Genomic DNA, 288358 nt, shown 5'->3' with positions numbered 1-288358 from the left:
GGTTTTCTCCATCTCATATTTGTAGCTCATACTTTAACATCACCATGCAACTCTTGTCCTTGTGAAACCAACAAAAATGGTCTCTGAGATGCCAGAAGGAACCTGCCCACCAGTGTTGGCAGATCATCTCTACTGGAGATCCTGATCTAAGGCTCAGTGTACAAAGGATATGACATAATAAACTTAAAATATCATATAAACTTAGTTAGTAAGAGAGAATAGTTTCCAACTAGTCTTCTTCCAAAGGCCTTTATTAGGGAAAGTCATGGAGAAAACATTGGTAACACATACTGGTTTCTTGACAGTTATGATGGTATGGGGTGCTTCCTTCTCTGAAAACAGTGTTTTTATCTCTGGGAGGAGTCTTTACCAGCTTTCATCAACCCCAGATGGCAGATATCTACATCCCTATGCTAGCACAAATATTTCAGCAGAATGTAATCTTTCCCAAACACATTAAGTTGCTTTTTATAAATAACCGATCAGCTTAGTGTGTGCTTATACTGTTGGATGTAGAAAGCTGTGGGCCAGCCCCACCCACACTCCAAACCGGCTGGATGCAGGCCACCTCATGTCCGAAAGCCATTTAGCTACATTAATGCAGGACTACGCCTGAGCTAATAACTGCTGAGAGTCCCGGTATTAGTACAATTATGTTTCCACAGCAGCTTGTTTTTTTCTTAGTCTAAAATATAAGATCACACAGGCTGACGATTTCATTATTTAGTTCAAAAACCAAGTAGAGTTTAATATGTACAGTTTGTTACAAACAGAAGCTTAAATAGCTAATATAAATCTTCTCCAAAGTAGTAATAATGGATTTAGCAGCTATGTGGTAAACAGAGAATTAAGGATTTCATTATACTAGTCTTTTGTCTTTAAGCTGACATACAACATAATTTTGCTGTTCACCATAACAAACCTTAATTGATAGACTTCTCAGTATTTTATTCCAAAGAATTAATGTTTGCGTTTAATATCATACTGTCATTATCTTGTTTCCTCCACAGTGAGAAGAGTTGTCTGCTTTCCACAGGTGCAGAGGACCAGCTAAATACACAACAATCCCCCTCCTTATCCTTCTTATCAGCATACACAATGATCACTAGTTATTACACATAATTACATAGTTGCATGTATTAAATGTTGTTATATTGCACGACAGCTTGTTTTAACAGTTGGGAACCTACAGCTCAAAATTCTTACAGGTATTTTAGTCACATTTTGAAAAAACAGCTTCTTTTTCCTGGAATTAAATATGTTTTTAGCACAAGTTACGTTACCTAATGAACAACATGAAAACATAATTAAATAAGTGCAGAAAAAACATGTTTTTCTCTTCTTCTTTCTTTTTTTTTCTTTTCTGTGTGTTACCATCTGTTTCACTGGTAACCTAGAAACTGGATTTATCAGCTGCTAGCTACCTGAAGGCTTGGGAGGAGCCCTGAGGGGAGGAAGGTTAGGACTCAGCGTTTGTTTTAACCCAGTATGTTATAGATGCACAAGGGCTAGTATTTTAAAGTTATACAGCTGTATACAAAACCAAAAAGAATTCTGAGTTAAGACTACACTTAATATCAAATATTTGAAAATGTGTAAGCACCTAAACATGACATTGTGAAAACTAAATCTAAAAAAACAGCCAAAAAACTAAGAGGTGTTCTATCTATTAATTATCCTAGAATTTCAACCAGCACTTGCAACCAGTAAATGCAGTTAAAGATACACGCTATGTCCATACGCTCGGCCTTTTCTCAGGCTTTAGTGGCAATGAGGAAGTGTTTTTTCAGTAAGAAAACTGTTTCTGGTCCAGTTGAAAGCTTTCCCTTGGTTTAATCACTGTATCCCAGGCCATGTATCTCTGTTGAGAGAGAAAGCAGTAAGACTAATATCAAACTGCAGTACAGCACAACCTCCATAACCATCTTCTAATCACATTGGGTTTTATTATACTACGGAGTATTTAGGGGCATCAAGGTAAAATAGCCCAACTAGAAATCCCTGAATGCATTCTCAAAAATCCAGCTTACTACAGTAAGTACTACCAAGAGAATTACAATAAGTACTTCCAAGAGACTTCAGAACAAGATGAGTGAAACTATAGAAAAGGCAACCACTGAAAACATGAACATGATTTATATTTAATGTAATGAGATATCTTTACATGCTCTTACACTAAGATTTCATTTTAAACTATTTCCAAATATAACAATGTGCATTTAAAACTAAAAATAATCTCTCTTGAATGTATATATTAGCTACAGATTGAAAGCACATTTTTCCTTTTCTTTTTTCCATTCTTAATCTCCTTAGCCTTGGAACAGATTGTACAGAGTTTGTATAAGATTATGTTACAATGCAACTATAAACTGACACCTTAAAAAATGTGAGCATTGCCAAATTGTTCACAATTAATATTACCAAGAGTTCACCTAATGTTTTCTTTAAATTGAGACAAGCATCAAATTACATGCCAGTTTTATTATCTATAAATATTTATGCAAGGTTAACTGTTCAGTTTTACATTTTTGTAAGCAAAAATTGCAAAGGGCCAGCTGCTAAAAATGTACAAAGTCACTTAGAATATGGAGTAAAGTGGGTTATAGAAGAGTTTGTAGGCCTTAAAACAGTACTGAGTTTGCTAAACATAGAGGAATCACCTATTTTAAAGTGAATATTAAGGCAAATTAGAAGTAGAAACAAACCCTGAAAACTAATCTATATTTCATTCTTTAGTATATATTCATCTGTTTATATAGATAACCAGAAACACAGGAAGAACTCCTGAATATACACATTTAAGTTATTTAATTTTAATTATAGTTGGTAGTTGGCATTAGCTATCTATTTAAACTTTATTTAAACTTGGGATAAAGATGTTAAAACACCAAAATTCTGCTCCCTAGTATGTTACTGATTAGCTGCTAAAGGTTAAGAAATCTTTTGGTTGGCACTGTAGAAAACTTATGTCAAATGCATTTTTAATTTCTTCCAGTTTTGCTTTCAATAATTTTCATGAATTCTCAGTATGAGTGCTCAAGTAAAGTGAATTTTCACTAGATGCATTCAAAAAGGTGTAAGATAAGGTAATGTTCTTTTCCTAAAAATATAGTCAGCATTAACAGGATTATAAGATTTACATCTATCTAACCAGAAAACTAAGGAAATAACTTGTGACTGTCATGTCCAGCCTTATAACAAAGAAACAGAGCTCAAATTTCAAGTAGTAAGCTAAACTTACTCAAACTGTGAGAGTGAATTATTAAAAAAACAGTAATAGAAATAGAAAAAGAATGCATTTACAAATGCTGACTGTTCACCCATGTTTCAAAATGGGAAAGCAAAATCCTATGTGCACGTACCTATTTGTTCATCTCAGAAATTTATATGCAGGAATGTTTGAAAACTACAAAAATTTCTATTCAAATAAGTTCTCCTCCTAAACATAAAGACATCCATAAATAACACAAATATCCTAGATGTGGGCTCAATTGTGTCTTCAAGTATTTTGCAAATTCCAAACTTTAGTAATTTGTAATTCATCTCATGTCTTAATTCTTTTTAATTCCAAAAATACTTAAATCCATTTCAAAGAGAGCTGTGAAGCATCTTTCATTTGCATTTGAGCCTTTCCTGCCAGCAATGACAGCACTGTCCAAGGGAAACATATCTCAATCATTATCAAGAGCTTATGTTACAGCCAACTCATTGGAAAAGCTGGTATATAATACATTTTGGTCTCCTAATCTAATCACTGAAATCCTGAAAAGGAGCCTTAATTTATACAGAAAACAGCAACAAATCTGGGAAAACTTTCCTAAATATATTGATTCATATCAGTTTAACTTCTTTGAATTCTGAGTAATTTTAACTATTTGGACTTCAAATCACAAAACGAACACTCTGCACATACTTTGAAAACTGATCAGCTAAGAACTGCAAAATTCATGTGCAACAAGATTTTTGCTAGCTAAAGTAAAAGACATTCAATTAGTTTTTCAGATAGCATACCACACTAAAGCTTTTAATCAAAAATTTACATGCCAATATTTATAAATCTTTAGATGAAAATCTAGGCCTTCTGCATTTTCTCTAATTTCTGTGGTTTTCAACTCTATTTTTTCATATCTTTCACTCTTTTTTTCTTTCACTCTTAGACTGAGCGAATGATTCGATGCAAAAAATTGACATGAACTACTCATATTTTTGTGCATGCTTGTATCCACCAGCAGATTGTATTTGTCATTATAAACTAGCCATATTTTTGCAAGTTGCTGGTTTTTGTTTTTCAGAGGGTTTTTTCTGCACAAGTAGATCGTGACAGTGTGAGTATTGGACACTCAGCATTTAAAAATTCAAACTGTGTTGCTTAGTTGCTATGCCACAAAAAAAAAAAGAGAAAGAAAAGGGCTGTTGTTTCTATTCTTGGATCTTAAAAGTATAATCATAAAGTGGCTTGAGGAAGTCAAACCTTTTGGAAAAGGAACCTTTTAGAGAGAGACTGCGAAAAATTGGGATACAGGGAACATTACGAAAAAATTTAATCATTATCTTTCCAAGCTACATTGACATATCCCAGGTAGTTCTAATAATCACACTAAATATGAGTGGAATGGATTGCAGAATGTCATCTATGTACTTCAGGCTTTTTAGTCTTTGGGTTGCAAATGTTTGATGACCTATGGATTACTTTTAAAATGGATTGTGAAAAGCAAAATAACAAAAGCAAGTCAGCTGTTACTATGCTTAGAATTGCTATGCAAGGATGTGAAAAAGTCAAGAAGCACATACAAACCCTCTACAAGCAATTCCACAATTCTTTCTAGACAAACTTCTCCAGAAAAATAGATGTAAATATAAATAGAAATAGCTATAAAAAACACATGAAAAATACATATAAAAAAGAAAAATAATTTTTAACAGAAAATCTAAAGCATCTCATAGTTCAATATAAAGCCATTATTTGCTGCCTGCCCAAGATGGCTGACCCAAAACCAGAAACCCCTAGGTCGAGCCACAGACCTCGCCTTCCCACAGAGCTGTTCCATGAACGCCAGTTTCATCTAGCAGCTGTAGGGTCAGGGGAAAATGTGTGGTTTTGGAAACACAGTATGTCAGTGTTTCCAAAACATTTTCCTGGAATTTGTTTTTTTTTTCTGAAGAAATTTTTCTTAAAAAAAATGGATTTGTTCCAATTTGAAAGTAAGCCAAATTAAAAAGGAAAAGAAATATATATAAATCTGTGAACTGTAAAGCCTGCTATTCAGCCAGCCCTATTGCTGTGGCAAACGGTATTTTCCGTAACGCTCTGGTACCACCATGGTCTGATTCCTGTTCTTCCTTTCCTTGAGTCTCCTTGTTTCATTCAGCAGGACTTTTTTTCCCTTCTTACTACTCCTGAAGTTTCATGAAGTTTCATGTTAGGCAGCTTTCTACTCTCTTAACCACTTGTTGTTCCTCGGTGTCCTGTATTTTGTAAACTGTCTTTGGTGTCCTTTATTTTGTAAACTAACCTCAACCTCACTGGGATGAAAACCATAAGCCTGTAAGCATTGCTTTATTTTTATCTCTGTCTTCCTTTACCTGTCTGGAGAAAAGCAGCTTCCATCCCTCTTTGTTAAAGTGTCACATAGGTCTTTATCTGCTCATCATACATTTTATTATTATTATACCAGGAGTTCAGCTTTTAACCAGGGTCTTTTTATTTTTTGGAATCCATGTGCTCCAAGAGGAAAGATTAAGTCCCAGTGACAACAGTAAGAAGTGATGGATATTTTGAGTGTGACAATATATCTGACTTCAGAATCATTAATAAACCTTGCCGGACTTTGCAAATCCTGCAATAAAATCATAACAATTACTAATACTGTTATTTTCCCATCTGCTGAAAGTCACTCTTCCTGAAACAATTATACTGATAATTAAGTACAAGCTTTCATCCTGAAATCACCAGTGCAATGCTATAGGCTGAGGTAGGTGCACATATTGCAACAATGACAAACTTAAATAAGGTAGGACAAATAGATGCTTCTGTCTAAATGCAGAACCAAGAAAACAGACTGTAGAATTACTGTGTCTCACTGTCATCTGAATTACCATAAAGTAGGATTTTTTTTTCTATTTCAAATATATTACAGGGGTGGGTTATAGTCACAGGTACGTAAGCTCCTTCTGTTGCTTTGAAAACTCCAGCCCACTTTTGCTACCTATCTCAAGCAAAAAGCTATAGAACACAGAGGGGAGAGAATCTGAAAATAATCTCAGGAGCAGAAAACAATAAGCACTGTTTTACAAGGTACATGTCCTTAGAATGATGAATTTTAGCTTGTGGACAGAAAAGGACAGTCTCTTGTGAAATTACCAGTTCAAAATGACAGCACACATTATTCAAGGCAGTATTTTATGTGTTTTGTTAAACTTCATAATGTAGTCAACTAAAAACCATCAGTCAACTTTTTGCTAAAAATGACTTTGCCCAAAACGCTAAAAATCTGCAACAAATGTTATGTTTCTGCCCATGTAAGTGCCTTGTTCTGCTGGATGCAATTCCTGTAGTCAGATGGCTCTCTTTCAACTCCATTCGTATGCTCCAGCAGGTCGTACTTTATGAAGCCTCTAACAACTAATTAAAGTTTTATTTCAGACCTCTAATAGCTCAATCAATAATTTAGGGAGAAAACATTTTCTGGGAAAACATTAGCATAAGATTCACTGAAGCTGTATCACTCCTTCTGGCCGTATTTAATTTCAGCAAGATGAACGAAGAGAAAACACAGTATAGCTATATGCCATGCAATTTGTGTTGCAGTGTCAGTTTTGTATCTTGGAACTCTTCTAAATAGCTTTTCTGCTAAAGCAATAATCAATTAGTGCTAAAGCACATCTGTAGCACAACAAGATGTTCTCCTTGGAATTGGATCAAAATTACATTTTGCAAATGTTATCTCATTCATGTACCACTTTCATTTGAATACTACAAATAAGGAAGTTCAATTCCAAATTCCGTTGGATCAGTGATATGGAAGTAGAAAAATTTTGAAACAGCAGTCTCTGGAGGGAATCTTGGACTTCCAAACTCGCTTACTTAAACTCATACATCATTAATATCTCTGGGGTAAAGAAACCTTTGTATTGATGTCTGATTGCCAGGAAATTATTTGGGCTTTTTTTTTTATGAAGGCAAAATCTATTTAAGCATACAGAAATGCGTCTGATTGCGGACAATAGGAAAAAATTCAGTTGAATTAACTGTAAAACAAACACAGAAAACAAAATGGATAAGCCAAGGGCCCAGATACAGTTATTAGCTGCGAAAAAGGTCACACAAAAGCTGTCTGAAATGGCTGGCCTCTAATTATATTACTATAATATAGAAGTCTAAAATTGATAAGCATAACAGAAGTCTATGAGCCGCTGGTGAAAATACTAAATGAAGATGATTTAGTATGAAAGAAACTGATGAGATTATAGACTGGTGAATATTTGCTTGGAAAAAAGGGCAAAGTGTAATTATATATTCAGTTAAGGTCTCTGCCTAACTCCAGTTTCAGATACTGCATCCATGCATGGACACACATGCTGGACTCCAGAATGTTTCACTCTGGTTTGCATTGCACTATGTCAGTCAAGGGGAAAGGCACCATCTTTCTCCAAAAAGGCGGGAGAGAGCCCTTAAACTCAATGCACTCATCTACAGTTGAGGGAGAAAATTTCTGGTCTTCTCTGCCATTGTATCAGTAATAATAAAGAGGAAATTAACTTGGTAAGGAAATGAATGGCCGTACATAAGGAAGACTAGAGAGCCAGCCAGGAGTCCCTCACTGACTCTGTGTGGGGGTCTCTGAGGAGCACAGTTATTTCAGACCTGATTGTGCCATGTGATTTGGACAGAGCATTAGAAGTTAAGACAGTGAGCTCACCTGCTTGTGGTGCATTGAACAGGCTGACCTCGCAGAATATGTAACTAGCAAAGGAGGGAATCTCAAGGAAAAGCCTCTGATATAAAACTAAATTTGCTGATCTTAGAGGCCTCATATCCAAGGATTCTAGCTGGTCATGGAAATTATCTACTATATGTTTTGGTACATAGAAGGAATAAGTTCATAATGTACTTTGAGTTGCATAAACAGCTGAAGGCTTTTTTGTGTTTGGGTTTTTTTAAACACAAAATCCAAAATATCTTCCCCAGTTTTGCTTCCAAGTTTCTTGTTTCCTGGATCTATTTTTTCTCTGGGCAAAGGAACAGGACTATTTGCCCTAGTAATTCCTCAGATCACCATGTAATCCAGAATGCACAACATCCTACTGAGGATTATACCGGAGATATTAAATTCAAAGTTCTTAAACTAATTTCTCTGATACTTTTTCCTTTTTTTAAACAAATTGAAGAGCTTGCTATCATTTATGATTATTTGGCATCGCTGCTGGAAAGAAATGGGATGTTGGCAAATCCTATATATAGGCTTTTCCAGCACAATGACATGAAATTCTGGTTTACTCAATAGAACAGTCAATTCTTAAAGCAGCTTCCATGTGAATAGAAGATCCTCAGAGTTCAACATCATTCATATGCCACCATCATTTCAAATTTTAATGCAACACTATAAAGAAATTAAAGCAAATTAAGACAAGTACAATATACACAGGAGAGTTTGCATGTATATATTAAGAAATTCGCAATCAATAAAGTGTATAAACTTTCTGTAGGTCATGTGTACTGAGCTCAAGTGTACTGAGGTTAGTTTCAATAATAACACTGGAAGGAACAACATTCAAATTCCATTTTAAAAGATGAAATTTGTTAATTCAAACTCAGCCAGATTTTCATTCAAGAATTTTATCAAAATGTGCTTCTTTCAAAACTCTAGTTTATAAAAGGCACGGAAAGCTTCTGAATACCTCTACCCATTGAAAAAGTAATTTCTGTTTCCTTCCAGCTCCTGAAGCATAGTCTGACTTTGCACTTCTCCAAGTGTCTTTGGTATGAAGATGGTCAGAAAGACACCAGAAGCAAAGTGTTCAACGTGTTTTACCATAGAAGACTGGCTGAGAGAGCACAAAAATAAAGTACACAGCTCTCAAGTTACATCCTGTAACTTGACAGATCCGCTTTTAGCTTCTTTCTTTACATAAGAAACAAAAAAAAAAAACAAAAAAAAAAGATGTTTCAGGTTTTAAACAGTCGCATCAAATTTCCCAGCATTCACTGACAAGAACTAAGTCATGAATACTTAGTATTTTCTGCTTCAGCAGCAATTACAGCTGCATCTCTATTGATGCATTCCAAGTGGGGAGCAATAGTCTACGTATATTTTCGGCCCTTTGACCAAAATGCCAAAAATTGACCTCAGCAATTTGGTGAATGTTTAAACCTTGCTGAAAAATGTCTTAGGGATCTTAACTTGATTGTTGATATAACTAACCCAGGTATTTGTTTGTCACAAGCAGTGTAAACTAATCCATTTACCCTTAAACTGTACAAAAAGTATTGTTTCATGTATGCAAAATAAAAAATACTAAGAGTAAGACGGCAGGAACTAATATAAAAGGCAACTTTCTCATTCACAGTCTTCACACTTTTCTTTTTCCATAACCTGTGTACCTGAAAGCACCTTTTCTCTTCTATCTAAGAACAAATAATAATGTTTCATGCTGGTTGGCTCTTGACTTCCAGGTAGATCTCATTTTGGCAGAAGATAAAGGTCATTCACCTCTACCTGCACACAACTGTCAGCTATGGAAATCTTTCCAACTTTACCATGACGGCCCAGGCTTTGGATGATGGTTTCTTCTGGTTCAGCTTTCAGTTAAAAATAAAGCCATTCTAGCTATCTGCCTGATGCAGGTGAACACATACAATGGCTTCTCAAAGCTCTCTGACAGAAGCCACTATGAAATCCTTTTGCTCAGGAGTATGAACTGACACAGCAAACAAGACTTGAACTTTTAGGTCTTATCAATGCCAGAAAACTTAAAAGATTAATGTTGGGTGTGTGCTTAAAACTCAGTATGCACTCCTGATAATTGCAGGTGTGAACACTTCTATTCTGGAACCAGTCCCTTCATTCTAGATAGTTTAATTCACTGTAAGGTATTTGATTATGTTCATTTTTACATTCCCACGAAATACAGTTATAAAATTTCACTTGTGGCAGTCCCATGCGGTAACTAACTGCAGAAAGAGGTATAAATTGGAGGGTTTTTTTTTCAATTACTGCAGTCAAGTTCCAAGGACATAATGCACAATAGGTGCTATACAGTGGTCCTCTCTCAAGAAAACACTTTAATTATAGGTTGCTGGCAGAGTTCCAAAGGAAAGCCAGCTACCATTACTGGCTGAAGGCTTTCATCTAGTTACATTCAGAAAAAGCAGTGCAAAGCAGACAAAGCAAAGTAATTACCATTATCAGGAGGAAATACAACAATACTAGAGCTGGTCTTTGCTCTCCACAAGAGATGTGCTCTTTTGTTAAGACAACAGTCTTGACCCCTGTGTATTCACACAGCTAGACTAAAGCACGTGTGAATATTTAGTAACCTTTTCTTTCTTGACAAACAGTGCTTAGCTGGGCAAACATCCTATGTTTGATGTCTCTCATTAACTATAAATTTGAAGAAAGAGCACCTGCTCTTTAGGACATATACAATTCCTGTGAGTATTACCTATATACACCTAAGTATCCCATCTGAATGATATTGATAAAGGACCTTCATCTGCTGTTTCATAACAAAGCAGTTATTTAAGCTGCTATCATTATAAAATAAATTGGGTGAATGCTATAACCAAGTCTTCACTATTACTGTGAAATAATAGAAACAGGCATGAACAACCTCACACAAACAAGCTTATTAGAGCAAATATTAGGGAAAAAAAATCCCTGGAAAATTTTAATTTCATGCAGGGGAAGTATTTCTCTCCCTCAGCTAAAGAACACACTGCATTTAATCTCCTGTCTCCTACAGTGCTAACTGGTGAGAAAAGAGCTAATTACCTGAAAGCTTTGTTGCCATTTAATAAGTGTGCCTCCAAAGCTAGAAGATGTTTTTGTTGCCCATGGAAGGACAGCATCCCACACACAAACATTTTATCACCTTCGTATACTTCTCCTGGTTGCCTTTAACAGCACGTCTCAGAACATCATCCTACAGCTGGTGACTACTGCACTCCCAGCATGGTCTGACTTGAAGTGCCCAGCCTGAGAATGTACTGGTGGTGCACAGCCAGCCTCTCTCCTTAAAATAACGCAAGCTTGACTAGGTGCAAAATGCCACAACACTGCCACAACACTGGTAGAAAACATGGTCTACAGAGACGAAGACCCTTCTCCCAGCACTGGGTGGTCCAGGCTCATTTGCAGTTCTCTTCTGTTTGGCCCTTGCAAAGACCATGGAATCATGCTGGTATGTTTTGTTTTCTGAAACGGTGCATTACACTGAAAGTCAGGACAGAAGAAAAGTTTTAGCTAGTAAGAAAAACGTTGCATTTTATCCTTAATACCTTCAAGTTATGTATTTCATTCATCAGATAATCTGGGAGAGGCTTTTCTCTTATTTTGTCACAGAAGAAAATGAAAATATTTTGGGGTAAGTGCATTGCAAAATGCTTCTCGCACCTCTCAAATTTAGCTTTTCACACTACTGACCTCAGCCACCAATAATTACAATTGCAAATTTTCCAGTATTGTTTCATAAGCTGATAAGGAAGCACATTTCCCATGCTTCTGGGAAGAGGCAAAGCAAATCAGTACAAAGAACACAGCACTGGCTAACCGTTCCTGACAAGAGACTGAACATCTTCAGCTCCTTTTGAAAAACAAAACCTGTCAGCTTTATTTCATGAAAATATGATGAATTTTTCTTGTCTGATTTGTGGATTGCTTTATGGTTATATAATTTCCTTTGTTGCTTATGTAAATTTAGACTTTTTGGGGAGCTGATTTCCTGATGATTACATAGGAGATTGATAATTATTTGAAACATCGTATTTCTTTCCTCTTTTTATAAGAATTTGGGGATGCTTTAGTAGAATACAAATACAGACATTTCTTCATTCTCTTTCAGAATGACAGTCTTTGGTGAATTTTTAGCATCACCAGGCATCTTTCTTAATTATTGTTCAAGGAGAGGTGAATCATTCTTTTCTGTGAGCTCATGAATTATGTATTGTATTGGATACTATGCTCAGTCATGTGATTATTAATATCACTCACAGAGTTCTTAATCATTCAAGGTTGTCTTTTTTCCTAAGCAGATGAATAATTTCTTCTGTTCCATCTGAAGGTTTTGATTTTCCTTACCGTAGTTTCAATTGTTCAATACTCCCTTGGGCCTGAAGACAGAGGTAGCCATTGAGCCAATGGCTCAGCCCCTCCTGGGACTATTGAGGTCCCTTGGGTTACTGAGGTGTCCCTTTCCCAACTGTCATTGATACCAGTTGTCAGAGAAGTGCTGAGGGCTCCCCAGTAAGTGCCCTGCAGTTTGCAGGATTGCACCCAAATATCCAGAGTGCTGGGTCCTTGTATTACCTCTCATTGATTAAGATAACAGAGATGCTCCTCCTGGGTGACATAATCATTTGCAGCAGTAAGTGCTGTATAAAGAGCAAGCAAAGCTAATCACTAGTCTTGAAACCCATCCTCTTTTCCAGCCACCATCTGGGGTGGCACTGGGAAGCAGAAATTCCCTTTGCTGTTTGCATGCATTCAGCAGTAAGGCAAAACCTTCTTTTCTCCAAGGCCATTGGGACACCTGAGGCAATGCTGTAGCTAGCTGCAGCAGAGTCAGAGCCTCCGTGTTCTCCCCCAGTAGCAGCCACCGGAGCAGCAATACATTACTTCTGATCCTCCTCGCTCTCACCTTACCAGCTGGTTCTCATCATCCAAACATTTTTTCCATCCAGCTTTATGCCAAGTTACAACCATGAACTTCAGTTATTTCCATGTGTTACTAAAATCTTTGTACTGCTACTGATTCAGCAGGCTTTGGGTCATATTCCAAAGATAAACATAATACATATATTCACATATACATTATAGAATATAATAAGATTCCAAGTAAGAATATAATCTCTTTTAAAGAAATTGTGTCTAATGCAGTAATATTTAAACGCGTATGATGAATGTATGCCTTTATCCCTGCAGATATAAATTATATTTATATTAAGGAATATAAAGGAAAATTTCTGGGAATTTCAGAGAAACCTCATGCAACTAGGAAAATAAAACTCAATATGGCAATGAAATTCATTGCTGATTACTAGAGCTGAGTAGAATGTGACAGCTCTGAGGTTTTTCCCCAACTTTAAAGATTCTGAAAGTTTGTTATCTTTAAAGACAGATCATAGTCCAAAAAACATTTTCTGGATAAATTATATTTTTCACATTTACTGAAAAAACACCCATGAAGGCAATCTGCTTATTTCATATTGGAATTTTACATATCCACATCACTCACAACCTCGTGATTTGAATGTAGGTGTCTCGCATTACTAATTAACTAATCCTCATGCATGGCAGTGAGTCTTACACTCCCATTCTCATTTGACTTTAGCAAAATGAAGTATTGTGACAAACTGAAAATGTATCACCTAGCTCTATGAATCAGTGAAATGTAGGACAAACTGAGAAGAAACTTTTGATTTATTTATAAATTTTGCTGAGTTTTAAGTGAACTACAGACAACCACAGAAAATAAAAGTTAGAAAGGGGCCTTACAGAACACTGCATAGTGGAAGAGGAGTGAGCTGAAACACCTGATCCCACAGAGGGCAGATGACGTCCTTCTTCAGACTTCCAAAGGCATTGCTATACACACTTAAATCACAGCCCTCTTGTACCAAAAAAAGCCTTAATAAACTAACCGACCAAACAGGAGCATATAGCTGGATCATTACTGCATTATGAATTTGGTCATTGTAACAGTAGCAAGATCTGTGGGTACTGGAATACATATAAATTTCATACTGATACTGACATACTTTCCCAAACTCTTGAACCCAAAATCTGTGCCAGGAACCACAGGACATTTCTAAAAATATCACAACAGTGAGTAACATTTGAAGGATAAATCTGCCTTCCTAAAACCAAAAATACTAGGTAGTGCAGATGCAATTATACTCCAGCAGGAATGACCAGTACAAAATACCAGTGAAACAGCGGCACAGCTGCTCTGCAGAAAACTAAATCTCTGCAAAAATTAAAGAATTCCGAACCTATTCAGGCTCTATTTGACACAGCGCTGTTAGCCTGTATTTTAGCATTCCAGTCCAGCTGGACTGCAGGAATGAAATATTGACTTAGCCAGCAAATAGGGCATTACAGAAGCACCCCAGACTCTTGCCTGTCCAGAATAGGGTTTGATAGCTACAGCTCTGCCTCTTATTTTGTTTCTGCCCACTGCTTGATCATGGACCTTTATAGCTAAGTCTCTGTCCATGTTATCAGTTTATGAAATGGACCAGTTAGGAAATTCATTGCAGGTATTTCTATTAAGTGGTTTACTTCTGCTGATTTTTTGCATTTGTGTCTTCCCATTTATTCTATGAAGTCATTCTACAGAACTGCGTGCAATGGTCATATGACAAAAATACAGCATGCCATTTATAGAAAGAAAATGTCATCAAACAGTGACAAATATAAATCTATTCTGGGGGAAGAAAGTGGTCCCTTCATGGTATAGGACAAGTGTGGTAGTCAAAGCACCTCTGCACTCAAAAGAATCACTCTGAATAAGGCTAATGGGAAAAATGGTCAGGTCACCCCTAAACTGAGCAAAGAGTTCACTTGGAAAATGGTTGGTTTGCCAGACTTTCACCTTGCCAGCCTCCATTCAAACATTTAATAGCACTGACTGAGATGTCTGGCTAAGTTTTGATGCAATAAACATGTTTTGCTCCTATAAGAACACAGAATTCTCATTAACTGATATCATGCAGGTCACTGATTATTCAAATAACTTCAAGGAGTTTTATATAACTCTGCTTTAAAGAGAAGTGCTGTAATTTTAGAGATATTTTCCTCTTAATGGAGGCAAACTACTTGTTAATATCATGTACTGCATCATCTGCAAATAGCATATTTCTGAACTGAAAGGCTTTAATGTGTTAGACCAGTGGCCAAAGAACCAGTCTCCATGGCAACTCTGTATTAAGTTTCCCTGCCACAACAATTGTGAAGGCTATTCAATCACAACTCATTTGAGCTGAATTCTTCTATATTTCTAAATGGCTCTCATAAATATTCCCAATTCCGACATTTTGTCAGTTTTAGGAGAAAAGCATAGGAAAATGAAAGGCCAAATGAAAGACTGGCTTTGGAAAGGTCAGTATGAGTTCACTGTACATCCCTGTTAAATATAAAGAGTGTAAGGTTTAAGTATGTTAAATGTTAGATACAGCACGTATGCACAGAGCCCCATCAGAGTCCATTGAATACTGCTATGAAGATTTTATCAGATCAGTTATTCATCTCTGAACTTTCAACACTTATCTGGGGACCAGGTTCTTCTTAAAGAGCAAAAATACTTTGTTCTCTTATAACTGACAGTCTATACCCAGCTGTGGATAGCCACAGCAGAGCCATATCTCAGGTTACTCAGTGCCTAACAGGAGTCAGCAGCTGGACCACTAAAGGGAATATCTGCAAAGTGGAAAACAAATAGTTCCAACTACTTTTTGTACAATGTCCTTTTCTATTACTGGCTTCTCCTAAAAGCTTTTTAAGTCCATTTGCAACTGGATATCCAAACATACCACACTTTCCCACTTGTGGGTTGACTAGATCATTTTGCTAGGCAGTTATAGAAGCAGCTTGACTGGTGTGAATACCCACATACTTGATTCCTGTGCTGGATTACTGCAACATGTAAGCAGGAGAAGAAACTGCATGCTCCTGAGAAACTCCATCTGACGCAAGTGCAGCTGCCCACCAGCTGAGGCCACCATAAGCATATCACAGCATGGCTCCAATCTCTGCACTGACTCCCTATTACGAATGGGCAAATGCCTGATGCCATCCCAGCTAATTGGACTCTTGTCATGGGGCTGACCTTTACAACCTCTGAGATCACCTCTCCACCCGTGACTACGGATTCCTGTAGCTGCTCCTTCCCACCAGAACCAAAAGCCAATGGTTGACAAACACATACCTGACACAGTGAAGACAAGACCTTACAGAATACTAGATAAGATTCTGGAAATAATTTCTGAAGAAAATTAGAACAGTCACAGGACCTCAATGTTTTGAGAAATGATATTGCCTCCCTGATTTCCCAAAGTCACTTACTTGAAATGAAAAAAGAGCTGACCACTCATTGTATAAAAAGCAATATATAGAAGGAGAAAAAATGACTCCTGAATATTACCTGAGTGGCTCAGGTCCAGATGCAAGCCCTACAAGAGAGCCTACGATGTCAGTAATGCAGGTGTATATTACAGCCTCTTGCAAAACTTCTGTTGTGATTTCAGTCATCCATTTTCCCAATGTCAGGATGATGGAAGACCAAAGATTCAGAGCAACAGCTAAAGTGGGACTTCTGAGTTATTTTCTGTATTACTAAAAATACTAAGACAACATACTTGTACTTCCTGTACAAGAGCTCCCACCCCTTCTTACACAGGTGAACACTGCCTGTAACAGTGATATATTAATTACTTAAAAGGGTCTATACCTGCTACCACAGCACTAATACTGATGAAATACTGATGAAATTGAGGGTTAGTGTACTAGATTTAGTCCTGAGGTTAAAACCATTTATTCACCTAAACTCATTTAAAATGGGAATTAGGTTAGAACAAAAGATTTGAGAGTTTTAAATCTATTCCAAGTTTTAGTGCTTTGCTTATAAAACATACAGGCAGGAAAATGGTTTGTGGTTTCAGGTTTCCATTAAAATACTCAGCATATATCCATTTGTGCTTATTAAAAAAACCCACATACTTTAATCTGACCATCTCTAAAATACATAGGTGGGATGTTTCTGGTTTCCAGGCCACATCTAATTATTTTAATGAATTGATACTATGAAGCAACCAAAACAATAACATCCTGAAGCCACATCAAGCATCACATGAAATTAAAATCTGAGCTTGAGTCATTCTGCTTAACATTACTGATCTTGCCAGTCATTATAAGTATTTCTCCTTAATCCTTCTTTCCTGTAATATCTTAAGGTTTGACTACAATATGGGGGCAAAGTCATTTAAAAACATGAGACACCAAATGAATGTCTACAGGTAAAATGTCTTATGGCAATGAAGTGTCCATTTATTTTAAAAGCAGCAAGGTTTAATGGAACATTACTGAAGCTTTGAATCTTTCCTCAAGATATTTCAGGCCTTTTCTCCTGGGAGCCCCGTCTGCAGGGATCCCAGAGCTAAACTGCTATTCCAGAAAGGGTTGAGATAGTTCATGCTTAAATTAAATTGCAGAACCCTCACAGCAGGAAACTACAGCTACCAAAGGAAAAAAAAAAAAAAAGAAAAGAAATAAAAATCTTTACATAAAAGCCTTTGTCTTTAATCTCTTTCATTAGAAGATTAGAGGTTAAATTACAATAAATTGCAGCAGGGCCAAACTTCCACTGGAGTTCAAATGGCTTCAGAGGGACCAAAATTTTGCCATGAGCATCAGCCCAATACATTTCAGTAAGGCTCTTTACCTCAAAATCTCCATGATCTAAAGACATTCCCTCAACCAAGCAGAATTTATTAACTCGCATCCACTGGCTCAGTAGGTATGGCTGTATTGCTTTTGAATCAGAAGTGAATCACATTCTCAGAAAACAGCCCCACAAAAAGACAGTGTTTGCAAAAGCTTAGTTAAACATATTCATGATCTACTTTGTATTAGAGATGCAGGTACATAAACTGTGCAAAAGCAACTCCTTTCTTTGCTTACCACCTCCTAGGAAGCAGCACCTTTGCTACAAAAGTAGCCTGTGGCTATGCTAGTCAGCTCAGCTGAAGACCAGAACCTTTCCCAGGCACAGGAACACAACTATATGCATTAGTAAATTGCTACAATGGTCCTTGGCATACTTCTTTTTGTCAGCTAACAATTTCCCAAATAGTTCCTGTGCGAAGTTCAAGAGGCAGCACTTTCCCAGAGCCATTCCCAAAAGGCGCCTTGGCAGCGTTTAGCTGTAGGGATGCAGGCTGTCCCACTGCTATTGGCCACCATATCCAGGGATGTTCTCAACTACGCGTCATTTACTAATACACATGTGGCCTTTGAGACTACTTAAAGCAGAAGGTTACCATGGCAGGTTGTTGCACTGAGCCACACAGTCGCTCTGACTGCTGCATACTGCCAGGTCTCCTGGAAGATTCTTCCTCCTTGCTTCGAGCACAAGACTTCAGAAGACAAGCCCAAGTGTGTCCCCTTCAGTTCTTGGCTGAGGTCCATAGGGTTATGTCAGTAAACCAGGACTCCATATTCCCATGGACTCTAACCAGAGAAAAGTCCAATCTTTTGTCAAACAGACTGAAAACCAGAACTTTGTGTTTACAGCTGGGGCCCACAGCCAGCTAAGTATCATAATTTTCCTTACAAAGGGTCACTGTTACCCTGTTCCTCTTACCTCTACTGCAGAAATATTCCTAACTCCAGAGTTTCCGCTTAATTCAGTCCAACTATCAGGCAGTAAACTCACTAACAACTGGTTTCCTATGAATATGAGCATATAGTGAAAGAGCATTGTAGCACCAAGTATAATGTTCAGAGTATTGCATTTTTTTAAAAAACAAGTGAAGTTTGAACCACTTATGGCTCAATGATATAAGATTTTTCATCATTGTTCATGCTTTTTAAAAACATTACTATGGGTGTCTCTTTGGAGTAAACTATTAGTATGCCACAAACTGAGTATTCTATAAGCAGTTTCAAATAAAATTTCTTTTATGATGCAAGTGACTAGCTAATCAGTTGAAGTCAATACATCTAGACTATTTACTAAGCTTAATGAACAGTACTGTTTAGAAACTGCATTTTAATCACTAGTTCACTCTGAAAGCAATTTGCTACAAAGCCAGTAAATATAATTACACCTATAACTATGATGTAAATTAATTCATGATAACATTCACAAATGCAATCTGGATTCGAACACTACAGTATGATTCAAGCACACTAAGAAATTACCTAAACTAAGGAAAGCAGTGTATTTTTGTAGCTTCACTTTAACTTCAATCTCTCTCATCATTACTAAAGCCTTCTGTAATTTGAAAATGCACTTTATGATTAGAATAATGTAAATCATGGGCCTTATATGATAAAAAAAAAAAAAAATCTCATCTAAATGCCCTTGTAATTCTTTAGATCATATGTTTAACATTATCATTTTCTTTCCTGGTTGAGGAAAGTTCAAAATAAAAACCTATTTAAAGATTATTGTTCAAAATCCCAAAGTAATTAAGAAAGCAATACAGAACCTTTTAAGCTCATGAGTGCATGTGTACCTGTGTGTATACACATAAATACAGACTCAGACAAGACTTTTTAAAGTTATCAAAATACTTGAACTTCCATGCAATAATGAGTAACAGTTACTATGACTATAGTCTCAGGGCACTGAAGATGCAGAGTATTTTCAGCTCCAGGGGATGTCAGTAAAGGAGGGAACTTATACCCTTCAGAGGAAAATGTCACCATTTTGAAGCCTATTGCAGTCAGGAAAAAGGAAAATCCACAGCTTTTTTTTCATACAGCAGTTCAAAAATGAAAAAAAAGCAAAAAGAAACCTGAATGGTTTGGGTTGGAAAGGACATTAAGATCATCCAGTTGTAACCTGCCTGCCATGGGCAGGGACGCCTCACATGAAACCATGTCACCCAAGGGTCTGTCCAACCTGGCCAGGTTCTGTTCAACACTGCCAGGGATGCAGCATTTACCAATTCTTTGGGCAACCCATTCCAGTGCCTGACCACCCTCACAGTAAAGAACTTCTTCCATATATCTAACCTAAACTTCCCTTTATATTTTAGCCTTTCTCAGCATGAGAACAATCCTCCAAAATTTACTGAAATGAGGGTATTCATTCTGCTGAATAACTTCCTTATTTTAACAGTGCAGTGAAAGACCTGTTTATAGAAGAGATTGACAGTAATCTAGACTGTGGAATCCACTCTAGTTTCTGTGTGGGTATATGCACATAGTCACAGCTCAGATGACACCTAGGTAACAGATCTAGATGACCTCCTTTTTACAGCTCGAATTGCTCCAGAGACCAATCTAATTTAATCTTTATATATTCCTACCACAAGAACTCTTACTTCGGATTCACTATTCCTTCTTCAGTTTTGTTTAACTGGTAAATAAAAATCACCAAGAAAAATTAAAGGACTAGAATATTATTCGCCCAAAAGAATCTTTTCATACAAAGAGAATTTAATTAAATCAGATTCTAATCCAGTTAATTAGTGTTAAAACTGTGTTCAGACAGCCCTGAAAAGTATTTGTTCCATAGTTTGAATATCCATTTAAAAGCATGTTATAAATCATTTCATTTTGCTTGTCTTCTAATAGTAATAATTACAAGACCAGAGCACATTATTCTAGCAGCTATTTATACTCTTCAGGAAAAGTAAGAATGATTATCCCTGTTTTACAGGTGGGGAAACCTATTTCCTATTTCATTAATGATCCCCTCTTTCTTTGCACTTCATTAAGTCAGTCACAGCAGTATAAAGGGAATCTAAAATAGTGTACAGGTAGTATTTGTAGCATGCACAGTTTTTCATCATTTTGCCCTTGAATGACTAGCTTCAGCATAGTGTTGGATCACCTCTGAGAACTGAGGCTTATTAATGATATTCACATCTACATGTGACTAAATACTACTCATGTAGAAAGCCTCCACTGAGTAAAGCCACTGGGATAAGTTCTTGCTAACTGAAGTTTCATGAATGGCAAGGGTTGGAATGTCAGTTATTTAATTCATAAAACTTCAGAAAGTGAATGAATGAGAAAAACAACTTATTTTATTCCTCAGAATACTTCACATTTTAAAATCTAACTCTTGAAAAATTCCAAACTCTTAGTGTCCAAGATAACAAATCAGACAGAGCAAGTGTAGTGCTCAGCTGATTGACCTCTTACAAAAAGAAAAAGCTCTCTCCTGGACTCAGCACATACACAGATACGCATCAATTCCAGAAAACATTATCTTCAAATGATGTCTGAATCACCAGATAAATAGGCTGCTCACCAATTGAACTTTCTGGTTATTTTAGCTCTTTTAAATAACTGAAATTGCTACCATAGCCACTGAAACTGCAGCTAGTTTCTGTGTTATTTCTTTGAGTGGCAGTTGTAAAAATGTCATAGTGACCTTGAAAACAGAACTAGTGTGGGAGCACTGTGGAAAAGACACTGAAACACACAGTCATTTTTCCATGGTCCTATTTACAGCTGGGAGGGTGACGGAGGAGGGGAGTGATACTAGATTTTCCTTCAAGCCTCACTCTGCTGGCCAACAAGATGTAGCAGAAGAGTAAAGTGTTGTGCAGAAAATTGGTGACTTCAGTTTCAGGGGAGCATGTTAAGGAATACACCCCGGCCAGCAGGTAAGGATAGCAGCACAGACACCTCTGGAGTACCTGGACATTACAGCTCCTGCCAAATTGTCTCAGTGGCTCTGCCCACCGTCCAGTCTGCTTCCCCATCTGGTGTTCTCAAAATCTGCTTCTTGTACCTCTCCAGCAATTCCCTCAATTATACTAAAGGGTTTTTAGGAAGTAAGATGAAAAAAAAAAAAAAGAATTTTCTGGTTTAGAATTACATTCTGCATCACCTTTCCCACTTTTAGGCATAATGTGTCGTATTTAGAAGGTGAACCAAAGGGCAGAGACTGTATTTATGGCCTTTTGCATACACACTTAGGACACAAGAAAGGTTTGCTGTTAACATAGACCACTGATATGATACACTGGTAGGACAGCTGCTTATGAAATAAACATCTACTTGGGGGGGGGGGTGTTATTTAATAAAGCTCTAATTTTGAGATGTCATACTTCATCCTTTCAACATGAGGGTGGTGTGCTTATTCTCAACAGGGAGAAATTTGGCAATAAAACTATATATTTTATTTTTATGTGTTTTAATGCCACAATATGGAAGCCCATATTTAAGTAGATTATATCTGTTTTGGCATTTCCTTCCCATTCTAAATGTTCTGAAAATGAATACACATAGACTTTTCTCATGTTGACAACATTGAATTCTGAGAAGCTTCTCAGCTCCTACCAGAAATTAATACCCCATAGACAGTATTATAAAAGCTCTACAATGAGAAAAGTAAAACTAACTTGAATTTAGGTCATAATTAGAAGTCATACTTAGGGTTATTCTTAGGTCATGAACTTGCAAGTTTGTGACAACAAAGTCCTTTTGGAAAAGGGAATGTCTTGCATAAAGTCACAATGTAGTGCAAAGAATGTATTGGCAACAGGAGTGAAAACCTGTGTTTAGTTTCTTGCTGCTGTTCCTACAGTTATGTGGTGCAGGTCCAGTTGCAAATGTATAGATGGTGAATACCATTAGTAAAGATCAGCATACTTAGTAAAAAATCTCAGACAAGCACTGACAGCTTAAATTCAGCTGTTATAATGCAAATTATCTACCTAGAGCACTTCTCTCAATACATTAATAATCCATTATAATTGTAATTATAATATTAGTATTTGTTTTGTACTTTTATGTCTTTGAACTGTAATTTCATCATCTCTTAGGAATCAGTATGACAAGCGTTTTACAGAAGAGAAATAATACATGCACTGGACAGCATTTTATTACTCTGCCACGTGACTTACTGGTGAAGATTTTAATGCTTTTCTAAGCAGCACAAGAAAAATTTTTACACATTTCCGCACAAGGCCTCCTAAATGGAAGTGAGAGACCTCGCTCGTACCTGCCATCTGTTCAGCAAGTAAAAACCCTCTTAGTGGACTGAGATACCACCTTCTCTCTTAACCCATAAGTATCTCACTGTGTCAAATTACTGTCTGGAATTACTAAGAAGGAACTTCAGTTGCTAATGACAGTCCTGCTTCCAGTACCTCACTATTACCTCTCCAAGCAAGAAAATTTTGCTGATTAAATACCTTTTTTCTGCATGAAGAAAGTGAGGAGAGTTCGAAAGGAAAAGAAGAGAGAAAGGAAAAGAAATGCAGACTGGGAGTAAGATGAGCAAGGGTTATGTTAGGACCAGCAAGCATAAAAATGGACTGTGACAGATAAAATAAGAGGAGGAAACACATTGGAAAGGAGAAGAAAGAAGAAAGGAGGAGAAAAATTAGATTTAATAAAGAAAAAGACAATGCAGATAGCTGGAAAAGTACATTTTAAAGGAAGCTAACAGGAAAGAGGGGAAGACATGTATTTTCTGCCATTATTTGTTTCATACACTCTCTATAAGTCAAGCATTTAGCCAAATTTCTAGTTGCTGAAAAAAACTGCATTTAAGTCTCAGTTAATTCAGATCTTTATTACTTTTTTAAATTTGGTTTAATTATCCTTTTTCAGTTGGAAATTGATAAAAAGTGCACCACCAAACATGCAAAAAAATGTTGTTCTGCTTTGAAAAATTTTCCTTCAGATCATAATCATTTTCCTGCAAAATGCTTTGAAAATAATAAGGAAAAGATATTAAATTTTCAAGCTATTAGGGAAATACAAAGAGTTACATATTTAAATTATTTCTTAATTTTAATGCATAGTACTTATCATGAGTATTCAATATGTAAGCCCTGCATTCAGTGCTCCAGTAAAGCATTTTTGAGGGAATTTAAGTCTCTGAAAATTTGCACCCTCTTCCCATTTCATCCTTCCTCACCTTTCACCCACTCTGTCTGCAACTCAGCTATAAACAGAATGAAACATTTCCTTGCCTTCCACAGTTTTCCATCAGACATTACAGAAATGTCTTTTTATCCTTTTCCTATTATTAAGAATTAAAAGATCCAAAACAACATTTTGGATTTCTTTCTTTTTTCTTAATTTGTAAGTTCAGGTCCCTTTCTGAGGCGCTTCTTGCTCACGTGAGTTGCAAATACTCAGTAGAACAAGATGTAAGAAGCCCGTAGGGACTATTTATAGATTTACTTATTAAGTACATAGTGCTTTAAAGCCACATTTTAACCAAGGTAACTTAGTTCCAGTTTGTTATTTATTCATATAAATCCTAATCATGTTTGAATTATACTGAGCAAAATGTCTTAATTAAACTTGTGACAATGTTTTCCATGGTCTAATTTTATACCCTACAAATAACCATTTTCTATCAGACTTATTTTTATAGCTTCTTTTATCATCACTGAATATACTCTTTTTCTTGTTTGATAATAATTCTATGCTCTGCATAGTAATACTAATCTATACTGTCACACAAAATCCAGTAATTTATGACCATTAATTGGGATATTTATATAACTATGAACAGCAACAGCTTCATATGTAAGTGCTTCATCATCTTTAATATATTTTCTGCTAAGCTCCTGGAAATGTTATGTGTAGAAGTATTTTCATCTTTGTTTACAAAAGGAGACCCAAGACACAAAGTTTATGCCTACCCTATGTCAGTTCATGTTAGGACATTGAGCACAATCTGTAGCCATTCTTCAGCAGTACTGCCATGTAGACCAAGACAACTTGTGCTCATATCTTTAAAAAGGGGTCCACAAAAGTTGATTTTTAGGTGAATGAGAAGCCAGAGTGAAATCTGGACCTAGGGCCCTAGCCATCAAATGAGAACATGGAATCCAGACCAAGATCATCTACACAGAGACAGATTAACCACAGCTCCAACGAAAAGTAAAATATATATCTCTCTTTTGTAGAGAAGCAAGGAGCAATAGGCTAGCTATGGACTTCATCTAAAAGCTATGTTATTAGAAGGTTTGGTACAGACATCAGCCATATTCATTCCCATTTTGCTATTGAGTTTTATTCTCAAAATTGTAATTAAAAGAAATAAATGGAGCATGTGGATAACTTTGGGAAATCAATGAATGATACAAAAAAGGCATTTCTACTTTGGGGTTATAATGGGCACTATACAGTCACACAATGACACAAAGAATGAAAATACATTCCAGTTACTTCTTCTTAAGGCAAATACTTTTGAGACACTTTTCATTTAAGCTTTCAAAACTAATAAGGCTGTATATCCTGTGCTGCACAAGTGGGACTTGGCAATATAGCATATTGCCATCTGGTTTTGTTTATTGTGGATTTTAACTATTAAACATTTATTAAAGACCTCATTGGTTAAGCCATTCTTCAGTAATTGCAGTTATTATTTATTAATCGTAATACATCTACATAATTAGTTAGGACCTCCTTCTGGTATTCTGACTTACACTGAATAATAGTTTACTCTGTGATATAGTTTAGTCCCAGTAAACCAAACCAAAAATCTGGCCAACGCTGATCACGAATTTGGAAAGCAAAATTGGTTTTCCTGTGGCATTTGCACAGTGGGTATTAAATTAAATGGTCACAGACATGCACATGTGCATGTGTGTGTTTCAGTTATCTGTAGAACTGTGCAAAGTTCTGCTTAATAATTTCTGTTTAGAGGTCTGTATATTGCTGATTTTGCTGAGTAAAATGTCAGGAAGATACAAGTCAAGATGTAAGGATTTGATCTGTGTTATTAACCCAAATTCTAACAGAAAGGTGATGCTCTGTTTCTTAAGATACTTTGGTATCTTAGTCAATACCTACTGCTATCTTTGGTTACTTTGTAAAGCAGACCAAGTTTCATGGCATTTTTTCAGACAGAAGGGTACAATTTTGTGTAATTTGGAGATCTGAACATTGTAAGCCCACTTGATTTAATCATTCCAAGCTGAAGAACAACCTGACATTAAGATACACGTTAACTAGTTTCAAGGAAATTGGTTTTGGGCCTGTCAATAAGGAAATCAGTTATGCCACTCAAAATCTGTGCCAAACACTTTGGCTTAACATAATCAGAAGCTGAATAGCCTTCAAAGGTACTTTTCACAGTACACACAAGCCAGTGAAAGTAAAGAAAACAATGTATGTATTTAGGAGGAAGGGAGCCTGACATTGCACAGATAATCAAGGAAGAGATTATTTTGAGAAAACAGCATGTAACACAATTAAGAGCCCTTGAGAAACAAGACATCAGGTCTCTGCTTGCCATTTGTGAATGAAGAAGACATGCCGCAGTCCTAATGAGTCTGATCCAGACAAGAGATTAAATAACCCATTTTCTTACCTCAGGCTGGGAAAATTGTAAAGGCCAGAACATTTCAACATGTTTACTACATATTGGATTTGTGTTGTCATATCTAGATGAGAACCTGGGGCATTACAAAAAAGGTAAAAGTAAGTCTATTTTCCTACCTTCTTTCAGTTCCCAATGATGAAAATAGTGCTAAGAGTCTTCTTTTCTTATTATCTGATTTTGTTAGTTTTAGCATTGACTCAGCAATTCCCATCTCAGCAGAGTTTATAAAATCCACACAAAAACATTTTAAAAGAATATATAATTGAGCTAGACTCATTTGAATTGTACATATTATTACTATGTATGTGGCCAGAGACTTAGATGTGAACATAAAACTGAGCCTGTAGAGGGTTCAGTACTCTCTAGGAAGTGCAGTAGGTGATACTTTCTCTCTCACTTTGTGTGTGTATATAAGAACATAAGTTCTTATATATACATATATAACTTTATAAATTCTTATATATATATAAGAACTGTGACCTTTGCCCAGAGGGATTCTTAGGTGGTAATTAATTTAGCAGAAGTATTCCAGGAATTAGAACAAGTAGATGCTGAGAACAGCCTGCCCTTTAGAATGTCCTTTTGGTTTGAGAGGCAAAAATAATTTTCCTTTTTCTTTTCATATTTCACCTGCTCACTATTCAAAAACATTGCATGTGCTGTATTAAGATTAGAAGCTAGGCTTTCCTGCTGCAATTAACACAGATGGCAAAAACAAAAATAAACAGAACACTCAAGGGCTGTGAGCACACTCTTAGTATATTTCAATTCATTTTCACCAAAGAAGTCTTAATCACAAGCACAAGAAATTTTGCACCAAAAGAGCAGAATGCACCAATACAAATGAAATCAATTAAAAAATGTAGTATAAAAACATTACAGCACAACAGAAAGAAAACAATCTCTCTTCGACTCTCAGTCAATTCTGATGTGCTTCTGTCATATGCACTTCTCTAACAAGTTTGTTCTTACTCCTTAAGCCATCTAACCATGTAAATACAATCTGCCCTTTATGAACAAGAGGATTTTTGGAAGGAAAAATTCTGCAGCAACATAGTGCACAACTTCATGCGTTTGTTACAAGCTTTACTTAAGCATTCTTTTCTTTAAGTCTTTTAGTTTCTGCTAGCCATAACAAAGAACCATTCAGTTACAGTAGAGCTAGTAAGAAATTCAACTTTGAAATTCCATTGTAGCCTCTAACATGGTATCTCTTACTTTAATGACTACACACAAGCTTATTAGCTGTTTAGCATGTCTACGGGCAAGATTTATGCAGTCCCATCTTCTTCATAATCTCTCAGGCTTGGCCAATGCACTGTAACTTTCAGTCAAGCATAGAGGCTAGCGGTAGTGGGTAATTCACTTGGGTTTCACTAAATCATTTTTCATTCAGTTGAAAAGGGCATAAGAATTTAACTGATTCCAGTTCATGGGATTTTTAGCAAGCCACAGGGGATGAGGCTGTTTCTTTAACTTCTAATGCTCAGTGTTTCAATTTTACAGCAGATGCAAGAAGAAAGTCCCATTGCTAAGGGTGACAGTCTGAATCAGATAGATACTCCTGCTCTTGCATCCTGATGAGCTGTAAGCTCACAACATAACTGTGGACTAGACTCTTTGAACCAAGCTGATCTCATTAAACTTACAATGATGCAAAGTATCCAAGCTACACCAGATATCAAGGTTTCCTTCCAACAGTGCAAAGAAAAAGATACGCATCTCCAGAGAAAGAGTTATTTAACCCTAAGAAAGATTTCTAAGAGAGGGTAGTGGTACTCAGTGTCCTTATACTCCTGATGCCTGTAGTGGTACTGATTGTAAATTGAGGTTAGAGTTTAGGATTTTGCTGAGCTTTGGATTGCCATCCTAAGGTAAAATGGATTTATCTATGCTAAGTAGTCTTGCCACTAAAGAAGGGGGACAGTACTGCATAGAAAGCACCCTGTACTGTGCAAATTATAAGAGAAGTAAGCATGGACCACTTAGCATGGGCCCAGTGGTGTCCACATTGTCTAGTTTTTAAAGGCAATCTGCATGCATCCTCTTGAGCTCCAGCAATGTCAGTGACAGCAGGTCAGAAGGCAGTGTGAGAACTAAAACCATTTAGGGACCTATCTCTGAGCTTTAATTCTCCACCTCACAAAAGGAGAGTTGTGTGTTCCAAACACTAAAATGCTAGAGATAAGGAGATGCAGTAATTACAGCAATAACATAGTAGTAATAATACTCAAAAAATCCAGCTTTTTTATAGCATTTTTATATAGAGAGACTTCAGGAAAACAAGATTTTGTCCCATTCTGTTGTGGTTTAAGCTCAGTTGTAAATCACACAGTCGCTCTCTCACTCCCCCCCTTTCCTCCCCCCGCTCCCGGAGGACACAACTCACATGACACATGACACCACGACACATTCCTAAACATGTTTGTTGAAAATTAAAACTCTAAAATAAGAAGTACAAAAGGACATTTATGCTGACAGCATGGATTTTTCATGTATATGTTATCTGCTATGAATATTTATTTTAATCTTACTTCTTTTCTGCTGAAGTTTTCTTAACACAGTATTTACAACATACCCCGAAATGACATGAACATTTAATTTATACAGAAAAGAGCAGTATTATGGTAAGCTTTTTGTTTGTAGCTAAAATTCAAAACTACAGAATGTTTGTGCAGTCTATGATGCGAGAAACGGTTGAAATCATGTAATTAAAGACTTTATTGTAATGCACATACACCAGGGGGCAGAGTAAAGGCCGCTTTAACCAACATTTCCTGGCTTTGAATGCACAATGCAACAACAGTACAGTTCAGCAGTGAACATAATGTTTTTTGCATTTAATAGAGTATTTATAATTCAAGTCAGCAGTAGCATCTTCCTAATTACCTTATTGCCAGTTGTCATCAGATGTTAAGCTAAAGGCAGAATGATATGTAACAGAAACATGCTGCTGCAGTAAGAAGGAACTTAAATTGCCCTTTGCCATAACTGGATAATGCACCAGCCAACCATAAAGTACTTAACGGCGCAATACTCTATTCAGGCCTGTACAACCAGAGTAAGGAGGGCAGGAGTCTTCCCCAAAACAACAATACTTCTTTTCTCTGTAAGAGGAAAACACCTGGACAAAAGTTCAGGCTGTTCTTGAGGTGTCATTTCCCCACTTGTTTTCCATTCAGAACAGCTCTTAATACTTGGAATGCCCACTAAAGCATCCCAGCTGATAAAGGATCAACAAGCTAAAATGACTGCAGATATCAAGTCTAATAACTTAAAATCCATATTTTTAAACAAGCATGGGATAGCCTTGTGTTCAGATCAGTTTCTCTTGGCATTTTTTTTTTAAATTATGACCCTGTTTAGAGAAAAATTTAAGACAGTTTTCTGGGAACATAATGTGAGTTACTTGGGAAAGGAAATGGGAATAGACTCAAAACGACCTTCAGAAAACAAATGAACAATTTCTTAAAGTATTATTTAAAAAAATTACATGAAGTGTTTGCCTACAACTTTTAAAATAACATTTAGAAATTAGTAATTCTCCTAATACAAATCTCTCTTTCACAAATGGCTGCCTTAAGCACTGAGGGAATAAAAGAGGAACTGCTTCTTAGAAGAGAAGCTGATCTGTGATCTGAAATTCCCAATTGTACCCTCGGTATTGTTGATTAAAGCAAAATCTTACATCCAAATGCACTTTATTTTAGGACTAGTGGTTTAGTGCTCATAGCTCTTCACAAATATTAGTACATGTTTTTCCATTTTTCTCCTAGATAACATAAAATTCAACCTGAACAATTAACAGTGTTTTCTAGAGATCTAATCAGTTCATTTTAATATCACATTTTTGTTACCTCAGTTGTTTATAATTTTCTGCTAATGCAAATTGAATGCTGTTGACATGGCATTTCCCCTGATATATACCTGTTTGTTGGAGGCACCTGGTCAATTATTTAATTGCCGTAAGTGGTATTTTACTGAATATGGAAGAACATCTCTGCTGTCTGCTGTCATGTTACATCAGGTATCGTGTGAGAATGAGTTCCTCAGTTCTGCAAATATTTTCTCTTGTTTCATTCTGCTTTTGAAAAACATTATAAATTCTGCCGGAAACACTAAAAAGATATGAAACACTTTGTACATATATGCATGTACAGAAACAGTCCAAATTTTAAACACTAAGTCTGGGGCAAAGCCCAGTAAAATCAATAGTTTATGCTTTTTTTTTCAGTTTCTTTGTAACCAGTCCTATGTAGCCTATTCCATTACGAAAGTGTCAGGTTCACAGAAAGAGTGATCTTTTGTTTCTGTCTTGACATGTTGTTTAAGACTGGCAATTTCCATCACAAGATGTAAAAGGGTTACATTCGAATTTCCCAAACAGTGTAAATGATTCTCCTGTTGTTCAAACCTCATAATAAACACTGCTGGCTCTCCACTGAGTGTGTAAGCTAAACTGAATAAGGTCTCCGTGGGGCACAATTTGGAACAGTAAGGATGTCTGACTCGATAAATGGCTGGTTGATTTAACAAAAGGGGGCATGAGATCAGAATGACAAATTAATTTGCCAAAGTGAAAAGCCATGCTTTTCTTTTTTTCAGTCCCTTTACTTTAAATGTACAGCACCCTTAGACAGATTTTGCCTTTGGAAACTTTGCAGACTTTCACAGGTTTCAGAGAAAAGGTCAGGATTATATTACAGCTGAAAGTCTGCACTACCAGTGAGTACACTATGATGAAAATTAAAACTGTTGTGCATGTAATGGTTTTTTCCTTCCATGTAATATCATGGAAAACAAATCCATGAAATCAGGAGGCAGAAGAAAAACTTCTCAGTCCCAGTATCTGTTGTTTTGTTCTGACAACTTTTGCCTGACAGTTTTGTATAGAAATATGAAAGATGTTGAGATTCCATATGCTTAAATCCAAAAATGGATCTTCAAGAAAAAAATACTCTTGTATTAAAACCAAGCAACATTACTTCTTCCCCCACCACCTCCCCACTGTGAAAAGTGCTGTGGTATGAAATTCAATAGGTAGCACTGGTACTTCTAAACCTAAATGAGAGAGGTAGAAAAAAGAAAGGGTGGAAAACAAAAACCAACCAACCAAAACCAAACCAAACCAAACAAAAAACCAACAAAGTGAATGGCACTCACAGAAATAAGAACAAAGTTAAAATAAATAGTCTAGGCTGCATTTTATTAATATATCTCGGCGCACGCAAAGTGATACAGCTATTTATAGGAAGCAATCCTGTCCTGTTTTCCACAAGGTTTTAAGTCCTGTAATTATAGTACATAATCAAAAGTGTTGAACTCTCAACAAGCATGAGCCTAGACCTCAGAAACAAAGTACCCTGCTAGCATACACCTCTTACAGCATGGCTTGGTCAGAGTATGTTTTTAGGACTTTTTCAGAATTGCAGGGTGAGAATCAAGCCCTGCTCCCTAGAACTTCAGGCTATTGCACCACCCTTCTGCTATGACACTCGGTTTGTCTGGACCATTGGCTCCCAGGTAGAACATAGAAAAACTAAGAGCAGCACCATCTCCCTTGCGTGTGCCTTAATATTGTTTGCTGCACTGTACGTGGGAGAGCCCTCTCCATCTGTAACCAATTCTCCAGTCATTTAAAGAACACAATTATAACAGAGGGGAGGAACAGAAGAATCTATTTCAAGCACTCATGTATACTTCCGAAGGCACTTTAAGCCTACTGGGCACCCTCTTTTCTCCTTCTGCAGCACTGCTGTAGAGCACTACTTTGTAGGAAGGAATATCAAAAGCAGAAAAATTTCAAATAGCAATTTTTATAGCAATTTCTCCATAATATCCAACCACGAAAAAGAGGAAGCCTGTGGAAGGCTATGTGGTTCTGTTCCAATCCACAATACGCTCTGAATGGGTGATATGGTTTAATGTGAGGTGTCCCTGCCCACGGCAGGGGGGTTGGAACTTGATGATCTTAAGGTCCTTTCCAACCCTGACTATTCTATGATTCTATGAAATGACAATTCAAAGGCAGCCAGTATGGTAGGAGGTCTTCCTACCAGAGGCAAGAGAAAAGGGACACCCAAGGAAATCATTAATTCTTCCTCCAGTTTTTCTGATATCCAAATGGACCATAAAGAGTCTGGAATCTCAGATGGCTGTAACTTAGAGACAGGTGAAATAATTTTCCCACTGGAAAAAAATAACCAAATACAATTGAAAACACTCATGGAGCAAAGAACTACTGTTGTTTACTCAGAAAATATTATGGAATAACACCAATATCTTTCTCAGCCTTAAGGACCCCTTAGGCTTTCCTCCCTCAGAAACATTGTTGAGATAAGAAAAAATGATTATTTTTAGTCAAGAGACACAATATCCTTGGCAATTACAGTAAAAGTGGGAAAATTTCAAGTGCACAATGTAACTGTATGACGTCACTGAGGATAAATCAGACTTACATTATTATTTTGTCTTTAATTTATGATCAGTTTATATTTAGACTATCGGTAGGGAGGAAACACAACATTTTTGTACTGTCATTCACGGAATACATTCATTGAAAAAGCAAATTCTGGCTGTCCTCTTAAAATCAGTACAATTATTTTTAAAACAATCACAAGATTTATTAATAGCACCACCAAACTGAGAATCTCACTGGCTCTCTCAGCACTCAGTGTCTCAGACCATACCTCAACAGACAAAAGAAAGAGTTTTGCACATGCATGAAAGGCTAGTGAGTGGGGAAACCAAGCCTGAAACCTTATGCCACAGTCCAAGAGACTTCAGGATTAACGCCACCTCTCTCTGCTAAATCAGGGTGGCAGTCCATTTAAATGCAGTAATAGCCTGCAGGCTACTGCTATGAACAGCATGTTTCAAATAGAGATTTCAAAGCTTTTTACAAAGGATTGCCATTATCTGCATTTTACACACAAGAAACAAAAACATTTGGGAATGAGATATTCTTAAAGGATGAGAACAGAAGAAACATCACGTCCTTAGGTGATGTTTCTATTGCATTTTCTGCTAAGCTAGCAACTTGAAAGCCTCTGGAAGCCTCCCTCTTTACTTCCCCAACCCCACCCCCACCCCCCACCCCACCCTACCCCCCCCCCAAAAAAAACCAAACACACAAACAACAAAAAAACACCCAGTGATTGAATGTTTTTAGCAAACAGGCAGTTTCCAGAATATTCCAGTGCAGATGGACAAAAGAGTATACGCATTCCTGTATTCAGGACAAAGACCAAGGACCAGATTTCTAGTGGGTGTTAATAGATCCACTGGGTTGAGTGAATTCACACTAATTTACACCACTGAACTCAAATGGTATCTACAAAAGCTAAAGTGATGATGAGTTATAAAAGTTTCTTTATATATAGTTTCTCCAGAAAAGATAAAATTTCTCCTAAAAAAATCCACCTGTTATAAGGATGAAGTTTTATTCAAGTAGAGCTACTGAAAGTAGAAAATTGTCTTTATAATAAGTATCTAGAGTAAACTTTAGCTTTGCAGAGATGGTGTCCCCTGTAGCAACTTCAAGGAAATAAACAGCTTTTCAGAGATTAACTACAGGTCTAAGCTTATCAGGAAAGCTAACAGTAAACATGACTTTCTCTTGAAAAATTTCTTGACAACACAAAACTTTTTTGTGCTGGTGAGGTAATGCTTTAGGTGACCTCATAAGTCTTTTCCACCTCTGCCATCTGTGCTTTTGAGAATTTCCAAGGTAATCAGTACTTCAAATAGGCCAGAGGAGCCAAGTGGAAGCTGAGTATTTTCTTAGTTTCTTTTTTGGGGCAGAGCGAGCAAGATGTCTCATTCCTCACTAACGTTTCCATTTTTCCATCAACTGAATTTTTTTCTGCATAAAGAATGATTTTAGAGTCTACTGAAAAGGTTAAGCCAAATTTAAGACACCATGCATATTTTCCGCACATCCCTTTAGCAGTGAAGCATATGAACAGTAGTGCTTTTTGTTTCACTCCATTTCCTCTTTCTGTTTTGCCTACAAAGCGCAAGTATGTTTGTGACATTATAGCTACCATCATGGAATATGACAGCACAGAGGCAGGCACATCATTGTATTGCCATGGCAATAGGCAAACAGTGTTTATTACTGGCAGTTCTAGGCAGTCACTCAAGCATTGGAAGCACTTTTTAGTTCTTTCCTCTAAATGCAAACACATTTTAGCATTTTTTGGCAGGTTTCATCTTTGCTGGCTCAATGAGGTGCAAATTAAACGGCAGTTCTGAGGGCCAGGAAGGTCTCATGCTCCACTGAATAATAAACCACCTTGTGACGACAGATTGCATTTTCACCACCACCCCTTCCCTCAGTCATGGCAGAGGATGGGACCTTTATATTCAGTCCAATGAGTGCACAGTCATATATTCATTGTCTCCCCACTCCTGAGTCAGTCACGTTTATGAAAGCCTGAAGCAGAGGTGAGCTTAGTCCCTTTACTTTGCACATCTAATAGCAGCATTTAAACCAGTGCTGTAAGTTTTACTAAGTAGCACTGGGGCTAAGCCTTAATTGACATATTGTCCAAATCAAGACGGGTGCTTATTTAACATACTGGCATCTTAAGTAATTACTTGAATTTCTGAATTGCCCATACTGATCCCACTTAAATGATTTTCTTAAGCAAAATGTAAGTTATTCAATAATTATGATTGTGAGGATTTAGCATAAGAATCCACATAGATGGAAGAGCTTTGAAAAAAAAGAATGCCTACTGTAAGGCATTCAAATTCATTGGCAGGCCAAGCAGTGTTTGTGATCCAACTCAGATTCTGTAGCTACTATTCTGTTAATATTAATTTATCTTTTAAAAATGTTCCTAGTTTATTTTCACCAAAGCCAGTAAGGTTAATTGTAAGGCATTTAACATCTATAAAGTCCTAGTTTTAAATGTTATCTGGAATAAAATGATACTGTCAGAATATGCTGTGCCCTGAAAAAAATATATAAACAAGAGAAGACACTGAAGCCATAAATATTCTTTTGTTGTCTTTGTTATTTTGGACAAATAAATTCTGCCTGCATGTGTGAAGTCCCAAAGAAAGGAATGCTACAACATCACTTATGATAGAAACATCTAGTAATATGGTTGAAAGAAATCTCAGACATTTAGAAAGTGACCATGACCCCAGCCAAAATCAGTTAAATATCATACCTGACCAGTTTGTCTAGCCTGCTCTAAAATGATGAAGATTCATATACGCCCGCTGGACAATCCATTCAAGAGCTCTGGCACATTCTTTCTAACATCCTAATCAGGGATATATTTAAGAAGAGGAAGAAACTGCTGCACAACAGCAGCTAGGAAAAAAAAAGAGTGAGAATAAATGAAACAACTCTGCAGACACCAAAATCAGTGAAGGAAGAGGAGGTGCTCCAATGCTGGAGCAGAGATACCGCTGCAGCCCATAGAGATCCACAATGGAGCAGAGATTGCACTGCAGCCCATAGAGATTCATGGTGGAGCAGAGTTCCACCTGCAGCCCATGAGGGACCTCACACCGGATCAGGTGGATGCACCTGAAGGAGACTCTGAGATCCTGCCCTACAGCAGGCTCCTGGCAGGAGCTGTGGGTCCATGGAGAAAGGAGCTCATGCTGGAGCAGGTTTGGTGGCAGGACTTGAGACCTCAAGGGGCACCCATGCTGGAGCAGTCTGTTCCTGAAGTACTTTACCCCTTGCAAGGGACTATGCTGGAGCAGTTCGTGAAGAAATGCAGCCCATGGGAAGGACTCACATAGGAGCAAGGGAGGAGAGTGAGGAGGAAGGAGCAGCAGAGACAGTGTGTGATGAACTGACCACAATCCCCCATTTCCTATCCCCCCTGTGCCACTTATTGGAAGCAGGTAGAGAAATCAGGAGTGAAGTTGAGCCGAGGAAGGGGGGGGGGGTGTGTGAAGGGGGGAAGGGGGGAAGGGAGGGAGGAAGGGAGGAAGGGAGGAAGGGAGGAAGGGAGGGAGGAAGGGAGGAAGGGAGGGAGGAAGGGAGGGAGGGAGGGAGGAAGGGAGGGAGGAAGGGAGGGAGGAAGGAAGGGAGGGAGGGAGGGAGGGAGGGAGGTGGAGCATGTGTTTTAAGGTTTGTGTTTATTTCTTATCCTCCTCTGATTTGACTGGTGATAATCATTAATTTCTCCAAGTCAAGTCTGTTCTACCCATAGTTGGTGAGTGATCTCTCCATGGCTTTATCTTGTCCCACAAGGCTGTTGTGGTATTTTTCTCCCTGTCTTAAATCTTTACTAAGATTTTAGTGTTAGTTAATATGAGCAGCCTCTCTTAGAAGATTTTGTATCTTCACCACAAGATCCTCTCTCTCCTATGGATTAATGACTAAATAGCTGCCAATATTGCAGTGTGATATCTGGGTAACATCTGAAAACACACCATTGATATGGCATGTGCTACAGTGCAAGCTGTGAACTAATGGAACTAGGTGTTAAAACTGAAATGTGCAGAATAGGCCTAGAGAAGCTTGACCCATCTGAATAATATATGGGCAACTATGGGATAACAACATGAATTATATTAAGCCTGAAGAGTAATAAAACCTGTTTATTAAGATCAAGTACCAAAGATTAAATCAAGTTCTGTGTAACAGACCCGGTGGATGGATGTACTCACAGATGATGGGTAATACCCTGGTAACCTCTTTTCACACTAATAAGGACAGAAAACTTGAAACAACCCCATTGGAAGTTAATGTCCCAAAATTAAGTGGAGTAGTAATTAAAACAAGGAATTAGAAATGTGCCCAATATGAATGTCTCTTTAGCAAAAGAGTCATAACTGAACAAAAAACTACCTTTGTGGCACTGAAGATTGAAACTCCCCAAAAGTGGCTGCAATTTAACCAAGACTGATTAATTCTTTCCACATCAAAGTCCTTAAATAACACACAGCAGTTCATAATTTGCTATTTCTTCCCTTTTTGCTGAAATAAATATCTGCTTATTTGGCTTAATTTTGAAGCAAAAATTATATAATGAAAATATATTGCAAGAAGGTTATTTCTCTGGTATGAGTCAGAATTCCCCATCTCAAAACCTCAACCACAGCAACCAGTCTGAAAGCTAAACTACACAATTATTCAAACGCAATAAGACACTTAATAAATCTAAATTGCAACTAAAGCATTGGTTGACTTTTCAGATAACACATTTTGAGGTGTTCAGAACAGTCAGTGTTAAAGAACAACTGTTTTAAGCTCTCTGCAAACTCTCAAGAATGCAACATGTTGCATACACTGAGAAGTAACAGCGGTTGTACCATTGTTGAGAGTTTAGCGATCCTTCACAGGCTGTTTGGTTTTGACCGCTCTTGTCTGTCACTGATGCACACTGGGAAATCATGTGGTCACACAGTCTCTGTGCACTAATGCGAGAGAGGTTTCCCCACTTTTACCTTAAAGTCCTACCAAGTATGTGTTGCAGCTCTGAAAATGTTCCCCTCAGGGAATATTTTAAGGCAATTGCTGTAATATTCTCTGTCTTTCATCAGCTGCTAAAAGGTTTCCACTGTGCCCTCTGCAGCATATTTATCTCTATGGAAAGGGCCCACAAGAGTTAGTGTTAAGCGCAGATTTGTCTCTAGACTCCCAAATTGAGAGAAGTTGCACATGGGACTGTGCAGACCTTTGGGAATTCCCTTTCCTAATCCTGCTGACTAACTAACGGTAGCCCTAGAAGTGGGACTTCAGACAAATTTGTTAGTTCTGCCAGTGTGGATATAAGTATTCATATGTGAGATGCGTGCTGGGGATAATCTGGCCTGCCCTGAGCACCCCACAGCTTGTCCACTCCGCTGCACAAGTCTGGTGGGGAAACAGATGAGGCACTCGCTACAGTCTGAGGCAATGCGTTAGACCATCATCTCAGGTCTAGACCATGACCCCTAATGTCTAGTGGTCATGCTCAGCTCCAGCAGTTTGGTTTCTGCTAGAAGGCAGGGATTAATTACTGAATAAATTAGGACTCAGTGTTTTGACACAGTGCCTAGAATGATGGGTCCTATCTCTGGCTTCAGCACAGTGCCTTTGTCCTGCTGGGCTGCTACTTTAGTCACTGAAGCTGCTTTCACTGCCTGGTAATTTGTCTAATAAGATGTACAAGGGCTTAAAATGATACTCAGTTGACCCCTGAAGGACACCAAGGCAGGAATAGTGAATCGTTCTCCCTCTCTCAAAACTTGCAGTTTCCCAGGTCTGAGAATTATGCCCCTTTTGTTTATTAAGGGAAAAAGCTGGGCGTTTTTATCCAGAGAGAGCTTATCGACTTCATAGATGCCTAACACTATTGACATTTTGTAGTTCATCATTGGTGGAAGCATCAGAAAAAGGTTAAAGAGGGAACTGGCAATTGGAAGGATACTACAAAACAAGAGTATTTATTAGTTTCCAGCAGCTCATTTTCTTCAGGACTAGGAGAGTGAAAAGCCTCTGTAATTACTAACTACAAATGTTTACATTATCCAGGGAATTACAAATTCCCTTTAATTGTTGACAGCAGTTCAGATAGTTGAGGTAGAGGAAGGAAAACAGAAGGGAATAAGATCAGTCCTTACAGCCAGTTCTCACTCTCTCACCCTAAGGGGAAACAAGCTACCTTGTGTGTGAACACAGAGGCGGTACAAGCTAAAAACTTTCACAAAGCTGAAAATAAGCCAGCATGTTGTGGTACCAAGCTCATTTGGAGATGTATGAAATAGCACCACAGATTTCCAAGGAAGAGTTTATAATTCACCTACGAATAACCAAGTGCTTTGGTCCACAGAATAAGTATACAGGCTTACCAAGCAAAATTTTAGGTTGCAGTGAAATTTACCTCCCTTAAAAATCTCCTTTGCACACACAATTAAGTCATACTGCTGCCATTTGCTTTCTTCCTCTTGCAACCTTCTTGAGACAAAATGAACATACCTTGAACACCTTAGCAAACCAAAAAGCCATGTTACTACTGAAATGTTCTGCTTCAGGATGGTGTTCTGCACCTACAAAAGTGTATCATATTTTACACATGACAAAACAACAAACTGCAGCATGTCTGAGTTGAGTCTTGGGGAAAGCTAAGACTTAACATCAGCCACCAAAAGCAGGCTATAAGGGTAGTTATGCTTGTCACTAGTACTGGGAATTTTATTAGAATATTTATTAATCATTGTGTTTATCTGGGAACTTATATCTATTTAACTCACAGCACTCTGGAAAAGATTTCCTAAGGAGAATTAAAACTTGAAATCCTGGGGAAATTAACATAAGCAAATCCCAGCTGCCTAGGTCTAAGGGACTGGTCTGACGATTCACAGATGTCCTTTAAATAGTCTTTCATGTTTCAGGCTGCCAGCTCCATGTACCATCAAAAGTGGCCAGTACAGCCTTTGTCAAAGTAAACAAAAGCAAAGTGCATTTGGAGAGTGGTTGGGCCCGGTAGTAAAGCATTTGACCTTACACCTTTGTTTTGCTTCTGAAATGGCTGCGCGTTCTCCTGGCCTTCCCGTCACTGGTGAGGTCATCATGGCAAGTTTTTCCTTTATTCCTGTAGGGCTCTTTCACGCACCCCTCTATATATGTGTGTGTGTCTGTGTGTGTCTGTGAGTGTCTGTGTGTGCCTGTGTGTGCACATATATGTATTTATACACACAAAGAACAGAATGATGTGAAAAAATTCCAGATAGTAGTAGAAAAAATGTGTGACAAAGATTTTTAAGGAAGCAGGAATAAATGAAGAATTTACTAGGAATATAGTAAAAGCCAGGGACCAGACAGGCCTTTTGATCTAGGGAAACAGGAAACCACATCTAGGATACATATGCATTTTTTTCATTTAAAAAATCATGTGCCAATCATATTTTTTCACTGATGGCAACTACTGGTATGGAGTAGGGTGGGCAGTTTGCAGCATAAGTTAAGTAAGAGGAGGATGCTTCTAGAAGCATATGAATTGACAGAATGTCCTTTTCATTTTTCTAGTGCCACAAAATGACCAGGTAAGCAGGACACCCTCCACAATCCTCCTCTGAACACAAATTTGACTAAAGCAAAATTCTTGGAGTTACAGAGATACTGACATAGCATTCTTGAAGCAAGGTTCTAAAGAAAAAGTTGACAAAATGGGAATTATTAGGTCTTGCGAGGTTTTCTCCCTCAAAGCAGACATGATAGAGCCCTAAAAAGTAACACTGTTCCTACAAGTAGCACCTACAAGTGCCCAAAGTAAATGTGAGAAAACAAATGCCATAACTTCTACATAATTAAAGATATTTACAGTCATATGAAAGTATAACATTCAAAAATATAAGAACCTTTCATGAAATATGTAGGATATATGCATGCACACAGAAACATCAATACTGATATGCTGGCTTTTTATATACTTAGATTTTATTACTTTCACAGGTGCTACAGTTACTAGACTAGAAAGCAAATATAATACATAAATAATTCATGTATTATATCAAGACAGTTCCTAAAAAGTTATGTCCAATTTGCACATTTTATATTTGCCAAAATCCTTGGTCAGCACACAAAATATGAATCCCCCTAAAGACAGCACCCATTAGGTGTAGTCAGGGAGATCCTTCTTGGATCATACACTGCCTAGTACCTATACTGCCTGTCATCTGCACTTGAAAAGGGACGAGTGAAAATAATTTGACCTTCCATGCAGTTTTCCTGTGTTTTCTCCACCAGGCTGCCAGAATTCATTGTACTGAGAGGATTCATTAAGTATGTGCTGTGCAGTATTATAACACATGAACAGCCCATGTGGAGGGCTGCCAAGATGGCCAGGGGCTGGCACACATTGAGAAGCTGAAGGAGGGTTTGTTCAGCCTGGAGAAGAGCGGGCTGAGGGGGAACCTTATTGCTTTCTACCTCATGGGTGATCACAGGGAAGACAGAGCCAAACTCTCAATGGAGAGGCACAGTGGAAGTATGAGAAGCAACAGACACAAGTCACAGAAGGACAATTCTATGACGGGGAAAAAAACCTCCCAGTAAGCAAAGTGGTACCCAGAGCAGGTTGTCCAGAGGTGCACTCTGTTCTTGGAAACATCTAAAAATCCTCTGGATATGGCTCCAGACAAACTGATGTAACTGCAAAGAATCTCTTTAAGAATGGGTTTGGACCAGATGATCTCAGACATCATATTCTGCAATGCCATGATAACTATGCAATCTCGAGAGGTACAGAGATATTTGCACAAAAGCAGCAATTTTAGAGGAAGCCACCACTGCAGGAATATATAAGACTAAATAACTGAGTCTTAAAGACACTAAAAAAAATACCTTTGTTTATATCTCTTAAAGTATTTAAAAAAACAAAAGGGACTCTGAAATTCTAATTTAGAAGCAAGTCAGATTTCCGAAGAATATATGAGGAAAATTGTTCAAACACTGACAATGTCTGATTTTTCTGAAACATAAAGTACAAGCAGAATTCCCAGCTGGATAAGGTAGCAAACATGGGGGTGGAAAGGAACACTAATTATACATTAGCTCAGTTAAACTAATTCATGTGGGACTGCATCACATGAATTGATGAAATAAATGTTAGTATATGAAACAATGGTATAACTAGTAAACATGTAATCATCGTAAACCATCTCTGTGATAAGTAACCTGGATTTGTAAATGCTTCAGTAAAAATGAGACTTTAAAATAGAGATGAGACTTGTCCAACCTGCATACAGCCTACAATTTCTTTTCAACAGCAATTAAAATGACAGTAAAATCAGCACAAAGAGGGTAAACATAACTGCAAAGAGAAAGCAGCCCCCAAGAGCTTCTTGGAAAAATGAAATAATGACAACTCTGGGGGAAAAAACATAGTTCAACTATAGAGAAAGACAAAGTAAATCAAAAGAATTTAGGTGTTTGATTATACCAAAAGGGAAAGATAAAGAGACTCTATTCCAAATCTTTATCTGGTGTAAATTCGATAGCTCTAGCAAAGTCAGGGGTAGATAGATCATGGCAAGGGATCCAAAATTCAGGATGGTTTTTTTGGAAGAAAGTAAGGTACAGTTTGTACCCTTCTTTTCACATTGAATAGTGTTTTGGTCTTCAGACAGTCCTCATATTTCCAATAAATTACTTGCAAAACAAAATAATATTCAGATTGCTGAAACATAGTTTAGAAGAAATTCACAAAAGTGAGCAAAGTTGCTAGAGGAACGTCAGTTTTTATGCCCATAAACAAAGCTACTTCTCCTTTATATCCGCAAGGTCTACAAAATATGATATTGTGTATCATTCAAAAGCTGTTAACACCTTACTTTCACCAGGGAAGACAAACATGTTCCTGCATTTTTTGATACATGCCCTATTTTAGTAAATTAAATGAGTGTATTGTCATAAACAGGTACTTTTAGGATAGGCAAGATGCATTACTATGAAAAAGTGCTTGTGTACATTGCCTATGTGATTATGCTTAATTTATAGATCTTGCCCTCTGAGAGTGGTTTTAGGCATTTATTTCAAAGTGTATTTACATAAAACATAAGTGATCCTATCAGGATCTGTAAGTTAGCACTGAGGATTTCAGCCAGGTATTTCAGTGAGGTATTCACAGTGCACAACTGTTCCTCTGTGACACTTCATAAATAATATACCTGTAGTTTCTGTGGGCCCCACACAGGGCTTTTGTGATGATCTTCTGAATCTGATCACAGATTTGGTTGTATCATTTATGGTTTAGCTAGAATGTCTTTTAGAAAGACCTCACATCCTGATTTTGAAACTTTGGGTAATGGAGAAAGATGACGTCTTTATTAGGTGATCCAAAAGTCAGTTGTCTTCAGCTTAATAAAAGTGAATCTATATTTAAATAGGAAAAGGATTTCAGCCTTAGAAGTAGGTCATTCCATGGCTCTTGCTTTTCTTTTCCCCTGCTTTATTTTTTTTGCTTAGCCCATACTGAACCAACAGGTTACCTGCAAGCAAAATTCATTCCAAGTGATTCTTCCATTGCACCCACAATGACTTTTTCACCCAAGAATATTGCTCTTGTGCAGGTCCTTGTGCACATGAGACAGTGCACATGTGAGAGCGGGAGAAGGAGGAGGAAGGTGTGCTTCCTCCATGGGGCCATCCTCAGCTGTGCCATGTAGCTGGGTTAGGATTAACCCCTAACTCACACCTAGACTGTCACATTTACACCACAGCCTTTCTGGGAAAGGAGTCTTCCCTTACCACCACTGCATAGTGCCTATTACAGTGCGTTGTTATTACAGATAACAACTATAGCACAGTGTCACCCAAAGAGAAGAAAATGTGCAGGTGCAAGTGGAATAAATTACATTTCTTCTCATAGCTTGCTGCAATTGAAATTTCTACTTAAGTGTTTTTTTCTGCCAATTTCTACTGTATTTGTTTAAGGAAGAACTTTTAGATGGCTTAGATGGGTAGGAATCCTCCCGCTCTTAGCACAATAATTTGCTTTTCTACCTAGATCCTTTTCCCTCTATTACTCAGGTAAATGTCAAACAGCAGTCTTGGCCTGCATTCAGCAGATAATGCATGTTGACTCCACTTCTAGCAAGTTCATGATCCATCTTTGGTAAGACCATTAGCAAAGACCATTTTTTGATTATTAATTTTCTGAGAGGGATTGGATTCTTTCTGCCAATTTCAGCAGCCTTTGTTCTCAACCAACCATCACTATTGTCACCTAGTAAACATGACGTCCTGAAGCAAGCTTTTGACCAGTTCTAACAGAATTCTAGCAATACCCAGCTGACCCAGTGAGACACCTGAGATGACAAAGCATTTTAAATGTTCGTAAATTAGGATCTTAGAATAGCTGCTGCCAGTGAAGAAAACTGGCATGTCTAAATAGCTGCTGAAGAAATGGTGGGCAGGAGAAGAGTGAGCTTCACAAGTGATAATTAACTTAGTAAACTATATCATGAATATCACTGTAATTTTGTAGTAGATCTGAAGTGGAGAACAAGGTAACGTGTAAAATCTTCTTAATGAGCATTTAAACACAGATTTCCCAAAGCAAGAAGTGAATCGACAAGGACAAGTCTCACTGAGCCAAATCTTACTGACACCTTGCTATCTCCTAAATTGAGGTGACAAGCTGTCTGCCCCAGGGAGAAGAGTGAGCCATGAGCTGAAGTGGCGGAGATGTACTCAGATATGAATACAGCCACCATGTTCTAATCTTTCCTGCCAAGTACCTCAGCTGTATACCCCTTGTATTTTCACAGGCTGCCCTAATTCACGGTCTGTTCAAATACTAAACACAATGCTTCTGTTGCCTTTGATTTTCAAGAGTTTGTAGTAGCTCATAAGGGTATGATAACTTATTTACTTGCTTGAGATGTATTTAGGTGGTTTGCAACACAGATACTGGCTTTGAAGATCTTTTTCAAAGCACTTACACATGTAATTGCCGTCTCTGCTAGTAAGCATGAAGCTTTTCAGTGTCTTGAGACCTACGCATTTCTTTAAAAATCTGGACTATGTGCTTGCTGAGTTCATTTAACACCATTCATGGTGAGCTGTGTTTGAGGAATTAAGCCTCAAATGGGCTGTATTTTTGGTAGCTGCAACACTAATAGGGAACTGGGCGTAATACTGAAATAGGGATGCTATGAATCTCCTGGCGATGAATCTTTTAAACCAGATGGTCAGTTAGTCTCATCTGAAGTTGTTATATATATTCAGTAACCTTGCAAAAATAATACAAGCCAGATTTGTTTGAAAATAAAAACATATACTCACCACAATTGTCTTAATCCTGCAAAACTTCCTGCAGCCTACCACACAACTCCAGAGCAATTGTAAATACAAACCCCACCCAAGCATAAGTGAAGGCTGAACCCTTTTCATAAAGTAAGTCCCCAAGGACTGATGCTGCAAATTATTGTCTCCTAATATAAGGAAAAGTCTGGTAAACCAAATTGTCAGGGAAATAGTTCAGGGAATTGGACCCATTAGTTACTCAAACCCCATAAAGATTGAGCAGAATGAAAGAATTAGAACTTTGTATCAAAATTTGGGTTTGACCACAGTTCTTCACAAAAGCAAACTTTCAAGATCAAATACTGGAGTACTTCATGCTTTTTTAATCCCATACAAAAAGAATTTATGATTTTGATTTCTATTTCAAATGCTTAAAAACACTCACTATGAAAAGAAATATAGCTCAGCAGGATCCGCACACAATATGTTGATTACAATTCTATGGTATTTATTTAAGGCTGAGAGAAATGTCCCTGGCATAATGCCAGTATCTTTCACTACTGTCTGCAGTCAGCACAGAGTCTGCATAACTGCAGAGGTTAAAAAACTAAATTTGAGTACATTTACTTGCTTCTTTAATTATTGAGGAGAAGATGGTTGGTCAGTAGCTGCTGATAACATTCCCACTGTTAAAGGCCTTTTTATCTCCCAGGGTAATAAAAGACTTCACTTTTTATATAAATAATTATCTCTATATAATGCTAGGAGTTTTACATATGCCAAATTTTGTATTAATTTTAATTAAAACCAAGATATTATAATACCAATATGAAGCAATTATGCAAAGATGATAAATTACAAATATTGATAATTAAACACTACATGTGAAGGTACTTAGAAGTATTCATATCTATAATTAACAATAATCTGAAATAAAAGAGGCATATGAAAACCCAGACCTATTACTGTATTAAGATTGTCTTCCTATAAGCTCCTGATTTCTCTTATTAAATTATTCATATAAAAGCTTATAATTAAATATTACAATAATTAATTTTTTTAACACACGATCAGTGAATTAAGGGCTTTAGTTCTGGTACCTTCTTACATGCTTTTTGTTCTGACTGATACAATACATGGCTTGTGGCATGTCACTGAAATTTTTCACCATTATGATTTACAGTTCTCTCTTCTATTGATAATCTGGTAATTGAATAGTGTGTGCATGGCTAAGCTGTTGTGGCAGTTCATCACCCTCTTATTTTTTTAAATTTCTTTTTAATCATCTCTGGTGTGCAGAGATTTGTGGGGGTTTACAGGGAATGTTAATTTAAATTACCGAAAATCTGGTTTTGAATAGGAATTCTCAATTGAAAATAATTTTACTTTTAATATTCATAAAATAATCTCTGATTTTACTTGAGTGAGATCTAAGAGATATTCCAGATTTCAGAATGTCATGCTAGAGGTTAAAGTGTAATGAATTTTAGTAGATTGATATTAATCTGATTTTCATAATGTTGAGTCCCAAATCATACCAGTTAATAAGAACAAATAAGCCTTTGCTTCTCTAAAAAAATAATCAATGTTATGCAGATGTGCGTTTTTAAATGAACACCCATAAATACCATGTAAAAGCTCTAGAATAAAAAAGACCATGATAAATTGAACTAATTATTTTAGCTAATGTGCAGCATGGACTTGTATTGATGCTAATAGCAGAAAAAAGGTTTTAGCAACAAACATCACTAGGTCATTTTTTATTTATTTTTGACAGCACCAATGTTAGTAGCTATCATGTCACAAGTGGGGTGAGTGAATGTGCATATATGCATCTGTGTAGCAATGTGCATTAATAAGGATGTAATAATTCTGTATGTGTTTAGATACACAAGGTAAATTTCACTATCTCTGTTTGAAAGGCAGTATGGCTCCAAGCATTTTTGCTTTTGAAGCCTCATAGACCCTTTTCCTTTCTTTATTTTTCACTCTCTCTCTAGGGTGAAGGACAAGAGGTCATGTATATTGCTGAAAGGAAAAACCTCACTTAATGAAAATAAGCTGAGCTAAAGATTCTAGAAGAAGGATACCTCAGCACGGGAGTGATATGTATTTGCTTTCTGTGCATTTTCGCATCAAGTAGATGAAACACTGGTGCCAGCAACTGGAGTGTAGATAAGGAACACATCAAGCACTTTTCATGTGGAAAGACTGCATTAGCCCAGGGAACAACAGTCTCCAGATACTGCTGAGCCAGAGTGTAAAGAGGAAATATAATTTAAACAAGTGAGAGCATATATATATTACCCACTGACCTACTGCCATGCTTCTCATTTCTTATCCTTTAAAGAGAACCATCTATTCGTTGGAGGACAAAACAGTGGTCCTGGTGTAGAACAGAATGTGACATATCCTAGTCCACAGGAAAATATGGCTTATGTTTATAGAGCATTCTTCACAAAAATTAGTAAGTACATATACAAAGTCTATCCCTACTAATTTTGTTTTCTTCCCTGAAAATAATAAAAAATAAAAGCAAAGCCCAAATATTTCTGTGCAATGGTTATAAATTAGTATTTCACACAAGATTAGCAGTAGCAATCTTTCCAATTTCTAAGTCATATTCCATGACCACATACAGGGTGACTGCCGACTCCCTTTATTCAGTATTACAGTTTATCATCATTGTGGGGTTTTTCCCTTTCACTGTAATAATTAGGGTTCATGACACTTCTAAGCAGCTATCTCCATGACCCAGCCCACACTGTTACAGAAATCCCTCCATCACAAGCTAGCAAACTGCAGGGAGAGAAACCAGGAAATGGGTCAGCCTGGCTCAGCACAGTTCAGCTAGGTGAATTCCTGAAAGTTTTCCTCATCACTTTAAACTTTTTTCATGCTAGGATTATCTTATATTTATATATAAATATGCTCATAGTTGTCGGGAATCTTTTACAGGAAAACCCCATGAGCAGACGTAACCAAATGAGGGGCTGCTCCCCGAAAAAGCAGTCAGGGCCACCAAACTCCTCACAGTCTGAACAAAAATGCATACTTAAAAGCCAGATGGATCTGTGAAGCTTGGTGTCAGAACAGACTAAGCTTTGAAAATAATCCAAGACAACATTTATGACACTATTTTATTGGGGTTTTAGAGATAACATCTTATGGATATCATTGCACAAAATGGCTGATTGTGCCTCAGTGCTCTCTTTTCATCATGTTCAGTTTAATAACAGTATCGCTAGCTGATCTCACGAGGAATTTTAAGGAAATAGCTTTTATAAAAATAACAAAGAGACAAAGGGCATTAGTCTGGAAATTTTTGACATTAACAGGCCTACTTGCATGCGTAAGTATTGGGTATCACAGAAAATTTTTTGTTAATATTTAAACTAACAGCAACGTATCACCTTAAAACAAAAGTCTATGTTACTGAACGTGACTTAAGACATAAATTTGTTTGTTTGATCTCTATATTTATCTTGTAATGCCCCCTTTGAGATGATCTTCTTTCAGCACCATCTGCTACCAGAAAAAGCAATACATGTATTTTTCAAATCTTCGTATGCAGTTAATACTTTCCCTTTGTACAGTAACATAGCCCACAGATAGGACTAGTCATGTTCAGAAAGAAGAAAACCCAAATATTACATATTTGAATTGGCTCGTAGTAAATAAACAGCCACTTACTAAGTTTTATGCAGTATTTAAATTAACTAATGGAACTATATACTTTTCTAGAACATTCAGGAAACTATATTCAACCTTCTAAGAATAAAAAAACACTCCTAGTTTTCCTAAAACTTAAAATATCATGTAAATAATATTTTCCTGTACAGTAACCTACCAATTTTGCCACCTTTGCAATTACTGGTTTGACAGCATGGAAATGATTGACTTCCCAGTGGGAGGTATTATTCAGCATAAGCAAAAGACAGAACAGGACCTGAAAGTTGATTTGGTTCCCACTGAATGGCTTCACAAGCTGCCAGGGAAGCAGGACCACCTATTTGACTTCATGATCTTCTTTCAAAGATGTAGGCAGAACCTAGTAATTCCTTTCAGATATACATACCTTTTGTAAATCAGCTTTTTGTTCCAGTGTGTACTCACAGCTACCTCATACACCATGGAAATTACAGAGCTTCTCTACTGAAATCAAATAAAATTAAGAACAAAAGCTGTTTTCAATGTGACTTTTTAAAAAATAACACTTTCGGTGTAATTAATAGAGCTGTGAATTAACATCATTATTTTCCGTCTCAGACCAAATTATAGCCTGAGATAACTACATGCTGTTTCCAGTGTATTCCATGAAGTGTGTTTACAAATGTGTATGCACTACTTACAATTTTAGTAGAGCAGCTGCGCCTTGTGCACTTCACTATGACAGAGCCTGATCTTATACCTAAATTCCAAGAGACAGTTTCTGTTATTGGTCTTAAGGTCCTTTCCGACCCTAACTATTCTACGATTCTGTGATTACTGTATCTTTCCAAGACATTTAGTAGAAGATTAGCAGTAAAGCTACCACCTCATTTTTTTCTCTTTGTCTGCTAATCCATGTGTTACGAAATTAACAGGGGAAGGGGAAAAAAATAAAAAACCCTGAAGCCTTGGAAAACAGTCAGCTAAAGCAGAGGAGGGGAAATCGGATTTAAAAGGAAAAAGGCTTAAAACCACCATGTCTTATTTTATTCCTTTCTTTCTTACTTCAAGACTCATCCTCAGGATTATGTGTTGCCTAGACAGACCACGGGAGAGTTCCTGTCATACAGCCCTATTTACATATTTGAAATGTGGAAAACACAAGTTCTTTTTCTTTGCTGTTGTAACAGTATAGCCAAATGTTAGTATCTCATGACTGTGGGGCACATTGCATCCATGAACACAGAAGCACTACGTGCAGGAAAGAAGGATCACTATCTCCACCGGGAAATCTGATGGCACAATGTTGTGTTACAGCTCTATGGAGCCCATCTGAACTGGCACTCCTGGAGTGGGCAGCCCTTCAGGGGTAGGTTTCTAAAGCTGTCTGAGTCTGACTCCAAATCTGCACAGCCACAAGTGACAGACCAACAAAAATAAGCTGTGATTCTGCAGGGTGGTGTTCTGCTGCACAACTGCAACTTCCAATCAAGTGGGAGAAGCCAAACGTAGATGGGGGAGCAGGACCACTGCTTTCATAGGCAGACACTGTTAGGTCAAGCTACATGTGAATCCCACTGTGGGTTATAAGAGCTATGAGAGTATGACACAGTGGCAGTACCCAAAGCTGGTGGCAGGTCTAGGTCTCCAGTCCCATGACCAAGGTGCTCAGAGAAGGAAGTACATGTGTAGCTGTGAGAGAGTGAGAGGACCAGACCAAGTCAGCTACATTTTAGGTAGCTACATCATTTGCTAAGTGGGAATGTGCCTAATGCTTCCCTGAGCTCCAACCTTAAAGAACTTGAATGAAGAAACACTATGATGGGAAAGGAAGTTGAGAGGGAAATATACAGAAAGAAATTATGATGGTGAGGGAACAAATAAAGCCTTTCTATCCCTGATCTTCCTCCACAGGGGAAGGGAGGAAATAAACAATCCACATTTAGAATCATAGAATCACAGAATAGTTAGGGTTGGAAAGGACCTTAAGATCATCTAATTACAATCCCCCTGCCATGGGCAGGGACACCTCACACTAAACCATCTCACTCAAGGCTTCATCCAACCTGCTCTTGAACACGGCCAGGGATGGAGCATTCACAACCTCCCTGGGCAAGGTATTCCAGTGCCTCACCACCCTAACAGGAAAGAATTTCGTCCTTATATCCAATCTAAACTTCCCCTGCTTAAGTTTCAACTCGAAACTTCCTAACTAATTGCCTGTCATTGACTTGGCTGTGATATTTATCACTCTTTTAATCCATCATGAATTCTTTTTTTGACCCCACAGCACAAGAATCTCATCACCTTGCAAAAGTCTCTGCCTCCCTTCGTGGACCAGAGCACAAACCATGCCATGCCTTTGCCCTTCTGTGACAGCTCAGTGAGGTGCTGTGGCACAAGCATGTGAAATTCCTTCCTTTCTGCAGTTCACTTTCAAGCCATCTGCAACGTTGTGTTGGTATGGCTGTTGTGCCTGAACCTTTTATAGAAGAAAATTCAGGGTGGGACCAACAAAAATATAATTTCCTCTGTTTTTTGACACTCCCTTTCCCCAAATGCCTGCACACACACTAAAGACAAGTTAACCTGTATTGTTCAGAGAATTAGTGTATCCACTACATTCTACTGCTTTAATTATCTGCTGTTTTCTTCTGGCTCTGATTCTCCTCTTCACCAGATCAAGTATATTGTTGTGTACCATTTGAAATTGCTGGAACACAAAACACGAGCATGCATTTTACAAAATTACATATTTACACTATGTGTCCCAGCTTTTTAGCATGGGTGACAATGATATACTTCAGTTATAATCAAGAACGTCAACAGATTGTATTACAATCTGTCACACATTCTCAGGAGGGAGAAATTGGCAACTCACTACACTGAAGAACAGTAATCAAGCATCTGGAATATTACAGTACAAGTAGATTTTATATGATCTGACTAGTTGAAACAATTTATAATAATGACTTTTTTAAAATGAGCTTGCCAACAAGAGGTCTCTGTAACAAGCTTATGTTCATAGTGACACCAGAACCCTTAATGCATGTGTCTGATCAATAGTATCTCTCACATATTTTACTAATGACAGTGTTCTAAATTACTTGTACGCAAAATAGGTGCATCTTAAAAGAAAAAGAAAATAATCTTGGTCCTAATCAAAAGTAATACCCAATTTTTATAGATGCCTAATGCTCAGGAAGAACTTTAAGATGCTCAGTAAGCAAAACATTTATGTCATTTTCTGCACCATTGGCAAGTAAAACATAATAACTGTTTTCTCCCATGTGAGGAAAACAATCTATTGAACAATCTGAAAAAAACAGAAAGACTGTCAAAAATAATCCAAAGGGGAAAAAAAAATATGTTCTCTGGTCTCTATCTGAGCTGGGGCCATTACAAAAGTTCCTTTTGTTGAAGAAAACCAATAAGAAAAGAATCAAAGAAACCATGAATATGACATTTAGTTCCTGAAAACACAAGTTATTCATGTTCTAGCTGAGGTGAAAAACTCAATGTAGCAGCATACACTGACAGGGATCCCAGTTCAAAAAACTGCTATGCTGCTTTTAAGGCTGTATCTGTCAATCACCAGCACAAGTCAGAAAAAAAGAAAGCTAAAGACAATGCTACAATGTTCTTTCAAGACAAATATTTTAAAAGGGTGGTAAAATGGAAGTCACAGTAACCTATACAGTTATTTTAAAATATAGTTATACACAATTAGATTTATTCAAACAAACTTAAAATTATTCCTATCCTCCCATTCTAAAAATACACGTGAAATGGAGATTTGAAACAGGACTTTTAGGGCAGTCCTTAAGAAGGATACAGGTTATGATTATGATTAAGGTATATGGTTAATAATTGAGGTCCAAGACACTTCAAACCTGGAGTACTTATGAAATATATAGTAAGATTAATTAAATAGTTTTGATTTATTTCTATGTTTAAAACCAGAAGAGCTAAGCACTGCTTTGCAGAGCCTTAAAGCCATGGTCTGACCCAGTTCTCACAACCAATGACATCTGTGGAGACAAAGACTGGGAAGATCAGTGGATACAAGCTCAATGAAGGAATCAGACTACTCGTACACTGTTCTTGCTCCTCGTCCTCCTTCTTCTTCTTGGTCCCAAAACAACTTCCTCAGATAGTCAAACTAGTCTTGAACATCAAGATCCATGGCACACACTAGGCACAGGAGAAAGCTGCTATACCTCTCCTTCCCCTCTGGTCCAACAAGTGAAGTGAAATTTGTCATCACTTCTGTCAGTTATATTAAGCTGAAGAAGAAAACAGGAATGCTGATTTTGTTGTGACCACACTTGGGAGTAGTAAACATGGCAACAGACATACACACACATACGCAGTACCAGATTACAGGCCTTCAGTGTATGGGTAAAGAAAAACACTATCTACAAGGAAATCTCCACCTGACTGATGCCACTATCCCATTCACAGCTTGCTGTTGTAAAAGCAGATGTTCCTCTGACCAAGAGCCATGATTACATCCAGTGCTTCTCCTCTTACTATTATACCCTTCCCTTCCACACTCATCTCACAGCACATATTCACCCAAAAAGAGTCATCAGATCAGTCTCATCAAGAGGAACACTTCTGAATGCCAATCTTGCCTTTCTTGGAGTTGTCTTGGTTCTGATGAAGGGCTGCTAGAGCTAATGCAGTTTTTAAGGAGCACCATAGTTTTCAGGGGAAGCCATCAGTGTCTCCCTTGAGTTTGGCCTTGCTCAAACTTATTACTCAGCTAAGATTCATCAAACACAGTAATTTTGGCAGATGATCCCAAAGAGGCAAGAGAAATCCTAAAAGCCTTTTGAATTATCTAGCTGAAGTTGGGAAGAATTCAGTCATAACCCTGAATGTAAGAGAAGAACAACAGAGCCTCAAAGGTCCTGGTGTGATGTAGAGGAATGAAGACACACAAGCTCCATTGTGTTCACACACAAAGGCCTCAAGAGCAGAGAAAGAGCTTTCCAGAGCATTTGAAATTATCCAGAGTAGAGACTCCTGTAAAAAAATAAGTGTTAAAATCAGCTCTTAGGACTTGTTTTGAACAAGTATAACATCCTCAAGGTAGAAAAGTATCAACCCTTGGTCCTTTCTGTTTACAACTAGGTTTGCATATTAAGGTTGGCAGACAGCCTCGCTAAGCTGCAGATGCCTTCCTTCTGAAGGAAACCTCCTCATGTTTGTCAGTTTTATCTGCTGTTCTGTTTAAAAATGTGATACAGACAGTTTAGACTCAGAGCACTGGCCTCCTATTCTAACTTGAGTCGCTGACTGAAGACTGCCTTTGGGGTTCTTTGAGAAAAAGGCTTTCCTTTTTCTCCCTCATCTGTCTGGGGAGACATAGAACAGCTATGCTGATGCAGAAAAGAGGGTCACCGCAGCACATCTGGGGAGAGCAAACTGTGCCTAAGGGCTTCAAAGTGGCTGGGTAAGACTTCCAGTATGAACAGAGTGGGTGATTTGGCAAATGCCAAAGGAAGTAGTGAGAGGGATCAAGCAGAGCCTAGGGCATCAGCATCTGATGTGAGTACTACAGAGGAGGTTGGCCCCAGGAAAAGGAATGAGGCACTGAAGTCCTGACAGGGAGCGATTGCTTTAACATCAAAGACCAAGAGCTACAGTAGCTCATTTCTTTGTTTTTACAGTCTGGAAGGCTCTACAAGGGTCATTCCTCTCTGCTCCCTTGCCAAGGAGGAAGTCCAGCACATGCGACCTCTGATAGATGTTTCTCCCCTGCTGTTAGGGAACTGTATAGGAGTGCCTGTCAAGTCGGGATATCCGCAGAGGCATATCTAACCCCAACACATGTAAAAAAGCCTGACAGCTCCCTAAACAAAACAACTTTATGGAGGAAACCTGAATAGCTACTTGAAGAGCAGAAAGTCATAAATTACATTAAGATGCTACTTCTCTATGGACCAGCTTAAGCATGACCAATAGGACAGTGTCGATAATGATGTATACAGCCAAACCTACTGCTTACCTGCTGCTATTCTGCTTTTGAAGCATAAGCAACTATAACCAGCATTCTGTATTTATTCAAAGGGGACTAAGAACAAGGACCACAAATACAGAACTGAAGGATCAATCAGGGGCCACAAAATGGGGAGAAATCTTGGGCTAAGAGGCAAAAAAGCATTATGTACAGTTCTTTCAGTACTGAAACCAGTGCTAGAAGAGTTAGACCAGTGCTTTTGTTTTGTTTTGAGACTGGGAGCAGAAAGAAGACGGAAAAGCTGCTGAGATGTGATGGAGCAGTGTCCTGGGTTCAGCAGTAGCAGTCATGTTTCTCCTTCTTGGTAGCTGGTGCAGTGCTGTGTTTTGACTTTCGGCCTGGGAACAGAGCTGATAGCGATGTTTTGGTTTGGCCAAGGACTTTGTGAGCCTCATGCTCTGCCAGGGAGGAGGGGAAGCCAGGAGGAAGCAGAGACAGGACACCTGACCCAAACTGACCAAAGAGGTATTCCATACCACAGCACGTCATGCCCATGATGTAACTGGGAGTTAGCTGGAAGGGCTGGGAGACTGCAGGGTTGGAGGAGGTATGGGTCAGAGCTTGGTCGGGCCTGGGGAGTGAGTTATCGGTTGGCTGGTGGTGAGGTGATGTATTCTTTTCCCTTGTTATTTCCTTTATCATTATTATCATTGGTGGTAGTAGTAGTGATTTGTGTTATACCTTAGTTACTAAACTGTTCTTATCTCAACCCATGGGAGTTGCATTCTTTTTGACTCTCCTCTCCGTCCCTCCGGGAGCAGGGGGAGAGCAAGAAGGGGGGGAAGTGAGTGAACGAATTGCCTGACTGGGTTTAAACCAGGACAAGCAGAATGAGGGTCTTCACATTTAAAAAGGAATAAGCGGGTACCTGCTTATCTCCTCTCTTTTGGGAGTAGAAGAAGTGGAAGAAAGTAAAGACAGCTGGCGCTTGAAGAGTGAGACAAAAGGGAGAGGGAAAGAATCCTGATCCAGCTAATCAGAAGATTCGGGTGGTAATGTTGTGTTTCCTATGGATTTGAACAGATTCTAGTGGACTGAAATGTTGGCACTCATTTTGTAAAGCAAGTTTCCTGATGGAGTTTTCTGAAGTCAGTAGAGATTGCAGGTCTAAACCCTACCAAGTAATTTTGAAATCCAAATCTTCACATACATTTGTGCGATTTTTACAGCATTTTCTTGTAGATGAAAATGAAAATGAGGGTTGTTTGGTTTGATTTGGAGGAGATGTACTGCTATTACTGAAATTCTGTTGCTCAGTGTACTGGAACAAATGTAAAATATTGTATCATATTTCAAAATTTACATAAATATTTGCTAAAGTTTAGAGAAAAAAAACCCACCACAATACATAAACACAAGTTAATTTCATGGTTAGTTCCTTAATACTCTTTCCATAAATGTCCTCTAAAATATTTTCTGTACCAAATGAATTCTCCACAAAATACAATTTGGCTGCAGCATAGTGTTTATTAAATATTCACAAAGGAAGAAGGTACTTTTTTAGTGTAGAGGTTAGTAAAGTGTGAATATGAAAGACTTAGCTCTATGAACGTGTTTGCTGCATAAGTCTTATGGGAGGGACAGTAAAACCTTCTGATAAAATACTGCTGAAGAAATTGACCAAAGCATTCTATCTTTTGGTCACTTTATGATATATTTCTTCATACTGCAGTAAAGCCAAAAGCATATTTGTTAACATCTATCATAATTTTTAAAAATTACTTTAGAAGTGTGAGCTAAATGTTGGACTTTGTAATAGTATTTTCCTTTACGTGTGAAAGTATAATAAAACAGTAATAAAAACTCTATATTTACACAGTAGCTCAACAGTCCTGCTTACACAGGACATTTTCATCCTATTCCATTTTTAACAGTCGCAAACATAATGCTGATTTTGCAGCTGATATAGCAAAGGACAAGTCATGTTCAGCATCATGTCAGCTAGCTGTACTTAAACTCATTGAGAATACAGCTTCAGTTTGAGTGTATATGTATATGATTACTACCAGAACTCATCCTTTACTATGCCTGAAAAATCACACCAAGCTCTGTCAGCTACCTTTCAGTACTAAAAATTACATTTAAGAAGGATAATATTTGCAGTCCCTCCAACTATGTTTCTTCTACTCAAACAGGACTTCCTCCATAAGATGAATCACTGGGTTTCAAAAATTAAGTTTTTTCTCATCTTTTCTGCAGAACTTTCAGGTGCAGCATGATACCATCACAGCTCTGTGAGATGTGAACTTGTGTTAATTTCACTTAAAATCAATTCTTTCACTTTGCTACATTAATTCTCTGTATTAACTGGGAATCAAAAAAAAAAAAAAAAATAAGGCTACTTTACCGCTCCTGTTCTATTTCATTGCTAATTCTCCCATCTCCTGTGACCAATATTCCCACTGGCACAGCTCCTGGGTCTAAAGTTTAGTGCTCTGCAAGTCCTCATGGCCTTTAGCATTTGCTCTGACTTCATCTTTTGCCCTAATACCTCATTCTAGGGACTTTGAGCCAAAATCTGTTCTTGGAAACAGGGGTGTAAAACCAAAGCAACTGTGCTGTGTGTGCTGGTTCATGCTCTTGTCCCAGGTGCTGGGCATCGTCCTCACAGCAGATAGAGGCTGGAGGCCTTTTGGGGTAGGAACCGGCAATGACTTGCAGGGACAGTTGCCCATTAGAAGTGCACCCAGATAACTTCATTAGTATCCCTGTGAGTCACAGTAGAAATGTTTCAGGATGCCAGAACAGCAGTGGAACCATTTAGCTGCTGTAATGCCTAAAACTCTTAAATATCTGAAAAATTTACCCTTGGTCTTTCTGAAACTAAGCTGTGGCTCCTTCCTAAGGATAAAAGAATACAGTGAGTATCTGGAGCAGTGAGTCCCAAACTCGTTAATCAGACCACTGCCTAAATACTTTCAAGGGCATTCATATATATTTCTCATACTCTTTACTGGATACACTATATGGAGTAAGGTTGCCATGGCCAGGGGTTGCATTAGTGGTCTGCACAGGATACTGCCAATCTATACTAAATCTTACTGGAAACATGATTAAAAAAATTAAGCTTTCCAAGAAACAAAAGATATTCATTAATTAAAATATTCTGCACTAATTACAGATACTAGAATATGTGTAACGCAGCTATCAAACAATAATAGCTGTGGCCTTACTGTAAAAAGAGCCTTTAAAAACAGCAGTGTGAATATTTCAGTATTCACACTGAATCAGAAAATACCTCTTCATTCGAACCAGGAAAGAACTGACCTTGAAAAATCTGGGAAATTACATATAAAAAGCTCAGAAAACATCAAAACATTTCATCCTGGGGCTTTGAAATCTTAAAATTACTTTTCCTAAACTAAAAATAAGTTTCAAATATAATAAAACAAAAGGCTCAAAAAAACCCACAGTCAAATAGAGGAGAAATATTATAAGCTGTTAAATAAAGCACTTAAAATTACTTGAGCTGCCTATTTTCCTCATTTTTTGTTGTGAAGACTTCCTGAGATTTTGATATTGCATTCCTTTCTTGAATAAGACACATTTCAGGATCCAGAAATTCACAGAAAATAAACAAGCAAACAGGTCCTTCCTATCCTAAATGCAAATTCATGCTTTAAGAAAAATGCTTATAGCTGTGTCACCTTGGCCTGGTGAAGGACTACCAAAATGCTCTGTGAAGCTCCATTGTACTGCAGTGTTCTTAACAGTCCAGCTTTCCCCAACACTCATTGTTCTCCCTTCACCACATAAAGCTCTCCAGTTTCTTTGTTTAAGGCTCCTTTTACAAAAGCAATTATAAAGAACACTGGTTTTGATCTTTGAGTATTCTTCAGACAATGAAGGTTAAAATAACATATTTTTTTTTACATGCATGCTGAGCAAAAGGCCTAACCTTGCTGCTTCACAACTCTGGAAACAATTGATCTGCTAGTGCTTTCTGAAAGGATGAAGCTAGCTGAAGTGAATGCAGGAGCACATGGCCTAGAGGTATAATCGACCGCTATCCATGTGAGTACTTCACTGGTCCCCAGCCTTGTGAGGCTTAACCTATTTCTCGTGTGAAAATGTTAACGAAGATGGCTAAGAATAAGAAACTGAATTACAAGATGCTAAACGACAGACTGACAGATAAAAATGCAGATGGACATTTAAGAAGGCCTCTAACCGGAGGTTCACACTCTAGTTGATTTCAAAGGGAATTAGGTGCCTGAAATTTATAACCTATCGGTAGCTAGATCCACAAAAGTGCAATCATTGTTTAAATACACAGCTCCCCCATCTTTTAAAGGGAATTAAAGATTGTGCAGAATATGAGGACCTGCAGGTTGGGGGTGGACACTGTAAGAAGGCTAAGCAATTTGTCCAAGATCCATGCCTAAGTGCTACCTTGATCCCACAAATTCCCCATGGCAGTTCCCAGCATCAGCTCACTCTCCTCCTCCAAGTTCTTTTCTAACAAAGAGCTCTGTGGCATGTTGGGTTAAGTTAAATGATTTGAAAAGGCTCACAAGAACAACATGGCCCTAGAATATTACTGTATTTGGTATGTGGTTGCCTGTCTTCCCTATGTGAAAGGAATGCCCAAGAGTTACAGGCCAGAGCAGCATTTCAACAAGAGAAATCAGACTAAACTGACAGTAAGACCTAGATGATAGACCTACAATGTACACCTTGTATATAGGATAAACTGGCATGGCTGATAGTACACAGATAATTTAACATCTTTAATTAGTTTGATTTTCACTGACTCATATGGAAATCAGCCCTTTTTCTTACAGAAAAAGAAAGTAATTTTTTTTACTGATGCTATGTTCTAACCAACATGTAACTTCTCTATTTTACAAATTAAAACAGTCTCATCTACAGGTAGGCACTGTAACAGTTCTGTAGTCAAGTATTTTCCACTTCCATCAATGTGCATGTAAAACTGGAAGTTGTCTTGGATTCACTTTGTGAAGTGAATCCAAGATAATAAATATCTATTTTACAGTAATTATTACTCTAAAAAGACCACTAGAACTGGGACTGGGAGTTTTCTTGTATTCAGAGAGTCAAAAGCCACTGGGATTTTTGTTCATATGGAGTGGGTATTTTTCTGGGATTATCTGGAAAGGTCATTTAATAAACATCCTGCTACTATTCCTGTGGAATATTTTAGCTAAGACTTGCATCTTTTACTACTGAGCCTGTACTTCTAATAGGATGCAGAAGTGTTTTATGGCCTTTGAAACGTATACATAGTGAGCAGCCCAGATGATACTGTGGATCCTTCAAACTTGGTATGATTGTTGAGGATTCACTGGCAAAGGCTCTGACCACACCACGCAAGTCTTGGAAGGCAGATGCAAGGACTGTGAGAATGAAGACCCCATGCCCTCTGTAGGAGAGGATCTGGTTCAAGACCATCTTAAAAACCTGAACGTGCACAAGTCCATGGGACCTGATGAAATCCATCCATGGGTCCTGAAGGAGCTGGCAAATGAAGTTGCTAAGCCACTGTCCATCATATTTGAAAAATCATGGCAGTCAGGTGAAGCTCCTGATGACTGGAAAAAGGGAAATATAACCCCCATTTTCAAGAAAGGCAAAATGGATGACCCGAGGAATTACAGAGCAGTCAGTCTCACCTCTGTGCCTGGCAAAATCTTGGAGCAGATTCTCCTGGAAGGCATGCTAAGGCACACGAAAATCAACAAGGTGCTTGGTGACAGCCAGCATGGCTTCACTAAGGGGAAATCCTCCCTGACCAATTTGGTGCCCTTCTATGATGGGGCCAATTCGGTGGCTTTCTATGATGGGGCTACAGAACTGATGGACAGGGGTAGAACAGTTGATGTCACCTACCTGGACTTGTACAAAGCACTTGACACCGTCCCACACGACATCCTTGTCTCTAAATTGGAGAGACATCAATTTGATGGATGGACCACTCAGTGGATAAAGAATTGGCTGGATGGCCGTACACAAAGAGTTGTGGTCAATGGCTCAGTGTCCGGCTGGAGACCGGTAACGACTGGTGTCCCTCAGGGATTGGTGTTGGGACCAGTCTTGCTCAACATCTTTGTCGCTGACATGGACAGTGGGATTGAGTGCACCCTCAGCAAGTTTGCCGATGACACCAAGCTGTGTGGTTCGGTTGATACGCTGGAGGGAAGGAATGCCATCCAGAGGGAGCTTGACACACTTGTGAGGTGGGCTGATGCCAACCTCATGAAGTTTAACCATGCCAAGTGCAAGGTCCTACACCTGGGTCGAAGCAATCCTAGGCACAGCTATGGGCTGGGAAGAGAAGAGACTCAGAGCAGCCCTGTGGAGAATGACTTGGGGTGTTGGTCACTGCAGTGATAGGACAAGGGGTAATGGGTTCAAACTTAAACAGGGGAAGTTTAAATTGGTTATAAGGAGGAAATTCTTTCCTGTTAGGATGGTGAGGCACTGGAATGGGTTGCCTAGGGAAGCTGTGAATGTTCCATCCCTGGCGGTGTTCAAGGCTAGATTAGACAGAGCCTTGGGTGACATGGTTTAGTGTGAGGTGTCCCTGTCCATGGCAGGAGGGTTGGAACTAGATGATCTTAAGGTCCTTTCCAACCCTAGCTATTCTATGATTCTTCTATGATTCTATGATTCTATGTTTACAGAGAATTAGATCTCATGACCCAGGTGACCATTTCCAGCCTTATATTCTTGCGCACTTCCCTTTCCATGTTTTACCTGTATCTTCTCACATCTTCTATTTTTGTGGAAGAGATGACTCCTAACACAACACTTTTATGTGTTTAGCTCAATTTTCAATTAGCTCAATTTTAGGGTTAAAGCACTCATCAACAAGGAAGGTCTTCATTACAACTATTATAGCTGCTGGGTTTTTTTTTTCCTGCACCCCACAGGGGCAGATCTCACAGGCATGGAAATTAAACCAGTAGCAGTTGATTCAGGACATTTGGATTTGATTCTCCAAAATGCTGAACAGACTATCCCTTCTTCAGCAATTTATATAAATATGTGCTTAACCTCAAACATGGTAATAATCACAGCCTTCAAAGAAAGCTTTACTTTGCATATGAATGTAAACTATGGTTTAAACTTACTTTAGGGAGAGCTGCATAGAGTTTAGGAGAGTGCTACAGTAGCATGATAAAAGCCTGTAGCACTCTTTTAAGTACAGATCTATAAATCTTTTGGTAATCATGCCAGGCTAATCACTAATGCGGTGGTTTAATAGAAAAAGAAAAAAATCATTTACTGAAACAAGTGAATCTCAGCCTTGGAGTTCAAGACCTACTATACTGTACCTTTCCTATATCCTGAACTCTGCTAAATTATGGACTCTGTATTTTTCAGATTTCCTGTTTTCTGGAAATAAAAACAAACAAACAAAAAAACCCCACACCAAAAAACAACAATACCACCACAATTTTAAACAGCATGTATATAAAGTAAATGTAAGATGTCTACGCTTGAGCCATATTTGCTTGCTACATCTGTTGCTGTCCCACCAAATTCTTGGCAAAGTAGACTGGTCAAAATGTATTTTAACAATTTATTTCATAATTTGAGAAGCATTTAATTTTGTAAAATGTCTTCCATAAGTACAGATGGGAATTAATAGTCTGATGTCAAGTAAAATATAGCTTGGTAAGGTTTTTGCATAGCATGCATAAGAAAAAAATCTGCTAATGTTCCAGGGAATCCTTTGGTGATGCAGCACTTTTCCCAGGGTACACATAATCTCTTCCATCCATCAGATTTAAAAATATGTGCTAGCTGTATATAAAGAAAGCTTCCTCTGCATCTGAGAGAAAAAGCTCTGCTAAAGAAGCTTTATCATTTTTGAGCCTTTAACCCAAATTTGTGTGGACTTCATGCTCCACAGTCAGTTTGAAAGTGTAGGAAATACGTTTAAGTGGTGATCAAAAGCTAGTGATAGATGTGCATGCATGGTTACAGCAAATGCTATCACTGGCACGCAGGATATTTTGTTTGGTGTGTTCCCAAAGATTTCTATCACCATGTTAAGTTTCTAGTATAAGCTGTATTATTGGCTTCCTTAAGGATGGGAATTGTGTGCTACCTATAAAGTATCTTTGCAAATAATTTGCATGTCAACATCAAGAGAATTACTTTTGACAGAAATGTAGAATTTGTAACTGCAAGTTTCATGTTCAGCTCAATTATAACATAAAATATCTAAGGGAAAATAAGTGTAAGCATACGTCATAAAAATTGAAATTCTTTTAAAGGGGAAAGTCCTCTGCATAAATTTATGCAACCCTTGAGAATAAAGCAATCCACCCTTTCTAAGTGAAATGACAGAAATAACTTTGGAGCTCCAGAAATGTCCACTTGTGAATGATTTTTGGTGAAAAAAAGTCATCACATTTTATAGATATTCAAAAATCTGCTATTAAATGTTACATAAAATGTAACTGAAAAAATATCTAATATAATACATGTATTTATTCATTTTTTTTAAATCATAAGCAACAACCTTCAAAAGTGTTGGATTCAGTATCTAAAAAGTCCTTCACACAAAGCCTTAAAGACTTTGTGGACCAAATTTCCAAAGAATCCTGAAACAGTCCCATTCCTAGTCAAGTGTACACAAAGGCAAATATTTCTGCAGACATGACTACATAATAATAAAGAAAACCAACAACCAACTGTCCAATGTCATGTGGAAAATTAGTTCCTGTGATTTTTTTTTTAAGGAATATAAAAGCTTTGAACAAACTCCTTAACCTCAGGAAACACTGCTGAAGATTCTCTCAGCTTCTTCATTAAGCCTTACATAAGATTTTCTCTCATTCTCCTCCTACTTGTCTTTTAGAGAAATGCCATATCTTTTCACATCTTTCCTACTTATTTTTACCACAAGCACAGTTTTTAATAAAATTAGTCATTAAGTATTATTTTTCAGACCCAAAGAAGTTGTCAGCTTTACCATTCGTTAAGAGCCAGTTTTGTGCTGGTCTTGGGCAGTTATATCCAATTCCATGGGATTCTTTTTAGATTTTTCCATTGTATTTATAACCTTCATAAGCAAAGTCATGTTCAGCATATTTAAACCACTTCTTAACACAAATACATATCTAAAATTATTTAGTTCCACCTTCTCTACCTTTAGTCAATAAATTCTGATTAGTTTGGACACAAAGGAGGAGCAGCTCTGAATAATTCTCTGACCAATGATTTTCCTCATTGTCTGAGATCCATGTGAGGAGAGGGTGCATGCTTTCAATCATATCACAACCCAAGACTTAGTGCTTGGAGCTGAAAAGCTTCCTTATCTCCTTCATATAAATCTGAAGTTGTCAGAAACCATTTCTTTCATAACTGACAGAGAGTAAATGTATGTTTTATGACTTTTCCAACCCAAGATCATATAGAAACATCAGGTAATATCCTTCATTCAGAGAGTTGTGCAGTTACTGTTTTTTAATATCTATCAGGCAATGTCCTCAATGTAAAGTCTTTGAATTTTCTCCACAGCTTCTATGATGGGGTGAAGGACCTGCATCAGTTTTCTGCAGGTCAGGTCTTTTTACAAATATTCATGGAATCTTTTCATTTTTTACCTCCCCATGGTAGTGTGTGGAACACCATCCACACAAGGGCTCACTGAAGCGATAAGACCACTAATTAAATAATCTGACATACAGACTGTATTCCCGCATAAGCCTTAGGCAATATTTCAATTACTGTGAACTTGAAGCCAAACTTGGCAGTATTTCAAGGTGGAACCCGCAAGTTTGTCTGCACTGAACCTCCAGAGACTCTGAACAATTAATAGTGGTGCCTTTCTACAATCTGCAGTAGAGCGATGTCTTATGTTTCAGTCATCTTAAAAGTCACAGAAGCTAAGAGCCACCCTTATGTGTCTCTTTTTTTTCATGGTTATTCTCAAGGCCTTAGGCCCATGTGCAGAATCCCTCAGAGCCCCATACCTTCACCAATCATACCTGCTGCGGCCAACCATCCCCTGCTGCACAAAAGGAAACCATCAGGCACTCAATACTATATTACCCTGCCTTGTAGCATCCATCTGTCTCTCAGGACCTGAACAAGTCACACAGCCAGTATCCACCAAAGTAGCTTCGAACCTGGAAATGTTATAGGAAGTCAGTACAGAGGATGGAATCAATTAAAATGATGAAATGATACATCTGCTATTATAATTTCTGATAGAGTTGGAAAAAAACAAAAAGTCTTCAAGCACACAGATTGCTTTTCATTTAAAATTGAGATTCTGTGTTTATTACAAACCCACACAAACACTGTTAATGGTAACTTGATAAAGAGCTTGTCTTTGTAATTTGCCTTAGCAATTTGCTACAAAAATTCAACATTTTGAAAAAATCGAATTATTCATATTCCAACATTTTAACTGTCCTCTTTTTTTTTTTTAATTTGCCTTCACTTGCACATACATGATTGTTATAAACGTAAAAGCCACAGTTACTTCAGTGTTGCTCACTGTTCCTTCTCAGAATTCAAAGCCAATAATATCAATTCCTTTTGGAGAATGTCTTAAACTAGAATTGTGTTTTTCTTAAAACTTCTGCTAGTGTTAAACAGTCACCAGCTAAAAGGAAGAATCAGGAGAAACTCTAATTTGATAACCAATTATTCGGATGTACTTGTTTTTAACAGATTTCAGTTAATTCAGGCAGAGGAGGATAACTATGAAGTTGTGATTTTGAAATGTGAGAAGCTCTGCATTGTCACATTAAAAATAAAACACAATTTATACGTTTTATGTAACAGTTTGAAGAATGAGGTAACTATTTCTTTGAGATAAAAATGAAAATCTAATATCGCAATTCTGGGAGATTGAGTTTTTGCTAAAGTTAAAAAAAACAAACAACATTATTGGGATCTAGGATATAAAATCTCTGGAGTGGGTTTTATCCTGAAACAGTAAATAGAATTTGCTGAGCAGTCACCCAAATCAAAATAAGGTTTATGCAAGCCAGATTATATTCTCATGTTATGGAGACCACAAAATACTACAAGAAATGATCCTGGAAGCAGAAAAGCAAACATACTTCAAATTAGTCTTCAAAAGCAGCACTAAAGCCACTTGGTCAAACAATACAAATGAAATTACGAGCCAATATTTGAAAGAAGATGCAAGACAGTGAAGGCAAAAAGAAGAAGGATCCTTAGCTCAAAGATCGCTTCATAGGCACAAGGCACAGAACTGCAACAGCAGATGTACTAAGAGCCTTGCTGCAAAAGGTGTGTTGGTATCAAGGTACTGCATTGGCAGTATAGGGCAAAAAGTAGTTTAGATTCAGAAGAACCTCATGTTTTAAAACTTATATTGATAGCACTCAGGTTTATAAAAATACTGTCCAGGTTATAAAACAATGTGAACTTAATATGAGAGTAAATGAACTGGAAAACATTTGCATCAGTACTTCAGGAGAAAGTATCTATTAGTATATTATTAAATTAATTAGTATCTCTACTGAAGGAAGGCTAAGATTATTTTCTTTTTTCTTGCAAGAAATAAATGCTTTTATGCTGATAGCGACCCTTCAAAAAATACCATGTACAACTATGTATGTTCAATTTATCTTTCAGGTGACTCCTGCGCTGCTATTCCCATTACATTCCATAGCTAACATGCTGAAAATTCAAGACAGATGTGTGTGTACATTTTATCAAAAAGATACTAAAATCCTCACAAGAAATATTTTCATGAGTGAAAAGTGGAAGAACAGCATGGCCAAAAGATCTGAACATCTATGAAAAGGACCAAAATTGCTGGGCTAAACATACAGAAATGTAGGCTGTGTTAGGGAAAACACTCACACAGCAAAAGATGCAGGTAAGACTGAAACTATCACATACATACACTACTTTCCAGGCTGAAGTCTCCTAAAGTCTTGACTAAAGTCTTAGTTCACTGATGAAATTTTACATAGAATACTCCTGAACAGGAGTATTCCTTGCGTATGTCCAGCTAAGCAATCCAAATTTCTTTAAATGACTGCCAAATCTCCAGCATTATTTACACGTCCACCACATATTTTATCATCATTGATTTCATATTTGCTTCCTCATATCATTGTTGAAATGTTGAAAAATTATTGAACCTAATACCATTCTGAGTAGTGCTTCACTAGAAAATCCACCAGTTGATGACTCACCACTGGCAAGCACTTAGAATCTATCATGTATCTAATCCTTAGTAAATTTATCCAGTACTTCTTTGTTGTGCTATAAATCTGTACTTATTATAAAAATCTTTACACAGTCTTTACACCTCTGCTATGAAGAGAAGCTAAGTTAGTTGGGCTTGTTCAACCTGGTGAAGAGAAGGCTCAGGGAAGATCTTTATTGGCCTGCCAGTACCTAAAGAGCCTACAAGAAGGCTGGAGAGGGATTTTTTACAATGGCATGTAGTGACAGAACAAGGGCTAATGGCTTTAAACTGACAGAGGGGAGATACAGATATGAGGAAAAAAATCCTTCTCTGTGAGGGTAGTGAGGGAGTGGAACAGGTTGCCCAAAGAACTTGTGGATATCCCACCCCTGGAAGTGTTCAAGGCCAGGTTAGACAGGGTTTTGAGCAATCTGGTGCAGTGGAAGTTGTCCCTGCCCCTGGCAGGGGGGCTGGAACTAGATGATCTTGAAGGTGTTTTCCAACCCAAACCATTCAGTGATTCTATGATTCTAATTCCTTAAAGTCACATTAATGACAATAAATTCTATTCCTATTCTTCAGTGGTTTTATCAGATAGCACATTATTTCAGTCGGTTTTGATTTCAGGATAACCAGAATATATTTACATAACTGTTTCCTTTGCCCTTTTGAATTACGGGGTTGGTTTTCAACTGTCTGGAACTTCCCCTGTATTCAAATGTGCACTGAAATTAATACCAGCAGACTGGCCAGCTTATTCAGCTCTTTTCAAGCTCTAGGCTCCAGCTGTTGCCATCAGCAGTGGTATCTGCTCTACTTCAGTAAGCACTGCAGAAAGTTGTTCCTTGCTTTTATATAACTCCTCTACATCAATCTTTCCAAATAGGGAATAGGAAGTTGTTGAGCATTTCCTGAGTAATTATCTTCACTTTAGCCATGTCCAGTTTCATAATGGCCTGTCCCACCAGTAGGATCATCGTTGTTCCCAAAGTAATTGAAAAAAAAAAACCAACAAAATTCTATTACCCTTTTTACTGGCAGCCGGAACTTTTAACAATTCCTACTTTATTACAAATTTTCTATGCTCTAAGTTGAAGATTACTTCTCTCCTTAGCTTTTCTTCCATCTCATAGACTGCTTTTCTGTTTCTCTTCATTGCGTCACTGGATTAGGGTAAGCTTTTAAGAAAATTAGTCCTCTTCCTGATATGGAATCATAACTTCCAAGATTTAATCAGAACACCTACTTACTTTCTAATAACTCTTACTAAAGGAGCCAAATTTATTAAACTTCAAGTTCAGTCAAATGTATCCATTATAATAAGGTTCAAAATATTGTTGCTTCATGGGGAATTTATGTATTATAAAATTACTGCTTTTGATTTTAAAACCTCTAATGATGATTAAAGGTTCTTGCTCCATAAATTCTCCAATACTTGCTTTTAAAAGCCATTATACCTTTTCCTCGCCACACTTTACAGTCAGATGTTTTCTATTTTTATTAAATGTTCTCTAATAGATTCTTTCTGGCTGTAATTTTTAGCCCTTACGTGGAGTTCTCAATACTATGCTAGAGATACCATAAGTATGCCTCTTTGAATTCAAATAGTAATTCAAATGGAAAATGGACAAAAGAGGTTGTATGCAGAACTCAGTAGACACTCTTAAAAGTATCTGTGTTACTTTCTGAAAAGTATCTGTGCTTTCTTAAAAGAAAGCTCTGCTACTATATCACAGTTTTCAAACATGGATGCCTGAAATTAAGCACCAGAATAAAGGATATAAAATAAGCTATGCATAGAATCATAGAAGAATCATAGAATAGTTAGGGTTGGAAAGGACCTTAAGATCACCTACTTCCAACTCCCCTGCCATGGGCAGGGACAACTCACACTAAACCATGCCACCCAAGGCTCTGTCCAATCTGGCCTTGAACACCACCAGGGATGCAGCATTCACAACTTCCCTGGGCAACCCATTCCACTGCCTCACCACCCTTACAGTAACAACTTCTTCCTTATATTCAATCTAAACTTCCCCAACCCATTACCCCTTGTCCCATCACTACAGTTCCTAATGAAGAGTCCCTCCCCAGCATCCCTATAGGCCTCCTTCAGGTACTGGAAGGCTGCTATGAGGTCTCCACACAGCCTTCTCTTCTCCAGGCTGAACAGCCCCAACTGCCTCAGTCAATCTTCATACAAGAGGTGCTCCAGTCCCCTGATCATCCTCATGGCCCTCCTCTGGACTTATTCCAACAGTTCCATGTCCTTTTTATGTTGAGACACTAGAACTGCACACAATACTCCAAGTGAGGTCTCAAAGGAGCAGAGTAGAGGGGCAGGATCACCTCCTTCGACATGCTGGTCATGCTCCTTTTGATGCAGCCCAGGATACGGTTGGCTTTCTGGGCTGCGAGCGCACACTGCCAGCTCATGTTAAGTTTCTCACCAACCAACGCCCCAAGTCCTTCTCCACAGGACTGCTCTGAGTCTCTTCTCTTCCCAGCCCATAGCTGTGCCTGGGATTGCTCCAACCCAGGTGTAGGACCTTGCACTTGGCTTTGTTGAACTTCATAAGGTTGGCATCAGCCCACCTCGCAAGCGTGTCAAGGTCCCTCTGGATGGCATTCCCTCCCTCCAGTGTATCAACCAAACCGAATGCAGAAGTGATATGTTTCTCTTTGAAGCACTGATAAGTAACAGACAGGTTTTTTCTGGTGCATAATATGGTTTTCAATGTTTATTTTTTAGAATACTAGATTAAAAATTGTAAGCAGTCATTATTAAACCGTTTGCTTCAAAACTCTCAAACCTGACAAGGGTTTGTAAATATTGCATGCTGTTTCCTAAGAGAAAATGAAATCGTAATGGACTGGAAATCCCACATCATCCCATGAGTTGTCCCATATCCTTATCAAAAGCATGGCCTTTGTCAGGTTTTGACCTCAACTCTAATTATTCTGTTTTTTTAAAGGAGGGAGAACTTACTTTTATGGAGTACTGCAGGCAACTTTAAGGGAAAAAATATCTGTACTTAGAAAAGGGGTAAGTATGTTTTTAGTTGGGCAACCCCTTCCTTACACCCTGGGGGTGGAGGCAGTGGTTCTATATTTTTAAATACATTTTCAGTATCGTGAAGCTTTCTCATAGCTTGCATCTACCCAATGGTTGTTATTAAGTTATAAATCTTGCACAGACAGCAACTCTTAAGCGGAGAAAAGCAAGGGAAAAGATTGGGTGTCGCTTCACTGTAAAACTGATGGAAAACAGGTATAAGGAGAATCAGATACCCTATGAATAGATCTCACACAAAAATAGAATATATGGATGTTCATTGCACTTTTATTTCTGGTTTCTATTTTTGAGAAATCTTTCCCAAAGCTTATACTGAGGTAACAGCTTGTTCATCAGTTGTAGGTGAGTGCAGGGTTTTTAGTCTTCCACCATCTTTTGCTTTCTGACAAAAATGATGATCTCATGGAAAACCAGAACCTCAATTTATTTATTGTTTTAATAAAGATGGATATTGTACAGTTTTCTTCTTCCATGTTTATTAAAAACTGAATGCCCTGATAAAACATGATGAAGGCCCCACATGTACTTTTTCTCACCTGCCTCATTTCAGCTACTAATTTGATCTCAATGAAACAGCATGTCTTTGGCAAATACAACACACAATTAAACTGTATGATCTGGTTCTAATGCTTCTCTGCTCTTGCAGAGTCACATTTTATTTCAATTAATTATTTAGATTTATGAACAAATGGCATGCCTTCTCCTCTCACCCCAGGGCACAAGGTAAACAAAACCATAGCTTAATTATGATGTTCTTTCTTCTCTCTGAAAACTCTTCTAATCATTCCTGTTCTAAACACTACTGTTATCAGGGTAATAAGAACAATTGGGCTTGTTGTCATGTTTTCTGGCCATTTCATCAGCTTCTGCTTACAGATCCTCATAAGTGTAATAAAGGCTGCAGGTGACTGAAAAGAAGTCACCTTGTACTGAGAGACCCAAAAATATTAATTTCTGTACTTCACATTATACAAATTCTACTTATGCTATTTGACCTCAAAGAAGGGTGAGATCACTCTGTGGTTTAGTATAATATAGCTAAAAAGTCAGTTAACTGTGAGATGCAAACTCCTAGCAAATTAGACTTCTTCAGTTCCAGTGTTCATGGAACTACTTATTTAAACACGCAGTCAACTGACATCCACCCAGATTGTGAATTATTATTGCTATGGATGAAGAACTTGCTGGGTCTAATGGAGCTCACTGGCTCAGCCTCAGAAACAACAAAATAGAGAGACATTAATCTCAAAACAACTCTTGCCCAGAAACAATTCCGCTTCTTTCACGTGATACAAAGGCTGAGGCTGCAAACTCCACAGCTGTAATTTTCCTCCTGGAGAACCATCTCAGTGCCTCAGGATTGCAGTTCTAAGCACCCAGTTACAGGAGAGCTTCTTAGATGGGCACAGAAGTGTGTGAATGGCAGAATGTGAGCAGGCTTAAGCCTGGCACCCAAGTTACCTGGTGATACAGTCAAAAGACACCGATGCACAAATCCAGCATGTACCTGCAAAAGCCAGGAGATAAGTTTTACTGAGCCCAAAGTAAATTCTAAGTAACTATAAAAAAGTTTTGCTTTTCAGCCAGATTCACAATATTCATAGCATCCAGGTTTTTCCCACTAACCTAGAGCTTCTTAGTCACCTTTCTCCAGCAAAATCCAGAGCTGGCTATAGCCAAAACACCAAAAAAAAAAAAAAAACAAAGCAAAGTCCATTACTATGTTTTTTGCTAGATGCAGTTATTAAAGTCACAAGTAGTGATGTATATTTGACAGAGCTATCTACTATTTATTTCTATCCTGTATTTGCAGTGAAGCAGAAGGATATGTTACATCCCATATGATGTTAAGGATGCAATAAAAGTTTACCATCTGTTTACAAAGAAAGATGTGAAGGAGCATTTGCTAAAATTAATTATTTCAGTCAAAGTTGAATATCTTATATCCAAGATCCCCACAGTAACTAGCTGGGGAGCTCACTGGAACAGTCTAGGACTGTTCTGAAGAACTCTGAGACTCTTGGTGTAGTTCCAATGTCAGACATGGGCAAGCTTGAGGGTGAATCAGGGACCCAGGCCAGCCATCATCCTATGGTGAACAGAAGGGTTCTCATGCCTGGTTGTACAGTGGCTCATGTTGCCAGCAATGTGTAAGGTTGTGGGTACAGACTGGAGGTACCCTGGGAATGGTACAGATGCCTCTGTTGGGATGCTATGCTCCAGTTTCTCATGTGCTCCAGGGGCTCTCTGTAGCAAGGCAGCAGAAGCAGGCATATCCCTCCACAAAGTCAGTGTCCCAGGAGCTGGAAAAAAGCCAAAGCACCATGCATGGATCTGTGACAGGAACAACTGGGAGGGAGAACGATCCAAATGAGAGCCTGGGGTTACTTAGCCCTGGTAAATCCCCACCTGCCAATGTTAAAAATAACTGGAGAACAGTAATACTGGTCTGGCATTCACATAGCATTTTATTTATCAAAACTCATACTTCAGGGATTCAGTCAAGCCTTCAATCATATTAGGAAGATTTCCTTTCCTTTCTTCTGCAACACACAAGGTGAGAGATGCATTCAGTGGGAGAGCTTTTTTTTTAAGACTTACTGTATTGGTGAATGCCAGAGAAGGGACACAGGACAGGTCAATTTGCTTACTTTGTTGCTGTACAGTCCACTTCCTTAGCATGTCTGAATGAAGTATTGAGCTCGCATGATCATATCTCTGTCACTAGATATGGAAAGAGAAAACTTCTGCTGCTGCTTGCAACATATCCAGGACAATGAATATGCTGCTGTTTAAGTCTCCTGACATTTGGAATGATTTTCGCTAACTGAAATCTTTGGATTCTAGGAGAGATCAGTATGCAATGTAGCAACATTTGACATACAGAAGGTGATTAAATGGTATTCTTTGGCAAGCAGATCTGCTGAAAACTCTGACTTGCATATTCCCTATCTAAACAAACAGACAAGAACTTGAACACAGAAGAAAAATAAAATAGAAATATAGAGCCAGCTGTGATGGAGTCATGGGCTCAGAGGCAGAATGGGTGTTCCATAGAATTAATTTCAGGGACCAATGCATCACTAACAGCAGATATTCAATGGAAAAACTAATCCAACAGGTAAGCTTTATTCTGTATAGTAGACAGATTGAGAAGGATTCATCTGCCTAAACATAGGTGAAAACTATGGAGTCATCCACACTTGATTGGCTGGTAGACTTATCTTCTGTAGTTGGAGACAGAAGTAACAGGGAATCTAAAATGAAAAATGTGTCTGGACACATGAATACCAAGAGACAGAAAAAGTCCATTTAACAGTCATAAACTCTTTGGGCTCTTAAATCTTCCTGTTATTCACCAGGAAAGAGTCTGGATTTCTATTTGCTAGAAATTAAAAAGATGTACACATCCTCAACAGCAGTTTTTATTTTCCTCCCTCTCCCATTTTTTTGTCCAGACTTTCATACTGAAAATCAAATGGATAAATTTAAAAGATGAAATCTATGCACTGAAAAACTGCAATGGGCTACCTAAATTCTGACAATGAGGTGGGAAATAGGCCTGGTTTAGATAAAACAGACATCAAAGGGCATGGAATTGAAATAGACTGATACAGCCAAAACAAGGAATCAATTATTTTGGTTTTTGGCATAGATTTATATCTTCTTGTAGAGCTAAATTTGTTATGAACATGTGGTGGTACCATATTAATAGGCTTGATTAAAGCAAGCGACAGCATTGCATTTCTTTTCAAGGATATAATATGTCCCTATAATTAACTGTTCTTCACTGCTCCTGAAAGTTTGAAGTACTGGGTTAGTCACAAGGCGACCAAAGCAAGCCTCCAACAGTAACTTATGCTGTCGCTTTTTTCTTTTTTTTTTTTTTTCCCAGATAAGCTACTCTCACAATTCACCCTAAGAAAATACAGCTACCACCTATGACAGAAAAAGAGCTCAATACCAGAAACACTAATACAGAAGCAGATGGTATGGTTAACATTGGTCATAATGGGTAATGAAGCCTAAGCAGAGCTTTCAGGTCCTATCATGCTTCTGTAGGACACATACAGTGTAACAGTGGAGAGACTTGATAAGAAAAGAAGATATCAGGAAACCCATTATTTTCTGTACCTGTATCTTGTTTTTTCCCTTCCACTTACAGGGAAGAAGACACATAGTTCAAGCCTGACAAGTCATCAAAACTATTAGCCACTTTTTCTGTCTGCAAGTTGTGAGTAGGTAGAGAAAGAACACATTAACTATTTTTTTTCACACTTCTGCTCCTCACATCTCTCCCTTTACTGATCTGCTGAGTAGCAAAGGAGGTTTCCTTCCTCTCTGGAGCTCTCAAATGAGACTTTCCTCCTTCCTTGGTACACCTGGATTCACATGAGAGAAATGTTTCTGCTTTCAATTTGTTGTATCCACTTTCTGCTCTGTGTCTTTAATGTTGTTCCCATCAAGATGCATGGGCTCCCCAGGGGAGCAGAGTTTGTGGGGTTTCTGCAGTGCTTCCAGCACCAAAACCGAACAACACCTCCATTGTAATCTGTGCCTCACAGTTGCATAAACAAGAGTTTTCACCTGCAAATGCAAACAGGAGTGACACTGTTGATTCAAATGCTCCATATTAGCATATCAAATGCAGTACAAATGGACCTAGCACAAAATCATTTGTTCTGGCCAATACATACATCAGCTTTTTTTACCTGCAGTCAAACTATTTGTCAAAGTAAGAATAACATTCACCTAAATTGTGTGTCCCGTTAAAATATTAATTAGCAAATGATAGCAGTAAAATTTCAGGCATGTTTTTAATACTTAATTCAGACATTTCATGTCTTCTGAACTGTAGTTCACTTTGTAAATATTTGCTAATGCAACAAAATATGTACTGCCAACTTCAGGTCATAATTCATGCAGATAGCAAAAAGGACTTTGTGCCATTTTGTAATGTGACTTCCCATTTAATTAACTCCTTTAATCTGTTTGTATCAGACTTTTTTTCCTAGCTCTTGTGTTTTTGCTTGTGTGACTAAAAAGCGCTGCGTACAATTCAGCACAGATTAGCTTCCTCCCCCTCTCATAGCAACAAAATCCTGGCTACCCCTGAAGTAGATATGCTAAATGGGAGGATTTCATACAATCTCCTGTCTCTCTAGCTTACCTGCAGAAAATGCCACAGCTCTGCTCAGTATGTTTATTTTTCAGCAACAACCATTTTGTCTGTGATGCTAATCAGTTTGCTATTGATGACATCTATTCAGCAATAAAAATAAATCAATAATATAACTAGTCTGTTTCATGTTCTTTCCTAATTCAGTAATGTATGGTACATGCAGTCATTCTTCTCCTAATTTCCAATTTCCCAGAAGCCATGCATAAAGAGCATGAACTTTTACATATCCTCTTGTTATTCTTGCTTAAATAATAAAGACACATTCTTTTCTTCACTTAGCTACTTCACTTAGAAAAATACCTGATGCTAGCAATTTCTTGCACCAATACATTAAACAATATGTTGAACACTATAGCCAGTTTTTTTCTGACACAGCTTACACTTTCTGCTAGCACAGGTTCCAGTCCTGTAACCCTGATTCAAATGAGCTCATGGGAATAATCTCACTAATTTCAGTAAATCTGTTTGCATTGGTGCTGTTCAATATTGTTGCTGAATCAGGCCATTAGTAAAGATATACAAACGGATTCAGCTATAGGCAACTTGTATTTCCCTGTTTCTAAATTAATGAGCTTATCCTACAACATAAACAGCCCTGGAGGAGCTTTAAAGGAATGAACACAGTCAAGACTAAACTCTTCCTTTATTATGACGTATTTTTTTTTTCATCATCCATTACTAAATGTTGTTGGGTGCCTGCAATCAGAGACTGTTTTGTTGCTGTGCTCAGTGGTAAAAGGATTGTTTCTATAAGGCACAAGTGAAATATTTCCAGACTAATTTGATAAGCTTCTGAGCTCCCTTCATTTCTAATGAAGCACCACTACTTAGCAAAGATAGAGCATTTACTAGCTCTTGATAGCTTTTACTCAGTGAGACTATTTATAAGAGCAGAACTAGAAATAAGTATAAGCATGTGCAGGGTGACAGCTTGACAAGAGGTTCTGCAAAGAGTATTGCTAACACAACACCTTAGCCCTCAGAAGAAATAAAGGAAACAGTGCATTGCTGACCAAGCTGCTATGTTAATGCTACAAGAACAGTTGAAGTTACAGGGATTTTTGATCTAATGTTAAAAAGAAAAATCAAATATATTTACCAGTTTGGTGTAGTATATTGCCCAAATCCATTTACCCTCATTTATGTTCACCTCCTTTTATCTAAGTCAGAATTCTGGTTTGATAGCTTTGCTGGAAGCAGAATATGAGAAACAGGTCTGCTGCAGCTGAAGGGAAAAGCAAAGATCAGGACCTTCAGTGTGACTGCAGTGTGCATTGCCTGAATTTTCCTTTCCATCTCCTTGGACAAATAAGAGTGCTTCTACTCTAGGTTACCATAGTTTCTGGTTTCCTTAGTAACCCCTTTGAGAGCATGCATGTGTTTGTGTCAGTAGGAAAGGTTGTGAGGGGGTCTAAAATGGAATACAAACCTCCCAAACTTAGAGTGAAAAAAACTCCAAATTTTCTCCTCAATCAACAAAACAAATCCAAAGTTAAAACAAGTGAAGTCTCACTGGAAAGCAACTGAAATAATTATGCCTGGGTATAATTTAAATCATGATGGGATGAAAAGACAACTTTGCTCTCAAGTCAGAACCATTTATGGTCCGAGGCAAACCTGGAAGCTGATCAGAAGAAAAGCACACTTAATATCTTTGGGATGGAATTTGGAGTTATGAACTCTGACTTGCAAGGATGCTTCCTTTCTAGAGGTTTGTTGCATGGTAGTTACAAAGAAAGTGGTTACCCACCTGAGGTGTAGTATTAGCAAACAAAACAAGGCCAGTAAGAATTATGTGCTTTCTAGCAGCTTTGTGTAACTATAATGGAAATGCTGTCATAATACTAGACCCAGTAATATTTTGTACAGTGCTTCCTCCTCTCTTCACCCAATTGGCACTAAATACACCAAAATAACATGTTTTGTGAGTTAATAGCCTTGTTGATATGCACCTTAAATACGTCAGAATTGAAATTCAGAATTTTTTTTTTATGTTTAAAGAAGACTATTTTTTTTAATAGCTGTCGTGGTTTAAGCCCAGCTGGTAACTCAGAACCTTCACTGACCCTTACTGCTGTGCATCTATCCTGCACTAGAAAGATAATTTTCAGTAGATTTGCTCTTTTGCTCTTGCTCTTGAAGAGTCCTTTTCTGTCTGGAAGCTATGCAGACACTCTACTGAAGCAGGTCTTAGCTAAACAGCATAAAAATGAACATAAGAAAATAAATTTTTCCTCTGAGGGTGGTTGAAGACTGGAACAGGTTGCCCAGAGAGGTTGCAGAGTTTTCATCCTTGGAGATACTCAAAACCAGCTGGACACAGTGCTGGGCAACCTGCTCTTGAGCAAGCATGCCTTCCAATTTCTGCTCTTCTGCGATTCTGGGATTCAGTGAAGTCTGCAATGATTAGGAAACTACCTAAATGCATGTTACTGAGAGAACTAGAAGTCTCCAATTCAAGGAGGCACGTGCTGTTTCAGAAATGTAATGCTTTTCTAAGCTAATTTATAGTATTTGAGAGTTTAAAGTGTAAGGGCTTTTGAGGACATTTCCATATTAAAAATTAATAATAAAACAGAAGCTATGGCATTGGTATTGAAAAGGTCTAATGTCCTTACAACAATTTTCATGATTACAGGATTTTTAATTGTGGGAATTTGGGAAAGTTAGCAGGATTAGAAGTTACAGTTGTAAAATTTTCATTTTTAAATAACAAAAGGTACAGTACTTGTCACATACAAATTACAGAAAGATGGAAAACAAGTGCATAGACAATTTAAGAGTAATGTGAAAGATGAAATACTGATAGAAAGACAACAAAAAAAAAATTATCATTTTTTTGTTTGCATTTCTCATTCTTGTCACTGAACTGTCATTTCCCTGTGCTGCTGATGGCTTGCTGTGTTTCTGAAGGCAGTAATGGCAAAGCTGCTGATACCACTGTCCTCATTTTTGGCTCTTGTGCCAATGTTTTATAACTTACAATGACAGCCTGCAAAATACATTTGTTGATCTTTGTCTAACTGATTTTATGAAAAGAAAATAAAAAATAACTACATAGGTCAGCCATGAATGGTTTAATTTTTTTCTACGAGCTTCTCCTCAGAAGCAGTTTGAAAATAAACTGAATGAATGGAGCATCAATAATGGCCTTATTCCATATGCAACGCATTACATATACATCTTTAATCAGGGAAGCAGTTTCAGTAGGTAACTCCTAATGAGCTATGGGCTACATTTCAGCAGTCATTTATCGATTGGGTTTCTGTTAACTAGCAGTAGGAGCTCTGCCCTTCAATACACGTCTCCATTGGCCAGTTTGTTGTCCTTAAACTATTCTCTCATCCTACCTTTATTAGATGTGCCATTGCCTTGAATCCTGTAGAATACTTACTTCAGGAGAATCAAAAAAGGAATGTTTTGCACTTGTTTTGCTGAGACAAAAGTAAGTACCTATTGTCCATATGAAAAAACAGCACCTATTCCTTCAGATAAGTGCCACTAAAAATCACAGTACACTACTTAAAAGTCTGACTCAAACCTCAGTAAAAATCAGTGGCAATCTTTCTGCTTAATTGAATAAACTTTAGATTGGATCTTGAATAGCCCTAGCTTGTATTACAGTCAAAGAACTCTCCTCCAAGAGGAAGAAGCGACTCCCTAGTGACTTCTAATGATGGCTTTGAAAAGTAGAAAACTGTAAAGATGAGACTGCAGAATAACAAATAATTGAAAATATCATTACTACAGTTTACGCCTTAGTTGCTGACCACAAAATTCAAGATTCAGCTCAACTGAAAAAACAAAACCAAAAGAACCCACAAAACAACAAACCCCTACAGCAGGATTGTAGTTTGTATATGTCCAGACTCCTGGTAGTATTTTCCTCCTCACACTTAAATAGTCTGTACTATAGGAGTTACTTATAATATGGGTATCATTCTTGGTTTGCAGACTGGAAATACTCATATATCAATTAGAATGCTTTTTAACATAAAATACTAATGTAACAAGTTAGTGCCACAGCTAGCACTAATATTTTTAGAAATATTCATACTGTTGCATATTAATACATTTTCTTCTTAAAGTGAGTTCCTTCCAGATCCTGATGTTCACTATTCAGTAAGATGAAATAAATAAGTGTTATTGTTCTCTTTCATGTTCTCATTCCTTTACTACTGACTTTCAGATTTCATATGGATAAAATAGTGACAATACTTTAATAGATAAAAAAAATAATTCCTGAAGTTCTGTTCACTGATTAACAGCTAGCTCTCATAATAAAAATAATTTTTTCTAACCCATAAACATGCATAAATATGACAGTAAGAAATCATGAATTGGATAGCATACTTTATACACTGCCATATATTGTCATAATCACAGCCACAGAATCATATACGAAGTATTCAATAGAATATGTTACTAAAATGGCTTTCTTATTCTGCTAAGGTTATACTCCAAACATCTTTCTTAAAACACATTTCCATAAAACTTGCAATCAGATGTCTCAGAGGGTTAGCAAATCTTTCAGTTTCAGGTACATGATTCAAGTGTCAAGATGTTGTGTTTATCAGAACTTGTTACCATTTGATGGTGTTCAATAGCTCATATAATCTAGGTCGCACTCCACCACTCCACCTTCTTGCAGCAAGTGAAGCTCCCCTGCGCAAAAAAAAACAAAACAAAGGAGATATTAACTGGCACACTTGGTGACAACCTCAAGGTAAGGATCTTGAATAATTGGCTTAAATCGCCTCTCAACATACAGGGTGCTACACCAAACCAGGGTTTAGACAAGATGATACAGGGAATTTCTCACTAGCACTGCCTGGCATTGAAAATTATCATAAAAATATTACATTACCATGAGAAAGAGCCCAGGGGATAGTCTTTTTCTGTATATGATGTCTATATTTAACAGTTCTTATTCTTCGGTGCTAGGCACCAGTGCAGTGACCTTCTTCAACTATGAAATCAAAACAGCAATGCCACATGATACCAATTTTAGCAAAGGCTATCTGGTAAAGTCGTTGGGGACCCAGTCAGAAAGGTGTCTCATTTTGATTAGACAGCTTGTTTCTAGCGGCTTTGTAATTTGTTCAGGTTCAGAGGCAAAGAAAGAAATTTGTGTTCCTTATTTTCACCCCCAGTAACCTGCTGACTTTGTGTACTTTTCTTTTGGAATAAGAAGCACTGAATTTCCAAGGTACCACTGAATAGACACATTGTCAGTAACACTAAGAAAATCCCTACTCTTATACAGTTAATTAGCCTTGTTACATTAATTGAAAACCATTCAGAACTCAGATCTGAATGGAGGGCTATCTGGGAAAGCGGCCAAGCAGGGCTTTAGGGAGCGATGCACAATGTGCCTCTACACACTGCTGGAGGCAACAGGGACTGCCTTCACAGGGCAGCAGATCAGGCTATGCTCCTACTCACAAGTGTTGCTGAGGAGCCATGTATTTATTTTAAGTAATCGCATTTAGCAGTGGTTATAATAATGAAAAAGGTGGAAAGTGAAACCCTTTTAAAGAGCTTTCAGCAATTAAGAAGCAAGAAAGGTATCTTCTTCAAATGACTGTAAGGGTGTACAGAGAGCACTTGCTAATGGCTAAATGCTCCTCAGGAATTAGCTGTGTTTGCAGGTGTTTGCTATGCTCAGGACATGTTTTTGCCTCTCCCCTCCCCCCCCTCCCCCTTTTCTTTTGTTTCCAGTTTGAGTCTTTAAATAACAATATTAATAAAATGATAGATTAGAAAAGTAGACGAAATAACCTGTTTACACACAGAAATTGAACTCTGCAGTGTAGCAAATAAGAAAAATAGGACTAGGATGAAAACCCTTTCAAGAACTGAATCACTTGAATATGAAAGCATGTTTGCTTAGCTCTTTCTGAGCATCCACTATAGAATGAAAATAAAATACAGTAACAGAGTACCTTATGATGGCTTTCTCTTAATAAAGGCAAAAATACAAAAATACAGAAAATGAGGAATAATATGTACATTTGTACTCTGGTTTATGGAAAATTGAACTACAGTGCACTTGTCTTAAGGAAAATTATTGTGTTTGTAGTGGGTTATCCTTGGCCAAGGACCAAACTCCCACCCAGCCACTATGTCATTCTCTCTCCAATGGGACACAGGCAGAAAATAATACATAAATACTCATGGGCTGAAATAAAAACAGGGAGATTGCTTACCAGTTATCATCATGAGCAAAAGAGGCTTGACTTGGGAAAAATCAGTTTCATTTAGTACCAACTACAATAGCTTTGGGTAGTAAGAAACAAAGACAAAAATGAACACACCACCTTCCCCTCCCTCTTCACAGGCCTGACTTCACTCCCGCCTCCTCTTACCTTCCCCCCCCCCCGAGCAGTGTAGGGTGGGGAGGGGAATGGGGGCTGTGCTCAGTCTGTAACAGTTCCTCTCTGCCACTCATTCTTCCTCACACTTTTGCCCTGCTCCAGCATGGGCTTTCTAGAGGCCACAGCTCCACCAGGGAATATTCACCAACTCTGGCATGGGGTCTGCCACGGGCTGCAGGGAAACCCCTGTTTCAACACCTGCAGCAGCTCTGCCCCTCCTCACTCTCCAGGCTGTGTTTGCAGGGTTGTTCCTCAGCCTCCTGCACCCTCAGCCTGCCCAGTGCCCTGTGGTGGGTGGGCTGGAGCCAGTTGGAACCGGCTGTGTCCGCCGTGGGGCAGCCCCAGCTGCTGGCACTGAGGCTGTCCCGCCGCCATCCCCTGCTGCCAGGGCCTCACCAAGTAAACCCAGTACAGCGTTTGATTCAGTATTTGGCTAAACACAGCAATATATCATGCAAGACTCTTGGTAACCAAAGCGTCTTGTTGTACCTTTTGGAGTAACAATGAAATACTCCTGAATAGTTGTGCAATTTTTGTTTATATTCTTGTGATACAAGATGATGCAAATGCAATCCAATTGGACATTAGAAGTTAGTAGTAGCACTTGGTTTTCTGACAAATACATAGTCCTTCAAAGAGGCAGATCATTTTTTTCCTGGAATATGCTTGCAAACTGCTGGAAACAATTCAACTGGTTTAGAAAATAACACTTCAAAACACAGGATGGTTTTGAAAGTCTGTGTGGAAAGTAAACATATGTACCTGAAAGCTATCCCCTCTTCCTCATACTGTGGTTGGACCAGTTAAGGTATCTTTCCTTAAAAACATTGTTTTTTGGGGCCACTGCAGAGTTCATTCCAATATCCTAAATACCATCAGGTTTTAAGATGCTTTAGTAATTGTCCTGGGTTCACCAGTAGCAGTCATTTTTCTCCTTCTTAGTAGCTGGTGCACTGCTGTGGTTTTGACTTTCAGCCTGGGAACAGTGCTGATAACACCCATGTTTTTCATAGTTTCTCAGTAATGTTTACTCTGAGCAAGAACTTTCTGAGTCTCATGATCTGCCAGGGAGGAGGGGAAGGTGGGAGGAAGCAGAGAACAGGACACCTGACCCAAACTGACCAAAGAGGTATTCCATACCACAGCACGTCATGCCCACTATGTAAACTGGGGGCAGTTACCCAGAAGGGCTAGATCACTGCTCTGGTCAGGCTGGGTACTGGTCGGGGGGTGGTGAGCAGTTGTATTCTCTTCCCTTGTTATTTCCCTTATCATTATTATTATTCTTATTGGTGGTAGCAGTAGTGGTTTGTGTTATACCTTAGTTACTGGACTGTTCTTATCTCAACTCATGGGAGTTACATTCTTTTGATTCTCCTCCCCATTCCTCCGGGAGCTGGTTGAGGAAGGGAGGGGAATGAGGGAATGGCTGCATGGTTTCTGGATTGCTGGCTGGGCTTAAACGATGACAGTAATCATTAAATGCTATAATTCACTGCTATGGTGTTTGATCTGTTTTCCTCTCCTTTTTCCTGCCGTTCATATGTCATAAATAACTCTAATTCCCGATATCTTATTATAGCCAGCCTTATTCATTCATGTGACTCATCTTTGACTTTTTGTCACTATGACTTCTTTTACTTTTTTAACTACAGATCATTTTTATGACCTGAGCTCTTTTTGTAATAACGGGGGGGGGGGGGGGGGGGAAGGGATCAGGGCATGCATTTTGCAAAAATTGAATTATTAAATACAACTCCATTCCCACGTGCAGTGAGAGACAAATAGAAAATGGAAGCTGACTATAATTTAATTATAGTACATACAATAATAATCAGTTACCATTAGGACCCTGATTTTCACTGTAATGTGCAAATAAAGAAATACCCAATTTACAACAATGAGGTCCTTTGTAGCAGGACTTAGCCCTTCTTTGTGCAAAACTGCACTTTTTATTATTTTTTATTGTTTATTTCTGGTGACATTATGTCACTCTAAACTTTTAATTGCACACAGTGAATACATGACTCTAACAGGTATTATTTTTAATGCAAATCACAATACATGGGCATATTCTAGAAAAGGAATCAGAAACAGCATTCTTATTTCTAAGTGATTCTTGTTTAAATTGTGAGCTCATGCTGCTATTTTGAAATTAAATGACATAGTATCAGCCCAGTAATGATAGAAATTTGTTGATTATTACAGATCTCTAAAACAGCACTTGGGCATATACTGAAACAGATTGATGGTGCCAACTGTATACAAACTGGAAGTGTTAAATTCTGCTGCCAGATTCAGATGCTTTGAAACACTTCAGGACTAGAGCTCTGGTGGCTCCAGATTGAGAACTGTGCAAAGCACTGTACACATACGTAACAAAAGGTCCCTATCTCAGCTAGTGTACATCCCAAGTGCAAAAAGATCCCCATTGACTAGATGAACACTCACATGAAACTGGGCAAAGGTTATTAACACAAGGATATGAAAACAGGAAAAATGCAACGTTTACTTATCATAGCTGTGCATCTGAAGTAGAGACTGGCAGGAAAGATTCCCATAGTACATTGAAGAACGTGTCTACTTGTGGTACTGTGTGGAGATAGACATGCAGTCTTGAAAACACCAGAAATAGCTTTCAAATATATATAGCTTGTACTGAACATGTGGTGCTACTAATGACTAGTTTTTATGTACATGTTTTGCATATTAATAAATTAATTAACCACTTAAAAAGGCACATGATAAAAATTATAACCTCTAGGATTTTGCCTAAGGAATTGATAGACGTCCCTGAAGGAGAATTGTGAGTCAAGTTGCTGGACAGCTGATGCTATGGTGCTGGTGACAATTAAGTACTAAAGCACTCAATGCTTTTCAATTTCCGGGCAACCTTGATAAAGAAACCCAAAAGGTGAACCAGGTTGGTTTGGAGCCATTTCAGTTAGTCTTTGCGGTCCCTGTCCCTGTAGGAGCTGGGATTTCAGGTGGACCCTGAGGCAGTGAGTAAGTAGCAGCAGCTTCTGAAAGAGCCCATGAGCCCTGTAGCACCTGGCAGGTCAGGGTAAACAGCTATGGACATATTCAGACCCTCTTTTCCACCCATTACCAAACACAAGGGATTTCTTACATCTTAATAACATCTTAATGTACTATATTGCATGGGTTTGGGTTTTAGTTTTCACAATATAGTGCCCAAACCTGCAAAAAGAAAATCGTTACTACTTCCCACAGCAATTAAGAGATATTACTTTTCAGAACATCTGAGCTTTCCCATTCAGTTGAAAAGCCCTATTCAAGACTACCTGAAAATATCACAAAAAAAACCACCACACTCATGACTGCACCCCACTGCTAGAATACAAATATGTAGTGGAAATAGCAGTACACTGCTTGCACAGGAGCTTGATTGCTGACGACTTTGCAGCCACTTTGCCTCAAGTCACAAACTTTCAGTACAAAAGGGGTTTTAAGGCCTTAGTTCTCAAACTGATGCCATGAAATGAGACTTGCAGATTTCATGTAATAGAAATAATGATTTCAGGCTTCAATAGTTACAACCACATTCTTGGATACATGACTTGGGTGCACCTTGTGAATTTAGAAACCAGATTGTGGACCACTTAACCTGCAGCTATAGAGTGCTTGGAACTGCCTACCTTCCTGCCAATGTCATACACCGAATGTCTTTTCATCTCCCTTACTAGATAAAACTGCAGTCTGAATTCTCAATAGTGCCTTGATCCAGCACTAAAACAAGGAGCTGCATACTGACTAAACCCACTGAGTTCACATCCAGGAGGGGCCAGCACACTCCACTCAAGTCTGCTATGAGGAAGGCTTTTGCCCCAAGTAAAGAAAGTACTGAAATGATTCCATGCCTACTCCTTCTTTTTTGTGTGATGGATTTTCCACAGCACTTACTGACAGAATTATACATTTAAGCTGTGCTACCACATATTTTTTTAAAAAGTTACATTTTTTCAAGTTGCTTTCTTCCATTATTTGTGCCATCTAATTCTTTTGGCAATGCTTTTGGTAGCTTCAAACTACCTTTAATAAAAGCATAGTTAAGCTCTGTAAGCAAAAACTGAGCTCTGTATCACCACAGAATTTCTCTGCTTCTAAGGAAGAAAAATATTCACTAGCCAAAAGGCAAATCTGCAAGCATTTCACTTCTGGAAAAATACTCATTTCAGGATATGGTATCATCAAAAACCCATCCTCTTTCATCTAAACATTTGTTTTTACACCTGTCAAACAAGACTAAATATAGCCTGATTCTGTGCTCCGCCACCATATGTTGCCAGTTTCTAAGCGCAGCAAAAGTGATTTTCGATTTAAAAGGTTCTACGCAAATTCCAGCTGCTAATGGCATTCATTTTTATGTTCAAAAGTGGTTTACTGCCTTATGTAGATGTTTTATTTCTACTTGTAGTTACTTGAGGTATATTCAGGCATCAGATGGCACTTATCTAGATTTTATGTGATGTATTCATCCTGCACACCTGTGAAAGGTTCTTGAGAAGAATAAGGTACAGCTACTACTCACAGAAAATGTTAGTTCATGTTAATCAGCACATTATGAAAAAACATAAGCCATTGCTTAAACTCATAGCCTCCACATATTCAATCCTTACAGATTACATCTTCTCAACATAGAACTAAAATTATAGCCTTGTTATTAAACACTTCCACAAGCAAAGTAAGGTGTCCTGGAAACAGGTTAAGGGAAGTCTTTCTCCCAGCATCTGGGACAAGATTCTTGTTCATACTTTCTTGCACATGCGAGCTCCTTTAGGTCAGGCACAAAGTCCATAAGCAAACACAACCCTGCACATAAAGCTGTACCTTTTTCCAGCAAAACTGGAAACTGAATTTACTGTAATAAGTTCAGAAGCACAAGTCTACAATGAGTCCCACAGAATGGCAACAACAGAAGACAGCATTTTCAAAGAATTAAATATGCCAAACCCCAGCAACAAACACAACATTTAAGCGCACCTAATCTCACTTCACTGCTCCTTGCAGGAAAAGAACAAGCCCTTTCATCATACCCTTCACCCATGTTACAAACTCATGAAAGGGTTGAATCCCTAGTTCAATCATCTGGATCACTTATAGTCATCCTGAATCAGCTCAGCTATTTCCCAGGTGAAGCATTTTCACTGAAGTTCTCACCTGTCGTGGTTTAAACCCAGTCAGGTAACTTGTTCACTCACTCCCAGTGAGTGGTGCCGAGCTGACAACAATCGAGGTCCGTGTCCCCCCCCCACCGGGCCTCTCCCCTTCCCCACTCCCGGAGGAGCGAGGAGGAGGATCGGAAAAGTGCAACTCCCACGGGTTGAGACAAGAACAGTCCAGCAACCAATGTACAACACAAATCACCACCGCCACCACCAACTACAACAATGATAAGGGAAAATAACAAGGGAAGAGAATACGATACCACCAGCCAAGAAAACGAGTTCCACCCGGAAGCCCGTGTCCTTCCGGGTAACTCCCAGTGACCCCCACCCCGGGCATGACGTGCTGTGGTATGGAATACCTCCCTGGCTAGCCCGGGTCAGGTACCCCCTCTCTGCTTCCTCCCAGCTTCCCCTCCTCCCTGGCAGAGCATGAGCCTCACAAAGTCCTTGGTCAGGGTAAACATCACTTAGCAACAACCGAAAACATCGGCTTCACCAACACTGTTCTCAGGCTGGAAGTCAAAACACAGCACTGCACCAGCTACCACAAAGGAAAAAAAACATGACTGCTACTGCTGAACCCAGGACATCACCTCATCCAGATGCTGCACAATCACATCTTTTCAGATCTAGCCTGCATCACCTCTCAGACCTTCCTCAACATTAGTTCTTCCTGGAAAATTTATCCCAGGTGGAAAAGCCTGGCTGGTTTTTTGTTCATAGAAAAAAAGGTTGAATAAAAGTTGTCACTAGTACATCCCATAATAAGTACTTCATATTTTGGCCTCCCGTTGTCTCTAGTAACTTTTTACAACACCTTTAATACTTGATCACCTCTTGGAGAATTATCTCTGTACTCTGTACACCCTGAACCAGAAAAGCTTTTATATACTTACATACTTTATATATTTTTCATGCTTATTTTAAAGTGTCCTCACATCCTCTGGAGTACAGGGTTTTCTCCAAAACATGTTCAGAGCAGGGAAGAGGACTTGGAAAACCAGTATGGCCACCTGGTAGTTTTTAATCTATATCGTCTATAAACTTGACAAACAATACCTGAAAAATATATCAATTCAAAGTCAAAATGTTGCTTGATATTTCAAGAACCTGAATATTCATTTTCTTCAGCTATTTGGAATTCACTGTTGGAAAACAGCAGCCATGACACCATGTGGAACCCACAACTTTTTTTGTCCTGTCTAAAAGGCAATGGGCAGAGCAAACAGGAGAAATGCAAAAAGATTAGAAAACTGAGACCAACCTCAGAACAAAAATAACAATGTCAAGCTCAAAAGCTTGTTGAGTGCACTTTATCTTCAGGTGCCCAACTTGGAATATATCAAGTGCTTTTGATTTTCAGGAAGCCCCAAATTCACTTTCTGAAGACCAGCTCCTGTACAACAAGACATGTTGGGAATTAATTGTCCTTTCAGATTCCTTTGAATAGTAAGTACCAGCCAAAGTTCGTTTGAGTTTTCTTAGCTCTTCAACTAAGCTGACAAGTTGTTAGCTGCTCTGCTGCAAATTGCTGTAATTTGAGATTGACTTTTCTTGAAAGTCCAGTCAGGCTCCAGCAATGAATTATATAAGACTGTTAATCCAGAGTTTGTGTAACTAGTGTGTAACTATTCAATTGTGTAACTTGTGGAACAGTTACATCACCCTATTTTGCATTCGCCTTTTTCTATTTTATGCAATTAAAGATAGTGACATGAAAAGACCATCAAATAGGTAGAGGACACATAATGATAAAAAGTTTTATAGCCATGATTCTGAGAAAAGTATGTTCCTTACAAAGAAGTTACACAACTCATTCTTAGAAATGCCAATAAAACATTTATTTCTCTCCTTCCCCACCCTCTCCCATCCACACACACACAAGTTTTTATGCTATATTTGGAAAAACATATTTTATTAATTTTCAGTGTTTAAGCCCATTTGTCATTCCCCTAGTTTATTCACTATTCTGCATCTGTGTGAGGCTTTCAACAGTTTCATTTAAATACCATGTATATATAATAAATATACGTAAATTCCTTCTTATCCTATCCCTTCATTAGGAGTCAGAAAAAAAGATTTTAAAGTATTTTAGGTCAGGTCTGGAAATACACACTGCTAGGTCATACTGTTCTGAGCATATTGTCCTGTAAAGGAGGATAACTGGAAACTTGCAGATTATTGCATTGGGCTACTGGGACTCCAGTCTCTCCCGAAACTTTGAAAGCATTTGCAACAAACCTCCTAGTTAGAGTCATCAGTCATATAAGCAAAACATGCATTTTTAGAGGTAATCCTTTTAGTCCATTTTCAAGTTTTGCATTTCTCAGCAGAGAGCACAGGATAATCTAGCAAGGCAGAACATAAACAGCCAAACTGTACTACAGATTTTACTAGGGATTTCTTGGGTCAGAGCAGGTAAAAGGATTTCTAGCTGTCACACAATGTGTCTTTCTCTGAAATAATGAATCATGGTTTCTCTCTTTCACAGAGCATTTCTGATTTATAGGCTGAGTGCTTCCCCCCCACCTCCCATGAGGAAATAAATGTCACAAATAAAAAGGGGTTTCTTGATCAGCACAATGACAGAAACAAAACTGACAGAATAAATTCAGACATTTCTGTGGAGCTTATTAAATAGCTCTTCTTATTAAATAGCAGGTCCAAGAAAGGATTAGATATTTGGGAGTAGAGTTTCTAATATATATTACTTAAAAATAAACCTTTTAACTGAAAGACCTAGTAAAAAACTTAAACATGGTTTAAACCAATCACTGTGCATTAGAATTTAGGATGGCGTTTAATGTATGGGAAATCTTTGCTTATTGGAGTTTTTGGTACTGTCTTCTTCGATCTATACTCCTGGCTATTGGAAAAGTCTGGCTATTGGTCTGATCCACTGTGTCAATTCTAGTATACGTATTCTGTTGTTCATTATATTGATAAAGCACTATATCTTCACAGCCTGAAAAGACAAAAGTGCTACTTGAACAAGTTAACAAAGCTAGAAAAATGGTTAAACCGTATTTCTTACTTATACTATTAGATTATGCACTGGTGAATTCCTCTGAGGTGGCTCATAAATTTGAGACAAAGACTTTGCCTCCTATAAAGTCTGAAAGTTGTAGGTGCCGCCTTCTGTAAATATTAATAATGGCACCAGAGCAAGTGCCACAAGCAAAGGGCACTCAGCCTCTCAGAGCCTCGCCAACAAAACCCTCACTACCACATAAACTCAGTATTGTTTGTTCTCAAATCTTCCTATAAGTTTGCTAAAGTAAAGGAATTTTTCTATATATACCACAACAACACGAGACTGCAGTTACTCCTTCATTGCTACTTGCATTCTCGACATAGCATTTAAATATTTTTCGCAGAAGTCACAAAAGCTTCAGGGTGCTTCTGAGCACTCTCAGTGATTGACCCAACCTAAACTACATCCATCCTGCCTCCAGTCTTATCTAATTGCACTCCAAAATGTACTCTTTAACCATAAACTATCTAAACGCAGATGTACTTTTAATCTCTTTATAGATTAAAAATAAATAAATACATTCAGGGACTTTTCAGTCCCTACTAAGTACACCACCCTCAATTGTGCTAACAACCCGACAGCCTGAGTGGGTGCCCAGCAGAGATGTCTTGTGCCTTGTTCCCTGGGTAACGAGGACACAGGCTCGGGAATGGAGCACAAACCTGCCAGGAACAACCCAGGAGCCATTCCATATTTTTGCTGATCTGTTATTTTTAAGTATCTCAGGAGCGTTCACTGTCTCAAAAGGCTGCTTGAAAGAGGCAAAAATTGCCTTGTGTGCATTCTCCCTTTGAACCAGGGCAGATCAGTGATTGTTTATTTACCCTGAGTGTAGCAAGTGATGTTTTTTCTCCAAATTCTAACAGACAACACTCCCACCACTGAGCCTGACATGATACGTGTCACACAGAGCTGGGATGGGGCACAGGACTGGAGCAGGTTAGACACTGGCTGCCTCAGTCACACAGAGAGCACAATCACTTAATGGCAGCAATTTACCAGGTTTACAGTTTGCAGTGCCAAGGAAATATCGTTTGTGACAGTGGAAAACAAACCAAGCCTGAAGTGGGTGTTCAGCACAGAAAATCAGAGCTAGTTCTTCCAGCACTGACAATCATGGAATTTATTTCAGTGCTTAATTAATGCTTTGGATACTCAGTTCTAAGAATATTTCCTGGAAAGTCTGGGACACTGATATTCCTTTTAAATAAACAGAAGTTATGGATTAAACTGTCTTTGCTTCTTCCAGTTAACTTGACACTAGATTTCTTTTTTTTTAAATTATTGTTCACTGTATGCTATTGATTTTCCAACTGTGAGAGTTATTTATTTGTGCTGTTTTCCTAAGGAACCCTGCTAATTCACTCCTGAAAGATCACGCATAAGAACAGGGCTACCAAAACTGGCTAAAGTCTTTCAGTTCACAAGAAGACATTAAGGAAGAAAAGAGTTCTTGAAGCCTCTCAAGGTTAGACTAATATCGTCACCTTTCAACATTAAAAGAGTGTTTTTCAAATTTGTATCATCACCAGTTGCAACCGGATTTCATGGACAGAGAGATTAGGACTTTTCAAGATTTAAAATCACTTAAAGAGAAAAGACAGAAAGGGATTTGGTTTAACAGGTAATGAACTTACAAGTCTCCCGGGAATAACGTCATCAGTGCACAGGAGGGGAAATGACAGCTATATGTATTTCTCCTGTACATATGTTTATGTACAACTGCAGTGATGATTTTTTAGGAAATGAATGAGAGTTAAAATGTGAAAGAATCTGCAATTAAATTAGGGGCTTGATTTTTTTATTAAAATATTAATTAGCCCAAAACCTACTACATACAGATTTTTCAGCTGAATAGCTTTCAGACTGAAAAACACTAGAAATCTATCACTGCTTTCTGACCTACTTTCCATGGTCATGGATAATTTGATCTTCTTGCCTTTCATATCTCTCTGTCTCTGCCAACAGACAGATGAGCAGTGGAAGAACAGAAGAGGCAGGCTGGGTTAAGAGGCCAGATCACAGCAAATCATAGCAAACAAGAGGTTGGAAGATTTCAGACACCTACTCCCTAAATAAGCAGACAATTATTCTTATTAGGATGAAGTCAAAGGACATTACTGTCACAAATATAGCGTGTCTCATAAATCACCAAAATTGTCCAAGTAAATGATCTACGCATGGATAAAGTAGTGTCTGAAACAATAATTATACCCCTTAGAGTACCAAATCTAAGTTCTACAAAAAAAGTTAATCAAGGCAATTGAATAAGTAGATCTGTCAAAAAGTGAAACATCAGAAATAGGGGGAAATTGATTACACCAGACATTTTCTACAAGAATTACTGTTTTGGTTTTTTTTTTTCAGAACTATGTATTTGTTTTAAAAGAGAAGCAATTTATAAGATGTGAAATAACCCAGAAATCACACATTTTATTTCAGTTCAGCTATTTTACCTGACCTGAACAACATAAAAGAATGCTTTTCAAGCTAAGATGATTTTGCTATTTTCCCCCTTAAGAAACTTTCCATATGTCCCAGTTTCTATCCTGAGCCCTCCCAAATTAATTTTATTCTGATTTCCTAATTAACGTATTTATATAACAGCACAGTCAACTGGCATCTGTACTCCACATCTTCAAATAGCTTTTCACCCCATTGACCACTTTAAAATTGATTACATGAAAATACAAATTTCTACAAATGTGTCTGATAATTGACAGCTGTTTGGAGAAGATAGACCAAAATTCATATCCCTATTTAAAACAAGGCGGCATAACTCCAGCAGTTTCCTGTAACCCAGACAGTATACACATGGACTAAGACAGTCTGCATGAGGTGCTGCATGCCCACCCAAACATGGAAGCGATTGAGGAGCTGGAAAAAAAGTTGAGTGGCAGAGGACAGGAGCTTTAGTATATCAGGATGTTCTGTGAGATGAGGAAAAGAGATTTACAACATTGACCAACTGAAGGCATCTCCACTAGTTTCACTGTTCAGATGCCTTTTTTCTTTTTCCCATGTAAAGTTTTCATGGTAGCCCCCAAAATGAAGTAGTCGTTATTTGCAAACTCCTAATTAAATATTAATAAACTCTCAGGTACAAGCTTCATGAAAGAGACCCAGAAGCTTAACTTCAGATGATTAGGAGGGTTCTATGTGACATCTAACTACACTGGCTCTGAGGATCTGCCTCCTCTGACCTTGGCCCAAGGGTAAAACAAGCCCCTGACTGCACTGCAGTGGTCCATGTCTATGTTTCCTAAAGGCAACTATCATGTATTTCCATATTTGCTTCTAATAAACACAAGCCATATTGCTAGTAGGGTTTAACTGCTTTTTTGAGATTAACAGTTTATTGCTCATTGAAAATTATACTGGGACTAATGTCTTAGTAAAGATGTAAAACTTGTATGAGTGCCAAGTCTCTGACAAAGAATATACAGATATCTTCCCAGTTCCAACATAGTGTGTACACCTCTGCAATCCTTCTTTAAGGAATGAGTTGATTTTTTCAGCCTTAAAAGAGCTAACTGGAATTTGTGTGTTGTAGCTATGATCATAGAAACTTACAGAACATGTTTCAAACAGCTGTCCCAAAATCTACCCTCTTATGCTGAGATTTCTAGTGGAGCTGTGTGCTCCCCGCTACAATGAAACAACAGCACCTGTACTGTTCGTTATAGTTCAGCAGAAATTAATTTTTGTTTGTTCCTGCCAGCCAATTTCCCTTTCAGAAAGGTGTCAATATTGGAAATGACAAATATTCCCAAAATGCTGGTCTCTCATTTGCTGTATTCCTTTTACAATCCCTAAGCAAAACACACAAACAAACAAACAAATCACCCCGCAAACCTAAGTTCTTATTTTTCAATAATGCTGTAGAACAAAAATGATTGATTCAATGAAAGACTGTTTTAATTGGAAGATACTATGATAATGAATTTGCAGCCAACGCCAGGTGACAAAAGAGAAAGCAGAAATACAGAGGTTGTTCAGCTCCATGGTTAAGACTGTATGGACTGCAAGACCTTCACATAGATTAAACACACTAGGTATCATAATTTAATAATCACAAATTTGGAAGGAAAAATCTTCAGAAGATGCCAAAACTTGATGTACAATTTTTAATCTATAATTTTGAAATGTAGATGTTTTGTTCTGCAATGTTCTGGCCACACAGAGAACAGGAAAAGGGGGGGTGTTAATTTCACTGTGACTTTCAGTTTCAAGATTGCTAATAAAAGGTATTTCTTTCAATTCAAAAGCTGGAGCAATTGTATCATATAACACTGCCATAGATTTTCTTTGTAATAGATTTTTTTTTTTTCCAGAAAATAAAGTAAATCTAGCTGGAAATAATTTGGGGAATTTATATTAAAAATAATTAACAGAAAGTGAGCATTTTATTATAAAATCTTTTAGAAATGTCTTAAATTTGATCTTAAAATTATTTCTTTATACCATATGAGATTAATACACCAAAAAAAGTAATGAAGTACAAGTCATTTAAGTAGTGAAACTTCCTAAGGCATCTAGTAAGTATAATTTAATATGTGGGGGGTTTTGGTTTTGTTTGGGTTTTGGTTGGTTGGTTTTTGCTTTATATACTTACCTGAACTATATAGCTACCTGAGAGGCAAAAGTATGTGGGATATTGATAACATATTTTATTATAGCCTAATGGCTAAAATTTAGCCTATATTGAGTAGCCATGCTGATGCTAAAAGGCCTCTTGTCACTGTGAGTACAGTAATACACATTTGCAGAAGAGCAGCTTGCAGCATGGTGCTGTACTCAAATGTAGGTTTAGAAAAGCAGGTTTAACTAGGGAAAAATCTGAACAAATATAAAGGAAAGAAAGCTCACCTTTGAAAAAAAACAAAGTCTTTTATAATGCTTCTTGAAGCAAAAAGGCTATAATTTTTTTCTTGTCATTCAGAAACAGTAATTATTTTCTAGTTTTCTGGTTCCATACTTTTTTTTAAACCTTTAAAGCCACGCTTTTGTAAAAAAAAGAAAAAAAAAATCTTCCCTCAGGGCAACAGGAAGAAATTCCTGGTGTGTTGCAAAAGTACAAAGTTCAAGCGCAGAAGTGCATGCTAGAAAGTTTATTTATAATATTTAATCTTCTACCTTATATGGACTAAAAATATCCTCAGAGTTCCTTCACCTTTTTAAGCAACAGAAATCGTTCACATAATATCATATTGCTTCACTGGTCTTCTAAAAATTGGTTTAGAACTTCTTTTACAAAAAAATGTGTCATTTTTAACTGAAAGAATGTAATAAAACATTTACTACAAAATTCTGTGGTTCTCTACTGAAAGAAATTATGATTCTTCAAAGGTCAGCTATAAATACCTTTTCTAATGCCTCTGGTACTGAAAAGAGCCTCATAATAATGAATATAATCTTTGTCAGTCCAGATTTTCTTTTTCAAGGAAATCACAATTCAGTAATTTCTACTTGTTAAATTGGTTTCTTTAACCCTCTTTGCACGTGTTCTGCAAGACTAATTCTTTCACAGTAAAGGAGAAAAAAAAAAAACAACAACCCAAACCTGTTTAAAAGGAATAGCTGGCATCATTGCAAAGTAGACTGAAAACCTGTCTTAGGGGGAAGGGCAAGCGGAAGACTTCAGAAAGACAGATGTCAGGGTTAAAATAACCGGTTCTGCTTCAGTGTGTGAACCAAAGTGAAACGTTTCTGGATTAATATAGGGAAACACAGGAAAACCAGATTAACAAGTAGGATTTCTCCTTTCATTGTTTCCTTAGATAACTTTCACCCATCATCACTCCTAACACCAGCACAGACATAAATAAGTCCTGAAGGACAAAAGAAGTGACTTTTTGCACCTCTCAGAATTACAGTCTTCAGTGTTTTTTACATTAAATCTATAATAATATGAACAGGTAGTGAAGTTGAAGACATTGCTTGTGTAAGTGCCTCTTGTCTGCTGTTTTAAGATATCCCATGGAGTATGTCTCTCTCTGTTTTAGTGCTCTCCTTAATGCAATAAACCAAACGAGACTGGAATACAGAGCTAAGTAAGGTCCACGCTAACTACAAGAATTCCTAACAACTAGGGTTTGGAGATGTTTGTGTTTTATTAATTATCCACCCTTTCTTAATATGTAGCATAAAAATGTTTTCTATTTCATGGCAACTAGTGGAGAGAGAAATATATTGACCTTTATGGAACAAAAGGGTTTACAGGGATGGAATTAGCCAGTAGTCTTACCAGCTATCTCACCCTACCTTAGCTTGACTGCTAAGTTAAAATTCTTTGATATATATATAAGTATTGCCAAGCATTTTCTATGTATCTCAAATAAACATATCCCACATCTTTACTTTAAGATAACTATCACCAGAAGCCAAACTACTGCTAGACCATTTCAGTGACTCAAAAAGAACACTCCTGAAGGTGTTTATAATTTTAAAAAAAAGGACCTGTACATATAAACGTGACAGAATTAGGATCCTCAGTTTTATTTGAGCTGACACACTGAAAACAGTTCATTTAGTCTGTATGTGAAGACAAGGAAGAACATGATTTTTTATGCCTCAAATACTTAACCTTTAGACCCCCAGAGTACTGGGGTCTCTTTCAGGGCACTGGTTCAGACTTCAGTGAGAATAGGAATCAACCCCCAGGCAGGTGTGACATGTAAGCTTATCTAACAGCAACTAAATGGGGAAAGACAAGATTTTGATCTCCTCTGCCCCAAAACTAGATAGAAGAGTAGGGTTTGTTTTTTTGGCAGCAGTAGGACATGTAACCAGTTGGCCCAAAAATCTTGCTTTTGAAGGTCTACCAGCAGCAAGTGGTATTTGAAGGCTATATAATGAGACAGATATCAGCTGGCAACAACTTGCCCAAGGAATGACGTGAATATAGAGCCAGAAGCAAAATAGCACACCTTAAAACAACACACAATTCAAGCGTTGTAGAGGGTCAGTGATGACTGACCACCATATGATGCCAGATGCAAAAAGGAAACTCAGCTACAAATGGATCATCTGGACATGTAAAAAGCAGCCAAGCTTAAGTTTTTAAGCACAAGCAACAGGGGCTACATAAAAACAGATTAACCATTACTCTTTTTCCTGAGACAGTTATGAGGCATTCAGTGCATGCAGCTCTGTTACAGAAATCTGAGGATTATTTCATGTCAAGGAACTGTAAAAGGGTAGCAATTTAAAAGAGTGCTACGTAGAGACATTTCCATTGGTCAGGTCAATGCAGTGATAATTCATTGTGTCTGAACTGTTGCTATCGGGTATGCAACATGACATTTTATGTCACAATTCCCCAATTAGTTTAATTCAGTATAGATCTGCACTACTACTGAAGGGGTTGAGCTTGTCTCTTTCCCCCCCTTCCCAATTCCTGTCCCCTCTCTTGTGCTAGCGCTAGCACTAGCACTCAGGAAGACATGTGATGCACTTGTCAGAAAGCTCATATCCATGAAAATTACATTTGAGGATTTAATTTCTAACCAGATAAGTGGCGGAAAGGGGGGGGGGGGCTGTTTCTAACCAGATTAATGCCAGATCCAGTCCACCTTGCAGCTACATGAATGTTCATGTCTGCTCAAGGGACAGGGCAATAATAAACAACTAAGGCTGTGCCCTTCAGTAGCATTGATGATTCATGACAGTTAAACTGCTGTTGGCTGTCCAGGTAATGATTGCCACAGAAAACCTTAAAATGGAGCAAACAGACTGTTGCCAACTGTAGCTTTGCATGGGATCAGCAACAGTGATTCCTCAGCTACATCTCATAGTTTCTTTCTCTGCCTGGCACTTCATACATTTTTGTTATTTAAACTGTTTAATTGCAGTAGTAATACTTACTCGTACCTCATTATCTAATGAGAATAATTGCCTACTGTTATCTTTATTAAGCCCCTCCTTTTTCAACAGTCATGCTTCTTAGAATACTTCTTCCCCGTGAGTTGGACAATTTGATTTTCATAGTGTCTACTAGAGTAGGATATCAGTTTAATAATTATGGATTAAATCCCTACATAAATTAAATCAAAACCCTCTTTCTCTTATTGCATTGCCACTTTGATTAACCCATTGCCACTCAAATGCACAAATTCTGCAAGAACTCCTCCAAGCCTGTGTTGTTTTCTGTGTCGGATTCAGCATCCTTACTTGCACTGTAACTTCCCTGAGTCAATACAGATTTTACAGTGCCTCTGCCCTGCTGTGAAGGGAGTTGTATTTTCCACCCTGCAAGCACACAGATCTTCCCTAGCTGCCCTTAGACTAATTTAAGGACACATGGAGAATTCGGCAGAGACTATTACAGTGCAGTGAATGGAACCTCTCTACTTTGTAAGGGTTTCATGAGCAAGCCCATATTACAGTGTTGTAATACAAATATATAACTAATTAACTAAATGATGAAGGGGAAACATAAAAAGTTTCTCAAGTGTGGGAAATTATAGAGCCTAAGGCTCAAATTGCAGCTTTAAATAAGTATTTCTTTGCTTTTGTTAAGACAGGTTGCTTTATTTTAATACATATTTTACATTAAAAGCATTTATAATATATACTGGATTCTGTGGTTATAATTTGTATTTTCTGCTTTATGTGTCACTCACTCATTAGTTTCCTAAATAACAGAGAACACACTTAGTCAGTTGGCATTTTCCAGTGTTTTAATTGCCTGCTGTGATATAATTATTGTGACATTTTGGGATGTTTTTAACATCCTGAATTAAATATTCTGACATCCCACAGAGCACTTCATGAAAACAGTCAAACTGTATTCAAGTCATTAGGAGTCTACAGTTGTCCTTTAGTATTAAAATTATTTTTGACACCAAAAATCCAGATAAAATTAAAGTATTAACAACTTATATCTTAGGTCCAGTTTAATCTTTAAAATTGTGAAATGTCATTAGAATATAATGACTATGGAGTTCAAAATATTGTAGTAATTTGTATTTTTTTTAATAGCTAGCAAAGAATGCTATCCATGAAATCCTATCCACAATGTTTAATTTTTAGTGAATCCTCACAGTAAAAAATGCTATACATATTTTAAATAAAAAATTATTCTTACTCTTCTTTCACAATGGTTGTGAAATACTGCGCATCTTTTAAAATCACTTTGTTTTCCAGGTTAGACTTCCTTTCTGCAAACATTAATTGTTTAATGGATTAAACAATGAGAATGACACATGTCAAATAAAATTTCATGAATTAGCTCCTAACAAGGTACAAAAAATACCTAAGAATAAGATAAATTTACACAATAGACAGCCATTTCCCAGTCTTGGTCTTTTCAGCCCTGTTTTGTAAATGGGTCAGAAGTTTGCTAATATGTGCTAGGAGAGCATCTAAGAGGTTTGGGGAACCACAGAGTCATTAGGGTCAGCTCCATTCAGTCTTCCAGTCGAGCTACTTTCATCACAACCGCTACAGAAACATGTAGGTCTTGTCAGGGATAGAGAAAATTCAGGAGAGCAATGGAGGATGATATTGCACACTGGCAATCTCCAGTTAATACCTGGTCCCTAAAGACTCATATGCTGGCTTGTGCACAGCACTATATTAAATTGCACCATGGTCAAACTAAAACACCAGACAGAGATAACCTGTCACTTAACTTCACCATGTAAGAGTAACAGTCTGAGATAAGAATTGTGCCTGTTTATTAAATATACTTTTAAAGATTGAGAGAATGTTTTAATATATATTTAATATTTCATTTATACCTAGCACTGATACCCCCAAAACTTAATCAGAATCCTTAATTCATAGTCTCACATTTAAGGCATAATAATGATCTTTTTAATCTTAACTGCAAATTTAGTTAGTCTGTAACATTAATCAGTTCAATTTCAAAAGATTGCCTGAATTTTCCTGTAATAAAATTTAGAAATAAATGCAAGCCTGTAACAATAAAGTAATATTGAACAATTTTAAACATAACTGTGGACATTTAAACAAAAAATATATTCAGCTATTGAGTGACCAAGACACGGTCCATGCAAGATGAGTGATAAGACTGTATACCTTGTGTGGAAAGACAGTAGTAGCTAGCTACCAGAACTGAAACTAGAAAAGAGGAAGCAACAGTAAACAGACCTGTACTATGTTGGCATTAGTTTGATAGGGAGAATATAAAAAGGGAAGTTAATTCTACTTCTTAGGCACAACACAGCAAAAATCTAAATCAAAACAATTATCTGATACAAGTGAAGAAGATGACAGTATTACTGAGCACAGTGTTTGCAAAATTAATGTCCATCATAATTTTAGTGAGAACCTGGAGAGAGAGATAATGGAGTTATGACTAGGGGACAAATTTGCAGCAGGGATGTTACTTTTATGTCTCTTTTATGAGTTATAGCTTTACTTATATGACTACTTATTTACTTTATATATTTCTGATAGTACACTGATGATTCATATTTACATGAGCATGCCCTAGCATATTTACTACAATAAAATGCACTGAAACAATCCCAATTAAAATATCAAAATCTTCAATAACCCAGATGATATTTAATGCCGACACTCCATGCTCATGTCAAACTTCTATGCAGAGCTGAGATCCTTTTTTGTTGGAATCTTGTCTCCACTTTTTATATGTCTTTAAAACACTTTAAATGAGTTCATTACAATTCCAAACAGCAGATGTGGGTTTTAACAGCCATAGTTTCCACTAACAGGATATCTGAGCAAATATCCTGTTAACTTCAGTGAAACTCTTGCAGAGCAGCAAAAATATGGAACCAAGAAATAAGAGACTACAAATAACGTGGTTAAAATTAAGCTCACATAAACTCTGCCTCCATTTACACCCAGGAGGAGATCAGCACTGCTGTTATTTTACTCCAGTTCTGAATCAATTTTTTAAGTAAGATCAGTGCAAGTGTCCTCAGGCCTACTGGCTGTTGAACTCTAAAGTCCTACTATTTTACTTTAGCTGGTGTTTAGCCAGGCATCTAAACTACCTGTGCTAAATGCAACCCCATTCAACAGAGTATTTAAGTACATGCTTCATGCAGCTAAACACAATGTAGACTTAAGCACCCACTTATAATGAGTATGGTAATACACTGCCCTAAATTTACTTTCCCTTCTACTTGTAAATATTGCCAAAGCATGAAGATGGTGAAAGACAAATGGAATTGGGAAAAGATTACCCAGAACATCTTATTCAATTGATCATTTTCAGGAACAAAATCTATGTGGACAGAGTTTTTTAATTTGAAATGTAATCAGCCAACACTGTACTACATTGTAGTGTAATACTGAAAGCCAAACAATAAAGCAAAGAACCCTTAAGTGCCAGAAGCAAGCCTTTAGAAAGACTTCCAAGAGTTTTATGAGGTGTTTTGTTGTTTAATAACCCCAGCTTATTAAGATGTTTCTGTTAAAGATGGTGGGAATGCTCAGTGACAATCTGCAGGTAGTTATAGCTGCCATTACAGAAAGTGATGCCTAGCACTGGTTTGGAAAAGACATTATGACTGCATTTTGTATGGGGCCTAATCCTGTAGTATCAGGTATGCTCTGAGAATGCCTCCCACATCAAGCTGCTTAGAGGATTTTGTAGAGAAACAGTTCCCAGATCTCTGCCAGACTGAGGCAGAGCGCAGCAAGCTCCTTGAACATGCACAAAACCAAAAATGTAGACACATTTAGACCTTTAAAGGCAAAGAAAGAAAGTCAAGTGCATCTAGAATGAAATGGCTACTGGAGCAAGGTCTTTTTGGATCATACTTTAGTCTTCAGGATCATAAACCCTTTACTTGAGCTACTATCCAGTTCCTCTGATTTTGAGGTCTATTAGCAATTCCCCTACAAAAGAAATAGCAGAATCTTGGGAAAATCAAGAGAGGTAACTGCTCTGCAGAAACTAGAGCATACTAACAGAAGGAAGTGTATACTGCAAGCTGCATAACTTAGCAGGCTTTACCAAGGCAGCTTGAGCAATGGAAGCAAGTCAGTAAAATTGCCCCAAGTGCCAGGCAGTCTGTGGCTATAGGCTGTTCTCAGCCCCTGAGCAAGCTGCTTTCAAACTAGCTCAGATAGCTCTGTTGCAGTCAACAGGCATAGCATAAAACCAATCCATGAAAGAACTTTTGGTATGCACTTAAGTTCATAATTAGGAAAGTGGGTAAGTGGATGCTTGAAGTTAATCACCTACTTAAGTGCTTTCCTGAATTACAGCCATACACTGGTATAACCGATAAGCGTATCTTTATATAGACTCCATTTTATAATTCTATACAGAAGCTGAGAAGGAAAGTATTCGGATTAAAGGAAGAGGAATGAAGCCCAGTAAATTCTATTCATGCTAGTTTTGTTGGCTTTCTTAATGCTGCCATACCAGTTTGACCTTTATTTAGAAGTCTGATTTTTGTCATTGAGATTGCTATGTTTCTAAGCAATAGACTATTTATATAAAAACATTTCTTCCTTTCCCCTTTGCTTTTTTGTTTTTCCTCATATTATAACAATTTGTACCATTTCTTATTTCTATTGCTAAGTAGATACGGTTGTTAGGTTTGCAGTAATTCCATCCATAACTCTTCAGTGGATATGGCAGACAGCTGTTTCCTGTCTCCCACACTGGTGAAGCAGCTTTCTGAGTAAATATTTACAAAGAAAGAAATTCAGAACAGTTTAATTAAAATGTTAATTTTTAAAGAATGAGAGCTACATAAAGTTGATATGATTAAATCAAATTTAAAAATCCAAACAAATAACAAACCATGAGCTACAGTCAGTATAATCCTATTGATCACTGTAAACAACGGAACATTTATTCTTGAAAATGATCATTCAGCACAGAATATTTATGTTCACTGAATTCATACCAAAACCCTTCCACACCTTTGTGTTTACTAAGCATTCTCCAACATGATTCATTACAAGTAGAAACAATATCATTAGCTAGTCTGAAAAACTCCCAGGTTTCAGTAAATGCAGTTTATTCTGGTCATACCAGAATCAAGCCAGACACTTACAACATCAGGAAGGCCACTTGTTAGTCCAAAGTTTGATCTTCACCCTCTGAAAGTATGGTTCACATTGTTAAATACTCAATTTCAGAGATAGGAAAATCATCCCTATGGAGATTATATTTCAGATTTGGTGTTACTCTTTTCTCCAGAGCAAAAAGATATTATATATACCCTCAGTCTTGCATATTTTAAACCAAGCTTTACTAAAAATTCACCTCTGAAAAGTAACAAGTGGCTACAGGATAATGGAAGATTATTTTGCATATACAGATCTGAGTAATGAAACAAGAACACAAATACCTTTATTTTTAGTGATATATATATATATATTCATTTATTTGCAGGTAAACTCGGATGCAATTTTCGGAAGATTGCTACATGAGCAAACACTTGTCCACATAAATTGTCATGCATAATCAAGGCCTAAACTTATTTTAAAAAGAACCTAAATTCAGCCACAAGCTTAACATCAGCTCAGTTTTATCTTTTTTTAAAATATAAAGCCACCCAAAGGTGATATAGAGTTATAAATCCTAAAAAGAGGTCCATTAGACAAATAATAATGAAGTAGAACACACTGCTATAACTAGAGCAAATTCAGAAATACTGAGACATACGTTTAAGAAATGGTTTGAGAACAAACCTGTCCCCTACCTGCTGAGCCCCTAAAGGCTATGACCTTCCTCAAAGTACATTTTTCTTATTCAGGTTTCCCAAACTGAATATACTGCATAATCTCTTTAAGAAAACTGAGTTCCTTCTATTCCTCCTAAGATTTAACTCTTTGAGTGTTCACACTCCTTTAACTTAACCCTTACTCTTTTATAATTTTGTTTCCAGTTCACTATGTTCTCTTCCTCACTCACCCAAATAGACAAAACTTTTTTTTTCCTCATCATGTAGAAAATAAATCACTTATTGTGCTAATCCTATTCTTTCACACCTAAACCTTCTCCAGGTGAACAAGGTTAGCTGCTCCCAGAGGAACTACTTCTCTCTCCCCGATGGACTTCACCTGAATAGAGTGCAACAGCCAGAGCAGTACAGGTAGGTAGTTCTCTCTGTGCTCAGTCACAGATTTTGTAATAAAACATAACATGTATGTGCAAAAACTCCAATTGACTATTGTAATAGGATTGGTTAAAACTTTAAGCTTGGGTGACCAGGTTAGATAAAAATAACCTTTGTGTCCTGTTTTCCAATCTGAAGTGCATCTCTTCTAGAAGAGAAAAAAAAGAGATGTTGATTTATAGCCATCATCTGGGGAGTGATTAGCTTGTGTTTTGCATTATTCAGTGCTTACACTGGGTATTTGAATATTTTTTTCTTTCCTCAGATTCTTTTGAAGGTGCACGTTAAAATCTTTTTATTCTGGTGGGATTTTTGGTTTTGGCTGTTTTGTTTTGGTTTGGTTTTAAAAAAAGATCTGCTGACACTGCTCACAGAGCTGACAGTACATGCTGGAGGTAGGAAGACTGGTTATGCTAGAAGCAAGTTAGCAGGCCCTCAAGCAACTTCTCTATAAACTTCAGGATCCTTCTCAGGCAGAGAAGCAAGATGACTACCAGATCACTTAATATTTTGAGGAAAGTTGATTTCTAAGTTATCATCTCTCAAGCAAACAATATCAAAATGAAATGAGAGCTCACTAAAATGAAACCTCGGGAAACTGCAGTTTGGAGGTTTGTACAGTTTGTACAAAGAGGATTTCCTTACAACCTCTAGCTACTCTTGTCGGTCACTTCATATAAAGAAGCAAATTGTTTTTTTCGTAATATGCAATAGAAAAGAACTTGTCATAATAACTCTTATTTTACATACTTCTGCTGAATTGGTAAGATAATACTCACTTGTCTCTCTAATCTTGTCGTATTTATAAGAAGCAATGTGAAAGAGGGAGAAACGTTTAACATGTTTTAATACTCCTTTCTTCTGACTTTCATTTTCATGCTGAGCTTTCCTTATATGACAAGAGATTGCTACTGATTTATGTGTGTGTGTATGGCTTTGCTTCTGAGTGAGAAAAATCTGCTGCAGGTCATTCAGATTCTGCATGGAGTTGAGCTTTTTCTTCACATTTAGTGTTTGTTTTGATTGGTTGGTTTTAATGTTGTGAATTGGCATTTTAAGGAAGCATATTGACTCTGAAAGACTTGTTTTAAATGCATTTCTTTGGTACAAGGCATGTTATTGCTTTCATGAATATCTTTGTAACTAAGAGGAAGTGTCTTTCCAGATGACCAAAAAGGTGACCATTTTCCCATGTCTAAAATCACGTGTCATTTAAGTTTATATTTTTAAATAGATCCTTTCATTGACTTAATAAACATGATTCCAAAATATAAATTAGTATATTTCATGATGAAGCGTATTTCTTAAAAGAAAGTTGTCATTGCTTACTTCTTTAAAAAGTACAATTTTGAGGAATCTCCAAAAGATCTCACAAATGTTGATCATGGTTATTGAGTGGTTTTGGCCTGAGAATGACAATGTTCTTGAAATGGTGTTTCATGCACTTTTAACAAAGGCTGGGACATAGGGATCAGAGAGGAAGGAGTCACTCTGCCATTTGATCATGTTTTCTTTCTGAAATAAGTCTATGATGTACACCCAGATCATGGGAGACATGTTATTCTTCTTGCTAGGAAGTTACAATAGGCATCTCTGAGTACAGAGAAGAGCCTGATAGCTATTACACCACCAAGGGCATAGGGCAAGGCTTGCTTGTTTGCTGGCTCACATGCTCTTTCTTTTTACATACAGTCCACTTTTTATGGATTAGCTATATAGTCACATTGTCTATTTGGTGACTAGCTGTACATCCATAGGGCCCTATCACAAGGGCTGATCTTAGTTCAACCTTCTGCTTCATTTGTTTCTCCAGCATGGTTTTGTTTTGTACCTTCCCCTCAGCTTTTTGTTCCTCCACTGTATGTATGTTTATAATCTTGCCCCAGACGTGGTTCTTATATCATGTGTTACACCACTAACAACAGCATTACTTTATTAGCAAACTCCAGGGTTTCACTTTTCTGAAACAGGTAAAATGCATCACAGTTAATATATGCTGTAGAAACTGGTATAATAATATTTAATGCTGAACTCTCTTCATATCAAGATGTCCTTCAGCAATGCTGATTTATCACATGCTATATAAGACTTTGTTTACAACAATTTTGATCAGAAGTACTCAAATTTAACAAACAATCAGGCCACAGATGGCAGTTAATCTAGTCTTTGACTAAATTAATTGCTTTCATAATTGGGTACACATGGAGCTGTTTAAACATTAAGCACAGTGCTGTTAGGTATCTTTAACAGGAGAAAGTATGGCTGTTTTAACCAAATTCTTTGAGCAGCTGAGAATAACAGGAGTGTGCATGTCACAGGAAAAACAGAATGCTGAGACTGGTTTTAGCTCTGCAGAGACAGGAAACAGCAAGATTGGCATGACTGATTAAATTTGAGAATTGTTTTGTAATTGCACAGAGGTAGGAAACTTGTCACTGTTATCCCCTCACTGGGCACAGAATTCGCTCAAAATTTGGGGGATAACAGCTTTTTATCAGCTTCTCTTACACTTAATCAACAGATTGCCCATGTATAAAAATAAGGGGAGAGGAGTTTTAGTTACTACTTGAATGACTTTTCCAGTGCTGGAGTGTGCAAACCTTGTGGAAGCTCTGACATATCTAGCCAGGGACTCTTTGTGGGGAGAATGGTGATAACCAAGATGAAAACATGATAGTCATTGTAAGGGAAATCTAATAAGCACTAGATACTGGGCAGGAAGGATTTTGTGATGGTAAATTAGTATGCTTGTGAAGCACATAACACATAACGATACTTGTGCATCATAGCAAGTTGTGTGGGCTTTGACTGGTTTCCACATGACAGGCCAAGTTCTCTTTTAGCTTAGGAGGTAGTAGTTTTGGGGAGATCACTTTTCACATATGCACAAGCTCTTCTCTAGCAACCTACGGTCCTATACAGACCTACACAGGAATTTCTCAGCAGCAGAACAAGCTCCTGTTTTGCAGGCCACACCTAGTAAGGCTACACCAAACAGAAAAGCACTGCAACTAAAAGTCCTAATATCCCTGACACCACAGTGAAAATTCTGCCACTGAGACTATTTACATTCCAGCTCATATGCTCTTCCTATCCTTTCCTTTTCTACAAAATACAATATTTTTCACTGATAAGAAGTCTTGATCCTAGCAGTGAAAAGATGTTCTTTCCAATAATCTGTTGCCAATAATCATGCAAAACAGTTGTACAAGGTCAATGTGGAAATAGAGCTAAGATTTATTTTAGAAGTAGCATTCCACGTATAAAAGGAGCGTTCACAGGGGAAAAGGCCACCGCTGAGGAACTTAATGAGTTCTTTGCATCAGTGTTGGAGGTGGGAGAAGCTAGGGAGATCCTTATGCCAAACCCTTTATTTCTTGGAGGAGGGAACTTGGCAGAGGACTTGTCTAAAATCAAAGTGGCTATGCAAGAACTATGGAACAAGTTGCTAAAATAAACACTGAAAATAAATCAAGACCTGAGTAATCGTTTGAGTTCTAAAGAATTCTAGTTTGAAATACCTGAATTATCAGTGGAAGTGTATGACCTCTTTTAGCAAATCTCTAGGGATGCTGTCTCCAGTCTTCAGATTTGAAAAAGCTATCTTCAAAATAAAATTTATAAACAGATCAAAACTGCATTGGATTTTAAAAACTTATGTGCTTTCTACAATGAGCTTGTAGCTAAATCTTTTCCTGTTTCACAGTCCTGTAGATATAATAATAAAAGATTAGAACTGACTTTAATGATCAGCAACCGCTGCTGCTGGTTTAAGACATTCCTAGCACCTCCTTTGACTCTCTGGTGTGAATGACTAGTTGAATGACACTGGAATCTATTTTATGGCAGCAACACCTGGCTGATAAATGTTGGAAAAAGCTGGTTGTGCGAACGCCTAAAAGCCTGAGAATATGAGAAATGATCTAAATGTGGAAGGTTTATTACAAGGGTACCTAAAGTACTTGGTATGAAACTTAACTGAATCTGGGGAAGCGGTGGTAGAGTCTTGGCTTGTAACAATATTTGTGTAGCACTCAAGCCTATGGTTATTTTTAATAAGTTAAGATAGAGCCCCTACATTAAGGAACAAAGCATTGTCACATCTCACACTTGCATTACAAATTCTGTTATTTCTTTAAGCCCAAGACTGTAGAATCAGTGAAGACTTTTTGGCTTCCCTTTGGAAGAAATTGCATACATAATAGTGCAGAAAAGGTTGAAAACATACTTTAAGTCAACCATAAGCAGAAAGGCAAGAAAAACTGCACAATGGAAAGTAGTACACTAGAGAGACTGCATGGAGAAGGAATGTATCTGCATCACTGGGGTCAAACTTTGCTCTGAACTGCTTACAGCACTTTTAGATCCACAACAGTTTCTTAGCCATATTGCTCTGCACTGTGGGGAGGTACTGCCAGGAAATACAGATAACTAGCTGTGAAAATATCCTTCAAGGCAAACAGTAGATATTAGAACACTTATATTTATGAGCAAGAGGAGGAAAGGGAAGAAACAAATGTTTTGGTTTTTAGAGGAAGTAGACTTCCTTAAGAAAGAGAAGGAAAAGATTAATTCTGTTTGCCACTGAACCCATTAATATTTGGAATGAAAAAGACCTTTCCAGGGATGATAAAATTATGGGAAAGGACAACAACAATATTATGCTTTTTCTTATGATGATCTGCAATAGATCTACTCTGCTGGCTGCTTTTCCCAGCAGGAATTCAATGAGGAGCTGTTCAGTCTGTCATATTCAGCCTACTGTGACTTCATTTTTATATTAGCTGAGGGGATCACTTCATGTAGTCCCAAAAAGGGATACTTGATGTGAATCTATAATTGTTCTGTTAATTTGAATTCACTTAATACAAAAATAGTCTTTAAAAATTCATGTGAAAATGGTCAGGCAATGTAAGAAAAGAATCAGATAAAGTTTTTAAAAAGCTACATGAGAAATAACATGGGGGAAAAATATTCAATGTGTTTGATTTTAAAATCAAAGGATGAAAAAAGGGACAATAAGAAAATATCTTGGCTACATTGAATTAACTGCTTTTGTAAAATAAAAATGTTATCTTTGGTCCTTTTTCAGCACTACAGAGATTGATTGAAACCACATGATACCTATCAAGAACCAACATACAAAAGCCCAAACATTTGAAGAAAGCAGTTATGCAAAGCAGTATAAGGCTATAGCAAACTAAACCCCCCAGCACTGATCTTGCTTGAGAAATAGCTACATTTCAAGAATAACTATAATGAAATTACTTGCAAATTATTTTGGGTCTGAGAAATCATGTTACTGTTTATTTTGCAAAAGGGGATGAATTTCATCCACAAAGCTCCCCCTTTCTTCTTCTACTGTTTTTTGAAGTTGTTTTGGTTTTTTTTTTTTAACTCAGGATGTTTAGCTTGAAAATGGAAGAAATGGTATTGGTAGGAAAGGAAGGAGAAGGGAGTTGAATGGGAGATTCAGAAGACAGCATAACCTGAACTACTGACAAATCAGCTGAAAGAAAGGCTATACATAAAATTGATAAAATGAAGCTTATAGATGTAATAAAAATAGTTGTTCTAAGTCAAAAAAACAAGAGGTAGTAACTCAGTAAGTGAAGTTACAGGAAATAAACTGCTTTACCCAAGTGACCAATGAGCTATTCAGTCTCGTCTCCTACCATCTCCCATGGTGGATGCTGGTTAGGTTGGTTATAAAATTGCAGCCTATGCTGGAAACCACAGCTGGAAAATGTACAAAGGACTATGAAACATGAATTTCTGCAGTAAAAACAAAAAACTCAAAGCCTGTTACAGGATACACCTTTCTCCACCCAGAATCAAACACACTCACCCAGTCCTGGGGAGATACTAGGGACCTACACTCTGCTTCTGGAGCAATGGCTTTTTTTAAAGCAGCCAACTTGTGAGCTGGGTGTTGTTCTATTTAGACTGTAATCCTTCTAGCAGAAAAGAACCACATCCTCTAATGCTCCACGTGTGCTATATCTTGTCACATGCTTTGTTGACACCAGTGGCATACAGGGAAACTTACCCAGTGTGACCTTCCACCCAGGGAAGGGTAGGTTTGGGGGGAAAAACTTCCTCCTTAGTTTAAACAATAATTAATCTGCGGTCTGCAGCAGAACCAGTAGCCGTTGTATAATGCAGCTTTAGTGAGTTCTTAGCTAGCGTAATTGTAAAAGTCATTCATGAAGACAGTAAACAATTCTTTGTCTTTTCAATAATAGTGTAAGTTTGGATTACCAGCACATGCTCTGATGGCTGGCTCAGTGTTTCATGTCTATCTCTAATATTAAGCTGCAATTAGTGATCTATTCTCTCTGGGTTTAATAGCAGTATATTTTCAGCTGCAGAGTTGCTCTGGTGATGGCATACTTAAATTACTTGGCCACTTGGGAAACTTTAGAGAGAGTGAGTGACATTACTCAGCTGTGTGAAGGAAAAAACAGCCATATTTGATTGATAGTGCTATGGAGACATCACTTAGGAGTATATATTGGTTTTTACCTTCTCTCTAAATTTAATTTTAATAGTCAAATAATGACATGTTAAAACAGCAGTCTAATCTATAGAAGACTAATTTGTTATTTTTTGGCATTTCAAGCTGGCTCCTTTCACTTGCACACCTTTTTCTGCCAGGCTAGTACTGAAACATAGGACATATCATCCTCATCAAAACACAAAGACTAAAAAATGTTTTTAACTAGTACCTAACAAAAATTACTGTATTTCGAGTTGCAAACTATTCTAACTGGATTTTTATACTACAGAGCCTTTCATATACTTTGCATATTAGAATTTGATTTCTCCTTACAAGCCTGTATCGTTTAGAGCCCTATTTTATTCTACCTTACTGTCCACTGCAATGTAGCTCTGCTTTGAAGAGTGATTCTATAAAGTAACATTTTGGATTCCACTCCGATCAAATGTACTCAGCTCACTGTAGAAGTCATGTGGTGATTATTATTTTTTCTAGCTCTAGAGGCTTGTCTAAATGTAATGCAGACTTCAAAAATGTGTGCTTTTGTGCATAGCAGAACATGTGTGGGATGAGACCATGGACCTTTGGCCTCAGTATCACCAGAACCTCAGCCTCTGAAGTAGTGATAAACAAAGATCTGAAAATAACCTGTGAAAAAAATTCACTGTGTATTCTAAAGTGTTATAAACCGAGAGCTCTATTCATGTTATAGTTATCCATGTAAAACTGAATGCATCTATTTCATAAACATTTACTGTAGAGTTTTACTATAATGCTTGCTTGCTATAAACAAGTCCAGTTTGATACATGGAAGTGACATGTCTATTTAACTATACTAGCTGATTTAAGTAGATGGGACATGAAGAATACAGTGTTCTTGAAAGCTTGGCTGGTTTTTGCTAAATTAGATGGTCTGAGAAGAAAACATCCACTCAGATGAAAACTTTGTTTTGCCTATTTACATCCTCACAGCTTTAAGAGCACTAGAACATAAGAAGCACTCTCCCATCTTTTCCCTTCCTATACAAGGAATAAAGATGTTTGTGAAAAATTGTCATCTTCCTGCAATAATTATGTTCCATGTACTTTGAATTAGGTCAATAGCAGGGCAAAAATATAGTGCTGACTTGATTGCCTTAGCGTTGCCTTTCTACCTGAAGAAAGTTTCACTTAATGAATTTCCTGGTACTTTTCTATAGGAAATAATAACTTCTCTAGAGAATAAGGAGCAGGTTTTGTCTAAAAAAAAGTTATTGTACAGCTTAGCTAGCTTTCTATTAACCTGTGCATAGATTCAATTGTGCATATATGTTGAAGGTGGTGATATGGGCTAATGTTGTTGAGATTCACAAAAGTAGCCCTGTAATTAGGAGGCAGCAGTACTCTTTATATATTGCTGAAATACACTGTCACTGAACACCAAATATTATATCCTGAGATTTCATATATGTCATTTCTTTCTTCATCTGTAAGATATTTGGTATTAAATTATAGCTTCTCCACACATCTCCATTTCTAAGCTATTCTGAATTTTATAGGAGCACAGGGAGATAAGAGGTCTAAAGCCCCAGGAGCATGGAATGCTTGCAAATATCGCATCTTCCTGGTGATTCAAAAGCCAATGAGTAGATCTGAAGTTGCCTGACTTTTCTGCCCTGTTAGATAATTCACTTGTTTGTTAAATGGAAACTTTTCCGGGTGTTCTTGTTCGAATTTGAGCTTTCATTTTCCCTGCTAGAACTGATGATGATGCAAGTGAATGTTTTGGCCATAAGCTTCAAGGTTCACAGGGCCCGTAACCCAGATGTCAGCAGCCAACTGTGAAGGAATTTAGCTTTTTTTAAAGAAATAATTCTGGATTTTAAGGATATCTTTGTGTAACTTCACGCTGATTGAGGTTATTATGGAAAATCAAAGTCTAAACTGTTAGATTAGGCACAATCTTTTCACCTGGGTGGTGCTGCTTGCCACCATAGGCAGGGAAGTGGTAGATAGTAGGATGTTCCCTCTTTCACAGCATTCTTGTCATACTGCTCTACAGCTGCTGATCCAGCTGCTTCTGCTGGAGGTTACCTTCCTCCTCCGCAGAAAAAGAATAGGCTGTATATCAACCTTGGACTAGTAGAAGTATTGGCTGGCAGTAGGTGAAGTAGTAGGTGGAGCAGTAATGCTTCAGACCTGGCTGCAGTGAAAAATAATTACCATTCCCTAGCTGTCTGTGCTTACCTTGTTTGGAGGTTGTCAACCTACTCAGCCACAGCAATTTTTAAGTACAGCATATCAGTTTAAATCTCTGAAATTCATAGTATTCTAGCTGATGAGATGGAGCTTTTTTTGCATCTTCCCAGAGTCTCACAAAACTAGTATCTGTGCTGGCCATACACTAATTACAGCCTGAATGTAAGGATGAGATTGCACCTGAAAAATCCTATTGCTTTTGAATAGGTGTACTTTTCCGGCTCCTGAATCTCACCTCTGCCTTGTGCAGGCACCTCTAGAGCAACCTACATACTTTGTATGAATGTGCCTTTAGGAGTGACCACAGGGATTCTGCCTTCAAAGCATGAATAAAAGCATATGCAGATTGCTGAACAGAACCGAGGGTTTGCTCCTCAAAGCTGCTGCTATGGAAGTTCTTTGCTAAGTCCCCTGACATTTTTTAAGATTAAGTCCTCAATGATCAGTGAGAGAAAAATGATAATTTAAAAAAAAAGAAAAAGGAAAAATGGCCTATATAATGGATCACTTAAGATGATATTTTTCCTACATCTGACACTACAAAAGAAAGTGTTATATTTTATTAGCATCTCTAAATTCTTTATAATGCGCTAAATTGCTAGGAAATTGATATTGCAAATAGGTTTAAGTAGTCATGTATTGGCAATCTAATATTCATACTGATTATTAAGCCCTTATTAAGTTTGACTAGATACTGTATCTAAATGATCATGATACTGTTTATGGGGAACGCTCCTCTAGTGTCATTTGAGTTTTACCCTTCTATTTTCAGCTGTGGTACATCTTGTAAGTATGAATGGTTCCCTGGAATATTCATTCATAAAGCTATCATATAATTCATCAGTTAACTCTTTCTGTTTTACCAAGACACTGACAATTTCCAGGTTTACAAATTGCATTCATATGAGAGAGGGAGCTCAACACTTCAGGAAGTGTTCACTCAAAGATAGCATCTGCTACAGGGATTTGACTGTTCAAGTTAAACTGTTTTAATTACTCTTCATCCTCACCCCCAGTTTCTGCAAAGCAGTACTTACATGACAAAGAGCCATGCAAAGCTGTCTGTACAGGAGCAAATTTCACCTTTGGGGATTAATTATAAAGAGGGTTTGGTGATGAACAATTTTGCAATGTTTCAATAGGATAGTTAAACCTCCCCAATGTGTGTTCAAGAAAATTAATTCAGAATGTCAGATTTTATGGTTTTTTTTTTGTGCTATCAAACTGTAAGCATCTATGACTATTTTACTTTCTTTTTACCCCCAAATTAATATGAGGCGAAACACAGAGAAAGAACAGCAGTATTAATTCCTGTATCTTCAAACAAAATTGTATTCGGCTTTGCCTCCACAGCCATTTCTATGTGACTCTCTGATCCCTTAAAAATTGGCCAGGATAGGCAGCTAAAATTAACTGAATCAAAATTATCCCTCACTGCTCCAGCTTCTGCCCTCAATCGGCTTGCTTTGGAGTTTTGATCCAACATTTGTTTGGAAAAGTGGAATTGCTTCTATAAAATGAAGTACAAACGTAAAAAGTGACCTCTTGGCTGAACAGTCATTTTCATAGAGAAGAAAAAATAGTACAGCTAATGTAAAGATAACACCTCTGGTGGCTTGATGAAGCAGGATCCTTGGTTACCTGGTTCAGTTTTAAGTTAGGGAGAATAAAACATCTCAAATGGAGGGAGTGGTTCAAAAACCTCTTTTCCACATCATACCTGATGTCTAGGCGGTCTTTTAAGAAGGCCTAGGAGTTAAAAATCTAAACAACTAAAAAAATTCAGTTTGAAATTCCTTCTTTCTTTCCCCTTTCCTCCTCCTGCTCCCTGAACTTTGTCAGCCAGTTTTATTACATTTTTCTTTCATGCACAGAGAATTCTGTCAAACAGGAGGAACCTTGAAACTACAACAAAAAGTACGTTAAATTAACTGAATGTGGGGGGAGTGCAGTTTCTTCTCTACTCTTTATTTAATAATACTAGACATCTTGAAATAAAACTCTTCAGATGCAGGTCATTTGTGTCCCTACAAAACTGATTCATGTCAGATAACCTCAGGGATTCAATTAAATGAATACTGTTTAAAATTCCTGTGTGTTGAATTCATTAAGCTCAATTAGCTGCCTTATAGAAGCGACAAAGTTTATTTTTATGAAATTTCTTTGCCAAAAAAGATGTGACCTGTCATTTGTTATCAAAGTTTTGCTCATTCCAGTGGAGGTAGAACTTACAGCGATGTGCTCTACAAGGAGTCCTTGAATATGTCCTTCACATGCAAAAAAGAACATCTATTAGAAGATCATGGTTCCACCATAAATGTTTGCAGGAGAAGCAAACACAGGGTGGATTTTGTAGTTATTGTTGGTTTTAAGTCCATCGGGGGAGAGGGAGGAAAAGCAACAACAAACAAAAAAAAGCCCAAAACTGGAGGATTTTATCGCTTTGAAATTGTCTTCTACTCAAATAAGGTTACTTTTTAGTTTGTATGGGTTTTGACAGTGCCTTCCCAGAGTTGCCTTGTTTTTTGTTACTTTTCCGAGGAAGGCTGATGATTTTTGTGGCTGTTTGGGAGTCCAGTGTAAATAAGAGAGGCAAGGCACTTGTAACAGATCTGAGGTGATGGAGGATGTAGCTGCTGCTTGCTATTTACTGCTGGCTGCCATGCTGAAAAGCTAGAGGAAGCGTTAGGCTGCCTTTCACCTGCACTCCAGTCTTGCCACGCTCCTGAAACGTTCCACTGAAAGGCGTTAAGGGCTCCTTTCCAAATAGCCCTGCCTCTGGTTGCACCGACAGTCTACACGGATGAGTAGAGGGATGAATGAGTTGGGGAACTGATTCCTGTTCTTTGTTCAAAGTTGAAGCCCCTCTGCAGCTTTGATGCAGTATTGCTGTTTTTAACTGCTCGTCCTCTAGCACAAGAAAAAAAAAACTGTACGGATAGAGGTGACATGATTCTTTCCAGCATTGCTCCTTCAACCCTTATGGGGGAGGGAGGGGAAAATCAAGGGTGTCTTTTCTTTTCTATGGCTTTTTAAAATGCTGTTTTCTATCACAACCTGCAAATAGGCACAGAAAATGCCATTTCTTGCTGAAGTAACGCTGCATACAAAGACCGTTGTGAGAAGGGGAGCAGGGGGGAGGAGGAGGCACTCAAAGACGCACCAGGATCTGAGAAAACGGCAAGATCATGATTTTTCCCTCTGGGGAATTCAAGACTGCTAATTGCTCTCTTGCAAGGCGCGGATAGCACTTGTCACATCAGACTGGTGCTGGGGGATGTCCGTCTTGTGCCGGAGTTTGGAGGTACAGTGTGAGGGTGACTGTGCGACGAGCAGCCAAACCGACAGTCCAGGCGGTTGTCAAATGCTCCGAGTAATCCACCCTGACGTCTGTGTGTTAACTTTCTTGCAGTTATCTTTAATCTGGCTTCCGTTCTCAAGGCATCCCTAGGTTGAGAGTGAGCTTTCTCAGGCGTGCTCCCAGAAACTGAACTAAACTGACTTGCTAAATAGTAATAACTAATAGTAGTTCCCATACTAAATGAGGGGGATAACCCTGTGTTTTGTGTGATGCCGATCCCTAGCTCGCCGCCCTGCCCAGCTCTACATCGAAAGCACGCTGAGGGCAAAGCCGTTACAAACAGCCTGATGGGCTGAGCAGTAGCGGAGAGAACTTTGAAAATCTCCGTACAGGTTGAATTTGGTGAGTTAGTTAGGAACGCAGAGCACCTCGCCTTCCCTCCGGAGCCAGCCGCGTCCGTGCCGGCGGTGGCGCAGGGACGATGAGCGGTACCGTGGCGGGCAGCGGCCCGGGGGCAGGTGCAGGCAGGGAGGTGGAGGAGACCGCGGGGGGCCATGAGGGAGCCCCTCTCAGGCAGCCCCACCGCACACCATGCAATGAGGCGAGACCTGCGCCTCTGTTAGAGTCCTTCTTAGCTCAGAGCCGCCTCCAGCCGAAGCGTGGAGGCAGCTCTGAGGCCGCGCTGCCGTGTGGGGGCTCGGGCAGCGCGGAGCCGTTGGAGGAGTGTTGGCGGTGGGTGCCGTTCCCCCGCCCTCGCACTACACCTCCCGGCGTGCACCGCTGCAGCCGGCCCTGCCTGGGCTGGCGCGGGGGCCGCGCTGCCCCCCGGGAGTTGTAGGCCGGGAAACGATGGGAAAAGGGGTGAGGGGGGTACCCGGTTTCGGCCCGTGCACCGACCCGCCCCGCTGCCTGAGGGAAGGCTGCTGCCGCGGGGGAAGCGGGGCGGGCGCTCCTCGGGGATCGGCGACGCGTGTCAGTCACCCCGCCAGGCGGCGCGCGCTGCCCGCCCCGGATGCTGAGCGGGTTGAGGGGGGTGTGGAGAGGAGAGGAGGGGGGACGCGGGCACGCGCCCGACGAGGCAAGGGGGGTAGTGGGGGGGGGGGGGGGGAGGGAGAGGAGCCGGGGGAGCGCGCGCTCGTATGTAAATGAGCGGGCGTGAGGTCAGAGGCAGATGGAAAAGGGAACAGACAGAATGGCCGCCGCGGCTCCCGCTCCTCCTGCCGCCGCCTCCCAGTGCCGGAGTCCCCGCTGCACGGCGGAGCGCAGGGGAGTCCGCCGAGAACTCGACTCCTGGCGGCACCGGCTCATGCACTGTGTGGGTAAGAGACGGGGGGAACGGCGGGTTACCACGGCCGCCGTGAGGGGACTGAGAGGAAGGGATAGCGAGATCCTTGAGGGGAGCGGGGCGGCAGGGAACGGGGGCTCAGGTGGGGAAAGGGGGAAGCGGGCGAGGCGCTTGGTGCCCGGGTCTCCCGGGTAGGCGGGGGGGAAAGCAGAGACGGATGAGCGGCTCCCGAGGCTTTCTCGGAGGGTGGAAGCGGAGAGGGGGTCTGTGGGGAGAGCGATGATCCTAAGCCGCCTTCAGGCAGCTGAGGTGGGTTGTTACACCTTCGGCTGGGGACGCTCAGTCCCTCCCTTCGCCGCCGACCGAGACCCTTTCTCGGTTCGGGTCCTTTTGTCTCTGCTTCCCGTCGTTCGCGCGGTGAGTGCCGGTGGCTGCCCCCCTCTTCTCCACCACCAGTGCCTGGGGGGCGGAGGGGGGAAGGGAGCCCGCCCGTGTGTGTGTATATGTGTATGTGTGTGCGCCTTTAAGAGGGAGCCGCTCCTGCACTGACGGTTGGGATTTGAAGTTTTCCCTCCCCCTGGAAGTTGTCATGGCGACGGCCGTTCTCCCCTCGCGCTCCCCCCCGCCCCCGGGGCTGCCCCGGTGGCTCTCGTGCCGCGAGGTCCCCCCCGGCGCCACGTGACGGGGCGGGGCCGGGGGAGCGCGGGCCCTGGCGGCCACCCCGGCCGGGGATAACGGCTGCCGGAGCGCGTGCCGCCGCGGCAGTGCCGCCTGCGGGCGGGGGGCGCCGGGCGGTGGTTTCTGTGTGTTGGGGGGGATCAGGGCGCGTCTACGCCAGGAGTCTCTTGTCTGTGTGGTTCCAACACACGCTGCCCTTCCTGGGGACGTGGATCAAACTGATCCCTGGTTTTCAAGTAGCGTGCGAGTGTCGGTGCTCAGCCACTCCGAGCGGAAGAAATGCGTCTACATGTAACCGGGAGAGTACGCAGCAACTCATTCCAGTGTTTCTGCGTGTGCTTGAGGCGAGAGCAGGGAAAGAACTAAACGTCTAACAAGTAGGCACACTTACAATTGCAGGCGATTAGCCTTTTGTGTTTTATCTATTATCATGCACGCATGGTTTTCGTCCTTGCTGTGTTGTCCCAATAACACTTTTAAGCACCTGTTACCACACCTGTGTATGTCTTACGATACCTGTGTATGTTTGCACTGCCCTTTTAAGCCTTCAAATTATATTGCTTAGGAAAGCAGTGTTCCTGTACTTCTGTACCCTAATACATTATATAATGCTTCTTGTGGAAAGAAAGTAGTTTAGTTAGAATATGTAGGGAGAGCTAGTTTATCGGCATAGATGATGTGGTAAATTTAAATCTGATGAAGGAGTATCTTAACATTTAAGCGGCTGTTCCTCTGGTTACCTGTGAAACACCAGGTGCTAATGGTGGTTCAGTTTTAATTTTAAGCTAAAATCCTAGAAGTCTGTTTATCAATTGATGACTGAAGGGACTTTCAGGTGGTAATAGTGTGTTGCCATATGCGTTTGGGGAACACAGCTGTACAGCACAACCAGCGCTGACAGGGACTGTGAAGTGTAATGAAAGCTCCATAAGACAAACTGTCACCACAGGCTGGATCCTCTGCTGGGCAGGTCTGTTGTGTTTTGGGAACTTCTTCAAAGTTGTTTTTTGATTGCTCTTTCGCTTAGAGTTGCAAAGTGTAAAACCATAACATAATTACTTACTTTTTACACTGATGTCACTGTGGTATTGCTTCAGACTCAGTTTTCTCCTCCTCTTAATAAAAGCTGTGTAGAATATGATTCTTTTGTATGCTCAAAATGCAAAACTCAGTTAATAGAAAGGAGCCCTGAAATGATTAGCAAGTGCTCAGGAGGAAGGACCTTGGTTATGGTTTAATAGTTAGTCAAGAGATATCTCAGTTAAGAACTGTTAACTTGGCATGTCTGTTGAGCAGCCCTTATCTGAGAGAAAATGTAAATAAAGTGGCAAGAAAGTGAGTAGTCAGGATAATGGAGGTAGAGTACACTTAACAGGTTTGGACTGAGGGTTTTTTTCTTTACTGCTTTGAAATTCTAGAGCATTGGCTTCTGTAATATAACTTCCTACATTATCTCAAATTAACTTCCAAAGTAGAAATGGTTCATTGTTCTCACTAAGCAAAGTATTCCTAAGGATTTGAAGAGTAACAAAGTTAGTATTAACTGGAAGGCCTGAAAAGTTGTCAGGTTGATGACTGAAATGGCAACATGGTGGAGGGAGAAGCGGTGAATAGGATGGATCTGTCATAACTTCATCTTTTTCCACCCCTCTCAAGAATCATACATTTGTAGCAAAGTGAGGAAGATGATGTGGTAAAGTAGTAGCCCCCCAGTTCTGGAGCTAGCTTATTGTCAATCCTCAGGCAAGCGAAACACCACCACCAACAGAAAACTTTGATTCTACCCTTAGAGGTTTTATTTAATTAAAAAAAAAAAAAAATTGGCAGTTAATGCAGTTCTGTGTACTATTACTTGTCAAACACTGTGCTCAGAAGGCAAAGCAGGAAAGTACAGACTTGTTGAACATGTCATACTGTTTCTGCTAAACCTTTTGGATGAACATTACTTTGATGTCTTGTATCATTCATTGATACTAAGTTTGATATTTGCCTTTCTGTAGTATAATCACTTGAGCACTTTAAAATCCTCTACCTGTACAGGATTCCTCATTCACTTACTTTGTAGAAGCAGTAAACCAAGTCAGAGATACTACTTCCAACATGGTGATTGTAGGGGATTGCTCATATCCACAACAGTGAAACAGAAATAATGCTCAGTTGCCTGCAGTGTACTGATTGCTGCGGGTCACTGATGGTTAGGGACCTCTGCTTGAAGGGCTTCATTGCCGAATTCTTTGTTTGTCAGAACCCAGTTACAGACTTGGGTATTTACATGGGCTTCAGAATCAAAAGCTTGGGTTTTGCCAGCCTATTATTTTAATTTGTGACCTGTGGAATATAATTTAAAGTCTCAGGCCAAAATGTTTGTGCATTTAAAGAGTTGGAGAAGAAAAATAGCGATTTCATTGACATTACTGAGAATTATTTTATTTGGTATCTAGACATACTTGAAGGTACAAAAGACTTCACATTGTAAATTACTTGACTATATTCACTGAAATTCTAAGTAGGTGTTCAGTACAAAATGGCTGATCAGGTGGTAGTCTTTGTGTGGTTGTGTTAAGCACTAATACTCCTAAGATGCCTAGACTTGTGCTTATGCATGTACCTAACTCTTGCATGACTTGATCAGGGTTCAGAATGAGATGATCTTGGCAGGTGCCTGAAGATCTTGATTCTGTTGATGTGCTTAAATCATACACAATATGTGATAACAAATATTGTTTATAGCAGTGCTCACTGGTATGTTTTGTCCTAGGTACAGTCTTTGTTATATAACAAAGAAACAATATATCCTAATTCTAAGTTCTGTGTTTCTGGAGAAGTGACAGAAAGTTCAGAGTTGAAGTACCTAAGTTAGCCAGCAACTGAGTTCCATGTTGGTTTAAATTGCAAGGTATTTTATATAGGTAAATATCAGAATAGTTAAAATTGTTTTTTGATGCTCTTTGATTAAAACTTTGTAATGTGAATTGAGTCGAGAGGCTTTGGTAGTATGGAACTATAAAAGTCTAGCTTCATACCATGGTCAGCATTAAGAAACAGGATTTATGCAGTTTTTCCAACCAGTCATTGATCCCACTGACTGATTTCATTTGAACTTTACAGATTGCATCTTGGCAAGTACATTGAGTCCCAATAACTTTATTGAATAGGCAGAGAGGACGGACCTAGTAATTGCTGGGGTGGAAGAAAATGCTGAGGTGGTGCTTCGTACTTCCTTGTCACAGTATCCTATGTCTAAAGTTTGGATCAGTAACTTGAGGCTTTTTAATGGGAATTACTAGGTAACTCCAGTCATGGATGTTGAAATCTTGCTAGGGTCTTGCATTGTATTGTGAGAATATAAAAGCATCTGAATAATCTTGCATTGTGAAAATGAAAGTTTAAAATATTATCATGGCTACTTTAAAAGAAGATTATATATATATATGTCTGAGGGGAGGGGAAGGGTAGAAGTTTTATTCTTCCTCTCCTGCAGCTCAAGGACGCACATTTGAAGGGAAATAGCCTTGGTATTGCTTTCTTATGAAAAATGAAACTTGATTGAAGTGAAAATCCATTTTTATATGCTTGTGAAATCTAGCATACAGTACTCCTTTACTCCGCTTATAATTTTTCAGACTTTTTTGCCTCTGAACTACAATACGTTGGTGCATCTAATTCTGTTTTGATGGATGTAGACTTTCAGTTATTTTTTTAAACTATTTGAACTTCTGCACCAGCTTACTGTTTTTTGAACAGGCTGCCTCTCAAGCGCACTTTTCAGGGGGAGGAATTCCTCCTTCAAATGAAAGATTTGTACCTACTGCATTTGGTGTTACCCCCACACTTGCAACACTCTTGCATCAAGTACTTTGTATCTTTATGCCCACAATACACAGAAGTGGTCTCACTTTCACTGTGGCTGTTAAGTACTTTGCCTCAGGTTAGTGCCACTTTTTTGTAATACTGTTGCAGCTGTAGGTGATTCTCTATAGCTGCCACAATAATAGTGACAGAACTAGTTACTTTACTATATAATATCTATAATGTTTTTTCTGTTAGTGATTGTTTTGGTGGCTTAATGCTCTATTACCTGTCAAGCCACCAACAGCCTGTATACAAGAATGATTTCAAAATGATACCCGCTTTTACCCCTTTGGCTTTCTTGGCACTCTAGCTTCTTTTAAACAGCAAACAAGTTTCCATCATCCAATACGATAGCCAGTAATACTGGTATAAGGTGTTTTTATGGATCTGTCATCCTTTGAGCTGTGATGGGCAGCTCACAGCCTGATTCCAGTGTAAAACAGATTGAGGAACTAATCTCAGTCCTCCTGTAATGGTTGGAGAAGAACATGAATTAAATCTAGGTCAGAATCACAGCACAGGTTCACAGGCAGTTTTTATGCAATGGGGAAAGATGGCATCATGTAAGGGGATAGCTCAAACTAGTATTACAGAAGCAGGTTTGCAAGTCAGCATTAGTGCTGAACACTTATTATGAAACCACAATCTAAGAATGCACTGGAGTGCCATTTTGTATGTTCAAGTCTCACAGAACTATTACGAGAATGGAAAAATCACAGTCCTGACTCTGTGCTTCTGCTGCTCACATGCTTGCATCAGCACTGCTTGGACCCCTGTCTGATCTGCTGTAACTCTCTAGCTGGGCAATTCTGTTGAGAGGAGTTAGGAACTTAAGAAAAACAAAAACAAAAAAAAAAAACAAACCCCAAACCTGATGGCTGCTGGTGCTAGCACAAGGATGGGGTGGGACTGTGTGACTGAAGTAGGATGGATAGTAGCAGAAGGAAGCCATTGGATTGGTTTAGCTGCCTGTGTCACTGTCAGTGCCAGGAGTGGAGCAGAGCCCTAAATGTACCATCCCCATTTCCCCTGAACTGAGCAGGTTAACAGAAGAGGAAAAATGGTCAGTGTGTCATTGGAAGTTGCTGCAGTTGTAGGTATCGTGTTAACTGTCTTTAGATTGAAATAAGAGAAAACACATGGGGTTTGTTTTGCTTGTCTTGGACTATCTTTGTTTCAAATACGTAGTGTTAAATCAGCTTTTCTGTGTCCTCTTAACAATCCATTTCAACTCATCAGCTTTTCTCTCAGAAACAAATAATTGCCTACTGCTGTCATTATGTGTTTTTAAAGGGGTATCTTACATTTGACTCTGAAATTTTAATTTGTGAAAACAGTACAAAAAGAGTTAGAGTAAAAACACCAGAGGCTTAATTTAAAAGGCAGAGGGAGGAAGTTCCACATATCTAGCGGTAGATGCAGTACCAGTTCACTTATCTCTTGTGAACCTGCAATTGTGAGGTTGTATGGAGCACAGTTTTTGAAGACAAAACTGCCTGGTACACAGAGACTAATCCAGGGACTGTGCAGGATGCAAGCAATGCTTTGTTTGAATTCTTTCCACTCAGAAATGTGATTCAGGTCATGCAAGTAGATATACATATCTTCAGTAGTGCTGATTAAAACCTGTGATTTGGTTTTGGTGCTCCTTATGTGTAGATACTGGTATGTGGAAGCAGGTCAATTTTTAAGTGTTCCAGGAACTACTGTAATCTTTTTCAATGTTTTTAGGCATAGCTTGAACTTTCTTATTGTATGTTCTTATATGGTAGCTGTTTACTTTTTATGTAGCTGATAGTGAGCTGAGAAATTCAAACTCTGATAGTCTTTCTACATTGCAGGCTCTAAGAGTTTCCTGAACTGGAACTTGTGTAAACCAAAACCCCAGAGTACAGATACTGTCACGGCAGCTCAGTCTCTGTTCTTCCTTTGAATTGCCATTCAGTAACTGTGTACTAATGCTTGAAGTTGGTAACTTTCAGGGTTTTCTTTTTGTTGATGCATTACGCAATTTTATTCTTTTTCTTTCTGGACTCACTGTACCTACATGATTTATGTCAACTGCTACGAGCATTCATTTATTAAACAATTCAGCGAGCTAGGCTGTAAAACTAATCTAGCTTTACACTAACCTAGAAAATGGCAGGGGAAACGTGGCAGGATGAAGAATAAGAAAGAAAAGGTCAGATCTAGTTGAACTTGGATCAGTTTCCTAATCAGGTTTACTACATACCTGCTTTTTTTCTCCCTAGTCAAGTATAAGTAGCTGTACTGGAGAAAACAAGATTTCTGATTTTTAGTAACTGCCTATTTTGGCAACAGTGTTTGAGGGTTTGAAGTGAACTCGAAACTAAATTAGCTGAACAACATCCTAATCAACAAAATTGGTGACAAGAGCAAGAAGACAGTACCACTAACAATAATGTCCTTCCACTTGTTCTCCCTTTGTAGGGAAACCTCTGATGTGACAGTGAACTGCCCTTCTGTTATTCTCTGGGTTAGTTTTCTGTTGAGTCTCCTGAACGGTCGTGCTATGGTAATAAGTACTGGTAGTTGTGTAAGGAAAATAACAGGAATGTGTCATACTGATCAATTTATCAGATCAGTGTATGCTGTTCAAGAGCTGTATTCTGGCTGCTGGCAAGTAGCCAAGGCTTGTACTGCCTGTAGCTAAAGTGGGGGATAAAACAGTACCTCTTCCCCTTATCCACCCTCACCTTTTTTTGTTTTCAGCTGTATTATATGTATGCTTTAAATAGGTAGTTACAATGGATCCGTTCTCCTTGAATATGACTAGAGTTATCAGGGTTTCAAACAAGGTTGTTATTCTAACCGTTAGAGTTCAGTGTATTTATGTAAAGTGTAGACGTCAGCCAGAGCTTTATACTTCGCTAACTTAAAATTCTTCATTCCAGTTAGGACTACTGTCTTTTATGGTATTCTTGAACCTTGCTCTGTTCCATGTGCTTGGAGGGTACTTTGATAAGATAGGTTGGAACACTGGCAGAGATTGGAATAAAACTGAATTTGTGTGATTCGTGTGTCTAGTATTGAACTTGCTAAAAACAGGATGGCATTATAAATTTATTTACCATACATAAAAAAAAATAAACCTTATTTGAGGGTGTGAAGTTATTCTATTATATGTATTTCTCCCTTCTGCCCAGTCCAGTGCTTTATCCCTCCATCCATTAAAGGCAAAGAGAAGCCAGGAAGAAGCAGTGAAAGAGTAGGGAAGGGAAGGTGGATGGTAGCAGCTCATTTATTTGAGCCTGTACGGAGGGGGTAGCAGGGGTATTACAAAGGTATTATTCAGTCAGTTAGGGGACTGAATCTGCAGCAATGAGGTTGCATTCCCTTTTATGGGGTGTGGTGAGCAGCATGTGACCCTGCATACAGAAGACTCCTGTATAAGATTTTCATCTTTCTTTTTGTTTCCACTTCTGGCACAGAGTTCCTGTGTAGTATCTTGAAAGCTGGATTAACCGCTTTCTAGATTAACATTTTATCATTGACAAAATTTTTCTGGACTCTCAGCTGCTGCTTCTAATGGTGTTTGCTTCTCAACATCCATCTGGGTTTGTATCTCCATATCAGCATGTGTTGTATTATAGCAGTGAGAGTTGAGTAAATGTCACTAGAGATGATTTTTTTTTTCCTAAGTCACTGAATTTCTGACCTCTTTATGTTCCTCAGATTTCAGTTTCTGTAGAACTTTGTAGGATCCTGCTTTCCAGTTATGAGACATCCTAGCTTTTGTGGCACCTGGGGATTGATTACTCTTGTTTAAAGAGCTGTTGTGGAAAAATTCGTCATTTTGCAATACGTTTTATTCTAAAATGGTACTGCTGCTTTTAAAAATGCTTAATTTTCCCTTTATAAATAATTATCATCCTTCATTCCTATCATTCTTCAAATCATCTTAATTAAAGGCTAGTTAAAAAACTTACAGATGAATAGTAGTTCTCACAGGCAGAATTCCACTGCTTTATAAACTAGCTTTAGTGCATTTCTAGTCTGCTGAGCCACTAATAGGTCAGAGGGCAGTGTAATTAAGCTAGGGTTGAATATGCTGTTGCTTTTACAGCTACTGTCAAAAACCTTTGTGCATCATATTTAAAAAAGTTCTTTTCATCCTAAAAGCACTAAAGTTTTTTTTTGTAATGCCAGGTTAAATACTAGTGGTGCAAAACTGCTGGACACCTTTTGACAGTGAACTAATATTGCTGTTGCATATGATGTAGATTATAGAAGACTGCTTTAAAGGACTCCAGCTTGTGATTGCAGCTGTCTGTTTGGCTCAGAACAGAGAGTGTGCCACTGCAAGCCCCAGTTAAATGTGAAGCTCTGACTTTACCTAAGTGTAGGTGTTAAGCCTCCTAATGTAAATATGGGGGAGGATTATCAAATGGCACATGCTTTGTGACCTGTACAGATGTAGGTCATTCTGGTGTTAGCCATCTGATGAAGGGGAAGAAAAAAAAGGATCTTCTTAGGATCCACTACTGCCTTAGACTGCCCTGTGCAATGGCTTTAGTGCTAAGCATGCCAAACTCTGTCTCAAAAGTTTGTTGTGCTACCAGCTGAATAATGCAGTGACTCTGGACTTACCTGGTTCAAGCTCCTTCAATTTTCTTGTTTTTCCTGGACCACCCAATCTCGTCATCCTTCAGCTTTCATAATCGGTCATTTTCTGTCTTTGACTTCTTAAAACCACCCATTTGTCTTTGCTTCCAAACCTTTCCTTTTACTTACTGCTAGTGACATTAAAACCATTTTAACGACTTTGTGTCTCCACAAATTGTTTTATCTCAGCTTTCAATTTTCGTATATGTCTTGACACGTGTATGGAGTGTCTTCAGGTGACTTGCATCACACCACCAGCATGCTTACCAAGGCAAATTACACTTTTCATGTTTTGGTTTGGGAGACTAGGCAATTTCTTCCTCCATGTGTCTAATCCCATCTGTTTGTTTCTTTATATACTGCTGCCAGATATCCCATGTCATGGTGCTTGAGGAAAGGGGGTATATGCTTCTTCCTACCACCTCATTTAGGAAATGTCAGTCTTTGTCAATTAAGGCAAGAAGACTACTACCTTGCTATCATACTTTCACATACTAAGCAGTAGTTGTTTGAAAGGACTTGATTGTTTTGGGGGGTTGTTTTTTTTATCTTTTTTTTTTTTTTTAAATTGATCCTGAAGTCATTCTCACTAGAAATTAGGACACTTCTAGCCTCAATTTATCCCCAGTTTTTATACATTGTGTCAGTGCTGTTACTCAGTGGTTTTCCTTAAGTTTTTCCTTTGTATTTTTTCCCTTCTGTATTTCTTCCTATTCAAGTATCATAGTAAAAACTGAGCAGATAATGAGCACTGATGACTCAAAAGCCATGGTAGTGGATTTGAATTTTAAGCAAGTAATTTCCAGACAAGTGTCAAAAATGTTGCTACAAATGTACCAGCTAGTGCAAACTGCTAATACTGGATATTGTCCAAAATTTACTGCTGCACTGTGGTACAATCCCAGTTGCAGTGAGAGGCTATAATAAGCTCTCTGTTCCTTTCATCTGTTTGAGTATTTTCATTTCCCCCCATACCATTTGAATGGGTTCTACAGAGTCATGCTAAACAGTAGTTCAAATGAGGTATAGTCTGGACCATGTTGAATGAGTATCATAATAATCTGTCTCTGCATTGTCAGATAAAACAACTCTACTAGATCAGAGCAAGTCTGTGTAGCCTAAGATCTATTGTCTGCAGCCACTTGTGGATTGCTAGGGAAAAAATATTAATACCTAATAATATTTCTGAAATATCTTTCAGCCTTCCATGACACTTGTCTTGATCCTTGGGAGAAAAAACAGGTATTTTGGGTTTTATAAGTGATATACTAGATTATTCTGGCATAAGTTATTGTTAATTTTGTATGGGTATGTGCTTTCAAAGCCACATGAAACTTCAGTAGGTAACTGCTGTCCCTGGTTATATTGTTACGTGACTCTTCTGTTTGTTCTAAAACAAGAAGTAGAAACACTGTATGAAACAATTACTTTAAAAAGCCAAGGTGTTGAAAAGACCTATCTTTCCTTGGCCATCTCCTCCATCCCTCAAACTGAAGAGTTCTTAGCTGTTCCTTGCAGAAAAGCTGTTCATTAAACCTGATCATTTTCCCCTCCTTTCTTGTGTTTTCTTAGTTCTCTCTTCTGGAGATGGGGAAACTAGAGTTATGTGTATTCAGGATAACATCAGTGTGAATTTATGTGGTGACAAACTAGGAAGCAATGCAGAAGCTCTTCCTTTAAGAAGTCAAATCATTTGACATGCTCTTTATGGAACTGATATTTCAAAGTACTGTATATTTGAACCCCAGATAAAACTAAAGTGATAAATCAGTCTGGAGCCTATTACTGTGTGCATAATATGACATTTTACTTTCTCCACTATTTAGCCTAATATGTACTTGCTTTTGGTAATTGTCTTTAATTATACCACCTCAGTACCTCAGTATTTTGAAGTTTCCTTGGTGTTCTCTTGCTTTTCTTTGCTGCTAATACTAGACTTTACTAGGCAGTGCATTGTCACTTTTTCAGATCACCTGTTTTGGGTGGAAGAGTAACACTCATTTGTGGTGTTCTGCTGTGAAAATTAACCATTTACTTCTGTCTTTCAACCAGTTACTTATCTGTGCACAGACTTTACCTCTGTGGCTTGGGAAGCTTTTAAAGCTTTTGGGCATGGATGTCAATAGATGTCTTTCAGAAATCTTGATTTAATCTTAGCGTCCCATGTCTACCTGTCTGCTGACATCTTCAGATAGCTCAATTATGTTTGAAGTATGACTTCACAGAAGTTGTATTGGGTCTTCAGTAATACATTGTAATTCTTTATGCATTTGGTAATCCTGTTCCTTGGATTTTATTTGCCCATTTATGAACATTTGACTTGCTGTTTTATGAAATGGTCTCAAGTTGCTCTAGGGGAGACTTAGATAACATTTTTCACTGAAAGGGTTATCAAGTGTTGGACCAGGCTGCTCAGGGAAGTGGTCGAGTAACCATCCTTGGAGGTACATAAGAGTATAGACATGGTGCTTAAGGACATGGGTTAGTGGTGGACTTCACAGTGTTAGAATTACAGTTGGACTTGATCTGTGAAGTTCTTTTCCAGCCTAAAAGATACTGTGACTCTATGGATGCCTTTGGTATATATTCTAAGCAGGTGTCTGTCTGGTAGGGGTACACAGGCTGGTAAAAGGCATGCACAGTTGCTGATAGTTTTTTGTTGATTGATGTTAAGTTTTGCCCCTTTCCTGTCCTCTACTGTTGAGGTAATCATTTGCTGATTTCTTCATTATAAATACTTGTTCAGGTGTATCACCTTTAAGATCAGTTCAGTTTTTCTTGTTGCTGTTACTTTCTTTTTTGTTCCGGTCAACAAGAGGCTGTTATTACAAGAAGCATGTTTTATTTACTCTTTAGACAAACTGATCATAGTGTGACTGAGTCAGTTAGCTTCTCTGAAGAGCAGGAGAGGTCACTCCTTCCCTGGCATCAACTGAACTACCTTGGCAGAGGAATGGTCCCAGAGACCTTTGTATATGTAGCGGGCTATCCTGGCAACGGGCTGGCAGCTTGCAGGTTAAGCTGGAATTGAGTTAAATGGGGAGAGGGGAGAAAAGGGAATGAGGGAAAGAAGGGTTAGCTGCTCAGCCTGAGGAGTTGACAATAAGACTTGTATAGATCAAGCTGTACAGAACTCACAGATAGTATTTAGCTGACTAAAACAAACCTTGTAAGTGATACTAGACAATGGCTGTTGGGGAAATATTGGTTTATAAACTCACTTTTACCATCTTAACTATTTACTTTGGAATTCTGCCACCTGTTGTGTGTTCCAATTTGTTGTGGTGTCTGGCTTTTGAGGTCAGAGATCTGGTCATGTTTAGAGAGTCTTGCCGAAAGCTTCGGCAGGTTTTGTGTTAAAGATCTCCTGACTGGGGAGACACACGTTTTTCTGTTGATGCCTAAATCTGAGGAATTGTGTTCCATCAGGAATTGAGATCCTTTGGTCAAAGTAATTTTGACTGTGCAGCACATAGTGGGTTCTTTACTTCTTGCTGTGTGTACATTCCTATGTGTCATATAATCGGATGTGAAATGAAATGTTATGTGTTTATGTTTGAAGCCTACATCATTATGTGTTGATGTAGTCAGAACTTCAGATATGCTTGTATGCTTCTTTTGACTGTTGGTAAAATCAGGAAAAATCCAGGTAAGACTCCTGAGGAAATGGTCTAATAACCCTTGTTCACAACTGCCTCTCATTCTCTAAAATTACCTGAAAGGAGGGAGTCAGTCTCTTCTCCTAAGTAACAAGCAATAGGACAAGAGGTAACAGCCTCAAGCTGTGCCAGGGGAGGTTTAGATTGGCTATTAGGAAAAATTTCTTCACTGAGAGGGTGATCAGGCATTGAACAGGCTGCCCAGGGAAGTGGTGGAGTTGCCATCCCTGAAAGTGTTCAGAACCTGTGTAGATGAGGCCCTTAATGACATGGTGTGGTGGTGGACTTGACAGTCCTGGGGTGATGGTTGGGCTTGATAATCGTAAAGGTCTTTTCCAGCCTAGTTGTTTCTAAGATTCTCCAGGCTGGAACATCTCATTCAGCGTTGCTTGTTGTCTTCCTCCTTTTTTTGTCAGTTCCTTGCCTGTTACACTTGCATTGTGCAAATTCCACTCAGACTTGACAAAAGTTTTGTTTCAAGATGCCAGTTCGTACATCCATACTAACCTTTAACTGGTGTATATGCCTTAGGCAGTTGGTAAGTCTGCTGTACCAGTGTCCAAAAGCATGCACTCCTTATCCATGTCATCACATACTCTCAGTGGTCTAATGTGTAGCTGAGAAATGTGAAGTGTTGCTTGGATTTTAGCCTTTCCCTTTTTCCTAAGGTACCTTACTGTATTTCATTTTAATCCCTTGCTGCTTTTGAACAGCAACAACTCTCCTTGCCTCCTTGATACTGGCCTTCTGTGTTGGAATACCAAATGCTAGTCCTTGGAGAGAGTTCCTTCAGGAAGGCCACCTGACTGGCTAGGATATATTGGAAAGTAGTTTTATTTCCTGTCTGCACCCTTGCCTAAGTCTACTGACTGCTGAACAAATGTGTTCTGCCCAGAGGAAATGGGTTTTAATAAGAAATGCTCTGTGTAGGTGTTTTCTTAAAGCTAGGTGGTCTTGACAAAACATGACTGTTTCAATGGTGACTTTAAAGAATAGTTGTACAATGGTCCATGAAGCGTTTTTTCTGGCTTATGCTGAAGCCTTTACTTCAGGTTGTCACATGTAACATTTTGAGGGCTCGTACTTGGTATGACTTGAAGTAATTTCTGTCACTGCCATTGCCTGAGGAGATGGCATCTTTTCAGAATCTCTCTTCTGAGGAATCGAATAAATTTGAGGAAACTGATATTAACAGAGCATCTTAAAGGCAGTAAAGGGAGTGCTTGTTTTCTCGAGGCCTTATTAATTTCCTAGGTAGGAACGACAGGTTGCACAGCTTCTGGTCATCTGGTTGCCTCATTCAAAACTCAGAATGATCACAACACAAAAGCATCGCAAACTCAGAATAGCCAGAGCTGCCTTGTCTGCTGTTGTCTGCAAGAGTAGCCACTTGGTAGTGATTGATGTATTTTAAGAGCTGTTAACTATGTTCTGGTGGTGCTTCTCCACCTGCCCTTTAACAACCAGCTGACCTGATTATGTGGCATGCAGAACAGTTACCAACTGGATACTTGACAGCTTTGTCAGTTGTGCATTTTGCATTGGTTGTGCTCTGGCATTTTCTCCTCCTTCATTCTCAACTTTGCAGGTTAGTAATAAAGGCTGTTTCACTCTTTGTGTGGGATATGAGTGACCTTGACCTATGAGACTGATTAAGAAGCTGGATAGCAGATAAGTAACTTTATGTGAAGTTTTCCAGAAATCTGGAACAGAGATTTATCTGATTCCTGCAGGAGTTTCCCCCTTGCTGGAAATGCAGACTATAATCACACCTTTCTTTTAGGAAATCCTATTTCTGTATTCTTGACCTTGCTGTTCAGTTGGCAGTTGGCTTCCCTAAGTGGTTGCTCTTGTCTTTCTTAATTGTTTCATTCAGTAGGGAAAAGTACCCTACTTACAAATAACTCAAAGTACTAAAGTTTCCTGTTTTGCCTTGCTTTGAGTCTTCTGTGGGGGAGCAATAGGATATGGCTGTCTTGGGTCAAAGAAACTCACTAAATTGTGAATGGAATAGTGAAATCTGGTACAGATTTCTATTCATTTTAAATTCGTGGCCCTTCTGAAAGGGGAGGAGGGAAAAGAACAATTAGGAGCTGTTTTGCTTAAAGTTTCTGATTCAAATGCTCTTTTTTGTTTGTTTTTAGCTGCTTAAACTAAATACAGAATTTGTCATGAGTTTTTGTTTGTTTTAAGGAGCAAAATAGGGACATAAGTTTATTCGTTTTTTGCACAGCATAAACGAAGTGGTTTATCTTCTCATTATTTTTAAAGCAGACTTAACAAATTTAGAACTAACAATGAATGTCTGTCTGGAAATAATCTTTTCTTCTGCTAAAGAGGAGCCAGTGCTGGAATACAGAAGGAACAGAGTGTTTCTAAGACAGGATAGCCTACTATTTAAGTGCATCCGCCTTGTGTAAAACCTCTTGTCTGTTCTCTACATGATTTAAAGTATTTGGAATCTTGCCACTAGGCACTTGAAAAACGTATCTGATTTTCCTTTGTGGTGTTCCACCCACTGTTCCCCAGGTCAGGTTGGACAGTTGTTAGTAACGTGAATTTTAGAGAATGTAATCAGAAATTAATTATGGAATTGTTACAAAATTGATTATTGCCCAGTAAATTCTCAGAGCTGGTGTATGGTTTCATTTGAGTATCATATGGGTTCTGTTCCACAGCAGATGAGATTCTGAGTCCCACACTTTGAATCTTACAATTTCATGCTTTGTCTTCTGCCTTTTAATGATCAGGAGGAAGTTTATCAGAAGTTGTGCAGATGTGTGTAATTGATTTTAAAAATGCCACCCAAACACAGCTGCTTAAGCTTTGAATTGTGTCAAATGCTAAAAGCAAAACCAATAAATTGACATTTTTCTGTTCTCTTATATCTGACGTCTTTTATCCTATAAGAGTATCTAATGTGAAGCTAAAATCTGTGTTTAAAGTCTCCATTTCTGTATTTCTGCTTTTTAATCTCCAGTGGGAAAGAATTCAGCCCACTTAATCAAATGTTAAATCGAACTTGTGTGTATTTTTTTGGTACACCATGCAAGCTCAACACAAGCATGCTGAGAAGATGTAGGTTACAGGTTGGCTGTCCCTGACATGTAAATTGAGATAGGATACCTGCTTTTGAACAATGTCACCTTTTATGAACTGAGCATGCCCATCACAGGGGGGGTTGGAACTAGATGATCTTAAGGTCCCTTCCAGCCCAAACCATTCTATGATTCTATGTTTAAGAACTCATTTGAATCATGGTTTAGCTGAATTTAGAGTTCTTCCAATCTAACCGGAGTATCTGAGGCACTTGCAGTTTTAACCTTGGATTCCAGAAAATCCTCTTGGAGAAAGGAAGCTTGGTTAACTTTTTTTAATTTCAAGTGAAGTTTTTACATGGATAAGAGTGTCCAATTCTTGTTGACCTAATTGAAATGTTGCCAGCTCTTAAGTTTTGTCTGATTTCCCAAGCCAAATTTTGGCAGGATACAAAAATAATGGCTGGCTGGTTTTGTTGTGTTTTCTTGGGGGGGTGGGGGGTGGGGTTTATTTATTAAAGTTACTCATAAAAATAAACTGTAAGTTAGAGGTGAAAATACATGGCATAGGTATTATAAAATGCACCAAAGAAAGTAAGCTTATAGCAAACTTACTTTAGCTACTAGTTTAAAGGAACGTTGCACTAATTTCTTGGTAAAGTTGTGGTATGGCTGGGATTATTAAAAATGTATTTTAATAAACTGCTTTCAGCATTTGTGTTAACATGTTTGGAAATACATACTTTGAAGAATGCAGAACTGAGATTTACAGACTTGGTAGTTCACTTACTGTGTTATAATTTGGCATCTAGATACAAGATGCCTTTCGTGCTGTAGCTTCAGCAGCTGTCTCAACAGATTTCAGGGAACCACTGTGTTGGTGCAGAGTAATTGCAGGATTTCAGTCAAATTCAAATGTTGGTTTTGTTTTTTTAATAATAGAGACCAACAAATAGATTCTGAATATGAGAAGTTGGATTTACTGGGAGACAAGAATGACTTCTCTTGTTCATTTCAAAACAGTCTGCAATTTGTGGGGAATAGACTGGTGGTTTGATGCAGAAATGACAATTAAAAAGAAGCCTCCTGAAAAGTCTCATGAAACTCTTGAATCTTTTGGGAAATTCACCTTAAACATATTGTCAGGCATCAGTTTCATGGAATGCCCTTGAAGGCTCACAATTCCATTAGCTTGCACTAGACCCATGGTGTAGTATGGTATCCTAAGCTTCAGTTTTTCAAAAGTCCATCAGGCTAGGAATGTTTTGAATGAAATACTTTTTTGGCTCAATGAACTTGTATTTTTTGATAACTGTATTTTTTTCTAACAGCTTTCAACTAGCTCTCCTTTTTAGCAAAAAGTTTCATGTTCTCTGATTCTGATAATCCAGGAAGCATGCCAGACCTATTTATTCATTAGTTGACTTCTAGACTTTCTTGAGAGGCTGGTTAGATGTGTGATACTGTGTAATTGTAAAACAGTGTTGTGACCTATTAATTGTCACAGATTCACTGTGAACTTCACTTTTCCATGGTGATTTAGTGAACATCTGACTAGGCCTTCATGTAGAAAAGAAGCTTTTGTCTGGCAGTCCTTAATGTTTTAGATAAAATAGGTAGACTTTTCAGACTACTTGTGCACCTTAAAATGTGGTTAAGAAACAAGAACCTGCCTCAGGCACTTGATCTTCTGAAAGTGATAGTTGTTTCTATGTTTTATTCTTCTCATGTTGTAAAATGGTTAAATTGGTATCAATGAGGAAGTCACAAGGATTTTTCCAAGCTAGATGTTATCTTCTTTTACAGTTGCCTATTCCCTCTGGATTTTGTTCTGTAAGGATACAAAGTCTAAACTGGTCCAAATTATCTCCAGTACTGTTCTGAGTAATTGTTGGCATCTAGATAACTTTGATGTAGTGTCTAGAGAAAAGAAAGGCAGTAGGATAATTTTCAGTGAAGAACACTGATATTCACACCAATTCCATATCTAAATACCTGTGAGTGGCAGCTGGGATTACATCACTGTTCAAAGAAAGAAGAATTTTTAAAGAGAACAGAAATTAAGTTCTAGTAGCTGTCACTTAGAAGCAATTTTATGTCCCCTTATCCACAGAGCAGTGCAGTCACTTCTGAAGTGTTTTCCTTATGCCTTTTAAATTATAAATAACACACAAATCTCAATATCTTGCTACTGTATCAGAAATTAAATCTAACTCTAATTTTGGCAGCCTCTGGAAGCTACAGTAAAAGCTGTCATGTGGCCTTTCCTATTTACAGGTTTGCAAGGGCATGTTCTTACTGGCCTGGAAGCATCTCCAAGCTCCAGACTTCTTTTCTGTGGAACCTTATTTTTCTTGATGTGATTTATAAGTACCTGAAAAATGGACCCAAACACCAGTGTTGCTGCTGACCTCAGTCTTTTAATATTTTTTCTCTGTCGGCTGCCACCATTTCTTTAAAATAGTTGAACAATTAGGGGGGAGGCAGGAGGTTTCCTCTTTTTGTTTTTCATCAGAGATATGGCCAGTGTTGGCCTTCCTAGTGCTGGAATGTTACTCCCTCTTGTATTCTGCTTGATGCTTGTAACTGCTTTATGTTATAGCCAGTTCTTTTGATGTATATATTCTTTTTGGAAACAGTATTTCATCACTGTCTACATCCCCTTAAGAAAGCACAGCACAGAGAGTTGAAAGGATTTTTACCCTAAATGAAAAGCAGCCACTTAGAAGGGAAGCTGTTCTGTAGTCTCATTTTGGTTTTTGGTCACCCTGTCTTTTCTCTGTGGCAGCAGCAGTGTCCTCAGCTGCATTAATTCCTGAAGTCAAGATTTGCAGAGGAAGACAAGTATCATTTTAGCTATGGTTCAGAATTTGTATTGGAGTCTAAATAAAGGATTTCCTCCCTTTCACATTGGAATCTCTGGTATGTTGGTTCCTGTTTGCTCAGGGTTCTGAATCAATATGGTAAAGAAAATGAGTGTATGAAGGTAAATGTTTAGAACTTCCTATTTAAAAAAATACATTTTTATGTATGTGTGTGTGTTATAAGCATGAAGTGGATTCAAGCTAGACAAGCTCCCTCACTATGCCAGACCTATGTAACATTTGTCCTAAATCATGTCTCAAGAATTTTTCTGCAAGAAAAATGGGTTGGTTTTAAGCGAGAATCTGGCCCGCATTTTATTAACTAATGAGTTTTACTGACTAGATGTTCTGTAACCTCATTGCAAACAGGAAAAAGATAGTAATTGAATAAAGATATATTATTTTGTTTGTTTCTGTTATGCAAGGGGTGTCTGATGCAATTATGAAAGGGATAACTTGTAAGAAAGGTGAATGACTTCTTTGCCTTTTTAAGTAACCCAGAACAAAATACTGCTCTTGCACCTGTATTACTTTCAAGTAAATAGTGAAGCACAGTTGAGAGAGCTTGAAGAGAACCACAAGTTATTTTTTCAGAGAAACTGAAAGACTTGGTACTCTGTCTGCCTGGCTTATTTGTTTAAACAAACAACAAAAAAAAAAAAGTGGTTCTAATGTTTGACAAAACTAATGAAGCCGATTTCTGTCTGTGGTATGATAGTTTAAATCCAAGGTAGCTGACTTAGTAATGCTAACCACAAAATTTCCTTCAGATATACTCCTGTACTGAGCCAAACTGAATAATGCAGTCATGCAACTGTATAAAATGGGGAAAGTAGAACTGAAGTTTGTCATTTATATATAATACTTGCTTGATTTACATGTAGTTTTCAGAAAGGATCACTCTTTAGTTGAGTGAAAGCAGACAAAATGCCAAGGGGAGGGGAAAAAAATCTTTTATGTCATTGATGTTGTGTGGGAGAACCAAGCTTAATGGTTTTCACTGCTTGTTTATTTTCACATATGAAGGGAAATTTTCATTTCTCGTGTAATGTCAGTGAGTTTTAGCTCAGAAATGTGCGTTTGTGGGTTGTACCTTGCCATGAAGTTACCGCTACTTAAATAAAAGGGTATGGGGCAAAGGAGGCTATTAAATAGCCTATCGGTTACGGTAATAAACTGGTGTGTGCAGGATCTGTCTTTTGGTCGTTACTGGTCCATAATTTTTTTCCAGTGTGATTTTTAGTTTCTTAGACTCATACAATTTATGTAATAGTCCTCGTAGATTAAGAAATACCATCTCAATATATGGGTTGTATAACTTCAGAATGGGAACAGAATTTATATGAAAATTAGATAACGGTGTTCCTGTGGTCAAAGGAACACTAACCTCTATTACAGAACACCAAAAATAAAAGAAGGAAGCTTCATTTTAATGCTGTGTCTGGTGATACTGTGCCCAATCTTATTAAATATAATCCTATTCTTTGGATTTTCCTAATTACATTTTAAAGACCTTTTGCTCAACTTTACAGTCCTCTAAGAACTGAAATCAACAATTCTCCACCTATTTTCACGTTAGTTCTGATTTGAAAAGCAGCATTAATGGGCTAAATTCCACACTGCTTAGAATGAGCAATTTTTTTTTTCTACTTTAACTTTTCATTCCATTTACTCTGCTCAGAATATTGAATAAACTCAGAAAACGAGGAGGCATGAACCTTCCATGCATGTTACTTAACAGTACATTTTTCTCAAATTGAGGGGGTTGGGGGAGGATGCCGATTTTCCTTAGAAGTTAAATAACAAGTGTTTTGGACTTCAGTAAAACAACTTGAGCTACCATAATTCAGATATGGTTCTCGGTATAGTAAACCACAACGTGTGGGGTGATATAAGTTCCCGTGTAATTTTTTAGGCGCACAGAAGTTGTGAAGATCCAACCTGATTCTGCTAACTTTGTGAGGTGGGTTAACGGGGATCTTGAGGGTCTGTAAAACACACATCTTTTTTTCCTGCAATACCTCCAGAGGCTGTAGTGCTTTAAGCTGGAAGTCTTATTTCGTTGTAGTAGAAATATGCACATATACCCCATCCTTCAAAGCAGTGTGCAACAGACTCTTACCCTATGCTTAACTGAGGATATGCTGAAGAAGAAGAGAAAAAGCAGAACTTGATTTGCATCCACAGAGTATTTTCCAAATTCCTTACCATAAACCAGTGTGATCTGTTCTAATGGGTAATCTTCCAGCATTAAGATGAAAAACAGAGCAGTAAATTTGAATCAGATGGACAGTATTGTAAAGCATCTCTCTCTTCCATGTGAGTTTTGCCTATCTATGTAAGAAACAATTATGCACCATTTCTGGTAGGCATACAGCGATATGAATAAACCAGTCTCTATGGCTTGGAATAATATCAAACAAAAAATTAATTTGGAAATATTTTCTCTGAAAGCTTTTTATCAGTTCATCTGCTCATACTTTCCTGAACTGGAAAAAGCTGCAGCAGGTCAGGGGAAGTGACTGCAAGTGTAAGTAAAGGGTTTTTCTAGGTGTCTTACTGTGAGGTCATTAGTGTGAAGACAGTTTGAATTATAAGGGTTTTTATAAGGTCACCATCACAATTTTATTTATTTATTTTTTTTAACTCGGTGGCTGCAACGTGGTAGCTGGTTACATGGGTTCCCAGTTATCCTGTTACAAGTGACTAAGCAAGTATCTCAATATGGCTCTGCATCAGTTGTAATTATTCTAGTTTGCCTAAGTCTTCTGAGGCCTCTCCTTGAAATTTAGTATTACTGTGTTCTAGCACTGAGTAAAAGAGCAAAGAAAAAGGAACAAAGAGGTAAAGGTAAATGGAAATATATCTGCTTTTGTGAAACAAGCTTTCTATGGAAAAGACAATACAAATACTGAAGCTAATAGGCCATAAATAAGACTAGGAGAATCAAAAAAAATTGTATGATGTAGAAAGTACCAAACCTATAAAAATCTTTTAAATATAACCTGCACATATACTACTGTTTTCTTTCATAACTGTATAGTAACTGCTTCTATCTTCAGTACTCAGATGTCAGCTTCCATCTATTACATGACATTTATTTTTTCTTGGCTCTTCTTCTAACACACAGTCTGGGTTATTCAAACAGATTTCTTGAAAATGTACTTGCAGTCCCAGTTGTGATCACCTAGAGGATGTAGAGAGGGAAGGAGCGATTTAAGAACTGGGATCAACTGTGAGGCTAAAATAACTTTTCCCTCTTAGAAACATTATGGAAATATAGCTTTTGGAAGAACAATGGCCAGTGTATAACTAAAACTTTTTGATGTCAATTTGTATGTAAAATTGTTCAATTACTATGTCCAAAGTTAACCTAGGCCAATCTGCATAAACAATTCTAAGTCTGCACCTTGTGATTTCCTCCAGGCTAGAATATAGACAGCTTCCATAGTAAGAAGTGCAGCCTAGCTGTTGACCAGTTTGTGGGTGGGAGAGGCCTTTATAATGCATAGCCACACTACTGCTAAAGAGTAGAAGAAAAATGTCTGGGTTTGGTCATGCAGTGAGAAAGAGTCCTTGTGTGTTCCTTAAATAGCTCTGGAAGTCTGTATAAGGTGCATAATCTGGGGAGCTTCCATTGAACGTGTCCATTTAATCACTATTCTGTTTCATTCATAACAAAGAACTTTATAGCGTCTACTGTTCATATGTGGTGAGGTACACTTTCTAATGTAGATAGGCTTTGAAAATGTGGCAGACGCTGAGTAGTTTACAGTGATAAAATAGTTATGTAAAACTTAAATCATAAAGTTCTATGAGTGCTTGAAGAAGACTATTTAAAAGTTACAAAGGTACTCTAAAGACTTATTTTGGATTTAATAATCCTGGTTTAATACTCTTTTAAATCTGACTAAACCTGTAGAGACACTTAAACAACATACTGGAAATAACTCACGAAGTAATGGTTTCTGAATTGCTTAATAGTAATTACCTTTTCCAATTTCTTTGACTTTATAAAGAGTTAGTAGGGTACCTCACTAAAACACTTGCCTTAGGCCTTTGGCCCATTTATGACTTCTCTTAAGACTATCTTAAGACAGTGCAGCAGCACTACTAGCTCCATTCCACTTTCCGCCTCCTGTTGGAGGAGTGTAAATCAGTGGCTTCTAAGACCAGGGCTATTATTCAGCTATCCACTTCCCTTGGGATCTTAAATTCCATCCCGTGGCTGCTGTGGCCAAGGCCACTGTTAACTGTTTACATCATTGATCTGCTCTCCCTTAATAATGAGTAGCAGGTCTAGCAGAGTGCCTTCCCTATTGAGCTTGTCTGCCTCGATCAAGTTTGTCCTCCATTCACCGTCAAAATCTCGAGGGCAGCTTCTGTGCTGCCATATTGTATTTCCAACAGATGTTGGGGGACTGATATTTTTCACATGAGCCAACACCTTGACTGTGTGTTATTTTTTCTTGTTTTTTGAAGGCTTCATCTGTTGATTGGCCAGTCTGTAACAGATGTTCACCATGATGTTCGCTGGTTGAATCCTGACCCATGGATTTTTAATTGTCATGTGGTGTGTTCCACACTAAAGCTCCAGTTCAAGCTCTTTGCAAAATATAAGCACTGTCCTTGACTTTCTCACTTTTCTTACAAGTATCCATTCGCTGTAGTTCTCCGGTTGTCTGAACTGTCTCACCATACCACATACTCCTAGTAAGATTGTTGTGCACTCTGGTTTATAATCCCTTGTGCTTGCTTCCTGTGCTGAATGTATTCATGTACAGCTGCTTAAGATGTGTTCCTGTTTATGCCACCTTTTCAGTGGAACTGTAAGATCTTTGCTGCTGTGTAGTTGTGTGCATTTACCCTCTTTGCCATTCTACTTTCTAGGTGTCGGCCTCCACTTCTCTAGCAAACATAGTTTGAAGCCCTTCTTAAGAGGCAAGCCTGTTGGCAACTACACTTGCATCATCAAATGGATCCTGTCTCTCTCAAGCACTGTGATGTTGATGTTGTAAGAGCTGAGGTCCTGCCTGCAGCCATGTGGTCAGATGTTGATCCGTAGAAAGTGTTTACTCCTGTCAAAGCCTTTCCCCTGCATCAGCACGTGGTTCTGGTGTCATTCACTATTGTCCCTGGACTCCTGTAGTTAGCTTTGATCTGCTGCAGATCTTCTTTGGCAGTATCATATGAGGTGGCAGTGAGATGGACAAATTGCAATGGCTAAATGAACCATAAGAGTTTCTCTGTAACATTCCAGATTTGGACTGTGGGCAAGCAGCAGAGCTTTAAAGACAGCCCAGTTGCTGAGCAGAAGTCTTCACCCCCCCGGGGTCTGCAATTGCCATCACTTATCACTTCTTTTTAGTGACATTGGCCGTGATCAGGCTTAGATGCCAAACCTGATAGAACTCTTTCCTGTGCTGCTTGCCTCTTCAGCACCTGAATAGCTACCAAAAAGAGAGAGCTCCCTTCCTGTGGTTGTAAGTCACAACTCCCAGCCTTTCTGGTCCTGGGAGTCCTCATCCTATCCCTGAGTGAGGAAAGCAGTAGGTTTGGTGAAGGGTGGTTGTGGAGCATGGGGATAGTTAATGTAGGGGAGAGAGCTGTTCATGACACTGTTCGAGAAAGCAAACTGTATAAACTTCTGATTGGGTTAAGAGCCGTGTCATAAATTTCTGCATATGAAGATTGTTAGTGTAACCTAAGGGTTTTGTGTAATGAAGAAAGCTGATCTTTTTATGTGAAAACACAAGAAGTAAGGCAAGTAACAGAAGAAATTTATTAGAGGTAAAGGGAGTTTGATATATTGAGGTATTACAAGTTAATAGAGCCAATGGTGTTTCTTTTCAGTTTGGGGCTATATGTGTCAGGGCTCAACAGTAGTTTTGAAAGGTAGCTTGAAATCAAGTGCTCAATTGGCCACAAAAAGAAACAAAAAATTGTGTAAAATGAAAGCAGAATATTTATTTAATCACAAGATATATAAGCAAAACATATTTCTGACCAGTATCTGTAGGCTTTTCAGGTTCTGAAGAGTTCCAGAACTACTACTACCATTTGCTTTTGCATACTGTCTCATGATGTAAAACAGAGGTTTGAAATGCCTGTGTTTAGGTGGTTATATTTTATGAAACCATCCTACTGCATGTTCATCTGTAGCTGTACTAGAAACTAAGATATATCTTCGTTTTTAGGCTAAATCAAAATTGTATCAATGCTGCTGAAAAGCAGAACAACAACTTTGTAGAAAACTGCACAAAGTGGAAGTAGTACACATCTTTTCTGGGAAAATTTTAGAATAAGTGCTGGAAAAAGATTATCTCTGTTGTTAGGCTATATAAGTAAACTGTTTTAAAAGAAAGGATCTAATATCCAAACCTGAGGGAAAAAATTATCACATCAGGTATGTTAAAATTGTGGCTCTACGGCAAAGTTCTGTGAGGACTTGTAAAAGAGGCATCACCTTGGATTGGTGGGGTGGAACTAAGTTTGGTGAACTAGCAGACATGTGGGGCGGTGTGTCCTTTGCTCAGGAAAAAGTACACTGTGGGTTTTAATTGCTGTCCCTAATACAAGCTGTATGGAAGCCTGTTTGGAAATTGCATTATTCCTTAGCAAACCTGTGTTTCATAGAACTAGTTTTTCTGTGCTTATGTTTTTGCATAGGCAGGAGCAGGCAGTAGGACAAGCAGATATGTTTAAGTACAAAAGTAAAGGCAGAAACAAGTGACACCCACCACGCTCGGGGCAGGGGAAAAGGTAGGTGTCTGAAAAACAGGGAGGTTTTGGTTGCTGACTGGAGTGGTAAACAAGCTTCCTGTTTGATTTAAAAGCTAGTAAGAAATGGGAGTTAGTGTTTGTTCTTTTGGAATACGTACAACTGTCTCCAAGAGATACTTCACTCATTCATGTCTTTACCCAGTGACGGTAACTTGCAAGAACCTAAGTATTAGTTAGCTGCTGAGCTAAAGTGGCTTGCAGTTTATGACATTAATGATCATTATAATACACATAGCGTGTTTTCTGTTCCCAGACTGTTGTGTTTGGGGAATTGCTGTCTTAACCTGAGACTTCTTCATCTTTACTTCTTCATCTCTCTTGGTTGTTGTTTATTTTTTGCCATAACCCTTTGAATCCAAAAGAACTTGGAATTTGTGCAATGCTAATAGGTATGAATTTATATTACTCTGAATCTAAGAGTCAGTGGATAATGCTTTAAGGTAATTTTTAGTGTTACCTTGGGCCTTGGAATTTTGCTTTTTGTAGGCTGTGTTTAAAAAGTGTATGTATATATATGTTTGTGAGACTTGATTTTGTCAACTTGTGATCTCACATAGGACTATATTACAAAGAGAACAGGGAAATTAAAATAGAAATAAATAACCTTTAGAGCATTAAAATGACAAAATAATACAAAACTGAAAGGTAAATTTCAACCAAATGTGACCTGTCAAGCTCAACAGCACCTATGTGTTAAGGTAGCTTCTCTTGTCTCCGCTAGGATTTTAATATATTATTTAATGTGCTGCTTAAGATGTGGTATGTATTTATTCTTCCTTCCTTAAACTAGTGTACAAGCAATCTAAACCAAAAAGTAAATATCGTTTTTCGTGAGAGCTGTATGTCATGTTGTCTTTATAGGGCTTTATAGCTAGTGAGCAGATTTTATGATTCTAAATGTTCTTTGTTGATAGTAGTTGTTTCCTGAACATATTAATATCTTTTATGTGATGTAGCTAATTTACAGTACTTTCTAAGACTATTTTATATTTGCATCTTTAATGTAAATAGGTCTTGAGAATGAAGAATGAGAACCTTCGAATGCTGCTTTGATTTATCCTCTTAGTTGAAAATAAGCTTATTATTTGGAAGGAGAAAAGAGTGGACACTTGGAAACTGTTCCTATATCAAACAAAACTTCTTTTGATGACGATGATGTAAATTCTCATCATATTTCATGTATTAGTCGTCATTCATCTTCAGGGTATTTGTTGGCTCTTTTTTTTTTTTTTTTTAAATCATTTGCTTTGCTCTCTCTAGTTACAGTATGTGATTTTACCAAATACCAAAACAGACTAGCTGGTAAATCTGGAAAATAATTGGATTTATCTAAGCCTCAATTCTAAAAGGTTTTTGTACAGATATGGAAGACTAGAGTAAACTGTTATGGTAGCTGAAGCAAAATAAGCTTGCTTTTTTTTACATTTGTAGAAATACTAGCCCTCTCAGATTAGGTAATTTTGAGTGATCGTGAATGAGAAGTTTCTTATTTTTAAGGTTTCTTCCTCCTTCCCCTCCCCCATGATTCTAATTCTCAGTGCCAGAGAGAGACTACTTCACTTCTGTAGAGCTATGAGGCTAATCCTCCCGTCTTTAAGATTCTGTGGTAGTTATTTTAAGTCTAAGGAGGTTGTTGGGGCATGGCTTAATAGGCTGATTGTGTGCAGATGGCAATTGCCTGTCTTATTTTTATCTTCTAATTCTGTTGACTAGTACTATAGTGGAAGGAGTAAATATTTGTGTGATAAATGTAATGATTTTTGGAATTGCTCTCAGAATTTGAGATACATGCTGCCAGTGTTCTTGGATTTGCTTTCTTTAAGAAACTTTTGATTTATGGTTTTAAATGTTTCTTTTGTTTTCAGGTTTTGAAAGTATTTTAGAAGGGCTTTATGGACCAAGGCTACGAAGAGACCTCAGTTTATTTGAAGGTAAATGAGTCAGCTCTAGTGCAATGGCCTTTATTTATGTTTTCTTTTAGTTAAAGGTACTTTAATGTATGTATTCTAAGAAGAAAATCATCAATTGTTTTTCTTTCTAATGTTCATTTCATCATGTTCTTGTTAATGCTGAGCATAGGCAAAGCACTAGGTAAAATGGTACCTGGGTTTTGTTCCTGTACAGGGAAATTTTGGATTAGCTAAGCTTTCCTGAGAAGCTCTTATGGGAAAGATCTACTTCCTACTTTTTGCAGCTCCTACTTTGTTTCATTGGACAGCTTTTAGAAAGGGAAGGCAAGCTGCTCAGCTGCCTATTGACATTAATTGGGAAATGGAAGGTAGTGAATGCTAGCTTGGGTTTCTTGGTCAAGAAAGTGTAAGCTTTTTATAGGTATATTTTTAATATCTTTATATAAAAAATAAGCTTTTTCTTTTAGTATACCTATATTTAAGTGTGTGTGTGTATACATATACATATACATATATATATATATATATATATATGTAAAAGTGTAGATATTTTTCCATTATCCTTATAAGACCTAGCCTGGTTTTGCTGGAATAGCTGTCAGTAACACCTGATCCCTTAGTTAAATATAAAATGATTTATCCATCTTTAACAAAAGCAAAGGAGGAAAATCCAGCACAAACTTTCTTTGAAGTGTTCTGTCGAGTTCACTTTTGTGACTTTAAATAATGTTTTGTTATCGAACCTTCAAAATGTTCCATTTAATTTCTTTAGACTTTATTATCTGATAGTATAATTTGTAAAGCATATAACCTATATAGAATCATAGAATACTGCTAGTACATGAGGCAGAGTGGGCATATTCTGTTTGTTTGCTTACAATAGGTTTGGAATGACTTCTTTAACTTGGTTGTGGTTTTGTCCTCTTCATATTGTGCAAGTTCTTTGGCCTGCATCATACAAATAATACAATATTTTAAAGGAAAAGGGGGAGAGCATGGAATACTAGTTTACTGATGTTTTAAGAATATTTGTTGCCACTTAGGTTTATAAGCATGTCACTAGTCAGACTTAAAAATATTTAAGAAATGTGTAAATTTGGGTTAAAGCTTATTTCCATCTGCTGTGATAAACAAGCATGTTACTGCTTTGAAAAGGAAACAGGGCGCTGCTATAACAGTGTACAGTATCTTTTTCTTTCTGCTTGTAATTCCAGTGGGTTGCTGTGTACTGGGCTGATTAATGACTAAAGCTTTAGTATTCCTTCTGCATCAAAGGATTTACATTTTTGAAAGAAAACTCAGGGCACTTTTTTCCTTTTCTGTGAGGAATCAGAAAGTACTGAGCTAATAGACATATTGCGAGTGTTATAGCTGACGGAGCCTGACAGCACACGATTAGGTGTACATTGCTCCTCTAGAGTTTCTGTATGCATATATTTGAGCTGTCTTACAGCTAATGCTGTTAAAAATTTCTTGTAAATTATATGCTACTGCTTACAAGCTCAGGAGTGTTGCGTCCAGGAAGTGCAGCAGGAGGGCTGGGAGACCTCCTTGGATGGATAAGCAGCTGCTGAGGAAACTTAGAGGAGAAAAAAATGTCTTATAAAAGGTGTAAGCAAGGACATGTGGCCTGAGAAGAATACAGGGATGTTGTTCGGGAAGCTAGGGACCAGGTTAGGAAAGCTAAGCCCCAGTTAATATTAAATCTAGCAAGGGATGTGAAACATAACAGGAAGGGATTCTATAGGTACATTGCAAATAAAAGACAGACTAGCAACAATGTGGGCCTTCTCCAATAGCTATGGGGAGAACTGGCTACCCTGGATTTGGAGAAGGCTGAGGTACTTAATGACTTCTTTGCCTCAGTCTTCACTGGCAAAGGCTCTGACCACACCACCTGAGTCTTGGAAGGCAGACACGGGGACTGTGAGAAGGAAGACCTTGCGCCCACTGTAGAAGAGGATCTGATTCGAGACCATCTTAAAAACCTGAACATACACAAATGCATGAGACCTGATGAAATCCATCCACGGGTCCTGAAGGAGCTGGCGAATGAAGTTGCTAAGCCACTGTCATCATATTTGAAAAATCATGGCAGTCAGGTGAAGTTCCCGACAATGAGAAAAAGGGAAGGGGAAAATGGATGACCCAGGGAATTACAGAGCAGTCAGTCTCACCTCTATGCCTGGCAAAATCTTGGAGCAGATTCTCCTGGAAGGCATGCTAAGGCACATGAAAAACAACAAGGTGCTTGATGACAGCCAGCATGGCTTCACTAAGGGGAAATCCTGCCTGACCAATTTGGTGGCCTTCTATGATGGGGCTACAGAACTGATGGACAGGGGTAGAGCAGTTGATGTCATCTACCTGGACTTGTGTAAAGCGTTCGACACTGTCCCACACAACATCCTTGTCTCTAAATTGGAGCGACATCAATTTGATGGATGGACCACTCGGTGGATAAAGAACTGGCTGGATGGCTGCATGCAAAGAGTTGTGGTCAATGACTCAATGTCCCTCTGGAGACCAGTGGTGAGTGGTGTCCCTCAGGGATCGGTGTTGGGACCGGTCTTGTTTAACATCTTCATTGCTGACATGGACAGTGGGATTGAGTGCGCCCTCAGCAAGTTTGCCGATGACACCAAGCTGTGTGGTTCGGTTGAAAGACTGGAGGGAAGGAATGCCATCCAGAGGGACCTTGACACGCTTGTGAGGTGGGCTGATACCAACCTCATGAAGTTTAACCATGCCAAGTGCAAGGTCCTACACCTAGGTCAGGGCAATCCCAGGCACAGCTACAGGTTGGGCAGAGAAGAGAATCAGAGCAGCCCTGTGGAGATGGACTTGGGGGTGTTGGTCGATGAGAAAATGAGCATGAGCTGGCAGTGTGTGCTCGCAGCCCAGAAAGCCAACCGTATCCTGGGCTGCATCAAAAGTTGCATGACCAGCAGGTCGAAGGAGGTGATCCTGCCCCTCTACTCTGCTCTCGTGCGGCCTCACCTGAGTATTGTGTACGGTTCTGGTGTCCTCAACATAAAAAGGACACGGAACTGTTGGAACAAGTCCAGAGGAGGGCCACAAGGATGATCATGGGACTGGAGCACCTCCTGTCTGAAGACAGGCTGAGAAAGTTGGGGCTGTTCAGCCTGGAGAAGGCTACATAGAGACCTCATAGCAGCCTTTCAGTATCTGAAGGGGGGCCTATAGGGATGCTGGGGATGGGCTCTTCATCAGGGACTGTACTGACAGGACAAGGGGTAATGGGTTGGGGAAGTTTAGACTGGATATAAGGAAGAAGCTCTTTACTGTAAGGGTGGTGAGGCACTGGAATGGATTGCCCAGGGAAGTTGTGAATGTTCCATCCCTGGCGGTGTTCAAGGCCAGATTGGACAGAGCCTTGGGTGTCATGGTTTAGTGTGAGGTATCCCTGCCCATGGCAGGATGGTTGGAACTAGATGATCTTAAGGGTCTTTCCAACCCTAACTATTCTATGATTCTATAAAAGATATGCTATTTACATTGCTTGCAGACGACTTTTTGTATTTGATGCCACAATCAGTTTGTCCTGTAAATTAAATTAATGTTTATGGAAAATTTAAAACTTTTTTTTCCAATTTTCATGCATGTGCATCAGGAATATTTCAACATTTAAAGCCTGTTTCCATGTTTGACACATCTGTAAAACTGATTTTACTGCTGGAGTAACTGCAGAAGAGATGGAGGACTGCTAGGTTGGGATGCCCAGCTTACCTTACTATTTTTGCTTCTTTTTAATAGATACAGTCTGTAACTTCAATAGTACAATTTGAAATTGCTATGTTTTGTAGAAGCCCAGTAGAGGTAGAACTCACAGTATAAGATGCAAGGCTATTTCTGACTTGAGGTCTGAATTGATTTATGTAGATGTATACAGAACTCTTGAGTAAAATTTGTTACAGATTTTGCACAGTTGTAATTTAAGTGCCACTTTTCACTTTACAGTTATTCAGTCTATGATACAAAGTAAAAAATTGCCTTTCATAACAAAATACACAGTTGGCAGAATCAGAACCCAAGTTTTTAGACTCTTGGCAGTATCTAAATCATTGAATCTTTTAAGGTGTCCATTCTTCTCATCATAAACACTGAACCAGTGCTGGCAACATGCAGCGTTATGCTCTATTAGCAGGAATATGTTTCCTCGAAAAAATCTCAGGAAATTATATGGCTTTCTTATCCAGAAATGTGTGAGAAACAGCTGAAATGTGTGCTGCTTAGCTACAACAGCATTTTTTCACTTATGTTGTTGGTTTTACGTATTATTTGTAGCATAGAAAAAAAATAATGTGCATAAAATGTTACATGACTGTGTTAATTGATCTATGTCCTCCTCATTTCTTTCCTGTAATAGTATTTGATCTCTAGATTATTGTATTCTCTTGAAGTTGCTCGAGATAATAATTAATTGTAATGGCAAATTTAAATGGTAAAAATTGCACTTCATAGAATCGTAGAATAGTTAGGGTTGGAAAGGACCTTGAGACCAACTAGTTCCAAACTCGTTACTGGTCTCCAGCTGGACATTGAGCCATGGACCATAACTCTTTGTGTGTGGCCATCCAGCCAGTTCTTTATGCACCGAGTGGTCCACCTATCAAATTGATGTCGCTCCAATTTAGAGACAAGGATGTTGTGTGGGACAGTGTCGAACGCTTTACACAAGTCCAGGTAGATGACATCAACTGCTCTACCCCTGTCCATCAGTTCTGTAGCCCCATCAGAGAAGGCCACCAAATTGGTCAGGCAGGATTTCCCCTTAGTGAAGCCATGCTGGCTGTCATCAAGCACCTTGTTTTTCATGTGCCTTAGCATGCCTTCCAGGAGAATCTGCTCCAAGATTTTGCCAGGCACAGAGGTGAGACTGACTGCTCTGTAGTTCCCTGGGTCATCCATTTTCCCCTTCTTGTAAATGGGGGTTATATTTTCCTTTTTCCAGTCATCGGGAATTTCACCTGACTACCATGGTTTTTCAAATATGGTGGCCAGTGGCTTAGCAACTTCATTTGCCAGCTCCTTCAGGACCCACAGATGGATTTCACCAGGACCCATGGACTTTTGTTCAGTTTTAGTATGTTTTTTATTTTCCAAAGAAAATACCTTGTAAACATCAGATACAATCTTGCTTAGAAGCCAGACTGAAATAGCCGCCATAGGACAGATAGTTACCTGAAGTTTACAAAGTTTCTCTTTTGTTACACTGAAGTTCTTACAAGTGTACCTAGGACTTACCTTGGTCTTGCCTAAATGGTTCTTGTCACCTGTGTTACTCAGCACCTTGTTTCTTTTTTCCCTGACTGCTTTGGTACTGCAGCTCTTCGTTGCAATGGTGTCAAGTTCTATGTCTTGGCATCTGACCTTGATCATCTCCTGAACAGGCTTGAGGCTTCTTGTGTCATTGAGTCCTTACGGCTTTCTAATCCTTTGCTTATGCCCATTTTCAGCTAAGTAGATTCACATGTAAATTGTTATTCTTGACATTTTACTTACAGATACTTAGCTTAACTGTTAGAAAGCTTTTCTTCTGATCATCTGGTTTCTGTGTGTTTTCTTTTATGGGATATTCTCTTACGGACAGAGGAAAAAGGGTCTTGTGAAAGAAAGGCAGCTCTCATTCTTTTTCTGCCAGGGAAAAAACCCTCTTTATGTACAACGAAAGGTTTATTTGAGGGTGTGTTTTGTTTTTTCATTAAGTTGTTCTGGAATATCTATATATGACATAATGGAATGAAAAATTATATTAGAAACATGAATCTATGATATTCAAGTTTTCATTAAATTAAGAATGTTAAGAAACGTGATAAACATCTCAGATATTCTTATATACCTGTCAGGAAGCAGTACTGCCATATAAAAAGAAAGGGGATTGTTTGGTCAGAATTGTGACAAATAGCTGGAAAATTTATTGGGACATTATTATAATGATGCAGAAGATGATGAAAAGTACAGGTTAAATTTTTTAAGCTATCATTTATATTTACTAGGCAATTATTTCACATTTTAAGAGGTAAATGGAGTCTGTTCAATACTGATATCTGTATTAATGTGTTTAATTCAGCATGACTCCTTGAGGAACAAAAAATGGTTTGGGGAAATAAAGATTTGAATGGCTTAAGAAATTAAAAAAAGGTAGTAGTTTTTGTCAGAGTTCACCTTTTTATTCTTTCTGGGATCATGGTTGTCTCTGAAGTTAAAAACTAACACTGGTCTCAGTAAGTTTCCTGCAGTGGTGACATGAGATTGTTGGATGTCAGGGATTTGATGTATCTGGCATATATCTGCTGTCTAATGGCAGTTTTGCTTAGCTGACTGTCGTACTTAAATGTGGAATGCTGTACATAGTTTATACTTCTTTAAATAAATTTAGTATTACTTAGGGCTGATGTTTCTCAAGGTTTGCTTTTTTGGCAATATACAAGGATTGCTCTCTAGTTAGACTTTTAGCAGTGGAAATTCAGGATTCCATGGCAGAAGAATTTCTCTTAAAATATAAATTATGTTTTGGAGTTACGCACAGGATCCCAGTATCCATAAGCAGACTTACTGAGGTTGCAAGTGAAGCTGCAAAAACACGAACTTATTTATGAAAGAAATAGTGTGGGTTATTTTCATCTGTGGACATCTTAAAGGAATAAATCTAATAGGCTGAGACAGCTAGATTAATTCAGCAGCAATAACTCATTTTGTTACTGCCCAGTCAAGAAAAATCTCATGTCTGTTTCTTACCATCAGCTGTCCAACCTGTCAAATTGCTGTTTTGCATCCCTGGAAGCATATAATATATTGTTAATACAGAATTCTATTCTCAATTAGTATTTTAGAGCTGAGTAAACTAGATTTAAATAATAATACAGTTATTTGGGTTATGTTCACACTCATGAAGTTCATTTTTGCAGACTCATTTTATTTCTGATGGTCCCTCTATGATAATGCATTTAAGAGAGAGTAAAGGCTCATCAGTTGTTGGGGTGGGGGAAACAACTCAGCAGACAGTGAGGTCAGAGAAGAGGGTAGGGAGGTGCTGCGGGCATCAAAGCAGAGTCCCCTACAGCCCATGGAGAGACCAGGTAGAACCTGCAGCTCGAGGACCATATCAGAACAGATAGCCACACTGCAGCTCATGGAAGACTCCACACTGAAGCAGGTGGACATGCCCCAAAGGAGGCTACAGCCCTTGGAGAGCCCATGCTGAAGCATGCTACTGTCAGGAATTGCAGCCTGTAGAGAGAAGACCGTGAAGGAGCCCATTTTCTGGCAGGAGCTGTGGGCCTTTGGAGTAATCCCTTCCTGAAGGACTTGTGGCCTGTGGAAAAGACACACACTAGAGCAGTTCATGAGGAGCTGTAGCTGTGGGAAAGACCCACACTGGTGCAGGTCATGAAGGCCAGTGGGAAGGACCCCATGCCAGTACAGGGTAAAAATGTGAGGAGAGGCAGACAGGAACTGTTATTAACTGAGGACAGCTTCTGTTTCTTATCCTCCTTTCACTGGTTGGGATGGGGAAGAAGGTAGAAGAGTAAGGAATGAAGCAGTGAAATTGAAGCCTGGGAAGAAAGAGTGGTAAGATCATTTTAGTTTTGGCCTTTCTTATCATGCAAATCTATTTTTATTGACAATAAATGCAATTAATTTTCCCCAAATGGAGTTTGGCTTGCCTGTGGCAGTAACTGGTAAGTGGTCTCCCTGTCTTTATCTGGATCCACATGTTTTTCAGTCTTATTTTCTCCCTCTGCCCTGTTCAGAGAGAGGCTGTGTGGGGGTTGGTAGCCAGCCAAGGTCAACCTAGCACAGTGTGTTACTGGAAGTAGGTAATCCCAAGAACCTCCCTGGTAGAACTGTCATTGTAATTTACTAGTACAGACAAAAGTAAGAAACATATCTGGTAATTAAGGTTGGGGAGGTGTTAAGTTGTAAGTGTATGAGCTGGAAATGGATGGGATGGACAGGGTGTTGTAGTTAATCGGGGTCATTCACCTGCCAAAATGCTGCATCTGTGGGAGACTCATGCACAACTTAGAATACTGTAGGAAGAGTATTGTCTGCAGTTTAAGGAAGTCTGGTGTAAATGTAAAAGAAAGGCATCATCTTGACATCTTGGTCACCTGTGTTCAGGAAGTGGGTGTTCAAGTGAGAATGGTGCAGAAAAGGTAGTTGCAGATGGAGTGCAGAGGATTGAATCTCATGAGAGAAAACTGGGTGCGCTACATTAGCCTAGCAAAATGAAGTGTAAATGGCATGTAATGATATTCTCTACAAATACATCAAGGTGCTAAATACGTAAACAGTTATTGTTTATAAGAACAATATCACAAAAGCAAACTGGAATAACTTGCCATGAGTAAATTTAAACAAGAAATTAGAAGGTTAATTTTGATGATTAGCACAGTTGATCTGGGACAAGCTTTAAAGAAATTGGTGGCTTGGGAAGAAAACAGTGTATGACGTGGAAAACTTAACTTTTGAAGTGGGGATTAACTTGCTTAAGGAAGCATTCAATAGGAGAAGACTGGACTTGATATATGCATTCTGCTTAAGTTCTACATTCCCTCAAGATTAAAGTACACCTTCTGATAAAACATACAAAGTTACTTGAAAGTTTTCTAAATAAATCAAGTGCTACAAGTGAGTATAAGGGTTTGTTTTACCTACAGTGATGATATCAAGTCAGTTAAAATACTTTAACACATGTAGGAAATGAGGAGGAGTCTTAATTCTAGCTTAGTTTACAAGTTTATACACTTGTTTAACACTTTGCACGGTGTTAAAATGAATGTTGACTGGAATTCAGAGATTTATTTACAGTATTCAGATGCCTTAAGTAACTGTGATAGGTAATTAATTGAAATGTCTGAGTTTACCTTTCCGCCTAAAAAGGTGCCCTTTATTTGAAAGTTATGTGAGCTAGACAAAAAAGAATTGAATACTGACTACATTGTAGCAATAAATGTATATTAGATTATGATGGAATTTATTTAAGAGATTTGGAGGCTGTGTATTTTGTTCTCAAAATCCATTTTTGCTTGTTTAAAACATCTAGCTTTTTTTTCTTCTTTTAAGACTGTGAGCCAGAAGAGCTAACTGACTGGTCTATGGATGAGAAATGTTCCTTTTGTAATTTACACAAAGAAACAGTCAGTGTAAGTATGAACATGATATCAAGCATGACTCCCCAACACCCAAGTTTTTGTATGAAAGTAGGAAACGGGGAATTGAATTTTGCAAATAAGTTAATACTGCATTTTGACTCAAGATAGTTTGGCTATGAGAGGGAGTGAGATGGTTTGGTTCTATTGTAAATATATTTTTAGTGATTCTTTTACTCAATTTTAGCTCAATAATTTAATTGTATATCATACTACCAGTAGACAAACTTCTGAAAGATGTTATAATCTTTGTATGTCTTCTAGGATCGCGCATCAGTTATCGGCTCTTCACAGTCAACACCTACAGAGGAACTGTCATCTCAGGGCCAGTCCAACACTGATAAAATTGAATGCCAAGCAGAAAACTATCTAAATGCACTCTTTCGAAAGAAAGGTAATAAGCATGTCTTTTATATTAAGAGAAATGACACAAATCTAGAAGAATCAAATTATTCAGGGTTTACTTTAAGTAGTTTTCATTTATCTACTGAATGTCATTTTTCTTTATTCCTTTTGTTTTCCTTAATCTTTTTCTCTGCTTACTTGAGTCACCGAGGGAAGCACTGCTCTTCCTATTTAGTGTTTCTGTTAGTACTGTCACATTGTGTGTTATATTCCTGAATCCCTGTTATTTTATTGTTTGGTTTGGGTTGTGGGTTTTTTTTTTTTTGTTTTTTTTACTGTGACCTGCTACTTTATTTTTGTGCCAAGTTCAGGTGCCAATCTCTGGAATTTTAAACATGTAAACATTTCCTGTTCCTAAACTTTGACTTCTAGTTTTCAGCAGGAAGACAGTTTTTAGGTGAGAGAATGTGTATTACAGATTAGAAAATGGTATTTGAGATCTTCTCACACAAAACCTAATACTTCAGATATATCCAAGTCAGAGGTTAAAACTTCTTGTCAAAATATATAGTCAAAGAATTAAAGAGCTAATTTAGTAGCTCTTGTTCTTTGGCACTCAGCAAGTTATAGCAGTACATGAATGACTGACAAGTCAGCTTGGCTCATATAAGTTAGCTAGTCACTGTCACCAGAAGCAGAAATAACTCATTTTCTTCCTTAAATTTCTGTGAAAGCAGCTGTACTCGGTAACTACAACTTCCACAGGTTTTTCTTAGGTTTAGTAGATGTACTTGGATGTCAAAATAGCTGAGTATGAATAGGGTGACGGCCTTTTCCTTGCTCCAGCAAAGAATTAGAGTGTGAGCCATGTTCTCTTCCTTCATGTAGGTGGGAGAACAACCCAAAGCTAATTTTCTCTTTTACCTTGCTGTAGCAGGAAGAGATTACTGTGCCCTTGAACCTGGGGGGTGCCAAATATTTTTCTGTACAGGGCATCTGTGTGTTCAGCCTGCATTTTGCTTTGGGCTTTAAATGGAGTGCAACAGCATTTTGAGCCTGTCTTTGTTCCTTGGATTTCTTTAAAACTTTTTCCATTTGAAATATCCAGTGAAGTTGCCACCTCATTATTTCTGAAATTCTTGTATATTCATCACAGACTCAGTTTCATGGCATATCCCTAGGCAAATGTTTTAATTCCTTCAAATTTCTACTTTCTCATATCTGTTCTTGGGCTTGATGTACAGTGTTCTTCAACATTTTCCTGCTTCGTGCTTCTGCTGGAGATACTCCTTGAGAGGAACTTTTATCATGGGAGAAGTGAAACTTTGCATGACCTTACTGTAGTGAGTGACTTCTGTGAAGTTTTTCACAAAGAGCATTTGGCTTTTAGCATCTCCCTTAGGATTTTTTATCTGCCAGATCAGTAATGCTAAGTTAAAAAGGTTTTGTCTACTGAATAACAAAACCAAAGTCTTTTCCGATTGTTTTTGTGATTCTCTGAAGGACTTGTGTGTTCTTATGTAAAAGGTACTTGCTGCACAGTTTTCTAAAAATATTCAGTTCAGATTCCAGTCTCTTAAGTTGTTCAAATGATTGGAACTGAAAAGGAAGAAAACCCCTATATCTACAAGGGCATGTGAAACCAATTTATGAGGTATTTAAGTAATTGTCTTGGCTTTATAGGAGGAAGATGAAGAGTTTTGCCAAGTCTGCTTTCTGAGTTTTTGTAAGTTTTTTTAGATCAACTTGGGGAAAAACTGTCAAAAAATTTTAAGTAATTGTTTAGATAAGGAACAGTTTTTATAACTGGTACTAAACCAGATACACATACACACACATGCCCCTCATTCCTCCTCTGCCCCTAGAGAAAGTAGAATCCTTGTCTGGCTGTGTTTAAAATAGAAGTAACGCTTGTTTCTGTGTTTAGATTGCTAACTCCTTAAAATCATATACTGTCTCTTACTATTGTAACTAGCATAGATTTCATTTGGGCCCCCTGTGAACAACTTCTAAGACTAGTGAGCAAATCTGAGAGTTGCTTTTATTGGTCTCACTATTCTTTTATTTTAGAACAAGTTAGTGTGGGGCTGGGTTTTGTAGTTTTCAGGCTTCCTTTTAGGTGAGGGTTGTGGGGCTTTTTGTCATGAGGAAATTAGTCCAAAAGATCTCAAAACTTGCAGCCAAGTTATATCATTGTCCACAGTGTGCAATCTTTAGGCATTTATAAGATGAGCAATTGTCTGTAGAATCTTAGACAAAGATTATTCCTCTTTCCTCTTAAGAGGATGATAGAATTACTGCCAAGATGGTAAACTAAGTAACAGTCTTTCTATTAGGAACCTGTCTTACCTATGTATAAAAGACTAGTTTTGTAGATAGGGGTCTGTAGGAAACTCCTGCCCTCAGCAGACACCTCAGTTAAAGCCAAAGTAATTTTTTTTATTAAACTTTGATTGTTTCCATTAAACAATATATCTGAAACCCAGATACTTTATTCCTAAGTACGATATTTCTCTTTACCCATTCAGTGTTGAAAGCAGAGTAGACTGTGATACTTTTCCACTTAAATAACATTAAATTCCACCCATTTTTCTTTGTCAAAGAAACAATTACAAGGAAAAAACATGATGTGCTTTAAAAAATACTTATTAGTCTTGTTTTTTTTTTTCCCCTGTGACTATTAGTGTTGCATATGTGATCATCATTACATGGCAGAACTGAAGCTGTAAGAGCTAGATCAGACATTTTGATCATGGATAACTAATTTTCCTGGTTCTGTATGTATTCACACTGTATGTTCTTCAAAGCTTTTTTCCATGCAATATTAATGTGACCTTTTAAAACAAAAATTAAGGGAGCAGAGGGGAAGAAAAAGAAAAGGTCATTTAAATACACTGATGGTGAATCAGGTTCTGTCTTCAGGACATGACCTACCAGGAGAAGACGGAAACCTGAAAAGCTTTTGCAGAAATTAAGGAATTGAGGCACAAAACTGGAGGGAGAAGATGGTCAGGATGACTTAAATCTTTCCAGATTCTCTGGGCAACTCTGTTGAGTATGTTCAGTGCCATATTTCCATACCAAAATAATTTCCCTCCAAGCTTTTTGAAGTTTGTTTCTAGGTATCTGTTTTCTAAAATATTTCCATTCATAACTAGGGCTTTCTTACACCATAGCGCATACCTGCATTTGACTCCGAGTCCTCCTGTTCATTGCTAAGTTATAGCTCAGATACACAAAGATATCACTTGCTGATCTTGCTTCTTGGACAGTATATGTCTAATTTGGCAAACCTATGAAAATGTAATCTTGCACACATAATCTCAAACTACAAAAAAGTGTTTCTTTCTGAGGTGTAGTTTTGAGATGTATTCACTACTTAATCCAATAACTGCAGTTCTTTTTTAGTTAATTTTAAGAAATCCTGTCAAAATCTGGAAGATTTTCTGTAGGAAGTCGTGCAGTCAGTTTGTATGACACTGCTGTCCCTTTTCATCAAGTTAATCAGGAAAGAATGTTTAGCAGAATTTCAGCTGCTTTCTTAAGGAAGTAAAACATACTAGTTTTGTGTTGACTGCCTGCCTGCCAGTGTTGCTGTCTTCACTGACTTCTGAATTTCTTGGTCATTTTCCACTGGGTTTAAGAAAAACCTTAGAGATATGAATGTTTGTAGAGTAATGAACATGACTATCTGAGAAGAGAAAGGAAAAATTTTGAATGTTGAACAGAAGACTAGAGTGAACTTGGCTCCTATTCCTTCTGTTGTTGACCAGTCAAGTTAACTAAATTAATTATGATACATGGCTCAGAATAAATTGCTTTATTCTGTTTTTAACTTGCTGGTGATCTGGCAGTGAATGGGACAAGTTCACAAGTATAGCTAAGAATATTGCTGGGACAGCTCCGTTGGTGTCTGTTGAGGCAGGGTTGTTCTGGAAAATGTGGCCTTTTTGTGAGAAGCTGGAGTGAATATAGGAAACATGCTGATGAGTAACCAGGTGTTTTTAGTTCTGCTACTCTCACAGCATGATTTTAAGCTAGGAGGGCAATTCACTGTTGATTTCCAGTGGTTTTTGGTGTAGCATCAGAAGAGAAATTAAGTCACTATTTTGATTTTCCAATGAAAAAAAAAACAAATACTGATTTTCAAGAAATAGAGTACTATTGTGGAGCACTGTTTTGGGAACATTTAATTCCTTGCCCATTGTCTTGCCAAATACATGTGTAGGTCTGAACTATCACTTAAATTGGTCGCTACATTGTGCGTTGCAGTCTAATGATCACACATTGCATTAATGTAGAGAGTAGTTAAGAATATGGATTTTAATAATAAAACTACATAAACTGAGGAAGTTTCAATCCTAAATGTGAGCTTTGAATTAAAATAAATCATTGCAGTTAGTCATACATTGTCTTTATTACTGCCTTCTCTTACATTCTGTCTGTAATTGGACAATCACAAACAGAATGTATCAGATTATAGCATACAAATGTGTTACTTAGCCTTCTTTTATCCTAATAATATCAGGAGATCTACAGTGATGTGAGAGAAACTAGAGGAACATCAGAGCTACTTTTTATTCCTGATTCCTGACTGTTCTGCTGGGTTTGAGGTTGTATGTATGTACATACATAATCCATGGAGTAAATGCATATGCCTCATGTTTGAAATCTGTTTTAAATCTCATGTTTTAAAACTATGTGAAAAAAAGAAACTTAAACAGATGTAGGCATGTAGATTTAAAGTTTTGTAAGTTGCTATATTCATGACTTCTATTAAGGCATCCTAGCAGAAAAACTTTCTGGGTCATTCAAAATATGTCTGGTGCCATCTGCTGATAATAATTAAGAAATATTTGCTAGTGATACTAGGCTCAGAGACCTAATACTTACCCCAGAATACAGTAAGTTGTGTTTAAAAATTTTAGGTGACTAATTACAAATTTCCCACGTGTAGTGAAACTTTCCTACCATGAATTTAAAATCACAGGTCTCTACATGCTTTCATTGTATACTTGTATAATAATACATACTTACAGCCTTTGAATGTAAGTAATTAGACTTTATATAATACATTTGAAGTATTATGTTTGTAGTACGTGTACCCTAGTCTGGTCATTCAGGAGGTTTATATTGATAAGACATTATGTAAAAGTTGCATTTACCCTTAAAAAGTTTATTTTCTTTCAAAAATGTACAGTGTGTAAAAAGAAAATGGCTTATGAAACCATGTAACTTTTTCTTCTTTGAGTATCTAACATCTTGTTTCTGGTTATATCATTTGGAGAGCTGTGAGAAATTATTTCCAACTTCAAAATACTCTAAATTACTTCTTCCTCATAATAAAAATTATGTATCTCCAGCTTCATTCTCTATTAGGAAGCAAAGCATCATTAATAGGAATAAATCAAGATCAGCTTTCCAGTACCCCTAAGGAGGTTACTGAGAAGACAGGGTCAAAGTCTTTACAATGGTGCACAAAGGGACAGTGAAAGATAAGAAATTGAAACAAGAGGCTCCTTTTTGTGTAAGGAAAAGTGAGGGTAGGTAAGAAAGTGGAACAGGCTACCCGGCAAGGTTGTGCAGTCTCTATCAATGGAAGTATTCAGGACTGAACTAGATAAAACCCAGAGCAACATTCTTTGATCTGTCTCAGTGGTCATTCTTGATAGTAGATGGATTGGCATAAAATGCTTGAGCAAATATGCTGGGTGATACTCCAAACTACCTATTGGGAAATTTACACTTTGCATGCAAACATCTACCTTATCCAGTCATTTTGGTTTCTCCACTTCCCTGAAAACAAAACTCAGTTTGTCTCCTGTCTTACCTGTTTCAGAGTATGTTAAGTATCCCAGTAACTGCCACCATAGCCTTTGGTGTTTCTTTAAGGCAATCCAGGCTGACCTAAAAGCTGATTATCTTGTATCATATTCATACTTACCTTAAATCTTTAAATCCCTGTCTCTTCTTGGTGAAATCTGTTTCATTCATTACCTGTGAACTCAAGGATGGGCAGTGGTTAAAACATCAAAAAGGGTATTTTTGGTTTGTGTTTGTGTAGAGTTGAAAGAGAAGGAACAGTGGGGTAGTGAAACAAGTACTACTACTACCACTTTAAAGAATAACATAGATCTTTTGAGTATAGACAATTATGCTTGTTTTGTGAAATAAAATATTGCAGTCATCAATGCAGTTTTACACTGATGAATAACACAGCTTGCTTTAAGTGAGTTTCTTAATTACATTGTTATTTATGCTAAATATTGTTATTTATACATAGTTACTTATGCCTTATTTTGTTGATCTTTCTGGCACTTATATTTGTGTTCAGATCCTTTTCAGTGATTAAGAAATTTGGTTTCAGCTATGCTTAATAAGATGTTTAACTTTCTTCTAGCTGACAGATAACATTAAAATAAATTCATAGGTATCTTATGTTTGATCCTTTTTGGCTTTTTTTGAAACACTTCTCTCCATGGGACTCTTAGACACACAAATGAAAAATAAGGTACCTGCAGTTTAGAATAGGAAATAAAGCTTTTCTGCCAGATGTTTTTATTGGTAGAACTTTGAAAATGACCTGAAAATCCTGTGAGATTTTACAATAAAAATATATAACTTTATTGTAAAATTCAGTTGCTTGTATTGCTGCAGTTTGTATGGGACATTTCAAGTAGCATTGTATCAGTTTTGACATTGCTATCCTGATTCTACAATGGGGATTGTAATCTAGTACATAGGTAAAACAAATTTTGTCTCTTTAAGATCAGCTCCTCAAAAGTGCAACTGTTCTGTTAAGAAAGGGACTAATAAATAGTACTGCAATTGAATTATTTTTGTTATAGTTGTTCTTTGAAAGTGATTTAATTATGTATTAATTCATAGATTTATTTAACTTCTACTGTTTGTATTCAGAATTATTTTCAAAAGTGAACATGTGCAATCTGCAAGTGAAAATTCAACTTGCTTGCCAGCAATAAGTACCGACTCCCATATTTGCATTGTAGATCTACCCACATAGTTTTACTTGCATGCTATGACAGAGGAATGAGGTTACTGATGTGTGCTAAACATGTTCTTCAAAGTGACCTCAAGTTAGAAATGCTCATAAGAAAAACTTGTGTACATCTGAATTAATGTGTTTGTTATACATGTACTTATTATACACATTTATTTGGCTTATGGGAGGTCTTTATTTAAAGAAAAGTAATGAAATTTGTTTTTAATGCATCTGTTGCCTGTGTTGTTGTTGTTTTTTATTCCTAGATCTTCCTCAGAACTGTGATCCTAACATTCCCCTAGTTGCTCAGGAATTAATGAAAAAAATGATCCGTCAGTTTGCGATTGAGTACATTTCAAAAAGTAGCAAAATTCAAGAGAACAGAAATGGTTCATCATTTGAACCAAGTCTGATATGTAAAAGTATCCAAATGAACCAAACGGAAAACTCCCTTCAGGAAGAACAGGATAGCCCTCTAGACCTCACTGTGAATCGAACTCAAGAACAGAATACTCAGCAAGGTAAACGTCTATATCTGCTTATTTGTGTTTTGCTGTCAATTATTGCCTTTTTAAGTCTTATTCATTTAAAAACAATGTCTGTGTCGGATATCTTTATTTCATTTTTCTAAAGTAGTAATCACTATATAGGAAAAAGAAACTAATATATTTTCCTTTAAGCACCATGAAAAAATATTGTAAGAGAACTGGCCAGAGGGAAACCCCCCAAAAAATCCCACCAGCCAAAACCTCATGTTCTTTCAAGAAGCATTTTTCATAATGTGTGTGAGAAGAAAAATATCCTCATTTCTGAGTACCTGCATTAAATAAGTGGTATTGGAATTTCTTTCACATACTGAATCTAAGTCAGCTTACCTGTGACTGTCACAGGTAACAGCAGTTCAGAATTTGTTGAAGAAGTAAATGGTTCTTAAGAAGCTTCCTGAGAAAAGAGAGGAGTGTAGACTCATAGAATAGAATCATAGAATAGTTAGGGTTGGAAAGGACCTTAAGATCATCTAGTTCCAACCACCCTGCATTGGGCAGAGACACCTCACCCTAAACCATGTCACCCAAGGCTCTGTCCAACCTGGCCTTGAACACCGCCAGGGATGGAGCATTCACAGCAACCCATTCCAGTGCCTCACCACCCTAACAGTAAAGAACTTCTTCCTTATATCCAATCTAAACTTTCCCTGTTTAAGTTTTAACCCATCACTCTTTGTCCTATTACTACAGTCCCTAATGAAGAGTCCCTCCCCAGCATCCCTATAGGCCCCCCTTCAGATACTGGAAGGCTGCTATAGGTCTCCCCCTTCTCTTCTCCAGACACCAGAACTGTACACAAACAGTTCCATGTCCCTTTTATGTTGAGGACTCCAAGTGAGGTCTCATGAGAGCAGAGTAGAGGGGCAGGATCACCTCCTTTGACCTGCTGGTCACGCTCCTTTTGATGCAGCCCAGGATACGGTTGGCTTTCTGGGCTGCGAGCACACACTGCCTGCCCATGTTCATTTTCTCATCAACCAACACCCCCAAGTCCTTCTCCGCAGGGCTGCTCTGAATCTCTTCTCTGCCCAACCTGTAGCTGTGCCTGGGATTGCTCCGACAAATTCCAGGATACTGGAATTTCAGAGAACGAAGGTCACTGTGTCTGTGTCAGCCCTTGGACACATGGATTCTTTAAATACATAATGGTTAGAATGATGCAAGCAGGAGATTTGTTTAGGAAGAAATTTCTATACTTCATTCTTTAGTCACAGATCAGTGCAACTTTCTTAATTCAGAGTAAAGCTACAAGAAAAGTAAAGTTTGTCTTGCTGTTCTTTACAAAAAGGAAATAATTTCTTTGCCTCAAGGAGTATTGCTGTCCAAAACTGATAACGATATTTTATCTGAATATTGTTAGTTTTGGACTTGATTTGGATTAGCAGCCATTTTCAGGAAGGGTTGTGACTTCATGTGCACCTGAAAGCAGTGGCAAAAGCAGCTTTTGTCTTTTGCAGATACAGGAGTCCATGTTAATCCAATAATACTGCAGACCAAAGGAAAAAGTATACCTAGGTCATGTGCCATACTTAAGAAATTAAAAGAAGGTAGAACTGCAGATCTTAGTTTCTGAGAAAAACATACGTTTGTCAGGATGAAAGCAGATTTCATATGTGTGTGCTCAATGATGCAGTCTTCAGTAAGGTGACACTTGCTTGGGGGGCAGTAGTCTGACATGGATTTACCTTGCTAAACATACCTAGTGTAGATTAAAGTTTAAGCATCCTTTCTCTTTGTCATTAAGTCATTGAGAAAATGTGGAATTCCTGCTTTTGTACTGCGTGGTTAGCAGAAGCCAGTTCATGCCTCTGTTTAGTAAATACCTTGTACAGATTAAATCCTGAGAAAATACCTGCAGTTCTTTGACATACCTCTGCTATGGATGAATTAACAGATTTTAGAGATTTATAGTTTGCTGAGTTGAAGCATGTTTCTTTTGCAAGGGCAATAGAAAGTACTTCCCTAGTATCAACACTATAGCCTGTTGCTTACTTCAACAGCTGCTTATAAAGAATAACTAGTTTAATGTGTCCATGATGGAGCAGAGTTCCCAGAGAAAGGTTCTGGTCCTTGCTGAGCCCAAACAAATCTTTGAGGAATGAAGGGGAAGGCAGATGGTGAAGAGGGCAGGAACGGGAAGAGAGCTCTGCTGCCACCCTCAGCTGTTTGAAAATCTATTAATCTGTTCAAGAATAACTTAAAGTATAGAGAGATTGAGGTATTTAAATCTTTTTTCATACGATTTGCATTTTTCTTATAACAAGGCTAACCAACAAGTTTAGAATTCTGCATCTTCAGCAAAAGATCTGAGGCTAAAATATTTGCTCAGCATACATAGTTTACTATGCGAGACTCATAAGCTGTGTAAGGTACTGTAGATTCTCAGAACTTACATTGCCATATTTGCTGGAATGCTTTGCAGATGTTAAAGGTGCTAGTCTTCTTCTGTAGTTTGGAGCTACTGAAATGGGAAGTATTGAAACAAAGCTGCAGCTGGAGAAAGGCTTTAAGCCATCTTCTCTACCAGCAAAGTTGTAGTGCACTTAGCATTTCCCATCAACATAACATAGCAGTTTTGAGCTATCTTAGGTTTCCACTGTAGTGGTAGCAATACAAGCAAATAAGATCAAGATGGAAAAAGTCAGTCTGCTCTTTTTCTTTGCGTTGTGTTCTAGGTGTAATGATTCAGGAAGAGTTTTTTCAATTAGCTATTGTCAGGGACTGTGTATTGTTATTTTACCTACTCTTCACCTCTGTCCTTTTCCTGAAGAAAACTTGGATATATTGACACATTACATGCTTATGGTAGGGAATCATGACATTTTTCAATTGGATCATTTTTAAAAGTACATTATTCTTTGCCTAACATAGTATTCTTCTGTTTGGAGACTCGTAAATTATACCATGGTTCTCTTCTCAGTAGTGTCTTTCAGTTGTCATGCAACTCTTGTTATTATCTGTTATTTGTAATTCCTGTTACAATTTCCAAATGAAGTGGCATTAACAAAGGAGGCTCAAATTTATACATTTCTCTGATGGATCATCAAAGGTGAAGTCTGTCTCAATTCAAGTCTTGTGAAGCAGATAATGACTTAAATTCATTTTCTGTTTAAGCAGATGCTTTGTATTTATAGTAGTCATCTTTAAGATTAATGATCTAAATAATAAAGCACTCTTGTTTCTTTACTGTGGCAATGATTCTTGGACTTAAGTTGAGAGGAAGGAGTTAGTTTTATTTTCCAGATCACTAGAAGCATTTTCAGGGTTGTTTTTTGCACTGAGTAGATCCAAGCTAAATGCTAGCTCAGCTGAAGCTGAAAAAAGATTCTGTGAGTGAAGATGTCTGGATGATCTCATCTTCATTTAAGAAACCTTCTTGCTTTCCTCCAGTACCTGTTGGTCATCTCCCAGAATATTTAGGTCTGACACTTCAAGACATAATATCCCTCTGTATTGGGTTTATGTGGCCAGGTTTTAGTAGCTGGGGAAGGCTGCAGGGATTGCATCTATGGAAGAAGTCAGCTCTGCAAGATGTGCAGCAGGCCAAAGTGGAGCCACATCCAAGAGGTTTCTGGTGCCTCTGAGAACTTACTCAAGAAAGAACAAAAATGCCAGAAGGTGGAGGAGTGAGAAACGGCAGGAGGAACAAGGTCAGAGAAGGAGGGGAAGAAGGTGCTCCAGGCACCAGAGCAGGTATTTCCCTGCAGCATATAGAGAGGACCATGATGGAGCAGGTCTTCTGCTGCAGCTCATGGAAGACATCACTCTGGAGCAGGTATTCACACTGCAGATGGTGGAAGACCTCACATTTGAGCAGCTGGATATTTCCTGAAGGAACTGCAGTCTCTGGAGAACTCACAATGGAGTGGGGGAAAAGCATGAGGAGGAAGGACCTGTAGATTGTACTAACCCCCATTTGCAATCCTGCCTGTGCTGCCTGGAGATGGGGGAGAATGGTAAAGGGAGTGGGAGTGCAGTTGAGCCTGGGAAAAGGTGGAGAGGTGCTTTGACTTTTGTCTTTCTCATTATCCAAATCTGTTTGAATTTGCAGTAAATCAGTTTTCCCCAACTCTGTTTTGCCTGTGATGGTAATTGGTAAGTGATCTCCCTGTGTTTATCTTGATGACATTTTGCATCTTATTTCTTTCTGCCCCCCCTGTTGAGGAGAGGGAGTGAGAGAGGGACTGCATGGGGGTCTGGCTGCTGGCCAGGGTCAACCTATTGCACCACTGGTACCGAATCATTCAGTACTGTGTATTTAAGCACTGGCATCCAAGTATGTCTGGCTGATGCCTGACTGATGGCAGAGTCACAGATTATGTTCTGCTTTCTTGTACATGTGGAAGTGTAGTAACTTAGCAGGGTACTTTGATTCCTGTGCACCTTGCTGCTAAGTAATTAGGCAATTTCTTCATCGTCAGTCAATTAGGATCAACTGTCTCAGATACCTGTATCTTGTTCTTTTTTCCTAGTCCATGTAATTCTCAAGACTGTCCAGGCTTTGAAAAGAATGCTCTTTATAGTGAAAAAGTGTTTTGCATACACTGCAACTAGCAAAAATAGGGTGGTATTGTGTGTTTTTGCAATATTATTTGTCCTCAAAACTAAGACAATGAAAAGGCAGCATCCTTGTAGAATAAATATTGAGTGAAGAACAGTGTTGGAATATCTTGCAGTAGCTTATTATTTTCTTGTTCAGTAATGATGCTGACCTCTTTGGGGAGTGTTCCAGGAGCAGTTCACTTTGGTGCAGAGTTCGCTTTCCCTTGATAGACACGGGAGAGTTGATCACTCTCAGGCTTCTAAGCAAAGTGACTTACAAGAGGCAGAAATATAAAGAGGTACAAACAAGTTATCTGATAGTTTATCTTATTCTTGTTGCTGTATCTTCTAGGAACAATGATAGTTTGTAAGCAAAGCAGAAAAATGAAGAGAATTTGCATAGATTTCCATGTTTAATTAATCCATCATAGATTGGAAGACATCAGAATGTAGCCGGCAATGTGTGACATTTCACACTATGAACTTTTTACAGCTAGGCTGTAGCTTTGTCATTGTTGGCTATTACTGAAGAAGTAGGAAAAATAAGGATAATCCAAGCCAAAATCCTGTTTAAATGATTTAAAATAGCATTTTATTATCCAGTTTAACAATGTTCGTTTGATTTCACCAAAATTTGCAGCAAAATAATGATTTCTGAGTAATGGACCAGAATTTGGAAACAGTTCTTAATTTTTTGAAAAGTAGTTTCATATTGTGAAAGTCCATGTTGAAGTTAGTACGGCAGCTGGGCTCACAGCATGTATGGCCTCTTCTTTGCTGTGTTCAGGGCTATTGCAAGAATCCCAAACATTACTAAAAATAACCTTTTATTTTCTTCGTATATTGTTCTTACCATCTGTATTAGGGAAAACACTGTGCTTTTTAAGGTACACATACAATGTTTCCAAAGACAAATTGTATGAGCTGTAAATATATTCAAGAAATGGTTTGTTTAATGCTTCTGCATGACAAGATAACCCTAAAAATGTATGGTTTTGGAGGGCAGTAGGTGTTTATTTATTCCTTGGCTGCCTTGGTGGCTAACAGCCACACTCCTTGTCTGACACTGTCTTGTTTGCTCCTCTCTCAATGGCACAAAGGGGAGAAAATGGGAAGAACAGGGAGGAGAGCTCATGAGTTAAGGATATTGTCATTGCTTACTGCTTGCCATCATGGGCAAAACCAGCTCTGCTTTGGGAAAATTAACTTAAATTATTGTCTATTAAAATAATTATTTCAGGTAGTGGAAACAGACACATTACAACACCATCTTTCCTCCCCCTTTCCCAGCCTCGGCTTCACTCCAGACACCCCTGTGCCCACCACAACCCCTGTGGTGCAGGGGAATGAATGGGTGTGGGTGTCTACAGTCTGTACCAAACAGTTTCTTCTCTGCCATTTTCGTCTGCCACTGGGCTTCCCTCCCCTGTTTTCTCATTCTTTTTGGTCCTTTTTTCTGTCTCCACCCAGCACTTTTTACCCTTTCTTAAATATGATTTTCCAGAGATTCTGCCCAAATGACTGCTGAGTTCAGGTGTGTCCAGCAGCGGGTCTGTTGGAATCAGCTAGAACTGTCTATGCCCAGCACAGGGCAGCCTCTGGCATCTCTTTGCAGTCACTAACAAGACTCTGCCATGGGCACCCAGTGCATAGCCATGTACTTTTCATCTAGCAGTTTTTCATTTTACAAAATAGCATGTCAGGTCAGCAAAAAGGGGCTAGTCAGAGCAGTCTTACTGACAGTTCTCTGAAAACATTGTCTCCATATGCAGCACAGAAAACAAACAGCAGAAGGCAAGGCATTACCAGGAAAGGTATTGGAGACAAGGCAATGTAATTTTGTTGCTATGAAAAACCTGATTGAGGTTTACCACAGTGTGATGGATAAGGTAAAGGGAGAGTTACTTACTGAACTGCACAATATTAGAACTGGACAGGGCTTGCTGAAACTTCTTGGAAGGGAAAAGCATATAAGGGGCAGCTTTTGCACAGCAATTTCAGAATATCAGAAACTGCTGTGACAGGAGGTTTTGGAGATGGACACTGTCACTGGGTTCAAAAAAGACCTTAGACAACTTCCCAGCTAACTGAACTAAGGCCAGAAACTAAAGCTGGAGTAGACAGGGATGTATCTCTCAGATCCTTAATTCAGTGATTACTGGAGAGCTACTGGGAGAGCAGAAGAGGAATGAGCTGAAGGTGGTGGCCAGGCTGATGTGCTCTCCCACACTAGGAGTGGTGTTTTCCCATGCCTAGAGAATGAGGACTGGATAGAGAAGGTTGTCTGACCTAGGAAGGAGGTTCATAATAGCTAGTGAGAGGTTTCCTGAAAAGCAGGAGAAAGAATTTTGTTAGAAACACCAAATGTAGGAATTCAAGAGTGACCCATACAGTTTCTGTTAGTTATTCTTCCACCTCACAGTTGTTTTGAAGATGATCTTTAATCACACTTAGTTATTTTTTGGTATTGCTGGACCTGATGATGTGGTGCTAAGAAGCAAAGACTAGAGGTTGAGCCATTACTTTGAAGATCAGAATCATCATGGTTCCCTTTCACTCCTGCTGAGGACCAGCTTCCCATAAAGCATTGTCTTTAGGGAGGTGTCATATTCTTAATGCTTACATATGCTGTGTTGGAGGAACAAACTGTCTTGAACCTGAAATGACTCTTCAGTTCTTCTTACCCTTTAGGGGCACAAAATGTATCTAAATTTTATTTTAGGGGTCTGTATTTTCAGTACTGTCTTCTTTTTAATAATTTTTCAGCTTATTGGTGGCTGTATCTTGGCAAAGTCAGTTCTGAAACATTGGAAATTAAAATGGTTTTCATTGGATTTTGTTATGGAGTCTTGCAAGAGTCTTTGGGTTTTCTTTGTTGGGTGGTGTTTGGTTTTCTGGGTTTGGGCTTTTCTTTTTCTATAGAAATCTAGTTGGCTTCATTTTAACTTTTTTAAGTTTGAATACAGAGAGTATTAGCTCTTGATGAGTTGTGAACTTTAAAGTCACTTTTTCTCTAGTGATCTCTTTTAAACTTATTTTATCACAGTGCCTATGAATATCAACTGAAGATGGAGAAACTGTGTGTGCTCCCTTTCACAACAGGCACTTAAGAAAGGGAGATGTACTTTGTGTGACTGACACAACACAGCAGATTAAATCTGTCTGTTATGCAGACTTGAGGATATTGTGAGCTTAGGTATTTGTGATACTTTCCAGCTGGGTATGCTAGGTAGCCCTTGAAAAATATTTCTGTAGTGCTTTTAATTGGCTTTTCCTTCTGGAATATCAGAAAGGGTGATTAACTAGTCCTTCCTTTAGCTTTCTTAGGGTTAAGGAAGACTTTGAAAGGAATGTGTTCAGGAGTAAAGGAGCATCTTTGACAAGTGGCATATTTATAAGTATTTTTTTACTCAGGCTGAGTAATGCTACTTTTTCTCCCGTTACCTTTCAAATAATACAAAATAGTTGGGAGAAGACAGTCAAAAATGAGGAAAACCAGTCAAAATTAAATAGATGGATTTGATTACTACACAAAACTATTTCTGTGCAGCGTTGGTACAAAAGAGAGTTATCCTAACAGTTTTTCTGACTTCTTTGAGTGTTGGTATTTGGACTATTCAGCCAGTGCTTCATGTCTGGATCTGAGGCTGTGGGAAAATAGATACAGTTGATAATGTTTTAGAAATAATATGCAGTAACATGAAAATGCCACTAATGTAAAAAATGGGTAGCATAAGGTTTCTTGTAGAGCTGAATGTTGAGGTACATGTTGAAACAAAATCAGATTTGCAGAAGTCAGGCATACAAAACAACCCAAGTTTGAAACAGAAAACCAAGGAAGAAAGGTATAAAATTAAATATATTTAGGGGATTTGTCTATAATTTAAATGTGCTTTTTTTCTTTAAGACAAAAACAAACTAGGAATAATACATGTGCTAATTAGCTGCTTTATGTTTCAATGTTCTTGAGTATTGATTTAAAAAAAAATGGTTTTCTATTTCAGTACTTCATAGACTTCAACAGTCAACTATAAATCTTGAATTCAACATCTGCCAGTGACTTAACAGAGTGGACTCCCACCCCAGTTTAGGTCTTACCATTTCTCTAGTTTCATTATTACATATATGTGGGGGCGGCAGGGAGAATATGTATAAACAAACTGTTAGAATATTTAATGACATAGGCCTTGTGCCCAAAACTCTGTATTGGGCTGAAGCTTTCTTCCCAGTTACTGGGGTACTGCTGTCTCATCCAGTAACCTGGTCGGGTCTCACAGCTGACCCTGCTCTGAGCAGGAGGTTGGTCTAGAGACCTCCCGAGATCCCTGTATGGCTGAATTATCCTTTAAGCCTATAATTTAGTTATTTCAGTTTTAACTTCAGCATCCTGTTTGGTTGTTTACAGTATATAAACATGAATAAGTGTGTTGCTTTGTTTGCCTTGAAAGTAAACAATGCAGTATATACACACGTGTGATTTTTAGGCAAATGTCATGTGTTCCTGTTTCAGATAGAGTCTTCTTTTAAATTTTATCCTTTCTGAATAGGATGTTTGTACTTCTTTCTTAATTTTAAAAAGTTTTGTTACAAATTGTATCTAAAACCATTTGCTGACAGCTGACATTGTTAAAGGGATGTCAGTAATTTCACAAGATGAAGTAACTGCTTAAAAAATGGGCCATAGGTCTAAACATTTGCTAACAAAATTTCCGAGATCACCATTAAACAACTGCTATCACCACTGCTCATTCTTTGCAGGGGATGGAGTGCTAGATCTCTCTACAAAGAAAAGCGCAAGGTTGGAAGAACCAAAATACGACCTGTTGTGTTCTGAAAACTCAGTGTCTGGGTAAGCAATGCTTAGGAATCTTTTCAGCTTATATAAAAGACAATCCAGGTTCTCTCCTCTGAAGTCAGGTTTTGTGTTCATAACATATTTGTATATACTGACACACACGTGGTTCCTATTTTGCTTTCAAAAGAATTTTGTCACTCATAAGTGTGTGTCTATGTATATATCATATGTTTCATTTGTCTTTTTCCTTTTTTTTTTCTGTTTAAAGAAAAGTTATCAGAACAATCACCAAACTTTAGTTCATGTTACTAAAAATTACCTGAAAATTTATTACATAACACATTTAAAGTAATAGGCTAGTAGAAGATGTAGATACATTCTTTCAGAGTTTTCATAGGAAACTTCAATTTTGGACTAAAGTGAGCATGTTAATATTTAGATTTAAAATATTCTTCAACTAACATGAACAAGTTAAATGGCTATCTCTAATATTCCTTAATAAGAGAGAGAGAGCAAGCAAGCGCGCGAGAGAGAGCTCTTAATCATCGTACTTATACTTACATCATGGTTCTGACTATGGTGTGTGGTGGCAAATGTTTAAATTTCTTTATTCAGCAAAAAAAAAATTGCATCTGCTGAAAGCTACCACAAAACTAGTGAAATGCATTGTTTTGTTGGATTTTGTTACAATCTTGGCATATTCCCATCCACTAGCCATAGAAGGACCCTTTTTGTCACCTGTATGTCTTACCGAATAACTTACTACAAATAGGTGTAAAATTGCACTTTATTAATTTGTTGGTATGAAGAAGTTTTAAAACAAAAATGGGTTTGTAATTAGAGAGCTGTAAATAGTGGCTAGAAGTCTTTAATACTGTGTTTTATCTTGCCAATATGGACTTGTTAGCTACAGCACTTTATCTTGTTGTAGAAAGCCTAGTTTTGTGTAAGTTTGGGATGTTTGTGTGTAGTTATACTTATTGCTGCAAATTTTCTATGAGGGGGTTGACTCTTTTATTACTTGTTTAGCGGTAACGTCACGTTTCTACTAACAAAAACTCCTTCAGGATTTGGGTATTTAATGAAACGTTAATTGTATAATTAAAATTATAACAGTGTTGCTCTGCAAGCATGTGAACAAGGGGATATAGCAAGCACATGAGAATATTATCAAATGCTGAGCTAGGATATAAAGTTCTTGGAAGGGCTGCTGTAGAAGCCACGGTATGATTTTTGACGCACTGTCCTACCAGAACTGTAACATTTTGCTAGGATAATCATTTAACTACCACATCTCAAAGGCTTTAAAGTATCAGAAGCAGTGATGTTACCGAAGCAAGGAGTATAATAAAGGAGTGGACCCTTCCCTTCCATAGCTGTGTGAGAGTCTCTCATACATCAGTTTACCATCGTTTCATTCCATCCATCCAGGAGACTACACAGACACAGAGAGGACTATGTGGAAAGAAGTGCTGAGTTTGCAGATGGTTTGCTCTCAAAAGCTTTGAAAGACATTCAGTCTGGAGCACTGGACATAAATAAAGCAGGCATACTTTATGGCATACCTCAAAAAACTTTACTTCTCCACTTAGAAGCCTTACCAGCAGGAAAGCCTGCACCTTTTAAAAACAAAACTCGAGATTTCAGTGATAGTTATTCATTTAAAGACAGTAAAGAAACTTGTGCAGTACTACAAAAAGTAGCCTTGTGGGCAAGAGCTCAAGCAGAGCGCACAGAAAAAAGTAAACTCAGTCTACTTGAAACCTCAGAATTAAAATTCCCAACAGCTTCCAGTTACCTCCACCAGTTAACTCTACAGAGAATGGTCACTCAATTTAAAGAAAAAAGTGAAAATCTACAGTACGAAACTTCAAGTCCTACTGTACAATTAAAAATTCCTCAGCTAAGAGTAAGTTCTGTGTCCAAACCACAGTCTGATACTGCTGGTCTTCTGGATGTTATGTACCACGTTTCTAAAACCTCCTCAGTCTTAGAAGGATCAGCTCTTCAAAAATTGAAAAATATACTCCCCAAACAGAACAAAATTGAATGTTCTGGACCTGTAACTCACTCAAGTGTTGACTCCTACTTTCTGCATGGGGACCTCTCTCCTTTGTGTCTTAATGCTAAGAATGGGACAGTAGATGGAACCTCAGAAAATACAGAAGATAGTTTGGATCGTAAAGATAATAAGCAACCACGAAAAAAACGTGGCCGCTATCGGCAGTATGATCATGAAATAATGGAAGAAGCAATTGCAATGGTAATGAGCGGGAAAATGAGTGTTTCCAAAGCACAAGGAATTTATGGGGTACCTCACAGCACTTTAGAATATAAAGTAAAAGAAAGATCTGGAACACTGAAGACTCCGCCGAAGAAGAAACTCCGATTACCAGATACTGGCTTATTTAATATGACAGATTCAGGGACTGGCAGCTGCAAGAATAGTAGCAAGCCTGTGTAGGATAATCGTTAGCGAATTGTTTTGTGTGTGTGTATGTATGTCTGTATATACACACACCATGTGAGAAATACATATACTCACTCTGACAGAAGACATGAAACTATACAGTTCAAAAACCACACACATGCCTTTTGAAAAATAGTTTTATTCAGGGTTTTCACTGTGGACAGAATTATAGAGTTGCTCACTTAATTCTGATAGTGTGTATTTAATATAATCCTTGTATAAATAGGTGAAAAGATTCAGGTTTTATTTAGTAGTCAATAGCATAAAGATGTTTTGGGAAAAACAAGTATTTGTCATGTGAAGCATAATTTTTAATTGGTGAAAAACCACTACCCATTCAATAATCCATCTTATTACGGAAGTACACAACCAAGGGTTAGCAGACTTTTATACTTCACAGAATACTTGCAATAAATTGTAAGTAACTCAGATTATACAAGTCAAGGGATTTTTTTTAAAAGCTAGTTCCTTACAAGGAGGTGGATTTGTGAAATATTAGTAGGATATAGTACATTCTGTGAAAGAAAAAAAGTTCATTGTTGCTTAAATATCCAATACGAGTAAGAAAAATATTTCATTACTAAAAATGTGTGTTTAGCAGGCATAAACTGCATTTTTTTATCAGTTTAAGAAAATTTTGTTGTTGGTTTAGAAAGAAATTGGTGTTTACAAAGTGTACACTTATGAAATCTGAGAAATTACTGTAGTTATAGAATTATTAAATATGAAATAAGATGGAATACTGAGAGCATAAAATAACTTAAAATTTAACATAATTTTCCTTTTTAGTTTGACAAATAAGGTAACTTGTAAGGTTTAAGAAGAAAGTCGGAATGCAACTTAGAGCATGTTCATAATGTGCACAGAATGAGCTTGAGAATGGTTTGGGTTTGTTTGGGGTTTTTTGTTGAAACGTGCTGGTTAGTTGATGTTTTGACTACTTAAAATTTATTAAGGATTGTGTCACACTCCTTTTGAAAAACCTCACTGTAACTGTAATGTATTTGCTGCTGTGACATTTCAAAACATTTTCAGTTTTTCAAATGAATACCAAGTTACATTATCATTTTGCTAATAACCAAATTTGCAGTTCAGGGTCTTGATAGAAGTACAGATATTAAGCGGTGAAGCTGTTTTGAACTTTCAATAATATAAATTCTTTATAAATTTGGTAGTTAGAAGTTAGGCAGTTCACTTTACGTAACTTTTAATAGAATTTAAGGGAGACCAGTTACCTTCATATTGCAGTTTTTATATGAATTTCAAAGTATTCACATTGGACTTTATATCATACTTTTTTTTTGTGTACTATCACAAAGTATATGTCTACGTATGAAGAATGGGGGCTTGCTTCTTACATTCAATACTGAACATCAATGCCCTTTTCCTCTCAAAATGTAATTTTTTAATGTATAATTTGGCATAGAAAAAACTTTTCTCCAACTTTTATACGTTTATACACAAGCATACATTTTTTTTTTTATCCCCCAACAAATTCACATTTTTATAGGTTGATTATATAAATGAAATAAGACGTTAGATACATGTGGGCCACATAAGGTAATTTGACTTATAGATAAACTTGCCATTAAAAAAGTAAAGAGCATACTGCAATATTGATGGCAAAATCTAGCCCATATTAGTGCTACTAAAAAGGTGATAACTTCCATTTTAAAACAAAATACTCCATTGAAACTGCACCACCAGTGTCTCAGTTCTTTGGTCTCTCAGATCTATACTGAATTGTCTTCAGTGATTGAAGTTTACTTGCATATTACAGAATGAATCCTTTTTATAAGCAGAACTGTACCTGATAACAAGGAGGTCATGAAACAACAGATGTCAGGGTCATCTTTCATTTTAAAAGAATTAAGCCATATTTTGTGAGGGGCAGAAGGATTAATTTGTGAATATATCCCCACAGAAGAATGAGGTTGAAAAACCTTAAATGTTTCAAGATCTGTCTTTATACAGTTGTACTTGCAAAAATTTGGGGCTTCAACACTTTGCCTGATATTTGTACCATACTGATCTTTTGTACTCCTCAGACAATGTTATAAACTTGAATCAAAAGTTTATATTGAAGGCAAGTTAGAGTACTCTTTTTATATCGTTTAAAAGATGACCTGACCAAAAACTTAACAGGATTCATAAAATCAGGGATCATTTTACTATTGACTTAACAGTACTCAGTAGTTTTGTATGTAATATTATAATTAATTTTCAACATTTTAGTACTTGTATTTATTTTTTGGTCAGAAATAGTATATTAAAATATTTTTTGATAGTTTATAGATGATACTCAACCTGTAAGTGTTTAAAGGAACAGAATTATTTGTTTCTAATTATTAGGTTAACCTTTGACTACACAACTAAGGAAAGGCAGGGAAATATTTAGATTCTCCTATCCCAACCCCTATGTATTCCATTAAATGTCATTTAAAGTACACATTTTGAACTGTTTTATAAATTCAGTTACCAGTTGCTACGTATTAATTGACAGTTTCTGAAAATTCCTGTTTCAACAGAATTTTAAATGAAGGCGAAAGCAAGCCCTACATGCTTTCTACTTATTTGAATGTTTCTCAAGTATTTTATATTAAAAAACAGTGCCTCTGTTTTTAGAACTACTGCTCAGTAAAGCTGTTTAAACCATTTCTGGTAGCTAATGACAATTTTATATTAAATTGTATATTAACTTTAGTGAGACTGATTTTTTTAGTTGTTTACAGTACAAATACTTGTATTTGTTTTTTAATTGCAGTATTTCCATTGTCGCAGTAATTTAGTAAAACTCTGTGGCTGCCTTGATTTTTTTGACTGATTTTTGTTAACAACTGATTTTTAGGCAATTAGTTATATTTATGCATAAATCAATTGCACTATAATTCATGAATTATTTATTACAATATTTTCTAATGAATTCCATGTATTTGTCTTGTGTTGTAAATGTACTGTAATTCTGTTTTATTTGTGTTGTTATATTCCTAAATCTGATTGTATGAATTTAATTGTTTAGTTAACGTGTTTCTACGTTGTAATTTGTAGTAAAGCACTTCAATGCTTTTGCACATAAATTTACAACACTGATGTGTGATTGATTTGCTCATTCAGTAAAAAAAAAAAGAAAGAAACAAAAACCTGTACACTGACTCGTTTGACTTACTCCTGAGGCACAGTTCATTCGCAGTAGCATAAGATCAAGAACTGTATAAATTAAGCACGTAATGGCTAATTTACTATGAGTATTTTATATACCAGAAATAGTTTTAAAGACATGATTTCGCAGAATTAATGCATTACTCGTAGAATTAGTTCTCTAATTTTCTTCTCATAACAGCTACTTCTTTAGTTTGCATTTAAAAATATTATATATTACAGATAACATATGGCATTTTTGAGGGATTTATTTACTTAGGAAAGTCAAAAAACAAGCATTTCTATAGGACTAATTTATTGTTCTATAATAGTTCTGTGCTGTTTGTATGAGTACGTAGAAGTATGTTCTGTTCCCAGTCTCTAAAGAAATTTCTAGATTGATCTGTCTTGTCTGTGGCTGAGACAACAAGAGGATAGAACAATAGGGAAGGACATCTTTTGGGAGTCCTCTGACAGATCTGTTTCCTGATAGTTTTTTGGATTTGTGGAGGAGGCAAATGTTTACATTCTTAAAATAGTGCACTGAAAGGCTAGTACTTAACCTTATGTCATCTCTTCCTTTACTCCAGTCAATCCCCATTCCATGGCATTAACCATCCCTGTCCTCCAGCAGGGAAATAACATCGTTCCATGCTTAACTTTTGTCTTTGGAGATACTGTGCACAAAAGGCACCGGGGTGAGCAGTGCATATTGACCCTCTTACTCCCTCAGTTTCCTACCCGTGTGATTTGTAGAAAGTATAGGACTGTTCTGTGAAGAAAGTATGCAATTGGGAAAGTGATAGCTGTTCCTTCGAGGGAATTGTGTAAGCCTTTTATCTTAAGGATAGCCTAAATTACTGTATGATGACACAAATCAAAACCACTATAGGCAGCAATTACAGGAAACTGAAATATAATTCCATAATTTTATTGAAAAGCTCCTAAAAATTTAAGTATATTGACAGCTCTACAGAGAGACACTTAAAAGAAATAAGTTGCTTTATTGCTTTAATTTGTTTGCATAGTAAGCTGTTCCCCAAAATGATAACAGAGTAAGGAGTTGGTGTGTTTTCATAAACTTGGAAGAACATGTGGAGTGGGGTGCTGTTGCAGTAGAATAGCTGAAGTTGTCTGTCAGCTTTAGAAACTAACACACATTAAGGGAAAGCAGGTTATAGACATTAGGCTATGATAAGTTGAAAAGAAATCATTTTGGAAGAATGTCCAGTATGTGTGTGATAACCAGGATATTACTTTATACAACAGGTTGATCTCCATATAGCAAATTCAGAGCAGTTCCGAGGCCTTCGGAAATTTTGGTTACTGACTTTGAGAAAGCCTTAGTGCTCTGAAAGTTTCTGCCACCAGTGAGCATACTTTAAGTAGCAGTTATGAAAACAGGTCCTATTAAAGCTCTCCAGTGAAACTCCATTATACATACCTTGTGAGTCTAGAGAGATATCTTCCTGGAGTCTGAAAAGACTGTACAATAGCCATCTTTTTTCCAGATTAGTACCTAACAAATTTACTGAGATTTACAAGCAAAATATTGAAGTTCTAGTGCCATGTTTTGGGGGGATTTTTGGTTTTGTTTTGGGTGGTTTTTTTTTCTCTATCTGGCCTTTCAAAACATTATTTAACTGAAGTCGCAGTGATGGGAGGGGAATTAGTTTTTATCCATAATTGTATTACTAGAATAAGCTTTGATTTCACAAGTGTAGCAATACATTTCAACACCTCATGACTCCTGAGGTGGTTGGATGGAGTAACGCTCAGACTTTTCTCAGTAAAGCAGTGTCTCAAACCAGTTAAATCTTGACAGTGAGGTTTACTTTGGATTGAAAGTGTAAAGAGAGTTTTTTTCTTTTTAATACTTCAATTATTTAAGTTTTTAAACATAATTGCAATTTCAACTAGGGCCTTCACAATTATCTGATGCTTTTATGAGTTAGTATCATCTAAATGCTTAATTTCTAATATATATCATTTCATACTAAGTGTTACAGGCGAAGGAAAAAACATGAGGAATTATTAAGCATAGTTAACTTGTTTTATGCTCTAAACTTTAAAATCCACATGAGACAATAAAAGTACAAATTTCTGTATGTAACTTCCAGTAAAAAACTTTAAGCTAAAGTTATTATTGATGCCAGTAACATTGGGTATGAGCAAATTAATGAATAGGTAACTTTATAGAAATTTTAAATGTTTCTTCTTTGATAATACAATTGTAGACCAAATCAAAATGATTCTTTTTCCAAATGTCAGGCTTAAATGCAAAAAATTACACAAGATAATAGCAAGGCAAAAAGTTAATGTCATGTTCAGAGTTTGGTGATATGTTTAAACAATACATACTTTTCTAAAACAGAATTCTTATAATATTTTCTACTTATGCAGTTGGTTTCACTTAAACATTTGAGTTAGGTGTTAACTATCTGTTGATAGTTGCTATTCAGCAATAAGGATTTTGTATTTAATTGAAAAAATATCTGTATTAATTTTTGCCATGGAAAATTTTCAGCTTTTCAATATAAATGTTTTATTAGGTAAGTAGTGACATTAGTTTTAATTTATAAGAAATTCATTAAATAGTTAAGGTAGTGTTTTATGAGTGATTTTATTTTGAGTTAATACCTTTGAGAACAACTGCTCAGAAGTCTTATTTAGATATAGGCCTACCCTGTATTTGAGATTTAAAGGATATTAACTTTTATCACAGAAGTTAATTATTCCACTGGTGATTATCTCTGTTTAATGAAGGAATCCAAATGTGTGTAGTAAATTGCAATGAAGAGCCTGTGATGCACCACTGCAGTTTATTTAAAAACCCGAAGGGAAACATTTATATGCAAAGAATAACAGTAGCAAGTGGCTATTCTTTACAATTTTCTGTTAGCCCATTAAGCATTCTTGAAAAAACAAATATATCAATAGAAGATGTCTTTAAAAGGATCTTTACGAGTATCCTGAAGAGCATTTAATAAACTTTGCTATGTGAATATCTTAGGGTGGGATCTGGGAGAGAGGGATCTGTTCTTGCCTTTGCCACAACCATGAGCTGGGACCCTAGGCGAGTCATTTACCCTCTCTGTGCTTCGCTTTTGTGGCGTGGAAGTAATATTAAACTCCCTTGGTTCCTGGCAAGGTTTTCCATCATTGATGATTAAGGTAGTTTGAAAATCAGAAAGTTAACTTTATTCTCATTACATTTAGATATCGGAAGCTATATTTCAAACTATTTTTTTCCCTTAATTTTTTCCTGATGATTTTTCTTATGGTAGGACTAGCACTGCAATAGATAAGATGAACATTGTTGCTAGTGACACTTGCAAGTAAGATCAAATAGTGCAAATAGAACAGAACTATTTTGCAAACTTCACGTTTTTAGGTTTCAGTTACCATTATAACAAACATTAGATACGGTGTTTTACTGTAATTTATATTTTGTTTTGATTTGTTTTCATTTTCAGTTCAAGCTCAACAGCTGATGCAAATTCAGAGGAAACAGCTAATTTTCAAAAAGGAAAATCAACATTAAGCAAAGTTTTGGAGTCTTTTTGTTCATATCACTGGCAACAGACTTTGGCTATGTTAAAATTCCTAATACAAGATGAAAGTTTTCCTATAGCTTGCAGTTGCAAGCAAACACATTTGGTCCACTCTGAAACTCCCAGTTCCCTTACTGAAGAGGATGTTCACATTTCATTTTGTAATTGCAATGGACATATGCTGACAAAAAGTTGCTGTTTACAAACTCAAAGACCAAACACTTGTTTACCACCTCTGTCTGTCTGTATTAAAGATTTCCATTCTTTGTCACGCCAAGCTGTAGCAATTGGATGTCTTAAGACAATGGTGAACAAATCATGTAGTTCTCATAAGTATTGTGCTGAACAGCTGCAAAATTACCACCGGCATTCTGGGAAAACAACAGCATGTGCATATTCAACCAAGGACTGTGATCTTTTGAACAGCATTAAAAATTCAAATAGATCTCGCAGCCCATCACCGCCTCCACTATCACCTGTACAGAGTAAAGAATTTGAAGCATTGGAAGGATCAGTTATAGATTTCCCAACTTTAGACAACAACAAGCTTGAAATCTCTATCAACCAGCCTCCATCCCTCTTGCCAGCTGAAGGAAGCAATGGAGAATTTGAATATGAGAGTCAAACATGCAAACGAAAAGAGACAACGTTGCTATCAACAGACCAAGAAAGCAACAATTATATAAATCCTGAGAAGGCTGACAAAGGTGAACATTCTGCCATTTTTGAAGATTTAATGGACCGTATTAATGAAAAGCTAAAATCAATAGACACTACAGATATAGCAACAAATCTTGTAAAACTTTCTAGCAGTGACAGGGCACCAGAAAACGATGTCAAATTAGGAGAGTTCATAACCTCTCTTTTGCATAATGCTAAGGCAAGTGATTACAGCTTTAAGGAGTTACTTCGCCAACATGATAAACAAATGGAAAATAAAATCATCCAAACAAGATTTCGCAAGCGTCAGGAAACTTTATTTTCAATGTATAATTCTCCTGATTCACCATTCATTCGACGACAGTCTTTGCAAATCAAGAGGGAGCTTGCAAGCCTTGATGAAACCCTTGTAAGAAAAAAAGCAATTTCTGAGAGAACTGCAAAGAAATCCACCAAAAAAATTGATAAGATATATCCAAATAAAAGACACAGTTTTACTGTGATAGAAGAGGAGGCTTTGCAACATCTTGAAAATAACCCATGCATGAATTGCCAAACCAAACCAAGGTGCTTTCCGCTACACCAAACAGAGTCTTTCAAACTACCTCTTACTAATTTTCACACGAGCTCTGGATTTCTAGTTCTTTCAGAAAACAGCACTATTGCCGCCAGACAGGCGAAACCTGCAAAAATGCAAGGAGATTGTGCAACCTTAAATGAGACTGGTCAAATTCCTCTACAGGATGAGAGTAATGAGATCTTGGGCAGAACTAAACGTAACATTGTGCCTCCTGGATGGTACTCTGTGTATGTAACAAACAATATTGTGTTTAGAAAGTCATACAATGCAAAAAATTCTTTCGAAAGTTTGGAAAAAATGAAACTAAATGAAGATGCTCAAGCTGAAAGACACAGTGACATAAGCAAAATTGTGAGAGACACAAATCTGCAAGTTGTTGTACAGCGTTTAGAAGATACAATAAGCTTAGCCAGAAAGACTAACTACTCGGATAGCTACAGAATAAGTCAAAAACTTAATACGTATGAACAGGTTATGAACCTAGGTGCTAGAAGAGACTTGCCTTTCACTGTGAGTGAAATGAGATGCAAAGGACAAAGCTTCCTTCCACATTCACATGTGCCAAGCAGCAGTAAAATCAAAACAGTGTGCGTGACAACAAACAAACAAGAAATGGTTATACATCAAGAAATAAATGACAGTCTTTTGAAATCTCTGACCTTTAATTCATCCAGTTCAGCTTCCAACAATGGGGATTTAAATACAACTTCTGAAGCTAGGGAGATCTCACCTCCCTTAAACTACTCCAGTCCTATTAAGCTTATGTTTGTCTCAGAGGTTAATAGTAGTGAAGGAGTCAAGTATACTTTGACATCTGCAGCTGCATCTTCAAAAGGAAGCACAGATATTTGTTTGTTTCAGGGGCACTCAAACACTTTGTTAGACAAACAGGTCACAGGAGATCTTTCTCATGCAATCTGTGTCAAGGACTGTGATTACAGTGAAAATAAGACCAAGGAGGAGTCAAGTTGTGTTTATGCAGAAGCAGTTACAAGCTCTTGTCCAATTGGTCAAACTAACTTAAATGACTCAAAACAAAATGAGGAAGTTGTGGAGAAATCAAGCAGTGGCAGTGAATTGGTTTTAAAAAGAAAACCTGGTAGACCAAAGAAAATAGGTCCTCAAGTTATTAAGCAGGTCAAGAGACCTATTGGACGGCCTCCTAAACCAAAAGTAGACATGACTGAAAGCACAGAACCTAGACCTAAACTTAGTAGTGATGGTAAAAGTACCAACTTGAATGCAGGAGTAATGGAAGAAGTTAACAGCAACAAAAACATTACTGTGACAGTTGTTTTTGGAAGGTCAAGAAGAACTAAGAGACATGTTTCTGAAAGTAATCTAAATGTAGTTAGTATTCTGCCCACACAGCATATTGATTCTAATTTTGCTAACGACCACAGCAAAGTGACGCACAATGTGGAAACTGAAAATGCTTTTACGGAAATAGTAAAAGCCTTACAAAATTCTTCTACTGAAAACGAGGTCTCTGGTTATGACTATGTCAGACCTATCAAGAGTAACCTAACATCGCCACATCCGTGCAGCAATATTATACGGCCCATTAAGAAACCGCTAACCACCATTCGTAAACCTGGCAGGCCAGCAAAAGTAAAAATCTCCGGCATATCAGTGACTGTTAATAGAGTTTCCCCTCAAGAAAGAAAAGTGAGTATTAGCAACTGTTTGCCTCCTTTGCAACAGCAGAGTGTGTTAGAAAAAAATTTACCACCGGAGAGGAAAAATCAACTGTGCAATAACATGGGTCAAGTAATGAGCATGCAGAAAGATTCTAGAGAGGATGAAACAAACAGTGCTATTACAACAGTGTCAAGAAAACATGAAATTCCATCGAGACATTCTGCTAGAGACAGAAAACCCTCGCTGCATTTTTTACATTCATTAGCATCTTCTAGTGCATTTACATGTAGAAGTGCCTTACTACATAAATCTTACAAACTCCATTTGAAAAAAGCTAAAGATCGAACAGAAAAACATAGGCAATCAAATCAGAGCACAGCATCCAAAGATACCTCAGAACTGAGAAATTCAGGAAATGTAAAAATGGATCTTAAGGATGGTGAGTTCGGGCCCATTAATGAAGTATCATCGGATCCCATTTTTTCATCTAATCCTTCTCTCAGGTGGTGGCCTACTTCCACTTCAAGTGACACTTTGTTGGAAGAACTAAACAATAGATTTGAGCGGATAACTAATACCTGGTTGCGAGTGGGGGGAAATGAGTTTGATAAATGTGCATGTGAAAAAAGGGATCCCATTGAACAAGACTGTGATACTGAAATGTCAAACCCTTTAGACTCCTGCCTTGTAGAACTTGAAACATCACCTATAAAAATGCTTTTTCAGAAAAAGTGTAACATGAATGAACTCTGCACCTGGTTTATGCAAACTACAGAAACACAGTCTCTCTCTCTAGTGAGAAAGGCAAATGCTCGCAATCCTTTAGAAGTAGTTAGTACTAGAGAGATAAAGATGGAAGCTAAACAGTCTGATCTTAATACTTGCCCTTTCAGAAAGCACTTTAAAAAGTTTGCACTATCCTCACCTTCCAAAACAGCAGGGAAATTACAGATACTCCATAATATTGTGAGGTCTCCAGTCTTAAGCAGGAAAAGTAATTTCACATTAGCCAGATTAAAAAGAAATGAGTTTAAGAAGCTACGGTGTGATAGGTGGGGACAGATGAAAAAGCTCTATAACCAGGCTCCTGGAGGCTGGAAATCAAAAAAGAAAAATTTGCAGTTCTTTTGCCAAAGCCAGTTGTTTAAAAGTACAAGTGAGGAAACCAATGGTGAAATGCCCAAGCTCGAGGAAAAAAGTACAGTAGAAATCCAGCCCACTCAGACTTTGGTAGAATCTCAGAGTAGTCTCATACCAACTGAAAATGAAGCCAGAGATGCATTTGTTCAACAGATGATGGGATCTTCTGAGTTTAACCCACATCCTGGTTTAGCAAATATACTTAAGTCACATGCAGAGACAAATGGAACTGTTTGTTGCCAACAAAATGTTAGAAAAGAACAAAGCCAAGATAAATTGTTTCAAAATACTTGGAAAGCCAAAACCTTTAAAGATTGTAGGATATTTCTGAAAAAAATCAACAATATTGAGCAGCACAATTCATTTAAGTTAAATAATGTCATTTATTCTCCTGAAGCTGTTGAAAGTAAAAGTACTCAGGCCTATATGGAAGAAAAAAGACATCCTCTTTTGAGGTCCCATTCTACTAAACAAAATGCATTAAAGAAACACGAAAATGAAATGGAAACATCTAAAGGATCTGTTTCTTCTAAAGTGACTGAAAGGCTGGATGACGAGTTTCACAGCTCAAAATTTAGTGGTGTAAACCATGATGATAATCCTGCTGGTAATTCTGAAATTCTTATCAGAATAAATAAAAGAAAAAGTCCACAATGGGAGACCACTGATACACATATAAGGAAAAGGCATAAGAGACAGTCATGCAGTAGAGGACAAATGGCAACTTATTACTCAAAGTACCAAGTAGGTAAGTTCCTGTTCCCACCTTCATCTTAAAATTATGGTCTTAAGGAATTAGAGAAGTCAAACAACTAAGCACTTTGGGTTTGTTTTGTTTTTTTTTAATTGCATGATCCTCCTTTTAATTTCAGCGACATCATGAAATTAACCATTGCATAGCATCAGAGTAGTGCAGAAAAGTGGAATTTTAAAATGTATGTAATATTTTACATGAACATTTCAGCTACAGTAGGTGTGTTACATTCTATTACAACTATAATGCACCAAGATAGAAGGAAAAGAGCTAACTTAAAACAGCTCATACTACAAATCAAGTTCTGACATGTCTGAACTCAGTCACAACTGGTTATTGGTTTCAAAAGGAACTGAATTTCATTCCACTATGTAGTTTCTCATATTTTTAGGAAGGGTAAATCATGAAAATGAAGCAGAAATTCAGTGTATTGAATTTTTTTAAAAAAAGTCATCACTGAATGTTTTCTAATGTAAATCAATAGTGATTTTATAATTATATGTTAAGAAATCGCACTATGTACTTCTGATAAGTAGTCATTCAGAGATTTGTTTTAGTATCCATTCATTGCCAGGTGAAATCTGATGACTATAAAGTGTTTGCCCACTGAATCCTAGCAGAACAACTTAAAATGCAAAATTATGCTAGACAAGTATGATACACAGTTACTATGCTAAATGCATTGGCTTGGAAACTCTTTAGGCTAGTGTGAAATTAAATCCATTTTTGAAGCTAGATATTTACAATACATTGCAGTACAAGTGTGATCTTAGGCTGTTATGTTATTACAAGGAGGGTACACTTATGAAATTATTTCTTCTATTGGGTGAAGAGATCTCCTTAAACAGAAGTCTCGTGCAATACTCACCAAGTGAAAGAAAAAATCTACAATAGGAATTAAATTAGTGCAGAAGTATTAATTTACAGAAACAATAATCTGTTAGCTAGTCTGATTATATTGCCCAAAGAAATAGAAAAACTCTTCAAAATACCAGAGGAAAACCTTATGTCTGCCTTTGTGTATTATATTTTATAGAAAACTCTCTGATAATAAACTGAAAAGTTTATTTAAGTTGTAGTATAAACAACATTGTGGCTCTTGTATACTTTATTTCTTTTACGCTATATTTGATAGATAAAATTCTTTGTATTAAGCTCATTCAACATAACCCTGCTTTTCCAAAATACAGCATTTTTTATCTTTAGATTACGATTTTGTATTTTAGTTCACTGATTCGCAGCTAAACTCAACATACAAATCTTGTTTTTAGGAAGGTCAAACCTTGACACAAGACTGCTGTAAGAGCCAGGCCTAGAAAAGGAAAGGGTAACATCTCTCTGTTTCTGTTTTGCAAATGAAGAGCTCTCTCATAGTTTTATTTCATAATTTAGACTGTAGTAAAGAAAATTTTGCATTCAAATATTTAAACTTTTTCTTGCTGTGGCAATACAAGACCTATTACTGTGATATGGTCTCAGTTTTAATTTGGACTCAGTTTTATTTACCTGATAACTTTCCTCCTTTAGTTTTGGATCTTTAGGAAATCTGATAACTATTTTGATATTTTACATTATCTCATTTACAATTTTTGTTACTTTTGCTTTTATTCATAATTTCTCATATCAGTTGTCGTCTTTAGAAAGTTCACTGGTAAACAAAATGTTAAAAGACAAAGAATGATGATTCTGGAATTCTCTCTACACTTGTAACCCAAATCTTTTTCAGGGGTACTATTGCAGTACTGGGGGATTGTCTGACATGGAAAAGGGTGTCTCGTTTTGGCACGTTGGTTCAACATTGTGTACGGTCTGCACTAGCCAAGGAAATCATATAAGCATTTTTAGTCTAAAGTATAGCTGCTGGCTAAAAAGAATGAACATGATTTCTGGCTGTGCATGCACCTGTTTTCAGACGTAATTCCTGCATTTGGAAGTTTAATGCACAAGAAAACATCATTATTCATTTTTATGTTATTTAGACTGTGTTTTTGTTGATGTGGTATCATAAATTGTATCATTGTTCTGTTGTCACGCCTGAAATGTTCTTATTACACATTTATGGTCAATATTTAAAGTTTTTCTTCAAGTTTTAACTGATCTTGGTGTCTTACCGAATATGCTTGAAAGAAAAAGGTGTTGTGATGCTGTTTTATTGTGAAGCATTGTGGCAGGTAGGCAGAACACTGTTAACAAATTTTTATGTATACTCAGTTTATGCTAGAATGTGCAAGTGGGAATAAAGCATTTGAGTTCTCACGGCTCAAGGTAGTACCAAGCAACAAGAATTAGCCATGTACTCATTGTAGCAACAGAAGGGAGTTAATCACTTTTTCATAATGCCTTTTTTGTTGGAGATAAGGTGGCTGGTAGATACATTGGTCCACATGACTTTTGAACTGTTTCAACAATGGGTTTGATGTGTAGGGGGATGGTTCCCTTTTACTGAACACAGATTCAGTGTTCTGACCATATTAATTTCTAAAGTGAAACATTATTATCCTCTGTGATGGCAAAGAAAATTATGTAAGCCTGGTTTTAGGAAAGCATTCATGTTTTCCTTCCATGAGAGTGGTTCATTGTGTTTCATTGTAACACTGGAGAACACATTCTATTGCTTTGGACTTGGCCAAAAGTCTTCAAGAGAACCAAGCTGAAACAAGAGAAACTATTATTCAACAGTAAAATAGAACACTATAAAAGACTCCATTTTAGGAACTCACAATGTACTGAGTATTTAAAAAATCTTCTGAGGGTGTGGATTTATCACAGATGCAAAAGGAGGCTGTGGACCTACTACAGTAGCAGGCAGAACTGTAGGCTGTGATGACATCACATACCTGTTTACGTACCCTTTGTGTCAGGGTGGGAGTTCACATAGAAAAGCTTCTAAAATCAATTCTAATCACTTGAAGCTAGGATATTTTCTTCATCTAAAATAATTTTCTCCATTATAATTTGGCTTTTCTCCAGTAGTCTGGATTTTTAGAGAAAATCAATTGTATTTGTTGGTAGAGAATATAAATTTTCAATTTTGATTTTTCATTATATTTGAATGCTGGCTTTAAATGCTATCTCTAATGAGATCAAGTTAGTGCAGTACTTACAATGAGAATTTGCTAATCTTTGTAATCGTTTCAAAGTTGACTGCAAGAGTTAGGAATCTAACTATGAAAACTTGGTATCTTCATGAGTCTGATTATTCTCGATTGTGCACTTAAAACTGCAACTATATTAATAAGACAAAAGACAAGACTAAATTTTCTTAAAATTGGGAGGGAAAATGTTGTGAACTCTACACATCTATATTAGTATGCCATTAATATTCCCCTATTGTTGCTTATTTGTCTTGTCGTAGTGCAGACCAGTAAGGATAAGGCTACAATGTGAATCGCTTTCCTACTACTGTAGAAGACATCAGTTTTTGATCTAGTGACAAAACCAACTGTTTTTTAGCAAGTCTCTTAGGCTTTCTCTTTCATAAAGTAGCACATTTTATACTCCTAGCATGGAACAAATTTAAAAGATTACATAAAATGCAAAAGAGACTTAGTGTAACAGTCTTAAATCTGTTGATTTTGAGAAAACCTTTTCAACAGCTTTGTCTTAGCTCTTTTCACAAAAGTTTTTCACCAGAGTAAGTTTCACCTGTGATGCAGAGTAAGTAGATAGAAATGTTCATAACTGTAATTGCCAGACAAAGCTACTTTTTCACAGACAGCCATAAAATAAAGGTACAAAATTAATAGAAGATACAGGACCAATATTGAAATGAACGACTCTACTCAGTAAGTGGGCTGTTTTTAATGCAGTATAAAAGCAAATAAGGTAGACTTGATATACAGTTGGCCACACATATATAATAAATTAAATGAACTTAATGGTCTCTGCCTCATTCCCCTTAATGCAACATCAGCAGCTCTAATACCACAGCCTAATACTCCATCTTGTTTTACACTCTGGAATTCCATTTGCCAAATCAAATTATGTAGTCTTTCCCTTGTCTTGTTCTCCCATTATGTGATCTAGTGTGAGGTGCATAAAGCTTGGGTACTTTTGGGGTTTAAACTGTCGTCATTTGCATCTTGCCTTAGCGTATGCTGTTCCTCTGGTTCTTTTGAGGGTTCTGAGCTAAGGATTTATACTTCTGCTTGTTTGAGTCAAAGAACTCTACTCTGAAGTCTTTTTTTTCCTTTACCTGCAAGGAAATTTCAGTAGTTTAGTGTCATGATCAATAAGCCTTTGTGTGGGATTTATATATACAATTTAAAACATAAGAGGGTTTTTTTTTCCTCATTCAGTATTGGTTTATTTTCTTTTTTATTTCCTCAAAAACTGAGAAACCCATACTCATGCTTTCCTATTTGTCCTCAGTCCTGAGGAAATGGTTAAATTATTCAGCTTTAAAGAAAGAACTGGTAATAACTGAATAAATAAAGACAGGCTTCTGTCTTTATGCTTAAGCTGTTCTCTAGAAGAGAAAACAGGTTTGCCAGGCCTGCCTAGTGCTTCTGAAAATATGAAAACTACGTATCCCTTTTCAAATCCTTTTTTCTGTTAGGAATTTACAGCTTAAAGCAGAGCTTCAGTTCGTGTTAGAAAAGGATAGAGGTCAATCAAATTTGTAATTTTGTAAATGAAGTGTTGATGTAGTCTGACCATCACAAAGCAGTTCACTATACTGAAACAATTCCACATTTTGGTGTAGAACTCTGCGAAAATATTCTGTTCAAGAAAGATGCTTTAATTTATAGAGGCATGTGTACTGCGCCTTAGTTTGCATTCCTGTATTGTTTACATGCTAAAGCTAGTAGTGTTTTCTTTTCTTTCACCAGATTTTTGTAAAGCTAAAATTTGTTACACTACAATCTCCAGTTAGTTCATAGAATCACAGAATGGTTTGGGTTAGAAGGGACCTTAATGATCATCTAGTTCCAACCCCCCTGCCGTGGGCAGGGACACCTCACACTAGACCAGGTTGCTCAAAGCCCTGTCCAGCCTGGCCTCGAACACTGCCAGAGATGGGGCAGCCCCAGCTTCTCTGGACAACCTGTTCCAGTGCCTTACCTCCCTCATAGTGAAGAATTTATTCCTAATGTCTCAGCTGAACCTCCTCTGTCAGCTTAAAGCCATTCCCCACTGTCACTACATGCCCTTGTAAAAACCCTTCTCCCTAGCTTTCTTGTAGGCCCTTAAGGTACTGGAAGACTGTTATAAAGTCACCCCTGAGACTTCTCCAGGCTGAACAAGCCCAAAGTTACATTCAAAACAACTGAGTAAGTTACATTCAAGAAGTTCAGATTCTGGTTCCAGAATCGAGGGTAAGATTTAAAATGGTGTGAGATGGCTGGGCTGTTGTTGAATGTATTCTTGGGTAGAGTTTCCTTCCCGAATTCCTCTTTCACTCCAGCAAAAGAAAGTTCTAGTCTGTCATTTGATGATTCAGCACCTTCTTCAGATTTTTCAAGCCAAATATAATGCCACATTTATTCACTGTTTATGCTTTTCCTAGCAGTGTCCTTTTGTCTTGCTGTAATTACGCATTTGTGCCTTAAAGATACTGTTTAAACAATAGAAATGTTTGTACTATTCCAAAGTATTTTAGGAGAAAGTCTAAACATTTATTTGCAGGGTGTTACAGGGTGGTGCTGAGTCTTAGTAACTTACCTGAAACTGTGATTCAAATGTAAGTAAACTTTTAGTAGATGTAATTTTTCTTTTTTTATGTTCTTTCTTCCGTGTATTCATTTGGTAGCTGGATATTAATTTGATTCAAAGAAGATTTTTGCCATATTTTAAGAACAGCATTTTCTTATCATAAGGTGTTTCCTATGGTCAATATGAAAAAAGAGAGACTCTGCGCTTTCAAATGGCCTTGAATCTTGACGGTTTCCCAACACTGTTTCTGAAAGCTGTTGACAGCCTTCAGGTTCTAATTTAGCCAGATATTTTTGCAATGATCAACAAATAATTGGATGATGTAACTGAATGGAAATTGTTCAATATGGGATGTCCAAGATTTTAAGAGCAACATTCTGCATTCGAATTCACACACCACTGCAACATCACAGCTTGACAGTTCTGCTCTTCATGGTCTTTGAGATGATGTCATGCATTGTAGTTCAATGTGATGTAAAACATGATGGTCTTCTTGGGTGTGTAATCTGACAAAGAAAGTTTATGGAGTCCTCATTAACAAAGTTTACTTCCTAGTTATTTAAAATATATTATTAGATATTTTAAAATAAATCAGAAGAAAAGATTTGGAAACCAAAGTTTGTTGTTGTTGGGTTTGATTTTTATTTTTTTTTTAACAAATACAAGTATATAGAAATGTATGATTTATAGACCTGTAACTATATATATATATGTATAGCGATATGTACTGAGAACATTTCTAATGCACCATTTGAAGAGAAAACCTTGACTGAGGTCCCAACTGAGATGTTAATTGGAATTTTTTAATTACTTTGATGCTTGTAAGGAGTTTTTTTTAATGGTGCTGTATAAAAATCTAGAAAAGAAAATACATATTATTTCACTACTGTTCAAATAAAATATTGAATCTTTTGTAACTGAGCAATAACTCAAATGTACTCCATGCATTTTTATCAGGTTCCTAACCAGGTTGTGACTCAAAACACTGTTTTGAGTGGTTGCAGTGTATCTTGATAAAATAATGCTGTTCTTGAGACACATCTCTCTCCTTCTTCTCCTTATAATGCATAAGGTATCATCTTGAATTACTTCAGTTTTCATATCTCCTCCATCTGTTATTTCTTTTCACTCCTTATTGGATTGCCAGCTTTCAGCTGAATAACTCTTCTCATCTAAATGCTCACTTTTAATTTTTTTTTCTCCATGTGTGATTTTTGTCAATGTTATTTTCTACATTACTCGCTTTAGTAAGTCAGGCTGGCTGTGTTCTCCCTGCAGCTTTCTGCCTTCTTTCCTCTCTCACAGGAGCATGGAAAGTGTGCACACTTTTTCAGGGAGGCTGACGAGCCCAAGCAGGATGTCTGACCACTCATAACAGCTCAGCTCCCATCATTGGCATTGGCTCTCTGCTAGTGTTGGCAATCCCACTGCTTCTTGTATATCATGATACTTATATTTTCACACCAACATACTTGTGCTTGTGCTTCATCTGTGACTCACTATAGCTGCCAGTGTGTCCTGGCTTCAGCAGTAGCAGTCATTTTTCTCCCTCTTAGTAGCTGGTGCAGTGCTGTGCTTTTGACTTTCAGCCTGGGAACAGAGCTGATAACACTGATGTTTTTAGATGTTTCTCAGTAATGTTTACTCTGACCAAAGACTTTCTGAGTCTCATGATCTGCCAGGGAGGAGGGGAAGGCGGGAGGAAGCAGAGCCAGGACACCTGACCCAAACTAGCTAAAGAGGTATTCCATACCACAGCACATCATGCCCAGTATACAAAGTGGGGGCAGTTACCCGGAAGGACTAGATCACTGCTCTGGTCGGGCTGGGTATTGGTTGGCGGGCCGTGAGCAGTTGTATTCTCTTCCCTTATCATCATTATCATTGTTCTTATTGGTGGTAGCAGTAGTGATTTGTGTTACACCTTAGTTACTGGACTGCTCTTATCCCAACCCATGGGAGTTACATTCTTTCGATTTTCCTCCCCATCCCTCCGGGAGCCAGGGGAGGAAAGGAGGGGGAGGGGAGTGAGTGAGCAGCTGCGTGGGTCTGGGTTGCCGGCTGGGCTTAAACCACGACGCTATGTCTTAGTGAAAGAACTGCCCAACCTGCATTGGTACTGTGCCATGGTCCTGCTGAACTGCTGTTTATTTCACACCATAGTTTTTATTCCTTGATTTTATTCGGAACCAGCTCTGAAACACTGTTCAGACCATCCAAACTAATACCCTCCAGTTGTTCCACATTCATCTGCGTCCTCTCTTCATCCTTTGCTCTCCTTTAATTGATTTTCAGATCATGCATCAGCTTTTTTCCAAGCAGTACGTTTGTGAATGTCAAAGCATGCTCTCAGGAGCACAGCAGAATGTGTGCAGCCCGGGTTCTTTCCCTGTTTTGTTTTGTGCTGCATCTTTTTCATTGTGTACTTCTGCTGCTCCATCCTATCTCTTTCACCTGGTAAGAGATTTGTAGTAAGAGCGAGAAGTCTGTCAGACTGTCTTAGATCTCTTTCACTGATGTTCCACAAGTGCTCAGCAAATTCCTCCTAGCCTCTTTCAGTTATCTTTCTCATGTATTTCATATGTATTTCGTATCTATTTCCTTTCTTCCCACACTTTTTTTTTCCCCCTCAAACCAAGAAAAACATTTCTGAGTTAGTGCTGAAGACCAAAAGCAACTTTTTCACCATCATTTCAGTCTGGGACTACTGGTTCTGACTTCTTACCTTGTCTTTTTGTCTACATTCAGTTCCCCCCAAGTCTTGCTTCTCCTTGTGTACTGTTCTATTTGTCTCAGTAGTTCAACTGTGTCAAATCCAGCTCTTAGGGCTAATTTTTAAAAGCCTCCTGCATATTGCTTATCTCCCCAGCTTGCTTTGATCTAGTTGAGCACATTGTCTATTTCCAAGGCATTTCTTTCTCTCAGATTCCCAAATAGGATTCCATCCACTCAGCTGAAAAAAAAAAAAAACAAACTATTTCTTATTACAACAAGAATCCATTTGACAAACTGAAACAAGACAGTAAAAAATTTCTTTGTAGATTTCTTTGTAGATTTTTGTTGTTGCATTTGAGCATTGTGGAAACAATGAGTTAAATTTTAGAGATAATATATCTGTGTGTGCTTGGTTTACTTTCATTTCAATGTTCCTTGCATTACTGAATCAGCCTCTGTTGGAAAGGGTGCTAAGGCTACTATAATGCTGTGGGGTTTAACCTAATCTGTTCCACTGTTTCTTTTTGGGGAAATGTTTAAGTGCTTTGTACAGAGAAATTATTTTTTTTTATGCTGCTGAAGTTTTACTGTTCTTACTCAGCATTTTTTTAAACCGTTCTGTAAAAGCCTTAGATCAGTGCTGTATCTCACCGATGCTCTTAAGCTTTCCAGGCTGCCAGTTTGCACCTCACTGATGGCAGTGTTTAACAGTGCAGTTTGCAGAATCTTTGTCAGACAGGAAGGTAAAAACCAGTTTGCCGTAGCCCTCAGCTAGGTGGGAAAGAGAAGTGTTTATGAAATAAGTGTTGCAAAAGATTTAGAGAAACATAACCCTGCAGTGATAGTTTCATAGTCATTTTACAGCCTACAAATACAGCATTTGATGGTAATCTCTAATGGGAAATGCTGAGGAGTTGCCTAACAGAAAGAAACATTTATCCCTGTTCTTGTTTCTTCTGCGTGGCCTTGACACATGGTAGGCAGAGATTAACTCAGCAAATCTATGGACTTGAGCTAGCCAGGTTTTCTCAACTTTGTTGTTTTCATACAGCGGGTGTCAAATTCCTGGTTTTCCTGAAAAATGCATTGCCAAACTGCATGGAATATAAGCTCAAAAGAATACTTGTATGTGTGTGTATGCTTGGCAGCCTACCACGTACAGTATTGCTGTCACATCCTCCTATTAATTAGTCAGCACTTCTGTTATCTTGACAGTGATTTAGGTTAAACTAAAGAAAGAAACAAAATTTCACAAATACTTGTATGCGAGCAGTGTATCTGGAAGTGGGGAAAAGAACAAGATTTTCTTCAGCTCTTGAAAGACTGTAAAGGCCCCTTGCTGATTGCTTTAGTAGAAGGTCGAATTCAAAGACCTATCATCTCTTGAATTGCTTTTGCTTTAATGATAGGAGGAAATTTTTGTGGAGAGAGATGATCCTTTTCGGTCCTAGCAGGCCCGGAAACTTACACACCATGCTCAGCCAGGGGAGACTAGATGGGACTTCAGAGTCCACCGGCACGATTTGAATTTGTCTGCTGTGATTTGTTAGAATAACAAACAGGTAATTGCCTCTGTCTCCAACACTGTTCGAGGATAGTAAATGCAGAGATGATTGGATAGTGGTGACTTGGGAGCTGAGTAGCAACACATGAAAAATAAACCCTGGAGTCATCTCTGACAGTTTTCTAGGCCCATAGGTTTTAGGTTCAGCAGCATCCAAAGGAAGGCAAGAGCAGAGTGTCCTGTCACTGTACACAACCTCTGTGTGTCCACATCCTCAGTGTGGTACCTGGTGCCTCCCACCTCATCACTTGTTCAGATATACTTACTCACAGAGCAGTCATGTAGAGCATGCAACAGACCGCAGGTACACACACCTCAGCTCTCTGAGATACATGATTTTTAATTTGCAATTGTTTCAGATCAAAAAGGTATAGCCTTATTTCCATTTTTATATATGTGTGTATATATATACTTTCTAAGAAAAGACAAGAATTATCAACATCGATTATTGTACACTCTGAAATAGGAAGTCTTTTACATTAATCAGTAAATGTTGCCAGCACTTCAAGAGTACTTAAAGATGAAGAAAAGCATGAGTTTTTGAGAAATATCACTAGTTTATCATACAAAGAATTTGAAAAAATAAAGACTCTTTTCTTCCTTTTCACTGGGCTGTTAGCACAGTTGACCTGTCTTAAAATTCACTAATGAAAGCAGAACTATTGAATATTGCATGGCTGGAATTTATGTTCAGTGTTACAGGAGATTCAGTAGCTGACATCCACCAATCACATGCACAGAAGCTGATGAACTGAGTCAATCCCAACTGAATAAAACCAAAGCAGATGATAATTGCTGGAATAGTAAACAGATGGCTTCAGAATGGCAAATTTTAACCTTTTTAGAGACTGTTATATAAACCAGTCATTGCCTGTTGTCTGGACAGATAAAGGGACCTCCATCCTCTTACTGGTGCAAGTGTTGGTAGCAGAGAACTCCAGAAGGCTGTAGAGCTGAGGTGTATCACAGCCTCATTCCAGGCTCTGCTGGAGCAGGCTCCTTGGCTTCTGTAACCTGAAGGTCTTCCTGACAGGAGGGCCACAGTGTGCACCTTTTGTAAGCAGAGTGGAATAAAATTTAGAGTAGAATCTGCTGATGGATCTGGCTGGAGAAATTCAGCTGCTTCTATTTAATGTTATGCTTAAATTATATTCTCTGCTTTAAAAAAAAATTATCTAAATACACCATTTTCATGCCTGGTTACATCAACAGCTAAGAAATAAATCGCTGCAGGTAAAAGTGAAAAGCAAGATGAAAGACTAGGTTCTTCTTGGTTAACAAACATATTAGTGCAGATCTCAGACCTACTGTTTTCCACTTTTACTGTGATAAAAATAAATTTCCTTAAAATACTTGAGCTTTTTATGTTGATGTTACCTATACTGGGGAACTGATGAAAACATTAATTTAACATTTCCCTGTTCCTGTTTTTACGCATGCTCTTAAAATGCTAGACTCCTGAGTTTCATAGAGCTCTTCCATGAGAGGTAAATGACTGCACAACTACCAGCATATCAGTTCTACTTCTGCAGCCTCAGTCCTGCCTTTTACACCTGGTACCCAAGCCTGTACAAAACCTAAAATATAAAGAGTAGGAGAGTCCCTGAGAGAACCAGCTATGCAAAGTGCTGCTTGGGGGTATCACAGCACTCTGTGTTTGCAGTCCAAGCAAAGGGGAAGGAATTATGGTCACAATTCCACCAAGCCCTAGTATACATAGTTACAGCTAGCAGTGCTGTTTGGAAAATGGGCCACACCAACAGTACAATTCCTGGTTTGTGTACATAAGTAAGATGCCAAATCATTTGAGAAGCCCAAGCCTTTAGCTTTTTCTGTCTGGCATTTGCCCACTGTTAAACAAGGTTTATGTGGCTACTACTTTAAAGACAGTAGAAATGCTGTTCTTTAAAGCACGTTATAGGTATGTACTACTGCAGAGTTCGTAGTTTCTTGATTCCTGAGGCATTTCTGTTCTTTGACATAACAACAGCCACCACAAAAAAAAACAAACACAACCCTGAACAAAACGAAAACAAACAAAAACCATCCCCCAAAACACCAGCAACAAAATCCCCAAATGTAACAACATTCCAGCCTTCACTTCATTTAACTGTAGATTGTTCAGAGGGTAAGTTTTGCTACCTGGCCATGCCTAGAAAGCACATAATCAGTAGGGGTGAGGCAGGCTGCAGGACTGCAGCAGTCAGCATTAGCACCATCTCAAACACACGCTTAATCCCAAGGCCGTAAGAAAAGGCTTTGACTTTCTGCATAGTGGTGAAGGCAACAGTTCAAGTCTGAAGAAACTGTAAATTCAAGAAAGTAACCTTGCTGACTGAAGTCTTCCCTGTCACCTATGCTTGCACTCTGTGTCTCCCATGGGAAGGGACAGATTAGAGCAACATGAGCATGTGCAGCTCAGAAAGAATGAAGGAAAATAGCACAAAGCAAAAACATGACGAGAGAGGCAGAAGAGTAAGCACACTAGGAAATACTGGGCATGGGAGTAGTACCCCACTTACAGAGGGTTAGGAGCTAGGGTTGGTAATTTAGAAATGCCCATTTCACCACCCTGTGAGAAAGGCGCATGGCCTTCCAGAGAGCTTGCATTAAAATATAAGAGAATGGAAATCGTATTTCAGATGCTCTGTGAACTGTAACAATGACTTTACCTGTTACACAGGCTGTCTTTCCTACTTGCCATGACATTGAAAGAAGTATAATCAAAGTCAGTGAATAGTATTCGAGTAACACAAGCTAGGTATTTTGGGTTATAGTCTTATGATTACTGAATGTCCCAGCTAGACTGTTCACCCATGGGCACACTATAAATACTTCAGCAGATTCAGTCCTTGATACTTTGCACCTAAACATACTGTGATGGACCTGATTTCCTGAAATGCTACAAGAGCCACTGAGAGATTCTGGCTGCTTAAACATGCCTTTGATAGGAGAAACTGTGCAGATAGTTTATAGCACAATCATTACTTTCTGCCCTTAATTACAACACATACAACTTGATTTTTAGCATCTCAGTAATTAGAAATACTTCCAACTTTGCATCATTCATCCACTTGAAATCTTTGAAGAGGTTTGTGAGAAACAATGAATTGCACATAGGGCACAGATCACTGCAGGAAGGAGGCAGGGAAAGAGAAAAGTAGCAGGGATGGAGAAAAGATAATGACAGTGCTTTATATGTTAACAAAAAAAAATTTATGATGAGGATGGTGAAACACTGAACCAGGTTGCCCAAATAGGTGGTAAATGCCCCATCCCTGGAAGTGTTCAAGGCCAAGTTGGATGGGGCTTTGGGCAACTCAGGAGTGGAAGGTGTTTCTGCTCGTGACTAGGTGACTGTTAAGGTCCCTTCCAACCCAAAACATTCTATGATGCTATTCTGTGATTCTATGTGCACAATGAGAGCATGATGCGGTCCACACAGTATCATCTGTTCAGTGATTCCCACAAAGGGCTGGGTTTCTTTCCTTTCTTCCCTTTACTTACTTTCCTAGATTTAAAACAAAATAAACACTGTCAATATAGCAACTCTTTCATGGCTGTACTGTATTAACAGTGTCAGCAAAACCACCCAGCCCCAGGTTCTTGCCCAGTTCCTGGTCTATGGTTTTACAGTAGTCAGCTGGACACAGTTTAAGAAGGGCCAGTCCCTTCCTGTGCAGAGGAACAGCATCAGCAGGACTGTGAGCTTGGGACAGGCTCTGCCAACCACCAGGACTATGCTATTTCAATAGGAACAAGCCCCGTCTACTTTGACAACATGGAGAGCACAGTACAGTCAGGTTCTATCTTAGTGTTTCTGAACCATAGTGCAGTAAAACAGCAGAAAAAACCCACAGAATACACAGGCTGCCACCACCAGTTTGTTTGTTTGCAGAGGAAGAAGAAAATGTACTAAACTTTGTCTCTTTCCCCCCCACCCCCACCCCCACTTCTTTTCTCACAGCACACTACAAGTGAAAGTCTCGGAGCCGCAGAATTCAATAGACATGAACACAGAAACTGAACATTTGAAGTCCATAAAGACGTGCCTTAATCAGCCCACTGAGTGGAATCTGAGTTTTTCAGCAGCATCTCTCTCCAGCTGTAAAGTTTTTAACCAAAATCTCAAAACTGATGAGAATAAATAGATCACAGCTGTTCTTGCACTATTATTTTATACATTGTTCCTGATTATTTTTTTTCTGATGAATAATAAGCATTCATTACATTGATCTTGAAATGATCTTGTGTGATTTGGCTTTCTCTTATTACTAGCATTATTCATTTTGATGCTTTCTTTTTTCTAAATGTAAAGTTTCACAACTGACCATCATGAAATTCTTGCAGTACAAATTTATATCAGAATCAGATGTTCCCCATTAATAGTATTGTGATTTTTCTATGTTCTTTAATTATTATTTCCCAAGTTTATTTTTGTGCACGAAAGTTAATATATTATGTAATTTGTGGCATAGGTCACCATGTAAAGATTTATGGTAATAACAACTCAAACTAAGTCTGTAACAGGTGGAGACCGACTACCTCGAAGCAAAGCAGTGAAAAGGTAAATTACGTGAGATCTCCTTCACCAACAGAGTGAAATGTTCCAAACACCCAGGTTGTTTCTGCAGTATGCTTTCATCTTCATCACCCATCTTGAGAATGTCTGTGTGACAGTGTGTCATGAGCATAATGTCTAAAAGAATGGGCTGAGCCTGCGGGAGAAGCTCTTGAATGATTGTCATTCAACAAATCTGTATCTGCACTTTCTGAGGTTTCTGCTAAATGGTCTTTCTCCTCCCTTTGTTTCTATGAATTTATGCCTGCCACCAATTAAAATGGATGTAAATGCTTTTCCTATTTCATTTTTTTCTGTGTACTTTGGAAATTCAATGTAAACATCAACATTTTGAACTCTACTCAAAGAAGTAGCGAATGGTTGTAGCCAACTACGTTGTAGACATTCCGTGCTTAGATCAGCTTTGGCAAGGTTCATGTACTTCATTCATCAAAACATTATTATTAATAGAGCTATAAAAAAGTGTTAGAATAAAATCATATGATATATTTCTCTTTTCTGGAGTCATACATTCAATAGCTAGAGTAGAGGATTCTTAATTCAACTTCTTAATAAGTGGTCTCTCCTGTCCTTGCCGAGAATCAATTTTCCAGAAGGCAGTTTCCTTGGAAGACACTGTGTTCTATGAAACAAAGTTTTTAAGGATTCACTTAAAATTATCATCTTTCTTAAAGTGAAGATGCACTTTGTCTTTACAGAAGTTTGTTGGTTTGCAGGTGTGCTATCCAGTAACTGAAATAAAAAGGTTGTGGTTTCTGGTGAGTCTCACAAGATCCCAAAAGGACACTGAGTCACTGAAGGGTCAGTGCAGAACATGGCTAAAAGAATAAACATGCATCACCACACCACGCTGTCTAAAGGGTCTTTATGTATCTCAGCTATTTAATGCATTTGGATTCTCTGAGGCAAGAAAGCCAAAAAGAATTGAACTTACTGGGGGAGAGGCACTGGAGTTGACTTCAGTGAGCCCCACCTGAGGACCAGGGTGACCCTTAAGAGGGACAAATAAATGGTCTCACAAGCTGTGCTTAGTAGTCAACCCAGTCTCTTGTCTGTGTGCCTGAAGCAGATGTCACAAGGATTTTTTCAGGGAAAAAAGACCAAGTAAATACTGGAACCTTTTCTGTTAATTACAGACATGTCTCACACCCAAGCAGCTGCCTGGTTTTGTCAACTTAACTTAATAGTCAATTGCTATCCCTTCCTGTGTGTCATACTGAGTTTCAGTTGGCTGATGAATCCAAATGGTTTCAGAGGGAGGCAGATCCAGGCATAACCCAAACTCAGTAACCACTGCTTTGAGTCAGACAAACAACAAAACTAGAAAAAGGTGTGCTTGGTGCAGCACTTGCCCTTCTTGAGATAGTTATCAGCTAAAGGAGATTTACCAACAGGAAGTCTTTTTGTCTGTAGTCTGGACAGACAAGCAAGCAAAAGCAAACACAAAACTGGCTTTAAGAAACAAAAACTAGTGTAGTAATAACCATGGGATCATTTTGACAACAAAGGACCACTGCTGGTTTATCATTTAATATGGAATCAAACCTAAGTCTACTGTGGCTCATGTTGGACACCCTGTTGTGGTTAACCAGAAGAAGGAGGGAGGATGCACAGTAATTGCTTCAGAGCAACAAAGTGGCTAGTTTTAAGTCATTCAGAATATTTGGGGGATTACGCTTTTATTCCTCAACTAAGCAAACAGGAAGTTAGGGTACTTTCAACCCATAGAATTGAAGTCACTAAAAACCAGCAAAAGAATTTTAGAAAGCATTATTCTTTTTAACCAAGTCAAGATTTTTTCACTGCAGCTTGTAAGATATATCAAGACTTGGCTTCCCATCACCTTCGGGTGTACCCTACTGCTACCATAGGCAACTTTTGAGAAAGTCAGCTGCATACCTTTAAACATCGATTATTGCTGATGATCAGCTTTGAAAAACACAACACACATCCAAGCATCCTGCAGTTAACGCCGCCATTCCTCCTCAAAAGTTAAGTCATTTTGACAGAACACACCTAAATTGCCACTACAGGGACTGCAGTGACAGGACAAGGGGTAACAACAGGGTAAAACTTAAACAGGGGAAGATTGGATATAAGGAGGAAGTTCTTTACTGCGAGGGTGGTGAGGCACTGGAGTGGGTTACCCAGGGCAGTTGTGAATGCTCTATCCCTGGCGGTGTTCAAGGGCGGGTTGGACAGAGCACTGGGTGACATGGTTTAGTGTGAGGTGTTGTCGTTGTTTAAGCCCAGCCAGAATTCCAGAACCATGCAGCCTCTGGCTCACTCCCCCCACTTCCTCACCCCCGCTCCCAGAGGGATGGGCGACATGGTCTGGTGTGAGGTGTCCCTGCCCATGGCAGGGAGGTTGGAACTTGACGATCTTAAGGTCCTTTCCAACCCTAACTATTCTATGATTCTATGAATTTTCTGTTCCACAGAAAACCCTCCACTGGGCAGAGGAAGAGCCCAGAGGGGCTGGAAATTACATGCCAGTTGCTGGGCAAGTTTTTAGTCTGGAAAAATATCACAGGGTAATTCAGGCACAGAAAGACCGAGGCCAACGGTTGTACACCCTGCATAAGGGCAGGCCAGCTGTGAGGTCAGAGCAAGTTGTGCAGAGCTTCAGCTAGTCAGGCCTTAGGACAGAGCCTGCACAGCCTGTTCCAACTGTTCTCAACCTGTCCCACAGTCTTTTTCTCCTTATATTCTGGTCTGAGTTTCAGCTTGTGCCCATTGTTTTTTGTCCTCTGAACATATGCAACAAACAGCCTGGTTCCACCTGCCAGGTGAACAAGCCCAGCTCCCATAGCCTTTCCCAACAGGGCTCACAGGGCCCCATGACCAGCACAGGGGCCTCCAGTGAACTCACTCCAGTTTGTCAGCATCAATGTCTGTCTTCTGTCAATACACTCCAGTGAAGCCATAGTCACAGCAGAGACATACACAGATTGAGAGGTGACTTCAATGAGAAACTTCATATTTTTCATTACAGCATTCCTGAGATGCCAAAGACAGAGCCTGCACGTGGGGCAAGACACAACAGAACACAAGGTGGCAAAACTGGAAGGCATTCACAGAGAAGACTACAAGTTTTCATTGCTCCTGCTTTCCCTAGAAACTCATTTTAGCCAAAACTAAGAGTGATACACTTTCAACAACTGCTGCTGGTCCAGTGGCAGAAGAGCAAACCACTCATGAGAGTAAGGGTGAGAGAAAACTTGTAACTAAAATTATTTAAAACCATAAAAAATTAAAAATAAACTAAACTTTAAAGCACAGGGTAAGCTCTGACAATCAACTGATGCAAAATAAAATCCATACTTCACACTGCTAAACTGGGTTCAGGCAATATTCAAGGGGACAGAGGCTGTCTCTGATCTGAAGTGGCTGCAGAAACTCTCCCTGCAACACGTGGAGACTTGAAGAAAAGGATTATCAAAAGAAGGAGCTCAGGACTTCAAAATTCTGTTTAAAGTGATGAATAAAAATAATTCACTGCAGTTATATAAGCTTCTGAATAGCAAGTATCAGCAGAAAAGTGTGCAATGGCATTTTGTGGTTTGACAGGTTTCCAACAAAAACTGAATGGGAGGAAAAGCAACACGATCCTGTCTGTTTTCTACGTGCAAGCTCGAAAATAGCCTAATAGTTGGTGCAATGCACTTTGGGAATGCTACTTTACACTTGTGTCCCTAAGCTATTCCTGAGAGTTACCGAAGTCCCTTTACAATGTATTTACCTATTTTATATGCAAGTTCCTTAGGAAGTATCATTGGGCACCAGCAGCAGAGATGCATGTGTCAAGCATCTGCCCTGTTTTTTTCCAGCTACCTGAAAAATTACCTATATTGTAACAAAGACAGCATTGACTGTTTCCAAACTAAAAGACTAGCATTTCCAGAGTGAACCTGCTAAGCCACCAGTGACTACTATGAGCAGTTTAAAGTAAATCCTGTATTGTCTCTGTGAAACTCATGCCTATTCCTAGCTAAGTCATTAGAAAAAGGGTTGTGAACTTGAAAGCTACAAAGAAATCCCAATTGCTACTTCAAAAGACAGTACACCAGCCTCAAAAATTTTTTCACCTTTCTGTATTTAAGTATTCCTGGATCTTACTTTATACCACAAATATTTTTATGCTTTCCTAAAAGCACAGGACTGATTTTATAGAACAAGGTCAAGAGCAGTAGCAGACTTCCAGGCTTAGCTTTGTGAAATCAGTAACCCAGAATCACCATTTTGCCATTTTTTCAATGCAGTGGACACATACCTGCAGGAAACAGATCTCACAATTCAGATCATTTCTGTTTTACATGAACATGAGCAATAAAACCTGGTCCATGGGTGCGCAGGCTGAAATTTGAAGAAAGTAGGTTCAATTAAAGGTCGGTACATTCAAAGTTGCTGCCATCACAAGCAACTACTCCAGGTCAAACATTCTTTCTGAATAACATTAAATATCAAAACAGCTTTAACTACTGACTACCTACCAGCAGCAGCAATTTTTATTTACAGAGAAAGAGTATTTTTCTCTATAAAGTAAAGAAAATAAATAAATCCAAGTTCCAGTAATATTTTAATATTGTTTTATTACATGAATGATGGACTTCGTATCGGGAAAAATCATCAAATGCATCTATATAGAAAGAATGTAAAAGTTCATAGAAAGTTTTCTAGAATTATAAAAGATCATAGTATAAAAAGAGTCAAATATGGCTAACAAAACAAATATGTTTTAAGACTGATGTCAACTACCAGCATTAGCAAAGGCCACTTTCTCTCCTTTTGTCTTCACTGATCTTCTTCCCTACTCAAAAGTCTTGAAAGATTCATTCTTGTTTTTTCAAGTGCCACTGTTTTTGCTCGTCTTGAAGGCCTTGAACTGGACACTGGGACAGCTTCTGGAATCTCATCACCACTGAAACGTAAAATATTTTAAAATAAGGCCAAAAAGACTAAGCAGACACAAAAGGATTTACATTTACAAACTTGAAGCAACGTCTTAGAAAGTAAAAGTACTTTGTACTAATTATAAGCTGTTTATTTTCTGAGAAGAATCAGCAGTATCAGTAACCATGTGTCAGCAGCTGCAAAATAAGCAAAACTCGCAAAAGATCTGACAGCATCAAAGTAGACACATGAGCAGGCAAATGGGAATGACTGGCCCTGGTCACCCTAAAGTCCAGGGGATACTTTCTTGCGAAATAGTGAGCACAACTGAAAATTACAAACATGATGTTGTTTTAATGCCTATATCCTACAAGATCAAAGTGCATTGCGTATATTCACCCATCAGTCATTTCTTGACATCTTGAAAAACAAGAAACAAAAAGGGGGGGGGGAGGGGGCAGAGAGAGAATTTAAATGAAAAATTTGATTCCTCCACAGAACAGTTATTAAAAAAGAGCAGAAAAAGTGACTGGAAGAAGAGCAATAATGCAAGCCAAACATCTGACTTTTGCCAGCTGGCATACGTTACTGCTGCACACAAGAGCTACATTAAAAGAGAGAAAAAAGAACTCCAGGCTCTTAGCGATGATAATAAAATGCGAAGCTGTCAAATCTGCTGCTGTTTCAAAAGTACCAGTTCAAAGGGAACTTTTTTATTTTCTTAAATATTTATCTGTGCATGTGGAATAGAGGACACTAAAGATGCAGGTTTGGGAAAAGAAAAACATTTGAAATAGATGTCCCTGCTAGGACAGACACCGGAGGGTTGAGGGTGGAGAGAAAAGAATTTACCTTTCATTACCACATTTTGCAGTTGTACCAGTTTTCCTTCTGCTCATGGACCTCACTTCTGATGCTGCTTTCCGTTGTCCTAAGCATAAGCAAAAGCCTCTTTTCATATCGTGATACTATTTCTTTTCTTCAGCTAGTTCTGTATGTTTCTTCAGTGTTTGATATTTCATTGACGCATGTAACTATGCACTCACCAGAGACAGAATGTGGTGACAAAACGAAACAGTCAACAAAACCCCCTCAAAGTACCATGTCTCTCTGACACACCTGTACATGACTGTGGCCAAATTACCCTGAAATCCTATAGTCAAACTTTTTTTTTAGAATCTGTGATGTCAAGAGAGGCTGACAGCACAAAAACTTCCATGAAGGCTATTTTCATTTTTAACTAATAAAACTTAAAATAAATAGAATGCTGTATGAAGACTGAATGGGGGTTTTTGTATATATATTCACAAAAAGTTAGTAGGAAGTTTATCATTTTAAAAAACAATGGAGTATTGTAGCCAGAAAAAGCTCTGCAAACCTTTCCCAGTTTTGTTTCTTGTGGATTTCTGTTTCACGGTTGCTTTACTTTGAACATCAGTAACTGGAGTATGAAGAGCATCTTTGTTATTTTCTGTTAAACAGAATAGCACATGCAGAAGTTAGAGACAATAAACTTTTAATATATCTTAAGTACCAGTATGTTAAATATTGGCTGGTATATAAAAAAGCCACCCATTTTTAACCCTATTTTTCCTTTAAACTTACAGAAATTCAATAAGGCAGCTTGAAGGAAGCTTCAAGTGTCACTCAGCTATAACCCTGTCCCAGCACAGGTCAATCACATGTAAACTATCCCTGACAACTGTTTAGCTCCTTCCATTGTATCAGAAGTCAAGCAAGCAGGGCAGAGACCAGCTTGGCTGAACAGGGAACTGCTCATGGAGCTCAAAAGGAAAAAGAAACTGTATGACCTCTGGAAGAAAGGTCAGACACTTTGCAGGAAGATCACAGAGCTGTGGTTCATTTGTGGAGGGATAAGGCACAAGAGACCAAACCTCAGCTAGAGCTGAAACTGGCCAGTGTTGTCAGATACCAAGAAGGGCTTCTGTAAGTATATCAATAGCAAGAGGAGGCTTAAAGAAAACATGGGACTGATTCTTGTTGAAGATGGTCACCTGACTAATAGAGATGAAGAAAAAGCAGTGGCATTCAATGCTTTTTTTGCCCCTGTCTTTAATAATCTGAGAGACCTGGGACTGACTACCCATTCCCCTGAGTTGGAGGACCACAGGTGTGAGAACAGTGATTTTCCATTTGAGAACACTGAAATTGTGAGGGACCAGCTGTGTCAGCTGAGTGTCCATAACCTGAATGACCGTGAACCAGCAGTGCAGCCACTTGGCCAAGGAGGCCAATAGTATCCTGGCTTGTATCAAAAAGTGGTGTGGCCTCATATTGACAAGAAGCTTTTTTCCTAATATCAGATCTAAATTTCCTTTGCAGCAATTGAAGGACAAAAATAATGTCTGTTGCCCTTTTTGCTCACAGCTGTCATTTAACAAATTTGAAGTAGTAGGTGCTGCTTTATTTTTAACAATCCCAAATGTATTTGGGGAAGGGTGGCAGAGGAAACAATGCTTTCTCCTACAGCCTACTTTTAAGAAATGCCCAAAAATCCTGTTTTGTGAGAAATTCTTACCAAAAAGTATTATTAGGTGGTAACAGAAAACAGTACAACTATTATCTCAAAAGCATACTTGCAACTTCCCATCCAATAAGTATTTGAAGACATAAACATAGAAGATATAGTTATTTAGCACTTGCAGAAACAACAGATTAAAGCCCTGAAATACTCCACTAGAAAATATAAACAAATAAATCAAATAAATGTTAAACAAAAACGTGGTCTGCTTAAAACAGTTGCATGTCACCATCTTTGCTTTACTGCTCCAAGCAATCCTAAACGTTAACTTTTTGTGCCATCAGCACAGTGCGCACCAAGGCAGATGCAGCTGCATAAGGTGTGCAAGTAGTAGAAACTCTTCAAGCCATTTCCATTTCCAGCTCTTACATAGCAATAAAAAAAAAATGCAGCTCCAACCTATAAGCTCGTAGCAAGGACAGGCCAGCGTCAACAGTGACGATATCAGCCGTATACTGCTACAATACAGCCTGTAAGTAGCACAGGCATGGTAACTCCAAAGCATAAAAGCACCATGAAGTATCTGCTTCTTCCTCCAAGTTAACAAGTCACTTTCTAAAGATGAGTTAGTCATCACCAGTAGCTAGCAGACACACAAGCATGTCAAACTGCTAAAAAACTAAAGCCCATTTGAATACAGTCTTTGTTAAAAAGAAGGAGCTGCACGATAGAGCTTAAGATTCAAAATACAGCACTAGTTATACTAACATGGAGAATAAGAAACCAGAATCTGATCAAAAAGCAATAAAACTCAGAAAATAGTTCAGTACAAGCAGCATTTTAAACTCTGTACATATTTACTAGGTAGTACTTTTTCCCATTTTTCCACAAAGTAGGTTAATTCAATGGAGGGAAAACTAGCAGTTATTTTCACAGCATCTAAGCAAGCTACTCCATTGTATACCTACTACTAAATTACACCTCTCCTAAATTACCTTCTTCATTTTGAGTAGTATTTTCAGATATTGTGGTCTCCGTTTCCTGAGTCCTCTCAGAGAGGCCTGTTTCCTCAGTCATTTCAGTGTGCTCTTTGCCCACGTTAAGATCTTTGGTCAAGTTCGTCTTGAACTTCTCAATAGCTCTTTGACACAGTTTATCTTTCACTTCCTGGAAAAGTGATATTTAATATTAAATGTTACTTCATTTACAACTATTTCTTTTACTCATTAAAGTTGCCCCCCATATATAAGTTTAACTAATAGGATTAGTTCAATTTACTGCACAAAGGACACAAGGTGCAACATGATAAGTCAAGTTGAAAGGAGAAACACTTTCTCCATCACCACCAGGCACTGAAACACCAAAAAACCAAACAATATTAAAGTGATTGGACCTTTCCAGCCAAGTCCTGGAGCTCAGCTGCCCCTGCATGATATGCCCATAGTGCATCAGCATTCTTTTCAACGTTTCTATACATCATTGTTGTCTTCTGTTACAATCCCACATTTTGCTGTGTTTCTCCCCATATTAAAAAAGCATCAATGTAAAACCTGTCACATTACTCTTGTAATCCCTTCCCATCATCTTAAATCAAGCACCCTTTTCAGGTTGCCTGATGATCTTACAGTTACAGTGTAACTTTAGGTGCAACATTTCAGCTGATAATACTTAAATAAAGATAAGCCTCCAAACTGGGAAACTCCACATTAAATTTTATTTTAATGTAAAAAAAAAAAAATTTCACTACAGTAATCAGAAGAACTTAGTGTATTGAAATATATCAAGTTTCATGCTTCATGCTAGTTTTACTATCTATGGTGCTGAAATCTGTAAATTATACAGTGACAGGAGCTCAGATTTCTGGAAACAACACATCAAAGAGTAATTTTCAAAGCCTGGTTAAAGAGAAATTCCAGTCACATTGTCATATTAAGTAAAAGGCTCTTCATTTTCAAGTATATCAGAATATTGGATGGTTAGTGATTAAAAAAGAATCATGGTATTTATGTACTACCTGTAGAATCTCATTGATCAAAACCAGAAGATTCTCTGTGGAAGAACCACTGAGTTCCAGCGAATTTAAAGCTTTTACATAAATACGAACGTCTGGTGCAGTTGGGTCCCTCAAGATTTCATTGCAAATTTTCACTGCTAAACTATCATGCACTGTTAAGTCCTGTAAAGGAAAGAAATTAAGTATCAGACATTTTGCTGGGATTTACAAAAGACAGCAATATGATCATTCAGATATAAGCAGCTGATCTTACGGAATAAACACCAACTGATTTTTCTACTTTTCCCAATATAGACAGTTAGCCATGGTGCAAGTTTCTATGAGCCTCTTTTAATTGTAAGAGGGAAAGGAAATCAAGGATGGGGGTTGGTGGAAGGTCAAGCTAAAAGATTTTGTTACCTGAACCATCACTCTTTTAATCCAGCTGCTGACACTAGGAATCTCAGAAAGGCCCAGAGCTAGCAGGAAGTGAAGGGGATCAGTTCTTAATCTCTAGCCACAAATATGGTTTTCCTCCAGTTTAGCAGACTGTACCTGATAGTCCTGAGACTTTTTAGACTGATGTTTCAGTTCACTTGGTCTGGTCAGGTCCACTAACAGTTCAGAAACATTACTGACATCTATTTCAGCCAAAGGTGAAGTTGCAGGAGCATTTAACAGTGTTTGCAGAGTTGGAAGATAAGCTTCTTCAAAGCATTCCTGGTTAGACCTGTTTCAATATATAATAAGACAAAATTAAATCTTAATTCACCCTTAAGTTTTCTCTTCTATGCCGAAAGTTCACAGACCTATTACAATACATCAGTCAAAGCAATGTGGGAGCAGCCAAACTTGGTAGACAGCCAGCAGGAGATCAGAAGAGCTTCACAAAACCAATTTAGCACATGGTATTTCAAGTAAGTTTTAAGTAACACTTTCTGCCTCTCAACAGTTTGAAAGTTCATCCTTACTACTGAAAACCCGATATATATATACACATATTGTCTCTTAAGGGACAGAAATACATTTTTCTAAATCTTTTATTTAGATTAATCTGTCCTCTGCTCATTCCTCCTTCCTGGTAGCATTTTTCTTTGGGGATACTTTTCATTGTGTAAAAAATGAAGGAAGCCTGGCAAAAAAAATGCAGTGGTTAACAAGATTTTTGGAAGAAGTATTTGTGCTTTCTTTTCTCAGAAGAGTTAAGAACTCCTGCCAGGCAAGCCTAAAAATCATGTTGCGCTTGGTTCTGCACCGAATTGTATATAGTACTGCAAGCCAGATCAAAGCAATTTAGAAGTTAAGACATCAAAAAGCACAAGGCAGAAGTTGGGGAAGTGAAGCTTTTTTTATTTCTTATACTTGTTAACCTCCTATTTGAACCCAAATAACTACAGGAGAAAATAAGAAATTTCAAAAAAGCAGATTGTTTACTGCTGGATTCTTGAGCCAAAGGAGGTGACCAAAAGGCCTTTTGAGCACTAAAGCTGGGGCAAGAAAGAATGGAAGCAAGAATGCTCCCTTTCAGCAGCTTTAAGGCTGAAATAGTTCAAGTATAACTGAACTATCATTCAGATTATTGCCTGTAAATCACACAAAAAAAAATCTACAACTTTGTCCTCTCAGGCCAGGAGAGAGTTTCTAACTGTTTAGAAAACGTTCCATGAAAGAGAATTGTTCACTGGTCACAGGATCCTGTCCCTGTTATCAGTGTGCCACCCCATTGACATGACAGAGTATCTACAGAAATCAGCAGCAACATTTTTTTCCTCCCAGAGCTCAAATACTTCATTTCAAAGAGTAAACTTCTTGATTATAGATGTGACCAGATGGGAGGTCAACAGAGCAGCACCCAGAAAACAAACGGAATTCAGGGAAGAGATCAGGACCAAAATAAGGTATGAAGCTCAGCCAAATCTCCTTCATTACTTGAGCTAAATGGCAGCTTTGCAGACAGTTCTGAATTACACACAGTCGTTAATAATTCTCTTCTAAAAATACAGTACTGGTAAGCAAAAGACACTCCATGATTCATCTTAATACGAAGCATTTGTGACCCAGAACGGAAATCATGTTTTGAGACAGAAAACTAACGGTGTTTCCTAACTAAATACAGATTCCAACCCAGTGAGCCAGACTAAGATTTAGGATATTTCTCTCCACTGGTTTACCCAAGTTTTGCTTAAAGCAAGGTTTTTTTCTTAAAAATTCACAGGGTCAGAAGACATTCACAGGCAAAAGATTATCAATGTTAAAAGCTTAATTTCATTACTTAATATCAGTGAAACGGGAAACATATGAAATTAGTTTTTCTCAGACAACAGCAAAAAAATATTTGTTTGGGGATTTTTCCCCTCTCCTCTTTGAGCTACTCCTCTTACTGTGGCAATTTATGGGCACAAAAATTGAATTCAATTTGGTTTGGAAAAATAGATAAGGTCATATATATTAAACCTAAATTAAATCTTAACCATAAAAAAAGCAGATAAAAGCTCATCTAGTTCAGACTGGCTAAAACTACTAGCAGCAACTGAAAAGTTAAACATTTTATTTCTTTGAGCAAGTGGAAAGAGATGAGAATTACTATTTAAGCTCCTATCCCCTTACATAAGCTACTTTCTTTGTCCACTACCAAAGTAAACAGTACATTTTGAATTTGCCATGAATTTAGATTGGAGTATTCTGTTGTTAAAGAACAAAACCAAACCAAACCCCAAACCATGCAGCTTTAATATCTGCTGGGCATTGATTCTTTTCTTTTGAAGAATTCCTTCTGCTAGCTACTTTTCTGTGGCACTTCAAAGTCTACCTGTAGTGCTGAACAGCATAAATAAGTAAAGCACATCTTTTTAATTAATCTTTTATTCAGTGTCTTGAAGAACAATCTGAATTATGGGTTTAGGAAAGATTAAAAAAAAAATAATAAATAAAAGGTGGAAGGCCACAGGGGTAAGAGGGAATTAATGAAGTCTTCTGAAGAGTCATAGGTTGAGATTATGTACTCTCAAAAGTAACATGCACAGGAGTCTGAACTAGACCTTTAGGTCTACTTTACATTTGTGCAATTTCTACTCGTGCAAGATGGAAAAAGGTTCCTTAAACTCCTAGACCAATGTGTATTTTCACGCAATGATTTACAAGGGCCATACCTATTTGCATAAGCAAATAAAGGGAAGAAAACTCCTAGACAGTGTCTAAGCCGAGTATCCTCTTCAGTCACAGGATTATACCACAACAAGATAAGACGAGAAAGGAGCTTGGCACTGATCAGCCTCCCAGAGAACATCAGTTTGGCTATGCCTTCTGCAGCATCTGTCCTAAGTTCTGGAAACTGAAGAAAGAGCTGATCACACACACACCCCACGTAAGCCACAGCCCATTACACCAATACTTTATGGTAACAGTCCACATCCTATTATGCCAATCAATTCTTTACATTCACATATTTTCAGCTGCACAGAATTCAAAGCTAGCTCAAGAGTAACATTAGTCTGTATCAGTGACAAAGTTGTCATTTTCTACAACTATTCTATTAATTTCAATTACACATCATGTAATATTCACATGCAATTTAGTAGGATGGTAAACTTTCTGCAAAAGGCATTTTAAAACAAAATTAAGGCAAATTTTATAATATTTCTTACCTCACTGTCTAAGAAACCAGAAAGAAGTTGCAGGAGGTTGTGAACCACAGTAGTCTCTTCCTCCTCCTCTATTTTTTCACTTTCTTCCTCACAATTTTCAGTTCTCATGTGTCCATGTCCACTTTGAGAGTCATCACCTCTTCTGGCTTTAAATGGCTCAATCCCAAACAGCATAAGTTGGTCAAAGACTGCCTTTAAAGCACTGAGCTTTACCTTTAGATCATCTACTTGTAAAACCTAGGTTTAATAAGGAAAGTACATCACCTAAGAAGAGACCACTGATGTTAACATTAAGCACAACAAGATATTTTGCTTTAAAAAGATTGTTTGATTTGGGAATTTTTTTCATAGTACCTGGGACAAATTTCAAACTTTAAGAAGGTGTGACATAAATTTAAACCTGAATTTATAACACAGTCTGTGAAATAATTTATCATCAAGTCATCTATGCAATTTCCATTGCATAAAATCAATTGAAATTCACTCACAGAGTGAGTGAATTATTGTTCAGCTTCTAAACAGACACTGGACAAACAAAGTCTATTTGCCTAAAGAAGCTCCATAGTGATAGACAACACAATAAAAAAAAATATGTAAGACAATTGCTGCTCTGAAATACTGTACAGCTTAATAAAATAAACACAACGTAAAAGACAGCAGGGAGCAAAATAGTAATAAAAGTTGCATAGGTTACTACATGTATTATAGTTCAAATTAATATTCAAATAACCATACATCATGGGTTAGCCTTGAGATCCTTGATCTGTTTAGCCCAACACCCTGCATATGGCAGCCTGCAGAAAGAATATGGGGTTTAATACTTACAAATATTAATTGCTCAAGTCTGAAGTTGCTAAAACAACTGAAATCCTCCCCAAAGTGATTTTTGATGAGACATACTCAAAGGCAAATTGAGAACAATATGTATGGTTACTGACAGCTTTATGATCTTTTCTAAGCTGAACGTATCATCCCAATGTCTGCTGTCAGTTCTCTTGAGAATGCAACACACTCAAAGCACGATGGCCACCTACACTTCTGTTAAAGCCAGGATCTAAAAAGTTAACAATAGTGTTGCCTTTAGTATAATCAGCTCAGCATCAGAACCTTTACCACAAAGGTGGTGAGATGGAGGTATTACGGTATTCAGAATGTTCCATATCCATAGACATTTGGCCATGCTATCTTTTGCTGGTTTGTAATATTGCTTTTTCCTCTAATTAACTCTTTCTTAATACGTACAAAATTAATAATCCAGAAATTAAAATCTGACACTCAAGATGACAGATAAGTATCAACAGAAATGTGAAAACAATCACAGTCAAATTTTTAGTCTGTTTTCCCAAGGCAAGAAGGTTTACAGAAAAGACAAGCTGTAGTATTCTCATTGTCATAACATAAATATATGAATGACTACTCAAATCCAGAAGAGAAAGTGATCCTTACAAAGGATTCCTACAAACTTTTAAAATAAGAAGTGACCTTACAAAGGAACAGCATGCTAACAACCAAGAGACAATGTTAGCTTGTATAGTGTTAGACATCAGGAAAATCTACATGAAACCACACTCTCCAGACTCAGATCTTTAGGAAATCACTGATTCTCAAATAACATAACTATGCAGAACAGCTGATTACAGATAAAAGACTAGTTTTATTTACTAAGTTGCACAGACCATTGTTCGACTTCCCATCAGATGTTTTACCTGTAACAGCAAGGCAAGCTGTTGTCGAGCAAACTCTTTCTTCTGAAGGGCACAGCACCCCAAACACAGAACTGCCATATTTCTCACAGCTGGATGGACATTAGTTATGCCAGGAAGTATCTGGAAACAATAACAGACTTTATATTTAAAATACATAAATCAAAACTAAAAAACTGACTACTAAGATGTGCTTACCCTGAAAACAAAAATCTGTTTGATACAGGATGGGAAAGTGGTTAACTACTAGTGTTTATCTAGCTATAACTAGAAGCAGATTAACTATGGCGTTTGAAATCAGCAATAATGGCAGTCCAGTAACTAAGGTATAACACAAAACCACAGTTGTTACCTCCAATAATAATAATGATAACAGAAACAACAAGGGGAGAGAACAAAATTGCTCACCACCCCCTTACCAATACCCAGCCCAACCCGAGCAATGATCTAGGCCTTCTGGGTAACTCCTCCCAGTTTATATACTGGGCATGATATGCTGCGGTATGGATATCCCTTTGACTAATTTGGGTCAGGTGTCCTGTCTCTGCTTCCTCCTGGCTTCCTGTGCCCCTCCTCACTGGCAGAGCGCGAGACTGAAAAGTCCTTAATGGGAGTAAACGTTACCTAGTAACAACTAAGATCATCGGTGTTATCAGCGCTGTTCTCAGACTAAAGTTGGAAACACAGCACTGTACCATCTACTAAGAAGGAGAAAAATGACTGCTACTGCTAAACCCAGGACACATGTATACAGAATAGTTTTGAGAAGACAATAGTAAAAATCCACGCGAAAGAAAAGCCATGCTAAATATAGGGTGAATGCTACAATGGCATTACTTTATATTTTTGCATTTACTAAAGAGTTCAAGTTTAAACAGCAAGAAATAAGATACCCCAAATCCCCAATGTAATATGCAAAAATCTAGCATGAACAATAAGAAAGCACAATCTTGGAGAGAAAAAAAAAGTGGAATAAACAACAAATGTGAAAATTAAGAACAGACCTAATAAAAAAAATAAAAGGTTTCTGGGGGTTTCTGTGTCATCAACACTAGTTAGGATTTCTAAGAATACTTCTATACATCTGAAAGAGATCAAGTATGGTTCCATTTTATTTAAGGTAATCCAAACTGGCATTGCAATTTTGTTTGCAGTTTGAATTCTAAGAATGCCCACACTGAGTCAGGTCAGCTGGCCCACTGTCTCATTAGCAAAAAAGATCAAACCCAAATTCCTATAAAGCATTACATAAACAGACTAAGCAGATATTTCCCAAGAATTCTTGTCAAGGTCCCAGTGATGTGCAGCTGAGGGATACCAGAGCTGGGAGACCATTCTTAGCTACCTAATCATTCTATAATATTTATTTTTCTTGAAATTCCACAGATTACATACTATGCAAGAATCAACTCATTTCATTTGTTTTGAGCTGGTTAGTTGCTAGCTATATGGGGGGGAAAATCAGCAAATCCTTATTCACTTTCTCCAATAACACTCACATCTTACGACTTCTACCTTCTCTCAGACCCTGCCTGCTCTTCTCCAGGTTACAAATAGGTAACTTGTTTAGTCATTCTTCATACAGAAGCCAGTCCATACTTTTCCTTGCTACCCTTCTCTTGACCACTTCCAGCTCTAGATAGATGGCACAGGAATTGCACAGAGTATTCAGATGGGTGTACACCATTCATAAAATGGCATATTACTTTTCTCCATTTTGTTTGCATACTCAGTACAGTTAAAAGTCTCTAATATTCAGAAGTGTGCTTAAAATCCATTCTCTTCACCATGAAAACTAGGAAGTATATATTGTTGACTATAAGAGGCTTATAATGCCACTGCCTGGCTTTTCAATACAGAAGTAATTTTGCTCTTCAAAGGTGCTAAGAAACAGAGGGGGCTGAAGGGAAATTCACCCAAACATCTTTCCTTGTACGTGGAAGAGATGAAAAAAGGTCTATATGAGTTCCAGTCTCTCTTAGATGAAAAGCTTTTGACTAGGTGAAAAACAAGAAAATAAAATCATAAAAGTTCTCTATTAGAGATCTTGTAATTTCAGCTGATAAAAAAAATCCAAGTAATTAAAATACCAGCAACTGTGGTAAGGAGATTGCTTAGCACCACACTTGGCACATTGTAACTCAGCCTTGTCAAACACTGTCATACATTAGTTAAATACTTACCATATTCTTGATTTATTTTACTGTCCCTCTGCCACAACCAGATCTAGCATAGGAACTCAAGAGAGCACCTCCGAGACACTAGGTTCTGGGAAGGCTTGAAAGCACGAAACAGAGCACTACAGGTACAGCAAAGTGATTGTGAAATAATCACAAGCCATCCTGCCAGCACCTAAGGGTCAGCTATGATCTACCTGGTTTTATTATAATATAAACAGTATTTATTCCTATGTACCAGAGATTTGATGATTTCATTAATGGTTGGACCAATTCCTTTAGAAAAGGACACGACCTTCAGAAGCTCGTAACACATCGTCAGGCACTTCAACAGTGTTTCAGGATCATCCTTTTTGTGAGCCAGGGAAAAGAAAAACACATTGTTAATAAAAATGGTGACTGTGAGAAGGAGAATGGGGACACCAATCATAATTTTTCCCTATCCAAACAAGCATTTCCTTGTCTACTACACATTTTTTGTGCAAGAATATTAATAAAAATCTTTCAATAAGCTATGATGAAAAAAAATTAAGCTCATGTTTTCAGTTAGTTAAAAGCAATAAAAAAACAGGCCATTTAGAAATCCTTTAGTTACTCAAGGACAAAAGAGCAGTTTAAGTGCAATTCATTTTTTTTGGTAAAGCATACCATCAGCTTCTGGTACATGCAGGAAGAGAATACTAATACCATATGTGTTCATTTTCAAATTATAAAATTTAAATGATACAAGGCCAAACTACACTCGCTTTTAAAACAAGGAATAAACCTCAAAACATAACCAGGACTTTGTAATACAGGAAAGGAAGAGACCTTCTTCACATGCATTTCTTCAATTTCAGGTTGCTCTACTTCTTTTATCAGATCCTTTTTAATGTGTTCCAACTCAGTTATTTTCTCTTTTAACACTGATGCTTTATTGAAATCCTGCAGAGTAATGCATTCTTCCAAAGCTGCTTTTGCCTCAAAAAGTTTCACTTTTATTTCAGCCAACTGAAATACAAAGTAAAAAGAAAAGTAATACTATAATCTTTGTGGTATTAGCCAATAATACACTACTACATAAAAGTCTTACTAGATGGATTATGGTTTAAAAAATAAATTTTCTTGTTAGCTACAATCTGCTTACCTTGAGCTCCCGCTTTCTTATTTCAATAGCATCAGGCTGCTCAGCTGTAACAATCGGCTCACAAACTTCTGATATAATTTCTGCTATCTATTGTTACAAACAGTATATTAGTGCAATTAATTTAATCTCAGATGTCAGATACTAACCTTTTAACTTTTCCAAATTTAAAATACCACTCTTCTGAAAAAGTATTAAACATCTGTGCAGTTTCCCTTAACAGCCAATTCACTGCAAGTAAATCCTCAATTTGACAATACATAGTCTAACCATGAAAGTGCAGGGTTTTCCACCATTTAGCTAAGGTAAGCAAGAAAACAGAAAACTGTATATCCATGAATAAGTTAAGCAGTTTCTATGCTAACAGTTCACAGGCACCCATCTCTTCTAGATCTGAACACATGCTTTAAAAAGAATTACTTGCAACAAGCATAAGGTTTTTCACCTGTTACTACATCAATCAAAACCCAACTAAGAACACTATCATTTAAAGGTCTATAAACCATCCCATGTAGTGTAAGAGGCTTCACAAGCAATTTAAATTCAAGCCAAATACATGCATAGGACTAGAAGCTGAACTAGGCTGAGAGATTTGCAGTTGGTTAGGGGTTTTCGTTAAAATCAGACCCATTACATAAATGAAAAATGAGATGAAACATGAGGAAAAATGAATGAAACAGAATAGTCTTAATTTATCTTCCATCAGATCACCACAGTGTAGCTTCCTCTCAAGCTGTACCAAACTAATGGAACATATTGAACCAGTGTATTTCACTAGAATACTAGAAATGTGCACATTCACTATTACTATTGTACTGTAATGCTCAGATTACTACAGTTCTGCCATTGCAGTCATATAACAAACCTATATCCTTGGTTCTCCCACTGAATAAAGGTTTTCCAAAAATGATCTCTGTCCTTCAGTCCAGGCTTCATTTAAAATATTTGGGCAAAACTGAGGGTCTATTTTTCAGAAGTTTAAATAATTAGGCTGTATATAAAGACTTCACTTTTACTAAAATATTTTTCTTATACAGGTTTTAATACCTATCTCTGCTAAAAGGAGGGAAGAGAAATTTGAAATCTGGAAATGTACATTACCCTCACTTCAAATGTTTAGTCAAAACTGCTTGGATCTAATACAATCAAGAATTCTGAAAGAGGCTGTTAAAGTGAAATACTTTATTAATTTGAGGATTACATTTACAAAACCAGCCAAACATCTAATGATAAAGATCTTTAGACAGCCACCAAATGCAACTATGAAAAAAAAAAGAGGGTGGGGTGGGGAGGAGATACAGCAACACCATCACCTAAATGTTTTTCCAAACTAAAAATATTTTAACTCCTGTTATTTTTGTTACAACATTTCATTCATAAAGGCTGTTTGATATATAAAGGAGGCAAAGCCTAGAGAACAGTGAGCCTTTAAAATTACTTACAATTTGAATCCTTCTGTCATCATCGTTAACAATACTGAGTAATCTTTCTGTAAGTAGAGATATAAGGGCTGTTGAAATCACAGGTAGAATGAGGATCTTTTGTAAAGTAACCAACAGATGCTTTCTGCATGAAAGAGTAAACAAAAACTGCTTGTTTATTCAAGAAAACTGAAAATGTAAGAATATTTCTACCCACTTTCAGTTGCTGTGATGAAATACCTTATAAAAGAAACTTCTCTATAGCTATATTAAGTGCTGAATATATTTTCTAACTTAGCAAAGTTTGTTTTTTTCCTAATTTTACCTGATTTCTCTTGATTAGAAAATGCTGAATTTTTCAATCAGGTGTCACTACTGTCCAATGAAAGGTCATACCAGCAGAAAAGAGTCAGATTGTCAATATTGTGGAATATTTTTATAGAAATTATCTGGCTGGAAACTAAAAAAAAGAAGATTACAAGTTCAACTCGCCTGCCAGTCTGGCACATCTACAGTGCGTTCCACTGAGCATTTGAAATCATTGTTATGTTTGTCCTATCATAACTGCCATTTTTCATAAAGTGCCTGTGATGGTATGAACTTCCAAAGTTATTCTCGCTTATTACTTCACATCAGAAGGCTGTTCAAATTATAGGAATGACTCAGTTAGCACATTCCAATTCATCTTCTCATCTAAAACATCTGTAACCTTTTAGGCCTTAGTAGACTGGGCTTAAAAAACATAGGAAAAATGCAGACTACTTACTGCAAGTCATCTGCTGAGAAGTAATCCATTGATCTCTTTTTGGTTTTTATATTCTATATTCCAAATGAACAGTCCTGTAACTTCATAGTCTCAAGATTACGAAAACAAGAGTTTGTTCCCCCCAAGCAATGTTGTATCTGCATTAAAAACTCATTTTCCCATAAAAGTAAGCAAACAATATTTGGCACACTTTTGGGAACAATTCCATTACAGAGACTGTGCCTTTTATTTCTAGCCAGCATAGGAACTAGATTTTGTCTGTCTGATCAGGTTATTTTTCCAACAGAGACTCTATACGTGTCCACAGGCATGAGTGCCATAAGCCTAATAACACAGATCTTATATTTAAGTTTACCTTCCTCCCTCTTCTGTGGTATCCATGCAGCCTATGATAAGAATCAGTTGCTGGCCTATAAATTCTTTTGTCATCAGGTTTTCAAAACAAGTAAAGTCTTCTCTTTGTTCTTCAGTAAGAACTGGCATATTTTGAAGGTAACTGTATCCAAACAGAAGATATAATTACATTCTGAATCATTGTTGGAAAGTGAAAAGGAAAAACAAGCAAACAAACAAAAAAAAAACAGACACCACTTTCTTGCCCTGTATAAACAAGTGGTTATCTTACAAACCTAAAAAAAATCGATGTTTGTGTTCTTCTTTTCATAGATTAATAGTTCCAGAAACTTATTTATCCCAAATAATGTAGTTTAAAAATATTGCACTTTGTTTAAAAAAGACATTTGTTTGAAAATGCAAAACGGTAAGAAAATGACAAGTTATGCTTGCACATATGATTTCAAGTTCTGGATCCCTGCATAAAGTCAGTGTCTTAAGACTAACTGTATACATGTACCTTTTTTAATATATACAGCTAGTATTTTTCTGCGTATGTAGGTACTATGTACTCTTCTTCATGCTCAGAAACATGATAGTGCCTACAAGAATAAGTACAAGAAAACCATCCAAGTGCGCAGTGAATTTTAAATGTTTTGTATGATCAAGTATGCCAGCACAGAACAATCTGTTGTCAGATACTCAGACACATAGCATGGGAAGTACAATCACTCGGTTCCATTTTGTTATTTTTCTAGAACCATTGCTCCTTTATCAAATTTTTATCCATCAATGAGAGCATTTACATTCTCCAGAAAACCTGGAGTTATACTAGGTACAAGCTGTACTGGTACTGCACAAGCTATGAAAAAGATGATCCCTTCTACCACAGCTTTGTAGATATTTTTCAGCAACAGCTCATTAAATTTTGAAGAGATTTTTAAAATTTCTTCAAAATGAGGACAAAAACTTTGCATATAGCTGCTATTTCAGGACAGCTGAAATTACAAAGTAGGCAGCTGTTTCTGCTCATTTAACAGAGTGTCACCTGCACCAGATAACAGTAAAATATCTAAATGAAGCTCATAATCCTGCACCTTTTCTTTTGTATCGATGGCCTGCAGCTTCTTGCTCCTCCTAAACAATAGTCTCACAGTACGAAGAAAGACTTCAACGGTAAAACTGCAAATCTTACCCCAAAAAAAACTGCTGGCACCATGAAGAGTTTAACAGTTGATACTACAAACAAGTACCAGTAAACCTAATTCATCTTAACTCAGCCTGTTGCTTTAGGGGAAGATAACTGAAAGTATTTTGAATAAGATTGGATGGAAAAAAATAAAACCTTTTTTTTTGTTTTTGAGAACAAATGTTTTATGGAATTTTAAATTAATTATGAATGAATAAATTTGCACATACCGGAATGGATCCACATTTCGAAATTAGGGAAGCACAGATGCTTCAGTTACTAAACTTTTATGAAACACGCTAGCACCTTCTACTTTGAAAAGTAGCAATGATTACTAGAAGTACTACTGGCATATATACTACAGCCACTGAAGTGAGAAAAGAATATGCATATTTTAAATTAAAACATCTATCAAAACAATGCATTTTTTTAGCAGGTCTGATTTATAAATGTTTCAGGAAGCATCACTCTACATTTTGCAAATACAATACCTCGGTTAAGATTTCTCAGCAGTCTCCATGCTCACAAACATAAATTCTGTTCAGATTTTATGTTAAGACTAAAAAATCCCAGAGACAAAAAAAAAAACAAAAAAAAACAACACTTTCACTTTTATGAAAAGTTTGACTTAACAAAACATCCCCCCAGATTGTTCTGTAATTGGCTCATTTAGCAGCCTTTAAACATAAGGTTTTGGGAAGCACAAGTAGGAGATAAAAGTGAAGGAACTTTCAGTTTCAGAAACACTTCTCTTGAAGACAGCAGTGAAGTTTTACTTTATTTTCACAAATTGCAACAATGAAAAAGTATCAGTTTCTGCAAGCTCTAAAAACCTCTTCCTGCAAGCTCTTTGCAAACACACAGCAACTTATATAATAACAGGCAAAGGATAGCTGCCTGTTGGAGAGCAAGTATTTTGTTATCTTAAATGGCAAAGGATTAGATGCTATTGATGTATCAGTCCATTATGCAAAAAGACATTCCAAAAATTGTTTTCATGTTCTAAATTTGCATTTTACAGTTTTTCTTTAATAGAAGTAAATCCTTTCAAAAATCTTTTTTTTTAAGTGTAAAAAAAAAAACCAAAACCAAAAACCCAACAAAAAAAAAAGAAAAAAAAAGAGAAATCACTGTTCAAGCACAACTTTGGCTTTGGAAAATGTGAATAGTTGCATAAAAGAAATATTCTCTACTTTAAAAAAATAATCTATTTTAGTGGCAAGAGATTTATTTGCAAATGCAGTGTACCTTAATAAATAATCTGCATATATAGCTGGTTCTGGCAACATCTGTTCTAGTAAAACTTCACCTTCTTCACCTTTTGATTTTAAATATTCACAAAGACATCTCCAATATACCACATTCTCAGCTGTTAAGTCTTCCAGTGGAATCAGTTTTCTAAACGAAAGTAAAAAAATAAAACACAGAGAGATAAATAAAATAGGATCAAAGACAACACATGCAGAGAAATAGATTATCTCCCAAGATTAAAATGACATCCTGTGAAAGGTATTCCCCATAGAAATACTTAAAAGACTGACAAAAATAGCTTCCTCTGTCTTGAGCAAGGACAGAGGTCCCCAAACCTCTCACTACATTGCACTTCTCAGTATTGTAAATCAAGGCTGTACATGCTACTTTGCAGAAAGATTCTGCTCAGCTGTTCAGACCTCTTAGGGCAACCACTCAAGTAGCTTAACTCTCTGCAACACTGTTACCACTGTACAAGTCTGGAAAACTGAACTCTATTAATCTGCAGAAATGAAATAACTGCATTAAATTATTTTTCAGCTTATGGATTTTTAGCTCCGTTATTAATACAAGATCTTCCCATATCTCCAGCAGCAATATTAATATTATAATTATAATAATTCCCATAATTCCAGTAGCAATCAAAGCTTGTCAAAAGCAAAAAGTTATAGAACTGCTTCGCAGTATTTCTGTGTGCTCATCCTCTGTTTACCAGCCACAGGATCCCCACTCCTTTTTATAATCTTAGTCTGTTCTATGCCAAGCAAGGCATACGATCTTTGTTTCAGGACCAGAATGGTAAATTGTTCATTAATTCTACCTCTAACCAAAAAAGACAGACTATCACTGTCAGTGGTACTTTCACTCCCTTGAATCCCAGTTTACTTGCAAACCATCAATAACAATTTTGGTTTTCTTTCAGGTCCATTAGAAGAAGAAAAAAAAATAAAAAAAAAAAATCACTAACACATAGATGAAAATTGACCATTTGATGTGTTCCCATTAATCTGGCATGTCTTAATTTAAAAGTAAAATTAAGAAACATAAATACTTAGGTGTTTGAAGTCTGATTTCTCATACTGATAGTGCATCAATCAAGCTCTAGTCAGAAATATCATACAAGAACGAGTCTAATATTCTCCATAAATCAAATAACCTCATTACAAGCTGAATGATTTCACTCACTTCTCAGTGTCATTAGTCTAATAGATCTACTGCTAGTCTCAGTTAGCCTAGTCTTTCAGAATGGAACCCCCATTTTGTGCAGGATCAAAATCAGACTGACAAGTCTATAGCCAGATAAATTTTTCCTCTCGGCCTCTGAAGATTTTCGCACATTTTCAGAGGCTCTAAGAAATTACTGATGCTTTTTGAAGCCAGTCAGGTCCACAGCAATTGCTTTGGAGTGTAAATGTGTGTAGCATAAACTGATTTCAAAACATCTGGCGTAAGCTACCACTAGAATGCAAGACACTTTATGTGATAACATTACACATTATTCCCCCAAAATACAGAATGAGATTTTGTTATCATTCTTCAAATCAGTGACATTTGTCATTTAAGTTTATCACCTGAAATTAGACATTTACCACTGATAATAATCATTCCACTCTGGTTGCCTCAATTAACTCCAGTCATTTCTTCTCAACACCTTTTTGCCTTCTCGAGCAACTTCCTACAACTTCTAATTTTTTTCTTATCCCCTTCAGTTTTACAGACCTTAATATTCATCACATCATCTTTTTCATATCTTAGAAATTTACTTAAGTCAAATTCTATAAAACATTAACAGTGGCCAAGAAACCTCTAGGATACCAACTTCTGGTAAGCTCCGTTAATACAAGTAAAATACGTCCAAAAGAAGTCTGAAATAGAAAGTCCAGTAATCCATTCTGTTTGGTTCTCCAAACAGTTTGTGGATAACTGAACTAGCCCCACACGGTGCTGTCTCTAGCTCAACAGAAAAGATAGAGGGAAGCCAAAGAGGACTAGGAAATGTGTGAGAAAGATCAGAAGCATTAATGAGGAGGAATGGAAGAAAGGGCGTTTTTAGGTAACACAGGTTAAAAAGAGAAAATCACAGTTGTGGGGTAAACTGAAGCATTGCCTTTATTGTAAGCTGTACAGACTGCACAGGAGATAAAATAAATTAGACTAAATTGTTACTCAAAAAGCTTGTTTAGTTGATTAATTTACTGCCTCCTCTTAAATTCTAATTGTGTGATTTTTGGAGTGTCCAGGAAACAAGAAGTCAGGACATTTTTCACTTTTTCCCCTTGCTTATCTGGCACAGTCATTTTCAGCTGCTGAACAGATTAAAAAAAAAAAAAACACCACAAAAAAGCCCAAACAAGAATAAAAAAGCGTATCCAAAACACTTAAGAACACAAACATCGAGGGGACATCATGGCTTACACTAGTCTTTTATCACACATAATAGTTACCCTGCTCCCTATTTAGATATAATCTTTAATATTCTTATACAAAACATTAAGCTTCTAGAAATGAAATCTGATCTGCATACCTGCTGTCAAGGTTTTTACAGTTATGAACAAAGTTAGCAAGTGGAGATAATGAAAACACAGCATTTAGTACTGGGGTGGCCACTTCTGGGCAGTTTTCCACATCCAGTCGATGAAGGAATTCCAAAACATCCCCCTCAGTCATTTGTAACCAGGCTTGAAGCAGCTTCTTCTCTATTACCTCCTTAACAGCATCTAATAAAACAGGAATTTAAAATGTTAAATGACAAAACAACACCAAATTTCCAGCATACTTTTTCATAAATACTTTTTCTGTGGAAGGCTTTATAGAAAGAATTTATTATACCGTTGAACTTAACATCACCTTGAGAAGAAAGAAGAAAAAAAACAAAAAACAAAAAACAAACCAACACCCCCCCCAAAACAACAATTAAACAAGAGCCACCTATAGGGCACTACCACATTTTTGAGGCAACATAGTTCCCTACCCCCAAAAGGAAAAAAAAAACAAAACCCAGAAACAAACCAAAACTAAAACAACCCAAACAAAAAAGACCCCTTGACAAAGAAAGATGGCACCTCAACCCAAAATATCTACAGACCATGAACTCTTGCAGATGAAGGAAATATCTGAGGAAGCATGATTATATACATTTCAGGCACTTAGAACTGGCCACTTTCAGAGGCAGGATACTACTGTAGAGACCTTTAGCCTGAACTGCTACACAGAATTCTTGTGTTAATTCAGTTATTCCACTGGATTCTGAAATTTACATAAAGAGCCCCTCTTCCCCATTGCCACAATGAACAAATAGTTTTTGGATCAGCAGAGTACTAGTTAATCAAGGAAAAAAATATTTATGGGAACAACTAGAATACATACATCATAAATACATACACACAGATTTAACCACGGAAGTAGAAAGGCTGATAGCCTGGAGGAAGTAAAAGCATACTAACTAAGGAGTGATACATGCATGCTTTTAGGACTTTTTAGAAAACAATATCCAATGCAAGGGAAACAAAGTCCACACACCCACACTGACAACCTTCATCTTTCCTCTTACATGTAACTTATGGTAATAAAACCAGCACTTAGTCAGGAATTCAAAAAGATCTGTAGAAAGGCCTTGAAAGAGATAAATTAAGGTCCTAAGAATGAGAAACCTCTCCAAGAAATCGAGAAGCATAAACTACTAGAATGTAGTAGAATGAAAGAAAGCAAGAGTGGAAAATTGACAGCTTGAATGCACCCTGAAAAGCAGAAGTAAGCAGAATCTGGATTATGTCTTCTAGGTCTTGTTTAATTATAAACCCTTGTTCTGAAGCCAATATGGAAAAACAAAAATTTCAGCCTAGCAACCTTGAATGAGCAGATTCCTCCCCTGTTAGCTTGGGAGTTACTCAGATAAACAATTTTGATAAACATGCTCAAGACTATAGAATTTGCAAAACAGATCAAAATGAGGGAATATTAGTGGACTTATATACAAATACAGCCCATTTGGAACAAATTTTTACTTAACAAAGAGCATGTGGTATCAAAATCAGTGAGACTACATACTCTGGCAGACACTTCCCTTGTGATTCTACGTGTCGAGAAAAAGAGCAAGTCCTCAGTAGCCAAAAAGAAAGGTAGATCAATCAAAACATATGCATATATGACACACCTGTAAGAGCTGCAGTTACCAGTGAACACAGTACTTTTGTTCTCAAAGTGAATATCCACATAGGTCCTATTTCTCACAATTCACAAGCATTCCATCACCAAGTAAGGAAAATTCGCAAGAGTAAAATTCAACAGGCCTTAGTACAGACTTTCCAAACAACGTATGTGGATAACACAGTAGCACTCAGTAAAACAGGCAGCTTTTATTGGGAAATTCATGTATATAATTGCTATTACTACAAATAAAAGCTATGCTCTATGAGGGAGACCAAAACTGTCTCACTTGGATGCATGTGACCTTTTGATCTTTTGGCAACACCACACATTCTGAATGGCTTTTTATATAAAGTGATGCAGCACAGAAGACATCAAAAAGAATAAAGCTGTTGCATGATGAAATAAATGAAGGTCAGTCAAAAAGCCAGTAAGAAAACGTTCAAGCTAGTCAAATGAAAAAAAAACCAGCTTAGAAGATTTCTCTCTGAAAGCACACAGGAAACATTTTCAAACAATTATCAAACTGATATTAATGTTCACATTTCAATTTTTTGATGCATGTATTAGTTACAAAAATATCTGTAATGAAACATGTTTCAAAATACACTGAATTAAATAACTACATGTTTCTACTACTGTGTTTAATTACACTGTTGCTTTTTAATTATAATAGTATTTGGTCCTCCTTTAAAGCTCAGTGGCTTTCAAGTTTTTTGAAAGTGAAATCCTCTTCTGGTTTAAACACTACAAGGGGACTAGAAAACCAAAGCAGCAAGCAGAATATCCTGTGCTTAAACATTTCCTTGTACCTCATGACTCCCTCTGAGCTCTTCATTATTATTACCACAGCTTCCGTATAAATTATCCCCAAAACATCACACAGTATTCTCTCAAATATCTGTATCAAAATGTTGAAAAAGACGATCTCTTACCAGATCTGTCATTAAGTCCTTGTTGCAACAATTTTACTCTCTGTGCTATTGACAAAGCTCTCATGTGAACTTTTTCTGCCAAAACCTTAATAAAAAAAATAAATTGTTAAAATACATTTTACAAGTGATAACAACTGAATTCATTAACTATGTTCTATCTATGCATGGAAAGTCAATAAAAGACTGTAATATTTATACCATCAGCACTGCACAAACACATTAATGAGCAGATACTTGTGCATGAAAGACAACATAAAATAAAAATCAAGAATAAAGTTAACAACCAGCTCAGAAGCTGGACAGCACTAATTGAATGCGACACCTGGATATGAAAAGTATTATCTCTCTTTAAAACTCCAAGAGCAATGAATACCTGCAATGAAATGCCTGAAGTATGTACTTAAAGTAACACAGAGATTCAGTTAAAAAAAACAGAATTTAAGAAAGAGCAGAAGATGGTTCTGTGTGAAAAGACAGAATAATTTGAAGAGTTTGCCCAAGATGCCTCCACTAGAAATATATGTGGCAGCATATCTTCTTGACCTTACCTCTAGATGTAAAGATTGATGCTTCTCAAAATTGGAATACCAAAAATATGCAATTTTTTACACTAGTTTTGCTGTGACCCTAACTTTACTTAATTATTGATTATGAAGTAACATACAAGAAAATTTGCTTCACAAACATCACAAAATGCACCTCTAGAAAACAGCAAAAGTATAAATTATGTATATGATCTGTTGTATGATCCTGAAGAGCCAAGTACTATTATAACAGTAATTTCTATCAAGCAAGCTCTGTAGTCAGGTTCAGAGGTTTTAACTTGAAAACTTGTGGGGACAAAAACAAAAAAAAAAAAAAAAAAAAAAAAAAAAATCACTCCCCTCAAAATTCTGGTAAGTGAAAATAATTTAGCAGTTCTTAGTGTTTAACCAGTGAAAGATAATAAAGATTTAAAGACTTTTCCTAAGTCAGCCTTTGAAATGAATGTCAAGTGATTCAATTTACCTCATATGCTAGCTTCCTGACAGCTTCCTTTATATCCATAGTGCGGCTTACAATTATGGGCAAAGTCCTTGCTGATGGAGCAATACAGGAGAGCACTGCACGCCTCACTTCTGAATTTGAATCATTTTCAAGCAATGTGCTGTAAACTGAAAGTCATAATAATGTTTTCATTAGTTTGAAACATGATAGAAAAACCCTAAGAACCCCACAGCCGTTATTAAACCCCTCCCCTGCACAGCTCATACAAATTCAGGGAACAGTTTAGGGTCACAGTTGTAAGATTTATGACAACTACATGCTTGTGCAATGATATCAGAAGAAACTCAACTACAAAAATAATATTTGCAATCATAAGTAGGATTTACAGTTAATAACTCCAAAATTTGCTGCTCTAAATCCTGCTTATAAATGACAATTTTGTCATTAAGTGGGGAAAAAAAAAAAAAAAACCACAAACCTTCCAAATGTCGACTCCTTAACACCTTTATTCACTGGCTATACATCCTTGTTACCTTTGAGATGGATTCTCAAATTTTCCTATAAATGGAAACCTGCAATCTCCATTAAGCCTACCAAAATTCAAACAGCAAATCTCCCACGTAATGCTCTTTGCTGTATTCTTGACTCTTCTTCAAAATTAAAAGCAACAACAAAAAATTAATCAGAGAATACTTGAATTCACCTTCTTGTTTTGTGAGATTATGATTAACTATGAAATTTACATGCTCCTATAGAAGCAATTTACAAGCAAACACTTAGAAAATATAATTTCAAAGAAGGTATCTGAACAACAATAAACAACTAATGCTTTGCAAAAGACAGTAGGTAAAGTTCAGTTAGGCGCAATTTACATAATAGCTATGCTGGTACAAACCTACATCTAATTGAGGCAATGGAAGTAGAAGCTAAGTTAAGAATCACACCATATACAAAGAAACCTAAAAAGGCATAAAATCAGCATCAGGAACCCTGGGTTCCAAAGGTGCTGATCTCTTAAAATGAGCCATGAATAAGATGAGACTGGGTGGGAGTGGGGGACATGCAAAAATCATAGTTCAGCAATGTCAGTAACCAGCTTGCCTCTCCTGGGGCAGAAAGGCATAATGTGAGACAAAATTATTTTTTTCCATTATCATCTCTACCCCTCCAAGTGTTTTTGTGCAAATTCAATCATTTAATACTACAAAAGAGTGCTTAGAGGGTAAGAACTAGGCAAGCATGTGTCATATCTCCACGCCAATTCACAACACGTCATTACTCTCATCATCCTTCAGCTATATTCAGTTCACAGAATAGACTGAACACAATATCATTTGTCTGTCATTTAATCCCCAGTGGATCTGTCCTTCAAGAAGTTCTGTCTTTTCCCCTTGAACAAACATGACTCTTGCATCTACAACCTCCTCTAGCAGAGAGCTCCACAGCTTATGAATTATTAGAAGAACACCCTCTAACATTTTTTTACTCAATGCTTAAAAAAAAAAGTTCAAAAATGTTTCAAACTAATAAAAAAAAAAAAATCAACAAATCTGTTTAAAAAGAGGAAAATAAACGATACTACTTACTATTAACAACAGGACAGTTTTCATCCTTAGGATCTTGAAGTCTTGACAGGGCCAAAACAGCTTGAATTCTCACATTTGAAAATTTATCTTTAAGTCTAACCAGCATAGCTTCATTAATTTTATCAAATAAGTCATCATCAATTTGGGCATTCTCTGGCATGTTTCCCAAAATCTTATTAACAAGCTGACATGTTCGAAACCGAACTGCATGACTGTTCGCATTGTGAGACTTGGGGAAAAAAAAAAAAAGTATTCTTGTAATCACAATTTTCTCATTTCTAACTTAAGACTATTGACATGAACATGTAAATAGCTGACATTGTATACAGTACATAAAACAGGCACCTCTATTTCAAAAGCTTTTCCCATTTAAGTTAATTTTTAATAAGATTAAAAAGTCACAGAACTGGAAAACAGCTATGGCCCATCACCTAGATCAGGGGCACTTTACATAATTAGAAACACCTTCACAAAGGAAGAAATGTATATCAGCTAATACAGACTACATTAGCTAACTTACACTGTGTCCATAAAATCTTAGAAGGACAAAAAAAAAAAAAAAACAATAGCAACAATGACTAGTGATTTTGGCCTGATAAATAATTTAAGAAAATTTAATTATACTTGTGTTTTCATGTTATTTGAACTGTTGATCTTTCTATATAAGACTTGCAATAAGCAGAAACAAATAATACATATGCCAACCATACTTGTATGAAAGATCGTGCAATATTTTTTTACTTAAAGAAACAGTGTTAATTCCTTTCCAAAACAGTTCCACAAATTCACACTTGTAAGTGCACCTATAGTAGAGCCTATAATGACACAACTAACAGACACATAAAAGAACAATTCATATTTTCTCACAGGCCTAACTTTTCAAATCCAGTTGTTGCAAGGCGTGTGTGTGTCTGTGTGTGTGTGTTTGGGGGTGTGATGTTACTTGTAAAGCACTAGCTTTGCCTTACTTTCACTTTTAAGTCATAGTGTGCAGGTATAGCACCAGCAAGTTTTCCTCACCACATGAGTTTTCTACTTGTTGTGTTAAATATTTAATAATGTGTTACTGTACCTCAAGCAGAAAGTTAAACACATAGTTCAGAAGCAAATTATCCTCTTCTCCTGCCTCACTACCCTCCTCTTTCTCCATTTGACAAAATGAAGTAACAAATCTAGCCACAAAATCGATCACTTGTTCCACCGCAGGTTCCCGTCTGTAGATTATCATAGCATACTTCAGGAAGTGAATGAATTTTTCATGAAAATCTTCCTTATCCCCCAACTGAAAAAAAAAAAAAAAGGCAAAAACTAAGCCACAGCAAAAGATAACTACCCGGTTCATCTTTCAAAAACAGTACCACAGAAAAATTGACAGCTTCCATTTAAATGTTTAAAGCCGTTAGAGCACATCCACTGTTGAGCACTCTTAGTTGAATATTTAGCTTTAATTCTACAGCAAGCATATGCCCTATCCGCTGGGCTACATTCTAGAATGTACATTTACTTGCTGACAGGTTTCAGACCGGCAATCAACACCCTCATCCATTATTAACCTGTGCCACCCCTACTTCTAGCGTATCCAACCACCTGCCAGCAACATCATTAATACCTGCCGTGAGCTGTTCTTACACCATACTCGCAGCAGGTAACTGTACAACAGTTTAGCTTGTGGCTCGTTAAGGTTTTGTTTTTCTGGTTTTTCCTTTTAAGTCGTAGGGGTGTAACAACAGTTTTAGGGGAACCAGGGCCGAAGAGGCCCCCTGCCCCCTGAGGCAAAGGCAGGGTCGCTGCTAAGCGCCATCGCTCTGCCCTCAGAGCAGCGGGACCCCGGCCCGAGAGCAAGCGTACCTGGTCATAGGTACTCTTCAAAGAAAGAACAAGCTTCGCGCGGTTCTGGTGAGGCTTCTGGGCTAGCTGAAAGGCTTCTTTGATCTGTAGCTTCTTTCTTGCTCTCATGGCTGTAGAGAAGGGGGACGGTCACGGAACGACTCCCCGGCTCCGCAATCCCTTAGCACGGAGCCGCCCTGGGGAGCTGGAAAGCTGCTGCTCCCGCACGGCGGAGAGGCCGTTCCTAACGGCTAACTAAGGCTCCCGCTCAACTGCCAGGCCAGGCGAGGCCGCCCCTCTCTTCCCTCTCCAGCCGCAGGGCTGCCACCGGAGCCCGTCCCGCGCCACCAGCAGCGCGCGCACACCAGCAACGGCCGCAGCACCCGCGCCACCACCTTCAAACCGGCCGCGAGTACTGCTCCAGCTCTCGCGAGAGGGACGGGACGGGACGGGACGGGAAGCGCCTCTTCATGTCTGAGCGCTGGAGGTGGGGCAGGGCCTGCGTGATGACGAGTGGCAGTTAGTCGGGGAGCGCGCGGGAAGTGTCGTGCCGCCATGTTCCCGGGGGAGGCGGAGGGAGCGGAGCGGGGTGCGGAGGTGCTGCTCTGAGGTGATTTCGCCTGCACCTGTTGGGGTGCGCTCCCAGCCTTAACGGCGGCTGTTTTAAAGCAGGCTCGGTGTCAGCCACGCTGCCGCTGTGGAGAAGCATCTGGTAACAGGATTTACAGAACGTACGTGAATGCAAAATAGCTGAATAGGGCTCGTAAACTATCGTGCTGCCATTAGCCACCCTCCCCAGGTCCTCTCCGGACGGGATTTTCTGGAAAAATAAACGTAGTTATATTTTGTAAACGGGAACCTCACACTCAAGTAATTGGGGTAGTGAACGAAGGAAGCTCAGCCTGTGTCTAAAAGTAATAAAGGACCTTTGGAGAACGGTCATCCAGCGAGACAAAAAATGCTCAGCTACGCTATCTAGAGCGAGGTGTGTTTGCCTATTTTAAAGTTCACTTTTGCTTGTTTTAAAGATTTAGGAAACAACAGGGGTTAAGTTCACTACCTAACCAGTTAAGTAACTGGTTACTTAGTTCCCTGGGTGAACTACCTAAGCTGAATCCGACTTGCAGGCTGCTTCTTATTGAAACATTGTGGTTTGTATCAGCTACGAGGGAAAGGATAGCTATTATGGATAACCGACTTTTGGGAATGCATATTTGTGTTCTTTCCAGACTGAATCTTTAACTAGTGGAAATTTTCCCCAAGTTTTCAAGCATTTGTTGTGAACCTAATGTTTTCTCAGAAATCCTTAAACTTGAGAATAGTAATAAATTCTGTATCTCATTAAAATCAGGAAAGATAAGCAAACTCAAACTGCAGAGATATGGGTTACAAAAGACAGTGTGAGTCAGGGACTGATATTTAATGAGAAGCAAGGAAGAAGATGATTAGCTGAGGGAAAACATCCTGAGCATATGTTAACTACAGGGTTGTATATTAATTAGAGGGCTACAGACAGCGTTCAAAACTGTGGACAGAAGTAGATAACTGGACACTAGGAGCTCCAGGTATTTCACGTCTGTTTAGGCTCTAAAAAAAAAAAAGGTGTCTGATTACCTCAAGTGATGACAGTTATTTATAAGGACAGATGACATACTATCAAACGACAGTACGTCAAATAGGCGGGACGCGTCCTGAAGAAGTGCCATTTTTGGCTAAGAAGAAAACATAATTAAAAAATCTAACAAGTAAAAGAGTAAAGCGCTAGGGGTCAGTCTTGTTCCAGATCTGGATTTCCCCAGGGTTTTCTTTAAGAAGCAGATTTTATGAAGGAAATAGTAGAATGATTTTCCCTTATGGTTGTGTCAAGGGTTATGGGGTATACGAGCTGTTTGAAGAATGGAGGGTAGCAGCAGGATGAAAAAGCATTCTATTTTATAGATAAAAAGAAATTTTAAAATTATACATGTGGCAGAGTTGTTTTTTCATGACATATTGTACTACCATGCATTTGTGTATGTTTAAAACATACCTGCTTTTTAAATGTGAGTCTTTTGCATTAATTTTTAAAACATACGGGTCCGGCCCAATCCCCATCTGCTTTTAGAGAGTGGGAAATGGATTCTATATTCACAAGTGCAACGTTAACATAGACTCTTATATGTTAACATTTTTCCAAAAGATTTTATTTCATGTTGGAGAAATAGTCACTCTACAAAAGCATAATCAGCAGCAAATCCTTGGTGAGTTGAGGTTTTTTTAAGGTTTTATTTTCTCAGAAAAAAAAAAAAGATATTTTTACTGGGCAATTAACTCCATGAATCTTTTTCCACCATAGGAGTCTGTTTGTGGAGAGGAGGATGGAAACAGGAAGAGAAGAGCCAGTAAAACTTTGTGATCATTGTGATTTTAAAACACCAGGACTTTTGTTTTAAGTGAAATCAATAATGCAAATTTAATTATGTTTGATTCACATATGTTTAGCAGGCCAGTTGTGCCTACCTGCATCCCAGATCCACTGATGCGGGTTTTCCTTGAATACCTTGCAGTCCCTTACGATGGATTTTAACCGGGATGTGAAATCTGTTTCTTGAGGTCTGTTTTAAATATTTCTGCTAGGCTTTGTACTTCTTGGTAGAAATAGAAGTTGAGCTCCTGTTATGCCATATTGAAATGTTAACCCAGTTAGGCATACTGGCTTTAAGGGTAAATACTGTACAAGGGTCCAGATTCCCAGTAGCAGAATTGGTATTTCACATGTAGGTATATCACATGCTGAAGCAGGATCACGAATACTGGCCATTCAGGCTTTGCTCCACATGGAGTGTACCTGTGATACCAGATACTTGTTAAACTGATGGAGGTGTTTGCTGTCGTAGTTTTTACAAGTTAAGTTTCAGGACCTTGACTGAACTAATAAGCCTTAATGGCCTCTGACCAGACTCAGCTGGGGCTTCCAGCCATGCCTCTTGCCCAGGAGCCCTATTTCAGCTCAGCCTTGGGTCTTCAGTCCTTTTCTGAGCTAACTTGACTCAGTAAGGGGTACCTGCTTCCTGAGGGATGTATACAGCGATCGACTGGGAGGGCAAGGACCTCACCTGCGGTACAGGCTTGGAGGTTGCGGATAGTGGGTTTCACAGTCCTATCTGAAAAAGGAAGAAATGATGAAACTCAGAACCTTGGATGGTGCTTCAGGCTCCAGAGCAAAGTATACTCCAATAATTTAAGCGTGTTTTGTTGTCCTTTGAAATACTGACCTTATCTGCTATGCTATACTCTACTTCTGGTTGTCTCTACTTCTCACCCACTGTTCCAGATCCTTTCTCTTTGTTTTGTCAGTCCTGTGTGTGAACAAGCACACAATGCCATAGCGTAAGCCAAACTTGCTGCATGACAGTTACTTTGTGGTAATTTTAGATGAAGGTCACTGGATAAAAAACACAGGTAAATAAGGGAAGTTGTTTTTATGCTATTTAGTATTTCAAGAGCTTTTGTAACTGATGCATCTGGTTGGTTCCAGTCCTTCAATTATGTATGCTGAGTGGGGTCAAAAAACTACCGTGGGACCTGGGAGAGACTGAACTTAAATCAGACTCCACTGGCCATTGTCTCAAAGATTGGTGTGAGAAGATGAGGTCTACTATCTCGAAGATGGCTGTGAGGAGCTGAGATGGAACTCCACTGTCCATTATCTCAAGGGTTGATGTGAGGAATTGCTGCCCATTATCTCAAGGACTGCTGACAGACATGTGCAGAGAGCTGGCTGCAAGACCAGCGAAACTGGATGCATGTGATCAACCAGGAATGTGCAGTATGTGACATTACGAACAGAGGCTCTTCCCCCTACTGTATTATAAAAGGGGAAAAAAGTAATAGCCGTTGTGGCCATCTGCCTTCAGTGATGACTACAGACCCTGGGAGGCACCCAGCACCAAAGACAACAACTACGGACCCTTGGGATGTCATTGGATCCACAGTGGTGAATATCTCTCTCTGCACTCCAAATTCTTGCTTAATTTCTGTCCTTTTTTCCAATCTGTCCTATCACTATTTTCTTATAATAATTATCTTTTTATAATAAATTGACTGATTGCAGTACTGATTTCTTTTGCATCTTAATTTCACTCTGAGCATCACAAACAAAATACTTGCAACACTGGGTTTTATCCAATTGGACCTTGGCAGCACCAAACTGAACTTAAGTGTAGATCAATACTGGGGATAGTGTTTTATGAATTAAGTTAGAATCTCACTTAAGGATGCATCTTCCTTTGTTGAGACACTAACTTGAGAAGTTTTAAAGCCATCTGATTAATACAACTTTGTCATTTGAAATATGATATGACTGTTAATGTCTACCTGTACTGTTCTGCCATTTTCAAATGCAAATTGGGCTGCAAAACAGCAGTAGAGTGTAATCTGGGGGATCAGTTTTAACTTTGCCTCATGTATAAAAAAAAAAACAACACTGAATTCAGTAGTTTCCAGTGGAAAGTTAAGTGGACATCCTCCCTTGTAATCCTACTTACAGTTGATCCCTAGTTCAATTAGAAGAAAAAAAAATAGGTCAAATTCTTATTGAAAAGCTCTGCTGTCATTTCTGAACTTCTGTTACTGAAACCAGGTGGTTTTCTTGAGTAGTGGAACTAATGAACTTGATCACCTATGAACTTGCATTTCTGGTTGCAGGAGATCCAACTGAAGCTTTTTCCAGTGTTTGAAGTGTTGACTGACAGACAAGTCTTGTCTGACTCAGAATATTTTATCAGTGTTTTATCAGTAGATTCTGCTAAAACACGATCTTGTACCAAAGCCTCAGGTTTTTCCTTCTAACCCTCCTTCCCCCAGTTATATAAACAGTCTGATTGAAAATATATCAATGCTGTTTTCGTCTCTCAGTTTACTTGACATCTGTTCTTCTCTGCTCTGACATTGGTTATGTTTGTTGTCTGTGTCTAGCCATGCATTCAGGTTCAGTGTGTTCTCTGCTGTAAAGGAGAAAATACTTATGTGTTACTATTCATCTAGTAAAGCAATAATTGCAACTACTTCTAGAACATCTTTATTTTTTTCTTAATTTGCTTTCTATTTTCACTCAGGTTTGTTTTTTTCTGAGAAAATAAGGTGCTAGGAAATTGCTCCAGCCTTCTCTGTTCTCTTTATTGCTGTAATAAGCTTGTAAGTTTTATCAAACATATAATCAGATATCAATGTATAACATATATCAACATATAATTAAGTTCCTACACTTTTTTTTAATTGATGACCATATAGAGAAGATAGTATAACTGTATTAACTGAGTTAAACTTGAGTGTGAGTACATGTCTTATCAGATACCAATTAACAATGTCATGTCCTTAAGTCGTAGTCACAGAAAAAGTTTCAACCACAGGCAGCAGCATCCTGTCACTAGTACCACTGAAGGAAGAAACTATACTAAGTCATTCCTTGTGTGCAAGGCTCTGTTCCTTACCTTTTCTTATTAGTGTTCTACCCGGGCTAAACATCTCTTCCCTGCATAGCATCTCTCAGCAACTGTGACCAGTTTTCCTTCCTTGCCTTTCCCTTCTTCTACACTGTGTTTCTCAGTCAGCCTTAATTTTCTTTCACTCTTGAAGAGTTTCTCATACTCTTTCTGCCTCTGGATATTTGAAGTCCCTCTTTTTCTTCCAGCAATTAAAGAGTTTGGTTTCTCTGTCCCAAGACTTTTATCTTCTCACTCCTCCTTCTCTCCACTGCCTGCAGGCATTTTTCTGCCTTGAACTTTTCCCTCTGGAAGTGCTTTGTTCTTAAGAGTGCTTTATCTCTTTTTACCCTCACCAGGATTTCCCGTTTTCACTAAAGATTTTTTTCCTTTTTCCCTTTTGCCCTGCCCTTCCTTAGCTGATACCGGATAATCCTCCTTCCCAGTTCTGATAAACCTGAAAAAGTGTTCAAACCCACCACTAGCAAAGTGGAATCTTCTGCTTTCAGCATGGCAGCAAAAATTGAACAAGATTTCCTTCATCACTTTATTGGTCCATCCGGATTTGGAGAGGATTGATAAAGTAACAGAGTTTATGAAAGATGCCAACACCGTCTTCTCTGATGACCTCTGCAATCCTCTGGCATCCTAAAAAGGCAACATAATTTCATCTGCAGATGATGTCTATAATAAATCCCCAGCAACGTCTATGCTGATGCCTGTAGGGCTGGCTCGGTGACTTCTGTGGGGAATTTGCAGCATCCAGCCTCTGGCATCTGCTCCTGGCAGAAGCTCAACCATTTGAAGAGAAGCGGAGGGGGAAAATAATCCCAATGAGGATGTTTGCACATGCTGTTCTCTACCTCCTCGCCTGGGTGTTTTGCTGAAGGACTGGGACATCTGCACAGAAGGGAGAACGGCAGCGGCTGGAGCTCTCCCTGTGTGAAGCTGAAGTTCCTCTAGCGCTGTGGGGTTAGCAGCGCGCCGGGCCAGGCAGCAGGAGGAACTGGATCGCACCATCGGAGCGTACACGGACAGACTTGATTAAATTCAAGCCTGATGGCCTCTGGCATAAACAAGATTCATCAGCTCGGGACTTGCAGTGCGTCTAAAGCAGCTCGCAGCAGCTCGGCGGAGGAATGCAGTCAGGAAATGCACATGAAAATGTGCAAGAAGATCGCTCAGCTCACTAAGGTAAGCCTCGCTGTTGTAGCCTTCCCGGGTAGGTTAGGCTGCCCTGGTTGGGGACGCCAGAGCTGACTCGGAGCTGCCTTCTCTGATGGCCCCCGTCTGAGAGAAGGGAAGAGAAACCTGTCCTTTCTTACTAGGCTTTTGCTGAAAACATCGGTGTACACAAACTTCCTTTCAAACACGCACCCCACCCCCCGCCGGTGCCACAGACTAGCCTCAGCGGGTTGCCTTTGTGGCTGACGATTGCAGAATCGCAGTCAAAACTGCTCTAATTCGCATTCAACGATAGCGAGAGGGGCTCGAGCTCTGAGAGGACATAGGATTTGTCTGTGTGATGCTTGGAGGGGTTGACGGCAGCCGTTTCCCCCCCCTGAATTATGAAGACAGGGATTCATTTGAGTTTTATAGGTTCTCGAGTAATATTGTTGCAAAGCTGCAGTTGAACTGTGATACCACACAGTACAAGATAGTTGTTGTCTTACACCTAATTGTTCCTGATGGGCATAAGTACAGATACTTTACATGACATTCCTGAAAGACGAGTTGGAGAAGAGATAGGATTAATTACACAGTATATTGTACTTAAACTTTTAGTCAATACTGAGTTACACTGCTAAATGTTTAGAACATTTTCCACAGCATGTTAAGAAGTAAGAGAAAATCTGTACGAGGTGGCAGTTATCTTTTCACCAACCTTTATGCTGTATCTTTGTTCAATGAGAAAAACCTATTTCCAATCCATGTTCACTAATCCAGTTTTTACATATTTTGTAGTCTCATGTCAATTGGTAAAGACATTTTAGCAATGAAAACGCGCTGACAATAAAAAGAAACACTCACTAAAAATGCATGTCAATAGGAAGTCATTAAGATGTTCAACTTAGACTGATTTACTAGTAAGAACTTGGACTACAACTAGTTCCAGTGCCATTATTCTCATCTAATGACAGCTGTATGTGATAACATATATCAGTGTATGAATACATACACAAGTGCTACCTATATTTACACATATACTTTCTAGCAACCTGATTTAGTGGAAGATATCCCTGCCCATGGCGGGGGGGGGGGGGGGTTGGAACTAGATGATCTTTAAGGTCTTTTCCAATCTGGACCATTCTAGGATTCTGTATTATACTTACTGTACTATACCAATAATTTTAACCAGTGCTTTGATTGTATGTTTGTATAACAGCATTTGTACACAATCTGATGCTTTCTTTCTGTCCACAAGTACACAAATGACTCTTTACAGTGAGCTATCAGTCTGTAGTAATTGAAAGAAAACATCAAATTTTAGTGATTTTGAACAAGGATATGTTTGAGCAATGAAGTCTGTAAAAATTCCTCAAGAGAAGCACTTTCTATTTATTGATGACATTGCTAATTCCTCAGCCACAGTTAAAGGTACATGAAAGATGACTGTAAATTGGTTCAGATGTCCTGAGCTGTCCCCTTATTTTCTGTCTGATACTTGGTATGTTTGGTCAGTTTTGCACACTAAGTAAAATTTGTCCATAAGTATCACTCACATCACTGTATTACCTTTTCTAGTACAAAAGTAATAGTGGTGCTTTATTAATTGATACCTTATACTTCATAGTAAATAACAAGAATTGAGTTACTGGCTCCCTCTTTCTGGGTGATCCATTTCTCAACAGCAGACTTGGAGCACATTGATGAGATCTGAGCAAAGAAACACTTGTTCAAGATTTTCAGCTCTCAAACTAAAGTAATGGTCTGTACAGACTTCTATGTCTTTCGCTATAAAGTGATTATTTTTAAAGTCTCTTTAATCTCAACTAAATTTTGAGGAAAATATATCTCACTCCTTTCTGAAAGTTCTATAAAGCTTGTCTTTGGTAAGCGAGGTAAGTTCTGCTATTTTAGCAGCAAAAGGGGGAGGGGAATCATGGCCAAATTATTGCAGTGGGTTTTTTTCAGATGCTTTTGCTAAATTTCTACTGTTAAAATGTGGGTGGGGTGATTACTTTTAATAGAATTTCCCCTCTGAATACTTTTCAGTCCTCTGAAATACAGATGATTTATACCTGAAGCTCAAAAAAGTGCTTCTGAAAAATGAATAATTTTATTTTGGAATGTGGCTTTTAAGAACCAATTTTCTCTGCAGTAACACTACACTTATAGAGAACTTACGGCAGAATTGGATTTTTAATCATACACTTTCCCTTCTGATTTCTGAGTGCTTACTAACAGCAAACATCTGAGAAGCAAAATCTGAGACCAGATTTGCTAAACATGGCATAAATTTGTTCTGATCATTTTTGGATTAGAAACTTTGAGATCTCCTATTCAAACCACAGTTTTCTTGGCTATGTTACAGTCAGGATAATTATAATAAAATCCCTCCTGACTTTAAATTGCCTGAAGTGCTTTCCTTTTCTGTTCCAGCATAGTATGCAGTATGCTGTCATTATACAGCTGCAACTTCCTGCCCAGTGATGTCAGAATTCATTGATGGGGTGATAATTCTCTAATTGCTCATCCACTCCACTTTGTACCCAGAGAAACAAATACACAATGTTTAAATGAGGTGTAGGATACAGAGCTTCACTTACATTCTGTTTCTTTAGTTAGTCACTAGTGGCCTCCTCTTATTCTCAAAAACGATGGAGTGTGCAAAAGGCATCAGCAGCAGAACCAAACTGGGTGAGGTGATGGAGTTTCCATCGTTGCATGAAATGTTGATTACATTGTAAGACAGGTTGGTACGGGAATCCTCATAGCTAATCAAGACACAGAAATACTGAAAACTGCTCCCATTCTACTGCCCTACTATTTTTGCTTTTGGAGAGGTAGAATATAGCAAGTTTTCATACATTTTTCTGTTCTGCACCCTTTTGGCTGTAGCAGCAAAACTACAAACCTTTAGAAATGTTTTGTTTGCTTTGGGCAGCAAACTGCTTTTTTCGTAGGCAATTTATCAGTATTTTTAGATGCCTGGCCCTTCTCACAAAAATTGATTTTTCCCACTTTTGACATGTAGATAGAACATACATTGGTTTTGCCCATTAAGCTATCCCAGTGAGAAAAACCAACAAGTATATTTGTAAGCTCAGTCAGGCTCCCCAAAAGTAAGGTGGCCTTTGCATTTCAAGGCAGAAGTGGCCACAGATCCTTGTTTGCCATTAGGTATTTGTCTACCCACATTTGAAATCTGCTAATGAAAATATGGTAGGGTTTTATTATTACTTGTAGAGTTTTTGGTTTTGTAGAGTTTTTTTGTTTTTTTTTTTTTCTTTTGCTTTGAAAGCCACAACTTACAGTGCTAAATGAACATGTGGGACAGTCAGGTTTTGTTTGAAATATATATATATATATATTTAAAAAAGGTATACTAAAAAGTGCAAACTGATCTTTCTTTTGTTCTCGTGGGGGCAGGTAAAAGCGTTTAGAAGCCCCAGTGAGTTTGAATGAGAGCTGTCTAGGCCTTCTGAATTTTGACCTTAAAATCGGATAGCATTACAGCTATTTCCAGATGAGCTATGGTTTGATTTATGAACTTACAAAAATTAAACCAGAAACATTCTGCTTGTGAATAGGAATGTCCATGTGTAGTTGTCACTCACACATAAAATACAGTTAATATATAGGTACCTTGCTGCAACAGTAGTGCACTAATGCATTCAAATTCATAGAGGCTTAAAGTTAGTGTATTCCTACAATTGTAGTAGAATGCATGACTTTGTAACAGTAATTAAGTTTAGACTTCTCCATCAGACATGGGACCCTTGGCATGCTGTTTCATGCCTGCCAGTTCTGTGTATTTCTGATCTGTTTAGCAGTTAAATGCAGTTTAAAATGCATGGTGACTTTTTTAAGAAGTGTCATTCCCTGCTGCCTCAAGGTATGGATTTCTATCATCTGTTGCCTGTTGCAGGAATTCCATGTGCTTATGGATTCTCAGGACAGTCCTTTTTGTTTGAGATAGGATGAGAAATGCTAATAAACTCTTGAAGAAGAGTGTTGAGCAGAACAGATCAGCTTTCATTGAAAGGGCAGTTCAGGCAGGGCTGACAAGAACTAAGTACACTGCAGATATTCATGCTATTCAGGTTTCTTTTCAAACCTCTGCCAGTGGGGTTCAAACCAAACCTAACGTGAATAACTAGGATGGTGGCATTGCCTGGTGATCAGAATGCTGCCTAACCCACAAAACAGTTACATTTCCTTCTTTGAGACAAATTCCTGGGTGCCAATGGAGGGATATTTTTAACGAGAGTACAGAGCTACCCTTAAACTCATTTTCCTAGGGGTTTATCTGACTCTATATTGGGAATCTGGGAGCTTTGTTATAAGAAGCACATTTTAATTTGCAGTATTTCTGGTCAAGTAGATTGTTAAAAAGTCAAGCAGTCTGGCAAGAGTTTTGTGTATGTATGCTGGATAGTCAGAGGAAAAGAGTGCTAATGTAAAAAAAAGTTAATTGCTGGTAAAACATAATTATGAACTTTTTGTTTCCTTCAGGGGAAAGAAATACTGAAGGAGAACAAGTTTGGGCAGATGTTTCTTAATGACTCTGTGTGGAGCAGTTGAAAATATTACACACTCCAGCTGCTTATCACCGCAGTCACCAGGAGGTTTATTGCCCCTCAGCTCAGTCAGCAGGGTAGCAAATGTGAAGCATTATTTAATAAGCTCCTGTGGAAAATCAGCCAGATAAGCAAACCCCACTGTCATTAGTTATTTAAGGAAGGATGTCAGACTTGTGAAGAAGTGTGTGCTCGTATTTAGTTCTAATAGCTTCACTGTGCGGGTGGAAATTTATAGAAGAATCAGCAAATGGGCTGTTATGTGCATGTGGCTATAGGCTGTTTATACCACTCCAGTGTCTTGTAGCATAGCTGTATATTAACTAGATCTGTTAACCTTTCCTGTTTTATTTGCCATTAAAAAAAAGGTGGCTGACAGGTTTAGGAATGAAATATGATCAAATACTAATGGCTTATTCTGGAAGTACCTAACAGCTGAGCACCTGTGACAGAGCACTCCTGTTTTCTACTCATGTTCCTAGTTGAAATATGTTGCCTTTTTCATATAGCTTAAGCTAAGTTTATTGACCTTATTTTCTGTGATGTGTTAACAGTACTCAGTAACCAGTGCTTACAGTAGCTCAGCTGGTTTGCAGTTAGTTATTATGCTACCAGAGCTCTCCTGTGTGCTTGGGGCTCTTTGATCTCAATTCTCTGGAGAGTTATTCAATATCCTACAGAAATGAAGCAAAATGGTACAGCATAAAAAACTAGGATCATGCTTTTGGAGCAGCAATACTTCTCCTTTGGCAAGAAATATAAAATCTGGTTTCCATGTAGGCAGAGAGAAGCTTTTTATAAAGCTGCTTAAATTATGTACTAACAAGGCCAACAAAGTCAGCTATCAATATCCCCATGTATTTTACTTTGTGATGTATTTGTTTTCGTGATTTTTATGTACAATTTTCTATCAGGATTTAAGAGCTAGCATTATTTTTGCCTACCAGCTGACAAAAATGCACAAACTGTGATTTCTGGAGTTGTCATCACTAGCTTTTCTTTACAGCATTAAAAGGGAACTCCTGGGTCCTAAAATAATGTGTAATCTCATATGTGTTGATCAGCTAGTCAAAAGCAGCATTAAAGACACTACTTCTATTAGGAAGGAACCTAAAATCTTATTGTTTGGATAGCTAGAAATTGTCATTTAAATTAATTCAAGGTACAAGAATGACATCTATGTATTGGAATTACCTCTTACCATATAGATTTGTCACTGACTATACCAAGTTTGAAGAAAATCTGGCAGCCCTAGTAATGAACAACTCAAAGCTACTTCATAATGGAAACTGCATACTAAATTCAGATCACTTTTTCAAGGAACTCTAGTTAATGTTTATATATAAAATGTTGTGCATTTTGTTAATATGCACATTCCAGGCAATAGGTAATAAAATATCCAGTGTTTCATTAATTGCACAAAAGTGCAAGGCTATTTTTTTTTTTCATGTTCAGTCTTTTCTTCATGGGTGATGTGTTACTGTATTGTTATTATATCTTAATTTAATTCAATTATTAAGCTGTTCTTATCTCAACCCATGGTTTTTTACATTTTTTTTCTCTTTCTTTATCCCACTGGGGAATGGTGTGGGGGGAGTGAGGAAGTGGCTGTGTGATACTGACTTGCTGGCTGGGTTTAAACCGTGACATGTGTACAAGTACCTTTTTCAGTAACACTGTAACTGCACCTCTCTCCTAACATTTTCTTGAACTAGGAGGTAGATGCCAGTATTTTACAACTCAGAGAATTACACTGAAGTTAGAGGTCAGTGTCAACTCAGCTTAAGATAGTCTCAAATATACTAAAGCTGTGTATTTAGGCCTTTCAGCCCTTTCAGCATTGTGTATGGTATATAAAATACTTCTTTCCATAAAGAATCATGTTTTTTCCCCAAAGTGAAGTCTTCATTAGGTTTACTAAACCAGCTGTTACACTGAGGTAGAACTACCTCTGTTGCCACTTCTGCAGTCAGATCTTAAGCACATCAACAGTCTCACTGCAACAGTTCACCTGTTTCTCCTGCCCGTACACAACTGCCTGCCTCTGTGGAGCTGAAGACCACTTGTGACTTTAATAGGAACAGATAGGCATATGAGTTTTGTTGCCTGAGCTTACAGCCATCAGGAAGAGTGTGAATGTAGTTAGTCCAGTACCAAGGCTAGGTTAATTTATCCTACCTCCCAGTAGGACACAGGAGCTCAGGCTCCACAGTGCTGGTTTAAACTTGGCATTTTATTTCATGTATATTAATTTGTCTTCCAAAGGGCTCAGGACAGCACTACACACATAACCCTATTGCTGAGGAAAAACTGCCTTTATTTCAGAAACAAACTACAAACTGACTGTTTCCGAATAGTTGTTTTTTTTTTTTTCTGAAATTAAGAACCTCAATAAAATTTATCCAAAATAAGATTGTACCTTTCTTATGTAGTTGTCATTCAGAACTTTGACTTAGCCTTTAGGCACTTAAATACAGTTTTAACTTAAAACAGGTCACTACCAGAGAAGTCTTCTGTTTTAACTGTCTTTGGAAGCTACAGCATTTGGTTGTGACTCTGCACTGACATTTAGCCAGTTATATGAGAGCTTACCTTTAGATGTAAACATGAGATTACAGTTGAGTATTTTGCTTTTTACGTTCAAGAGGAGAGAACTACAAGAATTTGGTAACAGGGCTGTTAAGAACTATAGGTGGCACTTTTAAATGTTTTTACAACATTTCCTGAGGTGAGTAGCTCGAGAGAGGACGCCTTCAACACCGGAGCGGGGGGGACATCAGCATCCAGGAGCCTCAACTCAGAGCGGCGAGAGCCACCCAGGGAGCCTCAAGTCCTCGACAGGGCCTGCCCAGGAGCCGGCAGCTCAGCTGACGAGAGCGAGCAGCTGAGTCACACGGGGCGGAGCCTGAAGCAGCGGCACCAGCCCTCAGTGGGTAAAAACCTGCCCCAGGGAGGGCACGCGACCAGGAATGGGCAAACAGAGGCAGAGCGGGTTGAGGCAGTTTGCGCGGTAGCTCGCGTGGGCTGGCGAGCGGGATGGTGAGCACCCGTCGTACGACTGGGGCCCGCTCTGGGAGCTCTGCTCTGGCTGCCCAGGCGGTGGCCGGCGTAGGCACCCAGACAGAGCCGATGAGAAGGGAGACTGCAGTGCAGAGTATATATACACAGAGAAGTGTAGAGAGTGCCTGCACTGGTCTTGTGAGGGAATGGTGCACAATGGGCAGGGGGCTGCGCTCGGTGCTCCCTGGTGGAGGTCCTCCTGCAGCAGGGGCTGAGCTGCGAGATGTCAGGGAAGCTGAGAGGAAGCAGGAATGCTTGCTCCTGGCCCAAACTGTGGAGGGGCCTCAACCTTCCCCTCTAGCTCATGGAGGAAAGAAGGAGGCCGTTAACCCGGGAAGCTGGGAATTAGTGACAAATAAAACCAACAAAAAAAGGAGGAAAAGGACAATTAAAAGCAAGGGGCTTCCCCCTAAATCTGTTGTCCCCACGCAGAACCGCTTTGCTGTCCTGCAGGAGGCTAATGAGGAAACTGACTTGTGACTCGCACCAGAAACAGCCGGCTGATGCCCTGGTAAAGTTCTCTACTGGTGCTGCTAGGAAAAAGCAGCGGGTCATAATAGTAGGGGACTCTGACAGGGACAAAAGCACTCATCTGTCGGCCTGACCCGGTCTCAAGGGAGGTGTGTTGCCTGCCGGGGGCACGGATCAGGGATGTGGCAGAGAGGCTGCCTGCTCTAGTAAGTCCCATGGACTATTACCCACTTCTAGTGATACATGTGGGTGCTAGGGATATAGATAGTAGTAGCCTGGGGAACATAAAGAAAGACTACAGAGCCCTGGGAGAGATAGTTAGGGGCTCTGGAGCTCAGATAGTCTTTTCATCAATTCTCCAGGATACAGGGGAGGACCTGAAAAAAGCTAGGAGGATTAGCCAGGTTAATAAATGGTTAAAAGGGTGGTGTCATAGTCAGGGGTTTGGGTGTCTTGAACACAGGACCCAAGTTTGTAGGCCAGGTCTAGTGGGCGCTGGTGGAGTGGTCTGAGCAGTTTTGGTAGGAGGTTTGCCAGACTGGTCCAGGAGGCTTTAAACTAGATGTGTTGGGGGAGGGGGGCATCATTCCATCCCAACACACCCAGTCAGTTGCCAGCACTTATAATAAATGCTCGGAGCAATGTAGATATATTCCAGCCACTCCAGCCAATGAGCTGGCTTCATTTGGAGCTCGGCTCAGATGCCTCTATACAAAAGCCTGTAGCATGGGGAACAAACAAGAGGAATTAGAGATGTGTGCACGTCTATGGGGGTATGACATAATAGGCATCACAGAAACATGGTGGGATGGCTTCTATGACTGGAGTGTTGGAATGGAAGGTTACAGGCTCTTTAGAAAAGACAATACTGCCAAGTCATTGTTTCAGAAAGTAGCTTCTAGAGTACCAAGAAAAATGCAAAATTTCTCCTCAGAGGAAGCATTTCATCCTTTTGGGGAACCGTTAGACATTAAGATACACCAAAACATTTCTTAGTATATCTGTTCATACTTACTATGCTGTTGTGAACATAACATGGCATAATATATACTTTTTATATTATTTATTTGTGTTTATCGGGACAGTAATTTCCCACCACTCCTTGCATTTTCCATGATTATGTGAGAGGACTAGGAGTTAGGAAACACAGGTTTCTTTCCTATTTTTCCGTCCTGAATGTGTGATTTCAAAAAAAATAACGGGATGACTCACTGCCTTACTTTTTCCATCTGCAAAATATGAAGAATAATTGCTTTATGTCATCAGTGTTTTGATTTCTTTGATACCTTTGATTGGAATACACCACCTGCACACGTAGGAATTATCCTGTACACAACATTTTAAAGCAGAGAGCATTTGCCAAAAAGAACTGAACAACACAGAAGGCAAACACCTGAGAGGGATAAAATATGTATTCCCTGTTGTCAAAAAGTTTAAAGGTGCACAGTTTACCTGAGGAAATTACTGCCTTGTAGAGAGTCTGATTTTGGCAGAATATTATTTATTCAGCCTGTTACGGCTTTTCAAATAATGACACTTTCTGGTACAAATATTTTGGTAGATGTCCTAATCTGGAAAATTTGCACCACTTGGCCTGCAAGTGACTATATATCATGGCTGTAGCAGGTGGACAATCTAATACTAACACATCTCAGGTATTTATTTCCAGATTAATCCATGTCCGCAGATTTGCATTATGACTGAAGGTGTAATCAGAGTCAGGAACACCACATAAGATATGACATTCTCAGAGCTACTTGGGAGTCACAGTGTTTTTTCCATTTCATTCTTGATCTTGAGAACACAGAGAGAGGCATACCTAACTACTAATATATGATATATATTATATATTATATACCATATATAATATAAAATATGCTTACTTCACATTCCAGTCTGCTTTAGTTATCATCCTTACCATGGAGCAGGCAGAACAGAAACAATGATCTATTCAACCCTGTTTCCATTCAATTCTCTTGCTCGAGGGAGCAAGCAAACAGGCCCTTTTACATACCTACCCACACAAACCCCCCCAAACCGAGAAGTTACAGGCTTTTTAGAAAAGACAGGCCCGGCAGGCGGGGAGGGGGAGTCGCCCTTTATGTTAGGGAAAGGCTGGAGAGTATGGAACTCTGTCTGGGGACAGGTGAGCAGTCCACAGAGAGTTTTTGGGTCAGGGTTAAAGGGAGAACAGCAATGGGAGACATTACTATGGGGATCTGTTACAGACTGCCTGATGAAGAGGAACCTGTTGATGAAGCATTCTACAGACAGATAGGAAAAGCCTCACGCTCACAGGCCCTTGTTCTCATGGGGGATTTCAACCACCCTGATATCTGTTGGAAGGACGGTACAGCCTGGCACAAGCAATCCAGGAGGTTCCTCGATTGTGTGGAAGACAACTTCCTTCTGCAAGTAACAGAGGAGCCGATAAGGAGAGGTGCCATGCTTGACCTCGTGCTCACCAACAGGGAAGGGCTCGTTGGAAATGTGGTGCTCCAGGGCAGCCTTGGATGCAGTGATCACGAGATGGTCAAATTTGAGAGCCTCAGGAGAGTGAGAAGAGGTGCAGCAAGCTCACTGCCCTGGACTTCAAACGAGCAGACTTTGGCCTCTTCAGGAACCTGCTTAGTAAGGTTCCATGGGATACAGCCCTAGAGGGCAGAGGGGCCCAAGACTGTTGGGTGATATTCAAGGATCATCTGCTACAAGCTCAGAAGTGTTGCATCTCAACTAGAAGGAAGTGCAACAGGAGGGCCAGGAGACCTCCTTGGATGGATAAAGAGCTACTGAGGAAAATTCAAAGGAAAAAAGAGCCTTATAAAAGGCGGAAGCAAGGACAGGCAGCCTGGGAAGAGTACAGGGATGTTGTCCAGGAAGCTAGGGACCAGGTTAGGAAAGCCAAGGCCCAGTTAGAATTAAATTTGGCTAGGGATGTTAAGGATAACAGGAAGGGATTCTACAGGTATGTAGTGAATAAAAAACAGACTAGGGACAACGTAGGCCTCCTCAGGAAGCTCTCGGGAGAACTGGCTACACAGGATTTGGAGAAGGCTGAGGTTCTGAATGACTTGCCTCAGTCTTCACTGGCAAAGGCTTTGACCGCACTGCCCAAGTCTTGGAAGGCAGACGCAGGGACTGTGAGAATGAAGACCTTGCACCCACTGTAGGAGAGGATCTGGTTTGAGACCATCTTAAAAATCTGAACGTGCACAAGTCCATGGGAACTGATGAAATCCATCCGCGGGTCCTGGAGGAGCAGCCACTGGCCATCATATTTGAAAAATCACGGCAGTCAGGTGAAGTTCCTGACAATGAGAAAAAGGGAAATATAACCCCCATTTTCAAGAAGGGGAAATTGGATGACCCAGGGAATTACAGAGCAGTCAGTCTCACCTCTGTGCCTGGCAAAATCTTAGAGCAGATTCTCCTGGAAGGCATGCTAAGGCACACGAAAAACAACAAGGTGCTTGGTGACAGCCAGCATGGCTTCACTAAGGGGAAATCCTGCCTGACCAATTTGGTGGCCTTCTGTGATGGGGCTACAGAACTGATGGACAGAGGTAGAGCAGTTGATGTCATCTACCTGGACTTGTGTAAAGCGTTCGACACTGTCCCACACAACATCCTTGTCTCTAAATTGGAGAGACATCAATTTGAGAGGTGGACCACTCGGTGGATGAAGAACTGGCTGGATGGCCGCACACAAAGAGTTATGGTCAATGGCTCAATGTCCAGCTGGAGACCAGTAACGAGTGGCGTCCCTCAGGGATCGGTGTAGGGACCGGGCTTGTTTAACATCTTTGTCGGTGACACGGACAGTGGGATTGAGTGTGCCCTCAGCAAGTTTGCCGATGACACCAAGCTGTGTGGTTCGCTTGATATGCTGGAGGGAAGGAATGCCATCCAGAGGGACCTTGACACGCTTGTGAGGTGGGCTGATGCCAACCTCATGAAGTTTAACCATGAGAAGTGCAAGGTCCTACGCCTGGATTGGAGCAATTGGAGATTGGGCAGAGGAGAGATTCAGAGCAGCCCTTTGGAGAAGGACTTGGGGGCGTTGGACAATGAGAAAATGAATATGAGCCAGCAGTGTGCACTCGCTGCCCAGGAAGCCAACCGTATCCTGGGCTGCATCAAAAGGAGCGTGACCAGCAGGTTGAAGGAGGTGATCCTGCCCCTTTACTCTGCTCTCATGAGACCTCACTTGGAGTATTGTGTGCAGTTCTGGTGTCCTCAACATAAAAAGGACATGGAACTGTTGGAACAAGTGCAGAGGAGGGCCACAGGGATGATCAGGGGACTGGAGCACCTCCCGTATGAAGATAGGCTGAGAAAGTTGGGGCTGTTCAGCCTGGAAAAGAGAAGGCTGTGTGGAGACCTCATAGCAGCCTTCCAGTATCTGAAGGAGGCCTGTAGGTATGCTGGGGAGGGACTCTTCATTAGGGACTGTAGTGAATAGGACAAGGAGTAACGGGTTAAAACTTAAACAGGGGAAGTTTAGATTGGATATAAGGAGGAAATTCTTTCCTGTTAGTGTGGTGAGGCATGGAATGGGTTGCCCAGGGAGGCTGTGAATCCTCCATCCCTGGCAGTGTTCAAGACCAGGTTGGACGAATCCTTGGGTGGTATGGTTTAGTGTGAGGTGTCCCTGCCCATGTCAGGGGGGTTGGAACTTGATGATCTGAAGGTCCTTTCCAAACCTAACCATTCTATGATTCTGTACAATGTTTAAATGATTTTACTAAGATGCTATATGCCTTAGTATTTCATAAACATAATAAATTGTCTTCAAAACTACAGGGCATTGCAATGCAACTACAGTGCATCACCACTTCACTCTGGGTGCAGTGGGTACAGTCCTTGTCTCCTGATTTTCAAGGTGAGGAATGCAAACTGGAGAACAGAACAGCTTCCTGCTGGCTTGTGCCCCCAGAGGAGTGAATACAGGCAGGTTGTGGTGAGGCAGTATAGTCAAGTTGGAATAGTGACAAGTGCCTCTTGGTCATCCAGAACAGTCATTGTTCGTTATATAAACATCATCAGTGCCATCAGAGACTTGTGGGGCTTAAAGCTTTACATTTGAATGTTTAAAATTTTAAAATCAAAGCATAATTAAGAATTATCTTGAGCATTAATAGCTGGACTAGGCTCTCATCATAGAGTCATGAAATTGTTTGGGCTGGAGGGACCTTTAAGTCATCCAGCCCAACCCCACAGCAATGGGCAGGGACATCTGCAACTAGATCAGGTTGCTCAGAGACATGCTCCAAGATTTTTTCTGAGCAATTTCAGACTCAGTGTGTATGGAAGATTTAATTTTCTCTTTTAAAGTACATTATATTACATTTATCTAGACTGAACTTTATATGTCTTTTTACCACTGTTTGTGAAGTTCTTCTGCAACTCCTGTAGTCAACTATCACTTTTGATACTTTATTTTTCAAAATTGTAATAGCTATATGAAGTAGGATAGCTGCTGGTACAGTGCTCTAGAGGCTTCATCATGATCTCTGTTCTGAAAACTGACTCTCTGAGTAGAGAATATCTTTAGTCATAACAAAATAAGAGTATGAACTGCATCTTATTAGGATGAGAAAACTTCAAGGCAGCTGAAATCTCCACAGCCCCTAGAATACTGTGCTTTTCTTTTCTCAAAGTATACACATAATAAACTGGGAATTAAAAAGCAACAGCTCTTTTCTTAACAGAGTAGCAGCAAAGGCTCTGAGAAAGTTTTGCATGTATTCCCACTGTTGAATTTGCTTACAGCAGCAAAGAACTTAAATCTTGGTGCCTGCAGTAGAAGAAACTGGTATTATTAATTCATGAATGCCTGAGGGTTCTGAAGGCTTTTTAATTAGCAAAGTATGTAGAACATGTAAAGAAATATTTTTACATTTTAAAAATTCCTCTATGTGAATCTCACCTGTGAGCTACAGGACAGCAAAATTTGATCCAGTCTCTATAATGCTTTAATCTGGATTAGGAAGAAACAGCATTTATTTTATCTGTGTTTATCACAGATCTGCATCAGTGGCGCAGCCTGCAACAAACACTGTGTTTTTAAATAAGTTATAATATATGTCTCCAAGAAAGGATATATTTGATTGGAAAAATGTGTTTCACCGAGGGCTGTAATTAAATCAACAATTCAATATTGGCGAGGTTTCCAAATTCTACTGTATTTAAATTAAGGAAATACTTCGAAAAAACAGGAATTAAGTAAAAACTTCCTTGATGTATTTTTTTGTTTACTTCATTTATTGTACAATTGGACAATGTCAGTTTATCATAATCTGTAACAAGATTTTAAAAGATATTTTGGAAGGGGAGAACTTTAGATTGATATCTAGAATCATAAAAAAAACCCAACCCACAAACAAAAAAACCCCAAAGAAAGACAAAACCAAAACAAACCAAAACACAAAAAAAAAGCCCCAACAAATCCTAACCCTTTGAAAGCAGTGAACATGTCTGCAATTTTAGACTCCTTAAAGATCTTCCTTTAAAAATCTGGGTAATGAAACATTTTCACAAAATTGAATCATTGAGTCGTTAAACCTCATAGCAGCCTTCCAATATCTGAAGGGGTCCTATAAGTATTCTGGGATGGGACTCTTCATTAGGGACTGTAGTGATAGGACAAGGGGTAGAGGGTTAAAACTTAAACAGGGGAAGTTTAGATTGGATATAAGGAAGAAGTTCTTTACTGTAAGGGTGGTGAGGCACTGGAATGAGTTGCCCAAGGAAGTTGTGAATGCTCCATTACTGGTGGTGTTCAAGGCCAGGTTGGACAGAACCTTGGGTGAGATGGTTTAGTGTGAGGTGTCCCTGCCCATGGCAGGGGGGTTGGAACTTGATGGTCTTAAGGTCCTTTCCAACCCTAACTATTCTATGATTCTATGATTTTTAACTATTTTTCCTTTGAAACAGAAATAGTTGCAACATACTGAGCAGATTTCTTCTCCCCACTAAAATAATTCTATGAACCCTACTTAACTATTTGGGGGACAGACATAAAAACAACTAGAAGATTAACTTTGCCCACAGATTTAAAATGACCAATAATTAGTGTGGGCAAATCTTCAATGAATTAGGTCAGATGCTGATGATCACATTTCTGTGTTTCATTCTACCAGCAAAACAGAGATGAATTTCTGCCCCTTGTGACTCAAACTTCCACTCTTGATTATGAATTTATCTAGTAAATCAGCACTGCCTATCTCATATTATGTTGTGTTCAGGCTGATGGTGGCATTTGGATACCTCTGAAGTCTGACTTCATCATAGAGATTTCCCAAATTCCACTAAGCATTAGACCATTACCAACAGCTTCAGTGAATTATCTAAAACAGTGGAAGAAACTGGTCTCCCTGCTCTATTATTCCTACAGTTCCGTTCAATAGTGGCTAGTACCACAACAAAGAGTTCTGATTTGAAAATGCATGCTTTTAAATTTAATCTTCAAGCTTGAGTGCTGAAACTAATTCTTCAGTATCTTAGCCTTTTTAAGCGATTTAGTTTTTAGAGGGCTGCTGCTCTGTGCTTTACGAAATTTAAGCCCCTCACACATGCTTTTCACTCCCTACCAAATATAGCTACTCTATTCTTATTCCAGATATGTCATTTAAGAGACTGGAATTATGTGAGATGAACCTGGGACTGAAAGGAAAAATACTGGAAAATTATTTCAGTATCTGTACCTTGTGAGTGTAAACGCTGCTGGTCAATGTTGTGTAAAGCTCTTAACAGTTGTGTTGATAAAACAGCTTATAAAAAGCAGCTCTAAAATTGATCAGTTTGGCAACACAGACAGAATTGCTTTCAAATAAAAAGAGCACTACGTTACTCTGTATTACTATCATAACACCTATGGCTACCACAGAACTAGATATAAACACTTTAAAATATTGTGCTTATTCATAGATGAATCACTGTAAATCAACAAACACATGTATGTAGATAATCAGAAAGGCCAAATTGTTTGATATCGGAGTCCTTTCTGTTCACCTTTTGCAGTGCCTGTCTTGGTGAAATTCTTGTATAACTCCTTAAATCTCAGGCTTTTACAGACTTGGATGAATTCAACTCCATCTTGTGAAGCTGTTTCAGATAGATAGCATGCAGGAAATAGAAGATTTGGGTCTATGCCCTCTGTCCATTTTTAGGTCACTGTAGTCCAGATGAATTTTTAGTACAGAAGCGAAGTCAACAGTGTCAATAGAAGGAATAAAAAGGCCTTATTTACATTTAATTCACTACTAATTTAGCTGTCTGTTTTTTGTTGCATAACTAAAACATACAGAAGAACTTGATAGATTTATATCCCAGAAGTTTGATCTGTATTATGCTACAAAAATATGAACTAATGCATCTCATTAGCCTAAATAGTCTAATTACAGTGGGGATAGAATTCATTTGCCAAACTAACATTCATAGAATTAGGCTGATGCCAGCCACATGAAGTTTAACCATGAGAAGTGCAAGGTCCTACACCTGGGTCGGAGCAATCCCAGGCACAGCAACAGGTTGGGCAGAGGAGAGATTCAGAGCAGCCCTGTGGGGAAGGACTTGGGAGTGTTGGTTGATGAGAAAATGAACATGAGCCGTCAGTGTGTGCTCGCAGCCCAGAAAGCCAACCATATCCTGGGCTGCATCAAAAGGAGCGTGACCAGCAGGTCGAAGGAGGTGATCCTGCCCCTTTACTCCGCTCTCGTGAGACCTCACCTGGAGTATTGTGTGCAGTTCTGGTGTCCTCAACATAAAAAGGACATGGAACTGTTGGAACAAGTGCAGAGAAGGGCCACGAGGATGATCAGGGGACTGGAGCACCTCCCGTATGAAGATAGGCTGAGAAAGTTGGGGCTGTTCAGCCTGGAGAAGAGAAGGCTGTGTGGAGACCTCATAGCAGCCTTCCAGTATCTGAAGGAGGCCTATAGGTATGCTGGGGAGGGACTCTTCATTAGGGACTGTAGTGAATAGGACAAGGGGTAATGGGTTAAAACTTAAACAGGGGAAGTTTAGATAGAATATAAGGAAGAAGTTATTTCCTGTAAGAGTGGTGAGGCACTGGAATAGTTTGCCCAAGGAAGTTGTGAATGCTCCATCCCTGGCAGCGTTCAAGACCAGGTTGGACGAATCCTTGGGTGGTACGGTTTAGTGTGAGTTGTCCCTGCCCATGTCAGGGGGGGTTGGAACTTGATGATCTAAAGGTCCTTTCCAACCCTAACTATTCTATGATTATATGAATCCAACTATGTTCAGTAGTAACTGGATCAGCTCCTGTGCAGTAATGGGGCCTGTAAAAACAAGCTGTGTTATTTTCAGAGCAGTTACTATGTTTTGCAGTTATATGAAACTGTGTTTTAAGCTTAACATGCACATTTACCAGGTTTAACTCTGAACTCTTCAGTCTGCTTTGGGCTTCTAATAGCTTTTTCTTTCCAAAGCAATAGCATGTTTGTGCAACATCTTCTGTGAGGAGACTTTGGTAATAGATGAAGCATGCTTGGGCTAATAATTTGTATTATAGTAATGAGAATTATTTTGCATTTTCAAGAATAATATTAAGCATCAAAGGGTTTAAATCAATTGTTTGAAACAGTGCTTATTGTCATCAGAGGCTCACTCAAGTCCTTTAAAACTTGATTTCTGAGATTTATGGCTATTACTGAAAGTGAGAGGAAAATACCCCAACACATTGTCTGAACACTTCTTAGAAGATTTTGCAGTTTATAATTGTCCAGTCTGTTTCTAGTGAAAAGAAACAAGCAACACAAAGAAACAACAGCAAAACACTAAACTGGAGCAGTTTAACAACTTGGAATTTAACAACTTGATACATACAGTAACTGAATTAATGGCTTCCATTTACCAGATACTTTAATTTCCTATTATTTTTCTCGCTCTCAATAGGTGATATATGCCCTGAACACTAAGAATGATGAACATGAAGCTAGTATACAGGCTCTGAGAGAGGCTCATGAAGAAGAAATTCAGCACATTCTTGCTGAGACAAGGGAAACAATTCTCCAGTGTAAAAGCAAAGTTGAAGAAGAGCAGTTGCTAAGAAAGCATATTCAGGCCCTTGAAATTGCAGTAGAACAGCACAAGAGACTAAAGGAAGAAGCCTTGGCAGAGTTAATGTTGTGCAAGAAGCAGGTGGAAGAGAGGAAGCCAAGAACGCAAATTAAACAAGTGCAAACAGTCCTTTCTGTGGACACAGACTTTGAAAACAAGCTTCTACATTTAAGTCAGGAATCTGATGGGCTGGTAAATGAATGCAAAGCATCCACAAGACAAAATATAGATGAAAAAGTGATTTTAGATGAGAAATACAGTGTGGAAGGACAACCTTTAATAAATGAGATGAAAAACCTGAAGAGTGAAAACCAGAGAGCAAGTGAAGAATATACTCAGAAAACAAGCAAACTGCAAGCCTCTTGTGAGAAAGAAAAAGAGACTTTGAAAAAGGCTACTCAACAATCTATGATAGAAACAAAGAATTGCCAACAAAGAGAAATGGAGGAAAGGAAGAGCTCAGAGGCTGAGAAAGGTTTTTTGCTGCAGCAGGTAAAGAAGCTGGAGGCAGACCTAGAGGAGAAAAACCAGAAGATAAATGAGATGAAGAAGCATTCCCAAAAGCTGAAGGAGAGAATACAGGTAGGGTATAAGACTATGGTCTTTATCTCTTTCCATAAAAGTGCAAATTATCGTTTTTTAAAAATTTGACAGAGGAGGAGGTCTTTTAAATATATTGAGTCAAATGCATTGTAAGCGCTAAAGCAATTGTAGAGGCTTAGGAGGAAGATAGTGCTGAGAGTTTTAAAAAAAGAGTTGGGATTATTAGTAACTCATAAGAACTCTTTGAACACTAGACTTTGTGTTCCTTGAGAGAGGAGTAAGTTAAAATACAAATTCATGTGTTGACTGAACAGAGCTTTACCTTTCCTGCCCAGAAATGTGAAGAGAGCACCAAGCAGACACTCATGCTAGCAATGGGTATTTACAGAGTACATTCTTCTTTTCCCTTGTGGCTGCCAGCAGCTTAGTATGTGGACATGAACAAGTTTGGGTAAGAAACCTGAGCTGACAGGTTAGGAATCAAGTGTGTTGTATTTTATGACTCTTGCAACAGTGGCTTGTTCCAGGTGATGTTTAATGAAGTGTCCTTTAAACCTGTGGAGTTCTATGCACAGAGCCATGAGACTTTCACCATTAGTTCTAATCTTGCACTTGCCTGTCTACCCTCACTGATGTATACCTCAGACATTTGCAGCACAGCTCTGCAGCCCCTTTCTGCTTAATTGCATTGATGACACATCATGGGCAGTCTGCCAACCAGCTGGATTTGGTACATAAGGTCAGGATGTGGGAGAGACACTGATGAACTGCACTGAAGCTGAAGCACCCAGCCATGCTCTGTGCTCAACAGTTCCACTTCCTTCTAATACTATTGGTCCTCCCCATCACATAAACTCACCTAGTAAACCTGTCCCCAGCCCTATGACAGCAATCATGCATATTAGATAAGAAAACACCTTGAAGATCTAGACTTGGAGTATTTCAGAATAACTGTTTCTTGGTGGGAAAGATTTATTTCCTTTAGAGACAGATAACCCCAGAACCTTGTATGAAGTGTGGTCACCCCAGTCAGCTGTGTTCTTCCAAGACAACTCTGATTCTTTTCACTATCTGCCCTCACATCTTGACTGTCGGTATCATTTTGCTGATGGTGCAGAGTTTTGTGCCATCTTTGAGGATGTTCTTTGAGGAAGTTCAGCCTTCAGTTCAGTCACTGCCCTTTTGTTTCACAAGATCAGAGGGTGAATTGAATACACCTTCCTCAATATTATTTAGACTGTTCTCTTAATGTGTAGTTCTGCAGCAGAACAACCTCTAACTTCTGCAGGAAAGTGCAGAGGTTATAATGAATGGCAGAGATGCAGATAAGCCAGTTTGTTCTAAATTGAGTCAGGGAAATTATATCTGTTTCAACATGGAAAAGTGTCTGGGCTCTGTAGAAGTTAGAAGTGACAGAGGGAAAGAGGGAAAGTAAAATCCTCATTTCTTAGGGGTACTTGAAGTAACATTCAGCAGAAATGGAGACATGAAAAATTATGCACATGATTTATTCTTCCTATTTACCATGTAAGAAATGCAGTCTTTTAGGAATAAATTATGTCAAACATAGTGTCGTGGTTTAAAACCAGCCAGGCAGCTCGTTCACTCACTCCTCCCCCTTCTTTCCCTCCCCCTACTCCAGGAGGGATGGCGAGGAGAACCAAAAATAATGCAACTCCCACAGGCTGAGGTAAGAACAGTTTAGTAACTAAGGTATAACACAAATCACTACTGCTACCACCAATAATAATGATGATGAAGGAAATAACAAGGGAAGAGAATACAACACCTCACCACCTGCCGACCGAGCAAGCACCAAGCACTGACCAATACCTCCTCCAACCCTGCAGTCCCAGCCCTTCCGGGTAACTCTCGGTTACATCCTGGGCATGACGTGCTGTGGGATGGAATACCTCTTTGGTCAGTTTGGGTCAGGTGTCCTGTCTCTGCTTCCTCCTGGCTTCTCCTCCTCCCCGGCAGGGCATGAGGCTCAGAAAGTCCTTGGTCAGACTAAAACATCAGTGTTATCAGCTCTGTTCCCAGGATGAAAGTCAAAACACAGCGCTGCACCAGCTACTAAGAAGGAGAAAAATGACTGCTACTGCTAAACCCAGGACACATAGGAACTGAAAATAAGAAGGTGGTGTCATTAGCAATTTAATTTCTAACTTCAGTATCATCTGAATAAAACTGAAATACTTTCTGAGGGACATGCTCACCTTGCGCATTTCAGATCCCCTAAGTCTTTGGAATGAGTCTGATTTACATACTACCAGAGCATATTGCCTTGAATGTATAAAGAAAAGTTTCTCCTTTCTGAATTGACTGTTTCTGATGCCACCATTAAACAGATTAATAGATTTTTCACACTCCTGTGAACAAGGGGCAGACTGGCAAACAGAAACATTTCTTTAATCACTAGTACGTCTGCTCATTAGTAAAGACTAGCAAGAAAAGCTATTATAAGGCTTAAAAGACAAAAGGACTCATGTTTAAGCAAGGTGAATTTTCTGTTTTCTTCTCAGTGTATGGCAAGAGGTTTGAGGCCTTTAGATGAAAGGCATCACATTAGTGCATTTTGTTATTATTATTACTGTGAAAGAGCGAATACAAAGGATAACAAGTCATTAAGTCTGATCTGTCTAGTTTTGGAATTTTGGCATATGCTGGAGGTACAAGAAACGAGTTTCAGTTTTCAACTATAAAGAGTGCTAAACACAAGTTTGTTTTAATACATAAGGTTTTACTCAATGTTCATGCAGGAACAAATGGCAATTTTGTCTGAGTGGATATTACATTATTATATTGGGCATGTAGAAACTGGGACTAGAACATGCAGAAATAAAACATTAAATATGGTTCAATTTTTTGGCTTTATTTATGGACAGATAATTCCCAGCCAAGTCTGTAGGATCTGATATTTCTGGTTTTAGGCACCTTCGTTATGTTACAAACTATTGTACTTCAGCAACTGGAAAAGAACCTTACCAATATTCATTAACTTTTGGCATGAGTTGTCATGAAATTAATGGAAGTATATCCCATTGCAAGTTTAGGCTAATCACTTGAAAGATGTCTGACGTAATTCTTGATGAGTGTTCACTTTACAATGATGCCTACTACATCTGAGGGAATGGCTTCACATTACAAACATTCTGGCAGCAGAGACAGCTTAAGGGTATGGAAGACAAAAAATGCTTTTGAACCAGCTCTGTAGGTGAAAAATTTATGTTGTGGAACTACACTGAGAGAGAAAATGACCATTTAGTTCAGAGGACAAAAAAAAGAAACATATTTAATAAAAAATAGAAGTAATGTCATGGATATTTTAGAATTTGGAAGTGTAGCTTAAGTGAACACAACAAGAAATTCTGGAATCAGAAGGCAGAATGGAACAACTGCAGGAAGATCTAAGTGTAGTCAAAGAAAGAGATCTACTTCAAGAAAAGGAAATCCTGCAAAAAGCAGGTAAGATTGTTGTTAATGTCATACTGAAGTATTTGTCAGTAGTCACTCACATTGGAAAGTCTGCAAGTTATTTGTGCTATTTGAAATGTAAATTTTGATACCACAGGAGATATGGAAACAATGTTGAAATCCCAAAGCGAAGCTGTTAATAAAGTAGATGAACTGAAATATCAAATAACAGCAAATGGCTTGTGCAGAGGCCAGAACAGGAGCTGCTCTGAAGATGTGCAAGAGCTTAAACAGGTGGTTTGCTCTCAACTATTCAAAGGCATGGCATACCAAAAGTACTGAAATCAGTATCACCTTTCTGTAATGGCTTTTGGGTTATTCTACAGCATTCAGTCCTCTAAGTCAGATCTCTGACCTCATCCAGTGGAACACTGGCTTGTGTTTATAACCTGAACTAAATGAGTTGCTGCAGTGATAGTGAAGAAACTTCTGACATCCTTGAGCTAGACCAGGGCAGAGTGTTCAACTGCTTCTGTACCCAACAGAATTTCTCTGTTGAGGTCAAGTTGGAATGCTGATTTGGTTTCTTTAACTACAGAAAACAGTTCTTCTGACAAGCTATGCAGGAATAGTGCAGGAATAAACTCAGTACAATGAGGAACGTATGTGTCCTGAGAGTTCCCTTTGTATAATGTCTCCCCTTAAACAACTGTCCAGCCCCAAATCTTTTCTGAATTTTTTAGTTCTCCTATAATACTGTTATGTTAACATTCTGGAAAATTGGACCTGACATCAGAGACATATGAAAAAACAAATTGCCCTTTGTACTTTTTCACAGAACTGAGGTTGTCCTTGAGGAAGCCTGCATGGTTGGAAGTGAGTTACACACCCAACTCAAACCAGAGCAGCAAAAGTAAAACCCATTCCTAGTCTGCAGAAGAGGCATACAGGCCTGAATCACTACAGTTCTACATTGCTAACTAAAATAAAGCCAGTATTTTTCAGCAGACTACGTCTACCTAAATAGCATATTCACTACAAAATAGACTAGTGTGAGCACAGAATTCTACCCTAGTTTTGTCATGTTATATAGTTAGTGTGTTTTATAGACTATGGAAACTGTAACCATTTAAAAAGAGGATATGAATAAAAGGCACAGAGAACTTGCCTTGTAAAGGGAAGCATCAGTTCCATAAGGAAAAGATTTGTCTGAAGGAATAGCTGTCAAAAGGGCTGGAAGACCTTGTAATGAAGCATGCAAAGGAAATAAAGCCAGTCTAAAACTTCATGGAAGCTGAAAGAAAAAAAATGCAGAAGGTAGGAATGTTCTTCTATTTATAGATGCTCTAATTCATCTGCTTTTAATCTTATTGGTCACAGTGCCATCGTTTGAATTATCCTCACTGGAGGCACTTTAAATTAACATAAAATGCAAGGATTTTCTTGCTACAGTCTTACTGGGCTGGGGTGGGGTGGGGGGTGGGGAGGAAAAAGAAAGTCAAACTGGTGTATTTCCATGAAAAACTCCACAGGCAGGAAGGTGAATTTATCCTTGATGTGATGAGCTGCCTTCTTAGCAACACTTATCCTTGCATGCTTTGCATGTGACCTTTAGAGTGACTAATATAAGGTCCTTACTAAAGAAAACCTTATTGAAGGTGTATTCCAATTTCTGACTTGAATTTCCATGGATTGCTGCTTTGAAATACTCAGCTATATTGATTAATCAAAACTTCGCACTGTGGCAGAGGATCTAATTCTGCCAAGTGTTGGTAAATGATTGAGAGTACAGGTGTTACCAGGGAAATGATGAGGAGTTACAAATACCCACATCTGTATGTCCTCATTTAACTTGAGTCAGAAGGAAGATTCATGTTCTCATGGACTCAGACACATTACCTGAGCAATTCCTTTTCTCAATGAATTATAAGTGGCTGAGCTGTAAATTTTGTTGTCAGTATGCATTAGCAGTGACTGGCTTAAGAGATTCTTCAAAGGGTTTCTCTTTCATGAAAACTGCTGTCTGTGGCTGAATTCTTTGGCTTCAGGAAATTTGCCATCTGTAATGACACTGTACAGTAGGAAACTAAATATGAGCTGAAATCTGTTCAAATGAAGGAAAACCTTGAAATACGTGGTTAGTTTTCAGCACATGCTTGAATGCTTATTGAAGCTTATAACTTGGTGCATGCCCAAGTGGTTTGCCAAATGTGGGCATAAACTATGGAGGAATTGAATTTCTGTCTCCTCATTTACTTTTGTGTTTGTCAGACATCTTCTAAAAATAAGATATTGTAGAATTGGACAATCAGGTCAAGTGTTCTTCAGACCCTTGTTGGTGCCAAGAATGTACTGGTACCTATTTTTCCCAGTTTTAGTGCTGCTTTCCGAGATTCACATTTACTTGAAAGTAATTCAGTCGCTTGCTGACAAGTTGGGAAGCCATAAAAAGCATGTAGCTCCTATCACTAAATGTTGGGCTTCATAGTACCTTCTAGATTTTGAAGACTAGGAATTAAGTGCTTGTCAGAAGAATTAATTTCTGCCTATGAACTTGCTGAAGTGTATACATTTGTGTAATCTCATTTCTCAAACCTGTGTGAGTAAATTATCTGCTAGTAAAAGTGCTCATGTTTCATCAGTACTTGAAAATGCAGTGCTTCAGGGTACACATTTGCACTGTGAAGTGTAAGCTTTATGAAAAGGACTTTGAGCATTCACTTATGTGAATCAGTTTATACAGGTATATTTAAAATGATGCCAGCTGTAGGTCTTCATGTAAGTCAGATCAAATTTAAACATCAAATACTTTATTAAAAAAAAGCATACTAGTAGGCACTTATTGCTTATAACCATCTCAGAGATTCATATTAAAAATCAAGAATCAAGTAAAAATTCTAAGTTTTGCTTGAGTTAGGAAAAGTTAGAATTGTGCAATGTTTATCATTAATAATGCTGTTTATATCCCCTGATGGAATTAAGGCTTGTAACAACTGTCTGAGAATTATTACATCTATTTTCCAGATAGAAAAGCTAAGATATAGAGAAGCCAGTAAATTGGCAAAGTTGCAGTGGGAATGCTGCAAACACCAGATCTCCAGGTTTTAATCAGAGAACTTATTATTTGAGGATAATATTATATCCTCTTCTTTTCATACAGGCAAAACTGTATTTTTTCTTTTCAATATTAATGTGTCTCTGTTAATCTTTTGAATTGCTACCTGTTATCCAGGTTTTAACTGTGAAATGCTAGTATGTTCTCCTTTATTTAATTATGAGTTGCAAGGAATATGTCAGTGTTGCCTGTGCTTCTGTTTCCTAATATAATGTCATCCTCTCAACAATTCTCAGTTTCTTAGGTTTTAGGTACCTTTTCTGTTATCTTGAATTCTTAAGTAATTTTGCTGTAAAAATGGAGGTGGGGCAGGAGTAGGACTGTGAGAAGGGACTGTAGAGGATAAGGGAAGTGTTTAATTGCTGTTTTTTTCCTATGTTTATGGTGTCTGAAACTATGGTAGAATATGTTTTGAGTGAGCAAATTGGCACAAATAGGCAGAACAAGCACACTTATACACTTGTAGTATATATCACTTCAGGACATTTCTACAAGTTGCACACTCAGTCTTTCTTTAGTAAACAATTACATTTGCTACAAACACTTTCTACAGGCTCTTTCTTGGTCACCGTCTTGCATACGTATCACTGATATTCCAAAAACTATTTCAAGAAATAAGGTGATTGTGTCGTCTTCTATTTTTTTATTTATTTTTACTTCTTCTCTGGGATTTTCTTAACACCCGCTGTAAATTAATGCTCTATTCCAAAAACTATTTCAAGAAATAAGGTGATTGTGTCGTCTTCTATTTTTTTATTTATTTTTACTTCCTCTCTGGGATTTTCTTAACACCCGCTGTAAATTAATGCTCCACTAAGTTATCCAGTAATGCTCCACTAAGATACCCATTAATGCTCCACTGTAAGATAATGCTTTTCCACTAATTGCCCATTAGTCATCTACTTATATGTATGATCAACGTATATTTATTACTTTCAGACCTTGTGAGTGGTTCTTGCATACTAAATTCTTTTTGAACACTAACACCACTGAAGGCAAAACAGTCTGATTCTTCATGCTGAACAATTTTCTGCCTCAGGGAAGCTTCCAGTAGAAGATTAGGATTATATGAGCTGTATTGGCTAACACTAGTACTAGAAAGAACCAGAAATCAGGCCAAACTATTAATACTTCTTTGACTAAATAATACATAAGGGATGTTAAAAAGCGTAGCATGTATAATTGTATAAACAGTAACACATATTACTGTGTAAACTGCTTTATCATGTTCTGTCCCAGATATTGCATGCTCTTTTTTCTTTTTTCTTTTTTTTTTTTTTCCCTTTTTTCTCACTTTAGGAGCTGCAGAAACAGCTAGAGGAACTTAAAAGAAAATCTGAGTGTGAACTAAACCAACTAGAGAAAGAGAAAGAAGTCCTAGCTGGGAAACTTCAGAACTCTTCACTTGAGGTAAACTGGACATAAATATAACCCAGTAATAAAAAGACTCTTCATTTGTCCTCTCATCTGAGAGATTTTTGGTTAGATTTCAATCATATTTGCTGTGACTGTCATTCAAGAAAATATGCAGGCACTCTGGATAGCAATAACAAGAATTACTGCTCCTGAACATCTATGAAGATATCAACAAGCCTACTTATTTTGATAAATTACATATATAGAATCACAGAATCATAGAATCATAGAATAGTTAGGGTTGGAAAGGACCTTTAGATCATCAAGTTCCAACCCCCCTGATATGGGCAGGGACACCTCACACTAAACCATACCACCCAAGGATTCGTCCAACCTGGTCTTGAACACTGCCAGGGATGGAGGATTCACAGCCTCCCTGGGCAACCCATTCCATGCCTCACCACACTAACAGGAAAGAATTTCCTCCTTATATCCAATCTAAACTTCCCCTGTTTAAGTTTTAACCCGTTACTCCTTGTCCTATTCACTACAGTCCCTAATGAAGAGTCCCTCCCAAGCATACCTATAGGCCTCCTTCAGATACTGGAAGGCTGCTATGAGGTCTCCACACAGCCTTCTCTTCTCCAGGCTGAACAGCCCCAACTTTCTCAGCCTATCTTCATACGGGAGGTGCTCCAGTCCCCTGATCATCCCTGTGGCCCTCCTCTGCACTTGTTCCAACAGTTCCATGTCCTTTTTATGTTGAGGACACCAGAACTGCACACAATACTCCAGGTGAGGTCTCATGAGAGCAGAGTAGAGGGGCAGGATCACCTCCTTCAACCTGCTGGTCACGCTCCTTTTGATGCAGCCCAGGATACGGTTGGCTTTCTGGGCAGCGAGCGCACACTGCCGTCTCATATTCATTTTCTCATTGACCAACGCCCCCAAGTCCTTCTCCACAGGGCTGCTCTGATTCTCTCCTCTGCCCAACCTGTAGCTGTGCCTGGGATTGCTCCAACCCAGGTGTAGGACCTTGCACTTCTCATGGTTAAACTTCATGAGGTTGGCATCAGCCCACCTCACAAGTGTGTCAAGCTCCCTCTGGATGGTATTCCTTCCCTCCAGCATATCAAGCGAACCACACAGCTTGGTGTCATCGGCAAACTTGCTGAGGGCGCACTCAATCCCACTGTCCGTGTCAGCGACAAAGATGTTAAACAAAACCAGACCCAACACTGATCCCTGAGGGATGCCACTCGTTACTGGTCTCCAGCTGGACATTGAGCCATGGACCATAACTCTTTGTGTGCGGCCATCCAGCCAGTTCTTTATCCACCGAGTGGTCCATCCGTCAAATTGATGTCTCTCCAATTTAGAGACAAGGATGTCGTGTGGGACAGTGTCAAACGCTTTGCACAAGTCCAGGTAGATGACATCAACTGCTCTACCCCTGTCCATCAGTTCTGTAGCCCCATCATAGAAGGCCACCAAATTGGTCAGGCAGGATTTCCCCTTAGTGAAGCCATGCTGGCTGTCACCAAGCACCTTGTTGTTTTTCATGTGCCTTAGCATGCCTTCCAGGAGAATCTGCTCTAAGATTTTGCCAGGCACAGAGGTGAGACTGACTGGTCTGTAATTCCCTGGGTCATCCAATTTCCCCTTCTTGAAAATGGGGGTTATATTTCCCTTTTTCTCATTGTCAGGAGCTTCACCTGACTGCCGTGATTTTTCAAATATGATGGACAGTGGCTGCTCCTCCAGGACCCGCGGATGTATTTCATCAGTTCCCATGGACTTGTGCACGTTCAGATTTTTAAGATGGTCTCAAACCAGATCCTCTCCTACAGTGGGTGCAAGGTCTTCATTCTCACAGTCCCTGCGTCTGCCTTCCAAGACTTGGGCAGTGCGGTCAAAGCCTTTGCCAGTGAAGACTGAGGCAAGTCATTCAGAACCTCAGCCTTCTCCAAATCCTGTGTAGCCAGTTCTCCCGAGAGCTTCCTGAGGAGGCCTACGTTGTCCCTAGTCTGTTTTTTATTCACTACATACCTGTAGAATCCCTTCCTGTTATCTTTAACGTCCCTAGCCAAGTTTAATTCTAACTGGGCCTTGGCTTTCCTAACCTGGTCCCTAGCTTCCCGGACAACATCCCTGTATTCTTCCCAGGCTGCCTGTCCTTGCTTCCACCTTTTATAAGGCTCTTTTTTCCTTTGAATTTTCCTCAGTAACTCTTTATCCATCCAAGGAGGTCTCCTGGCCCTCCTGTTGCACTTCCTTCTAGTTGGGATGCAACACTCCTGAGCTTGTAGCAGATGATCCTTGAATATCGCCCAACAGTCTTGGGCCGCTCTGCCCTCTAGGGCTGTATCCCATGGAACCTTACTAAGCAGGTTCCTGAAGAGGCCAAAGTCTGCTCGTTTGAAGCCCAGGGCAGTGAGCTTGCTGCACCTCTTCTCACTCTCCTGAGGCTCTCAAATTTGACCATCTCGTGATCACTGCATCCAAGGCTGCCCTGGAGCACCACATTTCCAACGAGCCCTTCCCTGTTGGTGAGCACGAGGTCAAGCATGGCACCTCTCCTTATCGGCTCCTCTGTTACTTGCAGAAGGAAGTTGTCTTCCACACAATCGAGGAACCTCCTGGATTGCTTGTGCCAGGCTGTACCGTCCTTCCAACAGATATCAGGGTGGTTGAAATCCCCCATGAGAACAAGGGCCTGTGAGCGTGAGGCTTTTCCTATCTGTCTGTAGAGTGCTTCATCTGCAGGTTCTCCTTGATCAGGCGGTCTGTAACAGATCCCCACAGTAATGTCTCCCATAGCTATATTCCCTTTAACCCTGAACCACAAACTCTCTGTGGGCTGCTCACCTGTCCCCAGACAGAGTTCCATACTCTCCAGCCTTTCCCTAACATAAAGGGCGACTCCCCCTCCCCGCCTGCCGGGCCTGTCTTTTCTAAAAAGCCTGTAACTTCTCGGTTTGGGGGGGTTTGTGTGGGTAGGTATGTAAAAGGGCCTGTTTGCTTGCTCCCTCGAGCAAGAGAATTGAATGGAAACAGGGTTGAATAGATCATTGTTTCTGTTCTGCCTGCTCGATGGTAAGGATGGTAACTAAAGCAGACTGGAATGTGAAGTAAGCATATTTTATATTATATATGGTATATAATATATAATATATATCATATATTAGTAGTTAGGTATGCCTCTCTCTGTGTTCTCAAGATCAAGAATGAAATGGAAAAAACACTGTGACTCCCAAGTAGCTCTGAGAATGTCATATCTTATGTGGTGTCCCTGACTCTGATTACACCTTCAGTCATAATGCAAATCTGCAGACATGGATTAATCTGGAAATAAATACCTGAGATGTGTTAGTATTAGATTGTCCACCTGCTACAGCCATGATATATAGTCACTTGCAGGCCAAGTGGTGCAAATTTTCCAGATTAGGACATCTACCAAAATATTTGTACCAGAAAGTGTCATTATTTGAAAAGCCGTAACAGGCTGAATAAATAATATTCTGCCAAAATCAGACTCTCTACAAGGCAGTAATTTCCTCAGGTAAACTGTGCACCTTTAAACTTTTTGACAACTGGGAATACATATTTTATCCCTCTCAGGTGTTTGCCTTCTGTGTTGTTCAGTTCTTTTTGGCAAATGCTCTCTGCTTTAAAATGTTGTGTACAGGATAATTCCTACGTGTGCAGGTGGTGTATTCCAATCAAAGGTATCAAAGAAATCAAAACACTGATGACATAAAGCAATTATTCTTCATATTTTGCAGATGGAAAAAGTAAGGCAGTGAGTCATCCCGTTATTTTTCTTGAAATCACACATTCAGGACGGAAAAATAGGAAAGAAACCTGTGTTTCCTAACTCCTAGTCCTCTCACATAATCATGGAAAATGCAAGGAGTGGTGGGAAATTACTGTCCCGATAAACACAAATAAATAATATAAAAAGTATATATTATGCCATGTTATGTTCACAACAGCATAGTAAGTATGAACAGATATACTAAGAAATGTTTTGGTGTATCTTAATGTCTAATGGTTCCCCAAAAGGACGAAATGCTTCCTCTGAGGGGAAATTTTGCATTTTTCTTGGTACTCTGGAAGCTACTTTCTGAAACAATGACTTGGCAGTATTGCCAGGGAAGGGGAGTGATTTCAACTTTTATAGTATTTTACTTCTATAAATTTATGGATATTCACAGCCAAGTAACCACCATTTACTGTACAACATTATGTTTCACTGCGTGCATGCTTCCAGCTGGGAACCTTTGCGATGGCTCAGCCCAGATCTTCTGCCTCAAAGATTAGGCAATGTGCTGTTACTAATCCAGTTCTAACCTGGATACAATTTCAGATCTAAAAATAGCTTCCTTGGCTGTATAAGGCACATATTTGGCTGGGCTGACATAGCTAGCGCCGATGCAGATAGACAGAATCATGATAATTTCATCCCTCTGGAGATGCACGTCAAAGTGGTGGTATTTCTGTATTAATGAGATTTTTCTGAATAAAGAAATCAGATTCACACCTATTTGGCCCTTTGGAACAAAGAATATAAGAGATCCTGTCTGGCTCGACTGCTAATTCACTACAGTCATCCAGTTCCTTGCTTTTGCACTACAAGATCTGTTCAACATGTGCTAAAAGGGCTATTCTGGAATTAGAAAGTACATAAATTTGAATCACAGGCATCACTTTCTCATGATACATCTTTGAACAAGGCTAACACAGCAATGTCCAGAGCCTTGGTGAATACTGGAGATACCACCAAATAGCAGCAGTAGAGGTGTGCCTACTGTCCCTCTGGTCAGGAATTGCCATAAGTTTAGGAAGACAGTTAACTATGAACTTAACTAGAGTAACTGAAATAAAGACAACAGTAAAATATAATTTGATTATTTTGTTGTTACTTCTCATGCCACATTACCCTTTTGGTGTCCTGGGTTCAGCAGTAGCAGTCATTTTTCTCCTCCTTGGTAGCTGGTGCAGTGCAGTGTTTTGACTTTCAGCTTGGGAACAGAGCTGATAGCGATGTTTTGGTTTGGCCAAGGACTTTGTGAGCCTCATGCTCTGCCAGGGAGGAGGGAAGCCAGGAGGAAGCAGAGACAGGACACCTGACCCAAACTGACCAAAGAGGTATTCCATACCACAGCACGTCATGCCCAGGATGTAACTGGGAGTTAGCTGGAAGGGCTGGGAGACTGCAGGGTTGGAGGAGGTATGGGTCGGTGCTTGGTCGGGCTTGGGGGGTGAGTTATCGGTTGGCTGGTGGTGAGGTGTTGTATTCTCTTCCCTTGTTATTTCCTTTATCATTATTATCATTGGTGGTAGCAGTAGTGATTTGTGTTATACCTTAGTTACTAAACTGTTCTTAATCTCAACCCGTGGGAGTTGCATTCTTTTCGATTCTCCTCTCTGTCCCTCTGGGAGTAGGGGGAGGGAAAGAAGGGGGGGGAGTGAGTGAACGAGTTACCTGACTGGGTTTAAACCACGACAAATAGCATAATAGTAAGAGTAAAACCTTGTGGCATTTGGGTGCCTTATTTTGACACAACAAATTCTCAGTTATAGTGCCTCTTCTATAATACATCAAAAGGCAGTTTAAGTCTTTTACATAAATTCATCCTCTAGCAAGGCATTGAAAAGCTGTGCTTGCAAGCACAGTGAATTAAAATAATCAAAGCAGAAGTCAAAGTGGGGGAACCAACTGTGATGCCATGCACAGCCTTATACTTTCCAGTATTTTCACCCATGGGCTAGCAATGTCTGAGAAGTTACTACTTCAAAAGAATCGAGATATCCTTCCCAAGAGAAGGATAGAAAGTACGGTTAGAAAAGAATGAATCTTGAAAGACTTTTGAAATAGTTTAAAATTTATCTGTCATCTTTTAGTAATAGTTTTTCATTTTTTTCTTTATTTGGAAGACAGTGGGAGTTAAAACCAGCTGTCATAAGAAAGGGCAAGTGCAAACATAACCCTGAAATTTGAAAAGAAAACAGCAGAAATTAGAAAAAATACCATTGCCTTAAGTTTTTTACTGTGATTAAGCATTAGCTGCATCTTTAAGACCCTTTTATGCAGTTCTGGTGCATAAAAGTGAATGAGTAATAGTATTAGTGGTTCAGTTTTCTCAAAAGGTTTTGTTTTGCAGCAAGAGGACACTATGAAACATAAAAGTACACAGTGTTGCTGGTTTATTATTAGTAAAAGGAGGTAAATAGCTTCTGGACTGCTGTGAGCTAATGTAGTATTCATTTATAATATTCATTGGCTTAATTGTTGCTTTACCAGTTTAAATAAATTCAGGGTAGAGCTATCTAATCTGAAGTAATGAAACACAATAAAATGCCTGGGCACTGCAGAGTATTCCAGAAAAGGATTTGCACTGTGGATTTGAAAGACCTTTTAGTTGAAAGATGGGAAGAAACCTGATGTGTTGGAAATGTTTGTATCTTAAACTCTAATAATTTAGAACTTGCAAAGTCCATGAGAGTGTTTCTATGCTTGATATATTTTTGTAGGGTTTTTTTCCCTAAATCACTGAAAAATATATTTAAAAATATTTTCCATCTCATTTCTTACTAAATTATGTTCTCTGTTGCTACCAATTTACAGCTTAGCCTATTTCTATTTAGTATGATCTGATGTTTCATGTTAGTAGTGTTTTGAACCAATAATTGTCTATGAAGAGTGTCTTGAAGGTTAACAATATTATGACCACAGCTGAAGTTTATACAGACCTCTTTTCATCTTTCCTGCCTAGATGAATATTTAATTTGTAAAAGAAATAATCCAAGTGACGCTTTTCCTGTTCCCATTTTTTTCTGTTAGAAAATACACAGCCCACTCTTCTGGCACATCTTTTTTACTCACTGGCTTACTTTCAAGAAGCCCAGAAAAAAAATGCAGCTTGAGTATAGTAATGCTAATGCATATTACATCACCTGATACATGGGACTGTACAGTATTAAGTGTTCCGCATCAAAGGTTAGCTTTATAAGGAACTGCAGTACCTAAAAACTTTCTTTATATAGAAAAACATTGGCTTGAGTTTGATAGGTGTTAAGACAAAGTAAATGCTTTTACCTGTACCCAGAAGGCAAAGTGCCCCTTTGGTTAGATCGTATGATTTACAACTCTGGAAACAAAGGTATCGTTGGCAAGCGGCTCTGACATTTGCCTGGTTTTGGAGTGTATCCAGACTGCAGATAGATCCCATCACACAGAGAAATTAAAGAAAAATTTTTTTTTTCATCAAGAATAATATTTAGCTATTATTCTTCACTAGTTTTGTCAGACAGTTTTCATTGTGTTTAAGTGGATGACACAATGGAAGAAGACGAGAAATGACTGGATGATTAGTTAACATAGTTTGGGGCAGCTAAAGCTAGGTCCTTTTTCAAATTTGCTAACTCAAATTGGTTGGATAGCATCAGTGAAATTCCAATGTACCATGTTGGTTTGGAATTGCTTAAGAACTGGTAAAACTAATCTTTCATTTTCTGGCCCAGTAAAAAACTTGGTTCACAAAACACTAGGTGAAGGAATGTTTATTTTCTTCTTATCTAACAACCTAACATTCTCAGGATATGTGGGAAACTTGGGCTTGGCTTGTTTGTTTTTTCCTTCTGTCAGATTTTTCACCATTTAAAGAGTCCCCTTGTCACTGGGCTACAGGATAAAACAGGGTGAGTTACAGTGTGTCACCCGTTGCCACTTCTTCACTTGTATATTTAGTTATCATTGGACAACCTAGGCTTTCATCACTTGAATAAATGTCCTGGTTACCTTCATATGCACACACATGTACTCTTGCTCTCTTGGGTTGTCTGTGCCTCCATGCTTCCTTTCTCTCTCTGTCACACACAAAGCAGAACTGCTGCTGCCATCTCTTCTTCCCCTGTGGGCTGTGAATAAACCCATTTGTCTCCTTGCAAATGATTAAGTAATTTAAGTTTTAAAGACGTTGAATTCAGTATGGAGGAAGTATTTACTCTTTTTTTTTATTTTGATGTGTGCATTCAAAACTGTTTCCTTTGGATTATTTGACTAGAAGTTTGATCAATTGCTCAGTTTGGCCACCGAACAGGAGGAAGTCAATTGCACAAGCTGGTAGCTTTACTGAATTGTTTTTTATCAGTGTTCATCTCTGCTTGCAGATTTCTGTCATGTCTAAATTACAAATACTGCTGTAGATCTAAGATGTGAGACATCCGTGATAAAACTGAGGAACTTTGAAGTTCAAGCACAGCACACTAGCCCATTTGATAAAGGAAATCCTTGTTAATTATAATGGTAGTATAGCCCTTTGTGAGCAAACCGTTGGAAGGGGATCAGAGGGAAACTGTAGTACAAGATGAATGATGACCACCAGCAAGTGACTGGAGAAAAGGAACCTGACTTGTGGATTTGAAGGACAAACTATTTAAAAGGAAAGAACACAGTATATTGACTTGTGTATAGGAACAGCAATTCTGTAGCCATAAACCTACTTAAAAATGGAAAAGTAGCTTTCTTGTAGCTTTCTTGCTAGCTGCTTACAGAGGTACAGAAAACAGGTTTAGAAAGGGGTTATGTAGTTCTCATTATACCTGTGTGTTCAAGTAACAGTTTTGGAGTAATCTCCGCAGCGCAGGAAGTTCATGAGCATTCATGTTTCACACAAATAGTGCTTAAACAGAAACAAATCATCTTCATCTGATATTCTGTGAACACAAACCTTTTACCCAAAATTATGGACAACTAAGATATAGAACAAGTTTTTACAATGTTTTCAGGCCCTTATTTAGTTTCTCTATAGAAAAAAATTAAAATAGGATAAATTGATCAAGTAGAAATATTTATTTCTTAGATGTGTCTCCAAAAAAAGGTTCATATTAATTTTTCTTCTTTAATATCAAGATTTATTACTGGGGCATAAAGGCTTGTATGAATTCTAGAGAGAAGGGAGCAGATGCCAAGAAATGGTAAAAGTGGAAATTGGGACTAGAAGTGAAGACAAGTTGAGGTACAATGTAGTTGAAGGTTGCAGTTATAAAGCAGAAGTAAACAATGTCCTTTGTCTGAAAGGATTTGGAACTCTGGGAACTGACACAAGCTCTGTGGATTGCAGGATTTGGAGCCTACAGAGCACAGTTCTGTGCTGGGAACCTATGAGAATAGTAGGGGCTTAGAGAGTACTTGAATAAAGGCTGTGATCCATCTGGAAATTGTAGAAGGGCCTCAGGAGAAGGAAAAGATGCATCCTTTGGAGGAGAGGAGTCGGCATGCTTAACCAGTGTGAGGAAGAGCTAGCTGGAGTACATTTAGCCAATATCCAAAAGGATTCCTAGGTTTTGGAGAGATCTGGTATAGCTCATTAGTATTTCCCTTTCGACAGTGCAATGCTCGCTGTGGCCATGAAGTTAATGAGAAGGGCTTTGCACATCATGCCTCCTTTCCTTTTACATCACACAAAGTATGGTGCTATGAGAATGAAATGTGAAAGGATATAGACAACCTACTTAGTAAATCTTCAGCTTTTGTGGTGCTGCATCAAAAAGGTATTATGTGTGCAGCTGAAGTTACAAGCAAGTGTTTAGATAGCTAAAGCTACAGTGCTTCCTCAGCTAATAGTCTGTGTACAGCATGCATGGAAAAAAATATTAGGGCAACACTGAACAGAAAAAGAACATGTATTAGTGTAGAGGTAAGAATAAGATACAGTCACAGGTCATAATCTGTATCGTATTCAATTTGCATATGTGTGTAACATCATTTGAATCACTTAAAGTCACATGAAATTAAGGATACAAACTTCTTCCTTTCATAATTCCTCTAAGGCTGAAAAGTACAAGTATATAAAAAATGGGAAACAGACCATCCTCTTTCACATATTCCCCAAAAGAAAAGTCAAGAGACATAAAGATTTTGCAGGAGGCATGGCAGAGCAAAAAATGTGACTTGGAAGTCAGATACTGCAGCTAAAACACTCATTGGCCTTACGGCATGAATGCGCCTTTTGTGCAGAAGGCAGTTGTTCAGAGTTTTGCAGCTATGATATTTGGAATGGCAAATTTAAGAAGAAGGGCAAATACATTTTTTTTGCTGGAAGTTGAGAGAGTCTACCAAATTGAAAAGAGAAGACTCCTCCCTCCTTCCCCACCAAAACAAAGGTATTTTAATAAACAGGTATTTTTTGGTCAGCCATTATAGACGTGTCTACTGTATTTAGTATTTAAGCTTAAGAGGGGGAGAAAATAAACCAAGTCTGAAGCACGATGTGCAGAACTCTTTGTTTCCATTGGTTCTAATCTACTGCTTTATATAAATGGCTTCTGCAGTGTTGCATCTCCAGTTTGACAATAAGCACAGCCGTAGGCCTGCCTCCTGTTTTATGCCATATGTACTGTGCAAGTTGAGCTATGGATTGTATAGATGAGATGGAGATGATCTGAAAAGAAAAAATTTAAGAAAAATATTTAATGAGCAAGAGGCAGTACGTGCAAGAGGGATTTCAGTCTTCACTGACAGAAGTTCTCTTTGCAGGAAACAAGCATCTTGCTATTTTTTCATAGAGCAACAGATAAGAACAGATAGCAACACATTTTATAAACATAGGGTACATAAAATGCACTGGAATTTACATCATTTCTCTCCATTGTGAATGCATCCATTGATCCTGTCTTACCTTTTCTGTAAGGTGGCTCAGCTGAAGCAGATATTAGATCAGCAAGCAAGTAACTTCAAGGAGTCACTGAAGAAACATAGTCTACAGTCCAACAAGGAAAAAGAGAAGCTTTTGCAGGATCTTCAAAATATCATTAAAGAAAACCAGAATGTGAAACTGCAGCTGGAGGCATCACATCAGAAAGTCTTAAAAATGTTGGAGAAAAGCAAAAATCAGGAACTCAAGGTCAGTTTGCGACATACTAGTGTAAACAAATAAAATCTTGTTTGTGGACTAAACCATATTATTTACAGCCAATTGTCAAAACTCAGTTATCCCCAGCTATCTTACTAATGGGTTGCAGTTGTTGCACACAGTCAATAATTCTGTTATTTTGAAACCTTATCCTCTTCAGGTGTTTTGTTTTTTAATTTTAACATTTGAACTTATATCACAGTGTGAATGAAAGAATTTCATAAAATAATATAGCCTAATCTCTCTAGTTAGGCTGCAGTTAATACAAACTCCTGTAGCTGTGATCTTGCTTCAGAAATAAGAGGGAATTCCTATGTGTATTATTAACAGGACTCAGTTTTATTGTTTTTCATCCATTATTAATGGATATGTCTAATGATGGGTCTTGACTTACCTACATTCAAGAAATAATTCTGTAAGTGGATAAGCAACGCTTGTAAAGGTTCGGTTGGATTTATTTCAGTGACAAAATGCTAATGCAATATATTAAGATTCTGAACAATGCTGCAGTTTGAGGGAAAAAAAAGGCAACTTTAAAAATGTTAGTCTGATTGTGACATAGAGTTCAGATGTTCCTGTTGATATTGCACACCTTAGGAAAAACCTCCGTATAAAGCATGTGTAGTAAAACCACCTTAAGTAGAATTTATATCTTCTTTATATATTCAGGACAAAATCCCAACTTAACAAAACCAAGCTGAAGGCAGTAAGTTGGTAAAAATGAAACTGAGGATAGGAGTTTGCTTTCAGAGCCGCTACCAAGCAACTGTTCCATCATTTACAGTGTATCAGCAGCACTTCTATCAGCAGAGTAAGTTCTAGGCAACAAGCATACAAGGAAGGATAGAAGCCTTTGCCTGACATTCTGTGATAATGACATACAGGTCAAATCTAGGAGGCTTTCTATGTTTAATAATCAAACATCTTTCTAATGTCAAATAGTGCAAAGATAAACAGCTAATAGATAGTATGTGGATAATTTCTCTTGTACCTATTAAGTGTGATTTTTAAACTTCAGCACATTTTTATGCTTGTGTTGAAGAAGTGTCATGTAAAGTGGTGATAAAAATAAAAGTTTTACAATGAAAGATCAGATTCATCCTGGCAATACAAGTAAAACAAAATGATAAATAGGCTCCAAATATTTTGTTTTTGGGGATGCTTTTGCTTACAGGAGACGGAAGAACGTTTGAAAAAGGAATTTAATGAGACTTTCAAGAGCCAACATCAGTCTCATAGACTGGAAATACAAACCTTGGAAGAGAAGGCAAAGAAGGAATTACATGATGAACTCGAGCAGATACAGAAGCAGCAAACTGCGTTGCTAGGTATAATGTCTCATGTCATGCACAGCTCTTACTGTTTGATTATATGCTGAGAAGCACTGACTTTTCTCCCATTCATTTTCTTTCCCATCTTCTGGGAACTTAGGTGTTTGTGATTCTCCTTTTTCATACCCTACAATTTCAGCAATACAAACTTAATAGTCTTTGTTAACCTGGCTCTCAACTGTCAGCAACAGGATGTTGCTGGGAGAGTAGTCTGGTGTACAACATTTCAAGTATGCACTATCAGGTATATTAAATTGGAATCCTGCAGTTAGAGGATATGATTTTACTCTTTTTTCTATGATGTGAAGATTTCAAGTCTGTTCTGTTGAATTCAGCAATGGATATTAGCTGCTCCGTACATATTGTTCAGTCAGCATAGAAAGTTCCCTAAACTGTACAGAACTAATCAGAACACTGCACTAGAAGTACCTATAATATCTCCAGGTTTAAGCTCAGGTTATTAAAGCTCACGTATAAAAGGGGGTTTTAATTAAAGACAGAATAATTTGAAAGAACTTTAATTTTTAAAATTTATTTTAAATTAGATTTTAAATTTATTTAATTAAACTTTTAAAAACTGATTATCTTATTATTTGGAGCTTTGTTGCCAGTAATTCAAATTTGCTGGAAAGATGTGTTGCTCTCTGAAGTTTCAATAGATAAATTCTGTTCTTCAAGAAAAATTGTAAGGAGAGAGACAACTTGTACTGGGTATACACAAAGGTTGTAGTATACAACAGATCTGCTTACATAAGTATTGTACTTCTTTAACACAACCAGAGCTCTCCTCAGGCTGCCCTATGGCCTTCTCTAAAACACCAGTGGACTTAACAGGGAAGCTCAAGGGTGCTCCAGTAAAATTCAAGGTCAGAAGAAACCAGTTAGTTATAATGATGTAGTCTGTAAAACAACTACCACAGAACCACGTCTGATTCTGACGTTGAATCATTGCTGTGGTAGCTCCGTATCATCTTACTATAGCGTACCTGAGTAACCTCTCTAGTAATAGAAGGCCATCATACTTAATGGTGAAGGAGTTGAGGAACAAAGCAAAATGTAATGTGTTAATGTTTCCATCTAGATTGTCTGTATCTACCTTCCCCATCCAGCTGGCCTCTGACTGCCTGAATGATTGTTGTCTGATTGTTACTAGGATCTCTAAGGATGGAACTCTCTGAGCAACAGACATTGTGCACTAACCTCAGGAAACAAATAGAAGAACTCCAAATGGAACTGAGGAGTGTGAGGACACTGAAGAAGCAACAGGCAAGAATTCAGTTCCTACTTCATTGCCATGTTGTGTTTTGCAAAAGCAGTAGTATCAAATTTCTCTCTTCAGAGATAATAAAAGTGTACAAAGTCTTTACAGAAATTGAGTGGTTTTCCTTCCCTTATGTCCCACTTCAAAATTGTTTACCAGCTTTTCCCTACGGCCAGGCTTTTTTCCAATTTAAAGATCAGAATCTACAACACAAGTAAATGTTACATATAATGTTACAGTAAAATTTTATATTTAGTAAAGTATGTTCAAGAAGTTTTGATCACATATTTTGTCTTGTACATAGGATTGAAAACTCAGTTCACAAAAATTCAGTGCACACAATTCCAGCGAGACCGTCACCTTAAATAATAAGAGGCTGTGAATAACTAAATTTGGCCTTTTTCTTAGGAAGGAAGTAGCCAGAGCCAGATCAGATCTCTCCATGAGGAACTGGAAAAATGTCAGAGTGAAATTTCTGAACTCAAGAAAGAAAATTTACTTTTGAAGGACACAATGGAGCTACTCAGTCCTGAGTTGAAGTCCCAGAAGGAAGAAGCTGTACATCTCCAGGATAGTGAGAAACAGCACAGAAGGTTTGCCTTAAACTCACACTTCACAGTGCTATCTAGATATATATGATGCCAGTAATGATGCTAATAATGATGCCAGTATCAGAGGTGTTCTAAATGTGATAAGTGTCAGAATCCTTTCTAAAGTGCTAATTATAGAGGTTAGGAATTTTGTAAAAGCAGTAATTCATTTCACACTTCTCTCCAGCCATAATAAAAGCATTGGAACTAATTTCTCATTATGTATCACAGAGAAATACATCCATTGTAGCCCACAAGTGTGACCTGGGAAAAATCTGTGTAACGTCAGCCATTGAAAGGCACTGGAAGACAAAAACAGATCCCAAATTCACCCAAGAGCTAATAAAAAATTATATCAGTCTCTGAGAATCAAGATCAATTTTTTATATGTACACTCTGTAGCTGAAACCAATGGGTAGTTAACTCTAGAGGGGACACTTGAGAATGCCATCTGTAGTCTGTAAGACTTAGCTTTGGGGGAGTAAGGGCAGAGATAACGGACTCTGACAGTACCTCTGGACTTGTGAAAGCCTGAAGCTGTAATATGGTGTCAGGGCACAGGGAGGGAAAGCTGACTTGTAGTCTTTACTGTCTTGCAGAATGTGGAGTGCATCCTCCTAATGTAGCCACAGGCTCAGAGCATGTGTTGCATAGTGCAGTAATAGCAGTCTTCCCTACTTAAAAAGTGCAGGACTTTTACATGCGGGACAAGTCTGGGTTCACTGTCCAGTACATTTGTATGGCTGCTGGATCCTTTGGAATTTCTTTATTACCATACTTAACACATTCTCTTTGCAGAGAGATTAAGGGATCTGGTAAATGGCTATCTTTTAATTCATTTCTGCAGTGGTGTAGAATGTATGCCACTAGCTACTCAAGCTGTATATGTAAAAGTATTTCTGAAGAGTATACCCCTAAAGGAATCTTTAAAATGATGTCCTGTATAGTCGAAAGAAAAGCTCTCAAGGGATTGAGTGTCTCTTGGCAGACTGTCAGAGTGGTCAGAGTAATTCCATTGCTGTCTACCAGTCAGCAGATATTTAAAGAATGAGAAAGACATGAGAAAGGATTTTTTTTCCTTTGCACTCTTTGGAGAGTTACTTGAAAGTGACTTTCATTTCAAGCTTTTGAAGCAAGATCAACAGAAAGGATTGCAAACCAGAGAGTTTCATCAGTGCTCTCCAGCTACCTTAAAGGAATTTAGAGCTTCTGTTCATGAAGAGAAGAATTATTCACATGTCAGCAATGAGGTCTAAAAGGCCTCAAATGCTAAAGCTGCTGGGCTAGAGGATAATCTTAACAGGGGATAAATGGTGTAGCTCTACTACGGTAAGCATTTGAGAAGAAAGCATTAATGGAAATTATATAAATTGAAATCCTTCAAATAACAGGAGGCAGAACCCAAGAGCTGGAATGGGCCTAGGCATCTGATGCAGGCTAAAATTAACCCATGGAAGACCTATAGTATTAACTTGCAGCTCTTGCTTTGCTTTTGCAGGACCAATAATTTTTGTAGGGGAATAGTTAAATTGGTGAGTGCATATAAATTACAGCCTTTTTACTGTTACTTTAACCAACAGTGACCTTGTCTCATGCTAATTACTTCTGATCTGAAATCTGAGAGTGGCTTGTTATTTGCATGTGCCAACTTTTTAGAACCAGTTATTTAAAATTACTATTCCTACAGTTCCTGAGTAAGTGAAACCAGTAATCTGATGAAGTAGTCCTTCCCATTTCCATTCTCTTGAACTGTGTGACTTTCACCTCCAGTACGGAAACCTTTTACAAGAATTATTAAGTGAGCAGACAAAAGGGTTTTTTATGGGAAAAGAGGACAAGTCCCAGAATGGCTAGTCTGAAGCAGAGCTTTTATTCTGCTCCTGAAGATGTATTTCAAGGATTCTGCTCCCATTTATTCTTACTCTTCTGCTTCTTATTTTATGCCAAGTTCTAAATCAATCACTTTGATGTCTGTGCCCTAATTTCAAAAGCAGAAACTGTTCATGGGCCTTTTGGCCTTTCCTGAAGCATGAAAGGGGCTTAGAAATACATGAAAAACTAAAAAGGTAAACTGAATATCTTTTCTGAAAAATACAGTAGTTAACCTGCTGAGTCTGACATCTCTGTTTTAATCAGTAAGTAACAGAACATGGGCTTTTCATTGAGACAATGAAAAAGTTTCTCCAAGGTTTAACAAAACATTAACAAAGAAAAGGCATTATGTTAAAAATAACCTTTTAATACTGATTTTAGTGTCAGTAGGAGAAAGCAATGTTATAGCTAGGTTTAAGAAGTGTGAGGCATTTTTTAATTTTCAGTTGATGGTGTTAGTTAAATAAGCAGTATCTTTCAAAATATATTGTTAGAACATTCCTTACCTTTACTTTAAAAATATATAATAGTTTTAGGACGGTGGTGGGCAGTATTAAATGTTTCTGGTGCCACAATGTGATGAAACACAGCATCAGAGCTTCAGGTTAAAATCCCAGAGGTTTCAAAATAATTTTGCTTAATACAAGTGAGTGCCTATGGTACTTCACTGTCATGTTTGACCAGTAAGACTGGTTTACAAATGAACCATAAAGAGAATTTCAATAGCATCATTGTATAGAATAGACCCTCAATTTCCTGAAGCCTGAAGGTCAAATACTTCTCCAAATAAATTTCCTCTTCCTCAGTGTTAGTGTGGTTCTGCTTCAGATTGCAGCTGAAGCGTCAAGGTCAAATCAGTAAACTGAAGCCCAGAGCTGCACCCGGCTAACTACCCTCTGTAGTCAATAAAAGACCTCAAAACTGCATGCTTTGATCAGTGATAATAAACTGGTATTGAAATGTGAGAATTCAGACATATTTTAATACCAATAAAAGGCTACTCGTAGAAGACCTCAATATCAAGCATAAAAAAGAGCTGGACATACTGAAACAAGATCACCGGAAGGAAATTGAAAGCATATTATCTGATTTCAGCAGGGCTCAGGCACATCTCTAAGCAAAGATTTTCTCCTTAGAAACTGAGTAAATCATTTAAATAAACTCTGGCTCATACTGGTAAAGAGTTCTGTTTGAAATTATTATACTCAGAATGTGTATTTTTGTTATTACTCATAGGTAGAATATTATAAGCAATGAAATAGAAGTGTATGCATATTTCCTTTGCGAGCACAAAAAGACCCAAATATATTGTGATAAACTCTGGATATTGTTTAATATAAAGCAGTATACATAAAGTTTTAGAGTGCTAAATTAAAGCCTGCACTTAGAATCTTGCAATTTCATGAAGTATAACATCATCTTTGTCACAGATGATACCAGAGGCCTTGATCCATGACCTTTGTACTTAATTTTGTTCATCAGAGCAACGTCCTTGTAGTTAAGCTCTTGCTCATTCTTACTGCCCTGCAAATTTCCCAGGACAGCCCCCAAAAGCTCATGTAAATAAATGCACTTTGCAACCCCCTGTGAAGTTAAGTAGTCCTGTGGTGCTTCAGACTGTACTGGAGAGGCCACTCAGAAATAATCCCTGTTATTATAATACATATATTAATTATATACCTATCCCTTGTACTTTTATCACAACTGTACGGCATAAGTCCAGAAGAGAGACCTGTGCATTTAAGCAGTTTGCAAAACATTTAGAGGTGATTTATCTTTTTATCTGAACTCTGAGATACACTAACTAAAGAGTGTAAGACATTAACTAAGAGTATAAGACATCTCAAAAATACTCATCTTCAAAAAAAAACCACCACCACTAAATGGTTGTCTGTATTCTGTAATACACTACAGTACGGCAGGTGAATTTCATGAACTTGGCTGATGAAATAGTGACTTGTTTTCCCATGGGTCCATCAAATGTGTTTCTACACTACGTCTAAGAAGGCGTAAGTTCTGGCTTGATTCTTTTCCTCTGATGAAGGCATTTATAGAGCTGAACTCACTACAGGTTTTGGCTTAGAGAGTTCATTAACGCAGCATGTATATCTAAGCCTCTCTTTTAGTGAAGTTATAGGAATTGAGTATTTATGAAGCCTTTATCAAATATGGTTGGAATTAGCCTGTGGATTCTAAAGTTATTGGGTCAGAAAAGAGGACAGATGAATACAGACAGGCATAGATACTGCTGCACAGATTTGTTTCTTTAGGAAACTAGATCATCAATAGAACGTGCAAGCTTGTTAGTATTTTATACCAGGGTCTGGACTTCAAACCCTCACAGGTGTTGTGGGTTAATTCTGGTGGCAGTTTATTTTGGAGCTCCACAACATTCTATACTTAAATATAATCCATGTACAGGTACCCATTTTTTTAGTAGTGCTGTTTTATCAGAAAGGCCTAACTATGTCCCTGTGTTTTAGGCTTGAAATTTACAGCAGAGTACAGCCCGGGTATCTCTTGAACCTGGTCTGAGGAAGTTTTTTCTGGCCTGCATTTTCTTTGGTACAGACTTAAAGAATTAGAAGAAAAGTCAAGAAAGTGGGAGTCCAGATCAGAAGATGCACACCTTATAAGCTGTCTGCAAGACAAATTAAGTGAGAAAGAAGAGATTATCAAGCAGTTGGCAGTAAGAATTCCTTTTATATGTACATACATATTTTGCAATCTGTTGGAAGGTTCTGTTCAGTGTTTCACACATTGCTTCAGACTCATACTTTCTGTTCTGGAATACTTTGACAAATACATGTTTCCATACCAACTTCCAACAAAAGGATGTTTCCATACATATAACTTTCTCTCCTCTCAGGAAGGAAGAAAATGTCAGCATTCACATTTAGCCAACAATGAATCTTACAGGAATCGATCATTTTCTTTCAACCCTAATAGAGGATGCTCAACTCCCTCCATGAAGGTAAGATGGGCAATGCAATTAAAATTGCAAATCATGATATTTTATTGTTACACAATAATCAGGATAATAAAGGTCCTATGAATTTTTTTATAGTACTGTTATTCAGTAGAAGTCCAGTAAGCCAGCCTACAGTCAGTTTCTGAGCATAACATAAATTCAGGAGTATATATGTACAAAGTCTTTAAGCAGATATAAAACACTAGAACTCCAAGGCCATCAGTCTTCTGCTGGGATAAGCACAGCCATTGCTTGCAGCTTTGGGAGTTGCTATTTTGGATATTGCATGCATCAAGGAAAATTATTAATTGTGTTTTGGCTGCCCAGGATTTGCCCTTTGTCATTCCAGTCCTTCTGTATGAGACCATCTATAAGTAGTCATGGAAAGAAGGTAGGTCAAGTTGGTGGAAAACACCTAAATGAGCTCTGCAAAGCTACCTAAACCATCAAATACACAAGTTTTCATTAGATTACTTAATCTGTGGATCCTCACAGCATGCCAGGAGAATTTATTTTAAATGCCTTCAGAAAAAGACGGGAATATTCATTTTTGGGTGCTCCTCTCAAGGAATGTGGGAATGAGGTATTGTTGAGGTTTTATAGTATAAAGTGTAAAAAGACGTGTGTGTAATGAAGCTTTCTGTCACAATACAAAACAGAAGAAGAAAACAATTGAGGCGCCCAGTCGTGTTGTCAGTGTGCCGAATTTAGCTTCCTACGCAAAGAGCTTTTTGAGCTGTGACTTGAGATCAAAAAGAAGTGCTCCTCAAATAACAAAATCTACAAGCTTAGACCGGAGTCCTGGCTGCCTCAGGGTGGGCTTTCCATCAGCACAGTCCTCAGACAGCAGTGCTGCCACAAGGTATTTGTCCATTTTGCAGTGACTTGTAAGATGACGAATATCATGTATTCAGAATCTTATAGGCAATTCAAACACATTAGACATTTGGAAATAACAATGATCTAAGGTTCCCATCATGCAGTGACCTCCATGTGTTCAATTCTCTGCAGACAGACCCAGAACTTCACTGCAGACGTAGGTTATAATCACTGCCCAGCAAAGCTTATGCTTGCAAACACTTCTAGTACAGAAAAAGAAAGCAGCTGCATGTATTTAACCAAGAATATAGCTAATAGTGAGCATGGCTGTTTAAAATTTTCAGGCACATATCAGTGGTTCTGTTAAGGATGTGTTTTCCTTCTTATTTTTGTTTCCTTGCTTTTACACTTGGCAGATGTAGATGGCATATTTTTATTTTAGGAGATATTTAAATGAATCTAGGCTAATAATTTGGCAAAGGGTTTAGAGATTTAAAAATGTATTAGCAGATACTTAACTAAAAGCTTCTTAGTTTGATGGGTTTTCTCTAAAAAGCTTGAATTTTTCTTCAAATTTATGAGATATTATTTAAACAATGTTCAGTGTTTTATAAACATAACTATCTCTTCAAGAAATAGTTAAAAATATATGTGGTTAACACTACAGGGAACCCTACCGCTACACTTCAGGACAGAGCCAGCTTTCCTACCTCTCTGTTAGTGGAGATAGTTATTCTGTAAATTGTGTGCTAGAGAGTCCTTTCCTTGAAGGCAGATGGTGCTGACTGCTGCCAAGGACAATAACCTGGGACATGGGCTTGGATCCAGTTTGGCAATTCCTACATCTTAATGATAAAAGCATTCTGTGTAATGCCAGATGACTGCCAAGGCAAATCAGATTTGTATGTTAAAGGGAAGCATACAGGGAGGTTACTTCCTTACTCTTAATGAATCCATCATAAGTGAAGTCAGATTTGTTACTATAAGCTAAGCAAAATTAATATAAATGTTAAAAAAGAATCCTGAATGCTGAAAAATGAGAGACTATGGAATAGGATTATCAAGGCCAACTAATATTCAATCTTTCAGTTACAAATAAAACTTCTGCCCAATATTTTCAATGCAGAAGTTGTATTTTGTATTTCTGAGAGTGAATTGCAGCTGCCAGCTTCTGAATTTCCAAACTTCCTATTCTTAAAGCATCCTTTTTTTTTTCATTTTTTTGAGCTTTCAAGAATTATGTTCAAACATTTCTCCATAGCTGTTCGGCTGTGCTGCACGTTTTCCTTTGTATTACTACCAGTGATGTTAGCCCAGTTACTTGGCAAGGAGAGATCCCACTAGAAATTGTAGCTGGCACCTTTTGGCCTCATCTGTTTCATGTGAGCACAGTTCCATTCATAGCATCCTGAGTTTTTGCAGGAAAAAAATATTAGATATTGGTAAGACTGTAAGTAAGTGATGCTAATGCTTATTTGTTTGCACAGGGCACATGGCAGTGAGCTACCACAAACCAAAGATGACCAGAAAGAAGACCCTCAGCATCAAGAATGGTTTACTAAATATTTTTCCTTTTAAAGCATACTTCTCAGAATTGCTAGAAAATCTGCTCCTGTTTTCTTTTAGGGAATGATGATCCAATACATGGTTTAGGAAAAACAGAAAAGTAATTTCCAAATAAATAATTAGGAACAACTGCACTCTTACAGCTAATTGCTATGGAGTTATAGGCACGGATTTCAGAAAAGTGTGGTTTTGTAACAACCATTGTAAAAAAAGAAGCAATAGGAAAATTGTGCATACTCTTACATGGATAGACTTTTTAACCAGGAGACTATACCACTCCACTGCTAGATTCAATATGCAGTTTGGTCGCTGATACATCCTGTCAATATCACTCCAGCTGAAAAAAGATCTTACTTCTCTAAAGGATTTCTGTAGATGTATACATTTGCTTCATCAGCTGTTTAAAATAATTTCTGTATATAATAATGTCATTTTCCAAGTTTTTAATAGGTTTTTGTTACTCTTATTTTAAGCTGTGCAGCATGTGGTATGACTCCAAGAATAGCATGTTTATAGCAGGCTATATTATTATAAAAATACTTTCAGGTTTGTTTAATACACTCTTTTGTATAGTCAGCATTGCAAAGTAATGTTCCTGTTGTACTTCAATACTTGTATCAGCCTGACAAATTAGGATGTTAAGTATGAACATTAAAACTTGTTTGTACATCATCAATTTCTGCTTTGCAAGAGCGCTATGTTATGCTGAAACTTGAGAAACACTCAAAGAGTTCCAGATTTATGGGCACTGTATACTTGTACATTTTACCTCAGTACTGTTCTTATGTCCATGTAAATGCAGAGCAGGTGAATGAACATACTCATTACCGGGAGGGAAGAAGAAATGAAGATATAAACCCTCTGGTAGGGAACTGTGCAGCCAGCAGCTTAGTGTTTATGACAGGACTGTTCATCCTCAACAGCTGTATAATTTGAATCCCCATTTCATTTCAGCTAGCAGGGCCCAGCTATGTAGCGATAAGGGGAAATGGGTTTAAACTAAAACAGGGGAAGCTTAAATTGGATATAAGGAAAAAGTTCTCTACTGTGAGGGTGGTGAGGCACTGGAATGGGTTGCCCAAAGAAGTGGTAAATGCTCCATCCCTGGCAGTGTTCAAGGTCAGACTGGACAGAGCCTTGCGTGACATGGTCTAGTGTGAGGTGTCCCTGCCATGGCAGGGAGGATGGAACTAGATGTTCTTAAGGTCCTTTTCAATCCAAATCATTCTATATATAAGAAATTTCACATGTTCAAAGAGGGACACCTCCAGCCTAACCTTCTTACAGCAAACAGCCAGATGTAAGCACTTACTACAAAACAGCCGCTGCACCTCAGTGGTGGTGAAAAGGTGCCAGAAGGGCAGAATGCTTATACAGGCCAATGCTTTCATCCCAGTGCCTAGGATTTTTTTCCAGAATGAACTGCTTGGTTTGGAAGGAGACTTTGGAATCAGATTTTTCAAAAAGACATTTTTTATACATGTCATCAAGAAGGGGACAGGTATACAGTAACACCCAGGAGTACCTGGGTGTTTCTGAGGATCAGAGATGCGTAAGGCTAAGTTTTTTGGTTAGAATTTTCATCCACTCTGCCCTAAATACTTCTAATGCACACTGGAAAGCTCAGTGCACAATTACTAACTCTAATTTCCAGCATTACAATAGTTAACTGTCCCCACCAAAAAAGTGACCTTAGAAAGGGGCTTTTTTGGCTATGTGGAGGAATGAAGCTCGTTGCCTAGTAATAGAGAGTCAGAACTCTTTTGCTATTTCTATCTCCAAAAACATGGTTTGGGCTACATTTAGATTATTAAATAGTGCATCACAGTAACCACCAATTCTGTAGACTGGACAGCACTGATGACCCAACAACCACAATGAGTGACCTTTATTTTGGGGGTAGGTATTTTGGACCATCTCTACACCAGCCTGACAAGACAAACACCACTAACACTGGGCCTGCATTACATACTCCCCCAGGGTGCATTTTGCA

The 288358-nt window shown here is 38.2% G+C and overlaps 3 protein-coding genes across 19 annotated transcripts; 2 read left to right on the top strand and 1 right to left on the bottom strand.

Moving 5' to 3' along the window:
* The first annotated feature begins 116782 nt into the window (after positions 1-116782).
* LCORL (ligand dependent nuclear receptor corepressor like) lies at positions 116783-199826 on the top strand. 13 transcript variants are annotated; one of them, XM_062636437.1, is made up of 9 exons: positions 116787-117088; positions 144420-144485; positions 153558-153637; positions 153908-154037; positions 161258-161512; positions 170840-170930; positions 179961-184807; positions 186085-186140; positions 198715-198776. In XM_062636437.1, exons 1-8 carry the CDS (start codon positions 116941-116943, stop codon positions 186114-186116), a joined length of 5649 nt encoding a protein of 1882 aa, XP_062492421.1. In that variant the 5' UTR covers positions 116787-116940; the 3' UTR covers positions 186117-186140; positions 198715-198776. The 13 variants fall into 13 exon arrangements, with proteins under 13 accessions (XP_062492426.1, XP_062492423.1, XP_062492421.1 ...); XM_062636441.1 differs by lacking the exon at positions 186085-186140 and adding an exon at positions 120841-121019 and having other exon boundaries at positions 116966-117088; positions 179961-184803; positions 198715-199826; XM_062636436.1 differs by lacking the exon at positions 186085-186140 and having other exon boundaries at positions 179961-184803; positions 198715-199826.
* A 4075-nt stretch (positions 199827-203901) lies between these two features.
* Positions 203902-232200, bottom strand: NCAPG (non-SMC condensin I complex subunit G). The gene is made up of 21 exons (XM_062636434.1): positions 231807-232200; positions 231031-231240; positions 229959-230187; positions 228394-228539; positions 227386-227470; positions 224829-225021; positions 222302-222451; positions 219887-220027; positions 218787-218910; positions 217348-217434; positions 217032-217211; positions 216460-216570; positions 214048-214167; positions 212342-212578; positions 211847-212028; positions 209253-209427; positions 208719-208880; positions 207700-207871; positions 205601-205693; positions 205075-205153; positions 203902-204250 (listed from the first exon to the last, which is right to left on the bottom strand). Exons 1-21 carry the CDS (start codon positions 231912-231914, stop codon positions 204124-204126), a joined length of 3111 nt encoding a protein of 1036 aa, XP_062492418.1. The 5' UTR covers positions 231915-232200; the 3' UTR covers positions 203902-204123.
* Positions 232201-237737: 5537 nt separating this feature from the next.
* On the top strand, positions 237738-287039 carry FAM184B (family with sequence similarity 184 member B). 5 transcript variants are annotated; one of them, XM_062636451.1, is made up of 11 exons: positions 237738-238441; positions 256441-257187; positions 264980-265090; positions 275734-275946; positions 277130-277283; positions 278440-278552; positions 278956-279140; positions 283581-283698; positions 283879-283983; positions 284640-284842; positions 286287-287039. In XM_062636451.1, the coding sequence occupies exons 1-11, from the start codon at positions 238307-238309 to the stop codon at positions 286375-286377; spliced, it is 2175 nt and encodes a 724-aa protein (XP_062492435.1). In that variant the 5' UTR covers positions 237738-238306; the 3' UTR covers positions 286378-287039. The 5 variants fall into 5 exon arrangements, 4 of the variants coding, with proteins under 4 accessions (XP_062492435.1, XP_062492434.1, XP_062492436.1 ...); XM_062636450.1 differs by having other exon boundaries at positions 278440-278636; XR_009968054.1 differs by lacking the exons at positions 284640-284842; positions 286287-287039 and adding an exon at positions 280636-280669 and having other exon boundaries at positions 278440-278636.
* Positions 287040-288358: the final 1319 nt, after the last annotated feature.

Source organism: Pezoporus occidentalis, unplaced genomic scaffold (assembly GCF_034315485.1).
Source record: "Pezoporus occidentalis ecotype Australia unplaced genomic scaffold, CSIRO_AGI_Poc_V1 ctg48, whole genome shotgun sequence".
Lineage (NCBI taxonomy): Eukaryota > Metazoa > Chordata > Aves > Psittaciformes > Psittacidae > Pezoporus > Pezoporus occidentalis.
Note: the sequence above shows the minus strand (reverse complement) of the source record. Positions and strands in the feature narration are given on the sequence as shown.

What these genes read in the sequence shown, in the direction of transcription:
- LCORL (XM_062636436.1), top strand. Translation starts at nt 116,941, where the DNA reads ATGGAAAAGGGAACAGACAGAATGGCCGCCGCGGCTCCCGCTCCTCCT. An exon ending in TGCACTCTTTCGAAAGAAAG is followed by an intron (nt 154,038 to 161,257) that starts GTAATAAGCATG and finishes TTTTATTCCTAG; the next exon opens with ATCTTCCTCAGAACTGTGAT. An exon ending in CTTATTACTCAAAGTACCAA is followed by an intron (nt 184,804 to 198,714) that starts GTAGGTAAGTTC and finishes CTTTTCTCACAG; the next exon opens with CACACTACAAGTGAAAGTCT.
- FAM184B (XM_062636450.1), top strand. Translation starts at nt 238,307, where the DNA reads ATGGCCTCTGGCATAAACAAGATTCATCAGCTCGGGACTTGCAGTGCG. An exon ending in TCTCTTCAGAGATAATAAAA is followed by an intron (nt 278,637 to 278,955) that starts GTGTACAAAGTC and finishes CCTTTTTCTTAG; the next exon opens with GAAGGAAGTAGCCAGAGCCA. An exon ending in AGTGAGAAACAGCACAGAAG is followed by an intron (nt 279,141 to 283,580) that starts GTTTGCCTTAAA and finishes TCTTTGGTACAG; the next exon opens with ACTTAAAGAATTAGAAGAAA.
- NCAPG (XM_062636434.1), bottom strand. Translation starts at nt 231,914, where the DNA reads ATGAGAGCAAGAAAGAAGCTACAGATCAAAGAAGCCTTTCAGCTAGCC. An exon ending in ACCACAGAAGAGGGAGGAAG is followed by an intron (nt 218,911 to 219,886) that starts GTAAACTTAAAT and finishes TCTTTCATGCAG; the next exon opens with AAAGCATCTGTTGGTTACTT. An exon ending in TAAGAAAGCGGGAGCTCAAG is followed by an intron (nt 217,212 to 217,347) that starts GTAAGCAGATTG and finishes TTTGTATTTCAG; the next exon opens with TTGGCTGAAATAAAAGTGAA.